The sequence below is a fragment of the Xiphophorus maculatus genome, chromosome 22, assembly GCF_002775205.1.
Source record: "Xiphophorus maculatus strain JP 163 A chromosome 22, X_maculatus-5.0-male, whole genome shotgun sequence".
Lineage (NCBI taxonomy): Eukaryota > Metazoa > Chordata > Actinopteri > Cyprinodontiformes > Poeciliidae > Xiphophorus > Xiphophorus maculatus.
Genome location: NC_036464.1, coordinates 19836815 through 20084376, shown reverse-complemented (window position 1 = coordinate 20084376; position 247562 = coordinate 19836815). Strand labels below are relative to the sequence as shown.

General features: G+C 40.7%; 7 protein-coding genes and 1 long non-coding RNA gene across 9 annotated transcripts; 4 read left to right on the top strand and 4 right to left on the bottom strand.

Annotated features, from left to right (window-relative positions):
- Nucleotides 1-6360: 6360 nt before the first annotated feature.
- LOC111606793 lies at nt 6361-32357 on the top strand. The gene is made up of 3 exons (XR_002752240.1): nt 6361-6899; nt 10522-10637; nt 31750-32357. It is a non-coding gene; the product is annotated as an uncharacterized LOC111606793 (long non-coding RNA).
- Nucleotides 32358-55291: 22934 nt separating this feature from the next.
- On the bottom strand, nt 55292-56980 carry olig3 (oligodendrocyte transcription factor 3). Its single transcript, XM_023327880.1, has one exon. The coding sequence runs from the start codon at nt 56677-56679 to the stop codon at nt 55771-55773; it is 909 nt and encodes a 302-aa protein (XP_023183648.1). The 5' UTR covers nt 56680-56980; the 3' UTR covers nt 55292-55770.
- A 19639-nt stretch (nt 56981-76619) lies between these two features.
- LOC111606503 lies at nt 76620-88071 on the bottom strand. The gene is made up of 2 exons (XM_023327099.1): nt 87970-88071; nt 76620-79313 (listed from the first exon to the last, which is right to left on the bottom strand). The coding sequence occupies exon 2, from the start codon at nt 79249-79251 to the stop codon at nt 78451-78453; it is 801 nt and encodes a 266-aa protein (XP_023182867.1). The 5' UTR covers nt 79252-79313; nt 87970-88071; the 3' UTR covers nt 76620-78450.
- Nucleotides 88072-89441: 1370 nt separating this feature from the next.
- On the top strand, nt 89442-109907 carry LOC102216665 (interferon gamma receptor 1-like). Its single transcript, XM_005804185.2, has 7 exons — nt 89442-89677; nt 102455-102581; nt 102941-103122; nt 103268-103449; nt 104438-104600; nt 105986-106101; nt 106185-109907. The coding sequence occupies exons 1-7, from the start codon at nt 89617-89619 to the stop codon at nt 106530-106532; spliced, it is 1179 nt and encodes a 392-aa protein (XP_005804242.1). The 5' UTR covers nt 89442-89616; the 3' UTR covers nt 106533-109907.
- A 3872-nt stretch (nt 109908-113779) lies between these two features.
- Nucleotides 113780-119799, top strand: LOC102216928 (interleukin-20 receptor subunit alpha-like). Its single transcript, XM_023327622.1, has 6 exons — nt 113780-114304; nt 115597-115711; nt 116717-116901; nt 117067-117209; nt 118430-118586; nt 118681-119799. The coding sequence occupies exons 1-5, from the start codon at nt 114238-114240 to the stop codon at nt 118574-118576; spliced, it is 657 nt and encodes a 218-aa protein (XP_023183390.1). The 5' UTR covers nt 113780-114237; the 3' UTR covers nt 118577-118586; nt 118681-119799.
- Nucleotides 119356-146583, bottom strand: LOC102217174 (mitogen-activated protein kinase kinase kinase 21-like). Its single transcript, XM_005804187.2, has 10 exons — nt 144643-146583; nt 130375-130555; nt 130128-130276; nt 129045-129220; nt 126899-127139; nt 126174-126290; nt 125048-125198; nt 124435-124529; nt 122534-123349; nt 119356-122239 (listed from the first exon to the last, which is right to left on the bottom strand). The coding sequence occupies exons 1-10, from the start codon at nt 145433-145435 to the stop codon at nt 121893-121895; spliced, it is 3066 nt and encodes a 1021-aa protein (XP_005804244.1). The 5' UTR covers nt 145436-146583; the 3' UTR covers nt 119356-121892.
- Nucleotides 146584-147929: 1346 nt separating this feature from the next.
- Nucleotides 147930-176653, top strand: pcnx2 (pecanex homolog 2). The gene is made up of 40 exons (XM_023327604.1): nt 147930-148493; nt 151148-151350; nt 151961-152078; nt 152175-152211; nt 154527-154984; nt 155092-155289; nt 155703-156173; nt 156248-156419; nt 156544-156694; nt 156768-156910; nt 157105-157183; nt 158166-158301; nt 158803-158945; nt 159106-159259; nt 159981-160013; nt 160380-160551; nt 160687-160797; nt 161582-161673; nt 162443-162552; nt 162773-162884; nt 163271-163363; nt 163470-163620; nt 164139-164280; nt 164360-164537; nt 165386-165494; nt 166542-166671; nt 167385-167443; nt 167539-167754; nt 168629-168882; nt 168970-169203; nt 169302-169405; nt 170321-170465; nt 170559-170789; nt 171541-171698; nt 172448-172564; nt 174191-174369; nt 174963-175129; nt 175212-175286; nt 175381-175557; nt 176282-176653. The coding sequence occupies exons 1-40, from the start codon at nt 148341-148343 to the stop codon at nt 176453-176455; spliced, it is 6339 nt and encodes a 2112-aa protein (XP_023183372.1). The 5' UTR covers nt 147930-148340; the 3' UTR covers nt 176456-176653.
- A 1490-nt stretch (nt 176654-178143) lies between these two features.
- Nucleotides 178144-203707, bottom strand: LOC102235187 (regulator of G-protein signaling 17-like). 2 transcript variants are annotated; one of them, XM_005815778.3, is made up of 6 exons: nt 203543-203707; nt 199931-200298; nt 196070-196200; nt 188648-188722; nt 188311-188542; nt 178144-188228 (listed from the first exon to the last, which is right to left on the bottom strand). In XM_005815778.3, the coding sequence occupies exons 2-6, from the start codon at nt 199931-199933 to the stop codon at nt 188040-188042; spliced, it is 630 nt and encodes a 209-aa protein (XP_005815835.1). In that variant the 5' UTR covers nt 199934-200298; nt 203543-203707; the 3' UTR covers nt 178144-188039. The 2 variants fall into 2 exon arrangements, with proteins under 2 accessions (XP_005815835.1, XP_023183373.1); XM_023327605.1 differs by lacking the exons at nt 199931-200298; nt 203543-203707 and having other exon boundaries at nt 196070-199915.
- Between the last annotated feature and the right edge of the window lie 43855 nt (nt 203708-247562).

Sequence of the window (247562 nt, the reverse complement as noted above, 5' to 3'; positions counted from 1 at the left end):
GAACATCCTGCCTATGCTGTGCCTTCTGCCACCATATTTACACATCAGGGCCTGTACGGAGCAGGATCTGGATCCTGTTGGTCTTATTGGTCATATTTTCTGATATTAAACAGAGAATTAATGATACTGGATTATGATGTTTGTTGAGCTTCTCGAGACGTTCTGGGCTTCCAGTAATACTTATCCTACTAGAATTAAATGTAGCTACATCATTTGCAAACACTATGCTTAAAACAATTAAAGTTGTATTTATATTTCACAAATTTGCTTCTAGTAAGTGGTCAAAATATTTAATTAAAGTGAATTTTTTCAATGGTTAGAAATATATATTACGAAAAGCGTAAATTGAATACACATATCCATATGTAAATGTCACTTAAAGTATACTTCTCATTGATATATTATAAATAAAAATGGGGGCAGCACTTGTTTCAAAGTATGCTGAAAATGTTATGGAAGTACACCACTAGACTATTGATTTTTATATGGTATGTATTTTTGCTAGTATATTTGAATGTATTATTGAAAATCTAAATATATAATATATACATAATTAAACAACAACCACAACTATAAAAAATAACTATCGAGGCTAAGGATCTAAGGAAACAATAAGAAGTGAAATGAGGAAATGCAGAAACATTTAAAAACAGAAAGAAAACTAGGTAAATTTCAAAACCACAAGATGTAGCCTTACAATGTGAATAATGTTCAAAACCATAACCAAACGTCTGTCTCTGCAATTTAACTCTAGCAGCATTATCAACGCAACAAAACATATTTTTTGTAACATTTTTATTGCGATTATTGAAAACTTAAATTTGAATCAGATGTGACATTACATTTCTAAGTTTATCTGACTGGTTCAGTTTTACAGCAAAATCTGCTCTCTGAAGGTTGGTGCCATCTACCAAGACAGCCTTCAGTTTTGTTCTGAATGAACTGTCGAATCTCTAATATTTAAAATATAATAAAAGTGTACCTCTGAAAACACATTCTCACCACTTCTTTAGAATCTCATGGCAATGTTTCCAACTAAACTTTGGTCTTGTTTGTGTTTTGTCTTGACAGGATTCCATTCAGGTTCATTTATCTCATTCCACTGAGACATCCGAGCTATTATCGCTGAGGAAATTAGCATCATTTCCTCAGAAGGTCTCGGCAGTCTGTTCAGTCTCAGTCCCACATTTTTTGCTTGAATACTTCAATTCTTGTCTGTCAACTTATTACATAACCAAAAGTAAGTCTTCAGTGAGGAAGTGTTGCATCAAACAGCAGAACTTTGGTATCTTTTCAAGACTGTGAACTAATTCAGATTAAATGGAGCTCCTCAACGTTTTGCCTCTCACACAGCAGATCACTTGTTTGACTGAATGATCTACTTATAGCACCCACCTTACTTTTTTGGCAACTTTGGTCAGGATGTGTCGTTTTAAGATAATTCAAATTTTACTGCAGTAGCATAGCCTCACAGCTATAGAGAAACCTTGTCTTTCGTTTGAGTACACTTAAACAGTGGCAAAAAGTTTCCTTTATTAAGAAATATATTTTATGATATCACATGTGCCACATTCATCTGCACCTAATAAAATCCTTATAATGTAATTTAAGCTTGTTCTTCAGATACACTTTGGTTTTAAGTCAACCCCCATTTCCAGGAACCTTGAAATAGTAATCCACAACTTCTGTTTCCCCAGAAAGAAAAACAGGCCATTCAAGAAAGGCAGATGTGTGTATGGGACGAAAAAAAACTACTTGCCCAAACCTGCCCATATTAATGGTGAGAGCAAAATGTAAAAAGATTTAAACAACTGGAAGTGTGAGAAACAAGTTTTGGCTAAGGACCTGTTTAGCTTGATTTCTATATAGTATATTTTTTCTCTGCTGGAGCATACTCACAGTGAGTTAGCAGGTAGGGTCGGGAACAAATTCAAACATCAGTCAGAGAACTGCAGTGAAGAATGGGAGATTGGGATCACCAAATCTCCATAATAATTGCCCATATCTACATGCCGACTGGTTGTTTTGGAGGCAAATAAGGAAGTATTTATATCTTTTCATTACAAGTATAGATATATAGACTTCTCCAAATGCTATAAATATTTTACTTGAGCTTTGGTGTGTTTTTTTTTTGGCAAAAACAATCCACTCCTGGTGGAAAAAGGAAAATATGCAGGGAAAAATACCTCACACCCACTTGTAGGTACGGTAGAGGACGATGATGACGTGTGCCTGTTTGTCTCCCAAAGATACTTGTTGTCATGATGTTAAAGCATCTGAGTTTAGTTTTGTCCGGTTTGTTCTTCTTCTTATGCTTCAGAGGGTTTCTGTATTTTGTTTTGTTTTTTAGTGAGGTATTATTTTCTTTTTTTTTTTTTTATGAAAGTCAGAAATTCACATACAATGTCGTGTCATCTAAATGACATTCATTGTCATTTACATGAGGATGCATACCTTTAGACGGGTTGGAAAGCCCAGACAATGATGTCATGACTTTGAAATCTTCTGATTGGGAAACTGCTCCCCCGTGGATGTGCCAAAAGAGTTTGTTGAAATATTTTTGAAGTTAGCTTTCGTGATGTTATTCTAAGGAACAGTTCCCTTCCCTGTTGAAGAAGACGTCATGCCACTTTGAGCTTGTTGGAATGTAAAACATTCCTCGGAGTGATGGAAGGCCAACAAGCTAGTCAGATGTAGGCCTTCTGTTTTCACTGACTTTAAATTTGAAACAACTCACTCTGAAACCGTTCATATCAGTGAAACAGAGTGGTATGTAAAGGAGTTGCAAAAGTCTGACAAAACGGCAACGTCACACGACACTTTGCTACAATTTGTGCTAACAGTTTTCATGCCCCCATGTGAAGCTAGCGCTAGTTTAGCCTTCTGGTCTTGTCACTCCACCAGATCAGCTGCGACTCCGTCCAATCTATCTCCATCAAGAATGGATAAAACTTTTAGCTATTGCGTCAGACTGTACATGTGCTTTCCTGCTCTCATAGGTTTTTTTTTGAAAAATTATCACTATCTTGGCCACTCAGCTGACTGATAGAAGTACATGTCAGCTTTCCACCATTCGGTAGGTGTATTTACCTTTCCAACGTGACATGACATCTTTCTACTCCTGCAGGTTAAGGAAATAGTTACCACTGACAACTTCCAAACAAACCCTTTAAGCAACACCTTAAACACTGCTTCCTTGTATGACACCATGAAAAAAAGTCTACAGAAACCAAACTTGACATGTAAGAGAGAATTGTGGAGCTGTGTAAGTCTGGTTCATCCTCGGAGACAGAGCAACACGTGAAGAGGACGCCTTCATCTGCAAAAACAATTACATGCAGGTATAAACAGCACAGGAATGTTCAGTCACCGGACTTTCCGGGAAGGAGACTTGTTCTAACTGCTTGGTGCAAAAATCAGTCCCATAGCAAAATCAAGAGCTTTTGTGAAGGTGATGGCTGAGAAGGGTTAAAGTGTCATTATCCACAGTGGAACATAAGTGTAAGTCACATGCACTGATAGATGAAGAAGCCATTAATCTGAAAGCAAGATAAAAACAAATTACAGCTTGAAAATGCTAATGCAATGCTGGGAAACGATACCAACTGAAAAACAGGGCTTTTAGCATTATGTTTTGCTGCAGAAGGGACTGGTGTCGAGAAGAGAACATTATTTGGAAAAGGAAGTTAAAGCTTGGCTAAAAATTAGGTGTTTCAATGCTTAGAAACTTCTCTCACTTACGCTGGTTCTGTCAGGAGGAGTGGATCAGAATTTCAGCAGTTTCATGGAAACAGAAGATTTGACTCAAGTCATACAGCTAAAAGGCAGTTCTACTGAAAACTAAGGAAATATATACTTTAAAATGATCTCACTCATTTTTATAATTGACCTAAAACAGACAGAGTTTCAGACTGAGTTTATATGACACGGTTAGAAATAAGGGTGTGTCTTTTTTGCGCAGTGTTTGTAAAGATCTGGGTTCAGCTGTGCACTTGCACAGTTTCCACGGTTTTGTCAGATCCCAACATGATCCGCTTCGTGCCTCGCCGTTCGGGTCCGTCTTGTGCAGAGGTCGCGCTAGACTGTTTTTTGTTCTCCGTCATCTTGACCGACAGTATTTTAAAAAAATAAAAAAAATCGGTCATGTGCTATTTTTACCCGTCAAATTATAATCATATTAGCATTAGGCTATTTAGCCGCATTTTATGCGGTTTAGTTAATATTCACCTAGTTTAACCGAAACCAGATCCATTCACCACATAAAGCAGATGAACGCATCTAACGTTTTCTCCGTAGTGACAAAAACCACTGACTGTGGACCAAATAACTTATAACAAATTAAATTAAACGACTCCACTTAAATTACAAGCGCTTCACCCGCTGGGGTCTGAACACGCAGTGCCTCGCAAATTCCTCCTGGTTCGCATCTGCAGAGAAATCTGCGCTGGTCCATCAGTCAGTTGGATCTGTCTGACCCAAACCGATCGATTGAACTCTGTGAGATTTTTACCCTGTACGCGGTCCGGACGTTGCGCTTTTACGACGGTCTTTTTGCGTGGTTTCGCTTCTCACGAAACAGACAAATGTCTGCCGTGCCGCTCCAGAACGCCGCTCTCCTGTGCGCGGGAGGTAACGTGAACAAAGAAGGCTCCTTTTATTGAAACCGCAGAGTGAGTTAACTTAAGTTTCATTCTTCGCAGCGGCGGAGCCGCGTCCGCGTTGGTTGTGCAGCCGCAGCGCACTGCGCATGTTACGTCCTAATTAACTTCTGCGTCTTTATTTATTTCCTCAAGATAAACTGCCGGCTCCTCTGTTTAGACTATAAATGGTTTAACACAACATTGCATTCTCTTTATTTTTTTAATGTTCTGTAGCCTATGTACTGGAGACTTGAATTAAACGCGCCATTTCAACCAAAGGTTAGGAATGCGCTTCTGAACCAGACGCTCCAAAGCGTCCGGTCCATAACCCTTCAACACGCTGTCAGCTCCCGGTCAGAAAGACGCATTTACTGTAGTTCAGTGTCCATAAGATGATATTCAGAAATTATTTTTTTTATTAATTGATTTTAGTTGCCTCTGCGATGAACTCTGCGCATGTGCACCAGTCAAGGGTGTTAATTATAACCTGTCGAAATGACCGACGGGCTTGAAATTTTCCCGTCGTTTAAAAAAGACAACCGGCCAAAACAACCGAAAAATATTCGGTCAACGCGACCTCTGGTCTTGTGCTCCTTCTCGGTATCGTTTGGTTTGCACATTAAGTTTGTTCCTCTCATTCTCCATTGCAATTCCCTTTCGGCATGACCCTGCCCGGCTCCTGTCTGCAGCGTGTTGTGCACTTGTTAGAGCGCACGCCATCTCGTGTTTCAAACAAGATGTCAACAAAAACGTGTCGGCCTCTGGCAGAAAACTGAAAAGGATTTGGAAGCATAAAATCAACCCTCTTTCCACTATAACCCAACTCTCTAAGAATCTCTGTAAATCTAAAAACAAAAAAAAAAATCAGGACATTTATTCCTTACTTCATGCTTTACTTATGATCTCATCTTCCAGCCAAATAGAAACAGCCTTCCTCTCACAAAGGTCACGTTTATTGTCATGGGCTGATTCTGCCCAGCCAGGTGAGATAAGCTGCTGAAAAGTTCTACGTCTGTTCTACAGCAGAGCGGGAAATGCTGCCACGTTTTATTGCAGTTTATAGTATTTTTCATTGCTCTCAGTTGTGATGACTCTCAAATAACTACCCATAAAGCCTCAGTGCTGACACAGATGCAGAAAAAGGAGGGCAGCTGTTCTTCGGGCTCTATAACGCTGAATTTCGTGCCACTGTTGGGCAGGCGGTTTAGTTTAATAGTGCCATTTGAAATCATTAATGACTTTAATTAATTCATCATCTTTTATATTGGCAACACGTACAACTGCATTTTCATTTGTACTAATACAATCAAAATATTTGATTTGGACTCTTTTTGTGTGTTTGTTTGTTTGTTTGTTTGTTTGACTCATTTCTGGAGTCAAACAAATCCTTCATAACGGCGACTGAACTGGAAGTGGCAGCAGAATAAAGTTTGCTTTCTGCAGCTATTTGTTTTCAGCTGGTTCTGGGTAGCCTTGGTCCAGGCTGTTTGTATTAGCAGAAAGTGCCAGGTGTGTTTACATTGGCCTTTCTGCATGTGTGCTTAGGTTACTTTTTGTGAAAAAGTGCACTTTCAGCTAAGCTTGATGTCATCTGAGCTCGTAAGAGTTTCACAACCCTTAAAAAACAGCGGGACAGTGGAGCCCAATGTGAGGGACCCTGTGTGGTACAATAGGTTGTGTTTTAGTTTCTTTACTAACACGGGGTACATATAACAGATGCTGAATGAGCCCACCAGGAGATCCGTCTAAATCCCCGGATTAGATGTGACATTTAGGAGTCCCTCTCTAGTCATTCCTGCAGGAAATTACGGGCAGGCGATGGTAAAACATATTTAGAGTTGTATACATTTTAGACAAGATGTACGCAATCGCGACCTTATCTGATTATCCGGTCTCTTCCAATCCCGTTCTCCCTCTGTAGCAGGAAGAGTCATTACATGAAGGTCAAAGTGGGTACGCAGAAGATGAAGGTTCAGCACTCCGAGAGCAACGCGTGGATCATAATTGGTTTTTGTTAAAGAGTAAGTAGGAGGGCAAACCTGTTGTGCTAAGCCGCGACTGAGCTAAATTTAGCTGCTCCCACCGGCCACGGAAACACGAGAAACACACGTGACAACCGGCCCAGATAAATTTAGATGGCGGTTCAGAGAAGCTATAGTGACGGAGCGTCACCAGATGTGTGAACAGCAGGCGTTTTACAGGAGACGTGTGTCCAGGAAGCTGTCCGAGGAGCCTGTCCACCTTGACATTGTTTGAAGGGTAAGTTTCCTTTTCTTTTCTTAAACGTATTCATGTCGTTGCCACTGATTAAAAACTGGAGTACAACTCACTCAGTCTCTAACACTGATGCTCTGTTTTCAATACCCGTCACATTTTCTGCGGACATTTTCCCCCTCCTATTAAATTAAGAAACCGATCAAAAGGCTCCCTCTAGTGTCCCCAGCCGGTACACTTTACTTCAGTCTTCAATCTGTTTCCACCGAGAGTTCAATCAGTGGTTTTTTTTTTTTTTTTTTACAAAAGGTGGACAGAGTCATGACAGAGTACCAAACTGAGTGACCAATCATGACATCTGATTCAATTTGCGATAACAACAACAACAAAAGAAAACACCAGAGTGAAAATATCCTAATTTCTGAGAGCCATTTCTGGGCTTCTATAGACTAAATAAAAAGTAAACATGTCTGAATCAGAGATTAAGCCTAAATATCCTAAATATTTTTTTTTTCCACAACAGAAAACTTTCTGAACCAATGCCTACCGTAGGTAACGTATATAAGTTAGAACAGTGCAAATATCTTCCAGGTCATTCTGTATGATACTATTTCTCCCATGCTCTTATTTTTAGGGTCCTTATATATAATCTTCCTTTACTTTACTCGCAGTGACCTTCCAGTACAAAATTAACAGTAATCTCCAGGAATGTCACCTCTTAAATTAAGTCAACGTTGCAGCAATTTTTAATCTCTTTTCACACTTTTTTTGGCATTGTATGTACTCTCTGTAGTCCCAGGAAAGAAGTGACATCTATGAAGCTGAGGATAATAATAGTTGTGATGAAAAACTTCAGATTGCTTCCACTAGGTGGCAATGTAGGCGTGTATATATTTGCGTAGCTTCGTCATTTGTCTGCTGTCGTCGTTTAAGGTTCGTGTTATTAAAGCTACTTTTCTTAAACGCAGCCTATCCACACGGACAAACTGGGAATTTTGGAACCAAATAATTGTTATATGCTGTTAAACTATTGCTTAGTTTCTCTCATAATTAAGCTATGGACAACCACTGCACTGCAGCCAGCAGATAGGCCCTCCAAAAAGTTCTCCTTTAATTACCTGCTGGCTAGATTTTATAGTTGGTTCATTGCAATCAAATGTAGCCTTGTTGGTTCACTAATGACACAAATCTGTTGGAGGAAGATAAAGAATAATAAATCTGCATTAATCTGTTTCAGGAAGCGTGTATGCCCTTAAACTGGTACTCTACTGAAGCACGTCTTGATGTCCAAAACTTTCAGGGTCGCGGGGTCCTTTTGTGCTCAACTAAATTTCTGGGATTTTCTTCTGACAGGTTAAATGTTGTTTCACACTGTGAGACATTTTCCATCCAGGTCTTCGAGTGTATAATGTGTCAGACCTGGAATTTTGACTTCTTTTTTTTTTTTTACAATTTTACTTGATTCTCCACATAGTCACATTCTTGAAACCACAGTCTTCTGCAGGAGCAGCAAAAAAATCAATTTGATCCAGCAAGCCGAGCAATATAATATTATCCTTAATCCCTTGTCATTCAATACATAATTTACTTCATTTTTGAAGGTGCATCATTGGGATTTTCTGGGTGTGCATCAATGTTTCTGTTTCTGGTAAACCAAAGAAACGTTTATTTAAATTAAATATCCAACTATAAAATAAATCAGTACTCTTCTGACACAGTTCTACATTAACTTTTCTAAACTCTAGTTATGTAAATGAGTAATTGGCAGTAAAGTGTTGCCAGCAAAGCTGATGTTTATTCCAGTTTAAGCAGACTGACTGTAACTAATGGCATTGACAAACGGTGCTTATTTCTGAATTTAAAGTCTCATCCTGTTTATTTGACCTTGTCTTAAGTTTATGTTTTTCAAACAAAACAAACTTTTTTTCAGGATAAAAAACTATTTTCTGGGAGGGTGAGGTTTTGGCTCAATTCAAGTCTTGAAATCTAAATCCGTTGCTTGCAGAGTCTTTAGTTTCTGGTCTGTATATTAGGAGGATTACACAGAGGGTTGTAGATGGATTAGCTTCAAAATAACTCCAGAGTCATTAAAAGATTTTAGTTTGATGTCATCTTGGAAGAATTAGAAACAAACCTAAATAAGCAAAGAAAAAAAAAAGAAGAATCAAGTCCACTAGGATTATGATTTTCACATGCTACGCTTATGTTAATCCTCTTCAACATAACTTTTTAATCGTCTGTAAAGTGACATAAGGAAGCCGACAGAAAGCAAGAGTTGGGAAAACGCTCGTATTTCAAACTTCTGCTAATCCTCTGCATAAATGAAAACATCCCGTGTCAGCCCTGCATCTGATTTATCGTCTCCCCTCTCGGGCTCTTTACACAGTCCGGCCAGTTTGCCGAAGCAGCAGCATTGCAGCCAGGTTGTCATGGTGTCCGATTGTCCCGTATCATGTCACACGCCCCGTCGCAGCCGGACGTCCCCCCAACTCCATCCCTGCAGCCAGCCGAGTGCTTGTTTTGACATTCGGCGCAGCAACAACAAGACGCAGGCAAAGGCGGTGGAAGCTGGTGTCGCCGTGGCTCCTCATATCGCTGCAGCTTAAACATATGCAGGGGTGAAAGCCAGGTCTCCAAGGTGATGAGATTATTCGGAAGCAGTGCGACCAAGTGGTTGATACGTTATTTTAAACACATTGAGATATCCCATGTGAGGGTTCCTAAAATAATTATTCTTCTACAAAAATAGCATCAGAAAAACCTTCATTTCCCGTTGCCAGGACCTTAGCAACGGTTTTGACACAGGAAAGGATGGATTAATTCAGAGTAAGAAGAAAACACTCATTAGCATCAACAGAAGGCAGTATTCATCAGGATGTGCCTCATTAAAACAACAACAGAAATAAAGTTGTTGCACATGATATGACTATGAGGCATATTAATATTTAAAAGATTAAGCATTTAGACATTGCGTCCTATATGATATTCATTACATAGGACACTCTCAAAGCCGTCTGTTAAACATACATCAAAAAGTACAATACTATCCTTTAAATTTGAAGTGCATTTGATTTTTTTCTTCGTGATAAATGAAGCAGGCTTTCTAAGATGTCTCAGATGTTGCATAGGCCATAGGAAGCTTGAGAGGGGACTGCTGTTAACCCGGGGAGCTCCTGCCTCCGTGGCGCGAAGCCCTCTGGGGCAGCGATGTGAAAGGGAAAGCCGGAGAGGAGGCTCAGAGGCCAGGCTCGCTCACTCACCAGCATGGGGTCTCATCACTCTCTCCACACTTCTGCTGTCAGAGCTTTTGTTTCAGCTGCATTGCTCGGCCACAAGGTCCCGCTTCCCAGGTAACTGTGAACTGCTGAGCTGGCTCCTCTGAGCAAAAACGCGGTCTGAACACGGACTGGAAAAAAAAATGTGGATTGCCTAGAAGAAAGCAGCTCTAGAAAAGAGCCAAACCGGGTCTTAGAGCTTTTCTCATGCTTTCACTGCTCCAATTAGCTACTATTCAGGAATTTTTTCTTAATACGATAGAAACAAGTATAATGAAAATTAGGTTATCTAATGCAAATCTAGATTTTACGCATCAGGAACACCTTCCTGTAATAATTTGTCAATTTTTGAATCATTTTTTTCACTTGCTTCTTTGGGGTTTTTTTTACAGGATCATAAAGCACACCCACTTCCAAATAACCTCTGATGAGACGGGAAAACAAGTCTGATACAGCGAAGAGGCGGCACAGCACGATACTGCTGGATCAAAGATCTGTGCTGACAGAGGTCGGTTTGGTACCTGCCACAGCCGTAAGAGATCATTAAAACGTAAATAGTATCATCTTCCCCTGAAAAATACTCAACATTTTAAGTGCATGTTTATGTTTTATATCAGATAAAATAAAAAAGAAAGTTCAGGGGTTTTTTTAGCGTGTATTTTAAATAATATGTGATAGGGCTACAGTAAGCAGCCATTTTTGTAAGTACATCTTGCTAGTGTTGGGTATGGACCCGTTTTGTTTTTCTATACCTTTGCTTATTTTGGTCCATATTGACATGATAGCGTCACACAGCAGCTGCAGCCGGTCGACAGCAGATGTAGTAAGCAAATCGCTCATGTAGGCCACATCCAAAAAAGGTGTTCAGGTAGATTTAGGTCTGTTGGAGTGCAGTTTAAGAAACCAGTTTGATCTAAACATTGCATGGTGCAGTATTAGTTTTACGACCGTCAGAAGACGGGTACCGTCTGCTCATAAAGAGACGGACCTGGTCAGTGGAAATAGCATGAATGCACAGAACTGCTGGATATTTCTGGATATTTACACTTTCTTTTAGACCAATATCTATAAACCTGAGAGGTGATCATGCATTAACATCCCAGCACCGGCAGCCATGTTAAGTTTAAAGTCACCTGCAGCCTCTTCCTTCAGCACGCTGATGCTCACTCTGAACTTTAGAAAACTGTCTTCACCACATTAAGATGCAGAAACACATGGAGCTGCATGAGCACAATGGATTTGCTGCCTGACAGACACACCTCATTACCTTACCTTAGTACCTTAGTGCTGCAGACTGCAAAAACCATCCAAACCGTTTAACACACAATTTAGGATCTGAATCACTTTGGTGGGAGTCATGTAGCAGACTAATTCATTTTTCATGATCAGCTGTATAGTAGAGTGGTTTCCTTCACAGCTGTAAGGGTCTCCATTTTGGATATTTGATGCTGTCTCCTCCGATTTGTGGCTTTTTCTTTGGTTACTCTGGCTTCCTTTGCCTCCCTCACGCGTGTTGGATTGATGACTCTAGCGTCCCTTAGGACTGACTGCTTGTTTGTCTGTGTTGGCCCTGACATGTACGGGCAGTTTGTCCGGGGTCCATCCAATCTCTCACACGGTCTGTCATTATCTCCCTGCTGCCCTAAGCAGACTTAAGTATGCATTGAAGATATATATCAAAAGAGTATTTTTCTTCTTGTGCCATACACGTAATTATGTTTCTATACAAGCTGTGACTTTTCTGCAGATTTCCTTTTATCTGTATGGTATAAGCAGCGATAGAATCCGTAGGAGTGAGTTAAATAAACTTTGTGTTTAAGTCATTCCTATCTGTTCCTGAATCGATTTGTGAAAGCGAAAGTGGAAAAGTTTGTGTTTACACCTCCTCCGATAATCTCTGCTGAAAAGATGCTGCATAATAACAGGTTGCGTTCCTGAATCCTCCACAGACCGAAGATGGATTTTAACAACGTTGTGTCTTCTGCTTTCCTTCACATGTTTCATTTTGCGTTCACTGACTAGTCACATTTTCAGCTTACCCCCTGCAGTCCTGGCATATAGGGGGGGGGGGGAAGCTCAATAAACAGAAAAATAGCACGTTGGACATTTCTGCAGGGACTCATGCTGTGTTTTTTAAATGTTTTTCTATCTTTTTTCGTTTGTTTTAAATGTTTTAGCGTTCGCTCAGTAATTATCTCTGCTTTAATTGTCATCACCAGAAATTGAAATGCTCTCTCTGCGAACACGATTGCCTGTTCTTTCAAGATTTTTCTTTCATTCTTAACTTTCAGGCCTCTGTAAGTAGAAAACCTTTTTTTTTTTTTTTTAAATTGCACTCAGCAATCAGGTGCAAACTTGAGATGTGTTTTCTTTTATTATTATTTTATACTTTCTGACAATTTAAAATTGGACTTCTGGTCTGTATTCACACATCCCATTTTTACTTGGTTGCTACATGTTGAAATGATGTGCTGGGAATAAAATCCAGGGAAAAAATGAACCAGCTCAGGATCCTGTGAAAGTCAAAAACGATGCTTTGATTAAAACACCATATGTTTCTGAGTCCACTATTGGCCATTCCAGATCTAACAACTGAAAAGCCCTTCAGTGCCTAATAGGACCAGTAATGTATGTTATGTAACCTCTTTTCTGCTGCAGGTCCAAACTGCATTCATTTTGGTTCTGGTTTAACTGATCTAAAATCTTACTACTGGTCAGATTAATGACTTTACAACTCCATTTCATTTAAGAATGTGCCCTAAAAAACATAATGTTTTTTTTTTTTTTTAAAAAAAATCTATTTAGACATTTAAGCCTTTTTATCTTTTATTACTAGAAAGGGGAAAAATAGCAGGTGGTTCACAAGGAATGGGCCAGACTTTAAAAAAGGTTTGGGCAGTAGCCCAGGGCTGTGAGTTTTGGGAGGATGGCCCCAGCAGAAAACTACTATTTTCTGTACACTGTTAATGTTTCGCAAACATTGGATCTCATAGTAAAGTCATGGGCTCATTTTGCATGTGATCTTTCATTAAAATATTGTTGGAGTTACAACACTAAAATATTTGAAAATTATAATCTTTTTGGGACCAACATGGAATCGACCGCCAGATGTTTTCCTCCAGCGTGTACCTGCAAATGTGCAGATCTACCTGCTAATGTTCTGTGATTTGCATAAAAGTTTTTTTTTTGGGGGGGGAGGTGGACAAAGCGGCCCTTGTTTGACTAAATTCTGCTTTGCACTGGTACCAAAAACAACATTTAATTTAATTTATTTGTGAAAAACTTGAATGCTTCATATCAAAAACCTTAAAATATAATTTAAGTTATGAATATGTAATGAGAGACTGCACAGTGGAGCAGTTGGTAGCAAGAAGGTCCTGGGTCCGATTCCCGGCCCGGGGTCTTTCTGCATGGAGTTTGCATGTTCTCCCTGTGCATGCGTGGATTCTCTCCGGGTACTCTGGCTTCCTCCCACAATCCAAAAACATGACTGTTAGGTTAATTGGTCTCTCTAAATTCTCCCTCGGTGTGAGTGTGCGTGTGCATGGTTGTTGGTCCTGTATGTCTCTGTATTGCCTTGCGACAGACTGGCGACCTGTCCAGGGTGACCCCGCCTCTCGCCCGGAACGTAGCTGGAGATAGACACCGGCAGCCGTCCCGACCCCATTAGGGACAAGGGTGAACAGAAAATGGATGGATGGATGGATATATAATGAGAAATTAAAAATACCCAAATGTACATTGCTTTTCTCTTTAGATCGGTCTTCTAAATAATGATTTTTACCTTTAAATGAGGGAAAAAAAACCACCCAAGCAAAGGTAAGATTCCAATTCAAAAGGTTAAAGTTCAAGTGAAGTAATGAGTTTGTCGTGAAGAGTTTCTCCGGCCTCAGCTTAATGCGATCAGATTTGTTTTTCATCTTCACGCCCGCGTTCCTCAGCTGGCAGAGAGATGTCTGCTAAATCACCTCTTCCTTTTTTCTTTCCCAGTGCAGCTTTGTGTTTCCTCAAAGGCCCTGAGCAAAGAGACATGAGCCTTAATTGTCGCGCTTTATCAGGGGAATAAAAGTGGGCCGGGCAGCAGTTTGGGCTGCCTTTATGACACTACAAAGTGTGACAGAGTTACAGAGAGATAATTGACAGAGTGGAAAGGCTGATGGAATGAAAGAAGCGAAAGAGACAGAGAGGGGGGGAAAGATGTCAGCCGAATCAGTAGAAGTAAAAACTCAAGCAGATGAAGTTGCTGCTTTGCCTCAAGCTGTCCAGATTGTTTGCCAAGAAAGAAGTTTAGTTCCTTCAATATGCACGAAATAGATATTTGGTTTTACATCCAAAAACAATTTATTATCCAGTTTTACCTAAAATGACAGCCATTTTCAATGGGTTTGCTTTTTTAAATTTAAACCAACTAAAAAGTTTGTTTCATGGTGTTCAAATTCCAAACAGAAGTGTATCCTGAAATTAAATGTTTGCAGCGTTAACTGTGTAATATTCATCAGATTCTTTTTTTTTTTTTGGTGCCATTTTAAGGCTTTTTAATATGGGGACTGCAGCGCACAGCTTGTTAATGACAAAAAATGAATGCTGGCCTCCTTCTCTTACATCTGGACTAATGTGTTTGTGTGATTACACTTTGGCGACATGCAGCAGTTGTAAACAACAAAAAAAAAAGCATCATTCCCAATCTGCTGTCTCCTTAGCACACTCATTACATTTCTCTTTAAGGGTTGGAAGGCTGTGAAAAAAAAAAACAACAAGAAAAAAAGAAAATGGCTGAGATTTTAAGCACGTTACAAATCCAGTCAGCATTCACGCAGATCACTTCAAAGTGGACTCTCTCGAAGAGCAAAGCCTCCGGTCCTAGTCCCCGTCCTGGTCTCTCCTCTCCACCCTTGACATGAATATATGAGTGTTTTTTTATGTGCATTCTGAAAAGGCGGCGCTGAGTTAAGTGGCCTCGTTGCGTCAGCCTAGCAGCGTCCAGCGGGGGAAGCCGTGGAGGAGAGGCGGGGGTGGATGAAGGAGCGGCCTGCGGCACCATGCCTAATCAGCCTTTCTCGCCAGGGTCAAGACTTTCTGTCTGGGTCCGTGGCGCTCCCTGCCACGGAGGACTCGCCCATTCAGGCGCACAATGTCCCTGTCAGTCCCGACAACACTTCCTGCCTCTGCTGGCTCCAGCCCTCGCAGGGATACACAATATTTCACAGCTCGCAACAATGGCCTGTCTGCCTGCACCCACCATATGGTTACTATGGGCCGCAATATTGACACACATCACTAATTATTCAAAGAGCCGAGGGAACCTGAAGGAGGGCTGGAGAAAGGAAGGAGAGAAGGCTCCCGGTCAGTTTTCCCACTGTTTAATGTGCATAGATCACACAGGGACGTTTTCAAAAGCTCAGGACGACCGAAAAGACCGACACTTCATTTAAAAGCCTTACATAACATCTAACATTTAGGTTGCTTAAAGTTTAATAAGCTGGTTACGCAATCACGTTTAAGTGGCTCTGACTGGGTCGAATGAAGGAGATGCTGCTTGGATGTTCCTCATCTTCGTTCACATCTGGTTTTCTCCACTTCTCTCTTCATCAGAAGCAAATGTTATCTAATTGCAAGTGAAACATGCTGCAAAGGGAGCCAGTCTCTGACTTCAATAGGCAAAATAAAGATAGATGTTTTGTGACTCAGCTGAAAAGCAGTGTAAAAGGACGCCATCGTTCCCCAGTTCCAGTAAACGGCAACCTTAAATGACTTTTTGACCTCCTTCCTTACTTCATTAAAATAAATAATTAACTTAGTTTTATTGCTGCATTTTCCAATTATTTGTATTTCAATGTTCAGTTTTCCCCTCTAACAAATCTAGCTTGCATGAAAACATGCAACGTGGCCCTCAAAAGTCACTACTTCCTTTGCCCTGGTTAATCTATTAGTTAAGAAGAATACTCAGCTTTGTTTGCCAGATGTTTGAAACGCAAATAAACGGAGACCTTTTCCATGTAAAATGCGAGATATAAGATGTTTCAGTGGAAAACAGTCATGTCAAAACCAGTTTGACTTGACGAACCCTCCTATTATGTTCGTCTCTGAGGTACAGCAATAATGTTCGTGGGTCAATTTGACCTGTGGAGTGTTTAATCATGCAATAGTGTCAGAAACCCAAACAATCCTCCAAAACATTTTTGTGTCTGATTATTAACTCTATTACTAATCATTTCAATCAATATTTGTGCAATGATGTTTTTTTATTTCTCACAAATAAAGGATCAGTGACGACAACTTACTCGTTTACTTATTTGGACATAAAAAATGGAATTTAATTTTTTTAGTCCACTGAAATAAACCTACAAACAAAGAAAACAAACAATAATTTCCTCGAAATTGATCTTTGGTCATTTTTTTTATGTTACACTTTTTTTTTTTTTTCAATGGGTGATCTTTATAACTGAACTTGAGACACACATACTGTTCAGGGTCAAATTGACCCACTGATTAAAATCAAGATAAATGAGTCATGCAGAGAATATTTATGTTTTCCCTCCACATCTGCTGAGTGTCACTCAGTGTGGGTGAAGTTTGTCCACGGGAAAAGAAAAGATTCCCTTCAAAAGTTGCATGAACACCTGCTTTCTCGCAGTTTCCTAGTGAAGTAAAGAGAGTAGTGAGAAAGTGGGCTTGTGTGTGTCTTGGTGTGTACGTATATGTATGTGGTGTGTTGTGTTTGTGTGTGTGTGTGGTGAAATTTGGTTCATAGCTGCAAGGAAACATGTAGAATTGGACATTTTTTAATCATTTTTTGTACTTCAACTTGACTCCTGGGTCAAATTGACCCGATCAGTATCTATGTAAAAAGTAGATGTAGGGGTGGGGGGAGGTTGCAAATGTGTAAAATGAATACATTTTTAATTTGTATGTAGAGTGCACCTATTAAGACAAATAGAAAAAGTTTCATGCAAAAAAAAATACTTCCAAATATTACATTTTTTTTTTTAAACTTTAAAACGGGTCAATTTAACCCGCAACATAACAGGAGGGCTATACAAGCGCCTCATATGGTGCGAGTATGTTCGTATTTGTTGATCGTATAAAATGTTTTTCAGGCTATTTAAAATCTCAGTGAAATCATGAATTTCTTAATGATTCATTACAGCGTCTGGATAAGATATTTGCAGCTCCTCTTATTACAAATCATTTTTTCATTGTTGTAGATCATTTTTTTTGCAAATGCATCAGACACTACCTTAGAGATTAATGTAAAACGTTTTTTCTGATGTATAAGTAAAAGAGTAATACGTGCGTTGTAATACTTTAATGAATAAAATATATAAATAATGTTGTGCTGGTTATTCGTATTTTGCAACACAGTTAATTTTTAAAAAGGTTTTTCATATGATCCATCATTAATATTGACTCCAGATCTTTTCAATGAATGTGCACATATCCCAAGGCAAGTGGTTCTGTGACGACCAGATCGGGCGTAGAAATCAGTTTTGTTTGCAGTCGCATCGTGTTTGGACCAAGACCGGAAACAAGGGCTTCATTCTTGACATTACACGGAGCTGAAATGATCTTCATTTCACAGAGAATGCTCTGAAAATGCAACGTCAACAAAGTCGCTATGAAACTGTTCGTTTATGACGCAGGTAAATACTACTTAAATAATTGTTTTCTAAGCTGGATCAGCTGTTTTCTTTTTCGGGGCTTTTAAACGAGGATGCCGCGTGTCAGAATCTGGCGTGGCTCAAAGTCTTTCCTCCCTTTGAATGACCTCTTTCCCCCCATTTTAAGCTTTCCCTCAAACTTCAATCAGATATTTAAAATCCAAATGAACCTTTCACATACGATAGTTACTCATTCCAATTTTCAATTGAAATGTCAATGCTGTGATTCTGAGAACAAATACATTTTATGATACATTCTTCTCTTACTTTTCTATTAAGTAGGCAGTCAAGGCTTCACCGTTTCTGACAGCTCTTTGATATATTTGACTCATAGTTAATGATCCACTCTGTATGGGAGTATTGAGCTACACCATTAATGTTCAAGTAACTTTATGTAAATAAAAGGCTGTTCTTGTTTCACGCCACCGTTTTTGCAAATCCTTTGAGAACAATAGAGACATTGGTGCCAATGGACGAGTCAGTGATCAAACAGTAATAGACAGATTTGAGTTTTCCAACGGATTTCCGCCACAGTCCTGTCTGTTTCCACGTAAACCAAATCACTGCTAATTTGCAGGCTTCATATTCACTGAAGAAAGTCAGCTAATTACCTGTTGACTGCTCTGCTGTGAAATTGTTCTGGGATTGTTTAATTGAGCTTCGCTGCCTGCTCCAACGTATTATTATTATCATTATTATTATTATTATTATTATGGTGCAGTTTGAACTGAACATCATCAGTTGAACAGCACCTCACAGGCTTGGCAGGAGGGGAAGTTTCTGACAAAAACAAACAACCAAACAAAGAAAACCTGCATGTTTTTACACTCTTCAAATTCAGATTCTGTAAATGTCGCAAAGGCTCAAATGTATTTGAAGTCACGTGAAAATTCAAATTGATCTGGCTTTTTAAGTCAACTGTGTGTTTATTTGGACTTTTCTGCGCCTAAGATCTGCTGAAAATACCTCGGCTGTGTATTGACTATTTGAAGGTGATAATTCCTCGTTGCTGATTGCGAGTGGTTGTGGTCCATAGCTCTACACATACTTGGGATTCACTGCAAGTCATTTGTTACTTCTGAATCCTAAAATCGTATCTGATCTGCTTTCATCAGCACTATTAATCCTTACCAGACTTAGCAGTTTTTGCATATTTGAGCCTAAAATCTATGGTGAATTTTCATTTGTTTCCAAAAAGTTTCTTTTTCCTTCTCTTTCTTTCCTTATTTTATTTTTACCTTGATTTAAATTTGCTTAAATATCTGCACCAAAGCCACATAGCCTGACTAGTGACTGTCATGGTTTGAGTTTTTCTGTGTATTAATTTTGAGTTTCCTCTGTTTCTGAGTCTCCGTGTTGTCCTGTCTCCCCTTGACTGGTTCCCAGGTGTGTCTCGTTCCCTGATTACCTCCTGTGTATTTAGTGTGTCTCTGTGTCTCTGTGTCTTTGTCGTGTGTCAAGCCAGTCGTCTCAGTTGGCGTCCTGTCTGCGTTACTCGTTGTCCATTCGTATGCCTTGTGCTACCTGTGATGAGCCCTGGATTCAGCTCAGCAGTGCTGCCTCGGTTTTTGGACTGTTCTATGTGAGTTTGATCATTAATTCATCACTTATCTTATTCACCTGGGCCTACAGCGTCTGCCTCACCACCTCTACATTGCACTTCATGACAGTGACCTTCACTCCAAATACCTTATTGTTAAGTCTGGTGCTAACTACGTTGCTATATCCTCATTTGTAAATGGACTCACGCAAAAGTATCTGCCAATTGCATAAATATGAAGTCAAACAAAATGAATGGAGGTCTTTTAATAAGTTTTCAAACCTCATCACTGTGGGATTGTTTAACTAGTTGGTTTAAATAACCAAAAAAAAAATTTTCTAGCATATTATATCCTAACTTTTCCAAGAATATTATGTAACCAGGTGAAAAATGGGTACCTGTAAATATATATTTTGTTGGAGCTATTTATTCTTTATCCATTTGAATTTTGTTAGTTTATTCTTAAATTTCTAGTTTTTGTATTATTTGCAGGTTAATAATTGTCGATTCTATTTGTCTTTTGTTTTATTATTTGTTCTTATTTGTTTTCTAAGACAGGAAGTAAGGTGGATCAATCCACTTTCTACAAGTGTAGGGGCCTGGTAAAGGACCAGTAGGCATTTGGGTTTGGGGCCTATGGTTTTTACCAGAGCGACAGAAATAGACAGGAGAACAAAGGAAAGTTTGAACGTTGTAATTTATTGCTGAAAAGGAAAATAAAAGCAACCAAGATAATCATCAAGTTTGGACAGTAAACTTCTTTTGCCTGCATGAAGAATCTTGACCCCAGTGCCTTATAGTGGCTGATGGAACTTTTATTGGATGTTTGGTTAGACAAACAATCGCCACTACATATTTTGTAAACCCTGTTTGCTTTTATTTCACGTACTGGTTGTAATTCTTGGTTAAAATCTCAGTGAAATCATAAATTCGCTGAGCAGCAGCTCAGCTTTCTGTGGTTACAGGAAGCTGAGCTGCTTTCTGTAAAGGTCTAAAAGTACCGGAAGTTGAAAAAACCCTCTTGTTTGCGTACTCTGGCATTTTGAGCCGAGACCTGTCGGAGAAGACGACTTTATGGAAAAATGGTTGAAGAATCCAGATGTTTGGTAATTAATGTCTGAACTGTGTTATTTTCCGTGTACGAAGCTGAAGTGATGTTGCTGACGTCATGTTTGTCCTCTTTCAGAGGTTTTCACTGCTAAATGCTAATAGTGCTGCTAACGCGCCATTTTGCTGAAGCCGATGCTAGTTAGTAGCTTTATAATAGTATTATGCAGACCATTCAAAGAACAAAATACTGTTTTTACTCAATGTCTTGAACATTATATTTTTCATTTTTGCAACTCAGAGAAAATTGTTCTTTTTGAGAAAAAGAGCCCATTTTATTTGAAATTCTGTGTGCTCAATTAATCCGGGCTTTAAAATGATATGCAATGACAGCAGTTTTTGAGAATTTATTTTCTGTACGAATAACGTTTCTAGAAAGTTTACAGTTTCTAAAGAACTTTTTTGGAAAGGGCAAACAGGGATTGTTTCTCATAACTCTTTTCATGTGAACAACAATTGTGTGAATCTGATTGTAAATCCACTATATGTCACAGGGCATTAAAACTGGCACACATGCTCCTGGTTCTGACCCTGAATATATTGGGTGTCAGAGCTGGAGAAGTAAACATAATATGTACATAAGAAGGCATTCTAATAATTTTGTGGACTTTATTCACGTTCGAAATGAGCAATCCCTCATTTGGGAACTTTTATGGATGGCAAACGAAAGGTGTGGGCAAAAACACAGATTACTTAACTAGATTTTAAATCATCTATAGTAAATAAGAAACGACAGCAGTTTCAAGAATCTCTCACTTTATTTTCACCCCAAATATAATCCGAGATCCTTCGGTCGCTCGTCTCGTCATTACACACTCCCCTGGTCGGCCCTTGCAGAATTCCCGGTTTTTCCTATCCCGGCTGCCCCCTGAGTGGTGGGAATGTTCTGCTGTGCAGCAGGCCATGACAGGCCCATGTAGGGACCGGCCTCAGCGAGGCGCTCCACGGAGCAGTGATTGACGGCACTCACTGAGGGAGGTGGGACACCTCGTCTGTCAGTCATGATGGCGCTGTACTTACTGATGTGGCATAGGAGCCATCTAACGAGCCCGTCCCCATGTTCCCTTCTCTCTGTTCTGGTTCTTGGCACCTCAGAAAAGCTTGCTTGTTCGTAGGGGAGTGAAGGCTGCCACCCAGGTCCAGATGTTCTTGAGCTTTTTCCATCTCTCTTCTGGCTCGCTGTGATGCGCCGTGACACATCTGTCCGGGCAGAGGTGTGCCATATTGCTTCCCATCTGCCACACGGCAGCCCCTCGTATCCGTGCAGAAATAGAGGCGCACATATGCACGGTGCCCAGAAAGTGCCCATTCCAGCCATTGCCATAAACAGTGTAATTCATGGGTGTGAAACAGCAGGTTTTTAAGGGCGCTCAGAGGAATGGAGCAGAGCTGGAACCTTTGGCAGCTGACGGACAGATTTTCTGCTCCTGGTAGCCACATGAAACTCAGTGAACAGAGTGGCAGTGAAGACCTGCTGTTGCAAAAAAAAAAAGAAGTACAGGCAAACCATGTCAGTCTCACTCCTTCTTTCCATCTGAGTTTCTCTGTCCTTGCACGGCTCACCATCTGTCTCCTCTCTGTCTCGGCCTCTCTTCCTGGCTGTCTTCTGTCCCCCTGCCTGAGCCAGGGGGGCAGTAGTGAAAGCGAATGTCACCGCTGTCCCAATGTTACGTAGGGGAAATTGACTCCTTAGCCTCGGTGCTGTCAGCAGCCATATGCTGATGTTTTCATATTCCAGAGAAACGAGGAGAGGGACTCGTAAAGACCTCAAAAAAGTCAGAATTACAACCCCGGCTACCGCTGCCGAGGAGAGGCCCCTTCTGTCACGCCGCGAGCGCCATTACCTCCCCAATCCCTCAGTCCCAGAAAGTGGCGCGGGCTTCTGGAGCGGCACATCAACGCCAGCTTTTCGCTCATAGCTGGACTTTTTTAAACACATTATTCCATAGGAGGGTGATTCAGCTTGCTTAGCGTCTCTTATTTATTAAAACATTCACAGCTGGGAGGAGGGTGACGCGCTGTTTAGTGGTTGTGCTGATTTTGGCTTCAGGAGACATCACAGTCTTTCCCTACAAGGACCACAAAGCCATAGGCAGCATTTCCAGCTTATCTATATTTCATGCTTTTATCTGCTCTCAGCATTTAATTAGGCAGTTAGCAGCTCATTAAATTCTACTGGGACCAAACTTTTAAAGCGTTGCAAAGTTGTGCTGATATTGAGCTTTTCCAGTTGAGGGAGGCTTTTAATTACCTTGCGTCCATAAGTTATTGTCGATTAATGGTGTCTTTGTGCTTTAGCACGACTGTTTTAATATTCTACTCTGATCTCTGTTTCTTCTTGCTGAGACAGACGGTCTAATGGAGAGTTCTTAAATGAAAAACTTCCACTAGCGGAACAGATACTTTTAAAAGCCTATTGTTGTTTGGATAATAAAACCAGAGAGAGAGGGAAAAAAGGGTAAACTAAGCACTTGGTGTCATGCCTGTGCCTTTCACAGGATTCATATTGTGACATTAAATTATGGACATCACTTGATAGATGAGTTTTGTCTGAAATCGAACGACTAAACTAAACAAAATGTTCACCAGGAAGTGTTGATATCTGCATGATGGGAAAAACAGTTAGTCACAAAACATATTGTTATTTAGCCAATATTGTCATGTTGCTGAGGATCCCTATTCTCTCCTCACCCAGCTCGTGAGTTTGCAGTTGTACCACACTCTTCGTTTCTGGATGACCGGATTAAACTGTGATCCTGGAGCTGCTCAAAGCTTGGGATATTGTTTTTATCACTGCGTGCGGCAGACAACTTCCTCCCTGACTCGTCTGCAGGGTTTCTTCGTCTTCATGATGCTGTTGAGGCTTTCATAGAGCAGCTGGATTTATAATGAGATTAAATCGCACGGCGGTCGATTCTGTTTGTTTACTAATTAGGTGGCTTCTGAAGGCAATTGGTCATACTGGACTTTACTTTAGTGTATTGACGTAAAAGATGGACTTTTCAGGATTTTTTTTTTATGTGAAAATATAAAACTATTCATCGTTTTGTTTTCACCCGACACTCATGCATTCGGTCTTGTTTTATCCGTCACATAAAATCCCAATAAAACACACGGAGGTTAGTGGTTTTAGAGTGAGAAAATGTGAAAATATTCAAGTGGGGTAAACATTTTTTTTTTTTTTTTTTTGCAAGTCACTGTCCCAGTTCTCCTCCTCAGCATGCTTGTTGGGGTTTCACATGGCTTTCACTTAATTGGTAATAACAGCTAATGAGTTGGGAAGACATTAAGAGTGTTTTCTGGACTTTACTTCGTAGCCTGAAAGAAAGTGAGACAGATGATAACGAGTGGCTATTTTGTGCACCACCTACACGGCAGAAAGGCATTCTCCCTCCTCCATCGTCAAAGGGATTGCTTCAACAATCCAGTCAGGTCGGTGGACCTGAAGGTCCCATGTGAGCCAATCAGGCGGGTTATGTAAGGGCTTTTGAAAATGGCGGCGGCCGGCCACAGGGATGTGGCTTGTTGCTGGTAATCGGCGGCAAGGCGTTGTGCGGCGTGCGGCAGACAGATGCTTGCTCCAGCTGGTGCTGGGGGGTGGGGTTTATCGCCTGGTTGGAACGTGGTCCTCACACCCCTACGCCGTGCTGGCCACAGTAGCAGTGTTTAATGAGTCACGAATTGCCTGTTTGTCTTCTGCTCCCTGCTGTTTCTGCTCTCCCCCTTCCAGAACAATCCCTGAAACACATGCTGCTGCGCTCCGCAGAGCAGCCAGACAGACAGCCTGAGCCAAACCGTTGTAAAGAACAAAGTTGTCTTTTTTTTTTTTTTTATTTATTCCTATTTTTTGTGTGTGTTTTTTTTTTCCCTTCTTCTTCTTGGGTGTTCATCTAAGAGAGGGACGGGTCGTGTTGTAATAAAGCTGCCTTTTTAGATGCTGCGCCTGACCTCGCCAATATGTCTACCCTGAGAAACCAGTGCCCATTTGAAGCCCCTGACAAACACATAAATGGCTCTATAATTGGGCCGCTTTGTTGTGCGAGGCGCGGGCTCGTCTGAAAGTGCTGTTCAACACTTTGTGGTAAATGGAGTTACATTACGACAACACATGGCCGTTACTAAAGGAGCCGAAACTGGCAAGCAGATAAGACAGGAACAGGTGGTGTTGACATGAAAATGATTTGTTTTAAGTCGACAGAAAGCTTCAATTTAAAGAAAGGAAAAGAAAAAGTCTTCCTGAGCAGAACGCGGTTTCATGTTCGAGCCAGCAACAGAGCCGAGTGACTTGAAGAGAGAAAAACGATCAGCCTCTAAGTCCAAGTCGACACACTGAGATGCTTGGATGACCATCAAATGGACTGGATTCTGCTCAAATACGCACATAAAACACACGCAGTCACAGAAGGAATGTGCATAACCCATGGATGTTCTGCAAGCTGCCCATGCAGAGCTTTGCCTTAGTCTCACCTGTTTAACCTGCTGGGGTGATCTGAGGCTTCTGTAACAAGACAGGTGGCTCAACACTTGCTGCAAAAGAGAAAACTATGTTGAAAGTCGACTTTTTAATCCCTTCTGGAAAGATATATTTTACTATTAATTTTTTCAGATTTGCTGGTTAGGGTTAGTATTTTAGGGTTGCTGGTCGGTATTTTCTAATTCATTTTGCGTTACCTTTAATAGCAGATCTTGTCCTAGATATACTGCTTTTGAGGTACAACTTGCAAATACACAGTTAGATATCCTTCGTTTTCAGACTTGCTCTAATTTTTCATGGCATAAATTCAAGAAGGTATCCAAAAGATTTCGCAGAGATTTTGGTCCACATTAACATTACTCCATCACACAGTTCCTTTGTGAAGTCAGAAATTGCAGTCAGTGTCTTCTTCTTAGGACTTTTTTGTCATTTCCTGTAGTGGTTCTGGGTGAGGTGCCACCAGAGGCGAGGGGGTAAGCAGGTTTTCCACAGGGTTTGGATTGTTTGACACAGTGTTGTGTTCATGTGAACTGCAATACCTGAAAATGTAACAAATGTTGCAATTTTGGTCCCAAATTGAACCAAGTCTACTGGACTTTCTGGTGTAAAAACACTTTCTCCCTCCTTCTGATTGAACTTTTGTAAGTCACCTTCACCATGTCTAGATGCCTAAATGCATTCAGTCATTGCCATGCGACTGACTGATTAGTGTCAACAAACAATTGTACTGGTGTGCGTACTAAAATGGCCAGTGAGTGCATAGCTGCATACATAATATTGTTCCGTCTTCATGTAGGGACACATATGCAGAGGGACGGAGTAGCCGAGAAAAAGTGATAACCATCCGTGGAATCTTGGCAGCGTCCGGATTCGTCTCAGTGCCGTGAAATCTTCGTTCGGCGGGACTGCTCTTTGTGGTCAACTCTGAGATCTCGGTGTGTCATTCTTCCCATTGTACAGGTCACCGAGACAGAGGCAGCCGGCCTGAAAAGATCCGTGGCGGTGGTGGTGGTGGTGGGGGGGAGACAAAGGCTCGAGGCAGCCCATAAATGTCTCCTGTTCAGCTCCGGACCATTGACTCTTTGCCTCCCTGCCAAGCAGGGCCCTGTCAGACCAGCCCCTCTCTCTAACATCTTAATTAGCAGAAAGAACAACATTGTTGGAGTTGGTTTTAGATGAGATAAAAACAAGAAAAGACCAAAACAGAAGAAAATCTGCTCTCTTCGACTCTCGTTGTCCCCATGTAGTCCAATGGTGTCTTATTCAGGTGAGAACAAATAAAACAACATTCCTACACAAGTCCATGAGGGGGAAAGACGAGCTGCAGCGAAAGCCATCGTGGGCGAGACGGATAGCGATTTAAACGGATGAGTCCTTTTTTGAAAGCTTTGCGGCAAGCTCAATCTGATTTTCATTTTTCATGATAATGGTGATGGTGATGATGATAAGCAGTTTGTATTGTGATGATAATTTGAGTTCCTGGCGTCACGGGGGACACTGTGTGAGGAGACGCTGCATAAGGGTCCACCACGCTGGCTTTGAACCTCTGATGTCTCTCTGACTGATGGGTTGTGTCAGACTGACACTTCATCAGTCTGCCTGCATGCTTCTGTCAATCAGCTGGTTTGATCATCCCTGTTTGGATTCTCACCAATATTATAACCTCAGTCTATTTTTTCTTTCGTAAACTCTAACCAAGTAGTAAAATTTGACCTCTGGCACTCCTCATAACCTTCCAAATTTTTATTTGCGTGTCCCATTAATCTTTCTGTCTGTTTGTTCCCCATCTTTCCAAATCTTCCCGCTGTCCCTCTTTGTTGCGTTTCTTTTATCTGCGGTTCACATCAAACACTGGGACCAGATTGATTCTCATGTGAACAAGGCTGCAGTAGGGGGCAAGAGACCCCTTCCCCAGACTTTGAAGCTCCTTCCCATCCTGTGAACCATTCTGCACAAACACACACACCTCTTCTCTACAAGTCCAACCTTTTAATTGCACCTTTATTTTCAGATTATTTTAACTTGTGTAGACTATAGTATTTAGAGAATGTATAATCCCTCCCGATTCATTAGTTATTTGTCAAAGCTGTTCAGATACAACAGATGTTAACAAATTCCACAGGGCTTGTAACAATCTGTGACATATTTAACATGGAGATGGGGCATTACTCACAGCAGAGTTTGGATGTCTGAGGTAAATTCAATGTTTCTTTTGGTAAGAATCCAGAGACCGAAGCCAACAGCTAGTCCAACAGGGGTCAAGATAAATGTCAGAATGGTTCAAAGGAACTGTGTTTTATGTCCTTTTTAATCATCGTGTTTGCATTGGGTGATTATTTACTCTGAAGCCAGTCATAATTTACATGGGAAGTACAACCGTTCAGCAATTCAACTTTATTTTAGTGATCATTACTTCTCTGTAAGGTAGTTTCTGTGGTGGTGCATGAGAGAGAGGGAAGACATCAGATTTAAAGGTCACCAGGCCGGGAATCGAACCTGCGACGTCGAGGACGAAGGCCTCCTTATGTGGGTTGTGTTTAACCCTTGTGCCATCACAGCACCCCAAGACTTGCACCATTTTAAGGTGGTTTGCGTTGGTTTTGGGCCCTCTTGCACAAGTCTCCTCGACTAAGTAATCTGGATTTTCACAGATTGAGGACACACTCCTGGTATATTATTAGTAGCTTATAACTCTTTGACAAAAACTCACTTCAGAAACACCAAACATTTCCACCATACCATGTTGGCAACACATGTTTACGCTGCAAACTTTGAGTTTTATCAGGTTTTTGTTTACTTAATCTATGAACATAATCCTGTCAAAGTCAAGATCATCATTGATTTAATTTTAATATGCAAATATCTTTGTGGACTATTCAGTTTAGTAACTACGGATTAAATTTAAACCAGGTGAACCATATCTGATCCTCAAGGTTTCCTTGCTTTAAAAACACCCAAATTAAATAATTGGGTCATTAACAAATCATTGTAGAACATAACATACTGAACAGGAATAGAAAAGCTGGGCGTTCCTCAGGGAGCGGCGCTAGGTACCACAGATTTTAAACTGTGGATTGGAAAAATGTAACTTTATCACAAGTGAGGAATTGACAAATTTATAATAATTGTTCAGATGAAGACTTTACATCCATCACAGGGGAAAAGATTAAAAAAAGAACTTATAAAGAAACAAATGCTGTTTCATGTTGGTGACATGTTAATGATGCTTTGATGATAAAATAATCACAACTATACAAGGAACGCAGTCACAATACATGTAAGTTGAGGCACCAAATGCTTGCACTTTGTTGGGATTTTAGCTATTCATTTTGTTTAATTGCATCATGTCACAGAGTTCAAATATGTTGTCATAGTTTCAGCTGCCAAGGAGTTCACTGAATATAACCATATAACAATTTTAGAGGCTTGGTCAATTGTGCCGATTTTACACCTCTTGCCTAGCCGGGGCTTTGAGCCTTCAATAAATCCAGCCCATGAAAGTGGTCTTGGGATTCTCTCTCTCTTTTTTTTTTTTTTTTTTTTTTTGTCCCAACTGGATGGTCAACTATGAAGTTCAGCTCCAGGACAGCCCTCTGCCTCGCTGCGGCAGTATTGTCAATTTCCTGACTGCGAGAAGACGTACAACCCACATAACTTATTTTCCAACAGCAACATCTTTTGAGAACGTCCACGGCTGAACCATATTTAACCTTTCGGTGTCAGACCACCCGCCAGCGACTGGGCCTCTGGCGTCCCATTCACTGTCGCAGAGGCACCAACAAGCTAGCCGAATATGATATAGAGCTGGACCGGAGGAACCGGGCGCTTTATTCTCCACGAAACACAAACATCTCTGGGAAGAGTTGTTGTTGGCCGCATCACAAAGACTCCGGGGGCAACAAATGCCGCCGCAGCAGCATAAATTACCTTCAGTTTGAGGTAGGGAGTTTTATGTAGAGAACATTCACAGTCTTCTCTTCCCATGATTAGAAATAAAAAAGATAAACCTTTCCCCAAGTTGTGTCACACTCAAGAGGCTGCGGGAACCACAGCAGGATATCTGTCATGTCTGACGTTCTTCCGTTTGAAAGCTGGAGCATCACAAAAATCTTTAATATTGCACCTGGACGAAAAGGAGATATGTGTTGCTTAGCAATGAATCTGTGAAATGTTTTCCCAACCAATAAATTTATTGCTATATTTATCAACACCTTAAATTAAGTAAAGAACAGTATTTTTCTGTTTCAGTAGTTCTGATTTAAATTACTTAAATTTGTTGGATGACAGCAACATGATCATGAATATTTTTCCTCAACATTTAATTTGTCAGATTATAATCACTTTTTTGCCTTATTATATTTCATTAAATCCACGTTTCTTTTTTCATTGCTCTGATGTAACATTCTAATATTGTCATTTTTATTAGCTGTCAGTAGGCTGCCTGTAAATAATTTATTGAATTATTGGACATAGTATTTTTATGCATTGGTTGTGCTGCTTATTCTGATAGTGTTTTAGGACAAAGCTTGATGGGTCAGGCTGCCAGTCCACCACAGAGACACAAATCACAAACAACCATCCGCACACACACACACACACACACACACACCCACACGCCCATGCAGAGAGACACACACAAACACCTGTAAACCAACTTAGGGAGACCAGAGAGGGATGGACGTGCTTGGAAACTCTATTGTATCTGCTAAACTTGTGCTTTTTTAAGTTTTTATTTTTCAAAGACTAACTTAACCTTTATTTGTAATACTGCATACATCAAAATGACATAAAATGACATGAAAATATTCCTCAGATGTCATTGTGAAGTCTGCTGAAAGTCTAACCTCTCTCCTCGCTGCTGCACTTCAAAATATCTTATTTTAAACTGTCATCAGTTAATATTTTCAACTGTTGCCATTCATCAGCTTGTGTAAGTTGTTGGTTTTACTTGGGTTTTTCAACCCGAGTCTTTTTCTCCACGACGGTGTTGCTATGTCATGACCTTTGATGATTGACTCTTGGCAGTGATTGACCTATGGGCTTTGGGACAATCCCATAAGGTTAATAATTACTTTGAGTCCTCAGTGAAGGACAATGTCCTGACCTGGAGCACAGCAAGGCACGGGCAGTCCATAGTAGCACTGATAAATGAACAGCAGCTCCTCCTGCTGTATTTCAAAAGGAATTCAGATGACATAAAATATCCCCCCATTAAAACTGTAAAAGAACAAAAAGTGGTTTTTCAGGATTGTTCTTTTAACTTAATATTACTTTCCCACAGTTATTAAGTTCATTAAAGACTCAACAGGTTCGCTTTTATCTCAATCACTTTGGTCTAAAAAGCCCAAACTTTTCAGGAAGATTTGCAAGATCGTCATGAGTTTCTGTTAGTGCTGTTTAATTCTTGGAAATGTATTTATTGCGCGATCCGACACAGAGGATGCAGAGCCGCATGTGGAGGAAGGACAACAGAGAGAAGATAGGAAGTCCAGCAGAGCGGAGATGACAGAGCGACGCAGGAGCTGCGAGGCAGAGGCCGTGACTTTTCTCAGAGACGAACATTAATAATATGATGAGCCACAATAGGAGCACTGAGATCAGAGAGCTCACCTCCATTGTTCTGCCGTCTCCTACTGACACCGGCCGCTCTGCTGAAGAAAGAATACGGAGAATAGAAGAGCATAACCTGGCTGCTCACCATGCCTCTCCTTTTAAAGTGCGTAATGGCCTGCCGTCCTTCTAAATGTGCGCGTTTCTGAGGAACGACGTGCAGAGATACTGCAGAGACTTGATCAAAGGTGGACTGTCTGCAGAGATTATTGTCAAACATTTAAAACCGTTCACCGAAGCAAACCCTCGTCTATGTCAATTTAAATATGGCTTGAATCCAACTGTGTACATAAATTTCTGTTTGTTTTATTGTTTTTCTCTGTTTTTTGTTGTAAATCATTTAAAAAATCTCAATTATCAAGTAGATATTTATTATTGACACAATGTCCAGTAATGCCGATTTGGGTTTTCACGGAAAACCAGTACTGACTATTTGCAAATTGCAATTTTATAGCACAATCTCATATTTGCTTATTTTATTTTCAGTTGTGGTCAGGTAGGGGGCTGGCTGACTGACTAAACAAATCATCTCAGTGTTTCTGCAATCTGGTGTTTCAAAAGTCAACTCCAAAGTCTTTATGCTTTTCAGTTGAGTATAAAGTCATTACGTTTGTGATTCACAAAGATCTCTGACTCCTACTGATCAGAATTTAAAGAAGCTCTGGTCAGAGTAATAATCAAACTTTCAGCTGCTTATTCAACAAAATAACACTTTACGGGCTAAGTAAAAGATGTAAAAGAATTCATCATTAAAGAAGAAAGTAAAATTCCTCTTTATTTTAAAGTGAAAGAGAAAGGAGCAGATCAAATACCAGCTTTATCTTCATTAGTAATCCTCAGTTTATGAACATAACACAGGATTTGCCAGTAATTAAGGAATCTGCTCTGGCAGTGACCCATATCGCCCACATCAAATATCCTCACCGTTAATAACCTGTTAGATACATTACTGTTTAAATACAGAGCATTTCTACAGACTTACCAAAGAATTTCAATCTTTCTTGTTCTACTGTACAACATTTTAAAGCACTGGGTGTAACACAAACACAAAAGCCCTTAAAGAAATTTTCTACAACGTAGGAACATTGCTCCCTGTTCCTATGAGCAAGCATTGAAAATTAGGTTCAGTATTGGAGATACACTACTGAGAAGCAATTTAAAACCGTCTTCTAGGTTTTGATTTGTGTCTGTTTAAGATGTCATCATCCTCATTATGTTTGATGGGTTGCAGCTGACACCTGAAGGCTCGGTGCCACCCGGAGGTGCTGGAGAACACGGCGCAAGATGGACCGGTGTCACTGGGGCAGAGGCTTGCGGTGGACCAGAGGATCCCTTCGGTCATTAATCATCGGACTGGACAGCCACAGACAAGCTTCTCTGGGCTGGACAGGTCTGTGCAACTGGATCGCAACCTGTCCTTGACCTTATCTGTGCTTCTTTCAGTTTCACTATAGAGACTTCTTTCTTATTTAAGATTACCAATTGTAATTTTTTAATATTCAACACGTCTTTGTAGATAAATTATATTTTGCTTCATTGATTAAATAACATGATCTCTGACCTAAGGCAGCCTTTCCATTTCTCCTTTCGGTTTATCATCTCCTCCCTGCTAGTGAGGGAGGATTGTTTCATACTGGGGTGATAACATTACATCACTAAAACGTACCACAGTGGTAAATTAAACTATTTAATTTAAGCAAAAGATGGCAAGCTTATCAGTTTAATTTGACTCTACTTTCAAACTTCTTGTGACTTTGTCTCATGTTGGTTTCCTGATGCTTTGGTTCAACGAAAGTCGGTAAGAAAAGATGTCAATTAAAATTCCTGGGAAAAAAAGTATATTAAGTTTTGTACCTTAATTTATTTTATTTTCCAAAGCAAACTACAAGTTTTCAGTGAGAACTCGACCTGTTTGCCTTCATTCTGAAACTGGTGTTTCTTCATGTCCTTCATATAGAATGAAGATTAAAGATTTCTATTCAGGTAGCTATGTAATTTTTGTATGTCATACGGTAGTTGACTTAATTCACAATAGGAAATTCCCATTTTGAACAGCAGCTAGAATAAATTTGTCATGAAGAGTAGTATGTAGATCGACCAAAATGCCAATTGACGGAGGCATTGAGTTGATGGTGAAGATTTAATGAAAATATAAGAACAAAAACCTAGAAAAATCCATGGGAGCACAGGAAGTCGGAACAAAAACCAAAATCTAAAGTAAGGAAACTAGCAAGGAGAACATGTGGAGAAATTAGTAACTAACAGGAGTACACAAGAGGAACCAGGAAGGAGTGACTGATGATAAGGTGCTTAAATACTGGAGAGGATAAATGCTGAACAAAACTTAGCTGATGAGCTAACTGATTGCAGGTGTGAGGAGAGGGAGAGTGGCACAGGGGTGAGGGGATGTACAAAGGGGAACAGTAAATAAATCTACCACTAAGAAATAGCTAGAGTAAAGACACATACTGAAACTAGAGACGCAAAGGATGGACTAGACATGAGAAGTAAACATAACTAGAATCACTAGGTAGCAACTGAACCAAAGCAAAACAGAAACACAGATGATCTAATGAAAGAAAAGGAACTACACTAAACTACCCTGGTGAAAAATTAATGTACTAAGTAACATACTTGAGCATACTTTAAGTCAGACTAATCATGAGTATACTTAGTTAATTTAAAGTGGGACATTTTGGAACAACTAATTTTGTGCTTAGTGTACTTTAATAATATTTAAATTGTATTAAAGTACAATTTAAAGTCTACTAAGTGTACTTCAATGTACTTTTTTTGGACAACTGAAGTTGAACTTGGTGTACTTTAAATATATTGCTTTTTATGTAATAAAAACGTGCTTGATTAGTATATTCTGAGTGTACTATTTTTGTGATTGAATTACATTTAAAATATACTTAAAATGTATTTTAAGTATATTGGCATTACATATTTTATATATTAGTAGTGTGGCCGCAGTATGCTACAATTACACTTTTAGTTTATTATAATTGCTAAGGAAGTTCACTTTTTAGTTACTTAATGTATTTTATTATTCTGCTTTGCCACTTTGTACATCACTTGCTTCATACACACTGCAGTACTGCAAACACATCAGGTTACATTTGGTTATATTTGGAGGCCTTAGACCCGCGGACGTCGCGGGTTCGACTCCCGGCCCCGACGACCTTTGCCGCATGTCCTCCTTCAAAAAGGGCGCCGGCTCAGCTGGCTGCCTGCAGACGCAGCTCCCGTCGTGTGTGTGTGTTAATCTGTGTATAAAAAAAATTCTTGCTTTAACTGCGAAATAATTTCCCTGCTGGGATGAATAAAGTAATTCTTCTTCTTCTTACCAGAACACAGAATGATCCATTACAACACACTTCCCAGGTGAAACTAATTACATTGTGCTTTCAATATATTACAATTTTGGTAACACTTTATTTGACGGGGTGTGCATAAGACTGACATGACACTGTCATAAACTTAACACCTGTCATCCAACTTTTAAAGCAACTTCTCATTAAAAGTGTCATTATTTACCGAATGACACTTTATGACACCTGTTGGTACCTAACAGGTGTTATGTCATGTTTATGACAGTGTCATGTCAGTCTTATGCACATGCCGTCAAATAAAGTCTTACCCACATTTTTTCAAGAGCCAATATACTGTCACAGATTTGTACAAATTGTCATTGCATTCAAAGTTTACAGACAACATGCTTATGAAAGTTAGCACAATAAAACAATAGGTACACTTCAGAGGAAATGCGAAAAATATTTCACCACGGACAGAGTACTGCTTTAATACAATGTCACAGTATTCCAGTATTACTCCAGACAAACGGACATTTCTCCTTCCTAAGAACAGTGAGGATCTACGACAGAACATTCCCACTCACTGCACTTTACAGAAACCTACAAAAAACAACAATAGAGCAATTAAACAGAGAAAGCACTTGCATTTTAAAGAGTACAGAAAAACAGCAAAGAAAAAATAAGACTTACAATTTTAAGACGTTGTGGACTCGCTATGTATGGGACATCATCAGAGCTGATGATGATTGGGACCAGATGCCTGGGGTGGAAAACCATTTCTGTGTGACTTCTTTTACTGTTTATGTTAGAAGTAGAAAAAAAATAGCCAGCAATATCATAAAACCAGTTGATGCTGGCATTAACTATGAAGTTGTTTTAAGTGTGGACTTAAGGGAGACAAACTACCTTAAAAGCTTTCCATCCATGATCTGAACACGCTGATCCTTGAAGTGGGGAGGGGGGACTGGTGGTGCCCGTCTCCAGCAGTCATCAGATGAGAGGCGGGGTTCACCCTGGACAGGTCACCAGTCCATCACAGGGCCCTGAAAGCCAACAACAAATAAAATGTATGAAAGAGAAATGGTAGATTACCAAGGGGAAAAAATTCGGTCCAGTTATTTTTAAATCAATCATGTTTATTAAGCAGTTGGTGTTGATAACACACCAGTTTTTGCTGTTGAAAATGTAGCCAGCTGCTCAGTGAAAACAGACTTACACCATGAAGACGATGTGGAGCTTCATCCTCTGAACTGGTTGGTGATCTGGTGGAGCCACAGCCTCTTCTGAGAAGGTTTTCTAATACCTGATTTCTGGCTTCCTCTTTCATCTTCGTTTGCTTAGACTGCAAAAATATGATAAAAACAATGATGGACGAGTTTTAACAACAGCCTCACAATATCAAAGTCTCTTTGTCATACGGAGCTTAATTAAAACCAGGTTAAGTTTATGAAGAAAACTATATTAAGTCGCAACAAACAGTTATAACATGAAGCCGAATGATTGTTATAGTAATAATCATAAAAGTCACAATAAAATTGCTAAAATAATTATTTCTGAAACCAACGTAAGTTTGTTTATATCTTTACTGCACTGTTTATAACTTACCACCAGCTAGCAACACGTTAGCAGCCTTCGTGACCCACATTTCATTTCCATCGGTTCTTGTCGTCTAACTCGGACTATGACGTCACCAGCTCGAATTTACCTAAATTACTAACTATTATCAAGGCCCTCTCTAGTTTTAAGGAAATATTATGCGAGTAAAAGTGACGAATTTGAACAGCGTCTGTTATCTTCTATGGCTACACGGCTTTCCTTCTTTTTATGGCGCGTTTCAAAACAACTGAAGGTGTGCAATACCGCCACCATCTGGTCTGGAGTGTGAACTGCAGATAATGCCGTTCAATAATAGATCTTATATCTATTACATCTGAAAATGGTTTGGGTGAACACAGCTTCCGTGTTTTAGTCCCAAAACTGAAAACAACAGATCATATTCGGAGCGATGTAAAACTGAAGATACCTGCTGCATTTATTGTTAAGGACAAGTATTGTATTTGTTGTAGCACCTCCGTCTGTAAAGTGTCAATGTTTGATATTTTGAGGCATTAGTTACTTTGTTAAACAACATTACATCAAGTCCCACTATAAGGATTATTATTTTTTTTATTCTTTGCCATTTTAACAAAAATAGTAAAAGATTATTAAGGCACCTTAAAAGGCATACTGTATTAGCCTAAAGTGTACACTGAGATGTAATTTAAAACATACTGAAATTAATAATTTAAAATAAGAGTCAAGTGATTTAAAAAAATTCTTTTTTGAGCATATATTTTGAAATGTACACAAATTATCTTTGACAGATATTTGGTGATCTATCTTTAAATATCTCTTACATATACACTTCAGCAAGTGTATATTTACACTTGGGCAAATACATATTTTGTTCACTTAAAGTATACTTTTCTTTAATATATTTCTTAAAAGTGTATTTTGGTACAATTATATTTAAGTGTGTTTAAGGTTATAATGTCGAAATTGGCTCAATTTAGTATGCTTCATATGTTTATAGGTAGTACACTTAATACTTAAAATGTACTTTCACAAATGTAAGTATGTTTGAAATATACTAAAGTATACTTTTTTTTTAAACAACCCGAGATCCTAACAAAATTAGCCTCGGCATGAAAATTTGCTCCGGTGAGATTGATTTTAAAAGGGATAATGTCCGAAAGCCTCCGAGACAACAACAAACTGGAAAACAATCAAGAATCTGTCAGCAACGACTTTTCCGCCTGCTTTGCGGTACCTGCGTGTGGGTCCGCCCGCGCGTCGGGCTCTGGGGTCCTTCTGATGTGTCTATCACTGACAGAACGAGACTATGGATTACCTCGCTCATTAATCACCATCAACATGGCAGCAGAGTCGCACCAGACACGCTTGCACCGAGAGAGCGCGCAAAAGCATGCCTCCGCGCAAACGCGCACGCTCATAAATCTCTCCACGCGCAGACAGAGCGGTTGTGACAGGTAACTGGCCACCAACCTGTCCGCGGCCTAATCTCATTAGGGTCCCGGCATCTGGGTCTGCCCTGCTGAGGGATGCTCCGTGATGGAGCGAAGAAGACAAGCCGTTCAAGCGTATAATGGATGTCTAAATCGCGCGGCTTCCGTCGCTTTAATGGTTTGGGCGAGAAATGTGGAAGCCGTAAAAACAAAGAGGAGAAGAAAAAAGTCCAAAGGAGACGTGGCGCGGTTGGTCGTGTCACGGTGACACTCGGCACACACCCATCTGCCACTCTCCAGTCGGCCGCAGTCCTGCCCCATCCTGGAGCGCAGCGTTGTACCTGTCAGTGTGTGTGCAGATGGGCTCCGGTTTTCCCCCAGGTACCTGAGCTAAATGCCCGTCATTAATCACCACATAAAGCCCTCCCAGCGGGAGATGCCCCAGGTTAGGCCACATCAAGAAATAAATTGGCTGAAAAATGGCTCCGGACGAAGGCTCCGTCCCTGGAGAGGAAGGGAGAGCGAGGCGAGGAGAAGACGAGTATCTGAAAGAAGCCTCGTCGATCCCACTAAGTCATCTGTCAGCGAGCTTTACGCGACATCATCATTCACTTGGCCCCGATCGCGCACCGGCGGTGCTGACAATCTCGGCTGTTTGCCTTCAGATTTGTACACATTCATCTTCTTTATTTGCCAAAGTGTCTTTATGTTTGTACAGAAGGACGAGCTTCAGCAGCACTCCGAGTGTGCGGGGCCGTCAGGGCGGATCTGGCTTTAAATAAACATGTTGGAAATGTTCAAGTCAGCTTTCCAAGAACTGCAAAAAAAAAAAAAAAGCAAAAAAAAAAATAGAGTAGAGTAGCCTAAGTGCAGGAGTGTCAATCTCATCAGTCGCATTTTTAAAGATCATGAATGTCTTTGAAGGGCCGGCTGTGGCAAAATACAAAGGTAAAACCACCTATTAACAAACTGTTGAAACATTTGGCCCTGTGCAGATGAAAAACCATTTGATGTTCACGTATGTCTGCAAACGTCAATATTCAAATCTTTCCACTGATTCTCAACAGATTCTTTGGAAATGTTAACTGTATGATTTATTGCCAAGCATGGAAGAAAGCCTGCTGAAATGAAAGCTTCCCCACAGCATGATGGTGCCACCACCCTGTGGCACAACACTACATTCACAACACTTGATTCACTGTGGTGTTTTCACCGTGTTTTCCACCATTAATGGCATTTTGGCACGAGGGTCAAAAGATCCAATAGGGCCTCAGTCAGAGCCCATCCCTCCGCTTGTTTTCTGTGCCACCTACATGGGTTGCGTTGCATCATACGGCTTGCAACATTCGCTTTTCCGCTCTTCTATGAAGATCAGATTTGTGGTGTGCATAGCTAACAGTTGCCATGGTGACGGGTTTTTCCCTCCAGAGCTGTGGATCTCTGCAGCTCTTCCAAAGTCAACATGGGCCTCCTGGCTGCTTCTCTGAGTAATACTCTCCTTCCTTGGCCTGTCTGATGCGTTTCTTGGCATCCATGGTTTTGTTCGATTGTGTCTCTAATAACATCTCAGGGCAATTGGTTTGGAAATCAGTTTTAGTTAGAGATGAGAGGAAAGGGATACTTTTCATATTGGTTTTGCTTTCAAGATGTACGATTTTCTTACAAATTTGTAATTATGCAACACTTTCTGCTTGTGCAAGTTTCAGGATCACTGCAAAAATGCAAAATCGTGCCAAGTATCTTTGGTCTACTTTCTATTGCAAATAGCACACTTTAAATAAGACAGGTGTAACTTACAAGTAGATTTTTAGCAAGATATAGCAGCTGGTTTTAGGTCAATAATCCCTTAAGATTGATGAAAAGGCATCAGATCCACTGGGAGATTATTTCACTTACAGCATAGGAATAATGTCTGGTTATAAGTGAAATTATCTGCCAGTGGAGCAAGTGCTTTTCAGTCAATATTGATCAATTATTAACTCAAAAACAAGCTCCTATGTTGTAACTCTTACTAAAAAGTTACATGTAAGGTATGTTTTTTCTTATTTCAAGCGTACTAAGATATTTGCACAAGAAACTAACCCAAAATACTTGGTGAGATTTTGTGTTGTTTGCAGCGTGAGCAGACTGGACACCTCAGCACTGACGCTGCTATCGCTACCAGGCTCTACATAAAGTGGCAGCCTGCAGGCACAATGCTGGAAACCCCGAGGCCCCGGGCCCCTTTGAAGCCCACTGAGATCAAAAAGCGACGCTCAATGAATCCCAGACTAGGTGAGGAGTTTGAGCAGAATAAGAGACGGATGGTTGGGAAGCGAGGAGGGCGGGACACGGGGACAAAGACCGCAGGACAGGGCTGCTGACTTCCGAAAATAACACCATATTCTGAGGGCGGGCGTCCAAAACTCCCAGTCTGCCTCGGTCTCCCCTCCCGCCTTTCTCTGCCTGAATGTGGACAATGACTGTTTGCGTTTACAGAACCATAAATCAGAGGTGCCCATCGCCACAGAGCAGCTGGCACGTTTGCCAATAATTATAATTATTAATCATGCCGATTTCACGGTCTTCAGTGGGCCGGCGGGAGGCTGCACGGGACAGGGTGCGGCTGGCGCCTCCGGGACCGCAAGGCAGGCTGGGTAAGGAGAGGAGGACAGGCGGGGAGGTCACAAAGAGCTTCAAAATGTTAAAACTTTGCTTTTCATAAAACGTTTATTTTATTTTTTTTTCTTTTTCAGAAATATCTGCCATTTCTGATTTCGTGTTGAGGTGACTTAAATTCCAACCATCCATCTTTTTTTACCTTTTGTTTTTGTCCTTTTTTAGGTTGTATCTCCAACAATTTGCTAATTTTGACACCCAACAGTCCAGCCTCCCTCCGTCCCTCCCCGCCCGCCCACAACATGAGTTTTCATCTTCCATCCTCCGTCGATGGTGGGGATATAAAAAGCTTCAGGTGATCCTTCCAAGCTCGGAGCCTCTGGAGAACTTGTGTTTAACTGCTCGCATTCGTTCCAGCAGCTGTTGCCAGCTCCCCTCCTCCTACTCAGACCCTCTGCTAACCAGCTGCCTTGCAGAGCCCAGTAAAGCACAGCGAGGAACTGCCAGCTTGTGTCATCTGCTTTTGCCTCCTACAGTACTGTAAATACGAGGATAACTGTATAATTAGACGGTTAACTAGTGGAATATGGTGTTTTCCTTGTTAAAACGTGTGTGCTTTGGGACGACGCCCATGTCTGTTGCTAAACTTGAATGTGCTGTAGTGTGTGTGTGTGTGTGTGTGTGTGTCTGCAATCACACCGATTGCATCCATTGGTCCTCTTACATGTAGAGTATACATATCAGCGGCTGGACAGATGGTCACTGATCAGCAGAGACCTGAACTCGGCGGCCCTGATTGGCGGCACAAACCTGGCGGATATCTCCAGGGCTGCGCGGTCCAGCTCTGGTCGGGGGTCAACACATGTCTGTGCTGGCACAAACGCCCAGTGAGCAGATGTGTTTTTCAAATCGGGAGACAGATAGCAGCTCCGATATGTCCTTCGCGTTCTTGTTAAGACGGTAAAGCTGCATTCAACAAGTAAAACCAAAATTAACATTCCCAATTTTCTGTAGGAGAACACACAAGCTGAAAGCAAACAGATTTAAATATGAACTGTTAGACGCGGGAAAAGGTACAAGAAACGACAACTTTTGCAAGCTTAATTGTGTTAATTGCTCGTCTTATTTGATGTAATTAGGAATAAATATGTTATTTGTAAAAGTGCTGTAGGGTCAAAGCCCAGGGCAAGTTTAAACATCTGTCCAGTATGAATATTTGTTTTTGTTTGTTTGAAATCTAAATCTGTTTTATTTGTTTTTGAATGAGTATAGAGCTTCTTGCAAACTGAATGTTTTGGGGGTTTTTTGGTATTTTTTTTTTTACACCTGCACAGACCTATCGGCAGTAAAACATGCAGAACAGAATCGGGGATTTACATATTCTAATGGCCCCATTATGGCCCACTGGGAGCGCTGGGGTGGCAGGTTAATAAGGGGGGACAGCATCACCCCCATAAATAGCAACCAGGACAGTTTCACAACCTACCATATCTGCAAATTATATTACCACAATATCTCTCATAAACAGTACATCTGCCACCCTTTTCTGATGATCAAGGCAGCCCCAAGCAGAAAGTTTGACATAAACACACAATAAACATGATTACCACATGATTAAAGGTGACCCAGTGCTTACTTATAAATAATAAATCCCTCAAAAACAATTAAATAAAAATCACTCTGATTAATACCAATACATCGGTATTGTAACCCAAGCATCAGACATTTCTTCCTCACCAGTTTTATTGTGGCGGTGCAAAAACAGAACGGCCTTCCCTCCCTTACCTTGCTCTCCCATTCTCAGCACAAACTTGCTAAATGTAGGGAAAGTATGCTAAATATCAAAAAGCTGTCTGCTAAATCTATTGCATTCACATTTTACGCACGGCATCACGTTATTCTCCACTCTTTTAGCACTATCACTCAGTTCCTAACCCTCCTTGAAGCCCTCATGCTTCTTCATAGAGACTACAGCACTCATTCAAAGTAAAACATGACGGCGTGCTAAGCTAACGTCAAATATGAGAATTTTGATGTCCTGCTTTGAATACAGAGACATCGCAGTGCGAGTTCTTGCCTCGGTGAAATCTCTGACGTTTTGTGATTCATCAGTTTGCTTTGAAGGCGCCAAGATTTAAACTCTCCCTTTCTGCGACTCGACAGGAGGCGGGAAAATTGACAGCAAGTGTGACGGATGACCTCGGGTCAACTATCTCTCCGTCATCTCCGTCCTTCCTTCTCCTCCTCTGTCCGTCCCTCTCCTCTGGCTCCCCTTAGTCTCTTACATGCATAACACAGTGTCCCCTGGGCTGGTCCGGACAGGGGGCTGGCCCGGACGGGGGGCTGGTCCAGGAACAAAGCACCACTCTCTCTCTCTGCCGTTCGGATGCCCACCCATCTTCCTGGGGCTCCAGCCCTCCAGGGAGAGTGCTCTCTGCTGAGCCGGAGCTGTTAATAGGCTGCTAATGAGGAAACAGACCTCTGTGCTCTGCTAACATCAAGACAGATGGATGCTCAAGGCGTGTTTGTTTTAAACTCCTTACTGCTGTGATGGATGAGAAGGAGAAAGTATGTGGTTGGTGCTGGTCGGTCCTTTAAAAGGCATGCGATTGGTGATCAGAAATCAAAGATAGAAAGTTGAGTTTTATTTAAATGTACTCATGGAAGCTTATTATAGCAGCTGTAACGTAACTCTAACCCAAGTCACTGCACGGTTCTAGAATAAAAAGAGATTGATAAACATTATGATTACATAGACAGCGCTAGACTAAAATCTGGTTAAAAAAAAAAACAAGAAAACTGATGACTTTTCTTTGAAATGCCATCCAGTCATTACCATTACGCAGTCCTTACGAAAGAAACAGAAATTAATTTCATTGTCAAAATGGAGGAGGTTTACTGGGACAGCATGCAACCAGAATGTGTCCAGTTGAAACCAGACATTTATAACAAATAAACAGACACATACCTTTTATTTCCCCACTCTCTGGAATCAAATCGGACCAAGCTTCTGTCGCGTTAGGTCAGCTTGGATCGGCCGTACTGACCACTGTTACGTTTGGAGAAATACCAGGAATGCTTGTACCATCCCAACTGTGAAGTGTGGCGGCGGCAGCATCATGGTGTGGGGCTGTATTGTTGTAGGAGAAAGTGGCGTACACCACCTAATAGATGGCATCTTAAATAAAGAACGTTATTTAGAAAAGCTGGAGGAACAACTAAAAACATCCGACAGACAGATAGGTGCAGGTTGGTCTTCCAATGACCCAGAGCAAAGCAGTTACTTCAGGACAATAAAGTTCATCTTATAGCATGGTCATCATAAAACCCTGATCTCAGACCTCTGGGCAAGTTTAGGGTAAATCAAAAAAGCCATGTGCAAGTGAGTTCTGTTAGGGAGAACAGGTCGAACCTTCAGCAAACTATTGGGGGAAGAAGAAAACCCTTTACTTGTTGTATGTAAACTTCTAGTTTCACCTGTTATGTGTACAGCAGAAAATAGAACAAACCCAAAGAATTGAGGATGATTACGCCACTTACTGTTGACAGATGTCTTTCCTGCCCATTCTTCTCGCCTTCACTGTCCTGTCTGTTGCCTCGTTAGAGGAAGTGGCGCGCTTTAAGCTCTGCTGGCCAGATGTGATTGAAAGACACAACCGCCACTATTAAAGGAACCAACAGGACTAGGAAGTGTGCCTTTTCAAACTCCGCATTGTCCGTCGGTGCAACAGGAGGACCAACAGGAGGTTCCCGCTGAAACCCCTTTCCCTGTGTGTTTCCACAGGAGCCCCATGTAGTGCTGCCTCTGCCAGGCTGGCGGCTCGGCTGTGTCTAGCAGTTGGAGGCAAAATAGGCAGGTATTGATATGGATTTCTCTCTGGTCGGCCCCAGCAGAGAGCAGGGAGCCGTTAATAGGCCTCTAACGGGATGACCGGCCTGCGCTCGGCCCCTGCCGGCCCCCAGGATTCATTGAGAAAGGGAGATGATAACAGATGGAGGGACTGAGGAAGGAGGGCGCTCTTCCTGTTTGACAGACAACGGGGATGAGTGACAGCTCTGGTGAGGTGTCAGAAAGTGACTGTGCTCTGAGAACGGTGTGTTTATGAACTGTGACTTTGTGTCTCAGCTGGGTTTTCCATTTGTTCCTGATGCAACCAAAGACTTCAGTAAGTTTTACTGGCATTTTGCACGACAGACCAGCACAAGGACCGCATGATTGTGAAGAACACATATATTTCAAACTGTTTTTTCAAAAATAAAAGATCCGCTGTAGATCCATGTTAAATGATGGATTCTGGGATGAACAGAAGTCAGTGGTCCTTTTTTGTACATTTTTGTTCCCAAGATAAAATGTTTTTTATGGTCAAACAAACTGCATTTGGTGGAACTTCTCGGGAAGGGAACTGGATATTGTTTGTAATAATGTATTTGAAAAAAAAAATGGTGGGAAAATACTCAAGGAGCAACTTGGTAATTGTTTCCAACTTGGTAATTTTTTGTACAATTAACCAAATCTTCTCGGGATGTCTTTACCTGGTTTGGACATTAGACAGAGATTTTTGCTCGTTCCTCTTAGTAGTCCAGTGTTAGTTTTCTACCAAGTCCTACATGGACCTAGTTTTCCATGTAGGTCCAAAAGTTTCATTCTGTCCTCATCTGAGTGGAGCACTTTCTTCCACATGCATGATGTGTCTCCAATATGGCCGATGGTAAACTGAGGAAGAGATTTAACAGTTTATTTACCTTGCTTGACTTACAGATGTCTGATTTGTATTTTCTCCAACCAGAGCTGTGGATCCTCCAGAGTTACCAAGGCCGTCTTGGCTGCTTCTCTGGTTAACGTTCGTCACCAGGTCAATCAGTTTAGACTTACAATCGAGTCACACTCTTCTCATTTTTAGATTTAGGAAGAAGTTAAATCTGAGAATGATGTCACATCCCGGTTGGGTGCTTTCAAGAAACTATTTGTGTGTTGCGGTCAGTGATCAAGCTAACAACCATCAGCAAAAATAAACCAAAAACAACGACAACAATTTCATGATAATGAATTAGAGGTTGTACTTTAATGTACCTGCCTCCAGCTTAATGCAGTACAAACCCTCCGAAGTAAATATAAACTCTTTCTGCAGTTTTGACAATATTGTGACAATTTCTTAATGTATGTGGGAGCCATAGTGAATGACAAACACAAGGGAGGCTCTTGCACCTCTAACTTTCGGACCTTTTATTTAATTTTCAAATTTAGATTTTAGAAATTTCAGCTTTCTAGTTTAGGCTGAATGCTGAAACAAGGACTTTGCTCTCTCAAATTTTTGCTCTTTGCATTTGGACTCCACAGGCACAGAGAGCTTCTGTTTACATGTCATATTTAGCAGGTGAGACATTATTAAGGAAGATTGCTGCAGTCTGAAAAATTACTTAATCTTTTCAAAGATTCGAACGATATCTTTATGCAATTTGGTTTGTAAATGTCTGATATGACTAAATTGAAACCTGTTTTCACCTGTAGTATATTCTGGCTCTGCGTTGCTTACCGCTTACATTTGTAAATGTTGTTTACGGTAAACTTCACTTTTACGTGTCTGCTGTGAGTTCCTACTTCATCTGGACACACGACAGAGCTAAAATAAGGAATTAAGAAAAACTTGTTTGATCAAATGGATGAACAACTCTTCAAACTTTTTATTGCATGCATCCAACCTAATTATTATCAGGTACAAAAAATAATACCACATTACAAAGTGCTACAGCATTTTACCCTGTTGTAAAACATATAAAATAAATAATTTTAGAAAAATATGAAGGGCAAATTTTGTAAACATAACTCCACTGTTATCACTATACAGTAGATCATTATCACACACTGTGATAAAATGTGTTGGCATATATTAACTCGAGGAGCAGAACCGTGTGACACAAAAATAATTTAAACTACTTACTTGAACTTGATTAAGTCGAGAAATATTACAGATGAACAGCATGTAATGATGTGTGTCAATTTTCAGATCCTTATTTTTACTACAAACACACTCTCTCTGCTGCACATGCATATGCATGCCTACACACGCACACACACACACACACACACAAGTGTGTCCACAGACATAGTGGACACACTTCCCCTGGCGTATGACTGTGTCCTGTCTGATTGGGTGAGCTCTCAGGGGAGTCATTAAGTCCAAAGCGTTAACATCTGCCAGACATTACTGAGCCAGAACAGTTGTGATTTGTCCATATGATGACTCTGGCCCATACATCCACTGAGAGTGTGTGTGTGTGTGTGTGTGTCTGTGTGTGTGTTTTAAAGGCTGCCCAACGGTGCTGTCACTTATGGTTTCACGCCACGATAATGCGTGTCTGTTATTAGAGCTGTTCCTTCCTTGTACGTTTTCACGTTTCCCAACCCGCCAATGCATCCATACCTCAGGGCTTCCGAGTGAAGAAAAAAAATAGTATAGTGATATGAGGGCAAAAATGCAGGTTTTGTATTGTCCAGTATGACAATACAAATCTTTTTAGCAATAACGTTAAAGGTTTCAAATCTAATGGCACGGTCCCGGTAGTCAAGCATGGTAGTAGTAGCATTAGGGTTGGGGTTTTACTCTTAGTGACAGTCCTGCAGTAAAGAAGCTGTTTAATGTACTTTTGAGGCAACGTTGTATAATTTTATAGCCCAATCAAATATTTATGTTACCTTCAATTGTTGTAATAACAACATGTATATCAAACATTACCTAAAAGAAATTTGACTTTGTAATGTGACACCTTGAAATTGGCTGCTGGCTCTTTAAGAAGCTCCTGCTTTTTTCGGCACTCCGCCTTCAGCGGGTCATCGCAACAAAGTCTCTCGATTAAGAGAGACTTTGCATTTCACTTTGTATAATCAGCTCAGTTCCAGCGGGTGTTTGCTAATTGCTGCCACTAGTCTGAAGGAGCGCAGAGGAGTAGCTGCAGGGGAGGGTTGCTCTGTGTGGCTGGAGACTCCAGCTCCACGGAGGAGCCTTGTGGAAAAGACGCCCCAGGATGGTTGCCATGGGCAATTAAAGGATTTCTCAAACATGCATGAAAGAATCAGCTATGTTTTTGATGAGAGAATAACATTGTGACAGGATGTAACGCGCAGAAAAGGTCAACTTTACACAATAAAAGTGTCTAAAACTAGAACACGGTTATACTATGTCATCCTTCCACTGTGACAAAGGAGCAATAGAAATAAACCAAAAATGTTTATTCATGCTGATGACAAACATCTGTAAAGTTCTCCCCAGCCGTCTTTGTGTCTGTCTTTGCGTTCCTGACCGATACCTTCCTGATCCAGATCATCATGAGGTGCTGATGCATCATTTGCTTGTTTGTTTGTTCTCCAACAAGCTGTCTGGGTGTTGATAATGTTGATATTGATCAAAACCACCAACTGTGACGGGAGTCGGCCTGGCAGCGCCGACACTGAGGTCCGACTGCGCCAGCTGAATCCAGGCCAAAGGCAGGAGAACAACGTCTGCCTTTGCCTTGGGCCTATTAACATCAGCCCCAGTTAATAGGGAGGGCTAGGTAGCAGGCTAGCGGCTGGAGTAGCAGAGCCTTCGGATCACATGAAAAGCTTTAACAACCTCAGCGGTAGAGCCCTCTTCTTTAAATGTTCACAACACCTGGTCTCAGAGAGAGAGAGAGAGAGAGAGAGAAAGGAGAGGTGTAAAGTGTGTTTCTTCTTCTGCCAGCTGACGGATGGTTAGACGGAGCGTGGGGGAAGGAGGAGACAAACGTGGGCCGATGCCAAGCCACGTACCTCCGGTTGGAGGTTGTTATGTCTGTCTTCATGAAGCTGCCAACAGAGATGTTAGATCAATTCCCTCAGGGATGTTGGAGCTTGTCTTCTTTGAGTTCAGTTGAAAGATAAACGCAAAGCTGAAACAAAGGTCTCTTCCTGCCCAGCCTCACTTCAGAGTACATAACAACTGTTCACATCCTAATGAAGGATCATAAGCCGTGAGATGGCAACAAAGTGTTGCTTTTTACTTTGTACTGTAACGTTTTCCTGCAGTTATTTCTAACTAGAACCACCTTGAAAAAGAGACTTATGTTTTGGGTTTTTTTTCACATTTTGTTGCATCACAACTACAAATGCTGATGCAGTTAGGGTGTGCGGGACGGTTAGAAGAAAGAATATCCATGTTTTTAACGATTTTCTTACGCACACAAGTGGGAGAAGATGCTTTCAGTTCAGACCAGATCGAAACTTAATGATCTACATGCAACATGTGGATGTGTGACAGACCCTTCCCCAAAGTCGGCCTTCTATCACCTGAAGAACATTTCCAGGATTAAAGGACTAATGTCTCAGCCAGATCTAGAGAAACTCATCCATGCGTTCATCTTCAGTCGTATTGATTATTGTAACAGCGTCTTCACAGGTCTGTCCAATAAATCAATCAAACAGCTGCAGCTGATCCAGAATGCTGCTGCTCGCGTTCTCACTAAAACCAGGAAGATAGAGCACATAACACCAGTTTTAAAGTCCCTCCACTGGCTCCCTGTAGCTCAAAGAATAGACTTTAAAATACTGTTGTTGGTTTATAAATCACTGAACGGCTTCGCACCACAATACATTGAAGATCTGCTGTTATTGTATCAACCTTCCAGACCTCTCAGGTCTTCCGGTTCTGGTCTGCTCTGCATCCCCAGAACCAGAACCAAACGAGGAGAAGCAGCTTTCAGCATCTATGCACCACAAATTTGGAACAAACTTCCAGAAAACTGTAAAACAGCTGAAACACTGACTTCCTTTAAATCTCAACTGAAAACCCACCTGTTTAGAATTGTATTTGAAATGTAATCAATTACAAATTTATGGATGTAACTTGACTTAATGATTGATTCTATATTGCATTGTGTTTCTGTGTTTGTAGTGATGTAAAGCACTTTGAAATGTCTTGCTGCTGAAATGTGCTATACAAATAAAATTTGATTGATTGATTGATTAAAACTGTGAATGGCTGTGAAAGAACTCTATGATTTTAGTTTTGATTTGACATTTTCTCCTTCAATAAACATCTCTGTATAATAACAATCCATTTTAGCTATGGTATTTGTTTTCTGTTGTGCATTTAGGGGTCTTTTTTTTGTGTGAAACGTAACACTGGTCAAAGTGTCCGTATTGGGTCCTGTTCAATGGACCCAACTCATTACATTTTTTTCAAAGTTGAGATTTGACTGGTTTTGTATCCTAGAGGTAAAAATGATTCATATCGGGCTCAAGAACATTTGAACTCCCACACAGCCACTCCTGGAGTTGAGGGGGCAGCAGTGGTCATTCAAGATGGCAGAGAAAAGAGCAAATGATACTGAAAAGTTTATTGTCCATAGAAAACAGAAACTGAGCCCCCATGATGAAATGTGACATCTTTGCAAGTGGGCAAATCTGAACACAAACCGGATTAGTCATCTGTCGCATTTGTTGTCATTTCAGTGATCTGACCCCGGTGTCTTCAGTCACATAAAACCCAGCTGTGATCCACCTTTGGGATTTAAGGTATGACACAGAAGGAAAGTCAAACTGTGAGGAGAAACTATCATAAAAGGCTTCAACGGATTTGGGCTCCGTACTGATGCTGAATAATGCTTCATCTTGCTTCATTGGAAGGAGAAATGCTTTCTGAACACAGTTTCTGTTCAAAATAGTTTAAAGTTAAGAAGAAAAAAAGAAAAGTCAAACTTCTTCTCCCTCTTTACAGAAAGAAGTCGTGTTGGTTTCAAATCCTCAAAAAGAAAGAAGCAAACTTGGTCGATAATCCAAATTCTTTCATTTTAAAAGTTTTTGTCCCTTTCCTCCAATAAGAGAGACATTTTCAAACACATTTTTTAAAATTCCATTTCGGACCGGAGCCCACAAAGACGTGGTCTGATCTCTCTATCTGTGTTGTCTGTTCTTGGCTTCAGTCGTGGCTCGCTCTCCTCGCGATCATGTTTCACTTTGTCGCCCCGCTGCCCCCCCGCTGTGAGGGGACTGTCACCCAGCACTGTGCCAGGCCTGAAGCTGGCACACACTGACACGCGCGCGCACTCTCTCTCTCTCTCTCACACACACACACACACACGCCTGCACACGCACACACTCCTCGCTCCATCTTCAATATTACAGAAAAAAAAAGAAAAACTACTCCTTCTGCTCAGCTTTCCTCCTGTCATCATGCTGCAAGAGTCGTTCCTCTGGGCAGATTCAAAGCATGTGGCGGCCAGAGATTTAGATAGATATATCTCTCCCATTAACAGCTGCTCCCTCGGCCTGCTCTGCTCCTCTTTCCAGGAGGCTGCTGCTACACACCGCTTTATAAACACCATCGCGTTCGCGCACCCCCCCCCCCCACACCCACACACACACGCACACACACACACTCTTACGCTGCGGTCCGTACATTGTCGACAATCAAGGACAGTTGGTTTTGAGCAGTGTCAGGACAGTTAGACTCTCACAGGGAGTCTCCAAACTACAGGCGACTGGCACACAGACAAACACTCAGAGAGCACATTTACGGCCAAACACTGAACGCCATCTGTCAGTCACTGTAGGAGGATATTAATGCTAGCACACACACACACACACACACACACACACACACACACACACACACACACCCACACACCCTCACACGCCGCTGCACGCACACCGCCCCTCACACACACACACACACACACTGCACACGCGTACGCACACACGCAGGGGCTTTCTGTTTGACTGAATCTGCATTTAATACACAAAGCTGACTCTTTTACGCCTGTGTGCGAACAAGTGGAGGTGTGTGTATACAAAAGCGCAACATGTCACTGTCACTTATTTTATTTAAAAAGAAAAGTTGTTCACTAAACGTGATTAAAAATAAGACAGAGGAAAAAAACGAAAAGTGTTAAGACTGATCAATGCATTGATTTTAATACCAAGCATTATTTTTAATATCACGGGCTGAGTTTTTGGATTAGGGTTCATACGTCTAACTTTCAACATGTTTTTCTGAGTTTCGTAGAGAAACATTACAGGAGAATTTGAAGGAGTGGTACAAAATTTACAAAAATGAACTGAAAGCTCTTGTCATTCTTATTCTCAAGAGTTGGAATACTAACAACTAACGCGTAATTTATTGTTTTTTCACATAAACGGCGGTGTGGAAAAAAAAAAGTAATCTTCTGCTCACAGAATTGTTTTCCTTCTTTCCGCTTGTGCCTTTTGCTCACACTTAAATGCTTCAGATCATTTTGGTCTGAGCTGAATTTTTCCCAGGTCTATTGCTACTTAATGTGCAGCGTCACAAATTCACTTCGACAGAGCAGGAAGTTGACTAAAAGACCTCAGGAAGCTTTATGAGCTTGTCCCGTGCTCCGTGTTTCTCTGCTAGGAAATTTATCTGACTCCTTGCTCAGCAATGTCTACCCGCCAGCCTGCATTCAATCACCACGGCAACAAACTGCTGTGCCAGCGGGTGGGTGGTGGTAGCACACAGTGCGTCTTAACTGCGTTGGGTTTTTACTCGCACATTCGTCACAACCTCAGGATTCCGCTGTCAGCCGTCCTCCCTATAAAATTAGCATCAGACTTAATAGACTTAATAGTACTGAGTGACAGATTTGTATTCTGTAATGTTTTTTTTTCCAATATAAAAAAGGATTGAACCCAACATTGCACCCTGTGGAACACCTTTAGGTACTTCAGGGGTAGGTTCCCAATTTGAACCAGTTATGTAATTTCTACCAAATCCAGTATGTTGTAATCCAAAGAGCTGCAAAACCAAAGTTTCTATTTTCATCTGTAAGTTTTCCTACCCTTGAAGAAGTCATTTATTTACAACAATTAAGTTATTTTGTGTAATTTATTTGGTGTTTAAAACACTTGCATAGACTCTCTGAACTTTTGTCTTTACAACAGAGCTCCGTTTTATGTAGCTCAGTAATTATCTTGATTATAACCGTTTAAACCCATTACACACTGGGGAAATTTAGAAATATGAGTGAAATTATAAAAAAAAAAACACACACACACAATGTTGAAAAATACATTTGACTCGACTGATATTTTATCAACTATCGGAGATAAGTCTAACGAGTTCAACAAGACTCACTGCTTAGAGTTTAGATGTACACTTTGTGAAAACAAGAAATAAGAGACGTTTTAATTCAAATACAGCAACAACAACAACAAAAAAAGTAAGTGCCTTGAAAGTGCTTGAGCTGGAGTGAAGTGTGCAGTTTGTTCTTAATGATTTGTAAACACCCCAATAATAAATCAGCTTGAACAATTTTTTAAAATTATTTTTGTTTGAACGCCCCACGCTAACAGATGACACAGGCAGCCTGAAACAGCAACACACACGGACGTCCTCCTGCAGGCCCGTCCTCTCACTTCCCGCGACCCCGCGTGGACAAAAGAAGGTGTCAACACCCCTTCTCCATCCACGCAATTAACATGCAAATGAGTCCAGCCGCTGATGGCGACGGCAGAGCGCTTCTTATGATGGAAATATGCTTTCTGTTTTTGGCAGTATGGCTTAAACATTAGTCGATGGAATCAGCTGAGGACAGGGGGAAGGCCCCCAAGGCCCCCCCGGAGGGCAGGGTTTGAGAAGGGGGCGGACACACCGAGGTAGAATCACGGAGGGAATGGCCTTTGCACCTGCTTCACTTTAACACACACACACACACACACACACACACACACACACACACACACACACACACACACACACACACACACACACACACACACACACACACACACACACACACACACACAGAGAGAGAGAGAGAGAGAGAGCAGGACCAGGCGGTTATAATCAACCTCGTTCAGCCTGTCAGCCCCTCCAATAACTTATCCCCTCAACTGCTTTTGTTCTACAACCGCTCCACTGATCCGGCGGCTCGCCTCTTATTCAAGATGAAATTTATTTTCAATTGCTGCCCTCGGGCCCTGGCCCCGCTCCGGTTCGCCGCCCGAGTGAGCAAACAAACCAGCGGAAGAGAGCACTTCACACTGATACCGCGTCGACCCCGCAGCCATGAGCACAGCAGCGGGAAAAGATATGTCCGTCACACGACAGCTTTCCGTAGTAAAATAAAATAAAGTAAAATAAAATACGTCTCTGTAAAATGAGCTGGCAGTTCATTTACTTCATTAAAACAAACTTTTCAGAGTTTCAGTTTGGAGGTTTGCGTGCAGGGAAAGAGTCGGGCAGCATTTTGTCGCCTTGTTAGCGTCCTTGTCCAAATGTGCGCGCGCGCGCGTGTGTTTGCGTGTGCGCTCGAGGAGAGCGCGAACAAAGCAGCGTTGCTGTGAGTGATAAAGCTCGAGTAGCCCGCAGTAACAGGTGTGTGCGCTTTGGAGGACCAGTCGTTTGTCAGGCCTCGTGAAAAGAGGAGCTGATGCTCACAAGTCCCTGCAGTAATCAGCGACAAAAGACACTCGGCGGCCTCTCTGTCACTCAGCTTCACCCAGCCGCGTTACTTACACGTTTGTGGCTTCATATGTTCTTCTGTTTGCAGTCGTAAGAATTGAATCTTGATTTTTTTTTTTTATTTTATTCTAAACGCCTATTTCCTGCTTTTTCATTTGCTCATATTTCAGTATTTTTAACGTGATGGCCGGTTTTGTACGTTTTTATGCAACGTGTGTATTGTATTTACTTTTGAAGCAGGTGTGAAATAGACGGAGACGCATCAAAAGTCCCACCAAAGTTTAAAACAACAACAACAACAACAACAACAACTGGGAAATATTTAAACTCGCAAAAATAAGTTGGAATCTGACTCCTTTTTTTTTTGCCACATTTATTTAATTTGTCCTAATATTCCATGTTCCATAATATCTGATTTGTCCGTCTGCTTCAGTAGAGGTGGATCCAAACACCAGTAAGATTTTAAAAACAAAAGTTTAATGAGAATGCTTGTTGCAAACTCTTAAGGAGAAGGGGGGGAAAAAACAGGATAATCTGTAATCTGGCATTTGCTCCTTTTCCTTTTTAATACCTGATTTGCATGTGTATTTTGCCTGCAATTTACACGCGCATGATTGCGTTATTTCTGTTTACTCACAAAGGGCCGCTGATCGCCGCGGCAGCAGCAGTTGCGTCCGCTTTACTCAGGCCCCTAATTAGCCAGAATTAAGAAGTATTTCTCGGCCCATTGACGAGTCCATTTCCTTTGAAACCCCGAGCATAATAAACCTTAAGTAATTACCCCAACTCATGACTATTAACTCGCAAACCGCCAGCTTCCCTTGACAACATCCTCCTCAGTGTTGCGCGGTTAAAAGGCCATTGCGGCTTCCCAGCTATTTACATCCCATCTGGCGGCCCGCGGACGGGACGGCCAGGCTGCGCTCATTCCTAAAGACAAAACAAGGCGCGGAAAACCAACTCTTTCACTCTTTCTCAACTTGTGTTTTCTCCCGGCCGAATAAATTACAAAAGGCCTTCTCAACTCACTTTTATTCAGTCTTTCTTTATTATTTTTCGCCCCCCGCCCCCCTCCCTCCCTAACTTAATCCACACACGCATTTGCATGCGGCGAGGCAGAGGAGGGGGAGCAGAGGGGAGGTGGTGGTGTGAATGTATAATCTTCTACATTTAACAGCCTGTAATCCCGACGCCTTTCTCTGATGTGATTTTGCTCCACTCGGTCCCCCATGAACAATTAACTTGTAATCTGCACAAACACACATTCTGTCGGCTGCGGAGATGAGACGGGAGGGAACACCCAGGGGAGCCGGCGGACAAACCGCTCTGCGCGTCCCCAGGCGCGGCGCGTCCCGTCTGATGGAGCTGCTGCTGCTGGTGCTGCTGCTGCTGCGTCATTTCATGTCCGTCTCTCCTTTCTGAGCGCATTGAAATGAGCGCTGTTCATTCAAGATTATTGTGCGACGTGAGGCCTCCAAGAAAAAAGAAAGTTTTAAAAATGAGGAAAAAGAAAGAACGAATTGTTCCCAGAACAAAGTGGTTTTTATAGAGAATGTTGAAAAGTAAGATGTTGAAAAAAAAGTTTGTACTTTGGGCAAATTATTATTATTATTATTATTATTATTATTATTATTATTATTATTATTATTATTATTATTATTATTATTAAAGTTTAGAAGGAAAGGCTAGTAGAAGTAAACTCACTTAATTCCTCTTTAAAACTAAGGAGTTTATATATATATATTTTTTATTTTTATTAGGATTTGCATAACGTTTGACTAGCACTTTGCTGGGCTATCCTTGAATATTTTTTTAAATAGTTCTGGAAAAGTTAGTGTGTAACACAGAAATGACTGAGAAAAGAATCTGGTGGAAAATATCTTCATAAACATATTTGAAATGCGTTTTTTTGTGTGGCTAAATCCCTTCTTCTGTATTTCTTAGAGTAAAACTTTAATTGTACAATATGATGGAAACACGTAAACGAATTCGTAGCACATTCGACAACAACAACAGTAGTAATAATAATAATAATAATGTTTAAACTATGAAAGAAAAAAAGACAGCGTTTATGATCCATAATTTCAGTTTTATTGAAACCTCAGGAACGCCGGTGATAATAAATATTTGTTTGAATTAATCATCAACAATGTACAAAAATAAACACACAGGGTCTCTGGGCAAAGTCTTTTCTGCAAAAACAGTAATGATGCCGAGATCATTACACAAACATGCAAGAAAAAGAAACAACAACCTTTATATATATATATATATATACATATATATATATATATATATATATATATATATATATATATATATATATATATATATATATATATATATATATATATATATATATATATATAGAGAGAGAGAGAGAGAGAGAGAGAGAGAGAGAGAGAGAGAGAGAGAAAGGGAAGGAAAAAACAGAAATGTTGCACAACCAGACAAGAAATATGCCACACTGCTGAAATGGATCTTTCACTCCAACTCGTTTCAGCCAAACCCCATGAATCTCTTAACTCTCGTGTAAGTGTATAAACTCCTTGGTACAAGGCACGGGAAGCTTTCTTCGTTTTTCACAAAATGACGCCTGATGCGAAACCAAAAACAAGACGTTCAAGCAGCCTCCGCCACTTGTCACAATGTGCCGTAAAACTAAGTTCAGCCAAACACAGGAGGAACATGGCGTCCTGTTGCGCTTTTTCACCTGCGAGGGGTGAAAAACCAAGAGTCAGTCTTTATATGTCCTTGTTACAAGGAGGTTAAATTTATTTTTCTCTTATATACGTTTATCAAGAAAACAAACTAAACGACAACATGCATCCCATGCCCTGATTTCTTTATGTACAAGACGTCAGATCATCTTTCAGTCTCTGCTGGGTGTCGGACATCATTTCAGGCCGTCCTTCCCCTCCCCCGTGAGTCTCGTCAAGCCCGTGGAGGTGATGGGGATGTGCGGAGGAGGAGGCACCTGGCAGATGGTGCAGGGGCAGGGCAGGCCGGCCCAGTGCTGGAAGCCGGAGCCCAGCTGCAGCGCCGGGGGCGCCGCCGGGGAGCCCTTCATCAGCGCGTGGGGCGCCCTGATGGACGTGAGTCCGGGCAGCGCGCTGGACAGCGTGGAGGACGGGGAGGAGGTCAGCGCGCCGCCGAGGAGAGGGTGCACCTGGTGAGCGGCGGCTGCGGCGGCGGCGGCTGCAGCGGCGGCCGCGGCCGGGACCGCCGAGTGTCCGCTCGCGCCGGCCCCGTGCGCCACGGTCCCGCAGTGGAAGGCCGAGTGCTGCCCGCCGTAAATCTCTCCCACCAGCCGCTTCATCTCGTCCAGGGAGCTGGTGAGCATCAGGATGTAGTTCCTGGCCAGCAGCAGCGTGGCGATCTTGGAGAGCTTCCGCACCGACGGCCCGTGCGCGTACGGCATCACCTCGCGCAGCCCGTCCATGGCCAGGTTGAGGTCGTGCATGCGCTTCCGCTCCCGGCCGTTGATCTTGAGTCTCAGTTGGTACATTTCCTCCTCGGTGACCTGCTTCTTCAGTTTGTACTTGTTGCTGCTGCTGCTGCTGCTGCTGCTGCTGCTACTGCTGCTGCTTCCCACCAACGCGGACTTTGCGTCCACTGCGCGCAGGTGCTCGGTTATCTTTTGGCTCTGCTGCTCGCCGCTCTGCGTGGAGGAGGTGACGGACGAGCCGACGTGCTGGTGGAGGTGGTGGTGGTGGTGATGGTGGTGCGGAAGGTGGTCTCGAAGAAACATGCCGTCCATGTCCGGGGAAGAAGCTCTGCTGCTCGGGCTGGAGTCTGAATTCATTTTATGGGTTTGCTTCCGAGGTTGTCGGGTAGGAGGTCGCTGCCGGCTTCCTCCCTCTCTCCTCTCCTCTCCCTCCCCTCTCTCGTGTCACTCCGCCAGTCGGTCTCTTCCTCTGTTTTCCTGAGCCTTTCTACTCGCTCTGATCGCCTGATGTCGCCTGCGTGCGTCCCGTCCCGCTCTGCAGTAGCCGCTTTGCTTATGTGGCTGCCGACTTTCTCTCTCTCCGTGTGCGCACGAAGAGGACACTCATGGCGCGTATTTATACGCGGGGACAGACAAAAGCGGCTTTCCCATTCATAACGCCTGGTTAAGAGAGTGACGTGCCGGCGCGAAAGGGGCGGCGTGCTTTGACTGTCCCACTGACCGCGCTGCGCGGCGACCCACTGGCATTGTTAGGACGCAGTCAGGGGCCCAAAGCGCTCCGCTGCTGTAGCCAGCACGGGAACAAGCCGGTCGGTTTTAAAGCAGTGCATTTAGTGACCTCACAGCTATACTAACATCAACGCACAAAGTTGAGCAGTTTCATTTGTAATGTTTTGCCGCAACTACAACAAACGCTTTACGCACAGCCGAGTTGCGCGTAAAACCTGAAGTGGCCCATCATTTTTCAAATTAAGTTCGCCTAGAAAACAATAAACATTAAACTCACTTGAAAAAAACAAACAAACTTTATGAAGCCTATATAACAGAAAATGTTGAGTTCTATGAAGTTACACGCCTTGGACTGCGACTGACCGGAAAATGCGCAGGACTGGGAAGGGAAGTTGTTCCATTCATCGGTTCCTGCTGCCTCAATCTGGAGACAGTCCGGCTGATCGTAAGTGTAGTGAACACAGATCACTACAGACTCTGGAAAGTTCTTCGCAGTTCCTATAATAATAATAATAATAATAATAATAATAATAATAATAATAATAATAATAATAATAATATCATTTAAATAGATTTGCAGGACTAGAGGGAAACAGTTTCAAGATGAAAATACATGTAAAATGGGTTATACAATTAGGAGAAAGTAAGTAAATTAAAATACAATTTCAATCTGGAGAGACTCAGACGGAGATGAGAAGACAATTAGCAGAGTTTATTGACAAACAGAATTTAAAGTCTTTGGCGCTCGGGCCCCGGCTGGGGATAACAGTTATCGCAGCGTTAGCGATAGGCTTCAGATGAGCATCCCCGATGCTGTTAGGAACGTCATCCCCCGGGGCCCGGCACTGGTGGTGGAGGTTGAAGAAGGGTGCGGGCCTCAGGACCGGGCGAATGGAGGAGAAGGGGTGGTGGTGGGTTGAGCTCGGCTGGAGAGCGAAGGACGCCATGAATGAAGGTCCTTATCAGCTGGGACTTGGTCGGTGATTGGACGTGACGTGGCTTGGTCCGGCGTTGATAGGTCGACGATTGTGGGCAGGTCGCTTCAATTAACGGGTCCCGGTGGGGATAAAAGAGTCTTCCAGTTTGAATTTGCGCCTAGGCTTCATTTTAACTGCACATAGCTTAAATCTGTATTTTTGCCCCTCACTACAAACCTGTTCTAAATTATAGACTTTATCGACCTGATATGTGGAACAATAGCTCAGGTTTTCAGTGAGTTGGTTTCAGAGCTGAGAACATAAAACGTTGTTTCGTTCTGATCGCTCTGTGAAAACATCTGAGATGACCTGAAGGATCTACTTGTTTCAAACCAAAGACGCCTGTTTGTATGTCCAACACTAATTCTAGTTTTAAAAACAAACAAACAAACAAACAACATAGACAAGATTTTAAAACATGCTGTTCTGTTACAAACATGGAGCCGGTGCAGGAATATGAACTAAGATGATTCATTTTCCCGGTTTTGGTCAGGTCTCTTTGGATGAGCTCCAGCTGCCTGATAGGATAAAGACACAATTACAATAATCTAATTTAGAGGAGGGGAAAAAAAAATAAATCATGCTCCATCTTTGTCTGTGCCCTGCTTTGAAAATTAAAACAATGCTTCATTAGGAAACTGATCTGCACCTTAAATGTATCCAAACTTTGTGAGTCCTTCTGAAACTTAAAGAAGAAGACTTCATTGTCTCGTCCTAAGTTCTTATAATTATCTTTAGCCTAAAAGGAGAGTGGAAGAACCAATGTTTCTGAACCAGACTGGATTCATTAGCTGTGTTTCACCAGAACTGACCACAACAGAGCTGAAAAGTTTCTTAATGGATTCTGGGTTCTGTCTGAAGCTCCAAATTCATCTGCGAAGGCTGAGCAGTTTTCTGGAGGTACAGAGCAACCAATCAGACGTTGGCTTCAGTTTTTTCCATGTCAAACAGTCAATAATAAATAGATTATATTATGATTCCTAAAGAATTTTCTTTAGAAGTAAATAATGTGTCTCTTTAAACCATGATAACTGAACATTTCCACATTTCAAACAGGTAAGCTCTCCCTCAAATGAAAACCGGATTCAAATTAAAAGTTTGGCACAAAAATAATTTGCACTAAACCATCCTCTTTAGAAGTAAATAAAGTATTTTGTTATTCCTGTGCTGTGCAAACAGTCACAGGCTGTAACAAAGATTAAAGCTTCTTCTTAGTTTACTCTTTTTAACGGCACTGAAAATGTGTTTCTTTGAGCCAACTTTGAAAAATTACTCCAACCTGTGACCGCAATTTTTATTGGTCTTGCTCAAGCCAAAATTCTGATCTGAATAATTCTGAAATCGTTACTATGAGCAAAGCTAATAAAATTAACTGTTACAAATTAGATTCAGTTTTTAAACTTGGTTCAAATAAACATTTTTATTTTCAGCCTAATCCAGGTGAAGTAGGTGCAACAAAATGTACACAAAATCGTTCCATTCATGGGGAAGCTGTTGTAATTTTGATGAGAAAGTTTCATCTCAACACACTTAGACGAATTGAAACACAGCTCATAGTTACAGCAACTAATAGTCACGTAAATATAGTCTTCTGAAATCAGCAAATAGCCAAGACAAAACATAACCTGGATCAAACCCAGGACCTTCTGCAGCACAGCCTTATGATACTTTGTATGGCTGGACTGTGTTGACCTTCCATCCCATCAGCTCTGTAATCATATGGCAGGTTTTCTGTTGACCTTTCTATCAGTCAAAAACACAGAGTGACTCAAATTGTTGGAAAGTAAAAGCAGAATTTCTGGTTGCAAAAGACAAACAAACAAACAAACAAAAAAAAACAAATCCACAAATATAAAACACCAACAGATTGAGTGAGAGTATGAAAAAAAAAAAAAAAACAGTCACCCGTCTAAAATGCTACAGCTCCCTGGTCGGAGCTGGGCATGCTCAGTTGAGGCACTGAGAGCCTCTGTCTGCTCTGAAGGGTCCACTCCAGACCTGTTTTGTGGCGTTGGAGTGGAGAAACGGGCCACCAACAATAACGCATGGAAGTAGCTGGAGTACCCTTCCTCTGATCGCCACGTCAACATCCCTCCGTCTGTCATCTGTCCACCCTGTCCGTCTGCGCCCTCCCACCCAAACTGCCCTCCAGAACTGGATAATAAGGTCTGCCTCTGCCCTTCCCCGACCGGATCCCCCTGGTAGAACAGTAAAAATGTGTATTCACGGCCTCATTGTGGGCCCGGCTGAGGAGCGCCTCCTCATAAAGGTGCTGCCAATGCAAAGAAAAGTGCTGGTCGGCTTTGCTCTCTCCTGGTGGCATTTGAAAGTGTAAAGCTTTGAATACCAATTGCTTGAACTGGACATATGTGAATCCGCTCTAAGCCTACTAATCCTGTCCCCAAGTGTTCCTTTGTGCGTGGAGCAGCCTCACATCCAAGAGAAAGTGTTCCTAATCCGGCCAATGTGGAGAAATGTTTGGGTGAGCTGTGTGTGTGTGTGTGTGTGTGTGTGTGTGTTTGTGTGAGGTATTAGCTTGTGCAGGAACACAGTGATTTTTAAAGTGCTGTTTTTCCGTGTGTGTGTGTGTGTGTGTGTGTGTGTGTGTGTGTGTGTGTGTGTGTGTGTGTGTGAGGCCTTTAGCTGCACACCACCAGGACGCTGGCCTAAATGAAGGCAGTTATTCAGCGTTCTTCCAGCCTGCCATCGCAGCAGGTTGCCCATGATGTGCTCTTTTCACTGCATAAGCTCCTCACTTTCCTTTTATTCCTCTGTTTGTACGTCTTCGTCGCTCCACCCCTCTTACTGGTTCCCTTCTGGTTCTGCCTGTTTTCTTCCTTCTTAAAGACAAAAAGAACAAAAAACATTCTCTGAGAAATAGCTCCGCCACTTTATCAGACAAAAGTTGTTGTTTATTTTTTTTTCCTGCTAATGCTGTTAATATTATAGGCCTGTATTGGAAGCAATAAACATAAAGAATGGAATAAAGTACCTGGCTTTTACAAGTTCATAGGAATTACTGAATTGTCATGAACGTTCCTCAACAGCGAGTTGTTTGCATTTCCACAGACGATCCGTTTCTTTACATTTAATGAGAAGGCCGCTCCTCCTCAGAAACCTGTGGTCTGCTAAAGTGTTGCTGAGGGAAAAGGAAATAAGGACACCGTTGATGAAAAAGTACTAGCATTTCACTTGTAACATGGGGAAAAAATATTATTCCTATTAATGAATTTATCTGCCAATGTTTATTTTTTACGGGGTTTTTCTTTCAACTATCAATTTATAAAATGACTTTACTCCAGAATTATATTTTAGTACGCATTTCTTCTTTGCCACTCATCTGACATCTGTCATTATTTTTATTTCATGTTCTTTCAATAAAGAATAACTTGTAAACTAAGACACCGGAAAAAAGAAGGTGGAAGGGTCACGTAAGTTTATGCCTCTGCCTTTTCAAACCAGCGGTTATCCGAATATGTATCGTGGTATTTGAATGTGAATATGTTTGAAATAGAAAAGAAAACTAAACTAAGCTAAACTACACATTACACCTGGTTTAGTTGTGATGGATAATTCAGACTACGCTTAAGATACAAACTCAATCAAACATTGAAATCTGTGATCATGTGTGGCATAAGCGCAACTCTCAGAGGAATATTTACAGCAAGAGTGTTTGTCTATTTATTTCATCCTGAGTGTTTATTAAAAAAAATGGGCATCATGTATTTTAAATGCACCCTAAAATAAAATGACATTCATGCCCTGTTCAAAACTGTACTTCTAAAATTTTACATTTTAGTTATTTTTGTTCAGTTGCTCAACATCTGTCGCTGAGGTTAAACAGGTAAATTACACCAACACATCTGTTGATTCAGTCGCACCAGAGTGTGACTGTGATTATTCTAATTATCTGATCCGTCGTTTTCACAAAATAATGAAGTTGCAAAAAAAAATTAATTAATTTTAAAAAATCATCATGTCAATAAGAAAACTGAAAATGACATTTTTGAAAATCTGTGGAAAACATTTACATGTTAAAGAGTAATAATCCTGTTGCTACATTGCACAGGCCAGGAGATAATTCCTGGCCTATTTTTGTTTTTATTGTTTAAAAAAAACAAACAAAAAAAAAACACAGTATGGTTGTTTCAAACTGCAGAAAAGAAAAATCTTTGTTTATATGTGCATCTTTGTGATAAAGCAACAAAACAGCTTAAAAGTGTATTTAAAGTACATGAACTACTTTTACTTTGCAGCTGAAAGACCAGAAAGCTGTAATACTTCATCTGGATCTGAATGGTAGTAGTTTTTTCCTCCGAATCTCATCCAAATGATCGAAGGGAAGCTGGGTCGCTGCTCAGCTAAGTGCACGCCGATGTGCAGTTTTTCATGTTCCTCATCAAAGGTAACATCAATCCGCAGTTTGAAGCTTTGCAAAGGAGTCTTTACAAAGCCCGCAGTGTTGGAGCGCCAGATGGAAGACAGCAACACGACTCGTCGCCAAAGCCGGCTCAGAGGTTTGTTTCATTCAGACGACAACTTGGCGTTTTTTTAAAAAAAAAAAGCACAAACAAATAAATGCCGGGGCAACTTTTAAAAGTATTTGTTTGGTTCGAATTCTGTGTGAAAGCGAATGTCAGTAAGACTTCTCGTTTTGCGAGACGTAAACAAACCTCGGAAATTACAGCAAGTCTTTAATTAAAGAGACGATCAAATGATGAGAATCTCGGTAATTACAGACCTCACAACCGTCTCTGCCAACATGAATATTGACGTCCTAATTAATATCGGTGGGGCTGTTTTGTTCTTGGGAGACACTGCCGTTAATTAGGCAAAAACAAGTTAAATTAACATTTCAGTGATGAAGAAGCATACCTTCATGTTCTTTTATTTGTTTCCGTTTGAGCAAACGGAGGCAGAATTTAGCATCTCAGATTGCATTTCTCCTCGCAGAGGTGTGTGCTTCGATCTCTGGGAAGCCACAGCTGCACTTTGATTCTGTGCTTTACTTCCAAACTCTGACAAAGTTTGGCCAGAATCAGGATGCAGCAGCCAGACCCTCCCTGACGTGGAGCCAATGCAAAACCCTGCAATGATCTTCTTTATGTATTTCTCAATGTTTCATACTCTTTTTACTCTTTCCCTGTTTTCCATCTGATCCTCTCTTTGGTCAGCAGTCCTTCTCCTCCTGGTCATTAGACCTACAGAAAAATATACATAGCAACTCATAACCAGCTTCTAGCTCACCCCCACCTCAAGTTTCAGCAACAAGTTTCTTCCTTTAACTGTCCCTTTCAGCGTAGGACAATCAGACGCCTCCCATCGCCTCCTTTCAGGCCGCAGCCTCGCCTCCTCCTCTTCTCCCCCCCATTCTGCTTCTGCTATGTCACTTTGTGTCCGCTTCGCCCCCTCTGCAATAGGTGCACATGACCAGAAAATCAGGCGAAGGTCTCTGCAAGCGGGGGGGGATGAAAGCCAGCTTGTCTGAGGCGACGACGAGAGGAGGGGAGAGATTAATATGTCGGATTTAAGCCGGTGTGTCGGGGTGAAGTTTGGGGGGCGGTGGGGTTACCTGTAGCGCTCTGTCCCAGGATCGGTTGTGTTGCTGCATATCAACAAGCACGGTGTTCTCTGAGGAGCCGTCAGTTCACCACGAGCAACGAAACGCACTCACCTTAACTCGTTTGACTGTCTTTTTGCAGTTTGCTTTTAGATTTAGTCTAAGCAAGCTTTTCTAATCACAGGTCAGTCAGGATTTCAAGAGAATCCAAAAGAAGTCAACCATCCGGACAGGTTGTTTATCCAATTATCTCAGTTGCATTATCTGATTATTGATATTTGGAAATTTCTCTTCTCTTGTTTCGGTTTCCTTATAGGAACCAGAAAACGCTAAATTCAGCTGTTTGTGTTTTGCATCAAACTGTGAAGGTGAATGCTGCGTTTTACCCAATCAAGCGTTCACATTCTTGAGATGACAGGATGGTGGATGAATTTTGCATTAAAGTCAATCATGAGACGATTGTCTGTCTGTCTAAAAGGTCAGATTGTTGTTATCTTGGAGCTTAAAAGGTTATCTCTAACGACCAAAAAAACACAGTTACTGATCGAAGGTGAAAGCTGCAACCCTCGCAGATTTGTAAAGTAAACGGCTAAAGCGTCACAGATCCTCCGCTGTACCTAAAGTGGTGGATCTACAATCCCTTACAGTTTATAGAGGTTCATGACTTCCCTCTGAGGTGGCTCAGGATTGGCCGACTTCAATGCCCCGTTCTGACTGTGTGGAGCAATAAACACATTTAGGGCACAAAGTCAAAGGATGATCTGATAGGGGTTTTGTTTACTGTGATTAGCAAGATTTATTTCTCAAATCTTGCACGGTGTGTGTGTGCGTTGGTACGTGTGTGTGTGTGTGTGTGTGTGTGTGTGTGTGTGTGTGTGTGTGTGCGTGTGTGTGTGTGTGTGAGGGCGTGGGTGTGTGTATGGGTGTGTAATCCATCCTTCTGGCCAAAGGTCAAAAGAAATTAGCAACTGTGTCACGTGAAATTTACAGATAAACAAAAGGTCATGGGTTACCTTTTAGAAGTTCATAGATGCTTTAATTAACTGAGGCAAAAATTAAAAGCACCAGCGCCAAAATCTATTATTTCTTAACATGATATTTAACCACTCAAAGGTTAGACTGAAAGAAATTCAGCATGAGATCATGCAGCTTTAAAAAAAAAACCCAGAATAATTAATTATAAGGATTTTTACATGACCTGGCCTTTTGACCTTCCGTGACCCTTCAAGGGTAATCAGGTATTGACAATAGAGGCGTAAAGACCGGAACCTCTTCACTGCAGCTGCAAATGATGAAATATCCCTCCGCTTTGAAGCCCCGGCAGTCAAAAACTATCTCGATCTATCTCGTGTGCATCTACCTGTCTTTATATTTAGGCTCCGAGTCACACACGGACGGGTTTCATGGCACATGTGGCCCCTGCGTTGGGCTTTGATTGTGCGAAGCAATAACAAAAACTGCACCAGCGCAGGCTGCATTTTTTCAATGCTGTTCCGCGCGTTTAAAATGCTAATAACCAGTTTATTATATACTACATCAAATGCAAATGTTCTGTTTTACTGCCGCGAAGTTTGGTCGACGTTAGCATTTGCATATCTTATGTCTGTCTCCTTAGCATGCGTGGAGGAGCTGGGTGGTGGGCAGACTCCCAATAAATAACGTTTACAAGCACATTAGACAAACAAGCTCCAATGATGCAGCTATTAGGGAATGCAGAAACCTAGGCCGCCTAAACGTCGCTGTTCGACACAGCAGCATATGGTGCGCAAATTCCCCCCAAATCAACCCAACGCCAACTTTATCTGGGAGTGTCAGGGAGAGCAGACGGATCGGAAACGCATCGCTTTTAACGGCAGGCGCTTTACGACGTTGAGGAAATGCTGCAGAGGAATTTGCCTCTTTAAGACCAACTGGCAGCAGGTTCTCAGTGTGTGTGTGTGTGTGTGTGTGTGCGAGAGGAGAGGAGGCGGCCATTAAGGCCATCAGTCAAACTCTTAATTGTAAACGAGGAACTTTGTCTGGTTTAATGTTGGGCTCACTTTAGGTTTTAATCACCTTCAGGCTTTTACTTTGACGCTCACCGAGACGGGAAGTGAGCGGTCCATAAAAACGCTCGTCTATTCCCGTTAAGCGTCTCCGACTGCCGGTGCTGTAAATCAGCGGGAATGTACGGCGGGACACGAGGATGCTTTAAAGCGGTGGGCCTTCAAACTTTCTTTCGACGGCTGCGCTGTCAGGCGGAATGTTTTTTATGTTCCCATCACTGAGGAAGAGATTTACTGGAATATACTGTAGAAGTTTGAAATCAATATCATAAACTGTTTGCTGTAATAAAGTGTCTCTAGACTGCTTATATTAACTAGCATTCATGTGATCTGAAGCACAATGAGTAGCACTATTGGTAGCACTGTTGCCTTAAAGCAAGAAGGTCCTGGGTTTGAATCCCAGTCTGCCTTTTCTCTCCGTGTACTCCAGCGTCCTATCACAGTCCAAACACATGACTGGTTGGTTAATTCAACACTCTAAAGAGCTCTTATGTATGTGTGTGTGGGTGTGTGTACGGTTGTTTCTATGCTGCCCTGTTACAGACTGGCAACCTGTCCATGGTGTGTGTGTGTGTGTGTGTGTACAGCAACTTGTAAATCCTAGCCAGGTTGGCTACCGTGGGGCTTTGCAAAGACACATGGGTATATGGTGGGTAAATACTAATAAGTCCATTAGTATTTAAAACAAAAGCTACATTTTACGCCAGCGGTGTAAAATTCAGTCACATTTCTTACATCAAACTTTTATTTTGGTACATTTTTGGCTTTGATCAGGGTGGAAATTGTTTTTTAAACCTTTAAATCTTTACAGGTATGATGTAAATGTGACTTTTTTTTTTAGCTTTACATCTTGCTCTTATGTTATTCCCTCATCAAAAAAGTGTTGCTTTGATTCTTTCATGCATGTTTGAGAAATCCCGTGGGAACCATTCAGCTGTGCAAAACGTCTGGGCGCCTTCGAGGCTCAGCTCCTCAGAGCTGCGGTTCCCCAGCGACGTCCTCATTCAGCTCCTCCAGACTAGCTGACAGCAATTAGCCGATATCTAGTAGCGATACACACCTGCTGAGCTCATTATATGAGCTACTAATCAATGAATCACTGGTAAAACCATTGTTAAAGGGTTAATAGAGGAGCTGCGTTGTGAGGACTTCCTGAAGGTGGAGTGTTGGAAATAGCAAGACTTTCTTAAAAAGACAGAGGCCCAATTTCAAGGGTTAAATTACAAAGTCAAATTTCTTTTAGGTCATATTGTCATGTTCCGTGTTTTTCTGTGTGTTTATTTTGAGTTTCCTGTGTCTCTGAGTCTCCGTGTTGTCCTGTCTTCCCCTTGATTGCTCCCAGGTGTTTCTCGTTCCCTGATTGCCTCCTGTGTATTTAGTCTCACCTGTGTGTCTGTTCTTTGTCGGGTCCTCGTCTAATGTGCGTGCTGCCTGTTGTTTGGACTGTGTTTTCTTCATTAAATTCAACTATTCATCCTACCTGGGTCTACAGCCTCACCACCCCTCACCGCACCGTTCATGACACATATTTGATATATACAGAATTTGTATAGCAACTGAAGGGGTCATAGCTGATTATGCTAAAAAAAAAAGATAATATGTGTGTGGAAAACGCATAAAACTGCTCCTTTAATTGGAATAAAGAGGATTTCTCAAACTCTCAGTCTGGTAGTCCAGAATCCTGGATTCTCTCTTATGGTCTCTTCTTATTAGATCAACAAACAGATTTTCAACAGCATGCGAGTCTTGGCGCGGCCATAGAAAAAGGTTATTTTGTATGTAGTGAAGCTTCTGTTTTGATTTGGTCATATGTTTTAGATATTCATCGGAGAAAATTCTCCTTCTTCTGCTATGCTCTCTCAAAAGTTCCCAGCGAAGTTGGGAAAGAATGGCGTGACACACCAGTCCCCAAGGGTGATCTAAAACTTGGCATGATGTGCTTTTTCTTATATTTCCACCAGTTAACTCCCAGTAGGGTTTATTAAACTCCGCAAGTTTACACTTGTGTCTGTAGGGAATTTTATTGAGAGCATTTGATACGGCAATGAAATCAGAGAAATATTGCAGCTGCGCCAATGGCAGAGAAACAACTTACTGTTACAGGAAAGCTGTTTATTTGCTGTCGTTGGTGGTCACGGTAACGAGCCTGACCAATCGTGGCAGGCTCCATTGTGGGAAACTAGCTGTAGCCTACATACACATGGGTGACTGACAGCGCTAAGACCCTCCTCCTATCTCTGATTGGTTGCTTCTGATCGAGCCAGGTATGTCTGCAGATAGCAATAGAAGCACAGGGTGAAGGAGCTTGAAACCATTTAAAGAGCATGAGTCGGTTTAAGACGTGGTGACAGGTTGCAGATGCAATTGAAACTTTGTTAGTACAGATTCTTCTTGACCCAACCTACTTTTCCGTCCTCTCTCCAGCCCTCCTCTCCCGTGAAGGCCACTCATGCTTCTGCATCAGCATTCGTTTGTTCCTCTATTTATCCTCCCCTCTGCTTCGTGCTCCTCGGATGAGAGTGAGCTCCAGCTCAAACAAAAAAAACGCTGGAGTGATGCTAATGCTCTCTCTTTGTGCCTCCCTTCCAGACGGCCCAATAATCTCTCCTCCTCCTCCCCCTCCATCCTTGTCCCTGCTCCTAATCCGCTCCACAGCCGTGAAAACTCTCCATGAGCGAGAGGTGACCCGTTCTAATGGGTGGAGGCAGCCACCCACACACACGGCCGTGGAGGGTCCACAACAGAAAACACACGCACATCCACTCGGATCAACTAAATGAAACGACCGAGAGCATGCTTGCTTACCGAAATGCTTTTATATGTAACATTTTTTTTAGAAGGATTAGAAGCCAAAATGCCTCAAAGAGGAGAAATGTTCAGCTTATCAAGGCCATCTTCCTTTTTCTCAAAGCCACATGTAAGACTCAAGTCTTGTTTTCAGTGAGAAAATGAGCATCATTAGTTTGGGTGACATCTTGTATATTTGTACAGCTTTTTTACTCATTGAATACAGTGGACTATCAGTGAAGGAAACCAGTGTCACTCACATTTAGTCAACTGACAATGAGTGAAACATTGAGCCGAAACTTCACTCACAAGTCTGTGAGTTTGAGTCGAGCTGTTCATGAAGGAAAAATATTCAGATAAGTGACAGAATTGTTTAAATTCTGCCACACTGGAGAGTTTTCCAAGCTTGAACAACTGGAATTGTTGTTCAACAACAATTGGATTTTGATCCAGACCTTCTCCCTGTTTAACCATGAGGCTTTGGACTCTAGTCCTGCTTTATAACCCATCGTTCATGAGCTTTAAGTAATGAAATGATGGACAGACGTTTCCTGAAAGCAGAAGTCATCTTTTCGCGTCACTCAGGTCTTGAAGCAGCGAAGCAGCGGACCTGCTCAGTGATGCCTCCTTCGTTTGGATTGTTTCCTGGGCAGATCCTGTAGGGAGCAGATCATTGGCCAGATCCCCTCGATGTTGACCTGTGGCCTCATGATGAGCTGCACTGACCGACATGTTTGACTGTCATTATGATGTTCTTTTTTTAAAACCTTGTGTTGGTTTTATATGAGATTCAACAATAAGCAAAACGTCCCAAAATTCAGTCCACACAATCCTTTACAAAAGTCTTCAGGATCGTCATTTTTGTCTAACGTAAGACGGGTTGTTGAATCATATTTGGTCAGCAGTGATTTTCACCTTGACACTCTCCCGGTGCCCGGTCCCTTTTCATTGTTATGTCTTGAACACTGACTAACTAAACTGAAGCAAGTGAGGCCTGCGGTGCTTTAGGTGTTTCTTTTTCCAATATGCTTCTCTTGAGTCCCAAAGTCCTAGAAATAATTTCGTGAACATTCCCAGGCTAGTAGGTGTAAGTGACTTTGTCATCTTGTTATTTCTCCAGATTGTTTCTGAAATCTCTTCAGCTACTTCTTGTTGTCTCTTTCATTGAGCAGGATTGGATGTTTCTGAAGATACAGAAGATATTAAATTTGGTAAATCATAATTAATTTATGACTCAACATGAATTAACTTTTCACATTTTGTTTTTATTCATCTCATCTTTGTTTGATGTTACAGTTGGTTTAATGATCTGAAATGTTAATAACACGAGCAACAACAAAGAAATATGTAAAAGGAAGAATTTTTCAAAGTACCGCATACCGTGAAGATTTGGACATCTCTCGTTTTTAAGGACTTTTATCTCTTTCCACACCGAGAGTTTAGGTGTTGTGTGTTTTGCACTCCAAAACAAGCAATGTGTTGCTTTGCTTTGAACATCAAAGACAGATTACTAAAGCTTGGAGGGTAAAAGTCCCTGATAAAGACACTATAAGTCACCTTAACGCATGCTCTGGACCATCCATCCAGAGACACTCCGGCACACACGCTGAACCGCAGCCCTGTTGGTAAGCGGCAGCAGCTTTAGCCACACACTCATTTCCTCCGCCGGTCCTCTGTCAGCAGATGGCCTGACGCGTCCCTGGACGAGCCTCTACGATAGTGTTAGGGTAGAGCAGCAGAGGGGAGGATGGAGAAAAGCTGCGAGGGGCATCCTCATGGGAGGGATGGAGCGGGTGAGGGGGTGTAGGGTTGCTGAGTGAGGAAGGAGACATATGTCCACAGTCCTGGCCTCTGCTGTTGGGCGTTCTCTACTGGCGGCTTGGTTGCTTGGCTCACTGTCTTTTTCTCACACACATACGGTCAGTTTAACCCGTTTTTGTCACTTAGAGGGGCATCCGTGGCTGATGGCCGCATGTCAATCATGGAGCCAAAATACAAATCTCAGTCTTATGAAGAGCTGGGACCCAGCATCTCGGACACACACTGGGAACTCGGTGCTCATTATGGGGACTGTGGCCGCAAACTGTTGTCAGCCCTCGCTTGAGGAAAGTAACACACACAGAAACACACTACAATGAGCCTGGCAGAGAGTTCGCCTCTCCATCTGCACCTAAAAGACCAGAGCGCCCCAACAATGAGGTGACCATGTCACTGCCTGAGCCGAAACAGAGGGATGAAGAAGGAAACAGAGGGAGGGAGGAGAGGCGGGGGAGGCGATGGGGGAGGAGGGACACATTAACAAGCTATAATCTCAACTGCCTTATCCATAATGCATTGTGTGGGCCAATTTACATGGTGCTAGTCCCTCTGGGAGAAAGGACATCATCCATCACCTTACTTTATTAGCTCCCTCACACTCTCTCACAGATGCACACACACACACTTTGTTATCTGTCTCTGCCTCTCCCTCTGTTCGGTGGGCCTGTTTTGTCCTGGTAGTTGTTCCAAACTGCTGCTGCCTCTATAAAACAACTCCAGCCCGAGTCGTATTGTGGAGCCGGTGACGGGCCCCTTTCAGCTTATACAGCGACAGTTTATTTAAACACCGTAGCAGGAGCTGATCTCAGCATCAGTCACCCAACCTGATATATGTCCAGAGCTGCACCGAGTTTGCGGTTTTAATAGTCACACGAAACGTCCTAAGCTGGGCCACACCATTGATCGGTTTTCTTATGTTGTTTCTTTCAGATTCTCACGATATTTTTGTGGTTGTAAATAGTGTTTCTTTACGGATTTTTACACTTTATGTTCCCTTTTAGCTCAGTTCTGCACATTGTTTGGTTTGAACATTTAAAATAGCAGTTTTGGTTTTTTGCTTGGCTTCAAGCATGAAAAATTGTGTCTTAAGAAAAGGCTGCTTTTCGAAAAGTGCACAGAAGCAAACTAGCTTATTATTCTATCTTTCTGCCTGTTAATCCCATGTGTTTGCTGCCTTTTTCAATACCTTTTTTTAGATATAAGAATTATACTAATGCTTGAAGATTGATTCACATAGGAAAAGAAAAATGTATATGACCTCCAGAAAAGCAGGAGAAACAATGGCCATCAGGGCTATCCTACATTAAAAACCAGTGTTTTAACTTAAAAATGCCAACAAGTTGATCAGAAGTTATGGGTGAACTCAGGACTCACCTAAAATATTTTGTCAAGCTTATCTAGGATACATTAAATGTGACGTCTCAGTTTGTGGATAATCTACAAAAATGACTGAAGCTGAAAAAAAAAAAAAGGTATGATAAACTTTCATTGTTTTTTGTAATCACAAATTATGTTTTATGTTTATCTACACAACCAGAAGGACTTTGGCAATCTAATGTATACTGATGGTTTAATTCTGGCTACATAAGATATTTTATTTTGGTTTTAAAAAATATCCTACCTAAGCATTCTGATGAGAATTTAATCGATAGTTCAATCAGTCATTATACTCATTTATTAAATGTTACATACAGAGGTGGGTATATATTGAAGTAGCACTAGCTCAATTTTTTTTTTCAAGTAAAAGTAAAAAGTTGACAGTCAAGAAATTAGTCAAAAAGAGTAAAAACATATTTTGGTAAAAAGGCTCAGTAGCCGATCTTAACATCTGAATTGATATTTAAAAGAGATGCTATTAAACAAACAGAACTATAAAGCTGTGTGAAAATTATGGTATTTTAAAAATTAAAATTAAAAAAAATAATAATACAAATAAATAACATATTTACAAAATAACGCATTCAGGAAGAAGAAACACTTTTCCATACCACTTATAAAACTAATACTTACAGTAGGTGATGTACATAAATATGTTACAAAGGGAAAAATACTTTTGTAAAGACATTTGTGCTGTTATTGTATCTTTACTTGACCTCCAAAATGGCACATCAGGCTCAGCAGATAGAAAATAACATTAGAACAATAAGCTTTTGCACAAACAAAAGGCCACACTTCAAAATAAACCGAGTGTCATTTGTTCATGCAGTTTTTGTCAAAACATGGTTGTTCCTTTCCCTGGTGGAGTATACAGTAGTTTTGCTCAAATAAAAGTAAAACGTATGGTGTTGTAAAACTACCTCTAAATTTTTTTGTTGTTGTTTTTGGAAAAACTAGTAACTGCTCACCTCTGTGGTATTATGAATATTTTTCTTCTACTTTGTAATAGTTAAGATAGCTCTTAACATGCTCTATGTTGGCGTATGTTATGTTTTCACTAAACTCCCTAAAACATCAGAGGTTGTGTTACATAGTTTAACAAAAAGAGAGCCTCCAAAATAAGGATTTTATTACCCACACTTTTAGATTCCCTACAAAATCATGAGATTGCATATAGCCCCGTCCTTTTTTTATTTACAAAATCTACTGGAAATATTTGAGTTTATGTCGATAAATGAATCTGAATTGGACCTCTTGTTCTCAAAGAGTGATATGTGTACCATCGACGGTTCTCAGACTCCCTTTGTTGTTACTCAGAAGCAACACCAGGCTAATTAGCCAAGCTAAACTGCAAATTAGCCTACAGAAAGCTGCTGCCAATAAACAAATGACACATCTTATATAAGAAGCTTACAAGTCAGTATTAGTAGATATTTTAAAATATATATCCTCAGTTCAGTTACATTTTATGCTTTAACTAGTTTAGCCGTTCCGCTAACAATAATTTCAAACAAGCTAGCAAGTGGAAACCGGTAACTTCCAGTCAGCCCAGTGGTTCCCAAAGGTTTTCTTCTGGGCCCCTCTATGGATCACAACAAAATCCCCCCCAAAAAAGAAAAAAAAAAACATCAACTGGGCAAACATATCGTTCAACCAGACATAAACTTATAAACATATTTTGTTTTCAAACTCCACTGAAGTTTATGTCACACTTCGGGTTGCAACAAAACAAACTACTAACCATCTTTACAGTGAAACACTTTTGAGTAACTGTTTTTATTTTATTTTTTCATTCATCCATACCTCTTCCCGCGCCCCCTCTGCAATGGCATTGCGCCCCTTCTAGGGGGCGCGCCCCACACTTTGGGAACTACTGAGTTAGCCTGATGGTTAGCAATTTATGGCACATTTTATCCACCTATTTCATCGGACAAAAAATTTTGGACCTTGTTAGAATGTGCTGCTATTTTTTTAAAATCAGCATTTCAATAAGATTTTATGTCTCTACCGCAAATCTATTCTTTTACTTTCTTTTTGAGTAGAATCACTTTAACCATTTAAATGTACATTTTAAAATGGTTGGAAATTAAAACGTTTATTCAAGTGTCTTTTAGCTGTTAACGATATAAGCTCAGAAATGCCAAACGAAATCTGCTGAAAGAGTGAATATATAAAATTCCAGATGTTTATGTTGTGTCGGGATAATGTAGTTTCCACGGTTTCTATCCATGGCGATAGTTTCACATTTCCTCCGCATCATGCTTTACATCTAAATCAATACAAACGTATAGGAAATTGTGAACTTTGTTTGGTTTTAGTCGGTTTTATTCAAACAGCAATTAAAATCAATGCCACATGAAAATGAGGGCGAGCGCCTTTTTGGAATCATATGATGGGCTATGCTGTAAATATTGAAATAAACCAAATTTATGACGTAGAGGTGCGTGTGTGTGTGTGTGTGCGTGTGTGCGTGTGTGTGTGTGTGTGTGTGTGCGTGTGCGTGTGTGCGTGTGGGTGTGTGTGTGTGTGTGTGTGTGTGTGTGTGTGTGTGTGTGTGTGTGTGTGTGTGTGTGTGTGTGTGTGTGTGTGTGGGTGTGTGTGCGTGTGTGTGTGTGTGTGTAATGCTGCAGATCCATCAGATCCCGCAGTCGCCCTGTGAATAAAAAGAGTCCTATAATTACAATCACATAGTATGTGGATCTCCGGGCTCTGGGCGCCATACCGCACCATTAGTATCACAAATAAGTAATAATTTGCTAATGACAACATTATGTTGAGTCAGTTTAGGGCCAATTAAAGTGAGTGATATTTACATATGCCTAATGAATCACGGAACGTGGCAGTTCGGGCGGCCTCTAATGAATATTCATCCAGGCATTTCTCCCCTGCGCGCAGCAGTTTATAAACTGAATTATGGCTGATTTGCCCTTTTAAAAAATGAACATGGGCGCATCTCCCACAAGGAGGCGGCGAACAATAACGTCTGATTGTAAAAATGTTTTACTGCGAAAGCGCCGGTGAGGAGAAGACGGCGGCGGCGGCGGCGGCGGCGGCTGAAGAGGAGAGCAGCTCAGTCTGGGCCTGGTCCACCTTTAGGGGACCAACAAGAATATTTACAGTGGGCATCCAGGGTGGTCCCTCACGAGAGAGAGCCGCTCTGGATGTGTAATTGATTTGCTTTGACTGGTTTGTTAGAGCAGCCTTTTCAACGCAGCAGCAGTTGGGGGTTTCCGCCGGTGATTTCTCCGGTAATTGCCCCCGCTGCGTGTCGGGGAGCGGGGCTGTTGACCTCTCAGGTGCGGGATCAACAGGCGGCATCAGTTTGCATTCACAAGACGGGCTGCGCGTTTATCATGCAAATAAGCAGCTCTCTTCCTATAGCAGGTGTCAGCAGAGCACTCATTCACTCACACACTCGCACTGCGTCTGTGGCGTCTTTAAACTGGACCGGTCATTATCAAATCACAAATAGATAGCTGAGGGCCTGCAGATTAATGCAGCTGCAAAAACACAAACATCCTCTCAAGAAAACACGCCGGAGGCATCGCAATGACTTGGCATATGATCGGAAAGTTTCTTTATGTCAATAATCTAATACAAAAATAATCATTCCTCTTTCTGTGGATTTAATCCTCATCAAGCGGTCATATTTTTGAACACTGTGCCTTATATTTTATGAAAACCTGAAGTACAGTTTTACCGAAAATTAAGAAAACAATAACAAATAAAAAAATATATACATAAAAATGTTATTTTGTGGCCTACACCACGATGGGGTGGCTGAAAGTAAACCAGAAAAGGTTGCTGCTGAACCTGATGGCCATTTAGTCCTTTATCTAAGCAAATTGGCGAAAAGTTAGGTGGAAGGAAAAAGTGCGGTTGAGTATCATAATTTGTTATATCAAATTGAAACTTTCTGAGGCACTATGCTTCTAGTTTTTATTAACTGCAAATCATTAATCATTATGACTAATGATTGAATTAGTGAACACAATTACTAGCGATATTTTAGCTGAATTAGATGCTTCTATAAAATTGCATCTTGTAATGTGAGCACTACACAATTTCATCAGCTCAATTAAGACAGGATTTTTTAAAATGCACACAGTGTCATACTATAAATATGAGCATCTAAAGACTGCTCATTTTATAATTGCAGAGCAGTTCTAGTCACTTCTTACCATCTCCAATTTCCTTTGTGGATGAGTCGATGTGGTGGGAGATTTTGAAGCCAACCCACCTCCGCTACTCCTTTGACTCAGAAAGTGAGGTGTAGTCACAGCATCACATCAGCTGGCTTGTGTAGAGACTTATGTACAGCGATGTTGTTTGGTTTGTGTGACCGTCCAGCAGCAAGATTTAAAAACATGAAGAGGAAGTAAGGCGTGATCATTTTAATTCAAAGCATCCTTAGCTACCAACAGGATCTAAGATTCTCTACCATTAATGTTTTGAAAAGAACAGAAAAAAAGTAGGTTTTAGACTTCCAACAGATTTTTACATCAGCACTGTCCAACACCTCCTGTCATCCTGCCAGCTTTATTTTTTGAACATTTACAGCTAGAGGGGAAATCTCACATGTTTCACTTGTGATCAGTAAAATTGTGAAGTCAGAAGTGGCTTAAATAATATTCTAACTTATACTGTTATATCAACGGTGTGTAAATTAGTTGGAAATTAGAATACATTTTGAAAGAAGAAAACTATTAGAAAAATATCATTTGAATTTAACTGAATTATTGAAATTAATATCCTTTTTTTGACTATATTCTAATATTTGGACATGCAGCTATATATAAATTACACAGATGTTTCTGAATGGAGACGCATATAAATTTGACATTCCCATACCGGTGATGCAAAGCAATTATTTCAGACATCCCAGAAATTACATAACTTGCATAACTGTCCACGATATTGCATTGAAATTTATCTATTTTAAAATCTATAAAGCCACATTGGTGTCTGAAGTTGGAAACAAATGTAATTTGGACATCAAATTAATAATGTTACACAGATCATTTATTTTTTGCTTATGAAATTAAATAAACTCTGATGACGGACTGTTAATACGTTTCCATAGCAACACAACAAATAAATATACAGGACCCTTTATCATCGATAGCAACTCGAGTTAAATTTCAGATTTATATCAACTGTAAACAAGAAAAGAAAAACATTTTCTCTCTGTCCTCTGTTCTTCATCGTCGCTGTAATTTACTCAAACATATCTGCTGCCACCTTGTGGCTCAGACTCTGAAGTACATTTTGACTCACTTCGCTGTAAACAAACCTCGAACCTCTGACGAGAAAGAAGGAAGCAGACATAAAAGATGAACTGGGAAATGTTTATGTTGCAACAAAATCTCCTGACTGCCCTCTTTGGTTTGGACTTCTCCATTTGTTTCTCTGCAAAGGGTGCTAAACCTGGACACTGATCAAGTGCAGGACCATGACGCTGCCAGCTATTGTCAAGGGGCCCAAATAAACAGGAAGCTGCATCTGTGCAGCACTTTACACTGAAACCTCACAAACACAAACGTTGAAAGATCAGATCAGCATAAACAGCAGCTGGAAACAAAGGACACATGGTGTGCTGGTGTGCTGAGCTCTGCGTGCTCTTCATTGTTTGCATTGTGAGCATGCTTTGGTGGTCTGTGAAAAGTTTTAAGGCTTTGATAGCAAAGCGAGAAGAAATCACACAACCATTGTCACAATGTGACCCAATTGTTGGCACCCTTGTGCAAATGTGTAGCAACCTTTAAGACGTGTTTATCTTTGGCTACAGTTGAAGAATCTCACTCAAGAAAAAGTAGTTTCTGTCAGGTTGTTATCTCTGAGTTTGATGTAATTTTTACCCAAGTCTGAGTTCATCCTGTGCCAATTCTCTTCAGCTCATCCAGCCTGTTTTCTTTGGGTAGTCAGGTGGCCATAAAAGAAACTTGATCTGGTTTGTAATTCACAATTAAGCGGGGATTTTTTATTTTTCTTTACATGTCCTGGTATTTGTAAGAGTTTGCGATATCATGTTCTCTAAAATGTTTTTCATGTCCTTTGGAAGAAACCATGACTATAGCATTACACATCCTCCACCGTACTCAACAATGAGCATCAGGTGCCTTTCCACATCTTAATGCTTGATTTCCCACAAAAAGCATGCGGGTTGTTTGTCACTGAAATGCCTCACACACAGATCAAGTCCTGTAGCTTTTAGCTGTCTTCAAACTTCAATTGTGGTAAGGAGACAGAACAAGAATCCTGATGGGTTTTTTTCTTAATAAACTGCAAATAAATATTATTTGTTGGTCAATATGGAGACTTGGTGTCCCGAAGACGCCTCTCTGTGATGGAGTACTCTTATCATAAGATTTACAAAACAAAAGTTATAGCTCCTTTTCCAGAGAAACAGAAAGGGTTGGACTGTCAATTAAGACAATCTAATCAACTTTAAAAACAACAAGAAGAACAATGTTTTGGAAAAGGGGAATTTTTCTCTCACACTTGATAAATTGACCTAAATTTAAGACAGTCGTTTTCAAAATTTCTTGGTGTGGAAAAGGTTTGTGTCTACCAAACCAGGTAACTTTTTTTTTATAACAAACTAGGATCTAGAAGGTTTGTTGTTGAACTTGTTAGAATGGAAACTTTAAGAATGGTGATGTATTGAATTATCTTATGCCAGACACCTGTGAATTAGAGAGCCTAAAAACACAGAGCAATATGTAAACCAACAACCGTTTTATATCAAATTTTATTGACCCACAGACAATATTCAAGGTGTAGGTCCAAATAGAGGCCTGTGTTGTGTTATCGGTGGTTCATAGTAAGTCTTTTGTCAGTACACAAAGCTGACATAGATGACCGACGCCTCTGGTAATTTTGCCAGGTGAAGGTCAGGGAAAGGCAGCGTCCCGTCACTGTCTATGTGTGTTAGCACTGTGTATGTTTTGATCTCTGCTCCCCAGTCCAGCACAGAGCTGTGGATGATTCCCAGTCGGGCCTGTTCGTGATGCGCCGCTCCACGCTCCCGGCCCAGGAAGATGTCCTGGATCTGAGGCGAGGACTGTCTCAAAGAGCTTTTCATCGCCTCAGCAACGAGGTCCATGTTGGTGTTTCTGTCCTTGTTGGACTTGTTTGAGTCAAATGCAAAGGTGTTGTCTCTGTCTTGGTTAGCGTTTGTTCTCTTGGCGCAGTTGGCGTCGGTGCAGGGGTGAAATGGCCTCTCGGGCACGTTCACCACCGTCAGCCTCTCCAAGCGCTGCACCGCAAAGTAACCCTCCTGAGAGAACGAGGCCGCCCCCCGGGGCTCCCCGGGAGGTCCGCAGTGGATGAGCGTGAGGTGCCTCACCTCCGAGTTGTTCAGCAGACGCATCACGGTGGCGGGAGACGAGAACCACACAGTCAAGTGTTTCCCCTGGAAAGCGGGAGTGGAGTGAGAGAGGGGCCTGTGGGCGCTGGACAGCTGGAAGTTCTTGCATCTGCAGTCGGAAATTGAAGACGTGCTGCACGGCTGAGAGTCCTGGCTCCTGGAGAAGTAGATGAAGTTGCCGTGCGTGATGTAAGCCAAACGCAGGTCGGCCATCAGCGCACAGAGCAGCAGGTGGAGGAGAGGAGCAGTAGGCCTGGAGGGAGACATCACGGCAGGAGGTGAGTCTCAGGGAGAGGGCTGACCCATGGGCCGCGACGGCCGGTCTGTACCTGAGCCAGCAGAGAAGAGAAATGGAACAAAACTTCTAGCTTTAGTTGCTTTTTTAAATAATCTTGTACAATTTCACAGATAAGCAGCTGGAGTTCCCACAGTGATGCATTCAGATCATTTCTTTTGTCCATCGAACTAACCATAAAAACATTTGTTACTCAAAAGTCCTGCTGTTTGACATTTGAATGCCGTTCAGCAGGTATCTGAGGCTGTTTAACTGTGTTCTTTGGTTTCAGGTTTAGTGAGAATTAATTATTCATTGATGTTGTTTGTCTCCATCTCTGTTGCTATAGAAATTCCTCCCTGTCCTTTGACCCCCCCGTTGCACCAAACAGATGGTGGTCCTCCACCTCAATCAAGCTTGGCTGTTTTTAATAACCATTGGTCATTTCTAAACAACCTCAAGGTGACGTCTCAGATACAGTTGTTTAGGTTTACTTCTGTGCAAAGTGACTTAAATTTGCATTTTCACGATTTTTGAATATATCTCTCTAGGCTTTCTGGAGGTTTTTCAAAGTGTTTTTTTGGAGGTTTATACTGCTGCTTTGTTCAGTCTTTGTTTTTCTGAAGACCTAAAAACAACCTACAGCAGGCGAACAGAATCCTAAAGGCACGCTTTAAAAAATGTAAGTAAAAAAAAAAAATTATGTTGTGGTGCAGACTGACTTCAGCAATACGTGTCAAACTGGTGTCTGAAGTTTCCCCATACCTGCTGCTTTTCAAAACAGCAGCAGCGAACAAATTCTGTGTAGTCACCCTGTTGTTGGGAAAGTAAATATGCCTCTGTACAAATCAGCTGTGGCTACTTCCTTGGCCAGGATTTCAAGACTTTAATCCCGCATTGAAATGTTTTATGAAAAAAGCTTCCATCTACTTCAAGGTGGAACAAAAAACCTGCTTCGGTCTCAAAATAATTCCTGCAAATTCAGGTGTTAGCGTTACACCCAATGTTGAACTTAGTGCAGTATTTAGCTACTGATTGGTAGCCAGATGAAAACTCGGGTTTGTAAACTTTAATGCTTTTGAATTACACATTTTTTCATATTTTGTATTTTAATTGTACAGTGTTTCCATTACAAGTGTGCACAAAGCTTTGCCAATATTCCACTTATGTTGGAAAAACACAATTTTGCATTGTGTTTCCACCAAATAAGAAACGCAATTAAAATCACGTGAATAGGTTTGTTCTCACAATAAATTATTGAAAAACATTCTGCACCATCATCCTGAAACTTGCTCCTGTTGCTTTCTTCTTCTTTGTGGTTTGCGCCAGTGGCAACATCAGGTTTTTGATCATGTTACTCTTATGATGCAAAAAAAAAAAAAAAAAGTTTCCATTACAGTTTTGCAAAACAAACGAGTTCTGATAAGGCCCAAAATCACCTCATCCTGGCACCAAAACATTTTATTGAAAAACTTGAGTTTCTTTTTCAAAATTGCCGCATTTCCATTAAGCTAATTTACTTTCGAAATGTCAAATTGCACAATTGTGCAGACAATGGAACCACGGTTACTGAGAAGATTCTCAGCTTATGCTGCATATTCTGAGTTTTTAAAAGAAAAAATTCTCAGTAGTTGAACTTTATTTCATGTATTTTGCAGGAGCAGTCTGTGAAAAGTGGCCATACTGATCGCTCTGATATTTAGGCCAGCAGATTAAAGTGTGAAAAAGTGACTGAATTAAATATGTTGAATGAAAAGGTTGCGGCTTGTCTGAAAGGTGTGATGCTGCACTATGATCCCTGACCAACAGTTCATGAACGGGGGGAGAACGCTAAGCCCCTCACTGAAGTACTAACGAGGGTAAATTAGCCTAAGTCATCTATTAACATTAGAGTGATGAACCTAAAGAGGAATATACCAAAACATAGAACAGAAAACCACTGAAAGAATTTAAAGTACGCACATTTTTCTCGAGCCACCCACAGATATAAATACAAAGGATCACTTAGTGTCAGGCTGTATTCTGTAAAAATGAGAGCTTGTGTGACTGGACATGATTTAGACAGGAATTATGGTTGTCAGCCTGGTTGGTTTGAGGATAAGATTGTTTTTTGCTCTCTGCAGTGGCCTTCTCTTGGCAAAGCGTCCCAAACACATTTATTCACATTTATTCTGGATTTATGGTGCTGTTTTACAGCCGAAACCTTCAGCTCCCCTGGAGACGCTGACCCAAAGTCCTGCTGTGGCGCCGACAGGATAATTATGTCACCATTAGTCTGGGCAGCCGGAGCTCTCCGGTGGACGTGTGGTTTCGTCAGAGATTTTTATAAATTCTTTCTTCATTATTAATTTCTCCACTTCCAAGTGGTTTTTACCAAACCTAGATCAGACCTATTCTAGGTTTTCTATCTACGATGGCTTGATCTACCCATTCTTAAACAAAGCCTGGATTTGAGCAACTATTCCACGTTGCTCTGTCTGTTAGAGGTGCTAATTCCATTAGCGCTATTAAGCCTTCGGATCATTCTGCTTTCAGTAGATTGTTTCACATTACGGTGAAAAATTCAGAATAGGATTTTTATTTGTGCCCTAATTTACTATGTGATGCTAAATTAAAACATGTGGCAGTTAATTAATTATGAATATCTGAGTCGCTGAGGGCAGAAACGTCTCTCTGAATTGGCAGTCCCATATTTCTCTGGTTCCTGAATTATTCCTGACATCTCTTGGTTTGGGTCTCCCTTCACAGTTAGGTTTTTATTTAAAATAACCATCCGGTGGCTGCAAAAAAAACAAAACAAAGAAAAGGCATTGAACTTATATTCGTTCCTGTATAGATGTACAGCAGCAATGTAGTTTCTCCTGCAAACACTCAAACATTTTAGTTTTAGAGATTTGGTTGTTTTATCTGATGATCATTTAACTAAATGCATCTGGTCAGCCACTTAGATACATTTCTTTTTATATAGCCAAAGAGTATTTGTTTCAGGTTGCTTCTTTTTATGCATTACAGATGATTTAAGCACAGAAATCTGCATTTCACTTCAGTTCTTTTTCACAAAAACTGATTTTAGCGTTTTTAGAGAGATTTTTCCTCCTATAAATCTGATCAATTTGTTGCAGAATCGGTTGTTTCTCCAATCAGGTCGTTTTAATCACTATTAAACATCAGAAATATTTGTCCCTGAGTAGAGACATCATTGAGCGAACTTGATTTTTAGTTAACATCCATCAAACCGTTTGACTGAAATGAAAATGGCCTTACATAAAATAACAACAAAAAACCCCTAACTTTCTGTCTGTCCTGCTGTCTTGAAAGTACCTGAGGTTAAACAATCTTTGCAGAGAAATGCAAAGTATCTTAGCACTCTCACCACAATCTGCCGCATTCCAGGAGTAACTTGATGTAATTTTATCTTTTGGCTCCGCAGCTTTAATTTAAAACAACTTTTCTCGAAACCCAACACGGAAACCATGTGACCTCCACTCGTTCCTTCACTCAGACACACCTTTAATTCACTTCACCTTCGCTTAGACTTGCAGTCTTGACCTTTCTGAGGGAGGAAACCATGGGTGTGTGTGTGTGTGTGACTGAACTTATTTATATCTAAACAAAGAGGTCAGCGTACTTTCGTAACCCTGTTCAGGGTATTTATCACAGGTAGACGTTTTACTCCTTGACATCGGAGTTCAACACTCGGAGGTCGTTCTCACGAGTTTTCTACATCCATCGAGTGTTTTTATGCCGCAGAACGAAGGAAGAGGATGTTGTTGCATGGACAGCTGGTTTGGATCAGGATTTGTTTCAATTAGAAACACACAAAAGGTCTGCGACGGGTGTGTGTTCCTCCCGGACTGCAGCAACATGGGATATATTGTTTGGCCTGGCGAGCCCTCATTGAATTTCACATACAAAAACACGCGCAGTCGGAAAATTATATGTGTGTGTGGATTGCTCTGAGATTCCAGGGAAAACACTGTCTTGAAATCTTGGCAGTTTTAAAGGTCTCGTCTGGTTTGGCAGTGATATCAGAGCAGGAACATGACTCTGGGTCTTATTTTGAACACCGGACAGAGCTGACCGCTGCATTCCTCCTCTGTCCCGGGGTTAGAATAAGAAAAGGAGGAGAATTAGCATTTATGGCATTTTCTGCACTTAATACTGGCACACAATTAACATTTCCTAGAGTTAGTTACTGCACGCATTGGCTAAAGAAGAGCGAAATATCCTGAAAGGAAAGACCTGATTCCTGAGGCCGGGTCAGGCGATTAGTGAATTTAACAGCAGAGAAAATGTTTTTACCACAGAATGATTAAAGAATAAAATCAGGTTCCAGAACATTTTTAGCATGAATTTCCCAAGACTCAATGGAAGTAAATTAAAAAATAAAAAACAATAAGTTTACTATGAATTTTTGGCTTGTAAGTTTAAATAAGAAGCCTAAGGAGGAAGAAATGGAGGCAGATGAGTTTAGTAATTTCATCATTTTGAGTTTCACAATTAAACACCACATTACTTTCTAAGTATAGATTTTAATTTTAAAAAAGTGCACAGTTAGTGAAAACTTTCTCAGGTGAAATGCTTCACCAGCTGACGTGAAAAAACCCAAATTCAAAGGTTTCTGTGGTTCAAAAGTTATTCAAGTTTAACCTCAATCGTGATTACACCATGTCATTATTTGTTAACCAAGGATAACACCGACAGTGTCAACAGTTCCTAAAACCAATAACCCCAATAAACTCCCAACTATGTACAAAATATCTAAACCCACTCAGTTTAACGGTTAACAAACTTGTTCATTTTTTTATCCAATATTTAGATATAATATTTAAAGTCAGAGCCGTACCTCTGACTTTACGACTCAAATAAAAAGCCTTGTGTAAATTGTACGAAAAATGTGTAAAGAAATAAGCTTTTGTAATTTCAATGGTTTCTGTTTGAAGACTCTCAATTTTAGATCATGTCATTTTTCAAAATGAATACGTCAGATCTTTTCTTCTTTCTAAACTGTGAAATGAAACCAAACATTATGAACCTGAGCTGACAAATTTTTATGACGAAGTGGCTTCGCTGGCTGATTTATTTCCCCTCAAGTATTTAGCAATTACTCATCATGTCTGGAAAAGACACTGAAATGCAAATCTGAGTATTGACCATTGTTGAATTCTACAAATCTGGTGTTCAGGCGATAAGTATTGGAAAAATAAAATCTATATGTTTATTTTTTAGAATCAGAAAACGGTTTCATTGGCTCTTAAACGTGAACACGGCTCTCTCACACTGGCACCTGGCACCAAAAATCGAATGAGCTGAGACGCTTGTAAACTATCCTCTGGTTTGAAAGTTCTCTTACACATAACAATATTTATATTGATTTTCATTCAGATGAAATAAACTTTATCTTTCATTGTAAGACTTTCCTGGCATTTGCTGATGTTCATAGTTGAGTTAAAACCATTGTTGGTGGAGAGGCTATCACTGTGCAAAGGTATCAGTCAGGAGAAGGGTACAGAAAAGTCTTTCTCGTAAAACTAAATAAAGTAAAGCTGGGGGAAAAAAAGGTGGCTCAAACCAACCGAAACGTTTCGGCAGTGTTTTCCAATAGCGATACATTAAGCTTTTACTTTACAGGTGAAGCTTTTCAGCTTCACCTGAAACAGCGTCAAGCTAAATGTAAGCAACGCTTCGTAAAGAGAATCGTGTGAGTCTCTTGGTTTAGTGTGACCCTTTTTGTCCTGTTTTGTTCTCTCTGTTTTCCTTTCTGTGTTTTTTGTAGCCTTCCATCAGCTTCCCTGTTCTGCCCTTCTTAAACCTGGTTGCGTTATCCTCCTTCCCAATAGTTCGGAAGCCGGTCAGCTTCATCAGATCGCTGGCCAGGTTTTTATCGCTGGCACAGAGGATCGACTACAATCCTCATGCCGAGTGCTGGGGTATTTCCAGTTTGTTTGCATTTCCGTTTCTCTCCAATCTGTTCCTCAATTTTTGTAAATCTTTTCTTTAAAAAAACCCCACACAAACGTGATCACTTGCGATTCTCATCTCTGCGCTTGTGTCCATCTCAACCACAGGATTTTATAACAAAAGAGGGATGTGGAGAAGAGATTTCCTAACATGTCTGATAGATTTGGAGAAGTTTTGCAAGGGAGATTGGGCAAATATGATCAAATGTAGACGTGGGATGCTGACAGACTCCTAAGCAGTCTGGATGCTGTGTGTTAGTTCATGGCGGTAAAATGAGGTTATTGATCATTTTATCCCACCTCACCTAATAGCTTATTTACAAGTATACTTAAACAGAATATATGTCACTTTAAAGGCTTATGTACACTTTGAAGAACCCGTATAGTTAAGGTAAGAAAACCATTGTGCAACATCAACCTAAAAACAATCCTTTCCTAGAAATCCTGGCGAGATCTGCGCTCACTGCTGAACACACTAATTGTAGTGGTGGGTTGAAGGCCATGAGAGTCTGTCAGAAAAGTTGCTTTCTGAGAAACCTCTTAAGTTTCGCTCAGAATGAATCTTTTATCAGACGTGTCATCAGATGAAGCGGACAGACTTGCAAACATGAGCCATCAACGCGTTATCCACTGGAGCTTAGTAAGTAGCACAAAGCTCGGGGTAACGCAGCACGGTTTCACACGTGACACGTCAAAGTCGTGGGAACAGAACAAGAGACAGATGTGTGTAACACTCAAGTCACAACAGGAACCAAACAAAACCAAGAAAGGTGCTGATCCGTCCTAAAAGCAGAACCACCTCAGGTCAGGCCAAATGGAAACATGTAATGTTTTTTTTGTTTTATCTTCATCAACCAGTTTAGTTGTGGTTAAGTAATGTGCTGGTTTCACAATCCTGAAAGTTTTACATTAAGCTTTTCAAAGTGTAAAGTCGCACTTTAGACTTTATGTTGTAAACATTTGAAGTTTAAAGGCAAGCTATTTTTTTCCCCATATGTAAGTCTACTATTTTTTTACTACTGTTTTTCCTCAAAACCAGCAGGTCTTAGTATAAAAGTCTTGCAATTTCTTCTTCGTTTTTCTAATAAAAATTCCAAGGTTTCCCCAAGAAAATTTGCAAAGCCCGGTGGTCGGGCGCCACGGCGGTCATTCATCCAGCGGCACGTTGTGTTTTAGAGTTAAAAAATGTTTAAAGTTGACAGGAAATTTGAAAATATCATTTGATAATTACGTGTTATTGAATGATTGGAAGATTAATGCCTTAATACCAATTATAAAGCCTTAAAAAATGCAAACATTTTAAAAAGACTTTAAAAAATAAGCAATGGTTAGCCTGGTGGGGGCACAAGTAAAGCCTGGTTGCCCACCAGGCTTATAATACACTGAGGCAAACCCTGAATTATCTTGTTTTCTTGAAGAACATTGATATTCTTATCTTATCTTTAACTTTTATCCGCTTAATCCTGGTCTTGCTATCTTAATCTGTGCCTCAATAGAAGCAACATTGTTTTATTTTTTATCACTGTCTTGCTGAATGACAAAAAGGATACTTTTGAGCACCTTCCATTCAATAAAAAGACAAATGAAAATGAACTTTTACATAAATGTCGCTCATTGGAAGTAAAATACAAAGAAATGACAGAAGAGTTGAGAGTTTTAACAAGAAATGCCCCCATCAGAGAGCTTGGGAAATTTTTCCAGTGATTTTGTTAATCTCAAACCTGAACAGTCAAGATAGTTCTGTGGAAAATTGACCTTTTACCTTTCATTCAATAAGTCTCTGTTTGAGTCCTCTTCCAGCAGTAACAAATTCCACACTTAAGAGTGTTGCTCTCAGAGCTCCCTGCTAGCTAGAACATATGCTGCATTCACTGACCAGAATTTTAAAAAATTCAGATTTTTTTCGTTTCTGATTGACTGATCAACAACTGGGACCGGTGAAGGCTCGCAGAGATTTTTACCTTCCATTTTGAAACAAACAATAATAATCTAGAAAGACTGAATTTCACTGTTGCAAAAATCAAACGCACTTAAGAGCAGGAAACTCTGGATGACCATGGAACAAAAAAGTAAAGAAAACTTTCATCTAGGAAGCGTTATAGTTAAACCACTTTACACTTTTCTTTAAAACTCCTCAATTTTTCACATTTTTATTAGGAAAGATCTTGACATTTTAGTCCACAGATAGCGCTTGATAATGTTGAGGAACTTTATCACACCAGGTGATGTTCGAGAAGAAGGTTAGCTAGAAAAAGAAGATGTTTCAACATTGTTCTCCTCCCACTTGATAGAAATATGGATTTCTCCCGACTGACTGCTGCTTTCTACGAGCTTCCCGATGACATAGAAGTGAATGAATACCGTTTAAAATATCTGGTATTGCAATTATCTCTGGGGGATGTTAGGACATAGTTGCTGTGTTAGTCCGGGAAACATCTGTGCTGTCCTAACACTCCCAATGTAACCTTCAGCCGAATTTACATGCAACCAGGGAGTGAGAAATCCTCTGTGAGTCCAGCATTTTAGCTGTTTTCTTTGTGAACATACAGTCTGCATTGCATAACACAACAAGAGGAATGCCGAGTGCTGTAACATGAGAGTACACAGCAGGCTGGGCTTTAAATCTTCTCACAAAGTTTCAGCTTGACATAAATACACCTTTACGTCAAAACAACAGCGACAGCATGGACGTAAGTTCAAGATTATCCAGACAACAAAGTTTCCCCCCCAAATCCAGGGTTTCCTGCTTACCTCAAATTCCTGGTGTGGAGCAGATAAGTGAATGCGTCAGCTGGACGCTGGAGTGGGGAGAAAAGCTTTCACATCCAGCTGACGTCAGGATGTGGGATGTATCCCTCAGAGGAAGTGGGAATCAGCTCATGAAGTTCAGGTTCTTCATAGCAGAATGCAAACATATCCCACATTCATTTAATATTTAGTATAAAACTACAACTGGGAGGTTATTGGATGAATCAGGCACATTTTTGCCAGGCTTACGAGGAAAAAAAAAAAACGTATTTTTTATTAATGTTATTTATTTATTTATTTATTTATTTATTACATATATTCTGACGCTTTCAGTGTCAAATGTGGGCTTTCCCTGTTGTATTAAAGATAAACAGGTTTTCTGAAACCGTTCTGTTTACAGAAATTTACATAAGAATGGTTCCTGGTAGTTTGGGGAATTGCTGCTTGGTCCATTATCTCCTGGAAGAACGGGTGATTTCCAGTAAAACTGAATGAACTGTCGGTGCGTTCAAGTGCTTTCGGATTCGTCAGTATTCAAATTAAACCGTTAAAAAAAAGAATCCACGGGATGCCACGCAGAGTGAAGTGGGTCACGCTCAGGTGAAACTAGTCATTCTGCCACCTCATTATTACATTGTACTGTCTTACAGTCATTTCTGTCTTTGTCGACTGTATTTTTAATTAAACTTTTCTTTAGCATCTCATATTGTTTTAAATTTTCCCCCTCAAACCTATGAAATAAATACTTTTAAATTTTGGTTACTGGCCGTTAGCAAGTGATACAAAAACAACCTTTGACTTTACATTTGTTTAAATTTGACTTTTTGTTTAGTTTTAAAGAATACCATTGATATAATGAATGTAGAAATAAAATATGTCAGTGAAAATCAAACCTGATCTTTTCTTGTTAAAGCTCAGCTAAGCATGCAGTTTTATAATATACTTTCTTCACACAGTACTTGAAGGAGGCGCGTTAGCATTTATTAAGAATATTCTAATAGGGGCTAAAAGACTGAATTAAAAAGTGTTTTTATAATGACATTTTGGAAAAGTTATAAAGGTGTTAATAAAAGGAAAGCTTAAAGAAGTGCTACAGAAGCTCATTAAAGTCTTATGGGCTATGTCTTTAAAACTAGAGCCGCAGAAAAGCAAACATTGCTTGAAACATCATGACATGCAGGACATTATCATATAACTAATTCAGATAATAACTGTAATTAATAATATTCTGAAATGTAAATAACCAATAATAATAATAAGAAGAAGAAGAAGAAAAATAACTTATGAATTATATTTTATATTTGTACGCTATGAACCTAAAAAATTTCAACATTTATTTTTTATTTTCCTTGTTTAATGACAAACTCTTGCCCAATTAAGCCAAACTTTCGCCTTTGCCCCCTCCCTCCCAGAACACGTTTTCGACATTTCCAAGCTTTCCTAAACGCAACATGTGGTCATCGCTCATTAGCTCCACGGCTAGCTCCTCCCAAAGTGGAACAGAGTAAAACTGTAATCATTGTTGGTGGGTTCAGTCCAGTGAGACCAGACTGGTTGTGTCTTTCCTGTAATTCTCAGATGTCCGGGGCTACGTCTCCTTCTGGCGTGTGGTGAAAGGCTGAGGACCAGCCGGGCTCGGGCAGAAACAGGATGGCTTCCACCAAATCCCTGCGGCTTTTGTTCATTTTCCCCTTTGTCTCGGCAGCGCTGGGTGAGTAACCCCGTGTTTATATCTGCATTTAGCAGCAACTTTAACAGCAGTGTAACATTAAACGGGAACGTGGAGTTATAAATAAACGTGGAAGTGTCGCTGTGAACCGGTCGTAAGGAGGTTGAGTCCCATCAAAGCCCTTGAATCCCGGATTAGCGGACAGCTAGCATGCGCCACGACGAGGAGCTGGAATTTCCTGGGATTTTTGAAGTGAACTGGTCGCGTCATTACGACAGTCCGCTCTGATCGATGCGGTTTTATTTTGAAGCCGACATCTCCCCAGGATTTAATTTGCGATTTCGCCCACCAGTTGGAAACGTGAAAGAAGATGATAACAACGGGAATTGATTTGTTAATGATTTGATCAATTCAAGTGAATATTTTTGCTATCAATAATACACCAACTTCGTAAATGAGCTTTTGGGGGGGGGAAATTGTCATGTTTTTCTTCATTTCCTCTTTCTAGTTTTCGGTATTACCCAACATTTTACTGTTCATTCCGGTATTATCTTACTGTTTCTACAGAATGTGATGCAACAAAGCCAAAATATGTATTAAATTAAACGAAGCTCTGCAGCATGCATTTATGTAAGCACACACGGACTTTTTCCTCCTGGATGTTTTGGAGTGAGCGTCTCGTTTAAGGACTGCAGTAAATAATTTTCCTGACCGGCATTTTAAACGCTCTGGCCTTCCTGCAGCAATGCGGCCCTACAACTTGCATAACTAAGTACATAAGCTTTGTTTTTTTTGTTTGTTTGTTTTACTCATGTGGTTGTGACACTTATGCCAACACAGCAGGATGAACACTTTTTAGAGCCTCAAAGCCTGGTGCATTCATTTCAGCTTTTATTGTCTGTACCTTTTATTCGGTCAATTCATCAACCTATCAGTTGTTCAGCCCATTTCTGTTGCCAATTTGTTTGACCATCAATTATTTGTCTATCCTTCAGTTTTACCACTTTATATTAACCCATCTGTTTGTCATCCATAATTCATTCACCTCTTCTGTCGTTCTTCTCCATTTTTTTTTGCAGGTTTAATATCTTCCAGAACTGTCCGTCTTTATTATTTATCCTTTTAAATTAAGATAGATTGAGAAACAGAGGACACAGAAACCTTGTTTCACGCACGCATCACGCCAAACCATTTACATGTAATTCCTACCAGAATTTAAATAAACACTTCATCCGACCGGGTAAAATCCACGTCAGTGGAACGTGTAGCAAAAATAATTCCCAAAACATAAAGACTGATTTTTACAGTGAAGCTGTACAACAAAAGAAAGTACACCCTTTTTTTAAAATCTAATTCGGTCTACGATGTCATGGTAGAATCGGTGGTTTATGGTTTTGTACTTTATATCGCCTGTAAACAAATAAACTAGGCCATTTGGAGGCTAAAGTCTCAGGTTTAAAATGTCTGAGATCATTCACAGAGAAAAGAACACTGCAGAGTTTAATACAGTAAAGACGCAATTATTTCATCAGAAAAACATAACATCGCTGTTGCATTAGTTACTAAAAGCAAATCAAGCTTTTAGTAACTACTTAAGATCCGCCGTATCTGGACTGTAAAGTATCATGCAGTTTATCATATTTGCTGCCAAGCTGTGGAATCAGTACTGATCTACTGTGACGTTGCAATAAACTTTCTAACGGGATCATAATTTTTTGTAGCCACCTGACCTTTACAGACGGTTTCAAATCAATAAGATTTGATCCAAAAAACTGATCAATCACTGATTTGTCAATGGGCAGCAATACAAACATATTACTGTTTGTAAAGGTTTGATGTCGATCAGTTCTGGGTAAACTGGAACCAGTACGGGTTCTAGATGTGTTCGACAACTCTACCTGGTTTTCTCAAAACCAAGACAGTTAAACTACAAATTATTCAACCAAGAGGTTTGTATCTGATGGGAAACGAGATGGGTATGTCTCAGAAGGTATAAACGACACAAGGGGCATTTTGAATGACATTCTCAATTTTTACTTTTATTGAAAATCTCTTGTCTGTTGGGGGGGAACAAAAGCAGCAAAACTATACAATAGTCAGTGGAGGGAGGAAAAAAAAACATTTCTGGTATTACAACAATCAGTTCCATCTTTTTTCAAGTTTCCCCCTGGTTATTTTGATGAGCTGGCTGCTCCACAACGGTAATATTGCATACAAGCAGAAGCACCATGTTGGTCAAATTATTAGATGACTTTAAATCTGTGGGGCGGGGTTCCTCTAAACAAGCGATTCAGCAACTTTTTAGACGCCGAATCACCTCTTTAGCATGCAGTCAAGTTCTCCAAGGGCCTCGTTATTTCACTTGGATGTATTGAAGCAGAGACGCATGTAAACGTTGCAGGACACCTGTATTTTTGATTGTGCTGTGTGTAGTTTGTAAAGCAGTATTATTGATCTTGAATAATAATAATAATAATAATAAAAAACACCTGAAGGACTCTCAGCTGGAGTACTTTATTTAACAGCAATAGAGTCGCGTTAGAGACGACGTAAAGATAATTGCCTGTAATTTTCTGACCGAGTTGACCCTCAGCTATGGTATTGTACGGTAGGTATTTCTGGTCGAACGTTCAAGTGGTCCTGCTCAAAGTAAGCGTAGCATCCTCCATCGTTTACCAGAATAATGATGACTCAATCAACGGTCTGCTGAACATCCTCACAAGGTCGGGGTCGGCAGTAAATCGCATTTCCTGCAGAATGATCACACTCTGCATGCAGTTGTTATAAATCTACCAATGTTTTTTTTTATATTTATATATATATATGTATATTATTATTTCTTTTTACTCATGAGTTTAATGTTAGCTTCAGCTTTTAGAAGATGGAGAAGTCTGAGCAGTTCCCGCGTTGTCAGAAGTTAAAACTTTAGTTTGAAGTTATTGAATACTTTGACGGCTTGACTCGTGGGAAAACTGGTGCTCCCACAAATAGTTTCCCCCCACGTGGTCAAATTTATGAGCGGTTGAAATTTCTTTTAAAAGTCACCACGTAAAGGAAAAAGCAGTTGTTGTTTTTTTTTTTTATTAATCTTTATCTTTCTCATCATAATGGTCTAAGCTGCAGAACAGGAGGGAGAGGAAATGAGACTCTGAATGGAGTGACTTGTTGGGCTGCTGTAGGTGGAAGGGATTCTTTTTCTGTAAATAAGCGGTCCAAGTCTTTCTCATGGAAAGACTTGGACCGCTCAGAGAACTGCCTTATTAGTCTGTGGTAAATAGCTAGAAGGACGATTTGATTTCCAACATCTGGCTCTTTGAACACATCACCTGAACAGACAGCTAAAGGTTTTATTTTTCTAATTAAGTTTAATTACTTATTTTAACCTCTTTTGCAAGAGCACCCTGGGAAATACAGGCGGGAACGCAAAACACAACAGATGTGAAACGCTGAACGTGCAACAATCAGATGAAACATGAAAGGTGATGCAATGACGGATTCTCCGCTTGTGTGGGAAAGCTGTTTTTTTGCTTTTTTGGTTTCTTAACAGAACATAAGCCAGGTCACCACTTAACCCGTTCTTTAAAGTGAAAATGCAGTTCAGTCGTCCTGCATCCAATTTCCTCTCTACTTGGATACACATTTTAATTGGCCCAAACAGAATGTCAACAAATTAGAGGAACATAGATGTAAACAATAATATTTTTGAGCACGTTATATTAGGAAAATGCCTCAAAAATGATAATCTAAAATGTGTTAACAACTTTTTAGCTTTACAGATCAGACGTTTTTCTTTGAGAGATTTTGTTTATGCTGCCTGCATTACTAACTGCACATTCCAAGGGTACACATGTACCAGCGATGTAAAGAAATGCTTTGGCAAGACTAGGCAGGACGGGAAACTCGATCTGATTTTTATATTTTTTATTTTTTTTCTCCACACACTACCTGCATTGTCTTTATACTTGGCACTTGATAATGTTTCAAGCGCCAAGTGCTGTTTTTTTTTATTAGGCATTTTAGGCTTCTCTTTGTTAAAATTATTCCACGGTTCACTCCTTTGCGGTGTCTGAACGCAGTTCTTCATTTGCCAGCTGTCAATATGACGATGGGTCAAACTTGGATAGGTTTCATGTACATGACGTTTACATTCATAGTGGTGACGACTGATGTGAAAACTTCCATCCATCCATCCATCTTCTTCCGCTTATTCGAGGTCGGGTCGCGGGGGTAGCAGCTTCAGAAGGGAGGCCCAGACTTCCCTCTCCCCGGCCACTTCTTCCAGCTCTTCCGGGGGAATCCCGAGGCGTTCCCAGGCCAGCCGAGAGACATAGTCCCTCCAGCGTGTCCTGGGTCTTCCCCGGGGCCTCCTCCCGGTGGGACGTGCCCGGAACACCTCACCAGGGAGGCGTCCAGGAGGCATCCTGACCAGATGCCCAAGCCACCTCAACTGGCTCCTCTCAATGTGAAGGAGCAGCGGCTCTACTCTGAGTCCCTCCCGGATGACTGAGCTTCTCACCCTATCTCTAAGGGAGAGCCCAGCCACCCTACGGAGAAAACCCATTTCGGCCGCTTGTATCCGCGATCTCGTTCTTTCGGTCATGACCCAAAGCTCATGACCATAGATGAGGGTGGGAACGTAGATGTGAAAACTTGTGAATTTCAAAATGGACTCAATTTAGAGATGACTATGTAGATCGTTTACATTTTTCCTGGACATAATTGGACCGTTAATCATTTAAATAATGCGTGTGTTGGATTGTGACAGGAGTGGTGGACTGGAGTCTCTTAATGCGACTTCAGTGAAGCCACAGAGAGATGTATAAATCGCACATCCGATGGGATATTGTATCTAAAAATAAGATTGTTGTGAAAACTTTGAACCTCCTTTTCAACTAATATTTTATGACACATCAGCGTTGTGTGGATTTGTCACTCTACTCTGTAGTGGGATTTTTGTTTTGACCTTTTTTTCTTTTTTTGGACTCGATTATGACGACCGTTATAAAAATGTCACATCAGTCTCAAAGAATATGACTTCCGGTTTTCTTTTTCGCCATCACTCAATTCTTAGACACCACACAGTTGCACCTGGTGGCTGGCTGCTGGTAGTTCAGCTTGCAGGTTAAAGTATTTAATGGCTTTGTCATTTTATCTTAAAGTAAATCTTGAGTTTTTGTAGTTTAATCTTCTCTCCCTTAAGACTCAACAAAGGTAAATACCTCAGTAATGATATAGTAGGTGCATTTTTAGTTTCGCATGGTTTATTTGCAGGTAAAGCAGCAAATTAAGATTATTTAGGATGGATTTGACTGGCAGTGTGAAGAGTCATGGTTGGTTGAATGTGAGTCAGACAGGAATCGTGTCGGTATCAGGCGTAAACTTGGTCTTTGTTTCTGAATTTGAAGTTTAGACATAACCACCTGCGGGTGTTTCTGTGAACCCGGGCTCTGTGGTGAAAGGCTTTGGGTTTGAGTCTGTGGCTTTGGTGATCCTTCTGTGTCTATTACACGATTAAATGGGGTGGATGCTATTCGTCTTGAACAGCATGAGATGTTTGAACCTGTTGAAAAAGTGAGTCATGCGCTAATCTGCTAATACCACGCCTGAAAATAAATGAGTCACTACGTAGAGATAAAACCTATGCTCCCGGTGAATGGGAAATTTCTTAAATTACCTGTCATTGATGGCCTGTGGCGGTTCCCCTCACGGTTTTGTCCTGTGGCCTGAATAATACCTCTGGGACGGTTTTGACGACGTCGGCAGAATCAAAACAAAAGCACCGAATGACAAACTGACCTGCTTGTGGTTTGACGGTTGGCAGGAAGTGAAATTCAGGTTTGAACGCTGCAAGTGATGTGAAGGAAGAAAGTAAAACTGAAAATGGAGCAACTGAAATAATAATTTGGTAATTAACATGTAAATCCTCATAATGCATAAGCCTTTCATGAGGACATTTCATCAGATGGTTGAAATGACAAAAGCTAATGAAGAAATCTAAGAATTTCTTACTCGGGCATAAAAGTTAAATTACAAGTCTTTCTGGTGTTTGTTTCCCCCCCCCCCAAGTTAATATGCTGCTTGTAGTGTTTCTTAAAGAAACTGTCTTTGTTCTTCAAAACGAAAAGCACCAATTAATCGGCCAAATGTTTGAATTATCCAGATATGGTTATAAAATGTCATGTTATAAAATATGCCACCTGGCTATACAATGCCCAAGTCTGTGCTAATTTATTAAAAAAAAAATTCTGCGTTCATTTATAGGTTATTTATTGGTTAATATATTGCATGTGATTGCTTGTTATTTGTTTATATCTAGTCATTTTTGAACTAACCACTTTTAGGTAGATGTAGCTTTTAACAAATAAGCAATTTCCCCTTGGGGATCAATAAAGTATATTCTGTTCTATTGCCCAAATTTAATTTATCCCTATTTATTAAATGTTTCAAAGATAAAGATTCCCATAAGTTGTGAGATATCCGATTATTTTTATTTAAATAAACACATAATCGGCCAAAGGTTTTGATGTGTGCTTGGATGCATGAACGGGGATAATTTAATGATTCCTACAGCCATCAAGAGCTTTTTTTTTTTTTTCTCCCGTATTCTTATCAGGCTTGGCAAAAAAAAAGGTGAATTGTAAAGTAAGATGCCAGAAAATTAGAAATCTGTAAGTTCAAGTGCTACCAGTTGTCTTTTGGGGACGGTTTGCATTTCAGCTCGTCATATTTGTCGTGTACTGTACATGCATAAAAGGATGAGAACCAAAGAAAAAGTTCAAAGCGTTACAGTTTTGTGTTGCAATCACGTTGACCTTATCAGATCTTAACGGGATGCAGCAGGTTTGCAGGCTTCCTGGTTGAACAAAGGCCCGGCTTTAAGGGTGTGACGGCATCGCGCTCAGAAGAAACCCAAAGGTTCTGACAAAGTCACAACAGTTGGTATGAAGATGCATTCAGGCAGAGATCCAGGTGTGTTCTGCATGTCTGTGTTAAAGTGAAGGGTGACGTGGAATATTCTGGTGAAGCTGACCCATTACTAATTACCCTGTTTTCTCCCAAGTAGGGTGATGATTAAAGGACAAAATGATTATTATGTGCGAATTTAAATCTGTCCAACTGGAAAATAAATGTATTCAATTCCTAAAACAGTCAGGCTGTTTGGTTTGAAGTGAATTGTTCTGAGTTTCTGACAGGCGTTTTATCGTTCATGTTCGTCAATGTTTGTCGTTTGTAGGTTCATTGCAGAGCTGCCGTCTGAAAGCGGACTCATATTTGTTCTTCCACACAGATCCAACCTCTTTCTTTTAAAAGCCTCATTTCATCACCATGATGAACCTGAACCACATAAAAAAAATCCAACTTTTTGTTTTGTTTGTGGCGCGTTATCAGAAGGCATTCCCCCGCCGAGTTCTTGGAGGCTTTCTTTCCTCATTTCGGATGTTTGTTCACAGTGATGTGGTCAAATTTTCTTCTAATATTTGGGTCGCAACTGGTACAGAAATTCTGGAGGAAATCTTATGTGATCTAGTATCAAGCAAAGGAAGGAAGGAAGGAAGTTGGGGAGCTCTGCTTCGATCTGCATGCGTTTTCAATCGCCCCAAGTGTCTGCTGGGTAACGGCTCAGTGAACCTGAGTTTATGTTTCAAATGCTTGTTTTATGTGACTTTTTTTAATATTGCACCATTGATTGTGCGTGTCAAGATGCTGTGCAGGACAATCAGGCAGCTTACAAACTTCCCTGATGACGGTGAAGGACATTTTTCTTGTCATTATTTTTTGCAAAGCATTGCTGAGAACGCTGGTCAGGACACCTCACTTTTTTTAGGAACTGATGCCATCTGCTTTCTCTTCCTGCTTCTGTTAGACTTTTTTTTTTTTTGGGTTGAAGCAGTGGTTCTCCACTGGTGTAGATCGAGTCCTGCCTCAGAGGAGAATACAAGATACAGTCAAATAAGAAAAAATAGATTTGGTCAGTAGTGTTCCTTTGAATTTCATGTACTTCCATTATTTTCTCAGGATGAATGAAGAAGTAAATGAACTATTTACATAAACATGAGGTTTATGTTCGAGCCAGATGGATGTTTTTAGTCCAAATAAACTGCTTCACTAGCCTATTTAAAAAAAACAAAAACAGAAAACGTTTAGAGAACCAAACAGTAAATTGGTTCAAAAATTGAAGTTAATTTATAAAACTCTGCACTTTCTAGTGAATTCTTGGCCTCCAAATTTTATTGCAATCAGCATTTATGACATTACAGTAGTATAATATCATACTGTGTGTTTCACCGTATGCCTGGTCACAGTTCAGACATAACGTACGTTCAGTTTTTAACCTGTTGAAATGAGGCTTTGGCGTCACATTTAGAAAAGCTTAAATCCCAAAAATCTAAATTAGAGAAATTAAATTACAAGACTAACAAAATCGGCATGTGATCCAGGTAACAATGTAATGGTGTAAAAAAGTTTGCCTTGTTTCATTTTGTCTAAGCAAAAAGATTTTCATTTCCTTTTTAAATTAAATTGTCAGGATTTTTTCCCCCCGCCTGAATAAGGAAGGGAACATCAACCGTATTTAACAGTATACTATGCCGACTGCAAGGAAACAAAAGCCGTGTGTGCTGCTGAAACCTCTCGTTTAAGCTCATCAGCGTTCTGTGGTAGAAATATTAGGTGTTTTTGAACGATGTTGCCAGTTTTTTTTCCAGTACCAGTACTTTAGTTTAGCTACTCGCCGATACCAAAGAGATGACAAGTTTTTACTTCACACAATACTTTAGAAAACAAAATGCATTTAATTTAGAACAAGATGGCTCTTCTTTTTAAGACTACAGTCCCTCTTACTGTTTGCACATATCATGAATAGTGCATGACATACAGATTTAGTTTTCAAAAGTTTTATCAAATTAATTGTTAAAAGAAGCATTTTTTGCTAAAGCTTATCTATATACAACCCGACCTCAAACTCTGGCCAAAATTATTTGCTTGATGGTTGGACAGCCTACGAAACACACAAGCGAAAACCAAAAGATAAAGTTGATGTACTTATGATTTCTTTCTATTCATTGTATGTACAACTTTAGCCTCAGATGTCCATTTTCATGTCTTTGTCTCTGTGGGTTTACAACATTTAGCACAGCGTCAAACGATGCCTCATCACTACACTTAGAAAAGTGGCAGCAGCACAACAACGTTCTTTAGCAAAGGAATTTCTTGGCTAACAAAGCAATTAAGGTGAACGTCATACACTTTAAATTGATGTTTAACTATTAGGTACTAGTTGAGTAAATGCTGCTTTTGGTTTTCTCTCTGGTGGCAAATAAAGAAATAATGTTTCTTTATTTGAGTTTATTTGATGGGGACAGACACACATTGACATAGACGAACTGAACAAAACAGCAGTCCCATGTTTGCGTCATAGTGCAATAGCAACAGCTAGTTAGCAGTGCTTGTCCCTAGATGGGCCTTTTAAAAAGTACGTCTAAAAGTTAAAATGATAATCATTTAAAATAGTACAACATAATGTTGGCGACATCAACAAACAAACAGTGAAACATGAAACATTAAAAATGGGTACAGTTCTGTTTCTGACATAACCAGTTTAGTTTGTTTCTTGAACGTACTAAAACTGGATACAGACTTTATTTTTCTAATATTAAACATCCAAAGTGTTAACTAACTCTGAGCACTTTCCTCCAGATTTCAAGGAGCATAAATTCAGATTGACAGTCGTATATTACGAATGTGTGTGGGTGAATCTTGTGGTTGACGGCTTCAGCTGCTAACTTTAGTGCTGTGGTTATCACCTTTTTTTTTTCTACAGTGTGTGACTGAGTTCCCACTCAACCCCACTAACGTCTGTACTGAACATGCTCTTTTTTTTGTTTTGATTTTTTTTTTTTTTTTACCCCTGTGGTGGATCTTATTTGTCTCGTGTTTAAGATCACAAGAGGAAACGAAACTGAAGGTGTTTTTTTTTTTTTTTTGTTTTGTTTTTTGTCTTCAGATGTTTAAGTGACTCATAAAAGCGTGGGTGGGAAATCTGTAGCTCATGTGACAGAAATGACAGAAAATGGCCAAAGTCCAGCTGAATGATGAATACACGGCTACGTATCGCTTTCCCTTCCTTATTAATTTTACAGATCTTGTCTCTTAAAATAGTTAAACACGGTTTCCCTCTTCATAAATCACAGAAAATATGAAGTGAAGGCAAATAGAGGGGAGTCTGTCAGTTTACTGAAGCGTGGTTGCCGTTTTGAATGGATGCAAGTCTTAAAGGACTTTGTCAGCCTGATTATAAAGTATTGACTCTAAGTTTAATAATGATGGTGCAAATTAAAATGCAAACCTCAGCAAGGGAGTTGCCACCAGCTGCCTGGCTGGAGGGAAGGCAGCGGTCTGCTTCTGCTGCTTTTGTTTTAGAGGAAGTTTGTTTCCAGTGTTGTATAAAGTACTGAAATCTCAGAGTCAAGTAAAAGTACAAGTACCTCTCCAAAATATGACTTTGGTAAAAGTCGAAGTCACTGACTGAAATGTTACTTGAGTTAAAGTCTTAAAGTATCTGAAACTTCTTGTACTTAAGTATGGAAATTACTGTAAAAATGGATGTACTCAAGTAATGTAATGAAAAGTACAAGTAAAAAGTAAAACAAAGCAAATGCAGTTTGAATGACATTTTTTATATTTTGGTAAACTTGTCAAATACACTTAAAATAATGTACACAACCAAGTGCAGGCAAAATTAAACCTGCTAATAGATATACCTGCAGGCATCATTTAGTTAAGAAAATTAGGTGCTTTACCTATAGCACAAGGTTAACTTAACCTGCTTTACAACTGAACCAGCTTCTTAGTAAACCCTCCAGGACAGAAAATACAAAGTTTTTGTAAGCCTTAAGTTTTCCCTTCAAGTAAGGTCAGTGCTGAAAATGAGAAAAATAAATAGTACAGAAAATGTGGCCAACATGAAGAAAAAGAGCTGTTACGATTACTCTACTTCACAAATCAGTGAATCAGTCAATGCTACAGTCAGTAGGTGGTGCACACAACTGGTCATTATGCAAAACAAAAGAAGAATTGGGAGGGAAATGCAGCTTATTGGCATCTGTAAACCTGATTTTGAACTTGCATGCCTTTCCTATATTCGTTAAATTTAGTCTAAATTGCTATCGCTATGGCTTCTGTCCCCCTTGAACAGAGGAGTCTAGGTAGCCTGCTACAGTCAACATTAGGCCTAAGCTAAATACACCACGTGTGGAACTGAAACAATGCCAAACAAAGTTCATTTATGGTCAAGATTTCACAATACAGTAGTGCCTAGTGACCAAGCTATAGTTACTGAAACAGGAGGATTATAACCATTTCATAAGAAGTTACCTCGATATGTTTCTTCAAGTTGGACGGGGAGTTTTTGTAAGATAGAATTTCCACATCTTCGGGCAGGAATAACATAAACTGCATGCGGTACGACGAATCTTTAACACCCACGAAAGAGTGTATTGTGTTTAAATAAGGCCATGGGCTCTCATCACCAGCTGGTGGTTCCCCTGGAGCCGTGTCCGACGTAGTTGCAGTCGTTGTGGTCTCCGTCTCCTCCTCCTCCATGTGGCTGCTGCTGATTGCGAGACTTGCTTTGTGTTTAATGGGAGAAGCGAAACAGGTGTATCCTATTGGAGGTGATGAACAAGCCCAGGCAAGTAGGCTACTGACTTTGTTCGGTAGCCTACTTGCTACTTGCTAATCAGTAGGTGGGGTCAAAACACTTGCGTTTCTCTCTCTCGCTTTTTTGTAACGAGTAACTAAACCACACATTGAAAATGTATCGGAGTAAAAGTACGCAATTAAGTTCGGAAATGTAGTGAAGTAAAAGTGAAAGACATCAAAAATGTTCATACTCCAGGAAAGTATGAAGTACTCCAAAATATACTTAAGTAAAGTAGTGAAGTATTTTTACTTCGTTACTATACAACACTGTTTGTTTCCTCTGACGATGTTGGGACGTTGCATGAAGGCTGTGGCTCTTCTTATGGGTCACAACGTCTTAAGATATTATATTTATGTTCTAACAAAGTGCAGTAAATCAAGAGCTCATGTTGGACATCTGTGGTGTGGGAGAAAACTACAGATGCCTCTAAAACTTTAGAACATCATAAAAAATTCAACATTTTTAGCCTACGAGAGTGAAACTGATACGAATTCATGTGTGTAAAATATTTCAAGTCTTTATCACTCTGTTGACGATTATTTATTATAGACGATAATGAATCAATAATAGTTTTACTTTCTGGAACTTGATTTAAAAAATACAATATTTATATTAACACTTTTGAATCTGTACACTTGATGTCTTGAAAATCTGTGCATCGGTTTGCCAACACTGCCCTCTAGTGGTGAACTTATCAAACATGTCAAAGTCTATATATATAATGGAGCTTAATGCATTAGTCCATCATCAAAACGTTTAGATTTCAGCAATTCAATCCAAAAGTTGAAGCTTTGCCTAATTTAATTGATGTTTTTATTTCAGTTAATTTCGATGGTTGTGGCTTTCAGCTCAAGGAAAACCTTGAAAATACTTCAATCTTACTTTGGGGAAAAGTGTCCGAACACTCGTATTATATTTCATTTTATTCTGAGGAAGTGTTTTATGTTCTTATGTGCTGTAATGAATCTGCTACATACATTCATCATAAAAAGTTTAGCGACGGTCTGTAAGCTCTGACTCTTTGATATTAAACGTTATGACTTTATCATTTTAAATGTGTTTGATCATCCAGCTCCTCATCATGTCTCAGGTCTGATCTGTGTTCTGTGTTTCCACAGTGGCACCTCCGACCAACGTAACCCTAACCTGCCGAAACCTGCGGAACATTTTGCACTGGGATTATGAGAACGATGTTCCTGGGCTTAGATTCCACGTTTTGATCAGCTCTGATTCAGAAATGCCAGGGTATATTTTATTTTTCTATTTTTGTTCCGCTTTATCACAGTATATTTGCATGGTATTTTTCCCCACAATCTAATCGGTGCAAAAATTACACTTGAAGCATATTTGTTCTTTTCAACTGAATACCCGTAGTTGTCGCCCTGTCATGCATTTTATTTAACTCGTTAACTTGCAAATTAGTGCGCCTGTATATAAGAGGGTGGAGAATGTGAGTAAATGGTTTTGGGTTAGAAACTGTATTTAAATACAGAACAAAATATATTTTTCTTTCTAAAACACCCATTTCCCCTTTAACTGTTCAGTTGTCTCTTCCACCCAAAGCTTCAAGTAATTTTCTGATTTCTTTTTTTTTATCTCACCAGTTGTCCTCCAGAAATGGAGCTTAACGAATCTTCTCGACAAGCGGATCTTTCTTTTCTGTCGAATGAGGACAACGTATACTTTATCAGGCTAAAGGCCGTGCTGGGGGAAGATGAGTCCACATTCGCTCCAAAGAATGGAATCGAATTCACTTATTTCTCCAGTGCTCTGGACGGTGAGAAATGTAAGTATGTTCAGGAAGTAACAAAAACGTCAGAGCAGCTCAGAGACTTTGTACTGAAAGGTCCAGGCTGTTGGGGTCTTTTTTTTTTTTTTTTTTCCCCCAGTGTGATTAAAGTGGGTGTGTAATGATCCTTGCCGTTTCTCAGGTCTTTTGGATATCCCGCCCGTTGGCATCACTACCCTGCAACATCACCACATGCAGGTACATTTCAAGCATCCCTGGTTGGTGTACAAGGACGGGCTGTCTGGATGTAAGAAACGGAAGAAAAGTCACCAGGAGAACAACAAACTACCAAACTTTAAGTACACCGTCAAGGTGGTTGGCCAGGTGAGACTACTCCCTACCAGTTTGGTCTTTTGCCTCTAGCTTTCATCTCTCTAATTATAATAAGTTTATGAACGATTCCCATCTGGTTTTAGACCTCTGCACAGTAAACGGCTCTAATAAAAATCACAGTCTCCTACTTTCATCTAACTACTGTCATTGTACTGGACTTGAATTCCTCCTTTTATGTCAAAGGATGAATTCAGCCTTTATGTCAAAGGATGTGGTATCCTTGACAGAGGACACCACATCCTCTGTCAATGAGGATGTGATGTCCACATCTTCATTGACATTGACGCATTGACAGATGTCCTCTGTCAATGAGAATGACACGCCGTCATTGGGAGAAACACAATGACTGCGTGTGGGAGAAATGCACCCCGTCATTGGGAGGGGTGTGTTTCTCCCACATGCCCCTTCACTGGTTCCTCTCCTACTGTCCAACCATTCCCAGTATATCTTAACATTGGGAAACAAACTATTCCCAACATTCTTCTATTTTCTCTGGTGTACCACTAGGCTCAGTACTTGGCCGCCTTCTATTTATCATTTTCCTCCTTCCTCTTGGTCATGAAAAAACACAAAATAGACTTCCATTGTTATCCCGACAACACCCAACTCTATATCTCATCTAACCATCCAGGATTCTACCACTCTCTTCCCTTTCTGATTGTCTTTAGGAAATCAAATCTTGGTTTTCCTCCAACTTGTTGAAACTTAGTAGCAATAAAACTGACTAATTGGTACCAAATCTACACTAGGTAAAATACACAGGTTTCCCATTAACATTGATATCTGCTTCATTTTTCCATTCCCTATGGTGAGGTGTTAGGGTGCTACTGCTTACACAAGCAGAGATTGATGTTTGAATCTGCTTTTGCAGGAGCAACTGTGCAGAACTGCTTAGAAACTATTTGCTTTAGTGTTCTGTTTTACCCACAGTATCACTCCGTCAGTCATATTAAATCGATCCTGCTGTCTGTTCTTGAAGGATAAGTCCCACACCATTGACTGTGAGGAAGCTGTGTGTGAGACCAGACTGCAAGTGGACATGAAGCAGGACAAACACTGTCTGAAAATCAATGGAGAGCTCAAGATGATGACTGTGGTGTCCACAAAGGAATTCTGCACCCAGAAAGCCCCACCGCCTCTCAGTTGAGTAACGTTTCATTGATATAAGTTGTGATAGTCGAGGCTTTTTTGTTAATATCAAGCAATGAATGATTTAAATAGCTCAGCACAACTAACATTAAACTCAAAGGGACACTTTTAAAGCCTACCTCCTTCTCAAAAAAGCATATTCCACCCTGATCAGGTTACTTATGATGTTATGATCTGCTGCGAATGCGTTTCATAGTCAGACATCAGCATTTTACTCCTCACAGGTTAAAGCCTCCAGTTCATTTATATTCTAGGGGCTTTTTTGTGCTGCAGCCCTTTTTTTAAAAAAACATCTTTGCCAAGATTTTAAGTCAGGCAGGAAAGAATGGCACTTCCAGGACTTGTTCTGAAACTGAGCCAAGCAATTCCAAGCACAATTTCCTGTCTCGTCATCACGATTTCTCTCAGGATTTCCCAATACATGAGTGAATCCATCTTTTCCTCCCCATCTTGCTGGTTTCCTGTGACACCAGTGAGCATCTGCCAATACTTCACTGCTGGCCTGGTGTTTTCACCTCTATATCCATTCTTCTCTGGGGAGACGTACAGTATCTACTGATAATAAACTTTATTTAAAAAGGGACAATGCACAACTCAAACATAAATGTCACCATTTGATGCGCTGTACCAGACTGCAGCAAAAACTAATTTGTATCTGTAGACCCCTATTGGACCAGAAAGCTCCAGTTTTGGTTCATCGTGTTAAGATTCTCAGAGCGGCCTTCGACAGCCTCCTCTTTCCGCCACCAGATGGCGTAGTTCCTGTTTCTAAAACTTGCTAACTTGTATTTTGTAACTGAACGCTCCTTTTGTCTCTGTATCCTCTCCTGTTTGTGTTTGGTGGTACTGGAGATGTTCTACCTCAAACACATCAGATGGACAAACCTTTTATCAAATGTTTTATTTAAGGGGTGAATAATTTTGAGCCAACGGGATTCATTGTAAGCAGTATTTGGTGTTTTAATATGGATAACATTGTGATGATCAGTTTTGCTGTTCCTTTCTGAGCAACTTTGACTGAAAGCAAGTTGTAGTTGATTCTGTAAGGAAAAACCTAAGTATCAAAAATGAGAACGAAAGAATCGGAAAGTCACTCGAAATGAATTTCAATTTTAACAATTTAAAAGATCTTTGAATGGATAAAGGCTGACGCTGAAAGAAAAACTTCCTCTTCACCAATTATATTTTGCTCAGTGTAAGTTGGTCACACAAAATCCCCCCAAAAAATATGCTGATGTGGCGACATGAAAAAAGGTTAAAGTGGTCCAAATATTTTTTAATCTTTCTTGTCCAAGTCATCAAGGAACTCTTACAATGGTAACCAGACTTCCAGCTGCTGCTGGCTGTAACTTTGTGTTTGTTCTTCTGCTTTGTTTAGATCACACCGGCCTCATTGTTGGCATCACCATCGCCGTCATAGCAACAGTGGCTTTTGTTGCCACCATGGTTTTCTGGAAAAAGACGAGACCCACCCCGCATAAATTCAAACCTTTTGTACGTTCAGACGGACAAAGCTCATCTGAATGGATGATTTTGTGTTTCAGCACTAACCTTGTTTTTTTTCTCATTTGTTTTAGATAATCCCTAAACCAAAGACGCTAGCGTTTAAACCCTTATCTGATGAAACCAGTCCTGTGAGAGTGGACCCTTCGCCGAAAAGTCCAGAAGAGCCGCCTGGGGAAACCATCAGTCGAAAGAGTGAAGAGGACTATGACCTACGCATCAAGTTGTCACCCAACAACCAGGCTCTTTCTGAAGAGCCGGAGGAAGAGAGCACGTCTGAAGACCCGTACATGAGCGGGCAAAAACTGGATAGTGACCCTGAAGAGCCAAACCTCGAAGAGACGACCTGCTCTCCTTATGAGCCCCACGCGGTGGTGCTGACGTTGGCTCCCGAGGACCACGCTGAGGGATACCGTGCCTGATTAATTGGTTTGATCTAGAAAAGATTAACGATACAATTGGGGGGGGGGGGGGGGACTGTTACATTGAGCCCTTTTCCTTCTCTTCACTGACTTAGCTGAGAATCATTGTCACACAGTGACACCTGCTGGCTGGACACTAGCATTACCACATTTAATGAGCTACTGAGCGCAGCAGAAAAAATATTCCTTTTAATTGCACTTTTTGTATATATATATTTTTTTTTTACCGCTAGTATTAGAGTAGCAAGTTAGATTTCAAATCACCTTTTAGCTTTAATTTTAGTGACTTTCGTTGTGCCGACTGCAGGGTTAGTTTTTCAGCACTTGCCATCACCAGAAACCTGTGAGCTGAGATGTAGATTTTTTTTTTTAAGAGGTGCAGTTTGTTTCTTATATGTATAATAATTAGCTAAGTGGGAGTGTTTTTTGTGCCTTTATAATCAATGTTTTACTGAGGTGAAAGTAAAGATGAATTAAATTTTGGAGAATCGTGAAAGTTGACGTCATTAAGGTGCGAATTAGTCCATCTTTGTCGAAGTGGAAAGTTTAAATCTTTGAGTGCCTCTTCTCTACGTTATCCAACTGACTCGGCACTTTATTCCCTCATTAGCTCCTAATCTGAGGTTATTTCTAGCGGTGATGTTTTTACCAACCTATCAGCAATCTCTCTTGCTTGCGGAGGTAGAGGAAGGAGAGGCAATAATAGCAATCTGAAAATACTGGTATAAAAACAAACTGGGAGATCATCTTTAGGTAAAAATGATACGCAGGAAATGCTGGAGTCCAGATCAGACTCTGGGATTGGGAATGTTCGTCGTCTATAAGACCAATCAGTATTAGTCAGGTCGTTCGAACTAAGGCTGCGTGATGTCGGTGAGATGCTCGATTGTGACGTCGTTGCTGAAAATTCGCCCATTTTCATTTTCCCCTTTTTGGTTTCCAAGTTTGCCCACTTCTGCCAGTGAGCTGCAGCGCCTCAAGACACTAAAGATATGCATCAGCTGTGAGCTTCAGGGACCGGAAATGGATTAAATCAGAGATATTACTTCCAGCCAGTCCTTATATTATTCAGCTCCACTGTAAACTGATTTGTCAGCAGACAAATATGGTTGTGCCAATGTTGGTTTTAATCTCCCAGCAGGCAGCTGAACAGGTATGCAGTGTAGTTATTAAAGATGCATTTGGCTCGCAGGATTTTAGTAGTAAGTTAGCTCAGTTGTTTGTTTTTTTCCGTCAACATTTTTATAAATGTCAAGAATTTCTAACTCTTAATTTTCCACTCTTAAAAAAAACAACTGTGGAATAGTCCTTTATTTTTGTGATACTAAGTACCAAAGTTGGAGCACCTCGTTCTTTCATATTTTAAATTTAAACGACCTTCATTCTTCTGTGTGGAAGGGTGAACGTCAAAAACATCTGACCCAGCTGCATGCGGTGCCTTGTGATAAACCCGCTCCGACTGTTTAATCTCATCCTGATTTAAACATTTAATGATGCGTTGGATCTGCCTTTTCACATACCTCGTTTTTATTTTCACTCCATTAATGTTCCAGCTTCAGCGCTCTTAACGATAGCCGGGTTTTGCTTTTGGTTCAAACTCCAGGCTCGTTCATTTTCATGCTGCTGAACAGCTGCGTTATGATTCCTTAAGATTATATCTTGCCATAATTTTTATTTTTGATTCCCTCACTTAAACAGAATGAGCTACTTTTAAAAAAAAATATTTGTCAACCTCTGACTCAATAAAAGTGTACCTGCTTGATAATTTCCGCCAGGAGAAAGAAAACCCATCGTGAATATAAAGTCATGTCAGTCGTTTTCATTTCAAAAGATTTCCACTTTTCTTCACCTTCCCAAGTGGCTGGATTTGGTGTGCGTCTCATTGAGCTCAGCTGTTAGCTAGCTGTTAGCTAACTATTAGCTAACTATTAGCTAGCTGTTAGCTAACTATTAGCTAGCTGTTAGCTAGCAGAGCCCAAAGGCTGCCGTAAAGCAGACAGGCAGAGCTGCCAACTTGACATAAAGTACCGTAAATACTTTAAACGTGAGCAGGTAGAAACAGAATCCATTAATATTCAGCAGTCAGTTGATGACGTCTGGGATAAAGAAGAGACATTGTGTGACTTTAATGTTTGCGAGACGTCGCTGCTCGCCTTGTTGTTGCAGTTGAGGCGATCTGTATCAGGTTTCTATGCCTTCTGGAAATGACCGTGATAAAACTGTTTGAAATGAGCACTTTGTTGGTCTTATTAGTTTTATTGTTTTGGGAGCGGCATGCATTTTGTTGTCTTATTTAACAGAGTCTGACATATAGTCTGGAAGTTTCTACTGGGGGATACATGTGAGATAAGAGACTGAAACATTTACTTAGCTAAGTAGTGATTTAGAGCAGTGGTCCCCAGCCACTGGGCCGCAGCAAAATTGCCCAATCTTGACTGGTCTGTGGTAATAAAAAGGTTGGGGATCACTGATTTACAGCATAGAGATGTTTTGTTGTTGGTTTTTAATGGCAGCTTTTGTGTTTTAAGCAATAACAGGATTTGAGATAAGTTGAGGTTACACATAAAGGTTCCTTTGTGTCTTCTGAAGCCCAAATAAGAAACCTTTATTGCAGAGTCACAGAAAGCTTCCTCTAAACGTTGACTGTTAAACCAACCAGTGTGCTGCTCCGGAGTTGCGTGCTAGCGGAGCGGCCGGGCCTTTGACTGCTCCCCTCTATGTTGTGGTTGCATGAAAAATTTCACTACTCAGAAATATGTCTGTACTTCTAAGTGTTGCTCGCAGCTGCCCGCCTGCTGTTTGTTAATCACCGTCTCTGTGGTTTCACTCGCATGTCAATGTTTCACGTATACAAAAATACATGCTTGTGTTTTTTTGTTTGTTTTTTTTTCCATAAACGTTGATTAAGTTTTGCAGAATCTCATGGATGTAATTCTCATTTCTCTCATGTCCTGGGTCTTTTCGCGTTTATGAAGGGAAGTTGGCATTTCGGTAAAGTGAGCCTCCAGATTACGGCTCTGGGACGGGCGGTGCTGCTCGACTCACGCGTCAGGCCCTGTGTTAAGGGAAGAACCGCGGCTCCCATTACGGGTCGTGACATTTGAATGCTCCGTGCGGTTTGTTCCTCTTGCGCCGCGTGACGGGGAAGACGTTTTGTCTGCTTTTGGATTTGTTTCCTTCCTTCCTTCTTTTTTTTTTTTTTCATTGTCTGACTGTTGAAGTGACCATATTAGTGCTTCCTGTGCCAGAACTCATTAAGTGTATTATCTTTATAATTGGCATGCATCTGGTGAGTTTCTTGTAATCTGCAGTAATTATTGGCCGGCTTTGTCATTGAACCACAGATTATTACAAATAAACTGTGTTCAAATCGTTTTATGTCCAGAACTGGTTATTTAACTTTTTTCTCTTTCGTTTCTCCTGAAATGAGCACTTTGACAAACCATAATAAAGTAGCGTATAGTTCCGAAGTTGGCAACACAATTTTACAAAGACTGTATAAAGTTTAAAGTGCATTTATGTTTACTGTTGCCGTGGTTGCAAGTGGTTGCTTTGCACATCTAGACATTAAACGTTTGTTTTCTCAATCATCAATTTGAATGGAGCTCATCTGTGAACAAACGGGTTTCCTCAGATTCTTGAATTGTATTCAAGTCTCTACTTTGACTAGGACATTCTTGTAAGTAAATAGGTTTTGATCTAAACCAGGTGTCTGCAACCTTTAAAATTCAAAAAGCCTTTTTTTCTTTTTTTTTTTTTTACCTCAGTAAAGTTAAATAGAAATTTAGAGCTGCAAATGTTGCATAACTCTTCAAAAAAGGAAAATTTCTGATCTGAAGAAGCATCATTTTATGGATACATTTTCTGTGTTTTGATTTTTTGTTGTTGTTGTTTGGGTGAATGTTTCAAAAAAAAAAAAAAAAAAGTGCAGCCTAATCAGAAAAATTAGATTAAAGGAATGTAAGACTAACTAACACTTTAGGTGTGAATCAGAAATTCAATTACTGTATTTCATGAAAAGACTGAATCTGCATTTAAATATCCATATTTAAAAAAAAAAAAATAGTTTGTTCTCTGTCACTTGTAGCATTGAGGGAAGGTCCAAACGGACTTCTGATCTGAACCAGTCCGTTTTCCTTCCTGTCGTAGAACAACGCTCTGGTTTTTACCGGGCCAGCAGTTCTCTAACGGCGCCCTTTACAGCTTTATCATCCTGCTTACTAGGAATGAGGTAATACAGATGTAACCTTTTTATTAATTTGTGGTCAAATCCTTTATAATCCCTCAATAAACAGTGAAGTAACATTTTGTCAGGGCATCAGTTACTATAGAGTCAGAGCAAACACTCTTACTGCTCTAAAAATAAAACCAACCCACACTACTTCAGTGCAGCCGCGACTTTAGTACCACTGTGCTGCTAAATACACTTTGTCAATCATCTTTTCAAATGGATTTATTGGATGCTCTCACAGAACCAACTGTGGGGGAGTCGATGCTGTTCACACAGCTCCAGCCTGTGTAACCTTGACTGAATACGGGGGAAAATTTTCTTCCCCTATGAAGATCAGCTAACGTCTGTAAACAATTACCTTACCTTAACTCAGTGCTTCTCAATTCCAGTCCTCAGGCCCCCCTGCTCTGCATGTTTTAGATGTGCCTCTATTCCAGAACAGCTGATTCAAATGATTGCATGACCATGAAGTGCTGCAGAAACCTGTGGATCACCCATAGATTCAATCCAGGTGTGTAGCAGAAGGGAAACACCTAAAACATGCCCTCAGGGGGGCCTGAGGACCGGAATTGAGAAACGCTGCCTTAACTAGATGACATGTTTTCTTCTTCTTCTCATATTTGACATTACAGGTTTCTAGACTCTGATCCATTAATGAGCTCTGGTGTGATCAGGGTTCTGCTGCCGGATGGATCTACTGTGACTTTGTTTAAACGGTTGTTTTTATCTGTGACTGCGGCTAATCAAGAGTAGTCATCATGGGCCCGTTGACTGCTGCTCTAAATAAAGTTCTCCTGGATCAGCCTGTGAGTTGAGGTCCACACCCATGTCTTGGTAGGTTTACAGTTCAGATATATATATATATATATATATATATATATATATATATATATATATATATATATATATATATATTTTCCTCCCATGAGTTTCAGATTAGTTCAAATTTACCCCATGACATGCTTAAAACCTTTCTCTCCTTCTTCACAACGTTCTCCCTGATCTGTTCGTGTTCTTCTCTCTTCATGATGCTGTTAGATCAAATTCGCAGAACAACTGAGTTTTTTCCGCTTTGGGTTTTATTTGGCCTCAAAAGGAGTTGCCTTATTTTAAAGATTTGTATTTGGGGATAAAAAAAAAAGCTTAACTACTTTGATTACACATTAGTACATTAAAATGCACTGAGATTTGTGTGAATTCTTAAGCTGCAGTATATACATTTGTTTTTAGTTTTTTTACATACTTGTTAAAACTGTCATGATGATGTGACAGTATAAGACAGATAATCTGACGAAAGATCGATTTCTTCCTCCACCTCCTTCCTGAGCTGCTATTACTGTCTGAAGAAACGCACCGCTCCCGACCAAAAGCAACCAATCAGAGCCAGGAAGAGGGTCTGCTGCTAAACGTGCTAAAGGCTGAGAAACGACTTAATGTTACAGAAAAAACTGTTTATCTGTCCTCATTGTTGGCAATGCTAACTAGCATAGCATTCATAAAAGGCTATGCTAGCTGCAGCTACAAGGCAGGTGGAGGCTTGGGGAGGATGAGCAGCACCACGTGTAGCTGTTGTCAAGACAACTGCATCTGGTTTATTGTTTTTTTGATGTTTGGTTTAAGGTGGCAGTAGTTAAAGTTGATTTAATATTAAACATTAAGTTGAATATGTGTGGTAGTTTTAGTAAATTTGTGTTGATGCTCATTAAGTTCGGTTAAGTGTACATTCAAATGTGGGGGGAACATTTATTTTGTTCCACGGACCAAGTGTTGCCTGGGGAAGAGCCACATGGGGCATTCAAGCTCAAGAAGCTGATCGCTAGAAATGAAACTTTATTCCTCTGGAGTCAATGCGGGTAATGAGGTACGGTTTTGTTTATTTGTATCTTTTATTTATGTAAATACTCCATTTATTGTGAACTGATTTGGGTTTGTGTTACCTTTTGTTTTTAGTTCTGACGGCATTTTTGGCGACTTTGTAAGACGTGACCACAATAAATGGCTGTAGAAACCAAGAACTGCATTAAGCCTCCAGAGGAGTAACACCACACAAGATAGTGATTGACAGCGCTAAGACCCGCCTCCTGGCTCTGATTGGTTGTTTCTAGTTAGCTGGACGAAGGAAAGGAGCTACTTTTTCCCACAATTGTTTCATACAGTCACAAGTTCAACAAATGAGTAAAAAAAAAAATTGTTTTTTATAGTTGTGTACTGACATGAGTGTCCTAATAAGGCCTAGTACAACCAAAACCATAAATAGGATATAATATTCCTCAGAACAGTTCAACCTCCTTATAATTTTACAAGCCGCTATTAATAGTTTACTAGCGTAAAATACTCAAATAGGACCGAAACAAAGAGGAAACAGGAAGTTCAAGACGGGACGCCACTCTTCTCCGTTTTGTTTCAGCTGCTAAGAGCAAACATTGACTATGCAATTCGTTTCTCGTAAGCAGAGTGGGTTTCCTAATAAACTGACTGAACCGCAGGCACCTTTAATACAATACCTGTAACAGATCGAGTCAGAGATCAGGTGGTTACTTCTTCAAAACCGAACAGGACAAACTGGAGTCTGGTTCCAGATGTACAGACTTCAAAACTCGTATTTCACCAAAAACCAGCTCGTATTTACACGTGAAGGGGGGGAAAAAGATGGGTTATATTGCTCCTCTATGAGGGCTTAATATGAACAATATCAACACCTTTGTTGTTTATTTGAGTAGCGGCAATAAAATCGAGCACTAGCATTTATAGCCTTAGCTAACCGTTGCATGTTAGCTAGCCACGTCCATATATGAACACAAACACTTTAGTGCCTGTTTGCTGAAAAATTGCTGCGTATGAAATCAAAGTAAATTGTTTTTAAACAAGTTCTGAATTATTTCTGTTTTGTTTTTGTTTTTTTTACTTTTTAATTTTAGCCACATATTTTCGCCCCCCCCCCCCCCCCCCCCCCCCCCGGCCATGCAGAGTATCAGAAAGAGCAGGAGCTTCTTAAAGAGACAGAGGCCCAATTTCAATGTACAAAGTCAAATTTCATTTAAGCCACGTTTGAAAAGTACAGCATCTTATCTTGACTGAGATAAAATGGCACTATGTGCCTGGAAAATACATAAAACAGATTTACAGATAAACTAACAATGAAATGAATTCAGTCAGGCTTGGCTAAGAGTGATTCTAATGGATTCCATAATCTGAATTACTCATTGTTTATGGTATTAAAATCTGATATTTGAACTTCTGAAAACGGAAACAGGAAAAAAAAAAAAAAAAACCACGACAGGTGATCCATGACTATTATTTTTCTGATGAGGAATTACACATCAAACAATTTTTTTAAAAAAAGAGAAAGAGAGAGAGGGGAATAAGTGCAAAGGCGCAATAAAGGGGGCAGGGCAGCGTGGCATTTAGAAGGGGGAAGTGGAGCGGCGTTAAAGGGGACGGGGGCAGCGTCTACGTCGTGAGTGTTTGGCTTTCATGGAGCGCGTCGGCAACATGAACCGCCTGCTGCTGGGAGCCCTGCTGCTGCGTGTCACAGCTCAAGGTAACCTCCGCTCTCATCCTCCTCATCATCATCATTTTCTTTTTAATCTCATTTCATCACAGAGCTTCAGCCTCTTTGGGGAAAACACCAAAGTTGAATCTGAGACATCCTGGCTGAGATTGATGGCTGCGATGTCAATATTTTCCTTCAAATCTAGTTTTGTTACACAGATGTGGAAAACGTTATAGTACATTTCTTTTACAGCATTTACTGTGTTTTTTTTTTTTTTTTTTTGCTAGATCCTGAGAGACAGAGAAGGTCAGTGATGGTCAATAGGCAGTCAAACCTGTCGGCTGTCGGCTGTGTTTGTCATAAACGTTCACTTTGTTTTTGAAAGGGGCCACATGGCATTCACTGCAAACAAGAAGCGGCAAATAAAACCGAATTTGTTCTGTTTTTCTCTTTTGCTTTTCTGCTGCAGTGCCTTTGCAGCAGTCACGCCTTTCAATTTACCGATTTGTCACTGATGCAATCCGAGGTTTTCCTACAAAATATAAATTCTGGCTTTGTAATTTGAGTAAAAAATATGAGTTGATAGCTTTTTTTAAAAAAATTTTTATTGCCCATTACCAGTCGTCAAAAATCATCCTAAGGAGGAAAAAAAAAAAAAGTTAAAAGACTTTTAGAAACTTGAGATTCTTCTTCTCCAGTGAAGCCTGATGACAGAAATGTGATTTGCGTTACCCAGCAGTGTTTGTTTTGGGTGATTTCCTCCTGACCTTTTCCTCTCAGGAAGCCTCTTTCCCTCTAAACAAGTCCAGCAGGTTTTTGTTTTTCCCACTTAAAACCCAAAGACATCACTTTGAGCCAGTCAAGAAAACTGCACAACTCTGTAAACTTTCCCTCCAGTTTTGTCTCACTTCAAATTGAGTTACTCTGTTAAACAAACACAAAAATCTGTGTTGAATTAAGTACGAAAAAAAAGTGTTCAATTCAACAATAGTGTCCCAGGAGATAATAAAAGGTTCCGTTAAAGAGAAGTTTAGAAATTAGCTGGTAAATAAAACTAAAACTTGAGTTAGTTTTTTAAGAAGAGGCTTCGATTTCAGTTGCATGTTTTCCTTTATCCTCCTCTTTGTCTGCCATCATTACTCCATCATGCTGGCTGCCAAATTTAGCGATTGTGCGGCACTTACAATGAGAAATCAAACCAATCAAACACTGACATTGCGATGCGTCTGCAGGTCGACATGCTGCTCAGTTCTACGTCTTGGCGATAAACTCCTCCGAACGTCATTTATTAACTCGTCTCTCTCATCTGAGCCGCTAAAATGTGACTTCCTGTGTTGCAGAGATGCTGGCTCCACCTGGACAGGCGAGGTTCGAGTCCACAGACTTCAAGAACATCCTGCAGTGGGCCGCGCCCACAAACAGCTCCTGCCTGCAGTACCACGTCCAGTATAAGATGTAAGAGCTCACACACACATACATGCCCACACACACACACACACAGTCAGATGGATTTCTTCTGCTGTTTCAGCCTTTTGATCTGCTCAACTAGGGGAAAAAAAGGAAGATTTTTTTTATGGGATTTTTCTCTTGTTTTATTTCTTTAAAATGATTTTTTTGTTTTAAGTCTAAAGTTTTCTCACCAAGAGTAAAATATGAAAAAGGACTTCTTCTCTCCATGAACACGCATGTGTTTTTGGACCAGTATGAAAATGTACATTTTAGAAACAAAGCTGCATTAAAAACCCACCAGCAGAGGGAGCTCCTCCTCCAACACCTTAACTGACCTATAACCTTTAACTGTGCGTGTTGTTGGCCTAATCTCTTCCAGATCAGGATTAGAAGAGCACTTAAAAGTTGCTAAAAGTGAATATAAGATGAGGAAGCTAGTGTGCTAGAATATGTTTCCTCTTATTTTATTAGTTTTAACTATCAGGCTGGCAAATCAAAATTCAATTATATGGTATAACTAAATGCACCCTGACCTTCAATGTTTTTTGCACAAATACATACACAAATCTTTTTTTGTTCTTCTTGCATCAACAGATTTACTCTGTAAAATGTCAAAAAATCGGTTATTGATCTGCTACAAGTTAAATGAATAGTTCTAGTTTGGTGGGATTTTGTGGAATAGTTATTTGTAGTCAACATCCTACCTGTGCTAGGCATTTGTTCAGAATGACCCCAGTTTGAAGAACTCAAGCAGACTGGAACCAGTTAAAGCCCAGACTGTATCTGAAACAACTCAAACTTCAGAAAGGCTGCTGCAGCTAAGCGTTTTAGGTTTCTATGCCGACTTGAGTCGGATCATCAGGTCCATTCGACTTAAAGTGTAAACATCCATTCACCTGTTTTCTGTTTTTACAACCCGTTTAAACCAACGAGTCTTCAGCGGCCAAACCAACTCCGACTTTGGAGATTTTTCCAAGCTGTCTGACGGAAATCTCCGCTGACCTCTCACAGATACGGCGAGCTGGACTGGCTGAACGTCAGCAACTGTCAGGGCATCCAGAGGCACCACTGTGACCTCAGCGCCGCCACCTCCGACGTCAGAGAGTGGTACTACGCCCGGGTGCGAGTGTCGTGTGCGGCCACCGGCAGCAAATCGGCCTGGGCCATGTCCCGCAGATTCAGCCCCCGCTGGGACAGTAAGCGCCGACCCTCCTCTTTAACGTCATCTCCTTTATTCTATTTTGTTTGTCTAATTATTTCGGGAAAAGATGAAAAATGTAGGGTTTTTTTTGTTGCTTTCTCTTACGTTTTTGAAGTTAAAAACCAAGTAATTGTAATGACCACTGACTGTGTCTCTGCAGCCAAAGTCAGCCCCCCCTCAGTGAGGCTGAACTCGTCCAAACAGGGCCTTGTGGTCCAAGTGAAAGCCTCCAGAGTGTTGATGCGCAAGGTGCACAACGGCGTGGACAACAACATCTACGTCGTCCACCCCGGCGGAAAGGAGGTAAGGGAACCCACACCGATTATTACCCATAATCTCTGGGCCTCTTCAGTTTTACCCCAAATCTGCCAGATTGTTATTAAAACATTTTTTGTACACTGAGCCCTGAGAAATGACTAACGTCGCTTCATTAATTGAGATGATTCTACAAAATTCTGACTCGTGGGTTGCGCCACGCTTTTCCGATTTGCATTTGCTAAAAGAAACCTGAAAATGTAGTCATGGATTTAATAGAAAAGTCCAAAAGTGAATATTTGACCCAAATTGATAAAAAAAAAAAAAAAAAGAATAAAGCCTCCAAATGAAGATAAAAGAGATACATTTAATTATGGTTGAATTCTAACGACTCATTGCAAAAACACAAAATCTTAGCAAGTGTGATTTTGTCTAGTTTCTAGTGCAAATATCTTAGCACACTTGAAATATGACAAAACTAACTTACAAGTTACTTTCCAGCAAGTTATCGGAGCTTCCTTTAAAAGTCAATAATTTCTTCATATTGATAAAAAAAAGTACTTGTTCCATTCCTGGATTATTTCATTTATGAAATAGAATTTTTTTTTTTACTATAAATGTAATAATCTGCCGATGGAACACGACAGTTTTCCCCATATTCTTACTTATAATCAAGACATTTTTCCCATATTGGAAAGGGAGAAAATGTCTTGTTCCACTTGCAGACATGCTTATAGTGCTTATAGTTAGCACTTTTTCACCAATACTAATGAATTACAGACTTAAAACAAGCTCAACAAGCTCTTGCTGGAAAGTCACTTGTAAGTTAGTTTTGTCTTTTTCCAAGCGTAATAAGATATTTGCATTAGAAACTAGACCAAAAATACTTGGTAAGATTTAGTGTTTCTGCAGTGTATCGTCTATGTTGCAGCTTTGCTTGCTAAGTGACTTTTATCATATGAAGCCATTAAAATCTGTTACGTGACAAAACAGTCGCTGTCACAGATTCTGGGGGCAAAAACACAGATCGGATTCAAATAATGGACAAATCTAGGGCGACGTTCGTCCAGTTGTGAAGGCAAAGAGGAAATAGAAAAGGCTGAGGCAGAAGAGGAAGAGTAGAGGTGTAAAAAGAACAACAATAACACAGAAAAAAAAAGAAGAACCACCTGACCCGCTGCCCCAGTTTTCTCCCGCCGTCGCTTTGTGCTGTGCGCAGCGAGCGTGATGGCTGACGTGCGGCGCCTCTCTTTCCTCTCCTCCTCCAGGAGGTTTACGAGGTGGCGAGCGGCTCCAAGCTGACTCTGACCGAACTGAAGCCCAGGACACACTACTGCGTCCAAGCACAGACCGTCATCCCCCGGCACATGAGGAGCAGCGATCGCAGCACCGCCAAGTGCATCACCACAGACTGATCACGCGCAGGTCCGCTTCCGCACCAGAGAGATGTTGCGTCCGTGAGAACGCGCCTGCAGAGTCTGACGGGTTTCCTTCTCTTTTTCTTTTTCTTCTTCTGCAGACGCCGGTTGACTCGAGTCGTCTCGTCATTTCAGTCCTCACCCCTACCTCCACGGCGGCAGTCACAGGTGTCTGAACTCGGAAAACTGGTGCGATTAATCGAATCTCTCGAGGAGCGTATTTTATTTAAAGTCTGTTGCTAAACTTGAAACTTTCTAAATTGACATTTTGGAGCATTTTCTGCTGAGGATCACTGTGAAATTCATTTCTTCGTGACATTGTTTTTGTGACTAAGTTTATATATTTTTTGGAAGCTGAAGCAAAACATGAAGTTTATTTTATCTACTGAAATATTTATGCACAAGTTGAACATATTTTGAGGAAGCAACCTTTAACATTTTGTTTTTGTCTCAAACAAATGAACGTTCCTGGATGTTTTGGACACATTTAAAAAAAAAAAAAAAAAAAGACTACCAGAGCTTCTGTTTGAGATTAAAAACTGGTGATGTTTTATACCTCATGTTTGTCCTGCATGCATCAACTCTAATAAAAGGATTCATTTCCTCTTTTAAAAGTCCATTTGTTTGTGTGTTCAGTTGTTGTGCTGCTGAAAGGTCAAAATCGTCTTGCAGAAGAGTTTTTTTATTATGGAACGCTCTCGTGTTTTGTCAAATTTAAAACCACAAACTTGGTTGTATTTTAATACGACAAATAAAATAAAGAGGGTGACAATAGGCTTGATGTAGACTTTATTTAAAACGTTGACAAACATGATAACTCTTGATCGATCCGGCATGACATAACCAATACTGTCAGGATAAACACACACCGGAACAGATCTGAACCCAGTCAGTGTGATCGGTTGTCTTTAAAAAGAAAGAAAGAAGTTCTACGCGGTTTGATCTCTTCACAGGCCTCTACGCTTCAGCTCCTTCGTATAGCAGCAGGTTGAATTAGTGGTTTTTGGGTCTGAACGCAGAAAAATATCATTTCAAATCTGGTCCCCATCGCTGCCGTGGAAAAAGCGCCTCAGGAATGTAGGAGAAAACATTCGCGACTTAGCGGCGCGTTATTTACAGACGGTTCTGAAAACCTGAAGAAAACCGGCTTGTGGACAGCACCTTTAACAGTTTAAGAGTCGGATACTTCACGTTCTACAAAAAAAAAAAAAAAAAAAAAATCAATACGCACGAACACATCAGGAAGACATTTACACCGTCTGGCAATTCAGACGCTTCTCTAAGTTCATCCTTTAGCCCTTCTCTAGGAAACTCAGCAAGACAACGAGTGAAACAAGTGAAGAGGGGCGTACGCACTTTTCAGTTACAGTTAAAAACTGATTCCGAGCTCTGGAGCATGTGCTGCGTAGGAAAGGCCTGGGGAGCAAAGCCTGCTGGGAAAGAGAGAGCCCTTCACAAGTCCCAAAATAAAACTGAATCTAAACGTCTCCAGACGTCTCTGAGCACGATGGGACGAGTTTGTTCAGATGAAGAGAAATATTTTTACGTTTAAATAGACTTCACGATGCGAAACGGATACAACTGAATGTGGAAGTTGTTCAATGTAACAGTTCAACAGGTTTATTCAGGTAAAATACACGATGCTTTAGTATTAAAAGGCACAGGCTTTACTGAGCACACTTTAAAAAACAGCTGCATTTAGGAATGTGTAGAAATAACACGAGTCCCTCAATAAAACAGAGTCTGACTTAAAACTGTGATTTGTTTCAGTAACTCAATTCAAAAGGTAGAATTCATGTGAGAGAGATTGCTTGTTTTGATGACTACGGCTTAAAGCTAATGGAACTGAGTATAAAGTTTCTTGGGATTTTAAAATATTGCATAAGACCAATAATTAAATAAAAGGACTGATGTGTTACTTTTATGAACACACACCATTGGATATGCCTCAATAGGTCACCGCTAACAAAGCTGCCTGTTCAATGGGTATTAATGGAAAGTTGAGTGGAGGGAAAAGTGCGGCAGTGTGAAAAAAGGTGAAAAAGTAACAGGTTAGAAAAGGTTGTGAAGCCATGTGGATACAAGTGTCATCTTCCAGCAGAACTTGACTTCTGCTAAAAACCACCAGTAACCACGGCAACACTGTGATTGACGCCCCTGCGAACTGGTCTGACCTGAACCCCACAGAGAAGGAGTGTTGTCAAGATGAAGATGAATTAAGTGTATAAATAAACCGTACCGCACACAGACTAATAGTTAGACTGATATTTCTGCTTTCCAAATCCTTATGGAATATTTTTGAGACGTTTCATGAGCTCCAGGCCACAATCATCAAAATTTTAAATAAAAGCTTGAGTGTGTGTGTGTGTGTGTGTGAGATGACTCTGTAAGAGTTGAACGTTTTGAATTCCCCATTACAGACGCAGCTAATGCGTTCATGTTTCAACCAATCAGCTCTCGTTGGGTTACTGCTTTAATTAAACTTAGTTTATCCGATGTGAAAAATCTGCTTTAGTGTGCAGAGAACCAGAAAAAAAACCCCATCTATAAATACATAAGCAGCAACATTTTTCTTTTTTTTTTTTTTTACAAGAATAGAGTCAATGTCTGCTTTGTAAAACTTCCAGTGATTTTCTACCTGCATCTCTATAATCTTTAGGCCGTTCTGGGTGGAGCAACAGATGCTTCAGCTCTAGTACTGATAATGTAACCTGCCCTTAGTGCGCAGACTGAGCTGACAGTCGTAAAACATGTTTGCAATAGAAAACAACAGCAGCATTAGGCTGACAGTGGGTAAAAAGTTATATTTACAAACATTGCCTTTTTTTTTTCTTCCTTTTTTTGTGAACATTTTAAGTTTACATGCACGATTCTTAAGTGAGAAAATAAATCTACGAGCCTGATGACGCAGATGTGAAACGGAGGTGGAATGTATGTCCTGCTGCCCGCTATAACTCAGTTCATATTAAATTACCGATAAAAATAAATAAAAAGGTGATTTGAGTTGGGAGAGATACAGCGGCGGTCAACGTTGAGCTGCAATGACGTACGGAGGGGAGGGCGGGGTAACGACGAGGGGCGAGGTTAGAGGTCAGAGTCTGTTCTGGAAACATGGCCGTGTTTAAGGCGGTTCTTTTAGAGCACTGTGACACCCCAACGTCACTTTGCTCAGGCACTAAGAAAAAAACCCCAACCTTTTTTCTATGGTGCTTTTAGAGACAAAAAGGAACAAAGGCAGCGTACGTCTAAAACCCCCCAGCTACTCTCTACAGCCTGCCTCGCTCAGCTCAGAGCAGGTCAAAGCTCCAGGCTCCTAGGAGAAAAACTCTTTCTCCAACTCAAACATGGAGGGCCGTGCTGGGGAGCTCTGGATGCGGCAGAGCGGCACGGTGCAGTCCCGCTTCTGCCCCTCTGTGTCCATGTCGAGCAGCGAGCAGCCCACCTCCGAGGACAGCACCACGTTCAGGTCCTGGGCCGTTTTCTCCCCGGAATAGTGGCCCAGGGAGTAGCTCTTGTTGCGGCCCCGCAGCAGGGCCCAGGCATGGGGCTTGGCCCGGAACGACACGGGCCTCTGCCGCGGGACGGCGTCTCCGTTGGCCGGCTTTTCCTCCTTTTCCTGCTTCCTCTGAGCAGCAGGTGGCGCCGGAGGGCCGTTGTGGGCTGTGAACAGAGAGAACAGTCAGATAAACCTGAGCATGCTAACTTGCCCCAGCTTTGCACTGCAAAAAAACACAACATGTTGTCAAGTGCAAATGTCTTAGTACACTGGAAACGAGACAAAATTAATATCTAATAACTAATATCCATAATATGAAAAAGTACTAGTTTTAAGTACTTTCCCTATTAATCAAACAAAACTTTTTAATGTCTTCATCCACTGGCAGATTTGCTCTAGAAACTACACCAAAACTACTCTAAGATTAGTGTTTTTGTCATGCAGTGTGTGCTCCTCACTGTTGTGGTTGGTGGTGAACTTCTTCCTGCGCAGTCGTGTTCCTGTGTTGTGGTTGCTCTGCTCTGGGGGCCGACTCCGACTTTGCTCTGCCTTCTGGGTTTCAGCTGCAGGCTTGTTGCTCTGGCTTTTTACAGTTGCTGCTCTGACGGATCGGGACGTTTCTGAGTTGTGATCGCTCACCGCAGGCTCGGCCTTCCCAGGACTCGGTTCCGACACCTCAGCCTCCGGCTGTAAGAGGCACTTGGTGGAGTTGCACTCCATGATGGCCAACATTGAGACGAGGTTCACCGGCGGGGCGCCGGCGCTGTTTGAAGACGTGTCTTCTTTACGGGAGCGGCCGCCCGGCGGGGAGGTGCTGCGGCGGAACCGGGTTGCACGCTGAAACAGGCCCTCCTTCTTCTTCTTCTCCTCTTTTGGGGTCTCGCACTCCTCAGGAGGAGCTGAGGTCCTGATGGCCTCTCTAAGGTCGTAACCCAGGACCACGGAGGCCAGCAGCGAGCCGCAGCCATACAGCGCAAAGTCGGTCTTCCGTCGCGCCGACGCCCTCTTCAGGCTGTTGGTGGGGGTCAGCTGAGGGGTTGTGGAGGTGGAAGAGGTGGACGTGGTGGTGCAGGGGTCTTCCGGAGTCTCTGGGGGACTTCCTGCACCGACCCCAGCATCGCCCGGTCCGCGGTTCCCTCCGGGGCTCTGAGGCTGCGTCTCGTCCCTCCACAGAGGAAGGTCGATGTAAACCTGGTTGGGGAACTTGAGCTGCTTTGGTTTGGAGCTGCTGTCAGGACATTCCTGGGGAAACGCTTCCTCCCTGCCTGCTCCCGCTGAAAACAAACACACGACTGGTCAAATGTAATCAAAACAAGGAAAAAGTTTGTTTCTTTTTCTTTTTGCAAATAAAGTCTTAATGGTTTGTTGTACAATTGCTCTCCTCATTGGCGTTCCAGACACCATTTTGTTGGGGTGTGTTTCTACGAGCCCATTTAGAAACTCATGTTGTGCCGAAACAACTCCACTAATTAGTCCAAACTCAAAGTCTATGGACATTAACTTTCGATTTACGCCACAAATTTTCTATTGGATTCAGGTCTGGACTTTAACTGGGCCACATGAGGAGGCTTCTAACAGGTTTTCTTCAGCCTTGTGAAGAAAAGTACCACAACAAGACACTGCTGCCACTGGCCCCAGGTAACAATGGGGTTTGGGAACCACAACTGCTTTAACTTGAGTTCAAACACCAAATATACCTTAATCATCATTAATAAACAGTGGACACCATCTTGGCATTACCACAGCAGCCAACATCTACGGGCTTTCTCATCTCCACTTGGCCAATCAGCACCAAAGAGAATGAATGGCCTTCCTGGATTGGCTGCTTTTCCAACGCCAGCTAACGGCAGGTCTAGTAGCATTGGTGCTACAGCTTCCCATGCTGCATTTTCTTTAGAATATTTCAGATATTCTCCTGAGAAAAATCCGCAAATAGGCAAATTTTCCACAAATAACACGGCATACCACAGAAAAGTCTGCAAATACTGAACCACAAATAGGTGGGGGTCCACTGTGCGTTTCACCACGGGTGAAAGGCGATGAGATGCAGTGTTATTTACCAAACCAATAATTTTACATGCAAGACAAAATGTCTCGTTTTCATTTCATCTTCTGTGCGCTTGCTGTGTTGCTTGCATGGTTTATAACAAAATGCAAACGGACCCAAAGAAATAAACACTATGAGGTTCAAAAACTATTTCAAAAAGTATAAACAAAGTACACCCCAAAACCCACATAAATGTAAAAAAAATAAAATAAATAAATAAAGATTATACCAATAAAGCTTTGCGTACCTTCTCTTTATCGTATGCTTTGAACACAAGTCCTGATAGTTTGTGGCTAACTGTCATCAGCTCACCTTGTTCGCCGAACAGAGCGGCGAGGGGAACAGACTTCTGGGACTTCAGCAGGCTGGTGGACCAGGGGTTACTGCCGTCTGACAGAGGACGCACCCTGAACCCAAAACACAGGAGACGGTGAAGACGAGTACCAGACGGACTGCAACACTGCAGGATCACTGAACAAGCTAAATGAGGCACATCTTGGGTATTTATTACTTTGAAAATATTAATATTCCCACTTTATGTTTGAGTGAAATAAATAAGTAGAGAGAAAATAGTTGAAAAATGAGAGTTGTTTTTGGAGCCAGCTGCCCAGTGGAGAAAGGTCGTGGGTTCGAATCCCAGCTTGGAGTCTTTCTAGTTTGCATGTTGTTGCCTGGGCATGATTGGTTCCTCTCTGGGTCCAAACACGTGACTGCAGTCGGCTTAATCGCTCTTGGATACGAAAGGTTTAAGTGATTAAATGAAATAAGTTCCTAGTCGTGTCAACAACAGTTCAAAGGGAAAAGCTTTATCATCTGATTAGTTATTACTAGGATCAACCTAAAGGTTGATGCAAAGTACAGAAAATGTTTGGGAACAACAACCAAATGTTCCCGTCACTGGGAGCTGGTTGTGTGTCAGTCTTACCTCTCAGCAGCAGCAGGTCTTTCTTTGCTCTGAACTGAACTGGGGCCCCAGGTTCTTCCTTTCTTCTTGATTCCTTTCTTCACATCGTCGAACTCCTCCGGCCTGAAGAGGGTGCTGCGGCCCCACGTACGGTTGCTCTCGTCTTGTGTGACTGACAACGGGGAATTTCTACTTATTACAGACTCATAATATTATTGTTGCAGAAACTGCACAAGAAACTACGAGGACATGTTAGGTTTTATTCTGTTAAACCAACAGAAATCTTTTAATAAAATCTCTAATGTCTATGTTGTCTTTAACTCTTGTCCTTACAAAAGGCCTGATTCAGTTTTTAAGAGCTAATTTGATTAATTTAAAGTACTTTTGTCATGTTCTTTTTAGTTATCTGAGAAGATACACATTGGTACCTTTTTTAAAACATTTTATTTAGTTTGAATAGAAAAGGTGTTTCAGTCTCGTTAAGACTAGATAAATATAAGTCTAATAACTATAAACTTTGTATAAAATGATTAAAATTGACTTTACAAAACAGATTTTTTTTAAACAAAAATAGAACACTTGTAATAAAACCTTTTAATTTGTTTGTTTGTGGCTGGACACAAAATTTATCCAACTTTCCAGCCTAAAAAAAAATAAAAACAGAATTTAATTGAATAATTAAAGAGAATATGGAAGAGATGAAACCTCATTATTCAATAAGCTTGTGTCCAGAAGAGAAAAAAACTGTTGGTTGTGAAGTTTTAGGCCAATTTCTGGTTTCATACTGAATCATCTCGGTCAGAGCTGATCCAGTGGATCTGCTCAACAATCTTCCTGCTCGCTCTGAATGTCTCCACCTCGCTGAAATGCACAAGAGGAATTTGCTCCTGTTATCACAAGGGCATTGCAGCGTGCCTAAAAGTCTTTATCAAACTGTTTAAACAACTGACTGCCTGCCTTTTGTCCCTCTCGGTTAAAAACAGCATCCGTGTGCTCGGCTCGCATAAACCTCTCGGAGAGCTGATGTGATTTTCTTTTTTCGTGATTTAATTTTTGAAAAAGAAGATCCGATTTAATCCAGGGAGCAACAGTTGGTCCTTAAACTTTCGGAGTTTGTATGGCCTGAGGAAGACGAAAGTGGACTCACGCTGAATGGCTCGCAGTCGGGGGATGAGCGTGGGGCTGCTGGGGGGAGAGGAGCTGTGAAGGCTGCGCCGCTTGTCCATGGAGGGCGACGCCTGCACTGTTATCTTGTGCTGGAAGTCTGCAGGATGCAACATGGACATGCAGGCGGGTGTAATTCACCAGGATCGACTCAGGGATTACACAAGAAGCATTCTTTGTACAGGCAAATATTGTACAAGCTTGAGCAAAACTCTCAATTATAGAAAACCTCACAATGTTATAGTAAATAAACACAAGATGTCAGTAGCTGCATGTCCAGAGACAATATTGTTGCGCAAATTGGAATTGCAGCTTGATTGAAACAAGACAATTTTGGAAAAAAACCATTAAAAAACACAACAAAACGTTTGTGCTCTAGGATGAGGTGGATTTTCGGCTGTATTTAGCAAAACTGCAATTTAAACACTTGTTTCGCATCACAAGAGTCACATGATCAACAACTGGATGTCACTGCTAGCAGAAAAGACAAAAAAGACAGCAGGAAGTGGTAGGAGGATGATGGTGTGGCATGTTTTTTAATGACTTACTCTTGTGTGATCTTAATTACCTTTTTTATTTATACACCACAATTGCAAAATTGTGTTTTTTTGAGATTAGTTTTGAACACATTTGTAATGGAAATGCACCTAATAAAATAGATTTTTTTTTCTTTTCAAATAGATAAAAAAAAAAGACATTTACTCTCACCTGAGGGCAGACTGATGCGGTTTCCATCCTTCAGTTTGAGCCGGGAGCGTTTGAATTTGCCTTTCCTCTTCTTGACGTTGGGCTTGTCCTTGTTGAGCTGGAAGATGAGGATGTTGAGCTCTCTCTCCAACACGTTGATCTCCCGCTCCGCCAGCTGCTGCTCGCGGCGCTTCAGCAGCTCCTCCTGAGACTTCTGCTGCAGGGCGGCCCGCGTCAGCTCCTCTTCCCTGGAGCGCAGCTCCTGCACACAACCAGGCTTGAAGTGAAGGCGAGGCTGCCTGCTGCACTGCTAAAGAGCTATTTTATGAAACCAAGAAGATACAGTTCAACAGAAGCGTCTTTAGACTGACAGACTGCACTGGTGCATGCTTAAAATAGATAAAATTTGTTCATTTGAACAGGAAAAAAGGTTATTCTAAATATAAAAGCTGATATAAAATGCTAAAGGAAGTTTTTGTTTTAAAATATTAAGACCCTGACTTACAGCATCTAGTTTTGATATAAATACATGATCGTCCATGGTGGGAAGGCAAGAAAAATATTTTAAATGCTGCTCCGATATCTTCTTGTTTAGTTCTTGAACATGAATCGTAATTGTCTACAATCAGAATCAGCAGGTCAAAAGCTAAAAAACCCCCAAAACTTAGTAGGTCCATTTCTGAAATATATGGTTGCGTTAAAAATATCTTGACCCAACGTAATTAAATGTTTAAATTTAATCACTTTAAACCACAAACACCTGTTCTGTTCAAACTATTGAACTTTCGGGGTGTGAAGTGAGTAAAGCAGTTATTGGAAACCACACTTTACCCTGTGCATAGGTCGATTTGTGGTTTGAATAATGTCATGATGTTCCACCTGATTATCTGTTTGTTTCTTTTAAGAGGTGTTGCTTATTTAGCTTCCAGGAATTGTTTTGTGCCACCTAGGCGTCTAAAGATGTGTATAAAAACCGACATTCTGTGTAATGTATTCAGAGTCTGTCTGATAGCGTCTGCTGCACATTCTCTCCCCTGCGCAGGTGTTCTTAATAAAGCTGTGTTTTTTGTTCTGCCTTTGAATCCTGGTCCTAGATCATTTTTCGGGGTTAACACAATTTAAATGATTTAAAATTAAATCGCTAACCAAACTTACAATGCAGGTGATATGAATAATTTGTCAGATCCTGACAGGATTACACAGTGAAATCAGCAGAGTTAGGGTTCAAAATACTGACTTCTTAAATAATACTATTCAATGGATTACGTTCTGGTACTTGTGTTTGAGGATTTAGTCACATTCTAAACCAGAAACACATTAAAAATACGACGCAGTCCTTGAAGACAGATTTCTGTAGGATGAGCGGTGGATGACTCTGTCAATAAGAAGTTAGCTGTAGGATTAATTTTTATGTAGCTGCAAACTTCTGTTTCCTCCCAGGGTTTTTCCTCTTTTCCTCCAACTTTCCCTCAATTCCTTTCTGCTGAGTAATGATAATCTGTACTAGATGACTTCAGTAAAGCAGCTTTACAGTCAAAACCCACCAGCCTCCTATATGCAGATTACTGTGGGATATTGGCAGAAAATCTACTAACATAGTTAACAATACTGCCATTAATTATGTGAAATTTGTATCAGGAAAACGGTTGCCAATCCTCTGAGATAACGTTTCTGTTAAGTATGATAAAAAAAACAAACAAAAAAAAACAACTACCGAGAGTTTAAATCAATAATATATCTGACTAAGTTACCAATATTCACAATAAGGAGTGGAACAAATATAGAACATATTCACCTAGATTAGGAGAAAGAAATAGAATTTAAAAGTCTTAGAAACCTGTGTGGTTCAGTTCACTATTTTCTCACCAAGTTTGTGCTGATCCTGTTTTTTCACTAAACACTAATTAACCCTCGCTTTAAGCATGCACTTACACAGAAAGAAGATTAAGCTCTTAACCAGGGGGAGGTACCCTCAAGCACCACAGCAGTAATGCCTCAGTCAGATAAAAACCCAACAAGCTTATTAAATGAAGGTAACCTGTCAGGGCTTTTAGGAGTTCAAATCGGCCAAGAGTGGTTACAGTTGGATTGTTTCATCTCTCAGCATCTGCAGATATCAGGCACAGAGCGAGGCAGAGATAGTTGATGCCTTCCGGTCAGCAAGTACCTTCTCTTTGGTCCTGAGTTCATCGAACATCTCCTGGATCTCCACCCGCCAGTCGTCCTGCATGCTGTGGAAGGAGTCCTGAGGCATGGTGGCCATCACTGCCTCCTCGATGGCCGACAGCTGCTCCAGGATACAGGAGAAGGAGGGGCGGACGTGAGGGTCCTGGTCCCAGCACTCTGGGGGACAAAGCACAGATTGACCCGGGTCAAAACATCTCCATCTCTGACTGTGTTCATGTTGCAAAATCCTTTCCACCTCTCTAAATGAGCTATCAACATATCCAGGTAACTGGCTTTATAGCGGGTAGCTGGTATTTGTAGGATACAAGTAAACACACAGTTGGCTTCACTAAACCCGTTGGTATACAGAAACTTGACAGATTCCAACTTGGATTCTGAAGTCTTTTCCTCCACCATGTCTTACTGGTTTCCTAATGCGTGAAGATCATCAGACAGAGAAAAGGTTCTGGTTGTCGTCGGCTCAGCAGAACTTTGTTTTAGTTAGAATGTGAAAAATTACAGTGCCAAAAAGAGGCTATGCTCTAACTGAATTGCCGTGTGAATTTTGAGTGAACTCTTAAAACAAAAGCAGAACAGGAAAATAAAGCGGGTTTCCATTTACTGGTTTGGAGCGAATCAACCAGGTTACACAAAGTGCCATGTTACACGTGGATGTAATGAAGAAGATGTAGAGCGTGAAAGCTAGCATGGACCACACATCTCAGAAAAATGGAGAGTCTTCCCCTCCCACTGAGAGGTCTGGACTTTTTCACATTTTTCAGAGTCAAACCCACCAGTGGAGAAGAACGTTGGCTACATCAAAAGAGATAAACACCCATAAAATCTCACACTATTCAGGTGTAATGAGGAAACTGAATAGTTTCCTATTCAGTTTCCCCCCTTAAGAATGCAAACAATAGTATTTTGACCAGTTTAGTAATACCTCCTGCGATATCACTAAGCGGTACACACAAAATGCTAAAGGCTGATTTTTGCCAGATTAAACAGCAAAGTAAACTGGACTAAAAATGACAGAAGGATTGGTTTATTTGATTTTCAAACAAATTGATTTGGCTGTAATTACCTTCCATAAGCTTGGCGAAGGGCTCGGGGCAGGTGGAGGGGATTGGAAGAGTTAACTTGTTGACAGCAACACCGTAAGCAACAGCCAGACCATCGATCCCTCGGTACGGGACTTCCCCCGTTAACAGTTCCCACAGCAGGACACCGTAACTGACAGATGACACACACACACACACAAAGATAAAGTTACCTTCACCGCATGAAGGATAAGATACTTTAATCAGAGTCGTAGTCTGTCGTTACCGCACCTCCACACATCGCTGCCTTTGGAGAAGAGCGAGGACTTGATGACCTCTGGGGCCATCCAGGAATAGGTGCCAGCGGCTGACATTTTTGTAGTTTTGTGCCACTCCCTTGCGAGGCCGAAGTCCGTGATCTTCAAGGTCTTCCTCCCGATGTCATCGTTCTCTATTTTTTCAAGTAATAAAACTAAAACAGGGGAGAGAGGTAAAGCTGAAATAAGGCATTTCAAGTGTGATGTAGTTCAATTTTCAAGATTTTCACTGAGCTTACAGTGGCGCTAAATAACCTCTGACAGTGCTGTAAACACAAAATATTACACAACTTTACTTCCAAATTGCATTAAGTTAGATTTTTCTTAAGATTCTGCTAAATATTACAAACATAATTACCTTCTAAGAAAAACAACATCAAAGAAAAGCAAAGCAGAGTTGCAAAATAAGCATCTGAAAGTAAACTGGATGGAAATGGATTCAGACTCCAATGTTCCTACACGACTTTTAAAAACACAAATTCAATTTTTTTGGATCATAAATGTAAAACTGCTGATAACCTTACAACGGATGAATGAATAATCAACAAAACAATGTATGGATAAGACCAAAAAAAAAAAATCAAACAAAAATACTTAAACTCAAAATGTTTCTCGTCACCTGAGCTTCAGAGACGCAGCTCCAGTCAGATAGATTTTTTTTAACAAGCATTTTCAGCAAGTTTTTTTTAAATAGATAACTATGATAAACGAGAAAAGTGGGAGACAGTGTTGGAATGAAGCAAAGAAAAGTGCATGTGAGGAGCGACAGGTGATATTCATGAGGGCCAGCAGTACGCGGCGCCACTTGTTACTGTGGTAACAGGAGGCTGACAGCGCCACAAAGCGCCTGTCCTCAGGTCCTAAAACTGCTTAACACATTAAAGACTGACGCCTGCTGGCATCCCAACGCCTGAAGTGAAAGCGCGGCCGCGGAGAAGCCGAGTCCAACTGACACGCTGTATGAAGTCCAGACAATCTGTGACAATCAGGTGTGAAAAATCCATGACTCGCACACCTGCAGCTGTCCAACACTCTGCTCTTTTCTTCACATTTTCCTGGAGCGCAGTGAACAAAAACTGCCAGGGCATGACGGTCTGAGTCCTAGACTGAACCCGCACAAGATGAATACTTCTTCCCCTGCTCACATTTAACTGAGAATACTTCTAGTTGCACACAGAACAGATAGTAACTGTGTTGAACTAAAGCGGCACCACCCATCGTTGTTATGAAGCCAATAATTGTTTTGAAATTGCAGCTGTAAAGCCACAAGCAGCAAGTCTGTGAAAGCACCAGAGCAGCCTGACTGACTGACCAGCTAAAGCCAGGTGCTTGTACACAAGATGGTTCATGAAAAATAATCTCACACTGGCCACACATCAGTTTTAAGGTCTGTTGTCAGCTTTTCTTTCTTGTTTCACATATTTTATCATAAAAAAATTGAATATTAACAGCAAAAAGTGGCTCTTTGATGTCTTGATACTCTTGATTTCGATTCACACCTGTTTTTACTTCTGCCAAAAAAGTCTCTCATTACAAACTGCCCCACTTCACGACTTTATGCGCAGACCTATCACTTACAGCAGAGCTGCGGTGATTCTACGAAGAAAAACAACGGAGGAGCTGAAATGTACTGCCTCAAGTTACTTCTGGGTTATTTTTAAAGCCAATGTGAAAAACATTGTGCTTTAAATAGTTCCTCAAAGTTGTGTTTGTTTTTTTCTCCAAGCGTGCAAAGAGTGGATGGACTTTCCTATGCGTGTCTTGGGCTGTTGTGTCACAAGGAGTGAATTGTTGGAATTTTTAATAGTTAAAATGTGACATCGTAGCAATTTCCAAACAGAAATATTTGTGATGCTTGTAGCTTGTAACAAGGTAGCTGCATCATGAGTTTTTTTTCTCTCTAACCTTGAACTTGCTGCTCTCGATCACTGCACGACACACACAGAAAAAAAATATTCACCAATAGTAAATTTACCTCCCTGATTTTGTGCACTTCTTAAAAGCTTATTGTTCTGCTGATTACAAGTCCTGCTTCTTAATTGAAGAGTAAGCAGATCTGTTGACAGATGTCAATGGGCAGCACGAGAGGGCAGCCGCTGCCCCGAAGAATCGATGGTGAGCTCAGAAACACACCTCGTGACTGCTGGATAAATACAAACAAAAAACAAAAAACTCAAACAAGCAAGCAGAATGGCCTCCGTTAAAAAATATCCACGATATCGGGGGCGCTGGGTGGCTCGGTTGGCACAGCAGGTCAACGTCCTTGACGTGTTCGTCCTTGGATAGTTGGATTCCTGGTCTTAGGTCATCTACCTTGTCCTCCTGTTCTCTCTCAACCCTCCTTCCTGTGATATTAGTGTTAAAAAAAAAAAAGCTGGGGCATGGTGTGGTGGCGCAGGGGGTTAGCATGCCCCATGTTTGGAGGCCTTAGTCGCGAATTCGACTCCTGGTCTCAGCGACCTTTGCCGCATGTCCTCCCCCCTCTCCTCGCCCTCTTTCCTGTCTGCCTACTGTCGCAAAAAACATGAGCCACTAGCGTCGCAAATGTTCGATACTAGTATCAAACTTGCCTCTTGTCTTTGTTTAATAGACCCGGAAAACAATAGAAACTGCATCACCTGTAAACACTTCAAGAAGATGTACAAAAAAACCCTTTCACTCTAATAAATCAATCAAGCACCGCCTGACTACTCTGAATGAACTGCAAACATTAGAATGGCAGCATTGTTTTGATTTTTTAAGAGCAGTATTTATATTTGCGTGGATTTGACTATAGTTTAAATCAGCCTGCAAATCAGTACCTTTAATTCCCCAGATAGGAAAAATGAGGAATTTCAGTCTTATTTTGGCATCAAAACCAAACCTGGTTTGAAAACCTTAGCAGTTTCTAGCCCTGAAAGGATCTAAAGACAAAAAAGTAGCAAATCTTTTTTTTATTAATGTACTACAATAGTGTTTGATTGGTTTATTAAGTCAAAAACAAAAATGGTAAGAGAGTTGTACTAAATCTCAACTTGTGATAGGTCAAAAAATAACAGCAAAAAACCCAACTTGATTTGATCTCCATTTAAACATAAATTCTTCTATTTTTTCAGAAATGTACATTTTTCTTTTAGCTATTCCGAGTAAATCTGAGAACACAAACTTATTTTCATTCTTATCCAAACTTAGAAAACAATTAAATAAAATGATATACTTTTCAAAACTGGGCAGGAACCTTGAACAGTGAAGCAAGCCCAGATGAACTACAAACTGTCTGATTGGGTAATTCTGTGCTACCAAAACAGTTTCATATCCCCCCAAATTTTTTACTTGACATGAATGAATGTGAAGCAGTATGTCAAGCTTACAGAGTGGTTTGTTTCTGAAAGTAGCTCTACTTTGTTGTCTACAGCACAGGTAAGCTGTCTAACGTGAGCAGTGATGGTTAAGATTTCTGTTGCCATCATCAAGTAATAGTTTAATAACTGCGAAACAACCGCTAGCATCATTTCGGGACGTGCCAGGCTCGGTAAAGAACAGGGCCATCGGTGCCATTACTCTCCTGGGGCAAAGAGGGGATCCTCTACCCCGGCTCCAACAATGGGAATTCCATTGTGAAACAAACAGGTTTCACTCCACCAGTGATACACTTCAACTTCCTGTTGTCAAGTCGTCTCCCAGTGAGGCCAAAGATTTCTCCCAGCGGCCTTCGTGGGACAATAATAATGACTTAAGACGGGTTGGTTACACGACCTTGAGGAAAAGTAGTCTCAGAATAAACCTGTCTGTGCTGACTGACGTATAAAATGTCACGCTGAATATTTTCTTTGGAGCTCCCTGGTACTTTGGTGTCAGCCCTCTAGAAAAGTTGGATAAAAGAACAAGCTTCTGTCACATGACTCCCTGCTGACGTCACGCTACAAATAGCAACCTGTCACACTTGCAATCCATTTTATTTGACATGTCAACTCTGACAAAAGTTGAGCTTCTGGTAAACGGGAGAGTCGCTATCAAACAGTTTACTAGTTTGGTTGTGTTTCAAATTATTAAACCAAACTAAGAAACTCCTGGTGAATTTATTTATTTATTTATTTATTTGCTCTCTACTTAAAACGTGTCTTGAAAAATATTCAGTAAGTGAAGAGAAAGGGGAGGGTTTACTTTGTTTTCAAAGTTTTATTGGCCAAAGTGAATCTGAAATGCGAAGAATGCATTTGTATTCAGGCATGTAGGGTGGAGACAGGAGGTGAGCAGGTCATATGAGACCAAAATTTAACTTTAGGTCCTGCATGCAACAGGTTGTGTGTGCTGGAACATGAACGCATATCAACCTGATTTTCCTTTCCTCATTGTGAGGCAGGGTGGTAGCTGCATCATGCTGTGGGAATGCTAAGGGAAGGTGTTCTACGATGGAGCTAAATATAGCACAATCCTAAAAGAACAGAGATTGCAAACGATTTTGTGGGTTCATCTTTCATTAAGACAGTAAATATTCAGTGTCAGCAGTAATAAAAGACTTTAGATCACAGATTTCCATGAGTTAAAATGCCCAAAGTTCAGATCTAAATCCATTTCAGAAGAAAAGATAGGAAATTGCTATTCACTCCACCCACTCTGACTGAACTCCAGCTATTTTGAATTGAAAAATGGGCACAAATTGACGGTGTCTAGATGTGCAGAGCTGGTAGAGACTCACACTTGCAGCTATAGATTCAGTGAAAGGCGATTATGACTGTGATTACAAATGGATGCCACACTTTTCAAATGTTTATTTGTAAAAACCATCTGCTTGTGAATATATTTATCACTTAAAATCTTCCAAAAACAAATTGGTTGCTTTAAATACCAGCAGCAGTGGAAAAAAAAAACAGATCAACAACAATCAATGAAAACTGGTCAGTTTATTTACAAGTCAAAGTCTCTACTCGGTGTTTACAAGCTCGAAGTTTCACTTGCAACTAACAGCTGAGTCAATCTTTTGGTCCTTCAGATCCACATTATGTAAGACTCTGTTGATCATTCCCTAAGAATTTGTCAGACTTGAACACCGTCATGTACAAGCTTTGTGGTTTTGGTAGTCATGGTAACAGAGTTGCTCCGGTGACTGCTTTCGTTTTATCTGAGTCTCAACTAAAAAGATCTGGTGGGTCGATTTTCAAAACTACGCACCAACACACACAGAGGTCACATATTAGAAAAGACGTCAAAGGTGACTAGTGACCACTAGCAAACTCCATTACCCACATACAAAGTTAATTAGCCACAAACTTATTACCAAAGAAACTTACATGTTACAAGCTAAGACAAAGAACGTTGCTTTTCAAACAAACTTGTAACTAGGGCTATAAGTTCATGCTTAATCTGTCTACCTTTTCTTACTCTGCTGACAAGAAAAAGAGTGGTGAAGGGCATCAGCTCATGCAAATGAAGACGCACATCCCTTCAAGGCAGACCGCGTCCTGAGCCAACACCCATTTATTACTCCTTTTCCATCTCATGGAGGAACAGAGAGAAGATCAGAGACAAAAGGTGCTGGGAGCAAATCAGGTCTTATGCTTTCTTGATGGAGTTAGGTTAGGTCTGTGGGAACTTACAAAACATGTTCATTACATTTTTTTGGAAAAAAAACCCCATTTTCAAATATTGAGATTTCACCTGGTCAGTTTCGAGCTCCTTTCAGAAAACAAATCAGCTGCTGCTGGTCACGGCCGTCAACTCAGTGTTTACACTTGATACATGTGGAAATGGCTCCAAACAGAATTTTAAAAAATACACTTTTCTATCCTCACTTTAAAGCAACTTTACAGGCTAATCAAATATCTACGTGCAACCTGGGGATGCATGATGCTGCAGCTGTTACTATTGTTACCAACCAACACGATTGCTCTGGGATTGAATCCCAACATGGAGTCTTTCTGCATGGAGTTTGCTTGTTCTCCCCAAACATGCGTGGGTTCTTTCCAGGTACTCCACCTTTAGTCTACAATCCAAAAATGTAGGTTAACTGGTCTTTCTAATTAAAAGTGTGTGTGTGTGTGTGTGTGTGTGTGTGTGTGTGTGTGTGTGTGTGTGTGTGTGTGTGTGTGTGTGTGTGTGTGTGTGTGTGTGCGTGCGCGTGTGTCTGTGATAGACTGCCAAATCTTATCTTGACTTAAAGCTTAAAAATAAAAACCAATGGTAAGAGGCACTGTTGTGGTCAACCACTTCAGTGCTGTTTCAATGTCATTACAATTTCTCATTGTTTACCTTTAAGCCAATGAAAAATGAAAAACAAAACAAAAAAATATTTAACCCAGAGTCAAAACAATTTTGCTTAAGCAGAGACACTGGGAAATATATTTGATATTTTCTGATATCCTACATATTTCTGGACTTCTGGAACATTCAAACAATTTTTAAAGATGATTCAAAGCAGCTCCCCTCCTTCAGAGCGGGTAGATCTTTTCTGCTTTTGAGCAACATTGCATAAGGAAACAAGTGATCCAGATCCAAACGTGAAACTTCTTTGTTTACCAATGCCTTCTCTATGAAATTCCTATTTAAAGATAGATGAGATTTTCCTCAACAGTGCATAAAAAGTAACTCTGTCACTGCTCGGCCGGCTTGAAATGAGAAAGCCCCCAGGCAATCCGGCTGATGGGAACAGGATCAGCACTAACAGTCGGCTAAATCCATCTATCGTGGTCGCATCTCTCTCTGGGCCACTTTTTCTTTGTGTGCCCTCTTCCTCTCTGGGTCATGCCTATAAAAACTGGCGTTCCCCTACAGCTTGGCTTATTTACACCCATCAAATGTTTAAGGTGTGCAAGCCGGTGCCTTTTGCTACATAAAGCATCCGTCATTGTGCTCATAAGCCACAGACGGGAATGTGGAGGACTGGTTGATGTGGAAGGCAGCTCTTCTCAGCAGTGGGCCCTTTTCCTTTTCACCCAGCCCGGCAACAATAGGTGCAGTCAGGGAGAGGTCATAAAAACACACGGTGAAAGCATCTCAACTCCTCCTCTCTCCCCTCTGCCCTTTCTCCCACCGGAGAAAGGACAGGCAGTAACTGTCTGTGTGTCACCAGAGGTAATTGTGGGAAGCCAGAGAAAGTAGCCTTGCACTACCTATTGGGGCTCTAATGTTTTCTTTGGCCCGAGTCACCGAAAATTTAAGTAAATAGAAATGTGTATGTTGTTTAGGGAAATGTTTTAGTGGCCTCTCTGTCCTGATGAAAGATTTCTGTAGGTAAAAAAACAGAAACACAGAGTTTGAGAGAAGTTACTTTGCTTGATAGTTCCGACAGAAGCAGATACAACGCTGAGCATTTATAGTTTTTACTGGAACTCTACAGTAAATACTTCTGTTATTTTCAGAGACATGTAAGATCTGACATTTATGAATCCTGTATTTGAGCTTAATATTACCAAATCGGATGCTTTTACAGACAAAAAGAAAGATTTTGGAATTTACAAAAACACTTTGGTTATTTTAACTTTTAAGGCCAAAATGGGCTCCATCAGTGTTCTGAATCAGACCTCCTCTTCACTCATGTCTTTTTTTTGTTTTGTTTACCAGGCACATCAACAAAAGGATGGAAATTATTCCCAAGCTCTGGTGTTTATGGTGCGTTCACTGTGCTAAAGGAAAGGTCGGTGCGTTCAGTGAGAAACTGGGAGAGGAAGAGCGGTACCGGGACAACACGATAAAGCCCCAACAATAGCTTCCGACTGATGGGTGTATGCAGCTGTACGCGCTCCAAGCGGAACTCCCGTCAGTTTCAGTGGCATTCAACCGCGCATTCCTGGCATACTGTCATTCAAACCAAGATGCAAGACTACAAAGTTAATATGGACTGTGTGTGCTGGTTCTGGGCCAAGTTTCAGTGTGCTGTTTGGCCCACATGCTGCTTTGTTGAGTCTGCACACCCTAAATCAAAGAAAGAAAAAAAAAACTCAAAAAAACTAAAAAGCACAACTCGAAGTAGAATGAGCTTTGCTTTAAAGCATACTTTCACATGTACAACTGGCAATTCTACAAATTATGTGGATGCAGTCAAGATATTTGAAAATGTGTGTAATTGTCTTGGGTCTTACCCAGTAGGATCAAATTAAGTGCTAATCTCCATCAACTTTTTAAAATTTGTTCAGATGAATGACGTCCAAAGATTTCCAGAAACATCAGCACAATATGTTTAGTTTTAGTAGTGCTGAACCGCAACGCTCAGAGTACATGTAGCTAAACATAACATGCATCATAAGCACTTTGCTGGGTTGATATTTTTAAGTTGCTATTAATAATATTCCAAGTAAAACAAACAACAACAACAAAAACCCCCTTTGCCCTAACTAGACATAAAAAATATGAAGCAGCAAGTTGGGGCCGAACAAAACGAGCAGGGATAAAGTAAGACGGGAAACCCCCTCAGTTTGGGGCAATAAAAGAGTAGCGCTCCTCTCTGGGAGATTAAATATGAACAGAACAAAACAAAACGAGGGCTTTGAGACCCTCCGAGTCCTAGCCATTCTTTTGGCCACAGTAGCCTAGCAACCGCTGCTTGACCAGTCCATTGTGTAAACGTATGTTAAGCTTTTATCCCTCATTAGCAACATTCCTCCCTGCAGGCTGGGATTTTACAGATTAGGTTGAAAAACACAATGGAGATTGGACAAATCTTGCTGACTTCCAACATATTACTTTACAGGCTAATCATTGATCAAACAGCTGCGTGTTTGTCTGCGTGGAGCGTGCGTGCATCCAGAGTTGATAAATGATGGGCAAAGTGAGTCGAAGCAAAGTTTTTCAAGCTTTGTTCTTCTACATCTGTATGTGTACACACCAGGCCATATCAATGTTTATAGTGCAAGCAAAACATAAATAATGCAATGTGATTTGAGCAGAAGTTGAACTCTTATTGTAGTAACCCTAACCCTGCACAGAGATTAATCTCTTTTCTATTATCTTTTTAGTTACTTAAAGCCAAAACAAACAGACAAGCCTGTAGCAGCAGATGCAACATCTCTTCTGAGCTTCATTATTATAGATTTTGTTGTTGTTGCTTTACTGGGAAAACAACTCAACACACTGCAGGGTGCCACTGGAGTGCTTGTGTGTCATAAAGAGGCTTTTGTGAACCAACTGTCCTGCTTCTGACCAAACACACACACAGCTTCGTTCACCGACTCTAGATAGCACTCAGTATTGGCTACACTATCTCCAGACTTCTGACCCTGAAACAATCTTCTGTGTGAAGGTCTCCACTCTGCTGTGGGACAGGATTCAGGCTCCATCGTTCTCTAAACTGTGTGGGAAAAACTGTTTCAAACGGACATGTTATAAATTCTATGGACACATCAGGTTTTTTTTACTTGTGAAGTTTGAGAATAAAGAAGATTGTGAAGGATCTTCCATGATTTCTATATTAAGTGCTCCCTTTTGGAGCTTAGGTTTCCACCGTTTCACAGAGAGGTGACATGGCAAACATAGTGATTTGTGTTTGCCGCACTCCGCCTGTTTGGGGGAAGTTTGTTTGCGTATGTCAACCAAACATCCGATTAGCAGCAACAGTCTACACAACCTCAACCGTTAAATCCTTCTGCTCCATCTGGTTTATATTTAAACCAGAAATCTTTATCTAAACTAATACAACATCTGGACTTGGCCTCTTTGACATCGAGATGACCAAAGGTAAAAATATTCCGAGGCAATTCTACAAACTACCGATCCTGCTAAAAATTAGCCAATTGGTTGCACAGCAACTAAATATTTGTTATAAAAAAAGGCAAGCTGTAAGTAAATACGCCATACTGCCACGAGGTAGCCATAGCAACACCACTCATTGGTGTGGAAGTTAATAAGTGAAGACCACTTTACTTTCAGCGTCATCAAGGTTTTTGACACAGGAAAATAAGAGAGTGCTACAGTAGTCATCGGATAACAGGAAGTTAATTTGTTTTAATCCCTTGATGATACCAGATCCATCTTCTCAATCCTTTGGAACTCTCACCGGTAGGGTTTGGATCCACCAACCAAGTAATCCTAGCTGCAATAATCCCGCTAATCAGTAAATAAGATGCTAAAGTTAATTTTTACCGCAAGGCGTAATTTTGTCAGATGTATGGCTGTAATAAACAGGAAGTAGAGGTTGCACACTAACACGGACCCCACATCTTAGCAAAATGGAGAGAAGTTTCTAGGAACGCACTGCTATCAGGAGAGTTGAAATTGTGCTGTCAACTGCTATTGGCGACATTACATGCTGTCCAGAGAAAAAAAATAAAAACACAGACAGAGGAGACAGCTGATCAGTCACGTGAGGTAAATATTACGACCATCAAAACTTATTCCTCAAATGTGTTTCCAGATCCCATTTAGCTCATTGACTTTCACCAGGAAAAGCACCTCAAATGAATGAGAAAAAAATTGAGAAAGTATTTCCAATTTAGCCATTTTCATAAACTTTTTCTGATGCAATACTACAAAATGTGCATTAAAAAAAAAAAACCATGGATGGAAACACGGTTATGGACTCATCTGTCTCTGGTGTTTTATTCCCTATTCATAAACAATTAAAGGAAGATAATGCCAGAAATTATTCTTGAGGCTTTTTGCTCCCTACTATTAAACTGTAAACAGCTGTTTATTTCTTCTTGAAACATAGTTCAGTAAAGCTGGGTTTAATTTTTAGAAACTTATGTCCCATAACTTGGAAATTTTTAAATGCATCTATACATTTTCAGTAATGAAAAGAGAGCATTCTGTAACCCTGGTGTGTGTATTTTTTTTAATTCACTCAACACAATGTATGAACAAACAAATACTTTTATAGTTTTCTATGAGGAATCAGAAAGTCAGAGCTCAAATTGGTTGGGAATTGGCCCCAATATATCTGATCGGTGCATCGATAAACCCTTGCTATGTACATAATCAGTTTTATTCCTACTTGTGAGGCTTATTTTTCTTATCATAGTGGGTAACACGCACTTCTAATAAATCTAACATTGTTTAGTTGAGTGAAATATTTGTGGAAAGACTTTTTTTGTCATGGTTTAACTATAAAGGAGTGCACCAAAAATCTCGTTAGTCATAGGATCCTCCGCATTAGTGCAACCCGATCCCTTTCAAATCCAGCAAAAAAGTCTTAACCTAGAGCGCTCGGACAGTCTGGTATGTGTACATTTCACAGGTTTTGTTCCGACATTCACACGTCGACTCCCACAGCTGGAGATAAACAGGGATCGCTACGCCACAGCTGCTCCCCACATGGCCCCGGGCTGATGGGAGCCTCCGATCACAAAAGGGAGAGAAATGGTGTTTAGGGTCACATTACACACATAAACACACCTGAGCTGAAGCGAGTGGCCTGTGTCTCTGGCTATGTGACTCAAACCCTTTTTTTTCCCCACTTCCAGTCCCTTTCCATTCATTATTCAGTCCTGGGAAACAAAAGTTTGCTGGCCTCTTATCAATTACCAGAACTGGAACAGTAGGCCTGCTACTCTGTGAACCAAAAGCAAGCGACATGAGCCTGTCATGGAAGGGAAAGTCTCACAGTATCGAGCCTGTTCCTACTTACTAAATCACCGGCTTTGTTCCCTTAAACCAGTACTTCTCAAATAGTGGGGCGAAGTGTCAAGGGGGGGCGCGAGAAGCCGAACTTTATAATTGTCCTTATTCATGCTTGACTGATAAACAAGCCTCCAGTCACTAGGTGGCAGCAGTGTTCAAACTAATCAACAGGCTGCCTGTTTTAGCCAGTAGAAGAAGCTACACAGCCCTGTGAGCAGAGGACAAAAAAGCGGAGTGAAGGGTACAAGCACAGGTGTTTTGAAATATATCTACCGTCATAGAGGAGAGATGGAGAAGTTTGATAGTTTAAAGAAAAGGTCAGTAAAGCAAGTATGATGGAGTTTTATGGCCAAGCTAAGAGATTTTTATTTTCAAATACAAGAATACAGCCATAATACTACGAGAACCCAGTCGTATTAGCAGAATAATTTAAATATTGGCAGAGTAAAGACGCAATATTGCCGGAAGTAAGTCGTCATATTAAAAAGCTTCATATAGTGATATGTAACCTGACCCAGCAAGTCTGGTTCTTTCTATTAGATAAAAAGTTGTTTAAACAATCGTTTCAAAGTCCTGGGGCTGAAAATTTGCTTCTGATGTGTTAAAACATTTAGTATTTACTTATTTGTTAAAGCAGGGCAAACTATAACCTTATAAGACCACCAGTATCCCGCAATGTAGCATAGTATGATGAAAAGTTATAAAATGACGACTTTATTCTCGTGCAACTTTACTCGTAATTAAAACCCAAATCAAAAACTCAGAGCCTGGCCCTTATACTCCATCATAAGCAAGTAGAAGAAAAGTCGCAGAAAAAGGCCAGGAAATAGACAAAACCTATCTTTTTATTGTTAATGCATAATGTTGTACACTTTTCATCTCTTCTCATCTGACAAGCTGAAATATTAGCAATATTGCTGCAAATTTTTCCACAATAACTGTTAAGAACTATGCACTTTGTGGAAAACTAAACTGAGGAAGCTGATAAGTAACCAATGCTTACAGTTGTAAAAAGTTTTACTGTATTAAGTCTAAAAATGCACATCCCAGTGAATCATTTGCACTTTTTCTCTTTCAAACTGAGTCTTGATTAAATGTTACTGATTCACTTAAATAACCTGATTTTGGAAATTATTTTCAGAAAACAATAAAACAGCGGTTTTGATAATGTCATACAATGCCGGAGCCAATGGTTTGTACAGATAAATTATTAAATATGAACAGACACCTTTTTCCTCCCTGTGGCTGTTAAGCACACGTGTCTGATAAATCACAGACTTTATTTGAACAACATTTCAGCTTTAGGTGGAGAGGGGGCTGGGAAAGTGAATCTGTGTGTTTTGAAGCATAAGGGGGACTCGGAGCAGGCAAAGTGGCCCAGCTGGGCAAACTCTTCACCTTAGTTCACATCCTCTCGATGGCTTCATCCCCCCTCCTCTACACTTTGTTGCATTTTCAGCCTATGCAAAGTAAAAGGCCTGGACTGGTCAAGTACTGCGGTGAAACATGTGGATTACGGGGTTGCAGTAGCTTCATTTGACACTGGTGTAAGCGCTAGGTGAGTTGAGATGTTTTAAAGCTAAACATTTCCAAATGTCCAATTTAATCAATTATGACGCCTTGCTAAGGTGCCTTTAGCCTTGAAGTCTTTATTTGTATTGTGAAAAGTTACAAGGTGAATGCATTCTAGGCATTTTAATAGAGTTCTACATTACAGATCAACAATGTATGTCTCATAGTCATGTGGAAAGTGCATGGTAATATTTTCTCTGTTGTTTTTAACAAATAAAAATAAAGAGTGTGTTGTGCATATCTATTCAAAGCCCTGGGTCAGCACTTTGTGGAACCACTGTTCTCTACAACTACATCTGCAAGTCTTTTATGAAATGCCTCAAAACGTTTTAGATATTTTTGAACAGTTCCCTCTGAACAAAAACATCACCACAGCATGATGCTGCCACCACCACGTTTCATACCGATAAAATTCTCCCACCTGAGCTGTGCATCATTGGAGCTCCTCTGAACTGAACTATACTGTTCAGTGATGTAAAAGCCTAAACAGAGCAGCTTTGTTTACACTGATGTGAAGTTACCCAAAGGTCAGTGGCATTTTGCCCATGTGACATTCACTATCTTTACAGTTTTATTAAAATCTCACTCAACTTTTTCCAAGTATGAAGTGATGCCATGAACCGCAGGAGGTCTTATACCCACCATGCTTTAAGTTACACCCACCAGAGAAATGCTTCAGAGTGATCAACTCACCCAAACAGGGATCAGATCAGAAAATGACAATAAATTAAAACATATGTTAGATTTCTGCATTCTATGATTGTTATGGGATATATTTATGATGAAAAAGACATGGATGGACCATTTACTTAAAGTACATAGGCACAAAATAAGAGCAAAAAAAACAAAAAAAAAACACAAGGACATGCAATTTATTGATTATGAGTGGGTTGAGTACATGGGTGTGAATAGAAATGCTGCTAAATAATAAATTAGATTTTGACTGATTTGTATATTCATTTGAAAACCATACTCCCTTTTCCCTTTACTTCACAGTAAAGCTACTTGTTTTGGTCCCCTAAATAAAATCCTAATCTGCAAGGCCTTTGCTGAAACTTGACAAAAGCATATTAAAAAAAATCAAAATGGTAGGAATACTTTTATTGCTCACTCTCACACACAAACTCCAATCTTTGCTTACTGTTACTGGACTTCAGGTCCCGATGGATGATGCGTACCACGGCGTCCTCGTGCAGATAGAGCATCCCGCGTGCGATCTGCACGGCCCAGTTGACCAGGATGTGTGGTGGGATGCGCCTTCCAGTCAGCGCCCGGTTCAGCGTCCCGCCTCGGGCATACTCCATCACCAGGCACAGGTTGGGCTCCTCCATGCACACCCCCTCCAGTTTGATGATGTTGGGATGCTGCAGCATGGAAAACAGCTTGGCCTCCTGCTTGACGCTGGCGGCGGTGGCATTGATGTCCTCATCCGGGTCTTGCCGAGCCGCTTTCACCGCGACCTCCTGGTCTTTCCATGTTCCCCGGTAGACTTTGCCAAACCCACCCACGCCAATGATTTCCTCCAGCACCAGTTCACTGAAGGGAATCTGAGTGGGCGAGCTGGGCACTTGCTCCGACACCCCCGCCGACCCACTGGTTGCGGGAAGACGGTAAATAGCGGGCTGGTAAGTGACGTAATTAGAAGGGAAAATCCCGACCCGGTGGTTCAGCTTGCCCGTCCACCATCCTTCGTCCCCGGAGATCGCAGCGTCCTTGGACAGGACCTCGACCACGTCCCCTCTCCTGAGGCTGAGCTCGTCCTCGCCGCTTGCCTCGTAGTCGTACGCGGCGGTCCACAGGGACCGAGTGGGACACAGCGGGGCAGAGTGAGCCCACGACCGGACAGTCGGGCACTCTGTCCAGGCATGTTCCCCGGCCCCACCGCCGCCCGGCCGCCCTTCACCGTTTGGGGAAGCGGCCTGCGAGACATCCATTTCTCGGTGGCCCTAGCGGCACCATAGGGTGCAGAGCTTATAGAACCAAAAAAAAAAAAAAAAAAACCTTAAAACTTTAAAATATAACTTTTAAATATACTCATTATGTCACTTTAGCGTGGTGAATCCCCCTCCGCAGCACCCAGGAAACTCAAACCGTGCCCAAAGTCCTGTGAGAGAAGAAGCCTACAAGCGTGTATCCACGTCGCCACTGCGGTAGAAGTATGATGGTCAATGAGCAACCCAGCGAAGCTGCTCGCTAAGATTAGCCGAAATACGGCTTAGCAAACACCACCGCTTCACGGGCTGACGCCTGAGACTTATTAAAAGCGACCAATACGCCATGAATTGCCTATATAATATTTGTAAGCAAACTAAGTAACGACGTGATACTAAAATGCCCTGTGAGAAAACTAAACCGATGGACCAAAGTTACCAAGTTTCCGCAGGTGCCGCAAGAGGTGCACCTGCACCGTCCGACCCGAGGAGAAACACAGAGCCTCCCCGGGGCTGGTGTCCCGTCCAAACCCGCAGGTAAATAGCTCGTAGCAGTCGAGTTGCGGAATGTAAAGTTTGCCCGCTGCTTTGTGAACTTTAAGCACAAACTCCGGCTGCATTCCAGACTCCTGGCTAGCGGGTTAGCTTAGCATAGGTCAGCCCGTTGGTTGGTTTGGGAAAAGTTGCTCCTCTTTTAAAACCGCTTCATCCACAGTCTCTCCTCCGAGTGGGGGGAGAAAACCGGTGAGCAAACGAAAAGCGCACAAAACATCTTAAAAGTTAAACTTCTTATCAAGACGCGGACAGAAAGATAAAACAACAATCCCAAAAAAAACTTTAACCAAAACAAATCCCTCCCCCGGCCACCGCCGCCGATGGTGTCGCTTAGCTGAGTGGGTCGCAGCAGCGGCTGGCTGGATCTAAGGACTGCTGCTCTCCGGTTTGGCTCTGCTGGTCACTGATTGGTGGACGCGGTGACACGTGACGAGCGCAGCAGTTGGCGTGGAGGAAGGAGGAGCCACTGTAGGAATGTCTGTGGAGAGCGCGCTTTCATGGAAATTATTGGAATAGTCAACCATAAAAACCCCCATCCACTCCGACACACATGCCCATTGACAATGTTGACATTCAAGCACAACTTTAAACTGCTGCACATACATTTGAATGCATATTTAATGTATTAATATATATTAAATTTCAACACTTTATGCTTAACTATTGCATCCACATCTATACATATCAAAGCATGCTTGCTTGGTATGGTATGGTATGCATTATGTGATTTAACTGAAGGTATGATTTCTCCATTAAAACCGCTTGTGGGGTGAGATTATGGCAGGCTCTTTTTGCATATTGTCACCGTCTTAAAACAATAAAAGTCCTAAATTGCCATTCCTTTCTTGCCAAGAGATGTTTTAAGCAAGGAAGAAAAGGAAGGGGGGGAACCCTTTTGGCAAAAAAGTATTCTGGCCATTATTTTGGGAAGTTGACAATTGCAAGGCTATTAAAAAAATCTATGTTTTTAAATATAAGTTTAGCTAATTCCATGAAAATCACCTAAATTAAAATACACAAAGTATATCTCCTTAATTATATATCACTGCCAAAAAAAAGGTCACACTTTAATATTTCGTTGGCACACATTAAATTTCGATTGTTCTCGTTGCTTACAGAAAACTGAATTCTCTTATGAAATGAAAAATATCCAAAGCTACTTTGATTTGTATTTATTTTTATATTTATATTTCAGTTGTCAGAATAGCAACAGTAGTGTTACTGCAAATTTTCCCCTCAAGGCTGTATTTTTTTATTTTACTTAGAAAGCAAATTCCAAGTCTTCCCATTTAGTAATCATTCTCAGTGTAAGGCACTTGTCTTATGTTTCTACGGCCTCCGAATTTAATGTGTTATCAGGCACTACAACGCCAACTTATTTGGTATAAATCCAGATTAATTGCGGCAGAGGCAGAAACTAATTGACATAGTCCCCCAAAATATACATTTCTTTGGTCTGTGTAAAAAAAATGCCATAATATTTTATGCAAAATCTATTTAATAAACATCCAAACCATTGCTACCTTTGCCTTTAGCAATTGTTAACACTATAGCTAATGATCATTAGCTGGAGGCGGTGCACCACCGATGATACTCCTGTACAATGGAAATGTTTATGTTCCTACTTCTGTTTCACACCGGAAACCCATTAGTGGTTCGCCACTTCCAACCTCCATTTACTATGTAAACAGTCATTGGCTTCAGTGTAAAAGCCCATCAAATTAATTTTAAAGTTTATTAAAATTGTGCTTTTTAGTGAAACGGCATGGCGTTTTAAACACCGAGGATTTAATTAAGCACTCACACAAGAAGAAAAGGTTTGTTATCACAAAATAATAAGATAAATATTGTTATCTCATATTTTTATGCATGGTATGCGCTTGAGCTTCTGACTGATAAGAACGCCATTTTGGCAAGAAAGGAATGCGAACAGTTGCCTTGTAAAATGTAGATAGGAATGCTGTTTGATTATGTGACGCGACGTCCTGCCATACCGCCTCGCATCCCGAGCAACGGAGGTGGGAATCATAATAGAAACGACGGAGAGGGGAGGAGAAAGAGAAGAAGGGAAGGGGCTGTCAGCGCTACGCATCTGTAGGAGCGGAGGAGAGGGAGGAAGGGGACAGCCGAGCGGGTCAAGATGAGATCCGCGGAAGCAGCGGCGGACAAACGAGAGGACCCCGTCGAGAGAGACCGAGGATGAGAGAGAGGGCTCCGGGAGGACTGCTGCATCGCTCCAACATGGAGGCGCAGTGACAGCAGCTCACGTTAGAGGAGATCATCTCGTCGTAGCCTTGCAGCATCGTCGTCCCCATCGCCGTCCGTCCAGAAAGCCGAGCGGAGAGGAGGAGACATGGGCTCTCACGTTGTGCAGACGCTGCGCCAGGGAGTGTGGGCATCTCTGACCGGCGGCTGGTACCACGACCCGGACCAGAACAAATTCAACAACTCCTGCCACCTCTATCTGTGGATATTCCTGCTGATGCTCCCCCTGTCTCTGCATCTGGTGAGCTTTTCGTGAGCGGATCGTGATGTTCAAGGCCGCGAAGGTTGCTGCGAGGTGTGTGTGTGTGTAGCGGTGTGTGTGTGTGTAGCAGTGTGTTCATGCGCCCGTTTACTCCGCGTTGGATAAACAACCGACAGATCTGCAGGTACGTGATGTCGCTCGCTGCAGCGCCCAGAGATTGCGAGCATCGCGGGTGGAGGGGAAAAAAAAAAACAAAAAAAAAACGGGCAATGTCGCACTGTTTTTCCCTGCATGCAACGCATGGCTGCTCCAGGATCTGACAGCAATGAAAAAACAGTGTTCATGATGATGATGATGATGATGAGTGCTACACAGGCTCCATCAGTTAGGATTCTTTTGTAAAAAAAAAAAAAAAAAAGCATTTGTCTGTTATTTGCCTTTGTTTTCTGATTTCAAACAAATGGAACTGGTTTCATAACAAATATGTACAGCACCATCCAAGAGTGCTGCCACCCCATTAATTGCAGATTGACGACATTATATTACTAAACGATTCTACAGTGTATCATTTGGCTCTGCGCAGTCAATATCATGTAAGATCCAAGCTGCTCTAATATTAGCTGCCTGTCTCTGCACATCCACAGGCTGCTTTAAATAGCTTAAACTCACTCAGATTGAACGGAGAGCATTTGTCAACTTTAACTGTGAAGTCCTGCCACAGAGGATGTGTTTGATGACGGCCAGGACTTTGACAGAGCCATTCTTACACAAAAATATGCTTCGATGCAACATAGCGCTGGTTTGTCCTTTCCCTGTTTATGAAATTTACATCCAGTTGCACTAAACATGCCACCATCATGTTTTACAGTGCAGATGCTAAATAGTTTGGTCTAATCTGCTGGAGCAGCTTTTTGTGACCAAAAATAAAAATTACTTCTGTCAACTTTCTTTTTTTTTTCTGTTTTTTTTTTTTTTTTAGAGTTTTAGTATCTTGGTCACTTGGTCATGCAGGCTCAAAAATTTGGATATTGTGAAAACGTTCAATATGTTTTTGTCACTAATTTCTGAAAGTGAAAGTTGTGATTATGGCTTACAGATAGCAAAAACCCAAAGTCCACTGTCTCAGAATATTTGAATATTACATAATATCCCTTTTGGAGTAGCGGTTTTAATGTACAAATGTTTTGTTTTGAACATGTGACCATCTACACCACCATGGGGAAGTCTGCTGACCTGACAAATGTCCAGCAGACACTTATCGACACCCTCCACAAGTAGGGTGAGCATGGTTGCTCGCAGAGTGCCCCATCCAAGCATTTTTATGGAAAGTTCAGTGGAAGGAAAACGTACAGTAGGAAAAGGTGCACTACAAACAGGGGGGATTGTTGAGCAAAATCTATTCGAGACCTTGAAGAAGCTTCACAAGGAGCCGGCCGAGACAAATCCTGCTTATGATGTACAAATTTTGCATTTCTAATGGCAAGCCAGTCCTGAACCAGAGATGTCAGAAGAGTCTTACATGGGACAAGGAGAAAAAAGGAGCACATTTTTTTCCTGAATCCTGACATTCCTGTTTACAATATCCTTTTTAATGGGCCACATGAAATAATGAGCCATAACAATCAAAACTGGAGAAATAAAAGCTTGACATATTTCAGTTCATGTGTAATAATATGATATATAAGTTTCACTTTCTGAAGTGAGAAAAAAAATGTCAACAAAATATGATGCTGTATGTTAGGTGTGCACATAGTGCAAAATGCAAGTCTGCCTAAAATTAGCTAAATTTGTTATTAGCAAACATAATTTGAACACATGGCGCCTGAAATATCAGACCCTACGATGAAGAAATGTTTCTTTGAACCATCTTAAAAAATACTCTTCGTTTGTTGCAGTTAATTTTACTAGTTTTGCTTGAGCAAAACTAACAAAATCAGTCATTTAAAAAAATATTTGCTTCAGAGTGGCGCATCCAGTGAAGCCTTTGCTTTTAGAGTATTGCACATACTCAACCTGTGATAGTGATTGCAATTTGATCAATTGTGCAGCTCTTCACCAACTGCTTACTTCTTCTTCCTCTCCCGTATTTATTGAGTGTACGGCTAAAAGTTGCCCCGTCAGCAGATTCGATCATCTGAACCGTGAATCTGTGCAGATGATCAAAGCCTGCGGGTTGTTATTTTAAAACCTATCTTTGATTTAAACTTCACTTCAACAGTGTATCCCTGATCTTTCTGTGACCCTTGGGCTTTGTGAGGCTGTTTGTTCAAGAATACTCTCCAACAAAGCTGGCAGGCATTCGCAGAGAAGTTGGATTTAGACTGAGATAAAATCACACAGAATTGGTTAGATTTTCTTGGTCAGGGTAAAAGGTTTCTGAATCCCAATGCACAGCACAGGCACTGTTTTCTGGTCTATTGCATGAAATGCCAATCAAATACACTGATGTTCATGGTTAGAAAATACATGATACATATTTTTTGCAAGGCACTGTACTGACATCCATTGTGTGCCTGCCAGAAGTCTTTTAAGTAAAGCGTGACTCATCTATTCACGCTTTTTTTTTGCCCTCAGCTTTCAACCTCCGTGAGAGAAATATACTGCAATAATTCCCTCATGCCCATATTTTATCACATCCTGATCTTCACAGCATAAACTTCAAGTCTTAAAAATCTCCTTGCGTTCTCTTGCAGGCCCTGCCTCCTACCACCATGGCCCTGAGCATCTACTGCACCTCCATCACCGTCTTCTTCGTCCTCATCAAGCTGGCCAACCACCGGCTGCACCTGATGTTCGACGAGGGCGAGGCGGTGGTCCGCAGCAGCCTCTCGGACCTCAGCAAGGCCCAGGAGAAGAAGAGCAACGCCTCGGACTCCTGCCAGCCGGCGAGCATCAGGTATGGATGGGGAGGTCAGTCGGAAGTCGTAGAAAAACACAAGATTCCTGTTCAGCAATCCAGCCTTTCTATCGCCTCTGTGGCTGAAGCTGCAGGTCTGTCCGGATGATGAATGTAGAACCTACACCAGGAGGTTCAACCTCAGATGATGCGCAAAAATATACATTTAGCCTTTAATTCTCAGTTTGCATTTATTTATTTATTTTTCCTCAGTACTATCTGTCTTTCAAATCAAATTGTCTTCATGATCGAGTGTTTAAGACTGGAATACACACTCCCTCACTTTGTCTCAAGAGCCTCAGCGTAGCTTTGGAGAATGTGTGAACTAATTTCAGTGATTTTCGGTCAGCCTGTCTTGCTGAGACGTGCGTTCTCTGAGCAGAGCCTTATAAAAGGAAATCCATCACTTCTTCCACTCCTTCTTCTTCTTCTCCTTCTCTGTGTGATGCATTGAGATGAGATGAAACAAGCCAAGACGCAAATAGCTTCAGCCTCAGCATTGATTTGTCCGTTTTAGCATTCGCATGATTTTCTCTAAAAGTGAAGCAGTGATTTATGAACTTCCACCCGAGTCCTCACTGTCTCACGTCTTCCCGATTTCCCCGAGCAGAAAGAGCAGCACGCTTCCCGACAGCGTCGCTATGACAACTCTGGCCCGCAAACGTCCCAGCCCGGTGATCCAGGTGACGCTGAAGCAGACGGAGACCGACCCGGGACTAATCGGGGTGGTAAGATGGACTGCACATGGATGAAGTCACCGGCGTGTTGACCTTTTTTTTTTTTTACAACCTTGTCTTGTTGTTTGTGAACTGTTCTCCGTACAGGACTGCTCAAAGTCAGACGAGAGGAAATCTGCAGAAGGTAGCGGCCATCTTTCTTTAGGGTTTGAACACACAGATCTGCAACACTTACAGGAATTAAAGTCAAACATAAAATATACTGTGGTGAATTTTTTGGAGCCCCCGGTGTGGAAAATGATGTGGAAAAATCTTAAATTAAAGTAATATTTGACTGAATTAGCATGATCTTGCAATAAAAATGAACAAAAAAGCACTTAGTTTTGACCGAGGGATGATCTTTAACTATTGAAATCCATAAAAAGTATTAACCTCCTCCCTCCCACATCATCACAAAGGTCCCCAACTTTGCTTCAAAGTGTGCATGGCATACTATCCAGCCTTTCTCCCTCTTGCCTAATGCGCTGGGTGGCTCCACAGACGATGCGGCTTCACAACTTCCTTTTCTGCAAAACGCATCACAGTCGTAAATTATCCTCAGACAAACACAGAAAAGCTGTCCAGTTATCCTGCCAGCAGGCCCAGCTGCTTTTAAATTTCCAGTAAATTTATGACCTAATGCACCGGCAAATAGACAGAGCCCAGTCAGCTGGTTGGCTGGTTGAGAAAAAAAAAAAGGAAATTAAAAACAACTCTGGCGCATTGTAACAGATGGCCACGTGTTTGAAGAAAATGTTTTGTTTCTGCTAACAATATCAGTCATCATACCTTCAAATCTGTGTTTCATGGAAGATTTATGTGTCTGGGAAGTATTGCTTTACCCGAGGATGGGTTTATAAACGCCAGAATAAAAAAGAAAAAGTCAGTGCATGGAAGAGAGAAGAGGGAAAAACCCATTTGACGAAGTCTTTTGGTGCACAAACACTGATTTAGGTGTTCATTGATTTTATCCCAGGATAATTTATTGTGGCTTTGGAACCGAACGACATCCGGTGGGTTGTGTGTGCAAACTAAATCTACACCAAGTTTTCAGCTTAATAATAGCAAGCAGGCCTGACAATTTAAAGGAGCCTGTGAGGATGAACTGATTGTAGCTTTTCTGAAATCAAATTTAAAAGAAAATGTTTGAGCTGGGGCTGCACAGTGGCGCAGTTGGTAGCACTCTTGCAGCAAGAAGGTCCTGGGTTCAATTCCCGGCCCGGGATCTTTCTGCATGGAGTTTGCATGTTCTCCCTGTGCATGCGTGGGTTCTCTCCGGGTTCTCCGGCTTCCTCCCACAGTCCAAAAACATGACTGTTAGGTTAATTGGTCTCTCTAAATTCTCCCTAGGGGTGAGTGTGTGTGTGCATGGTTGTTTGTCCTGTATGTCTTTGTGTTGCCCTGCGACAGACTGGCGACCTGTCCAGGGTGTGCCCCGCCTCTCGCCCGGAACGTAGCTGGAGATAGACACCAGCAACCCTCCCGACCCCATTAGGGATAAAGGGTGAACAGAAAATGGATGGAAGGATGGATGTTTGAGCTGCACCAAAACATCAGCTGTGGATCGGAGTCACAGCTGGTGATCAAAAACGGAAAAATCTGATCGTTTTGTTTGTTCATTGAACACACCGTGTGCCGGGCTACTAGGTCTTACTGACAGCAATAGTCTTTAAAGTAGAAGTTGGCTTGGAGGGAAGACAAGCATTATTTTCAGTATCATTGAGGTATATAAATAATTATTTACATGCCTTGAAGATATGACATAGCTTAAATGTGTTTGGTTGTCTTTCATTGAAGTTACTTGAGGTGGCTAGTCAGAAACTGTGCTCAGGTAAGAGTGGTGTTACTTCAAGATAATATTAATAAAGTGGAACTAAAACAATTCTGAGGAAATACACATTTTTACTCAAGTAAATGTTAGGAAACTCCTGAAGTGCAGAGCTGTGTAACGCAGGCTGCTCTTCCTCACACATTGCTGCTGCTTCTGGAGCAAATATCAATAATTACTGATTGATCAAGCCAGAAAGGCTTTCTACGGCTACTTTCTGTTTATTATAAATGAATAAATATGAGAGAATAAATGAACAAATGACGGTAAGTTTTATTTTGTCCCTTAAAATGTCAAGTTGAACTCAACAAATTTTTTATTTAAGAATAATCTTATAGGAGAAAATGAATATGGTCCAAAATAACTGTGAAAAAGAATGGAAAAAAGTAGAGTTATGATTTCTCTCTTAAAAAGGACAGATGCTTTTGTATGCTCTGTTATTTTTGGGAAGTTTTTGACAAATTCCTGTCTTATCTTGGCAGTTTAATCTTCAATCCATCTTGAAAGTTAAAAAAAAGCTTTTGTTGTCTTTTTATAGGTCTTAAAGATAAATCAGAGCCTCTCAATTATGTGAATAATTGTAGGATTACAGAGTGCTGCTCAAGTTTAAGTAGGGTGTGTTTTCTGTTCAGGCCGTGGCGAAGCCGCTGCGGCAGACCAAGCCGTGGGGGAAGACCCTCGGTTGGATGCTGAATTGTCCCCCGACGATTTCTCCAGCCCCAATCCGGATCAGGACGCCCCGCTGCTGCAGGCCCAGCAGAGGTCCCCGTCACGATCCGCAAGGGAGGAAGCAGAGGTGACTGAAAATAGAGCTGCTGCGGAAGAAGGAGGGGACGTTCAGAAATCTTCGACAGGAAGTCGGTCAGGAGAGGAAACGACTCCAGAGAGAAACTTAAAGCAGGACAGAAGGGAACAAAGGGAGGATGACGAGGCTGCAGATGAAGGTTTGCCGCCTTCAAAGGGAAGTGAAGATGAGAGCGAGGAAGGCAGCGAGGACCTAAAAGAGAACTCGGATGCCAACAACAACTCACTGGGGACTCCAAAGGATGACCAGGGCGAGTCCATAGACATCGCAGAGTCTCCTCCACAGGTGAGCTCTGCATGTTGTCATATTAAGGATTTTTGATGTGGGGCGGAAAGAAAAAAAACTCATTATTCACTCAGACGTTCACTCTGCTTTCCTGTTCTGCTCTCTAGGCTGAGCTAGAAGAGGAGGAGGCGTACTGTTCCGATGAGATCGAGGTGGTTCTGGTTGATAACTCCAGCCCCGGACCGGAGTCGGCCCATCTGGACGACAGCGACACGGTGAAGATCATCATCACCATGAGCTGTGACCCCCAGACGGCAGCTCAGCTGGAGGAGAGCGTCAAGCAGAGCCTGCTGGAGAACGCTCAGGTACGACGCAGGCGGAACCGTCTCCTAGCAACAAGAAGACCCCGGACTTCGAATCCTGGCATGTCCGTCCCGCTCATGCATCAGTTCTCTCTATAAGGCCATGGATGTTGCAGACTGTAAATGTTGGCGTTTTACCATTTTTTACCATAAATTTTATGGATTATTTTTTCTCTTTTTACGGTGTGGCTATTCCACCTTCCTGTTAGTTTCACTGTTTTTTTTTTATAGTTAGTGCACCAGGCACCAGTCATAGATTTAATAATGTTAGTAAACTTATCTCTTTGATGCTGAATTGATCATTGCATCCTTTTAATAGTGAGCCATGAGATGATATTTGAAAGCATTTGAATATGACTCAAAGTAAATAATATGGTACACCTGACCTAGATGTGTCCCTGTTTGTGCCCTGCAAGGCTCAGAAGGATGCGGGAGAATGTCACATCAAGATCCCTGTCATCACCTTCGACTCCCCCGAGGAGGAGAAGAAGGGAGAGGAGGCGACGGGCTCGGAGGACGAGCCCACACCCAGACAGCCGCAGCAGATCACGAGCCAAAGCGAAGAGTTTCACCTATGCAGAGAGACAATGAGTTCGGAGTCCAACACGCTGGAGTGCCCGGACCTGGAGCAGGAGCAGGGCGGGCTGATGAACGAAGACGGCACGCCCAGCCCGCAGCTGACCAATGACAACAGCTCGTCTGGCGTCGACGTCCGCTCTCACCCAGACGACACGGACCCTCTGGAGCCGATCGCGGACTCACAGGGGTTCCTGCGTCTGCCTGCGATGGTGGGCCGCTATGGGCCGGGAGGAAGGACCCACATCCGAGGCCTGAGCATGGACAGCGGGAAAGACGCCGTCCTCCTTTCGGACCGCTCACAAAATACAGTACGTTAAATGGACTCTTCTGTCTACGCCATCCATCTGTGAAATACACTCAAACCTGCTTTGCCTTTCACCAGACCACGATGACCAGCTCCAAATCCGACCTGGAGGCAAAGGAAGGCCAGATTCCCAATGAGTCCAACTTCTTGGAGTTTGTTTCCTTGCTAGGTTCCCTCAGTATGAGAGGAGGGAGCGCACAGGAAGAGGAGGAGAAGAAGAGCAAACAGAAAGTGGACCGTGAAGAAGAAGGTTAAACCATCAAACCAAAGATAGAGCTTGCATGCTATACTGTCAGCTATAACCCATTAGTGCTTGCAGTGGAAAAGAAAAGCAAAATAACAAAAGCAGGTATCTCTGTCTCTCCTGTATTCAGATAATCGGAGTGCAGCTCTAGGGCCGGATCCAGCAGCAACAGACACCAGCGCTGACAACACATCAGAGCGACCCAAACCACCCACCAGTCTCCCAACGAACCCACCGCAAGCTATAAAACCCACACCCATCCCTATCGTCTCTCCTGACAGGTAGGCGTGCTCGTGAAGTTAGCAAAAAATACCAGTCGGATTCACACAAAGAGCTTTGTTTTTCCTCTCGTAGTCCGCAGACGGACAGAGAGAAGGATCCGGACTACGACTCCCTCCCATCTCAAACCTCCCAGTCCGAGAGCTCCATGCTGCAGGTCATCTGCAGACCTGAAGCCACCAGTAAAGAAGAGGCCTACACCTTCCACACTGTGCACAGTAAGAACCGGACAGTGTTTTTGTCTGTAAAACTGACATCCGTGCATTCAGTGTATTTTACATCTAATTGCCGGCTTCAGAAACGGATTAAATAGCATTTTCCAACGTGTTCAGCCAAATGACTCACCAGTGACCTCATATCTGGACAGGAAGACGTCTGGACGATCTGAACGTGTCTGTGTTTGTGTGATCAGGAGACAGACCTCGGAAGCTGTATGCAGAGAGAGCCCTCAACCTGCCGCTGGGAGCAGAGCTCATTACAGGCAACATGTGGTACGCAGGCCGCCGATTCCCCTCCATGCACCAAGCTCTCCTCACCGTTTTCTCCTTTGCTGACACAAGCTTCCCTCGTTGTTGTGACGCATTTCCACCTGCATGTTCTCGAACGCTTCCACCTGGTTTTCCTGAAGTCGTCTTGAGATGTTTAGCTTTTCATTTTTTCCAACCTTCTACACCGCGCCGTATTCGTACCATTAAAATTTTGTTGTGCCACAGCCACAAAATTCAATGTATTCAATTGGGATTTCATGTGATGGACCAACATTGTGCATTTATTGAGTCCGATATTGTTGCCTGTTGTTCTGTTCAAAATGGCTGAGGCTTAGGTGTCATTTTTAAAGTCTCGCTAATGGATAAATAATCTACTTCAGGTCTGGACTTAATTCTCAGCCATTGGGATTCAACCTTTTTGCCACCCGTGCCAAAATTGTCAAATTCAGAGAACTCGTTGCCCACAGAACCATATCTTTTTTCTTTAAGAAAAAAAAAATCTAATAAAGGCAAAAAAATTATGTATTTTTTAATCTGCTCAATAATAAACGAAACAGAATATTTCACTGAAATGAAAAATGATATATTTAAAAGTGAAAAAAACCAAAACTGAAAAGAGATTTGAATCACACCCACAGACCACACAAAATCATTACGAGGGCTCCAGATGGCCCAGGCGCCACATTTGGGACACATTGTAGATCTGAATGTATGGAGCTTTTTTTAACCTGTTGGAAAGTGAGCCTCAGTTTCACATCTTTTGCACTCTACAACATCCCTGTCCTGCCATTAACAGTAGGGATGGTGTGTTCAAGGTGATATCCAGTGTGGACTTTTCTCCACTCGTAGTGTTTGGCTTGTGGCCCAAACGTTCTGTTCTGGTCTCCTGTGATCTGAGCGCTTTCCTCCACGTGTCCGCTGCATGGCTCTCTGTAACAGTCTTTACATGTTACCACGGTTACAATGTGATCTGTTTGTTCTTCAGCGACCTGCTGTCGACTTCGTCCAACTCGGAGTGTCAGGACGGCGCAGCGGGCGCTCACACCGACTGCCCCTTCCAGCGACGCATCATTCCCGCTCACAGGCTGCGGCCACGGAGGACGCACCCGGAGATCTTTCCGGTCTTCATCTTCTTCTTCAATTACTAACTAAAACTATAGGAAAATAAAAAGTAACAGTATCTATTGCTGTTATTTTATCTACTCACTTTTCTCCTTTTACAAAGTGATTAACTGATGTATCATTTTTCTTTGCTCCTTCCTTCCTTCCTTCCTTCCTTCCTTCCTTCCTTCCTTCCTTCCTTCCTTCCTTCCTTCCTTCCTTCCTTCCTTCCTTCCTTCCTTCCTTCCTTCCTTCCTTCCTTCCTTCCTTCCTTCCTTCCTTCCATCCTTCCTTCCTTCCTTCCTCCCTCCCTCCCTTCCTTCCTTCCAGTTGAGTCTAGAATTGTCCAGAATGCTTGTAAACATTGTCCGGCTGCTCTGCCAATCCTAAGTATTTTCACTAAATGAAAAACAAACATGTTGTATCCACAATCTAGAACATTCTGACACTTCCTGTTGTTCCTCATTAAAAGATAAGCAGGATCTAAATATGTCCATGCTTATGATTTTTTTGTGTGGCAGGAGGAAGACTCCTTGGATGAATCTTCGGAGACGTCCACGCAGGAGAAGCCGACTAGAAAGGTTTATTACAAACTCCAGCTGTTTCCCGGGAAATGGGTCAGTGTTTTGTACGATCGTCTGACCCTGCTCGCGCTTTTGGACAGGTAACTCCCAAAACATGACACACGCTTTAAACATAACACACTCCTATTTCGACTCTACAGGCGACAGTGTTTGTGCTTTAACCTGTTTTGGTCAGTTGTGACAATCGGCGCCACTGCTGTGACCCGTCCCTCTTCCTTTCCATGTGCTGTTTTCCGAAAGAAACCAGGATTTTCTGGAGAACGTCGCAGCGGTTTTCATGGCCTTCCTGGTTTCCTTTTTGGGTTTTGTGCTTCTCAACCACGGATGTTTCAAGGACTTCTGGGTCTTCCAGTTCTGCCTGGTCATCGCTAGCTGCCAGTACTCCTTGCTGAAGGTAAACAGGGCTATATGGTGGAGGTGTGTCAGCCTACAGAGCAGGTTTGTGATTGTACATTGGAGTTTTAATAAAGCATTTTAACTATACTTTATTCCGGATCGAATGATTGTACCATAAGCAAACTGAGGGATTTTTAAAAGCAAAAACTGTCTGAATTCTTGGTAGATTCTTTTTCATTGAAATTAATTCAATCAGACCTGGAAATATTATTCATCAAACCTCAAATACATGGTGTCAAGGTTTATTTTTTGTTGTTGTTGTTTGTTTTTGGGTCAACATTTTGTGCAGATAGACATCTACCCTTTAGCATGTCTTGATATCACTTGTAGGGTACCACAGGAGTCAGCTTTGGGACCTGATCTATTTGTTGTGTAATTTTTCTTTTGCTTCCTTGAAGAATTTCTTTAATTTTTTTCTATAGTTTGGACAAAATTGATAAATTTACATTATTTTTTGACATGAATAAATCTTATTAAAATTATACGGTGTGTGGTGTTTGAAAACTTACCCAGAGGCTTAATTTGAACCTCTTGTGCAGACAAGAGGAAGGAAATGAGCTAGCTGCTTTGCTCTGATGTTACTATTACAGCCATTGTATTTGTATGCTTTTCATTAGCTGCTGTTTATAATCAGTAAGCTCTAACTCTTAGACCTGACCTTTGCTTGACCCTGCGAGGCGTTCTGTCTGAGCTGAAGTCCAGTTTGTTTGTTCTTCCAGAGCGTCCAGCCAGATGCTGCGTCACCAACACATGTGAGTCTGTTGTTCCTTTCTGAAATATTACAAAACAAAAAAAGAGAGAAGAGGATAAAACCCTAGAAACAAGTGAACACCCGGCATGTCGCTCTCTCTGTTTACTTTTTCTGTCTTAGATATTTGACACCACAATAAAAAATAAATCTATTTCAAGGTACTGAATTTATATTTACTGAAGACGACCTCCTTCTGGCTTCAGGTCCTGTTTCTGTTGAAGCAAATGTAAAAAAACAAAAAACAAGGCCTTAACAACGAGTAAACATCCTTCCTGTTTGATATGTGTTACTGTGTGTGTGTGTGTGTGTGTGTGTGTGTGTGTGTGTGTGTGTGTGTGTGTGCGTGTGTGTGTGTGTGTGTGTTCAGGGTCACAACCAGCTGGTGGCCTACAGTCGAGCAGCCTACTTCTGTATTTTCTGCGCTCTGATTTGGCTGCTGGAGCAGCTGCTGAGGAGGAAGGACCTGCCAGTCTCCACTCTGTACGGAGTCACCATCATCTGCTACGATGTGCTGAGCTTCGTTCGGAACGTTCTAGTTGGTAAAAGGCAGAACATAAGCGTACTGTAGTTTTATTTGCTTCTCCGTGTTTTCAAACTCATTTCCTGTTTTTAAAAAAAGAAAGGTTTTTATTTATGGGAATTACTGAGAAATGTTTGATTTGTGCGTGAACCAGGTTTTACCTACTGCTTCCCGTTCGCCTTCCTGCTGGGCCTTTTCCCTCAGATCAACACCTTTAGCATTTACCTGCTGGAGCAGATCGACATGCACTTCTTTGGAGGAACGGGTCAGTAATGGCGATGAATGGACATCTCAGAGTTGACCTTTAAAGCATTTCTCTCATCGTGTTTTGCCACATTCTGTTGCATGTTGAAAATATTACGCCACAAATCCCAGCTGCATCAAATTAATCAAACCTATCAGTGTGGGTTGATCAGATTTATCCCGACAGTGACCTCGTATCATCGTCAGATTATAATTCTCGTGTCAATAATCCCAGATTCATGCAGAAAAACCCCTTTACGTAATAATAGATGGAGCTTGAGTAACTACTACTGAAACTTTGATGATTCCTGCTCCCCGCCCAGCATGTTTTCTTTACACATTGCTAATATTTAAGGAGGGTGATGAATAATAACGTTGTTTATAGAGCACAGGTGAATACAATACTCTCTGCTCAAAGTACAAAAATATTTTTAAAAGCATCAAGAAGAAAAAGAAGCCATAAACGCGCATGCTTTGACAAGTCTTAAGTCCACATTGTTTATGTGTTAGCATGGAGACTAGCCTCAAATCCGGGTTTAATATGGGTCATCACCAAGTGTGCATGTGGGTTTGAAGTAGGTCAAAGGCTTTGTGGGTCAAACAAGTAAATATGTTGCTCTCTGGTCCCTGTAACCTATTGCTCATCTTTGTATAAGGAACGATTGCATCATATTTGAAAATTTCAAAGAAAGAATTAAGATGAAATATTACCTGACAGGTGTCGACCTGCTTGTTTCCTTGGCTGTTGCTTCTAGCGGCTGCTGCGTGTTTTTCACCACATTCTCCATGTCGTTTGTGTGCCTCAGCCGCCACGAGTCTCATCTCTGCGATCTACAGCATCCTCCGCAGTCTGGTCGCTCTGTCTCTGCTGTACGGTTTCTGCTTCGGAGCGCTCAAGGTAAGTCATTTAAAGTGGCGGTATTACGTAATCAACCTTTTTTTTTGGAGATTTACGTCACGTTACAATTTTATTCCCTCATCAAAAACATACATGGAGAGTTGCTTGATTCTTTCATGCATGTTTAAGAAATCCTTTATTCTCCCGTGGCAACAAGTCAGCTGTGCAAGACGCCTGGTTGGACCTAGAACCGCCTTCTCGGAGATGCTGTTTCCAAGCTTCCGAGCGTTCTGTTCAACTCCTTCAGACTAGCCGTCAGCAATTAGCAAACACTTAGTGGAACTGAGCTCATTGCAGGAGCTACTTCTCAAAGAAACACTGGTAAAAACTTTAAAGTTTTAATACAGGAGTGACGTTCTGATGACTTCCTGAAGGCAGAGCTTCAGAAAGAGCAGGAGTATTTAAAGAAATAGAGCCCCAATTTCAAGGCGTTAAATTACAAAGTCATAAAATTGTTTTAAGTCATGTAAGATATAGCATTTTTATAACAACTGAAGGTAACATAATCACTTGATTGAGCTGTAAGATGACATCACATAGCTGGAAAAACGCATAATACGGACCCTTTAAATAGAAAGCGAGCTCAGACTTGATTTAGTTTGCATGTTTTCCTTAAATATAACATTTTAATTGAGTTAGACGTGGTTAAGTAAATAGATGGGCGACATGTAGTCCAAACCAGATTGCAACCAGAGGGCAAAAAATCTTAGTTGTTGAAAAGAATATGGAATAAAGACAGGTGTGAGTGTGTATTTGTGTGTGTCCATAGGAGCCATGGGACGAACAACACACCCCGGCCCTGTTCTCTGGTTTCTGTGGCCTTTTGGTTGTGTTTTCCTATCACCTCAGCCGGCAGAGCAGCGATCCCTCTGTGCTGCTGTGAGTATCTGTGTGTGTGTGAGTGTGTTTAGCTGGTTTTAACTAGAAGCGTCAGAATAAAGTAGGATGAATACATGTGCATTTTATTCCTACATCACTTATACGATCATATTATTTTCCTATTTTGCGCTACTTTGCAAATACGCCAACGTCTTTGGTTGTAATGTGACTGAACGGGATCGAGTTGTACGGGAGTGAGCGCTCTTGTTTTTGTTTTTAGATCGCTCATCAAGTCCAAATTAATGCCCGCACTTGTGGAGAGTGAAGAAGAAGAGGAGGAGGAAGATGCAGACATCAAAGACCCGCTGCCCGAGAAGCTGCAGAGCTCCATGGTAACCACGGAGCGACATGCGCGCTGGTTTGGGTGTTTGGGTTTATCGCCCGGCCGCTGGACCCACTGACACACTAATCCAACGGTACCGGCTCGCAGTAGCTACAATCAGACAACCGGTGCACATAATCCCAGAGCGTAAAGCAGCGTATGCAGTTGATTAGCGCAGGTGATTACCGGGTAATCTGCGACACAAACCTGTCCTATCAACAATTACAGCGTTAGCAGGGATTGGGAAGCACTTCACTTTCCTCCGTCTGATCGCCGAGAAATGGGAAGCTAATCACAAACAGACAGAAATAACCCCACTGTATGAGCGTGAAATATTCTAGAGGATTATGGGTAATTGGAGCCTCCTTTTTTTTTTGTAATCTTTTAAATCCGCAGAAGGAGATTTTGTTATCGGATTTGGTGGTTTGCGCCGTCGCCTACATCCTAACCTTCGCCATTACGGCGAGCACTGTGTTCCTCTCTCTGAAGGTCAGCTTCGCACTTGTTTTGTGCTTTAATATTTTATTATTCTGCATTGTTTTTGTTTTTTTTTACCCTTCCTGACGAGGTCTCCTCTCCTCCAACTGACTCGTAGCCCTTCGTGACCATCGTGCTGTACGCTCTGGCGGGGACGGTGGGGTTCGTGACCCACTACCTGATTCCTCAGCTGCGGAAGCACCACCCCTGGTTGTGGATCTCTCATCCGGTTCTGAAGACCAAAGAGTACTACCAGTTTGAGCCCAGAGGTTTGCGTCGTTTCGGGCTTTGAATTAACTTGAACTGTTTTAATTTTCAGTGTGGAATGATAATTCACTTTTTTTTTGAAGCACAATTTAGATGTCGATGTGGATCTTCTGTTCACACAGGGTGAAAATCACTCAGAGAGGTTGAAGTTTTTTTTTTTTTTAAACTTTTACAACCAGTAATTTCACTGTATTTGGTTAAAAGTCTCTTAGGAAATTGGAGAATGACCTTTTTCTGATGAAAAACAAAAAACAATCCAAAGTCCAGCTCTTTAAAAAAATTTCACCCAATTTGAATTTTTTAAAAATGTATCAAGTTGTTTGTTGTGTCATCATTACACAGTGAAAAAAAAGAACACTTCAAATCAAAAATAGCATTTACAACATCTGATTGTAAGTGAGCCGTATAAACACGACCGCAAAACATTTAGCATACGAGACGTCCCGGGTTTTTGCATATTTTTGCTAATATTTCTCATCCTCAGAGGCTCTGAGAAACTGTCTCCCTGCTCCTGTTTCAGAGGACGCCGTGCTCATGTGGTTCGAGCGTCTGTACGTGGGGCTGCTGTGCTTCGAGAAGTACCTGGTCTACCCCGCTATCGTGCTGAGCGCCCTCACCAACGACGGCTTCGCCCTCAGCCACAGCAAGAAGCTGGGAATCCAGTGAGCGGACGAAAACAAACTCGCTCGACCCTCGTCGGCCTGCTTGCCTGACTTCTCTCGTCTGTCGCTGCTTTTGCAGCTGCGACGTCCTCCTGACGACGGTCGCCGGGCTGAAACTCCTGCGCTCCTCCTTCTGCGACCCCAGCTTCCAGTTCCTCACGCTTCTCTTCACGCTCGTTTTTTTCCACTTCGACTGTCCGCACGCCTCCGAGAGTTTCCTGCTGGACTTCTTCGTCATGTCGATTGTCTTCCACAAGGTAACGCCTGGAACCTTGTTTAAAAAGTTCACAAACAGAAACATTTGGCTTGTGCAAAGCCTTTTATAACAGCAGGTGTCAAACTCAAGGCCCAGGGGCCGAATCTGGCCCGCCACAGCTTTTTGTGTGGCTCTCTAGACTCCAAACTACATCAAAAAGTCCTGCCAGTTTTTCCACAAATCTGCAAAATTCACACAAGACCAACAAATCTCCTCATTTTTTCTGACTTAATGCAAATTTTCTCAGAATTGGTCAAGTGACTCACTTGGTGTCAAGTTATAGTCCGTAACTGATAAGGCGAGTAATAAAAAGTCACATTTAACCTCTTACATTAGTGTAAAAGTTCCTTGCAAACAAGTTGGCACCACAAAATTTGTAATTTTTGTGGTGATATTTTAGCAGTTTAACTGGTTTTGTCAGTATATTCTGGCACAATTGAACCTTTGAGAACATTCAGATTTTTGACATGACCCAAAATGAAAAGGACTTTGACAGCCCTGCTTCGTAACGTCCCGTCGCAGGGTGCAACTCTCCTCCTGACGCGAGGATTTACTGTCGACCTTTTAAAAAAAAACAAACCCCGTCTCTGGTGAGTTTACACTGGAGGTCAGACTGCTCATCGCGCTCTAAATCCAGTTTGCTGATATCCCTGTAGCTCAGGAGAAGCTTATCCAACATCACCGCAGAGGATCATCCCCGCCGATACAGCCTTGCTAGTAGAAAACCCTGCTAGAAAACGTGGCAGAAACTTACTATGTAGCTTAAGATATATTTTAGGTTTTGTATAAGGAGTGAAATTTTACTTAACATCAAACTGACTGTGTTTCTGTTTTTTTTTTCCTGTCCAGATGCGTGAGCTGCTGCTAAAGCTCCACTTCATCCTGGTTTACATCGCTCCCTGGCAGATCGCCTGGGGCAGCGCCTTCCATGCCTTCGCTCAGCCTTTCGCCGTGCCTCGTATCCTTCCCTAAACACTGCGCCGCATTAAAGTTAAAACAGTTTTGTTTCTGTTTTAACTTTTGTTTAGTCACATTCAAATGTTCCAGTCAGATCGTCAAATAAATTGTGACAAGAAACTGAGGTGGTCCAAGCTGTGATTGTCACCTCTTGTTTTTTATCTCTAGATTCTTGTGTGACCTCCTGAAAGAGTCACTGATGGACTCCTGGAGTATTTTAGTGAACCTGCCCACTTTTAGGAAAGCTCTCCACTGTTTTCTGTTGTTGTGGATATCGCCTCTCACTATGGTTCAAAAAACTCCAAAAAACTCTTTCCAGGTTAATCATCTGGTTTGAGTTTCTTTAGGTCGTGTTGCTTTTTGAGCTCAGTTGGCCTACTTCATGTTGTCAGACAGGTTTTCATTTAACGATTTTCTGATTTTACTATAGAAGAAACAGAATGGATATATCCTTCATCATCCCACAATGGGGGAATTTCAGTGCAACAGCAGCAAAGTGGCACTTAAAGCAAGTACATTCACACAAACATAGATATACTTGCAGTAAATCCAACTTTACCATAAATACTCTGTAGTTATAAAAACAGCGTACTCTAGTCCAAAGGAACTGAGTTGGTTAATTACAAAACGTTCAAAATGTGTGTATTTGAGCATTACAAATATACACTAGTCACAATGTGTGAGAATAAAAAGTGTGCAACAACGGACATCTGCAGATTAAAGCATAAATGTTATTCGGAATGAGTAAATAAAGCTGAACAATCAGGCCTGGGAGTGGGTTATGAAATTACAACCAAAAATTTGCTTTATTGCAATTAATTCATGCCTTAACTAACGGGGGAGTCTTGTATCTGAAAACTGTATTCACTTTATATAGAAATTTATTTGCCGATCTGAAACATTTCCATTTGACAAACCAACAAAAACAAAACAAGTCTTTAAGGAAGCAAATACTTTTCTTTTTGTTTTACATCACAGTTCCCACACGTTGCTCTGAGTGTTTGGTGTCGCTTCCGCCTTTTACTTCCCTTCACTTGCTTCCGTCCAGACTCAGCCATGTTGCTGCTGCAGACTCTGCTCACCACCATCTTCTACACGCCGCTGGCGCCCTTCCTCGGCAGCGCCGTCTTCATCACGTCTTACCCGCGGCCCGTCAAGTTCTGGGAGCGAAACTACAAGTGAGGCCTTTGCCGCCTGCCGCACGGCCAAGCCGGAAAAACAAGCGAGAGGCGTTTTGTCGGCACAACATGAAGATTTCAGAATAAAGCCTGTCGGCTTATTTATTTATACGCCTTTCTTGATTTATTCATGTAATGTTTACGCATTCATGAGCAGAGCCAGTTTATCTAATAGGAAAGTTGATAGCAGGAAACATAAAAAAACACCTTTTGCCTCCTCCTAAAGCTGAGCAAACCACCGATACGCAGCAAATCTTCCCACTCTGTCTCCTCTCACTTATTCGTGAGCATTTCCACGAGAGACATCTAAAAATACTCTGACGGCTTTGTTGTGCAGTCTCTCTCAGAGGCTATGTTTAGAGCCAGAATGAAATCCTGGACGCTGCCAATCGCTGGCAGCCTCAGCTCAGCAGGGGTCTGATGAGAAAGTCGTCAGTTTGAGTCCTGATACGCGGCTCTGGGGAAGGATGAAGACTGTTCAGTTCGAGCCGCTCGAAAATCCGACTTTCACGAAGCAAACGTTTAGGTTTTCACGTGAAATCATTGCATGATTGTAAAGGGGAAGGAAACAGATCTTTGAGGTTTTTGTAAATAGAAATTTGGAAAAGTCCGTAGAGCCATCTTGAACAGATTCTTGTTGCACAATATCTTTGTGGCGAGGTCCGAGTGACGAAAATGGCTAACGATCCTGTTTCATTTCCTGTTCCTGTCAGCACAAAGCGCATCGACAACTCCAACAGCAGGCTGGTGTCCCAGGTGGACAAGGAGACAGGTTAGGTCGCCGTAGTTCTTCACTTCTCTGTCTCCCCCCCCCGGTTAAATCCTGTCATGTGTCATGTCGCGTTTTCTCTCCGTTGCCCCCTGCAGGTTGCGACGACAACAACCTGAACTCGATTTTTTACGAGTACCTGACTCGCTCGCTGCAGCACTCGCTGTGCGGGGACCTCATGCTGGGCCGGTGGGGCAACTACAGCGCCGGAGACTGCTTCATCCTGGCCTCTGACTACCTCAACGCCCTCGTCCACCTCATCGAGATCGGCAACGGCCTCGTCACCTTCCAGCTCAGGGGCCTGGAGTTCAGAGGTACAGCTGGACCATCCGCTCCTCACTCAGCTCCTCCAGAAATTAGCAAACAATCTGCTGGAGCTGCCCGTCTCCACCAGTGGACTGTTAAGTCCATTCGTCTTTGCGAAACAATGTTGTGCTGTTTTATTTAAGAATATCAGAGTATTTTTGAAGCACCTGGATATCATTTTCCTTTTTTACACCTTACAATCATGCACTATTTAGTGCAGGTCTGTCAAAGAAATTCCACATAAAATACTCTTAAAGGGGCGGTGTTATGTATTTTTCAGGCACATAGTCCCATATCACAGCACAATAAAGTAACTATGTTGCCTCCATTTGCTGTAAAAATGCTTTGTCTATAGTCACACATAATGGAAAACAAATTGGACTTTGTAATTTGGCGCCTTGAAATTGGGCCTCTGTCTCTTTAAGAAGCTCCTGTTCTTTAAAACACTCCCCATTCATCATCACAACAATGCTTCTCTGTTACATTTACAGAGGAGTTGGACTGAAAAAGTGCTAGTTATAAAGAAAATAATCTGCCAGTGGAACAAGACAGTTTCAAATTTCTTGTTCCACTGGCAGATTGAGTACTTTTTTAAATCAAAATTAAGGTATTATTAACTTAAAACAAGCTCCTATATTGTGTTGTAAAGTTGCTTGTAAATTAGTTTAGTCTTTTTTTAAGTGCACTAAGGTTTTGTGCATAAGAAACTAGACCAAACATACTTAGTGAGATTTAGTGTTTCTGCAGGGAAGACACAGCCAGTCAGAACTTCTAGTTGAATTGGACTTCAATGAATTTGAAAGGGTTAATAATCAACCCGTGTGTGTGTGTGTGTGTGCGTGTGTGTGTGGGTGTGTGTGTGTGTGTGTGTGGTCGTCTCAGGCACCTACTGTCAACAGAGGGAGGTGGAGGCCATCACCGAAGGCGTGGAGGAGGACGACGGGTGCTGCTGCTGCGAGCCGGGCCACCTGCCTCACACGTTGTCGTGCAACGCCGCCTTCAACCTGCGCTGGCTGGCCTGGGAGGTGACGGCCACCAAGTACCTGCTGGAGGGATACAGCATCAGCGAGAACAACGCCGCCACCATGCTGCAGGTGTACGACCTCCGAAAGCTGCTCATCACCTACTACCTGAAAGTACGTTTGCTCTCCAGCCCGAAAGCCCCGGATGAGGGCCGCGTTCAGTGGTTCGACTGCTCCATCTCCCTCCGTCTCCACCCGCAGAGCATCATCTACTACCTGGTCCACTCGCCCAAACTGGGCGCTTGGCTGAAGGACGCCAGCATCCAGGAGGCGCTGCAGTCCTACACCAAGTGGCACCACATCGAGCGGGACCCGCAGGTGTTCAGCGTGAAGATCGACGAGGACTACGTCCACTGCCTGCAGGGGGTGACGCGCGCCAGTTTCTGCAACGTCTACCTGGAGTGGATCCAGCACTGTGCTGGCAAGATGGAGACGGTACAGACCGACTTACGGGCCAAGCAGCGCACGCTGCGACGTGACGTCGTTCTCATGAAGATTCGTTGTTTTGTTTATGTTCATAATTGATGTTTCAGCCTGTGGACAGCGACGAAGACTCCCCTCTGGTGACGCTGTGCTACGCCCTGTCCGTCTTGGGAAGGAGGTCACTTGGCACGGCGTCGCACAACATGTCCAACAGGTAAAAGATGATAACGCACATGTATGGAAAAATTACTACTTTTCATCGTTGTGCTGGTGAAAATTCGCAGGATTCTGTGTGGCAAAATGAAAAAGGAGGTAGCTTTAAAGAACAACAGAAACTTTCCTAAAACTTCTTTGTTTTGAAACAAAAGGACTAGAAAGCATATGTTTAACCTACTGGAACAAGAGTGACTTTAAAAAGACATTTTACAGTGAGGTCAGTTGAACCGTAGTGTCTTCTGGTTAAATATAAAAGTGTTCACAGTAAATATTTCTCAGCCTCTGGAACAAAAGTGATTTGACAGAAATGACCTTTGCTGTGAATTAATAAAATAGAGAAACTAAACTGATCAGACAGAGTTTTCACAACTTAAATTTTTAACAAACAGAATAAATGTATCCAGAGCTGTAGCAAATGTTGGATCAGCCAGTTTTGGCATCTGGATCAGACTATATCCAGATGAAATAAAAAAAATTAAAAAAAAACTCTGGCCACCAGGGTGTATTTCACAAAAACTTGGTGGTTTTCGCAAAACATACCCAAAACCTAATTTGGTAATTTTCTTTTCACTCGTCAAAAGTTGATGCAAATATTTCGAAATTTAAGTCTGTAGTCCTGGTCTGAAAAATGTTTAGGAAGCCTCATATGATTTATCATGAATTCCTCTAGTTCAACCTTAAACAATTGGAGCTTTGTACTGAGTCCTTTCCTGCTGCTGCAATGAAAGACCAGAAGAGGGCGCCAACGGCTAAATCCTAAAAAACAACTGAAACAGATTTTTGTTGTCAAGGAGCTTTTTTCTTCATCTAGTTTATTATGAAAGGCTGCCTCCCATTTTATTGCCTCATTTCAAGCTCTAATGTGCTGCTTCAATTATTTGGGCAACAACAATTCTTCTCTTCCTCCATAAAGCCTGGAGTCCTTTCTGTACGGTTTCAACACCCTCTTTAAAGGCGACTTCCGCATTGCCACCAAAGACGAGTGGGTTTTCACCGACCTGGACCTGCTGCAGAAGGTGGTGGCACCTGCCGTCAGAATGAGCCTCAAGTTGCATCAGGTAAAGCCGACTCCAGCAGACGAATATACAGTACTGGGATTCAGTGGCCGATTTCCCACGAGTGGTTCACCGTTCACTGTGACTGTCCTGCAGGACCACTTCACGTGCCTGGAGGAGACGGAGGAGGTGTCCATCCTGTACGAAGCCATCACGAACTACCGCAGCGGCCTGGTGATCTGCCACGAGAGCGACCCCGCCTGGCGCAAGGCGGTGCTGTCTAGCCGCGACACGCTGCTCACCCTGAGGCACATGATCGACGACGGCACCGACGAGTACAAGATCATCATGCTGTACAAGCGCCACCTCAGCTTCAAGGTCATCAAGGTAGCGGAGACGAGTGCCAGCCCGCAGGCTGCCCCCTCGAACGCACCGTCGCCACTATGAGACACGGTGGTGGCAGGTTTATGCTGTGATGGAAGCCGTTTCATGGAGCCAAACAGGGAAATAAACCCGACTAGAGGCTGTGAAGGACTTTATGCTGGAGTGGAGATTCGCCTAACATCAAAATGGCCTAGTCAAAGTTCAGATCTAAATTTGCTCGAGAGAATGTTGCAAGACTCGCACATTGATTTTCACAAATCTTGTGTATTAGATCTGCCAAGCTTTGAGCTATGATGTAAAACAAGACTAGAATAATATTGTTAGCCATAATATTATGACTTATTAATTATATCTACAAAATATATATTTTTCAACCATTTAAATTTTAAAAATAAACTTAAGATGATATCTAAAAAAATAATTACATTTATATAAGGTTGTTGATATGTTTTTCACCATCAGAGCTCACTCTATCTATTTGTACCACTTGTGTCTCATAAAAATCCATTCAAATACATGGAAATTCGTGGCTAGCATAACAAAAAGTGAAAAATGATAGCAGCATACTATATTTACAAACTTGACCAAAATGAAAGATTTTTTAAACTCTATTACTTCTGTTAGTTTATTGTAATAATTCACCAAAATGACTTAATAATAGAAATTCTGCTCGACTGTCAGGCCAGCATCACATTTTGGCTAAGCTTGTCGTAACGAACAAGATGCTAAACATCCATCGGATCTCTTCCTGCAGATCAATAAGGAGTGTGTGCGCGGTTTATGGGCGGGCCAGCAGCAGGAGCTGGTGTTTCTGCGGAACCGCAACCCGGAGCGCGGCAGCATCCAGAACTCAAAACAAGCGCTGAGGAACATGGTCAACTCGTCCTGCGACCAGCCGCTGGGATACCCCATGTAGGCGTGATCCACCTACATGCAAAGAAATAGTACCAAATATTTTTAGTCTAGTTTCTAGTGCAAATTCTTGGCACTTTGAAATAAGTCCAAACTGATTTAAAAGTAACTTTTCAGCAACATGTAGGAACTTGTTTCAAATGAATAATTGCTTTAATGTCAGTAAGAAAGTTCCACTAGCAGATATTTTCACTTATAACAAGCCATTTGTAATTCGATAGATAATGACACTTTTAGTGCAAAGTTGCATTAAAAGTGCATTAAAATTGTCAACGTTGCATTACTTGGTGAATAATGACACATCAAGTGCAAAGTTGCATTAAAACCTGCATTAAAAGTCCACAAAAAATATCAGCTTTGCATTAAAAGTGTAATTATTTACCAAGTGACACTTCATGATAGCAAACATTCATGAAGACTCCTTCATGTTATACAGTCAGTCTTATGAACAGGCCTTCAAATAAAGTGTTACGTTTTTCCTTTGTTAAAAATGAAATAATCTGCCAGTGGAACTCATACTTTTTCATTAATATTAAGGAATTAAGCTTTTGTCTCCTGTTAAAAAGTTGTTTGTATGCTAGTTTGGTCTTATTTCATGTGTACTAAAACATTTGCAGCAGAAATATTTTAAATATACTTGGTAAGATTGTGTGCTACCAAGTACAGAAGCTGGCTTGTTGTTAAATTCAGATTTTGTCCCCTCAAGACGTAGTATAAAAGAAAGACACTTTTCTTTATTTTTTTTTCAGGTACGTGTCACCGCTGACGACATCGTTTGCAGGAACACACCACACACTCCGCAGCATCGGAGGAGGGGCTCTCAGCTTGGACGCCATTCGTTCCTGGCTCTGTTCTAAATGGTTGCGGTCAGTTTCCATTCCTCACTCCACCAGCCGGCTTTAAGATCTCGGTCAAATTTACTCCTTTTCTGTCCTCAGTTTAGCACCCTTAGTGTAAGCATAGATCAGACTTTATGTAGTTTGGTCACGAGTTCATGTCCTGAGGTTCCCCAAGTCAAGGTCCTTCCAGAGACCACATGACTTCCATGTGGACTTGAACTCAGCTAGATGATCACTTCAGAGACACAGCTCCAGTTCTGCGAACGCTCCACAAAACTGAAACAAACCGTTTGAGATAATGCAATGCATTCATTTAATTTTGTTGTAGTAACGATTAGTTTTTAGGTGTGGTTTCTTGTTGTAAGTGTTGTAGTCTCTAAGCCCAGCAGCTGTTGACATTTTCATTTTTTGGTGGATGCCAAAAAGAATTTTCAAAATACCTGAGAAATATTGGAGCTACTGCAGAAATCGATGGTGGAGAAGCAGAAATCGATGGTGGTGAAGCAGAAACCGATGGTGGTGAAGCAGAAACCGATGGTGGTGAAGCAGAAATCGATCGTGGAGAAGCAGAAACCGATAGTGGAGAAGCACAATCCGATGGTGGAGAAGCACAAACCGATGGTGGTGAAGCACAAACCGATGGTGGAAAAGCACAAACCGATCGTGGTGAAGCACAAACTGATGGTGGTGAAGCAGAAACCGTCAATATTTATTGAAATTTTGGCTAATTGCTCCAATTATTTGTAACAAAAAATTTATATTCATTCATGACAGGATAGTATCATTGTGATAGGAAAACTGGGAAAGCAGCGGTGGAAAAAAAAATCTAGTTTCTCAGTACTACATTCGTCAAACCCATAATTTATAGAAGTTCTCTGGAAATCTTCAAAAGTCACTTGAGCCATTTCCGAAGGCTTGGCTCTTTTAGAACTGGAGGCGAGGTATAACGCGCATTATGCTAACCTCATAAAGTGCTCGTTCAGCTGGTTGTGTTATAGGATGAATTTCTCTGGAAAGGACTGCGCTGTAATTGTTGTGCTCTGGCTCCCTCCAGGCTGACTGAGTGCTTCACTGAGGATTTACAGATATTGACTCCCAGTGCCGGAGAGGGACTCTGCCAAGCTAATGTAGTTTTAAATGCACATGCAGGGACACTGAGGGTGTGCGTCTGGGAGACGGAGATTACAGAGAAGATGGAGAGGCAAATAGACTTTCTGCTCTTGCAGCTGCGTTTATTTCTCTCTCTATTTTTTTTAGCTGCAACAAATCACATAGTCTCAGTTTTGCTGCTGATCGCTGTGAGATATCAGTCTTTGCGGCTGCACCGTTCTCTTTTGGGTCCCAAGAAATGTCTTTCTGAACAGGACCAAAGTGTCTCTGAGATCACGTCTTCATTTGAAGGTTTTGCTTTATTTTTACCGAGCGTTAAAATAGACTTTTGTCTCATCATTCAGAATGTATTTTCACACACGTGCGCACAGTTACGCAACATTCAGCCACCTGGGATTGTCGAAGTTTGCAGATGGATTTTGATGGGTCGTCACCATCTTGCTTCTGCAGCACTCACATAAATAAATAAATAAATAAATAAATAAATAAATAAATAAATAAATAAATAAGAGGTCTGTGTGTGTGTGTGTGTTTGTCCTGCAGAGTGCGTAAGGACAACCTGACCAGCTGCAACAGCGGCATGAACATGGAGGATGTGGACTGCGGCGCCGGCGGTTCGTCTTCGCTGAGCCACAACCGGCCGTCCTCTGTCACGTCCAACAGCCTGAGCCTCTACCAGCACAGAGCGCGGACGACGCACAGCCACAGGCATCACAACACCGGTACGTGACCAACACACACGCACACACCCCTCACTGCACCACAAGCCATAGAACGTTTCTGTGGTGCCTTTGAAAAAAGACTTCATTTGTGTTTTCGGTTTTACAGAAATGTGACAAAAAGTATCCGTCCCTGATTGATTTCCTCTGGTTAGATGTTTCATATTAAACACATTTTTAATATCAGACTAAGATTAGCTGAGTAAACACCATAAAGGTCTTTCTAAATGATGCTTTCGTTTGTTAAAAGTCAACAGCGACTTAAACCAACCAGGCCCATTTCTTTATTAAGATCTAAAATCTTTAAAAACGGCTCTAAAAAAAGCATTACACGTAAAATTTTACACATTATGAAACATTTACTAAATTTAACTAACTTAGTAAAATGCTTAACCAGCTGGTGTCCTGGTATGAATTTGTTCTCTGAGAGTGATTGGGGTTAGGTTTAATTTTTACAAATTTTCATTTTGTAAAAAGAAAACATTTTCTTGAATAGAAATTATCTAAGGGATTAAAAAAAAAAGCTCCATATGTATGAACACGTCTCTGCGTCCTTTAAAGACTTCATTTATGTCTCTGCGCTTCTGTTCCCTCAGGAAGGAGAGAATACCGCAGTCGGTCTGTGCAACCTCAGAGTCAACGCCCTCCCGTAAGCAGCCAATCAGGTCCCATCCTGGACTCTGGCTCCGCCCACGGGCTGGTCCAGCGTCTGTCCAACAGTCAGCTATCCTTTAACACTTCTATCGCCTCCATTTTCTCTCAGGTAAACACGTTTGTTCCTAGCGACCAGCAGATGTTTCGGTGAAGTCTCTCTAGAGGAGTAACTAGGTGTTTGTTTTCTTCAGGTCCCTCGTCTGTCCGGAGCAGGAGGGATCAGCTCTCAGCTGCAGGCAGCGCAGCATCAACAGCGCTCCAGTCAGGTGTCACCTTCATCTACCCGTCATTCACCCTCTCCACATAAAAAAACCACCATCTCACAGTTTCTTTGGATTTTTTTCCCACGTCTCGTCCCAGGTCTCTTCATCTTCGTCCACACTCAGCCTTCTGTTTGGGAAACGCAGCTTCTCCAGCGGCCTGGTCATCTCCGGGCTGTCCGCTGCCGAAGGCGGCAACACCACCGACACGCAGTCCTCGTCCAGCGTCAACATCGCCGCCGGGCCTTCGCACAGGTCCAGCAGCAGAGCCACGCAGGTTAGGACGACATCACGGAAGCTTTTCGCAAACTTTGACTGCAAACGTGAATGCGTTTTATTGGGAATTTATCTCACAGACCTACATAAATCTGAAAATTGTTGCATGCTGTTTCAGCCCTCTATTACGCTGATACCCCTAAATCAGGCGTGTGCAAACTGCAGCTCTGGAGCTGCAAGTGAGACTTTGGACGTTCCACGATGGTTTCTTAATAATTTGACTAAAACCACCACATTTTTTTAAAGTCATTGATTCTGACACTATCCTAAAATAATGACCCAAATCATTTTTTGCCAAACGTTTTTGTTTTTTTTATGCCTAAAATATCATTTGGAAAGAAATCAGCAGTTATTTTTAAAATTAATTTATTTTTTCCCCAAAATCATTTTTGGCAAAAAATGACTTTAGGGCGCCAGTCACATAGTGTGATTTCTATCACTAAACTGCTCACAGTAACTGCATTTAATCATATTTTAAAATTTATTGATGCTCTCACTGAACAATCAGTGGGAAGTATAGGAAAGCTAACAATCACGAGAATACGTGGGGTTTTAAACATCATTAATTAGAATTTATCATGACAGCAACAAATCAACAATCTTATCACAATAAGAAATTTATCTCAATAAATGATAAACAGTGCGATAAATGCCCACTCCTGTCTGCAGGCGCTCTGAATCTGACAGGTAGCCTTAAATGTCCAACGTCTCCGTTTCTCCTGCAGTGGACCTCGGAGCCATACGAGAGCATAGACGCATCCAACTCTAACGCCGCCGTGACGGTGAGGGAGGGCGGCCAGTCGAGCGATCAAGGCTTCAGCCAGGGACTGGACAAGACCCAGGAGGAATCTGCATCTGCCTCAACAGCTCCGGAGCCAGCTGATCAAAAGACTGTCTGAGAAGAGAGAGGACTGTGTGGGAAGGAACACATGCATACAGAATACAGAGAGAGAGAGAAAGAGAGCGAGCACCCATGCACACAAACCTGCCTTCTCCCTTTATCCTCAGCATGTGGTCTCACCTTGTTGTTTGAATGTAAAGTCTGAAAAAACAGATCTCTGATCTGGTTGATGAAATAAATACATTTTTGAATGAAACTGCCTCCTCCTATGATGATTAGTGCATCTTATATCATTACAATTATATATATATATATTTTTTTTTTCATAATTATCATTAATGGACTAAAAATAAAGCTTCGCATTGCCTAATGTTGTATTTAAGGCTTAAACAGTTCATTTTATGCAACTCTGTTGTTTCTCAAAGGATAGTGGATTGTGAGTTGTCTTCTAGAATAATTCCTGTGGGCTTATTTTTATTTTTTAAGCCTGTCAGATAATAGCCCGCCGTGTAGCAGCATGCCATGTTCCTGCATCCATTATCACTTCTAATCCCCTGGGAGTTGTTGATGGACTGCAGTATATCCAATACAGCCTGATGGGAGGGAGGTCTGGAATGAAAAGCTTTCAAATGACTGAGGATTACACTTGACATTTGTTCGCATATATCAATATTAATATGAAAAAGTTCACATAACAATAACGTTGAGGAAAACTGCACCATAGATGAGGTGCAATGTTTGTTTTCAGGGTCCCGTACTTACAATTTTCTAAGATGGAAGAGTTCCCTCTTCTGTATTGCTCCTTGGTTGCTAGTAGAAATATATACAGTGCTGGGGATATTTCTTGACAATCCCTGAAAATATGTGCAAAGAGCCTTAAAATCAATTCATGTTTAATTGCAGCTACATAGAACATTTCACAAGGTCGCTAATGCTAGTTCCTCTTTGCCACTGCAAAGGTTTTAGGGTCTGGAGACTGAGACGGCCATGGAAGAAGGGGGTTTTGCATGAAACGAACAATTTCTATTTTGATTTTAATGTGAGTTTTGGATCATTATCCTGCCAAATTATCCAATAGCATTAATACTTTTTTTTCTTTTATAGAATGCAGCAGATTTTTTATTTTCCTCTCATATTTCAAGCAGTTCAGAAGTCATGCAATCTAACTAAATTCCCCGGGTCTTTCGATATGGAACTGAACAAACCATGGATCTTGGTTCGTTCATCAGAAAATCCCCAAGGAGAATGTCTGGCCATCAGTTCCAGACTTTGACCTCAGATAAGCTGAGGTCATGATCTGAAACGTGATCTGGAGTGGCCTAGTCAATAAATGGACTTGAATCTAATTGGGAATGCTGATCTTAAAAAGGTCGTTCACATCACACACGAAAACCCTCCAATGAGGCCGAGCTAAAACAACTCTGCAAAGATGAGAGGGGAAAAAAAATTCCTTCACAACGATGTTTGCTGTCAACACGACCAGGTCGGTTTGAATAGCTTTCATACTTACAAAATAAAATAAATTGTATTTACTCAGGTTGTCTTTGTCTCCTGTTCTAATTTGGATGACAGCCTAAAAACATTTAAATGCAGCAAAAGTAAAACGTCTTCAGGGGACAAATCATGTTTTTCAAAACATTGCAGGGTTACACACAAAAGTAAAAAGAATAAATAAAATGAGCTAAATATATGACATACATTTCCAGTATCTACCATAAAAAACAACCCAATCACATTTGGCAAAAATCTATTAATAAACTCTTTATTGTAAGTTGTTACATTTAGATTTCTCTCTCTAGCAGCACTATTCAAATTACAGATATTCAAGGGCAGTAACCATAGACTGTAGTTCTCTCTTAATGCAAAATGTCATCATGTAAACAAAGACAGACATAGAAGATAAGTAGAGTAAAATGTACCACAACAGGGCAGGATGCTAATGTGACAATAACTCATGTAAGGTTCAAAGGACGAGTTTTGTATCTTTTGAGATAAAATGTGACTGGTCCAGCACACGAAGAAATCAGAAATGGTGTACAGCATCTTCTTACAATTTTTTTGTTTGTTTGTTTTGTTGGAAACGGTGTGATCACTTGCCACCTGTATGAGGCGTGTTGGAAAATGTCCATCACCGGTTTACAGAGGTTGGTGGAGGGACGGTTCCGAGAAACCAAACAAATCAGTGACAGCCAACGTAAGTAGGACGTGTAACAGGATTATTTTAGTGCAACAGAACCTGCGATTAAACATTCCAACAATTTCTTTTGACCTCTTTACACTATATCCAAAGACACGTTATAAATATGGCACATTATATCCACCGAGAAGCGCTGATTCTGTACTTTGCTGGACAGTTATAGTGCCCACAAAAAAAAACCCAACTTTGATTTTCCAACCCGTTCTCTTTTGCAACTTTTACATTACTCAACGACTTTTTCTATATCTTTTGAATAACATTTTTGCAAAAGTGCTCATTTAAGCTCCAAGTCAAACGAAGGCCAAGCTAGCAGCTAGTTAGCTCAGCTCACCTTGATCTGTCATGGGACAAAATTGGAATAATTTTCCAGCCACAAATCATAAAATTATTTTTGGATAGCCAATTCTTGTCCAAACAAAACAGAACAAATAAAAATTGGCTTACAAGGTGAGTACAGACGTTTAAGGTGACTAGCTTTAGCTTGCTAGTTTTGAGCCTAGCAGCCTGCTGCTAGCTTCACGTTATATGTGGAAATCTGATTTAATTTGCTTCTCTAACTCCACTCTGTTACATTTCCACACCAGTCTGACAATTGTTTCTTTTACAACAACTTTAACAGTAAATGTTTTATTTTATTTCATATCTAGATGTCTAACAAACACTGGAGTGCAAATAACATCCAAACTGCACTATCATGCATGGGTTTTCCAATACCAACCTAATTTAGAAGAATGTAAGTCATGTAAAGCTAAGTGTTTTGAACTGTGTTCACACTTAGCTTTTGTAGCACAGCGTTATGTTGCTGCACGATGAGGGTAAACGAGTCTGTTCCATGCTACAGTTCCAAGTAGATGTTCAGTTTTGCCCCAGTGTACTGTACATCTCAAGGTCATGATGAACAGCAATCAAATTCTGGAGCAACACAAACCCTGAATAGTCGGAGCACAGTGCTTTGAGATGTTATCAGCATGACTCAAATATGTGTGTCTATAGAGACTGTCTTTTTTTTTTTTAATCTATAAATTTTACTTCTGAAAATGTCAGTGAGTCCACCAACTCCGCTTTTATATATTTAAAACATACAGCTGTGTTCAAAACAATAGCTAGCTCAATCCCTTAACACGCCTGCTGCTAGCTATGTAATTGAACCTCTATTTCAAAGGGTGTGATCAAATTAATGTCAGTGTGGAGTTCAATCGATGAGGACATTCATTGAATTCGTTAAATGGGTTGTTCCTGAAGTGGATAAAGTAAACTGGGGAGGTACAAAAATGGATAAAGTACAGCAGAAAACGATGGCCTCTCCAGCTAAAATGATTTCAAACGCTTTAAAATGAAAACCTAACCCCAAAGGAGTTACCTCTGAGTGCTGTAGCAGTTGGAAGAAGCCTAGAAGAAGCCAGAAAGTCTGAAGCGAACAGGTGACGAGGTTACATTTTGACCGAGAGCACATTGACTGGTCTGGACCGATGGAAGTAAGATTGGGGGCTCATTATGTGATGTTTGTCGCTCTGTAATGCTGGGCCTATTTATGTAACACAAGGGATAATGGAGCAGTTAAACGACAACTAAACTGACGTTGTGTTGTAGGGAACGCCCTTAAAACTGTTGTTTCAGAAGGACAATGACCACAAATACACCAGCAAGCAGACTGTATCTTAGTTCCAGACCAGAAAGATTAACTTTATGGTGTGTTCATCCCAATCTACAGACTCAAAGTAATCTATCAGTAAGCTAACATGATGTTTGTAAGGCAAAACCTAAAAAAAAAGACAAAGGCCTTGGAGTAGTGGAATGTAGTCCAATCATCTGAAGTTGGTCAACTTCATTCAACACAGATCTGGAGCCATTCCAGAAATAGTTGTTCCAGAACTTCACATTAGTTCAGTTAGTCAAAGGAAAGTTAAATCCTCAAAAGGTCTATCTATATGATTCCCCCGCTTCCTGTAGAGTAGAGTAATAACAAATGTGTTTTGTTCTGATTTGAAATCACAGGTGCAGTGCATGTCATTGTACGAAAATAAAAATGTATTACAAATATTTTGAGATCTACTCATTTTTCGTCAACAAACTATTATTTTGAACACAACTGTAAACGACCACAAAGATCCAAAATGTCTTCATTTGCATAAACAAAACAATCAGTCTTTTTTTCATTTTTCCCAAGTGTTGTAAAGTAGCCAGGGAATTCTTGTGAGACAGAAATCTTGATCAAACGTTCCTGTCTCGGAAAAGCTCTTTGAATCATGCGTGTGACAACAGCCGAAGACTGTAGATCGTTTAAAAAAAAAAACCAGAGAGGGTCATTACGTCATTCTGGCAATTCATGAAACACTCGAAACTATAATTAAGTACCCATAGCTGTCTCTATTAGTCAAACATACTAGAAAAAAAATATGAACCTCTTAAAAGAGTTTCTCATATTTTGAAATGTCTGCATACTGCAGTACTGGAATACATACTCATACAGTATCGTTTATAGCAAATAACTGAATTATTTCATTTATTTAGCACAAAGCATGCTGAATAGAAAAAAGTGTCACTTTTAAAATAGTCTAAAGTGACTCGTCTTTTCAATGTTCTCGTTCGCAGCTTGTTCCTCGACAGCTGCGGTCTATCTACAAAGGCATGACAAAAACCAAGAAGTTTAGGCATCTAAATCAATAAAGAGAAAAGTGATTGCCTTAAACTGTTCCTAGCCAACTTCAAGGAGCACCTACACAGACGTGATCTCTTCCCTAAAGAAGCACAAACGCCTCAGGAAGAGGCACGAAAAAGACCGGATGAGGGAGCGGGTACTCGTGTACGAGGAACGCAGCATTAGCGTCGTCGTTTTTGTTGGGGTTTTTTGCTGCTAAATGGGGCCGTTTCCGCCTCGACTGCCTTCAGTGATGTCATGTGTGACGCCATGCTTTCAAGACATGGCAAAAAAAAAAATAATGAAAGTGAGGACCCGACACACAGAAAGTGAGACAGACCCAGAAGTGAGACAGAACGAGGTCTTGAGGTCTGTTGTAAAGCATAAAGAGGCACCGTACCCAACTGAGGGAAAACCCGAACCGCCATCAGTCAACAAGCTTGTCCTTGTTAGCCACGGGTATGGACTGTTAGATAAAAAGAAATTAAGCTGTTTTTTTTGTTTTGGTTGGAGGTCAAGCAAAAACTCACCTCCCAACCTTCAAATTCAAATAAATAGTAAATAAATAAAAGCGACATTAGGTGCTAACTTGATACAAGGTGAATGAGGCTGGTTTAAAATGAAAAAAAACAAGTAAAAATAACCTGAATCCGCTCCATATAAATGCTACTGTATTAACACAGTGATAGTCTAAGTGGATGTGGCTACGAGAAGTAGAAGGAAGTTGGCACTGTTTGCTGATGACACTGTGCTGCTCTGGTTGGTTACAAAGTCGCAACAAATGTGCAGTGTGTGCTGGCAGACACCAAGAAGGTAAAAAAGAAAAAGATTATTTCAAAAAATTTAAATTAAATGGAAAGTGGAGATTTTTAAAATTATATTTATTTAGTTTACGTGGCTAATGGACAGTGCTCATATCCATTACTGCACCACTTGCTCATTTCCCAGATTTGTTTCAGGTCAGCCCTTCAAAGTGAGACTAGGTAACTTAAATAAACCTAGTTCCTAAAAATATTCGTAAATGTCCAATTAGAACCAATTCATTAATGTGCAGATAGGGTGACTTTAGTAAAGTGCTGCTTTTATAAAATGATTATTCCTAAATTATGCTTTAAAATGTCAATATTGACCATATAATTTTGGTGTTGGGGTCATTTTGTCCAGTTGGGTTGCTTTGGATATAAAACAAAGATGTCTCCCAATGAAAGTTCAGCACTGCAAATGTTTCAATTTGTTTTCGCAATGGAAACATTTTTGCACATGCAATCTCCCTTCATTTGCTTTGAAAGAATGGGTAAATGAAACTAGCTGCCAGCGCCACTCTGTGGCTAACTTAACGTAGACTTATGGAGACTACTGCAGCCATGGGCTCTTCAGACATGGCCTGGTTCAGGAAAATGTTATAATAACACGATAGGGCTAGAAATTGTATCGTTAGTGGAGGAAGTGAGGCACCACTGACTGTGTTGTTGAGGGTTGCTATAACCTTAAAAAGCGAAACTCCACAGAAGAATTTGGAATCCTAAACATTTTTAAGTCATTTTTCTACATTTTGAACCATTTTTCCTCACACAGCCAATTATGCAAATTAGGCATTAACAACATTTAGCAGCTTGTAGCAACTTTTAGGGCAGTCAGTAGCTACTTTCTGTATAAAGAACTTGGCAACAGGATAATTCAAATTCCAAAAATGCTTTATTGATTCCAAAGGGAAATTAAACGTTGTTGTAACTCATTAACTCAAATTCTTCAAAGTGATACGGTAGATAGTGATGACTGTTGGCAGGAAAGATCTCCTGTAGCGGTCTGTTATTATTATATTGTATTATTATCTGTTATTATCTTATATTGTCCTGTTATTTTGGTTTGATTAAGAGTCACATTTCATGAGGGGGAACTGCAGTATCAGAACCACAATCACTGAAAATAGGGTGTAATATAAAATATAAAATCTAAAGAACCTAATATGCAATTCAGTTATTGAGTATTTTTATGATTATTGTCATATTAAAATAATTACTATAAAAATATATACCAGTTTAAGTATGTGGGATACAAAATGGAAGTAAACAGGGGCAGAATGGTAACGCGAGTACACAAAATGGAGGAGGGAGAGATTGGCCACAAAAAGTCACATGGTCTTGTTTTAAAAGAAATGACAAAATGTTACACTGAACGTGACAATAATAAGACCTAGACGGCCCAAATACACGTATGACCTCCCAGACTGGGTGTCGGTGTGTTGGTGAAGGTGATAGTGTGGTTGCTCCTCACATAAATACGTTTTCAGTCAGGCAATCCTGCACAGTTCAGCTACTAAAGTCGTAGCCTGAAAGTCGACTACCAACTGCTGCGTCGCACCAAAAACCTTAGCGCTCGGCCGCTCGACGTCAAGACAACAAGTTAAAAGTTCTTCTAAATAAGGTTTCTTGTTTTTTTTAATCATCATAAAGGCATATACTCTCTTCTGTCTATATTACTTGTTTATAAGAGTACATTTTTGCTGAACAGGATTGAAGAAAACCAGCAAAGGGCAATGTAAACCATGGTCCGTCTAACAGCTGAGAGGAGCGCCGGCGCGCCCTCTCTGAACTCACCCACAGTAACAGATTTGCATAGGCAAAAATGGGATTAGCCCTTAAACAGTGGATTCCTGAATTCTTTACAGAGATGCAAAATCTAGTTCAGCTCAACACAATTCAAAGCAAACATACACATAAACAAAAATAATATTCAGAATTATCATGTCGACTAGGCCCAGGCTTCTCTTCTACCTCTCTGGTCATTTACACAGAGTTGTTTACAGTGTTAGGCTTCAAGTAGATCTAAAAAAACAATAAAAACAACTTGTACATTGACAACTAGATGTGAAATAAATTAACCAACATGAGAGGTAGTGAAACACCTATATAAATGTTTGTCTTTTCTTAAATATAAAAGAAAAAAAAATAAACTGTCAGTAAGGCCAAAGCTTTGCAGACCTCCAATCCCCGTCAGGACACTTCAGCTTTCAACCTTTTTGTTTTTTTAATGTATTTATTTTTTATTATCATTATTATTATTATTATTATTATTATCATTTCTCATCTATAAAACCAAAGCCATGTCTCAAACGCTATCTCACATGGAATCCATTGGGAATTTAAAGACAAAATCAAAAAATCGGAACTCACTTCACATCATGATCATTGCTCGTAAAAATCCACCATCGCAATGCAGGTATTAAAAATAAAATTCAAACAACCACGTGCACTTCTCCCGCTGCGGAAAAGTTGGAATAAATTAGAGGACGACAGCAGCAGAAGCTAAGGTTTCTGCTTTCTTGTGTCCTTGTTGTGAAACACCATCAAGTTTCAAACCGGCTGGCTATTAAACTCCCCCCGCCGCGCCGCACGTTTTAAACAGGTTACACGCATCTCATTGTTTATGAATGTAAACTCGGTTTGATTGCACCATAATTTCGTTATCTGGTTCCTGGTGAGACATTCTTGTGTTAGTTAATATATAGAAAACATACAAGCGTATTTGCGCAGAGGAGGGATTTGCCAGCAGGAGTCCATTTTTAAAAAATGGCCGAAACGAAAAGCTACCGCAAGTTTTGACATTTTTCTACAGAAACGAGTTTCGTACGTGAAACTTGACCTTCACCGTCAGATTTTTTTTAATTAATTAATTTTTTTTTTTTTTTTACAAATTCTTCGATTCATTTGCCTTTGATGATCAACGGGGCGCATGCATGTGCACAGCTCATCACTCGCGCAATCAAGCAACATCAGTCACAATCTGGTGGAAATGAGTTTCATCTGGATCGACGACAGTCTAGAAAGTGTTCTGTGTAATTTATGTGGACTAGAAAAGCAACGAGGTTCAGATTCTTCCCTCGCGAGGCATGGGCCGGTCTTTGAGGTTTAAGGTAACCCAAAGAGGTCAACAACGCTGACCTGGGCCAGAAGAAATGTTGGCTTTGCTGGAGCTCTCTCTGGTTATACAACAGAGCACTGTCCCTCGCCCACCTGTTGCTGAGCACAGAAAGTTAGACGTCTTATGTTTTTCCCTTGCCACACAAATTTGGATGTTAGGAGACAAATTGTTATTACACAGGCCGATAGCCTCATTAATAAACAAACTGTCCCATATTCTGTTACAATAAGCAGTTGAAAAATGCTACTAAATTTAGCAGGCCTTTTTTTTTCTAAAAAAAAAACAAAACTGCTCGATGTATCAAAATAAATAAATGTTGGGACATTTTTATAATTGCAGCAATCAAAAGTTTACTGCATACCTCAAGCTGCACGACATATTCAATCACAATCATGCTCACAAGGTCAGAGAGTGATTGGATCAGACTAAGTATTTCACTCTTCATGCACTGAATTGCTCCTTTCTAGTGATGTTTTTGTCCATTCAGATTGACTTTCACAGACTTCTTTTGTCCACGACTGATGAAGACCTTACAGCATCAAGTTCAGGAAGAGCGTTGGCGTCTTTGTGGTGACGGAAAAGAAATTATGACGTATAACGTTCAACGATAAAACTGCAACGTCAGCTGTCCCTAAAAACCACCCAGCCGTGTTTTTTTCACGGCAGCGGAAATAAACTTAAGCAATCGGTTGCCGTTGGACGTACTTGCGTTAAATTTTTTGTGTTAATACCGTCAAAGCGCGGTTATTGTACCGGCCCATGCCTAACCCTCACTAATCGGAACCAAATGTCTCTTTACTGCAGATCCAGATTGGCACAAGAACATCAGGTAGTTAGAGAAGGCGTCAACATGGACGCCTCTGTGTGAGAGCAGCGTCACCGATACATTTAGCACTCTCCCGACCGGACTATCTGGTTCCGCATATCCATCAAATCAATGAACACAGAGGCTCGTTGTGATAAAACTGCATCTTATACGCTGCACCCATGCACTTTCTACTGAAGATCCACAGGTAACAACAAAGTTTCTGTTTAAATGTTCATATCATTTCAAAGAAGAAAAAAAAACAGTGTCCATTGTATGTTAAACATGTTAACAGGACATTTGGCAACTTAACTTTTCTATTCCTGTTCGGTGTTTTATTGTGTCTCATCCACGCACGCGCACACGCACACACACATTTATAAGTGCATGCTGTTCAAGTCAGGTTAGAAAAACAGACCAGAGTGTGTGAGGGCTGGCAGTGGGAGGGAAGATTAGCACAAGCATCCTATCATCCTGCTCGTCTACAGCATGCTTAAACCGTTTTGGTTTAAGGTGAAAAAGGCTTGTGTGGAGCAGATTTCTTTGCTAACCTGGGATTGTAGCCTTTCAGCATTATTGAACCAGCCCTCTGAAAAAAGCAGACCCATTAAAAAAATAATAATAAATCAAAAACCTCTTCCCAGGACCTTTGAAGTCCCATTTGGCACCCAGTTAAGCAATCCTCTGAAAATCCAACACCTCGAGGTCTAAAGCTGAAGCCTTTCAAAGGCCGGGGTTAAAAAAAGCTCACATGTTTACGCCTGCACCAAAGGAAATTGCTACCGTTTTCCTTCCCATAATTCTCTGCTCATCTAGACAATGTAAGGTTTATTTTTGTTTTCGCCATTTGCAGTTTTGGCCCAAACTTGGCACCTGTGCTTCTCAAGCTGTAGGGGGTTCTTTGAGCAGGTGAGAGAAAGAGGGAGGGATTAAAAATAAATAAAAACATTTTTTAAAGTATGGGAGGTAGGGATTGTTGGACAAACTGTGGTTGCTTCACAGCAAATCTGCGCTTCTGCCGCCTTCCTTTACGCGTAAAGGCATTGTGATTTTTTCTTCTCAGCGGAGAGAAGTTCGTGAGTTATATAATGTTAGAAGTAGCTGCCCAACCACAATTCTAGCCCTTACTTCTCCCGGTTACATGAAGGAAAACGCTCGGACAAACGGATGGACGGACAAGAAGAAGGGCTGGAGAAAACCTCTCCATAAAAACTGCAGTATTGGTAAAACTGACGTACCTTTTCTTCCCCCCTTCGCTGAGCGTATACAACCAGTAAGAGCCAGCCTTAGTACCTCTCGGAAAAGGTTGCAGTCCGCGGCTTATATTGTCAAGCTACAATAAAGACAGGGAGAGAGTGATAGAAAAAGAGAGAGCTGCATGCACAGAGAGCCGATGCTTCAACTGGTTAAAAAGGCAAAGATTCTCCCACTCCAACCAGCCACTGGGTGTCATGTTTGGACAGTGAGGAGGTATAAAACAGAAAAAAACAACAACAAAAAAACAACGGGGAGATGGGACAACAACCGACAAGTAAGGACAAAGCAGTAAAGTGAAGGTAAAGAAAGAATGAGGTTCGATTATTACAGTACGGGAACAGTGGGTTTGTCCTTTACGTCTCTTTCCTTCTCTGCGTCCTCACCACCTGAGGAGTCCTTGTCCACGCTCAACCTGCGCATCGGGTCGGCCGTTCAAACCGACCGCTGACGAGGACGGAGTCGGCCGCTCGAATCAAACGAAACAGCACAAATTGCTAGCAAAACAATCACTGGCCAGCAATAATGGTCTCAAAGCGACCAATTAACCAGCCAGCAAAGGCCGACCTAGCTCCAGTGAACAACTGGATAGAAACTGCTTAAAAAATATAAATTAAAAAAACACAAACAAACAAAAAATAACTCAACCAGCTGTCTTGGATGTTATTTAAGATTGTTTTTGCTTTTTTTTGTCCCCCCTGTCAGAACAGAGAGAGAGACTTTGCTTATTTTCTTCCAAACCTGACTTCTGGCACCGTAGTAGCATTTGAAGTTTTTAAGTAGTAGTCTCGTTGGCGTACATTGGCAATGACGAACGGTGGCGAGGTTTAGGTGTCGAGGCAGGTGCGCCTCCTGCTGTCCAGGAGGTCTCTGTAAACGGAGGAGTTGAGGAAACGGGGGAAGGAGTCCCGGTGCATCAGGGTGTAGATCTGGAGCTGGGCCTCCTCGTACATCATGTTGCTAGGCTCCGTCAAGCTCTGGTTTATTCCTTCTCTGACCCGAGAGTCCAGACTCACCTGCAGTAAGGAGACGACATGGGTTATTCATCTGCACCGGCCATCTCCAGTGCTCCTCACTGAGACACACGTAGCGGCCCACCTCTTTGGGCGACAATATAGAGACGTAATCTTCATATATAATCCTGGCCTTCTCATCCACCACCGAGGGGTTGGTCTCCTTTTTCAACTCTTCGCAGGCCAACCAGAAAAGCAGGTTGTCCTCGCTGTACTCAGAGCGCAGGAAGTCTCGGAAGACCTCTCGGCCCTCCAGCGAGCGCAGCATCATCTCGAAGCTCCGTGACCACGACAGCAACTCTTCTAAACTGGGACGTCTGTGGTGGGAGGGACAAGCGGCCGCAGGTTAGGGAAAAAAAACAAAAAAACGAAACAGAGGCGCAAATAAAAACGTACGACAAACGGAGCCGGACTGCACTCACTGTTCTCCAGCAGCTTCAATACTGTCCATCTTGGTGCAGGTCTGCCGTTCGCTCCTCTCAATTCTGTCTTCATTCCTGTTGAGTACACAAAGCAGAAATTATCGCACGCAGCTAAATAATTGAATTGTCCATTTTTGGGGTGAATAAAGTTGTTTTGACTTGATTTAAACAAGCACCAAAACTTATTTCCAGCAGGTCAAATATAAACAGCTCAGTTAAAATTCACTTAACTTGTCAGGGGAAGGCAGTTTTCTGTGTTTCAATAACATCATAAAGTCACACCACAGTGAGAGAAATAACCTTTAGATTCATGTTTGCCCTCATAAAGAAATGAAAAGTCTCTATTTAGTAGTTTTATTTTAATGTGTAGAAACAAAATCTAAACCAAAAGTCCAGAAAAATCACACTGCATTAAATTATTTTTATTGTTAGTGACTTAAAATTATTCCATCCCTAGAATGGATTCTAACGTCCAAATACTGGCTATGTGATCACACTGAATAAATCCACTACAGGACACTGATAATATGCATTAAGTGCACGTCCACAGATTCATTTTCTCCCTTTCCGAAAGAAATGGCAAAGGACGTCAGGGAGAAGATACTGTTCAGCTGTTCACAAAACAAAAATAAGTAAAAAAGAAAAGGCCTTCCTTTAGGGCCAGGCAATAAAATAATAATAATAGCAATCATGATTAGCCACGTGGTCATGTTCAATAGAAAACACATTTGATCAATCAGGTTGAAAAGCATCATCAATCGTTTGCCTGCCAATGCAACAGAAAACAAACAGTGAAGAAACCTGTTAAAGTTTCTATAATGAGAAGTCAACCAAAATCCCTCCTGGGAAGTTTTTTCCCCCCCAACGTATAATGCTCGATCCACGTTATGACAAGCCAGTCAATTTGCAACTTTCAGGTGTTTTTCTGGAGTTTGTTTTATATTTTGGTCTGTTGAATTAGACATCGGAGTCTCTTTATTGTTTTGAAAAAGGGGAAACGTACAAATTCAGCCGGGCATCAAATAATTGTTTCTCCAAAATCTTTTTCTTTTTTAAACCATATAGTCTTATGACTATATGGTTTAAAGCTTTTCAGGACAAGATGTTACGGAGGCAAAATATGCCATATTTTGACTGCTACGTCACTCTGCCCAATAGTCTATGGCCTCAACCTATCACAACACTTGTTACGGTCCAAAATTCATCATTTTTTCCCATATTTTACTAATGCTTTTTCTTGTTTTCTGAAAATATGACTTGGGCAATTATGCTATACGACTAACAAAACATAACAACGTTCTTTCATTGATTGAAAATGTAAATGAACACCCAAGTGCAGTAAAAGTATTAAACATCGGTTAGCGATGGGGTGAAACAAACTATAAGCACCCATTCGAAGAATCTCAAAGATTTATCAGAATGGATTTGCTGATCAGAAATTTACTGTCAGATTGAATTGCAGACATTTTCTGCATTTATTGGAGGAAACGTGCGGTCAGAAAAGGCAACTGCGCTCCATCAGCCTTATTCAAATCGACAAGTTAGACGGACGGACGGAAAGCACGGTCTCTTTGGGTAGCTAATCACTTTGAGGTGTTGCAACATTTTACAGTGTCTCTCCTTCCAGAACAGGTCCAAACTTTAGTCTGTGCAGGAAACACAGAAAATACATTTTGATAGCATCTAAAGAAGACTTCAGTGCAAGACATAGTTTCCTTCACGCATTGCTGCTCAGCTGGAGATTATTTTCGTCATGCAGGCTTACATTTAAGCACATTTGCACCGTGCGACCGTGCAGTGTAGATGAAAGAGACAACAGTTTTAAACACACAACCGGCAATCAATATGGGCAGATTAAAGAGACGGCTCAACAATCCTGACACTGAGACAAAAGTGCAGCAGCAAACATTGATTATTCACCTATCAACAGATCGTAATCCTTAATTATTATGATGTCGGGCTTTTTAAATGATCTTTTTCTGGCGCCCACTAGATAACATTAACTAAAATGTTGAAAATGTGTCATTTATCATTTGAAACCTGCAGTGAAGATGACTGCAGGAGCCAGTATTACAGGATCTCCAACCACTAAAACTTACTGCTCTTACATTTAGTCAAGATCTTGTTCAACTCTCAATAAATGTAACTCAAGTCAAGCAGAGTGTCTCAGTTCTAGCACGGTGTGACGTCTTCTTTCACCGGCAAGAACCGAGGTAAAGGATGGAGCGGTAAGTCTACATATCGGACGCCTAACGAATTAAGCTAATATTTTTATTTTTTTTACATGTCTGAGAGCAGTACCACATCGCTCAGGTTGTCTGGACATTAAAACGCTGCAGCCTTGTGGTGACCAAATGGCAACAGTCAGTTCTCGAAGAGATGGTCAGCAGTGCACCAAACTCTGCGGTCACCGGATGAAAGGCAGGAAGAACTGTTTTAATTGGACGTCATATAGTAATCTTGGAGAAGATCTGGCTTGAAACTGAAAGGGAATCTGTGGAGATTAGGGTGATGGAAGGGAGGCCTTCCAACCTCAAAACAGTTGGCCAAGGAAAAGTCATGAGTATGCCAGTTGGTCAGTAATTATAAGAAGGATACAAATACTTTCAATATGGAATTTTCTTTAAAGAAAATGTAAATAATAAATAAAAACCTAGTGAGTCTTTGATTTGCATATCTTGGCAGGTTAAGGTAGCCATATAAGGAATATCTTTATTTTACTGTGGCACATGATTAAGGTATAATTATACCTTAATTATATGAATTAAGGTAAAAATTTTCTGTTTTCTGTGTGAGCACCTACTGTGTGTGGGGTGTGTGTGTGTGTGTGAACAATATGTTATTTTAAAAAACTACTATTCATTTCAATCCGTTTTTGAAATTATTTTTATGCATATAGTTTGTATTAATTTCTACACTGTACTTGTATCTTTAAATAGGTATACGTTTATTTTGAACATTTTGAATTTAATCAATTGGTTGTATGACAACTTAATTATTACTATCATCATGGCCTTCTAAGCTTCCAAAACAACATTATTCCCAGAAGAGGTCATGGGTGGCAACAGGAAGAACTCACTTCCAAGTTGATAGACTGAAAAATTTGTTATTTTAAGCAAACAAATAATAAGTGTATAACTTGGATGTCAACTAAAGTTAGCTTAATCTGACCTTACAAGTTCAAAACGTGATCAAAAGCTTATTTTAAAAAACTTTCCGTCATCACAACGGACCTTTGGCAAACAAAAAACAAACATGTCGGTGTGTTCTTAATCTCTTAAATTAACGGGAGGTTGTAAAAATTACCAAAGAAATCACAACAATTCCAAATACAAAAATGTATTACAGATTTTGGTCCGAACTAACGTCAGTATATTCTAACTAACTGCCTAAGGATAAAAACTAAATTGATAGTTATGATTTACAAATGGCCACTGCATTTCTTTTTGATTTGTCCTCATTTATTTCAGCTTTACTCTTATAATCAACTCCATGACCTTCATATTTGCCCCAAGAAGACTGACTTTATTCTCAAAGTCTAAAAAATAAAGAGTTAAATGCGTAATTCTGAATGATTTCTCTCTTTAAATGACCTTAACAGTCTACAGTACAGTGGAGTCCGGCTGCTAGCTTCTTTCTCCTGTTCTGGCTGCAGTTAATTACCAGTGGACACAAACAATCAAGTTTCAGTGTCCGTCTTTATGTAAATACTGCAAACAACGCGGCAGCCTCTCAGTCTATCGTAGCTCAGTCACACTTGAGAAACCACAGTGTAACACACTGAGAAGTCTATTTTTGGTCCCTCCATGGAGGATCTTTCCGTCCTCTTGCTGTCTCTTGTCAAAGTCCCCATTGTGCAGCAGCAATGGGCTAAGCCAGCCGCAGCCCCCCGGCGCCCTCACAATACGGCTAAATACACAGGCTGTTCTTCACAGCTGTTTTGCATGTGATTGGGGATGGAAATAGAAGACACCCTGACCACATAAGGCCCTTGTGCAAGACTGTGTGAGGATGCTCTCTCTGTGTGACCCTTTAAAATCCTCCTTAGCATTTAGCCTCCAAAGCTCAGCTGTGAAGCTCCTCTGACTCAACAACTCGCCTGAGCAAAAAGCGCCGGCACCCAGCACGTTCGGCGACATACATGCAGGCCTTGCTAAACTAAGCAAATTAGCCCTGCCGGGCTGCCGGCCGAAGCAGCAAATAAAACATATGTGTTGCTGTGGAATTTGTTTTTCTAGGCTGAGATTTGGGAGACCCGACACCGGCGCTCGGCTGGGAAACGCACAGCGGACTCACAGTCCGCAAGCTGCGACCACTTCAGATGAAGTGGCGTGAAAGAAGCAGAGCATTCACCATTCACTGCCTGAAAACAATGTTTCATTCACTCCGCTCTCCTGGCAGGAGCCGAGCCACAGTCAGGCAGCTGGAGGAGCTTCGGATCAGCTCAAGAGTTTCTGGTGCCTTGCTCAGAGGCAGCGCGCTGCCGTCGAGGTTGTGCAACTTTATGGCCTGTGGTCAAGTTTGTTCCGATTTGGATTTTTAAAACGGCACAGAAAATTAGGGTTTCATTGTAAATGAATCTTTCTGTAAACGTAAGACGAGCAGCTGAACAAACACTCATAAATCATTTCACCAAAAAAAAAGTAACCAAAATACCCAGGGTGTGTACAGTGTTCATAGACCGTTTAGGAAATGCTGGTTTGTAAGATTTTCAAAATAAGATTTTTACTTCACAAGAATATAAACAGAATAGCCAATATTTGGTCCTAAAACAACAATTTACCCATGCATTTTATTTTTGTTCATCTACAGAATAACTACGGTAGGGCCTTTATGCATTCATTTCAATTAATTGACTACACAGATTTGAATGCGATTTTAAAACGTTTTTAACTCAATTAACGGGTTGATTGTTCCGGCTGGAACTGTTGTAATTGCTCGTTTCTGGTAAGCCCGTGAATCTGACGCACAGGCGACATCTGCAAACGACGATGGACGACAAAGTCCCTCCTCTTGGCCCACTGTGGGCTCATTTTAACTTCAAAACACAATCTGATGAGATGCTGGAAAAGACTATTATGTGTACGTTGGATATAACAGCACTTTACACCAATATGATAGTTGAATGACAAGATTAAAAACAATTATCTCTGTTGTTGAGCTCTTTTGTCCATTTATTCAACAATTTAGCAGCAAAAAGGGTTTTTGAACTGAAAATGTTGCTTATTTTGTTAAAATATGGTTCTCACAGTCAGGAATCACAGTTCCAACACAGGAACATACTTTGATCTAAACCATTATACTGTAGCTCTTGAACAGGTCTTCTGCCCTGCATTTAGCTCCATTTATCTTCTTATCAACCTCTGTGGTGTCCCCCACAACATAATACTACCACCACCATGTGCTACCATGGGGCTGGTGATCAGAGTGATGTGCAGGGTGTTTTTTTTAATTATTTTTTTAAATGAAATGTTCGACAGTGCAGAAATTCAGCCAGGGGTGGTGGTGTTGTTGTGACTTCCTGGAAATGTTGCAAACTTGCCTACATAGCAAGCTCATTTTTACATGTTCCACTTGAATGCAAAGTGCACAGATAAAAACATGCAGTGCACTCTAAAAATAAAAAAGGTTAAGTCATGACAGGCAGCCTCAAACTGTATCCAACTGTTCACTGAAGTTCACTTCTGCGATTCACTGGCATCATGTAGAAATGCAGTTGAAAACTGTGCACAATTTGCTGCGGTAAAGAACTGTCAAAGTGTACTGCAAATTATAATTTAATATTTAAACAGTTGACATGTAGCACTTATAACAATTACAGAGACAATAGTTTGTATATCCAGATAATTCCTGGCATGCAGCTACATATTTTCCTGGGTAATTTAAAACTTTTTAAATCTAATTTAATTTAACTCTCTATTAAGCTTATTTATCATACGTAATATCTGGATTTTATATATACATTTGTTTGTAGGATGTAGATATGACTGCTGGCACAGAGATAAGGCGTAACATTCCCATGCTAGCATGCAACGGACATCAGAAACAGCTTCGTAACAACAGCAACAGAAAACTTATCAACCAGAACTACGAATCATAAACATCACAGTTTTGGCATGTTACTGGTCTTAAAATATATCACAGTTTTGAAAGCAACCGCTTAAAAACCCTTACTTTTTTTCTGTCTCTTACCCAGGAAGTCATTTCAGATAAAATCTTTTTGGGGGAGACCTGAAGAAATCTCCCTCGGTTGAATGTCCACTTAATAAAATGTAAGAGAAGACGAGCCGAGTTTCCTGTGTGGGTTGTTCTCTTATTGTGGACCACCATGTCTTTGGTAAGTCTGGTCTTACCCATTAGTGTTGCCATGGTAATCGTTTTTGAACGTACAGTTGCCTTCTTGAGCAGCATATCAGACTGCAGGCTAGCTAGTGAGCCCATAGCTCGGCTGGTTAACCTGCTAATGTCAGCTGTGTTACTGTAAGAGGAGCATAAAAAAGGGTTTAACATTCTCCACAAAAAGCAGGCTTACATAAAAAAACTAAATTCAGAGTGTGTTTTATTTTCATATTTTGCTTTTGACTGTGTACATTTGCTAAACGAATCTTTTAAAGCCGCCTATTGTTTTAAGCTGGCAGTCTCATCACAGCTATTTTACTACATGTGACATGAGTAGAATCTCAAATTTGTGAGCTGAAAAAAAAGTCTTAAAGTAATGTGAAACTTTGTTCCAAAGGTTTGGGCATATTTCACAACTTTTCATTTAAAGATGCTTTTAGACCTTGCAGAACATCCTGCTCAAACCTGCTTTAAACCCATCGCTGCCACACTTTTCACTATTTAGAAAATCCCTATAAAATACAGGCATTTTATGGGGAAATGTGGTGGAATGTGGACAAGCTTTGCAAGGCTTTGTAGATTTAAATTGAAACTCCTACCATTTCTAAAACAGCCTTGTACTGCTTCCTTCCTTGAAGTTACAGTATATAACCTTTGTAAAAAAAAACCAAACAAAAACAACCAATTGGATTTAGGAGGAAGGCCTTAGTGCTGTCAATTAGCTAGTGTATGTGCCAATCAGAACCTCTCCCTTTCTCTCTGCATAACTACAGTTTTTCCCTGTCAGTAGAGCTGGCCATGAGTGATCAAGCTAGTAAGCACGGCCACCAATGAAAGAGGATAAACAGCTTTAAGTTGTTTCTTTGCTGATCGCATATTTTGCAGCCCATACCCAAGGGTGATGGACAGCGGTAAGGCCCTCCTCCTGGCTCCGATTTTTTTTGTTTTTGACCAGGAGCAGTGGAGAAGCTTGATTGTTGTTGGTTTTTTTCGCAGATTATCTGCCTCATTTTCACGGAGGTACGAATACACTCCCCAGATGTAAATAATGAGCGGTAGCGGTCAAACGTATGGCTTGCTTACCACAAACACTTGCAGCAGCCGCACCAGCAGAGGCAGCAGGTATTCGGTCGAGGCTGTCCAGGGGCCTGGGGCGGGGCCTCGATGTGAGCCGCCTGCCTTTTTCTCATCTCCACTCCACTCCCGCTGTGGGGCTTCATGCGTGCATGGAACAAACACAGTTGAAACACAACTCAAGAGAGCAGGAACAAATCAACAATCATGCTCCGCTTTCTCCTCGCCGGACAAAATCATCTGGGGAGGAAAAACAAAAAAAAAAAACTGGAGTGTGTGGATGCACATTGAGGAGAAAGACGACGCGCCGAGGAAGGAGGAGGAGGACTGAGAGGATTCCCTTCCTTGTTTGGTACGAGGGCTTTCTGGCATCAGCCCAAGTGTTTCACTCAGCTCTGACACACACTAAATGTGCATTTTAATGGGCGCAGACAGAGACAGAGGAACAGGATCTGCATATCACACACATGGACAGGCACGTGCGTGCAACAAACACACAAGTCGGCGCACATTCGCATTAACCCGTTCAGCGTCCGTCAGAAGATGCAACATCCATCACCGACTGTCTGGAGATAAAGATGCATGTAAAAGTGCTTTTACAGCGTTGCACACTCGTTTTTACTGCAGTTGCCTAACTGATTGTTTTAACCGACACTATCTTTGGGCCACTTCCCATATTCCCCGCTAATGCTTTTTGCTTCCTATAGTATGAGCTCTTCTTCCCAGTCCAAACACACAAGAACAGCATGTAAAGCAAGCACCGGGCTTTGTGGTTCAATATCACAGAAAAACTGACAAACTCTTTTTAAATTCTGACTTTATTGCTGTTAATATGCGACACTCCCACTGCATGACCAATGTTCTAGTCCAACTCATGCCCTTGAACTAAAAATAACATTGTACTTCTGTCAATTTGCCTTGTTAGACCTACTAATACCCAACCTTCTCCTCCCTATCATCATGTTAACGCTCACACAGGTCACAGCACACTCCACACTTATCGGCACCCATGGTAAAGCTATTAAAATGCCTTGAATTTACTTTTTTTTCCTCTGCTCTCACAAGCGCATTGTTTCCCACAGGAAAGTTTTTCAAAATCCACCACTTAATTTAAGCACATGCTTTTTTTTTTTTTGGCCCACATCAAGAGATGTTCAGAAAACCGCTGCTCCAACACTTACTGCAACTTTTCTAGAACTTTGTTGGGATAATTAGGCTGTGGTTGGCTGATGCTAGGTGAGGTAATTCTAATTGACTGATTTGATTTGCCTGTTTAACTTGTTTCAGCGTTTTCAGCTTTTTTTTTTTTTTTGGACCACCGCCATTGTACCGGAGTGTTTTGCTTGTAATCGACAGCACGCTAAAGTAAAGCGTGGCGCTTCGCTAGACGCAGTTCGACAACTTTCCATTGTCTTAAAGGCATCAGTGCAACAGCCGAACAGAGACAGAACTTCCTGAATACCTTCAGAGTAAGAGTTTGATACATTGGTAACACTTTTTTTCATTTTCTACGCTCAGGTAGAAAATGAAAGGAATTTATAAAAGCGATTTGAAAAACTCAAACACTTTTTGAACTTTACAGAAAATCTAATGTAATTTTTAACACTTTAAAAAAAAAAACTACTTTAGCATACATTTTTAACCAAGACTTTTCTTGACAGAGGACCAACACTGCGGCAGGAGGATTTTTACACTCGACACAACAAACCTTGGGCCTTTGTTTTTTTTAAAAGCATCTGCTCTGTGCTGATCACTAAATGAGGAGCTGAATTTTACGTTTTGGTGATGCTGCCCTTGAACTTTAAAAATATAATTGTGTCAAACTGACAATTAACCTGCTTCCACCCTTTTGGCATCTCTGGATAGAAATACAGCACAGAGATTTTTGAAAGCTACTGAAAATCCAATATAGATACTTCTCAAACTAGGATTATCTCTAAACACATACAAAAAAATAAAGCAACTATGGAACAGATTTTTTTTTAAAAACCCTCTTACCTGCAAAGTCATATTTCCCCTATAGTCCTTAAAAATCCAAATTGCAATAATGGTGTGTATCCATACAAAAGGCTTCTCCTCTTGTTATCATTCCCTCTACTGAGCATAAACACATGTGATTTCCCACAATGATCCTACAACGGGAGGTAAGCCTGGCACAGCCTGCCTGATATGCAAAAGCACTCGTCAGACCAGCGGAGCGACCATCAGTTATTCAGCAACCAGGCAGCACAGTGGAAAACAGGCGACTGGATGCAAATGACCGCGAGGGTTCGGCTTTGTTGCAAACCTGGAGCAGAGGCCACATTGACAGGATATGCAAATATTGGTTGGAAAATACAAACATGCTAAGATGAATGACCAAAAAGGGAGCCACCAAGGCTGCAGCATGGGTATTTTGGTTTGGTTTTCTGCAGAATTCAGATCTATCCCAAAACAAGTTTTTAGATTAGCTTAAAATGTAATGGAAATGTTTATTTCCCTACCAGCTTTTTGTTTTTTTAGCAATAAATGTGTATGCTGGTTTTATCCTCGTTTGGTAAAATCAGCTGACTTTGAGTTAAATGTTTGCTGCTTTAGAACTTGTTAATGTTTTTTTTTATTTAGTCTGACTTACCACATTAACTACTTTTAGTACAAATCAAAAGACTTTTAACATTTTCTAATGCATGGCAATAAAAACACCTATTAGGAAATATTGGTGGCAACACATCTGAAGTGACCAACGAAAGTATGCACACAACCTGAACTTTTCTCAATAGCTTACAACTATTAACTCCAACGTAAGCATCGTTTATCATTTATTGTGCTACATTTTTTAGCATGATAAGATTTCGATTTTATTGTTGTCACGATAAATTACAATTAATGATGTTTAAAAAAACCCTAAAATTGTCAGGATTGCTACTTTTACCATTTTTATCCACTGTTTGTTAAATAGAGGTGCATCAATAAATGTGGGGGAATTATGTCTCTACTAGCTTTTGCCCATTACATCTTTTCTTTATTTCTTGGCCATGCAAACTATTCCTAGCTGAAAGTGTTGAAAATTAAATTTGTAAACATAAATTTACTCGCAGCAAAGAAATCTATAAAAAAAATGCGGAGGAAGTTTATTCTTCACTTGATGGTACTAACTTTGAGACTCAGCCTGATGTTAGAAACGTAAATGTGAAACAAATAATTCATCACATTTAATATTAAGTTCTTTAAAAAGATTTGTTAACATCACTATGTCTACTGTTTTTTAACTCCGGAAAACAAAATCTTTTAATTACCGGTTATCACAAAAAATACAGTTTAGTTCATTATCAAAAGTTATAAACAGAAATATCTGTTACAACTGAGGAAAACGTTAGGACATTCCACCTGCTAATAGCTAATTTTACCACTTCTAAATGAAATAGCTACAGTAAGACTTTTCTTGGAGCCTCTTACCAGTCTCTAAGGTTGGTCTGAGGAAAGTTTGTCACCCTATAGCATCTCTATAAGCTCTAGGTCTGGGGTTGGACTAGGCCGAACACGTTCCACTTTCAGTTCTGATCTTTTTCTACGTTCTCTCTGGCCATCATGTCTTTTTACCAGAACAAACGTTTCCACCTTAAACACCAGAAAATGCCTGAGTGTGTTTGTTTTTTTTTTTAAACACTTGGGTTGTTTTTAGAATAAGTAAAAACCCAAACGGAAGTACAAAAACATGCAAAGCATGACATTTGCATAACAGGTCTCCTTTAATGTGAACATAAAAACAGGGAAGTTCAAAGGAAACATGCAAAAGAGTTACCGAAGTATAATTATTCTGATCTGAAACAAAAGCACAATACCGAAGTTTGCCTGCGCGGAGTGGCAGTCGTGACAAAAAGAAACACTTACCATGAATTAATGAGTTCCTAAACACAGGTCAGACAAAGCAGTCATGGCGTGAGGTAATAGGTTGCTGGGTGATAGCAAGCTGGTTGACAAAGTGACTGACTGGTGGAGTGTCTCAGTGTCCGCTCGGCAAGCGTGCTGGCTGTTGGGCTCGCGGGAGCGGTGGGACGAGGCGCGGAGGTACTTGTCACCACGGAGAGGAGGAGAGGTTACTGGTGTCACCATCCCTGACCGACGGGCACAGGAGGGGAACGCGAGAGACGAAGTGAGGTGTGACGACCCTTCTCGCTTACTTCCCACCGCGTCGGTCTCCTCGGACCTCAACAAAACGGATCCTTCCTCGACTTGAGAGAGCAGCGAATGTGCGGCATCTGAAAAACAGCGGGTGGAGGAGGGTCAATTCGACTTGTTTTACACTAATAAGATGCAGGATCCAGATTTAGTGGAGCTGAGACTATTTTTCTAAAATGAATTTGAGGAACAAAGAAATCTAAATCCATCTTGTTTTTTTACACGCTTAATAAACTTCGTTTTTATATACATGTATTTATGATCTGTTATGTTATGCAGTTGCAATCTTGTTGGTTTAGGTGCTGAAATGATTTACAGACCAATGTGTCAATTTACAAAGAGAAAACAAGATGAGCCTCTGGTCAGATTGCAAAAAGCTAAATACTTCATGGTCACAAGTTATTAGCATGTGGGGAAACAATTATCTTGTGGCCATGCCTTAATACTGTGTGTTCACAAGATACAAATACTCAAGTCTTGAGCGATCAGGAGAAGGAAATAAAGTTCCACATTTAGCATTTCGCAGCAGAAAGCCACAAGAAGTGCGCTTGCGCTATTATTTAGATGCAAGCGGGGTGGTGCTGAGGGCAGAGAAGCAGAGAGTGTTTTACCGATGAAGGCTGTTAGCTGCAGTCTGTCCTCTGCAACACCTCCGATCTTTAACCATCATCCTAAAAGTGAGGATCCCATCCTTTTTTGCCATCATGGGCTTCCGTACTCGTGATTACGTAATTTCATCCCGTCTTCACTGAAAGTGGGTGTCTGAACGACAATTAAAATCAAAGGGCTCTTGTGAACCAGGTTAAAAGTTGGGGAGAGGAAATAAAAGTTTTAAAGCGACTAACTACGACTCCTGGTGTTTGACTCTTTTTAAAAAAAATCAGGAATAGGCAGCGATCGTTTGGAGGATTTCCCCGGTTTCTCTCTGGGTGAAGGTGCCAGCTGAAATAAGTCAAATACGACAACATTTTTGTCTTCTACGTGAGTGAAAACAGCAGGAGCCTTATTTCAGCCAGCTGACCAGCCGTGGATCCGATCCAATTTGAAACAGTAACTATTTAAAACGCTGCTGCACATAATGCTGGTAATCAATCAAAAGCACTGCGACCCTCCACAAAAATCAAACTTTTACTGGATGAGAGAAATATATAGCAATGACGTGGCACCGTACTCGCTTTCTGATTGCGGAAAAAGCAAATCAGTTGTTTTACAAAACCGTGTACAGACTTTTTTTATTCAACGTGAGAGAGACCAGGTCACTGTCGACTGTGAGTAAGACGGCAACTGCTCCTAACCTCACCACAGTCCCCCACTTAGAGAACGACGAACTGTCCCTTTAAGAAAGGTTTTCCAAAACTGAATCAGCCAACACCAGCAACTTTAAAGAGTTCATGTACTGATCCAACACCAGAGGCTTGTTCAGAACTACTAATGCTCTGTTAGGACTAAAAAAACGGACGTAAAACACAAGAAGGAATAGTACACATATCCTCTTAATAACCTATCAAACACTATCTGCATCTTTATTTGTGTGACGCATGGAAACCAACCTTACATGCATCTTTCCTCATCTCCTCTGTTCTACAAAAACACAACATGCTGGGTCAGTGCTGTTCCACAGAGAAAACCAAGCCCTGCAAAGACAGAAGCTTTCATATCTGCTGGTGGCAGTTAAAAAAAAAAAGAAACTGGGTTGAAAACAAAGGGTTCTCCTGTATTTTGAGGGCTTTTTGAAAAGGGATTTTGTATAGCCGTGTGCAAAGATAGGTTTTTCTCTTTGCATCGCACTTGAGAGATTTTCCACAGCCAATTTCCAGGAATTAGTCATCCCCAGAGTGACTTCCTCAAACATGCATCTGCAAAAAAGAATGGGGAAAAGTTAAAGCAGTGTCGCTAGGAGACTAATGCTGATTGGTTGAGCCGCCCGAGTCGGTGTATATGCAGAGGTTTTAAATTCAAGTTAAAATTTGAATGTCAAATTATTCCCAATTTCAAGACTTTCTAATCATATGCCAGAAAAAGTGCTACAGCGACCCATGTTTTTCCGGTTGCACGGGGAATAAAACTCAGCTCTGCCCCTCCCCCACCTGATGCTGTACACCTCCAGGTCACTGGCTAATTCTGTTAGTCTCAGACATGCCGCCCATCATTCTTAGTAAGGAAAGTGTATTTAAGACACAAGTGGCAAGCTACGAGCAACATGTGTGTAAAACAGCCAATTGCAGGAACTTCTTGAGCAGATAGCTTGACTAATTATCCAGGTAATCTACAATTAATATGCACTTGTTACACCATAAAGCAAAGCATAGCAAAAAGGGATCCTATTCTGCAGAAGCAGCATTTGAAAACTGTAATGATCAATATTTTATACAAGTTTATCACACCAGATTAATATGCCTAAATTGGGTTTTTAAGTCATTGGTCACCTGGACAAAGTACAGCAGCAACAATCCTCACTAAACTGAAAAATATGCTAGAAGGACACATCAGGCTTTTAGCAATGCCAAGCATAATTGTTGCTATGAGACCAAACACCACCTGGCATCCTGGGTGATCGCAGGTTCTGTACTGTTTTACTGCTACATGTAAACATCCTCAAGTTAAATATCTGCCCCTAACAGTCTGAAACGCGATGATAAGAGAAGCTCGCAGTGTTTGCCGTGTTTCAGTGACGGGTACAAGTTAATGGGATTTATAAGGAAGTGTCCCAGGATGCAGTTGCAACATAACCTGTGTTGCTCTGACTCAACACACCCATGGGAAACTGCAGTGTGGGTGTTCCTGCAGCTGTGCACCGCAGGATCTCTCTGTTCCAGTAGATATAAAGAGGGGAGGGGGGGAATAATGTCAGACAGCGGCTAAAATCCTCTTCCAACACAGAAACGTGTCAGGATGGTTTATTTCTGACACCCTCGGTGAACTGTCACAGCCGGGAAAAAGCCTTTTAAAATAAAAAAAGGCCCGTGCATATCTTCAGAAATGAAGTCGACACGCGCATCGGACCCAGCTTCTGCATGCACTAGCTGCGCTGGCTAGCCTGCTGGTCTGGGTCGCCTGCAGCTGCTCGAACCATCGCTGCGCGTCGGACCCAACAACCGAGAGACTGGGAGTCTTCCCAGCCGACACTGTCGAGTCACAAAGCGGCCGAAGAGAGAGCTGTTCGGTGCCGACTGTCGCACGGAGGCTCTCCAGAAATCAAACGCCACCCACTTTCTCGCTGGCTAGCTTTAGCCCGAGAGCCGCTATCTGTGACAGCGAAAGGAGGTGGAGGCAGCAGCGGCGGCGGCGGCTAACTCTAGTTAGCCCGAACAAGCGGAATCTTACCCCTTTACGCTGGGATGTCACTGTCCTACAGTGATGGGCGTGAAAACGCGGCGTCGCGACGCCTATTTAAAGACATGGCGAACGGGAATCCCGCGGTGTAATCGTGTCCATCGCCGCTGTTTTTCCAGCCATCCGCCCCGCTTCAGCACCGATCTCAGCCGAGCTTCCCTGGATGCACTGCGCAGGCGCGCTGCTGCTGCCGCCGCCGCCGCTGCTCTGTGGCTGCAGTCGGTCAGAGGATGCACCGCTGGGGCTCCACACACACACACACACACACACACACACACACACACACACACACACACACACACACACACACACACTGGGTCATTACATCTGCGAGCTCCACGACATCCTCTCTACTACCACCGCCCCCCGAAACACACAACATGGTTTGAAAACAATGCTGCGTTTATTTCCGTCCACCCGACTGCAGGGACAGTCCAAGACACTTTACTAAATTTAGAAGGCAAGTTTATTCTGGAGGAAACGCATCCTCAGGTTATGAACATTTTTATGTAATAAAACAAGCTTTAAAAATAGCCTCACATACAAATAACTCTTGTTTAAAGACTATGAAAGCCACTTATAAATAAAAAATAGTTGAAAATTGTTTCATTCTTTAAATAATAATAACACTAAAGAACCTTGAGAAAGCAGAAGGAATGAAGTACAATTATGATTATAATTACGAATAAAATAAGAAAACAAATCTTAGAGAATTACTCATGATGATAGTTGGGCAAAAAAATTCAAAACAAATTATTTTTCTCTTTTTATAGCAGCTTTTAACAACAGTAGATGCATTTAATCTTACTCAAAATTAGCAACTTCAAGATAAATAACAAAATATATTTGCCTCTTATAGTAAGACCATGAATTCCAGATATTTTGTACATTTAAAATAAATATATCCTACCCTATAATGGATGCATGTTAAGTACTTCATATTTTCTGTGTAATATTAACAAAGTGCACAAAAATCACAATCAAATAATAATCAATCCTTTGTCCATATGAATTAGCAATTTTACTTACATAAAAAAAAAACAAGATTTGGAGCTGATATCTAATCAGCTCCAAATGTTTAGATATGAGGTATCGCATATCTAATCTGATGTGAGATATCTAATATCTAATCTAAATGATTAGATATCAGGTAGAAACTAATCAGTTTCTACACAGGTCTGGGGAAAACTCTGCTAATCAAAACTGTCATAATATATTTAATATTGGTCAATTGTACTGGTTTGTAATGGTTTTGAATTAGAAATCTTTATGTTAGTAGCCACAGTAAGGCCTGGTGATGATGTCTGATTGTGGGAACATGCTGTACAATTCAATAAAAAACTGTCACAAATGACAGACAGTTTTTAATGCACATTTCAGACGTCACTCAAAAACATCAGAGGCTTTTTTTTGTGTCGATTTAATCACTTAATCATTAATTAAGTGACTACTATTTTATTCTTTGTTGTTTTTTGCTTTAACAAATAGATTGTTGCTCATAATACGTCGGTGGGTATACCTGTTTAATGGTGTTTATTTTGCTTGTCTTTGTTTTGTGGCTAAATGCCTCATGCATTTCAAGTGAATCTGCTTTGAAAAGCATGAAAATATGTGACAGTGTAAAAGAGAAAGAGAGAGAGAAAGAGAAAATGAAAAAAAAAGGAAAAAAAAAACTCAGTTCATTATGTTTACACAAGGGGGCACCAACACTCTGTCCTCTCTCTTTCTCTTAAAGCTGCACATACGTTCACCTGCTCTGTTGCAGCAATGGGCCCACTTATGAACTCTGTTTGGTATAAAAAATACAAAATAATTAGTGCTGCTACTAAGACGGTTAAAGGCAGATCACCAGCTTATTTGAAACCTGCATGTACTTTTAAATTGATTTATTGATTTCATATTTGTCTGGGTTATTTAGATATAAGTGAGTCTCTATAGGAGCCTTTAACAGAAAAGCTTAATGGCTCCCATTCTTAATTTTATAAGTGCAGGACACCGGTGGATCATGAAGAGGATCATTTTCTTTCTTCCTCTCCTACTTGAAGAGTTTCACTGGCTTGGAGATGATGAGGTCAAAAGCTGTAGACTCTGACTTCAAACACAAGGCTGTGAATTGAGAGCAGACGTTTTACAAGATGAAGACATTAGCACAAACATGACCCTGCACTTTCTCTCATGTCAGTTTTTTATGTTTGCAACCAACAGGGACTGGGCAAAATGTTCATATTCATTCACCTGCTGTGGGTTTGTGAGAAAGTTATTTTATGTAAACAGCAGCAGCAGCAGCAGCTCATGTTTGCACTGAACCACTTTTGTCAGCAAATAGGGACAACTCCGACCGCCATTATGTTTTTAGCTCGCAGTAAAAATGCCTTGAAAAAACGCTTTCGATTTCTTTTTTCACCTTTTGTCAAGCATGAAGGTGAAAACACTTACTGAAGCCAGTAAGTGTTGCTTGCATTTCTATTTGACCCCCTTTACACTGATACCCATTAACAAAATCCAGAGCAACTTTTAGCAAATTACAGAAGTAGATTCAAGAAGCTTAATTTGTAAGTTATTGAAACTATCTGACATGTTATCAAGACAGTTGGACGGCCCCCGCGATTTGGTGAAAACATCAATATTTGGGCTAAGCGTCTGTTCTACAGACTGCATGCATAAATGCAGTGAATTTAACAGGATGCCACTAATCATCTCTTTTCAGTGCAGTGTTTTGGTAAAAACCATTCGGTCAGGGATCATTTGGATGTTATTTTGCACCACCCACATATTTATCACTATACGCCAAGCTCAGCCTTGATGAAAAACCTCATCCATAACAATGCTTCTCGCGCAAAAAAATTGAACTAAACATATAATAAATGGAATGACCCTGGCTCTAACTCCACAGCAGTCTGATAGGACATTTGCAGGATCCTTGAAAAGTAACTTGGCAAGTCCAAACACTGCTACTGCGAACATCCTTTCACCAGACACTGCGCAGCATCCCGGAGGTATCGGGATCAAGGTCTGGTGGTTTGAAACATGTTGTTTCAGCACAGAGAGATCTGGGCTGTATTTATGGTCTACTTGGTGCCCAAACCCTGTAGATAAGAGGCAGTTTGAATCCTGCTACAGTCAGACTCCTGAACAATGGCTCTTAAATAAACGCACACAGAATTTCTGAGTTATTTGGCTGAATATTTAAATCACCATTTTTAGAACATATTTTCCTTTTGTTCTGCGGTTAATAAGCACAGAAAACCATAATGAATTTATTCTTTATCATTTCGAACAGCTAATGCGAAAGTTGTTAAAAAAGAAATTGAGAAAGATAGATACAATTTACATTCTGACCATCATCATCTTGTTTTGTTTGATGTGACATTAGAAGTAGATCTGCTGGCAGGCTGGATTTTCCTGCCATGGCATGAGTTTTGCCCCCTGCTGGTCATTACATTACGGGTTTCTTTTTTTGGAACCAAAGGTTGTTTCTTACCATTTTTCACTCTGTTAAAAGCGTCTTCAAACATATTTTAAGTAAAAAAAAACATGTAAACATGTATTTATATTTGTTTACCTCTACATTATTTAACACATTCCCAGAATTATAACTGATTAACTTCTTTGGCTCTAATGCCAAGCAAGTTGGTTCATGTTAACATCCATGGTGTTAACATGGACCTGTCTTTCTCCATTTTGCCTCTGTTGACTCTGTTGGCGTCTCACTAGACACGACGAAATAAATAAGTGGCACATAATGCAATTTAAGCTCAGTCTAAAAGGTAGATTGACTGATAGAAAACCCGTTTATCCTTGGATTTGAGCAGCCGGCATGGATTTAAGGATAACAAAATAAAACATCCCTCAGACCTCATGCCAGTCCAGCTCTAAATCATCTCTGTTGTTATCTCCCCCCCCCCCCCCGTGGTCATTGTGTTCGATTTATCAGTTTGAGCCCAGACAGCCTCCCGAGGGTTTTTCTTTGGTTAATTTGTCTCACTGCTCCTCAAGTAATATATAGATGCGTGTCTGTGCCGGCGAGATAAAGCAAAGAAGAGTGAGAAGAAGGTGCGACGCGGACTGAGTTTAGCAGGAGGCTGCAGTGATACACATGGAGCCTATCAGGCAGACCAAAAGTCTCACTGTGTGAAGGGACGAAGGCTGAATGCAGATTCAAGAAGAGCAGCCACACAGAATAGCAGTGACATTTTCTTATTTGTGTTTCTAAGAAAATCCCAGAGCATATATATATATATATATATACATATATATATATATATACATATAGAGAGAGAGAATAAGAGTCTGATTCTTTTTATACAACTTTTTTCAACAGGGATCTGTCCGTTTTTGTGTTTCAAAACCCATTTACAGGCATCTGTTACTCCCACCACTTTCTGTCGCGCGTGCGTGAGTGTGTATGTGTGTGTGTTTTAGCACAAAGCACACAGAAATAAAAAAAGAGGTGGACTTAGATGTCTATCATGGATGTGATAATGCTCTCACCAAATCTATCACATTGCAAGGCTCCTCTTCAGTGCAGCTCTCGCCACAGCTCTTTTCTCCCAGTAATTGACTGGCAGCCTGCCAAGGGAAGTGAGAAGAGTTTATTATGATATCATAAAAAAAGACACTGATGATATAAGGCTTAATAACCACAGCCTAGAACCTAGTTGTATTTTTTTTATACGTTTCTCAGCAATAGAGACAATTAACTACTTAATGTTACCTCTTAAATTACTCATCTGCACACTTCTTTTTCTGTTTTATGAATGTTATATGAATGTGAAATGTGGGGGAATTGGTCTGATTCCCCCACACCAACACACAGATCATATTTTTAAACGTTTTCTAATATCTTGAGTACAGAAGAGGATTAGTGCCACTGAAAAAACAAAAAGAATTCTGACTGTAATCTCAGAATTTGGAGGGAAAAAAGTGATTAAAGTCAGAATTTTTTTTTTCAGTGGCCCTTATCCAGTTCCGTACTTGGGACCTTCCAGGATTATTATTTTTTTTTATCCCTAGTGAATTTTGACATGTTCCAAATGTTTTATTAATAATTTTTCTTCCTTTAGCTAAACCAATGGTGCGGCCCTTTGATTCACAATGCTTTGGGTCTCGCTGTCTCTTGCATTGCTTCTGTAGTGTTGCTTCCATATCTTGTCTCATCATCAGGATAACTCAGGAGTATCTCAATCTAGTGGAGGTTAAGCTAGAACTCTGTGAACCCGGGCTTGTTATCTGCTGATTTCCAAGTATGAAATCCAGAGAGAAAGGCAGGGAAAACAGACACTCTGGCAAATGAGATGTCAGCTATGGCTACAGCTTAATCAGCGGGTTTGAAAAACATGGATTCGGTCACAGAAAGCATATCCATATGTCGGGGAAATTGGATTTAAGTCAATTTGCAGTGTTCGGCTGGCACCCGTTACGCTCCCTTCCTAACTGTCTATAAATTTAATGAGTTTCCGTGAGACGAAATAGAAAAGTAACTTTAAGTCCCTTCTAGAACGGTTTCCATGGCATTTCCAACTTACTCTCTGTGCAGGTAGGCCAATTTAGAGCTGCACTTGGCTCCAGGCTGGATTCTCAACTCCGAGCTGCTGTGATAAAAGATCCAGACACATGGGCAGATTTGAAATTGTGCTTTCTCGTGATTTCACCAGCAGCTCACACAGAGCTGCTGTCTGGAAACCCAGCCGTCAACGTTTATTTGTCCAAGCGCGACAGGCTTCAGATGCAACATCACTGCCGTCTCATAGATTGTTTAGCACACGGCACGTCAGCTTTTGCTTTCTACCGCTGCAGGAATACAGGCTGTCTTTGTGACAGATAAACACAGACAGTCTATCTTCTGCTAAGCCTCGGCAGGCTGGGTTTAGTTTCACACAAAAAGGCATAAAAATGTAGCATGCTCAAAGGTAAGTAACATTTACTCTCAAAATGATTATAAATGACGGTCAGTTCAGTTATAACTAACAACAGAAAGCTTTTCAGAAAAGCATTTCTGTTGCAAAACACAGACATGGTAATGGTTAAAATTATATTTAAAAGCTTTTCAGGAGACACGTAAAAAAAGAAAATATATATATATATTTTCCACAAACTATTTGATGCTTTTCTTGTAGTGAATTAAAACACTTGTTCTTTTAGTTGTTCAAAATGTGCACCCATGATTTTATTTGTGGACCAATTTGCTTTGGTTTCTTAGTTTAAGTGAATCACTTGGCTTGTTGCCAACATCATGTCAAAAGAAATATCAGAAATGCTTTCTCTGAGAAAAACGTTGATGTGTTTTATGCTTGTTTTTCCCCCCCACATGTCGTTTTGATCGTCTGACACCAAAACTGATTTGTGTGAAACCCTCGGCGGTCTGATGCTGTTTGCTCACCGAAGACCAAAGAAAATACCAGACAGGTTGGGCGTAAAGTTGTGCTGGAGCTTAAACCTGCTTTATAACCTGAAGGTGTTGCTTTCAGGTTATATAGCAACACATCAAACTCTGAGCGGAGCACCGCTGAGTCTGTCACAGAGCACGGCATAACTGCATCAAGACATTAATAAACTATTATCAGCTATGCACCTTTACACAGATACATCTAAAAAATTAGAACATTGTGAAAAGGCTCATTTCTTCCCACTAATTTCAGAATGTAGAACTCATATACTTAATAGAATTACATGGTGTGAAATATTTAAAACTTTTATTTATTAATTTTTTTTTGATGATCATCGCTTACAGATTGAAGGAAAAAGAAGACTCAGTGTCTGTGCGCAACGGCTCTCGACTCCAGGCAACGACAGCTCTATGAAGGCTGTTGTTATCCTTGTTGCTGGTGAACCAGTTTATTGTTGCTTTCTGTTTTTCTTTCTTATTTTTTGTGAAAATGCTTGCACTCTGTGAGCAAACAGCCTCTCTAAAAATGACCTTTTGTGACTTGCTCTCCTTGTGAAGAGTGTCTTCTGGACATCTGTCCACCCAGCGGTCATCCACATGATTGTGCCGCCTGCTGATCCTGACTCAGAGAGCTTTTAGAGGCTCAGGAAACCTCTGTGGGTGTTTGGAGATAATTAGCTGATTATCTTACAACCTTCCAAAAAATTTTACTTTACCACAATATTCTAATAATGTGAAACCCTGAGTTGTATTTTTTTTCATGATCTGTAAGCCATAGTAATTTTTTTTCACATCCACCTGCAGAAGAGTGGCAAAAAGAAAGCTGTGACAAGTCCCCTGCTTTGTCCACAATGGAAAGCTCTCCAGAAAAGTATTTCTGTTGCAAAACATAGACATAGTAATGGTTAAAATTATATTTAAAAACTTCTCAAACACAATTTTCTCCACACAGCAGACGCATCAAAATAAAGCTTTTCCACACACAAGCAGAAGAAAGCGATTTCTGGTGAGACCAAAACTGAACCTTTGTTACTCTGTATTACTCTGTAAAACCCATAAAAGAAATCTATTGTGGATTTTGGTATTATTAAAAGAAAATGTACCTAAAAAATTTAAGTAGTACTGTGGAGAACAAGAAAGAAAAGACACACTGCAAAAACACAAAATCCTACCAAATATTTTTGGCCTAGTTTCTAGTGACAATATCTTTGAATAGCTGTTTTTGGATCAAGATTCAGGCTCGCAATGCAGAAAGAGTTGTTGGTTTCAGACTCAGCCAACACATTTTTTTCATCACACAGGGTTGGGATCGCTAGAGACCCATGTGCTCCTGCAGCCAATAAGATAAGCTTAGAAAAAAAAAAAGACCAGACAAACTGAAAAGCAATCAGTTTGTCCAGAACTACCATGAATCTCTCTCTGCAGCACATCATCATTTTCTCATGATAGACAAAAAACAAACAAACAAAAAAATTATCCTTATTTTTGGGGAGGATTTAGTTTGTGCTCGACAAGGAAACAAAATATCCTCTACAGTGGAAAAACAGCAGCCGGTTTAGAAATACATCCACATCAGTTTTTATTTTTTTCGTAGAGGCTCAGATGTTTTTTATGTGCCTTTCATCTAAGATATAAAATCTTAAATAATAAACAAAATTCCAAACCATTTTTTCTGACCTCACTCTTTTTAGCTGGACTGAGTCATGACTTGACAGAGCGCCATAAAAGCTGTGGCTTCACAATCCTGAGGTAGTTGGAGGTTATTTTTTGTATAAATATAAAACTTAACTAAAGAGGTAAACTTAAATGTAATTTATTATGGGGTTTAACGTATTGTTCAGTATTCAGTGTCTGACATCGCTGCATGTTTTCCTCCAGCCTGTTTAAAACTAAAATCCTGCAAAAATAACCAAAACTTGAATCCTTGTTTCTTGAATCTTGTGTTGTGGATAATGTGGAATACTCAGGTGATTTTATATTTCTTGTTTTCCTTCTTAACTATCCCAGCTAGTGGAGAAGTTTGTTACTCTCTGGTCTTTCAGTCCAGATTAAGAAGTAAACATGAATGTGTTGTGCAATGTTGCAGAATTTAATGCTTTGTGTTTATTTATTTATCTTTTTTTCCCCAAAACTCTAAAACATTTTCCCACCTTCCCAAAGGCTTGTCACATCCTAATGTAATAGTTGAGCTGGAAACACTTGTTTACTCCTTTTATTTTTCAATTACCATCTACTGCAATAATTTCTTTTGCAAAGGACGGGGGTTATGATGCATGTGTTTTCCTCCCATATGATGAATTAAGAGGACCCTGGTGTTTAAAAAGCAATGAGAATCAAAGTGTGCTCTGTCATGTATGCTGCTGCCTCAGCGATTAGTGAATCCTCATAAAATGAGAGTTGGACTGCAGAAAATATCGACAGCTCCGGAGTCCATGGGAGAGAAAGGAAGACATCTAGATAGTAAACGTGAAATAAACATCATTTGCATGCACACAAGAGATACCTGGACATATTAATCTGAATAATAATATGCAATTAAAGCAATGTTTGTAACAGTGATAAGGCAAAAAACATTAAGAAATGGATTTATGTAATGAATGCAATTTTGTTTTTTCTCCAACTCATCTAAAAATCTCTAAAGGTTTCTGCATTTGTACAACACTATATTTTCCCAATAACATTTTCATGGTGTTGGTGTATTGTCTGCTTTGAGAGTAATGTACAAACAGCAGATTTATTAATTATTACTACGTATAATTCAGAAACCTGAGTTGCAAGCGGTAAAAATATACTTTTGTTTCACCTGCTCCTCCCGTTGTGGGTTCTAAATACTATTATTGTCGCTCTCATTCTTGAGTTTTAAAAACTCACCTTGGTGAAAACCCTCTAGTTTCTTCTTTGTCAGCAGTCTGCTCACCTCACATTTTGGCCCAGCTCAGCTCCAACGGGAACAAAAAACTAAATCAATAAAGAAAGCAGCTAAACCCGTAATGGAAGCCCTTATAAAGCCAGCTGAGTAGAGCAGAGCCCAGATAAGTAGAGTCAGTGGGGAAGGAGGATTATATAGTTCAATCTGACCAAAACATATCGTTCAAATTAAAATCCCCTTTGTAGTTTATCAAACTCGGTGGGACTTACAAGCAAAACAAACTAACAAAAAGATCCGGTCCGTCAATTTAAATTGCATGGAGAAAGGTTCATATGGAGTCTTGGTAATCTTTTGAGATCTTTTTATTATTATTATTATTTTTTATTTTTTTTACTCCATTACCGTCCTGCTAATGGAGTGTGTGTTAGTAAAACTGACCTTGGTCTTCCTCTAGCCTCGTCAGTCACACTTCCAGTTTTCAAACATTTTAGCCAAAGCAATTTAGTGTGAGCATGAGATTTCCTCCCCACACCCCACAACTAAACAAACGATTACAATTAAATGGCGTTTTTACAGTGTATGATTAATGTCGCTGGAATAAATGAGAAATCTGTTTAGAGGCTTTTCGCACGTTTTTAAAAAAAAGTAGTTTCACTAATCGTGGATGGTGCCGTAAACCTTCCCATCTGTCAGAACAACAAAGTTAAGCATCGCTCGGCTTCATCGTCTCATGCGGTGGCGTTTCTGCTCATTAAAGGCACCAGGGCTGAAAATTCATTAGCTTTATATTTGTCTTAATTAAACCCATGTTTGTGCTTTCTGATAAAAAACAAAAAACAAAGAAGTTTACTTGGAGCTCATAAAACTCCACAGACTCAGGATTGATGCCTTAATCAAACTCTGGCGCTTACAGCAGCACTTCTGCGCTGATCAAGCAAACAAAACAAGCGCGCTAACCAATAAAGTGTCAAAATCCTGATGATTGTAAGTAGCTCTCTGCCCTCGGCATTCTCTGTAGGCTTTTCAACTCACTAAAGCAGACGAGAGTTGTGACAAAGAGCAACCGAGATTTCCATCGAGTCAGCTATAACTTGCTTTTCCTTCAATTATTTGCTGCAGATGGCAATTTAGATTCTCTGCAGGCTTTTCCGTGCAACTGAGTGCTGCCCATTGGGAAGCTCGCCTCGACGAAACACAGAACAAGATAAATAAATAAATAAAAACAATGTCAGATGCAGCAAGTGGAGCCAAAGGAAAGCATTGAAGTACAGAACAAGATGTTCTGTAGAGTATTGATCTAAACCTCATCTTGAATTATGTTTTTTTTTTTTTTTTGATTCAACAGAATAGATAAGAATGAACTAAGATGTCAAGTACAGTTGGAAATCGGCAACAGAAAGCTTGAAAATAAAATAATTTCAGTGTTGGAATGGCTCATTGAAACCTGCAACCTGACAGAAAAGCTGAAACATTTCATATGGAACTGCAACAAATGACACTTAGCCTAAAGGGAACAAAAATCTAAAAATTCTTCTCAGTTTATTTTTAGTGGGCTAATTCACACCTTATGTCATCTCAAGACACTTTTTTAAAATTCTAATTAGAACATGCAGGGTCCAAGCTATATTCAGAAACACCTAATCAGCTCAAACCAGTGCAACACCATCATACAGGGAGACTCAAACCCAGTTATTATACAAATCAGTCAAATGAAGCTTATGCTAAAACCGTGATGTCGAAGGAAACTCAGATGACTGCAGTGTTTCTTTCACACGGACTCAGCAATCAAAGCATGTGGCAATGGTGGAGAGAAACCACATTCTACGAACAGCAAAAATAAAAAAATAGAAAACCTCAGTGAGAACCAAAATCTACAGAGCCCCATAAGGGACGTGGAGGATTTGTTTTGTTTTCTTTTGCGGTTCCTTCGCAATAAGCAAATACACCCTGGTCTGTTTTGTAAACAGTCACATATGTCTAATTTATACACATGTAAAGAGCCTCGGTGTTTATTATTAACTCTTTGGTGCAAAAAAGCTGATTGAAAATCGATTTGTGTAAGGTTGAGATGGAACTGCACACAAAAACGGCCTTTTAAGCCATTCAGACCACCAGCACAAGAAAGACACAATCAAAACTGTCAGATTACTTTATAACCCCATGAAAATAACTCAGAAATAGTCCAAATAGTTTGGATGTATTTTTTCCTTTCTTTCCTTACAGAGAGTTTCCATTTATATCTTGGAAGGGATGGAAAGCCAATGTTTGACCTGTTTTGCTTTTGCACGTAGGTTTATGGTGAATTTCTATCAGGAAAAAAAAGGCATTCAAATTCAAATATCTCACAAACTAGATATTAATATACATGGAAAAACCTCATGGAAACCTTATATTATAGCAGAAAGTACAACGGCCACCATAAGAAAGGCTTACAGTATTCAGTTTTGATGCATGAACTGATTGCGAGGGAACGCAAAAGAAAAAAAAATCCTTTATGTCCCCAAGGGGGCTCCGTAAAAATCAGAAAGAGTCCATAAGTAATTTTCCTTTTCTTAGTCAATTGAAATTGTTTAGATTTCAGGCTGAATATGTCTGCAGGAACAATATGCCGCCGTACAGCCGTATTTATTTACCCACCTTTTGGAGCTTAGTGTGGGTGGATGCACCCAAATCTCTGAATGCCCCTTTATTTAATTCTACATCTTTGGAACATAAAACCTTTTAGATTAAACAGTCTTTCTTTTTACAGTCCAATGAAGATGAGGCTCTGTTTTCGTTTCTTTTTTTTTTTTCCAATACTAGCAGCGCAGAGAGGACTGGAGCCGCTGAGTGTTGAGGTGAGAAATCACATCAGTTCTGTTTAAAAGGGTGAGAAAAGCTTAACGTGGTTCTGACTGAACGAACCCGTTGAAGTTGCTCTGACAACGGACTAAATCTGGTTACTGGCCATTATCTTTTTAAAAGGCATTTACCGCAGATTACTTTGTTGGAGATCGAATCGCATTAACCTGTTGACGGCCTCACCAGGCAAGACTCCTCAGGGCTGCTGCCCATGAGTGGGCGCCCGGTGATGGGGACTAAGACCGGCCTCATTCCTCTGCTTTAAATTAAGCTTTTTAATTACAGAGCAGTAAAGGTTCGCACAGGGACCAACTCTGTTACATTCGAGAGGAGAGGACGGTAAACATGTAAACACCGACTGAAACTCCACTAAACAGCAAAAGACTTTCAGAAAATAAGCCCTCATAAAGTACCGAAACCAGCATTTAAAAAATCTTAACTGAATATTTGTCACTTTAAAACATATTTTTTAAATATGTATATATATATTTGAATGACTTGGGTTGATTCTGACATTCATGAATTTGTGAATTTCATGTCAATAGAAGTGAAACTATTTAGCAGGATCGGTGGAGGTTTGACAAAAATAATCAACTTCTCATATCTGACGCTAATAATACATTTTCATTTCATTTCCCAATGTTCTGAGTCACGTGATTTTGTGACCATCTTTGTGGACACAGACGTTCAGCGCCTCCCCCTGCACTGCAGCAGCTTAGCAGAGCGATCATGGCGGACAGAGTAAACAGTGAGCTTCTACTGCAAGTGTGAAAACTCTTAAAATCATCGAGTGAGAGACGAAAAGCAGAGAAGGAGAGGAGCCTTTGTGACCGTGTCAAGTTGAGAAGGTGAAAGCTAAAGTGCTAGTTGGAGGTATTTTGTTCACAAAGGAGAAAAAGGATGAAAGATCAAAGGATTTTGATAAGCCATCGTGTAGTTCATTTGAAGTTTGCTCCAAAAGTTTATGAGGAATTCAAACAAACTTCAATAAAGTTCTCATATTTCCTTTGCTGCTCTGTCTGTTACCAAATGATGGGCACATAACTCAAATGACTCATATGACAACGAGTGACATTTAAAAATCAAAACAAAACCAAAAAATCACCATGAGCAAACGACACATTTCGACATAAACAAAGGTTACTTCAGGCAATGTCAACAACTCCAACAAAAGCCAAGATGTGACGTGGTTACATCTTTTTCTGATTTACTTCAAGACACAAAAATGATTTTCAGTCAAAGCTTATTTACATAGTACATTTACAACAACCTCAGCTGACTAAAGTGCGTCACTGCAATCACAACTTCACAGGTAGATAAATGATCAAACGAAAACATAAAATTAAGTTAGGTAAAAATAATAATACTATACTAATAAGAAGACTCCATCATTTCAACTTTAGCGATTTCCAAAAACTTGATTTCTCCCCATTTTTAATGTTTTTTTAACTGATGGTTTAGCTGACTGGCTGGGGTTGAAGGCCAGATAAAATAGATATATGATTATAGAACATCATCAATTCACGTACTATGTTAGGTGCTCAGTTGGTGAGACGTTCAGTTGCAAGTGGCGTCATTAATTGTTATCTTTTACCTTTGTGTGAACATCAGTGGGAATAAAACCTGTTTTGCTCTTTCAGCCCAGGTTTCCTCGCTCTCCCTGTAAACCTCTTGGTTTTCAGCGTGTCATGCCGTCAGCCTTCAGTGACCTTTGAAAGTGTCTGACTCAGTTTTATCTGGTAATCTATTTTATTAAACTAGTCCACTAAATGCTCAACAAGTGTTAGAATCATACTTTATTGCAAAACAAACATACAAAAACCATATTGATCAGGGATGCATACGGGAAAATCTGGGCTATAAAGATGTTAAAAAAGTGTCAAAAAACCCCCCAACATATCGAGTACTGAGATAAACCCACAGAGGTTGAATAAAAGACTCTAAATCAGCAATAAAATAAAATAAAAACTAATATTTCCTCAGCTTTCTTTTCACACCAGGCTCCACAGAGCTCGGCTGAGGCAGCCTCCTGGATTAAACCCTGCTGTGAAGCATACCTTGAACTGAGACGCTCACCCTGGGCGGTTCATGTGTGAACAGCAGGACACCTGGAAAAAACGTAAACCTAATTTTCTGCACACTCTGAAATTTCTCCACGATTCAGGTGTGAAAAAATATGCAGGAATAAAAAGAAAATGAGCGTTTTGTTTGACAGCTAGAAGAAGAAAAAAAAAAGACGTCATCTTTGGATATTTCATGCCATTATGCCTTTAAAGATAAATAAAGACAAAAATGATCAAAGAAAACAAGGTTTGGACTTGTTACTTTTGCTACAAAAGGAGCTGCAGCTGAGCCTGACGATGTGGGTGAAATAAGGCTGTAAAATCTACTTTAACTGATACGCAATGTTATTATTAGAGCAGATTTAAGAATAATAAAGACGTTAATAACGGTCCAGGCGAGATAAAAGATGAAGAAATCAACGAATGGAGCAGATAAACAAATAGATGCAAGAAGGTGAAGGTGTTTGAAGGTTAGAGCAAAATGAAATGCATTTACTGCAACAGAAACTAAGACTCTGTGCTACATGCATGGCATTAAGGGTTTTCTAAATGAACATTTTTCGACAAAAGAGAGGTGAGGGAGGTATTTGAAATTTTGAACATGCAACAAGCGGCGTACCAAAGTACAAAATCCTTCCAGACCTCACAGACAGCTTAAGTCTAACGGGCACAAAAATCAGCCTGTCGGCTGCGGTCACCTCAGTCCTCAAAACCTAAACAATGTAGGCGATCTGGAAGGAAAAAGCGAATAAACAATAATAACAAAAGGAAAGGTTTGTGGAGAAAGTCTTAAAGATTTTTTAATTAGCTGTCACTATAGCCGAGTGTCTACTAACAAAAGAGTCTTTAAGACTTTATCACATTATTTTTGTCGTCTTTTGGTTGTTTTTCTCTGTTTTTTTGCTTGTTGTGGACCATATTTGTGCCTGATTAAAAAGTTTTGATCTATTGTTGGGCACAATGAGTTTCAGCGATATGTTACACGAAAGGTTTCTGGACAGCTCGGGGTGGGACGAATGGTCAAACTTCCTTCTGCGTTGTTGTCATAGGAGAGGCAACAAAGCCAAAAGCCTTTTAAAGAGTAGCCTGTGTCATCACAAGAGGTGCTGATGAACGCGGTCGGCAGTGCATGCAAACAATTACACCAGCACCAGAGCAGATGGAGCGTGTAGGACTGAGGTAGTGGATCTCTTCTGTCATTTTTCTTTCTCTTAGTTTACACACAGACAAGGCTGCACAGCGCAGTTCTCTGACAGGAAGTAATCAGCGTGAGGGGCAAGTGTCATGAGCGTGCAGGAAGCACCGTTGTTGTGATTAACCTCACACGGTGGGCGGGAAGAACAAAAGCCCAGCAATGTACAACCCAGGAACAATAAACAACAAAACGACGAAATGTCTGCTCTCCATTTGCGCTCGCGTAGCCGTTCTGTTGTTGTCGAGAAAGAAAATCTCATATGTGACACAAAAGCCGTTTGGTTAAATAGAGGAACGTTTGCATTGCAAAACAGTGCAAAGATAATAGAATCATTCATAATGTGCAGACAGAATTGGCTTTTTTTTTTTAAAAATATCATAAAAGATTATTACGTAGCTGCCACATAAAATCTTAAAGTCATCGAAGGCAGGAAAGCTTCACAGGAAAATTGACACCGTTCATCTCTCTACCTCTCAAACCGGCAGAGAGAGAGAGAGAGAGAGATCTGTCAGCTCTGCTGGAGTGAACCTCGACACAGCCTGCCTTTTATTCTCTCCATAAATTCTTAGTCAAATTCACATCTGGACTGTTTGATGGCAGAAGGACCGAGTCGATGCCTTTCCGAAAGAAAGGTTTTATTACATTCCGTTTCATGGCTGGATGAAATGACGCCCTGAAAATTAGGCCCTCATAGCCGTGCCTGTTTTTGATTGATGTGATGTGAGAGATGGCCAACGTTTTCAGGAGAAGGAGGATTTTATCTCTTCCCACTAATGCTTCCCATTAGTCCTGCTCTTTTATGTGATGTCTAATTCTGAGCGTTGAAATGTTCTCATTTTTCTCTCCAGGCTTGATTACAGCTGCGCCCAGCAAAAGTCCTGCATAAGATTCCTGATTTATTACTAAATATTCCTGTTTGTCAAGTCAGTCAGTCAGTGAATGCTTCTCTTTAGCTCAGTGCTTCTCTTCTGTTCATGTCTTATTGATGGTTTATTTCTTAATCTTCTGTGAGTGAATTAAATTTTCCTCATCCAGTTTTTTTTTTGAAACATCATTACCAATGTTCGCCTTCATTTCTGATTCCAGTTTTGTTGCTTTGACAATTTTCAAAGTGTACTAATAAGTTTCTCGGTTGTAATTTTCCAATCTCGTTCGCAGCAGAGAGCTTTTGAATTGCCCTTTTGAAAGTGGCACAAATTCAGTCATTCTGTTTATTTTCTCTTGTTGGGGCACAAATTCGCTTCAATCAGCCGCGTGCAACAATTAAAAACAAAAGTCTGCAAGCCTTCCCTTTTGACTGCTAGCACCTTTTATATATTTTTGTGAACATGTGCACATTTTTAGGAATATTTACGTTTCATTTTGTGTCCTGCTGACACTAATTAGGAAATATTGTTTTGCATTAAATGTTTTTCAGTGACAATACATCACCAAGTGAAGCCTGGTGACTCTAGTTTGGAATTTAAGATTTCTAATTATTAGAAAGTTCCACTAAGAAAACTCTGCAGATTTCAACAAACCACTACTTTGATGCTTTCTCCTCCTCTGCAAGCACAAGATCATTTGAATCTAAATGACAACAAACAACAAACAACTCTCAGAAGTCAAATTACCTTGGTGCAGTTTTGTATTCATATTTAAATTTTGGGACCTGCTACCTATCCAGGGTGCACCTCTGCCTTTCACCCAACGCCTGCTGGAGACAGACACCAGTCCAGCCTGAAACCCTGCAAGAGCAAGTCGATTTGGACAATAGATGGATTTAAAATTTGACACAAACCTGTAGACTTTAGGCGGTGTTGGAAAAGCAATCAAATGTATGTCTAGACATTGTCATGCATTCAGTATTTCAATTACAATGTGACCTCCTGGTCACAGGCAGCATGTGCATTAATAAAGCCACTATGTTCAGATCAAGCCAATGCCTTGTTAGTGGGCTGTGAACCATCTTTAGTATTATTCATTGTACATGTTCAGTAACTACACATGTTGGGTCTCTGCTGGCTGTATTGATTCCTCACATCGAAGTGACTCGAAAGGGAGAGATTACTTCTGCAAAAAGAGAAACAACTGCTTGAGTATAGAGAAGAATACAAAATCCAACTCGTGATACAGATCCGACACATGGGCACCATGTGTGAAACGTGATGAGGGCCCAACTTGGATGACCATGGAGTACAAGACAAGAGACAACATGCCTATACATAACCAAGAACATAATAATTATCATCACTTTTCTGTTTTAAAAGGAGTAGGAAGGGGATATGCTGTGGTGGTGCAGGGGTTAAGCACAACCCACATAAGGAGGCCTTAGTCCTCGACACGGCTGTCGCAGGTTCGATTCCCGGCCTGGCGACCTTTGCCACATGTCTTCCCCCTTCTCTCATTACCCACTTTCCTGTCAATTAACTATCAAATAAAGGCCACTAGAGCCAATAAAACCTTTAAAAAAAAAGGAGTAAAGACGTATTTAATCTTACCCCTAATCCATGTTTCTGTCATAGCAGCTTTGCAACATGGATTATGTTTCTCAGTGCAGTTATTGTGTTTGTCAGTTTTGGTCAAAGTTAGAACAAAAATTCTGTTGTTTAAGCTGGAAAAATTATACCATATTTCATAACCAGTACAACATTTGGTGAGCTAAATGAAGGACTCTGGAATTAATTTATTTCTCTCTAATTGACCTAACATTCAGAGACCGCCTCTGGGCTTCAGGTAATAATCTGCAAATCAAACTTAAATAAGAAAGGCCAGGTTCTGGGTGGGAAAAAGAAAAGAATTGAAATATTATATTACTCAAATTCTCTCAGGTTCTGCCTGAATCTCATGATTGTCTCTCAGCTTTGAAACAAAAACTGACAGCCTCATCTGTATTTCCCACGCAGAGATTTGCTGCAAGGAAATAAAACACTCTGCAGATTTAGGTTTCATGTTACATGACAAGCTAAATAATGTTTGCCAAGATAAATAATCTGGCAAACAGTTCCAATTAAAATTACTGTTTTTAATGAGCTGCAAGTTTTAGTCTCTGTTATGAACCAAGTTTTTTTTAAACCATTATAATGCCTAAAATGATTGACAACTTATTTTAGAGGGAACGCTTTGTCATTTATTTGATAAATCAATCACTCGAGTAATTTCCAATTACGCAAGTCTATAGCTAATAGTGTATGTGGTTACAGTCTTATGAAACATTTTACTCTCATATTATTGTTAGGAAGGATTTAAGGAGCTTTAAAGCTGCTAAACATGTCAAGCTGAGAGATAAACGAGGAGAAGCACACCAGCATTTAAAGGGAGGGATATATTTTGTTTGTTTCAGGATTTATTGCTGAAGCTTTTAAAAAAATGGCTCAGACTGAATCCCACAAAGACAAATAGGGCTGATTATCATCCAAACAATTCATTCATGAGATGAATGGGAAGCCTTATTTAATGAGAAAACGATTTCTGAAGTGTGTCTTGGTTGATTCAAAGCGTAATGAATTCCAGGCTCAGCTTGCTGGAGAGAAGATAAATTATTAAGTTACAAAAATGACAGAGGGCTTCGCAGAAAGAAAGCAGTGGCTAAACAGGCTGAAGGTAAATCTGTGAACATCAGAGCAAAATCCAAGTGGGATTTTAATAATTTAACAGCAGCTGACAAGACGGGAGGTGTGACAGATATTTAAGTTGTAAAAAGTTTGTGAAGGTGGTGTTAGATCTTTAAAATACTGATAATAGATTTAATAATATAGCATGTTATAAAATACAAAGAATGTGTACTTTAAAAAACTGTGAAATTAAAGAGAATTTATTCTCAGTAATCCAAAATGTCATGACATGAACCTCCACAAATAGTTTTAACCAAAGACTTAGCAAACTGGCACAAAACCAAGGGATGTAAAAGGATATGTGGCAACCCCAGTTGACTTGTAATTTGGGATAGTGGAGAATGACCAATTGGAACAAAACAATCAAAACAATCTAAAATTGTGGCAGTTTTCAGGTAGACAAAATTCCTGCTTCAGACCTGCAGAAGAACACCGGTGCTGTCATGATGTATTAGTGGGTTGATGAGGACCCAAATGCAGTGCGGCGGAGAAGTGAAGTAGTAAATGTTTAATGAAAATGACGAACAAAACTTACAAAATTCCACCAGGAGGCAAGGCAGAATGCAAACTATGAGCCAAGAAAACCACAACTGGATAACGTAAGGAGACACAAGGAGTATGGATAAGAATGAATAAGAAACATAGAACTGATGGGAGGAACCAGTGAGGAGCGACAGAGAGAGAGGTGCTTAAGTACTGGGAGGTTGAATGTGGGAACAATAGACCTGGGCTGATTAGCTGACTGAGTGCAGGTGTAAGATGAGAAAGCAGCAGGCAGAGTGAGGAGAGAGGAAGAGGAAGTGACATGGGGTGAGGGAGTTCGCACTGAGAAAGAATCTGACAAAATAACTAGACAGAGAAACACGACAAAACTAGAGTAACTAAGAAAGGACTGGACACAAGAAGTAAACATAACTAGAATCACTAACTAAAGTAAAAACAGAAACAAGACAAAGTGATTTAAGTAAGAAACACAAAATGATAATGAAACTAGAATAACTAATAAAGGACTGAAGTAAAGTAAAGCAGGAACAGGAACTGATCTGATAAAAGAAAAGGAAAACAGAAATAAATAAAACCCAAACTAAACAACCTGAGATCCTAACAAGTGCTACCTTTTCTCTTATCAGTTGTGTCATTAGTATCACAATTACTGAAATGTCCAAATCATTTCAGTGTCTAAGCTTACAAAGTGATTCACATTTTAAGCATAAACTGATGTTTTTAAGTCTTTATTTCTGTTCACTGTGATGATTTTCTGCTTACAGTAAATGAAAATGCAACATTGGGAGAATAGAATATTACATCAGATAAATGCTTATTTTTAAAGAACAGTATATTCAGTCTGTGCTTGAAGGTTATTTTCAAAAGGTAACTTTGATCTGACAATTATAAATCATATTGTCTAGATCTGTCTAATTTGTTTAATAAACAGTCACCTTACGCCAACGCTGGATGTGGTGGGTTGGAGTAAGTTCTTCCTTTCTTTTCTTATCTTTTGATTGCTTTTTGCTGTTTCTTTATACTGATTAAATTTTAATTAAAAGAGCTGTATGTTTTGTACAAAGGACATAAAAAGTAAAAACCCTAGCGGGTTTCTTCTTTTGTTTCTTGAAAACATTCTTGCTTTTCATGCAAGCTGATTGTTTGGAGTAACAGGCTTCTAAACAATCACACTAATATGGCTGTGAAGGTTACTAATGGGGCAATTAAGACCGTGGCTCTTTCCTCTATTCAGCTAAACATTGTGGTTGAATTTGCCCTTCTACCTTTGTGTAACTGTTGTTTAATGTCTTCAGTGGAGAGATCTGAGCATTCTTAGCTGCAATGGACTGAATATAACACACTGCTGAGCCTGGGCTGGGCTCTGTTGTCCTTGGGATGAACTAGTCTGTGTGTGAGACAGTTGATTGGTTTAAAAATGCACTGGAATGTCAGGCTTAGAAAATATCCTTCCCAGTTTCTTGGAAGCTGTAGCCACGTATGGAAGGACAATGTTCTTCTGCTTCAGTGGGCTGAGTTTAGTTTTCTTGAAATACTGGATGCCATTAGCATAATCCCAGTTAGTTTATCCACAGGTTCGAAGGGCCTTCTTGATGTTGCAGCTGCGATTGCTGGCCGTTTATTTTCTAGTGAGTGGTGAGATTCAAAAAGCAGGTAATGGTCCGTGTATGTACAGTATTTGTCTTTTGACTTCAGTGGTGAGGTTTCCAACTCTCTCAATGTGCAGTTCAAAAATGGCAGCTTGTTTTCTTTGGCGTTCTCCCCTTGTACACTTGATGACATTGTTCACTGAGTTGATGTGTTCAGTAAAGGTTTCCTCCTCTGTGGCTCAGACCGGAGTGTCTTCCACATATCTAAATCTAAGTTTGATAACTCTTACAAGCCACGAGTTAATACTGAAACGGATGACATTGATTTGAATGTGGCAGCGGGAATTATTTCTAAGTTGTGACAGATTCCAGCTGGTTTCTTGACCTTCTTTGACATTTTGCTCCTTTGATTCATGTGTTCAGTAATTATGTGTTCTTCCATTCCACTTTACAGCTAACAACTTTGTCAATGGATGAATTCCTTGAGATTTCTTTGTATTTGTGGGTTATTATTGCTGACATCTGGTGTGAGTTTTTTGTTTATTAAATATATTTTCTGAGAAAAAGATTAACGTGTTAAATACTTATTTAATCCGCTGCATATGAGTAATAGTACAGAGGATCCAGCTGCTTTTGACCTGAAACAACAAAAAATGCTACAAAGTCTTATGTAAAAGCTCTGATATACAATCTATCGTTCTGCTTAGATTTTATTTCAACATAAACAGTGTGGCATTATCAGGTGGAGCTGAGCAGTCTCTTCCTGTTAGGAGGCATCTGCTCTGGCTAGCCGGCAACAACCAATTATACTACTAGAAGTCATGTCAGTTCACACAAAGATGTAGCTCACAACACCAAGAAAGCAGCAATCCTGAAGCTCATTAAACGCCACGTGAAGGCAGCATGTTGAGCCTGACGTGAAGGAAAAGAGACTGCAGCATCGTCACTAGGGCTGGAGGCGAGCAGGGCAACTATCCTATGTTCGGACCCCCCAAAAATTGTAAAATAAAGGTTGTAAATTACAAATGTAAACACAAATGAAAAGGAGCTGATGCAAAAATGATGACATATGCCCTTATGTTGCACAATCACAGCACAGAGGAGGTTAGGGACCACAGCTGCCTGCAAATAGCTAAAATCCACAAATACTTGAGACTTTGTCTAAAAAATGCTTATAACTGACTATTTTTATAGATAACACACCAAATATACCCTAATATGCATGAATACACACAGCGGAAAAAAACTCCATATTACTGCAGAAGCTAATATCTACAGTCTTACTTATTTCATCCAATCAGCACCAAGTAAAACAATATGGAGGACCAAAACTGATTCGGCCAGCCGTTCTCAAGCTCCCTCCTCAAGCGCTCGGAGGTTCACTGAGGGACTGTCAACAAATTTCTGAACCAAACACTCCTGTCAAACAAATGTTAATAAATGCCTTGCCCTGTGACCAACTGATACAAAAAAGTGATAATTCATGCTTTTACACGTGACACACTATCCTCTATTAAAATTTTAAGTCATATTTAATAGTTTAAATAACTTTAATATTAAATAATATAATGTTTTCTTCAACAGCTTCCATACTGTGTGCCCCACTGACTAAAAACCAGTGTGAAATTGTTCTACTAAACTGTATATATGAGGCACACGCATTTTTTATTTTTATGAAAGAAAATTTCATCTTTTTCGTGGAAAATATCACAAGGTTGAAATCATTTGTCTTTTCTGCTTGTTAAGATCTCTTGTGTTTAGGGGGAAAAAAGTATTTAATAAAAACTGAAAGATTGCCTTCAACATGCAGTAATAAAATGAACTGAGTTTTCAAACTGTGGGTGGATGAATCAAAAGAGGTTATTATGGCTGCAAATCTTTTCAAGAGGAAAGGTTTAACCAAGGAGAAGAAAATGGGCATCCTAGCAAAACGTAGAACCTATTTTTCTATACAATTGCTTAAAATTACCTCTTTTTAAACAGACCAGTAGAGGAGTAGAGGACAGGGAGAGAAAAAGAAAAAACACTTGTAGAAGTTTAAATTAGCTTCCTAAGAGGCCAACTTTCTCCATTTAATGTTAGAGCTTAAACAGCTGATTCTTGATAATAAAAATGTCCTACTATCCTATGAGAATGAGCCTCATCAAACTTCTTATCTAAAAAATGTCATGGTCTCAGTCACAGCGAGAACTTAAACCAACTTCAGCCTGAAAGGAAACGTGGCTTTTTGTGTAGATGACTTCCATGCAGACCGGTGGATTACGTGAGCTGTACTGTAGACAAGACACTCTGAGAGAAACACACAAAAAAAATGTAGCTCAAAGCTTTCCATCAAAGTTTACTGCAGAAGATTTGTGAAATACTCCGAAAATACATCCTGGGTCGGATGAGGCCAAAGCTGAACGTCTTTGAACGTCATTGAACATATGATGCACACACCCAAACATACAGCCAATATCACTGTTGATGGATTTAAGATAAACAAAGTAAAACTGAGAGTTTGGCTCAGTCAATCAAGTGACTTGCATCCAATTGAAAATCTGAAATGAAAATGTAATGTTTACGTGAAACTTTGGGTCAAAAGACGTGCAAGTAATTCCCCATTCAGAAAAAAATGAGACAAAGGTGCATTTCTCTTAACCACTTCCCGAAAATGGCAAAAACAAAGAGAACATCCCATTTAAGTCGCAGGGTTATGTGCCAATCTGTTCATGTCCAGAAATAAGTACAAGAGAATAGCTATCCACCCAATCATGTTCACATCTATGGTAAAAATTACCAAAAAAACCCCCCCACTGACTCATAAAATAATCCACGGCAGTGAGCAATGAACTGTGTCCCGCTACGTAAAAGTGAAATTTAGTTAAACCTTTACTTCACCAAACAAAACTAAAACAATTTCTTACTTTCAAAGTTAACCCGAAAAAGCTGAAACACTGAAAGAGGAGAAAGGTCGACAACACTGACATGCACACAATGAGCTACGTGTTTGGTCTGCAAAGACAATTACATAAGTCGTTACAAATGTCCTCTGGAAGCAGGAAACGAAATCAAAGTGTCACGATGTAGGACATTTTGATGAGCGTTTATGAAAAATGAAAGGCAAAAAGACGACTTGGCTTCAGGGGATTTGTTATAATGACTGGTTTAAATCAGGAGGTGAAAGACCTGCTGGGGAAATAAAATTAGACTTGTTAAACAGCTATCAGATTGTCAGGAATCCTTCATGAAGATCTGAGAGTGTGAGGCAGAGCGGTTTTCAGAGGTGATGGTAATTCGGAGCCTGGCACCAGATGGTTGTGCCTCCTCTCAACGAGACAGTCAGGCTGAGAGCTTAAACACCGAGCTGAACAGAACCGAGGCGGCCCTGATCCACAGAGGAGCCGAGCACTCCTCTCTCCTCTGCCACTTCAACATTCTGCCCAGGGTTTTTGCAGTTTGAAAATAAATATTTAAGCAGTTTCTCTTTTTGTCATCCGTTTTAACATAAAGAGGTGTGTCCAGGTTATTTCTAGGATGTCACTGCTGCCAATTATTTAGAGAAAGGAGCTGCTTTATTGGTGGGAGTGTAAACGCGTATCAACAAAAGATTGTCCAGGGGCATTTTCCAGGGGCAAAATCCCTCGCACACCTTTGGCTGGACTGCTTCGGCAGAGAGAAAGAGTGAGAGAAAAAAAAAGATTTTCATTAAATCTCTGCAGCAGCGGCAGAGACTGATACTCGTTGTGTTTGTGAGCATCAATAAAATGAGTCAGCATCCTTTGGGGCTTCGCTTCCTTCCTCACTTAGCTCTGTAGGTTATTAGGAGAGACTCCTTCAAGCTATTTTCCTGGAACAGTAATTCAGCGTGTGTGTGTACGGCGGCGTGCGCGCGTCTGAGTCCGCTAATGGATGTATCCACTGTGAAGAGATCCTGTTTGTCTCAATAAATATAAGAAACATACTTCCTTAGGCCCCCGAAAAGGAGAATTGGATCTGACTGAAACGTCTCTGTTGCCTCTTGTCCATCATATTTTTCTGTATTTCCTTTCTTCTCTCTCTCTCCCCTCAGGGCCTTGACAAAAACAAAAAATAATGGTTGTTTTTCACTGAATACTTGTTGCTGATGGCTCTGGCTTGTAACCTGAGCTAAAGCAGGGAGAAACGCTCTCCCACACAGATCAGTGGATCAAATATACATGCAACAAGTTTTATTTAAATGTGTCTTTCTGCCTATGCAAACTAAGCTGACGTTGTTTTTGGTTCTACATGTTTACTAAATCCTTGAGATTTTGGCTCAAGATCTTTTTTTAATGTTCGTCTTGGACTTTTCCTTCACTCTGATTTTTACCTTCAGGGGAAAGATAAATAATGGCGGCCAAGTCAATGTTCTAGCATAATTTCAGCAGAGGGAAAAAAAATAACATTATGAGCTCCAAATAAATAAGTAATTAAGAAAAAAAAAAAACAGCTACACATTTCCACTGAGAAAAACTCCCCTCGATATCCAGGTATAACTCTCTTGCTATTATTACTGTGAAGAGCCGGAGCCAAATGCAGGAAGATGAAAACAGTTTCATTTACAGGAAGGAAATTCAACAATTTTTGAAAAATAAGGTCCAGGGGAGAACCAAGATAATATACAACATGAACACGAGGGAACAGGCCGGTGGCAATAATCTGACACAGAATGAGAAACTAAGTAGTGTTTATACTGGATATCTTCATTACAGGTGACGTAACGAGCAAAGGCATGTTTCTGGATCTACATCCCTCTGGGTTCTTTGTTCTTACTCATCAAGATCTTTTTTAATTTGGCAATGTACCCAGATTTGTTGTTGTAAGCAACTCAGGTTTAAAAAAAAAAAAAAACACTCCACAAACATTTATGTATTTTTTGGATTCTACATGATAGAAAAACACAAAGTAGTGCATAATTGTAAAGTGGAAGAAAATTAATTTGTTAATTAATTAAGTAATTGTCCAAATTTTAAAAAATACCACGTTTTATTTTGTCTTTTGGGTTCAGCAGTTTTTGTTGTCTGTGCTAAACCAATTCCCCACCACAGCATGATACTGTAACCACCATGTCCCGCAGTGGGAATGGTGTCTCCATGGCGATGAGCAGTGTTAGTTTTCCCCATAGAGTATTTTGCATGTTGAACACGTCTGACAAGCTAAAGTAAACCCACCTGGTACAGTAGGGTGTTGTGTAATTGGTGCCGTCACTGACCATCAGAGCTACTTTCTACTGAGACACTTTCTATTTACTGATTACAGCGCTAGTGCAAGAAAAAAATCATGAAGGTAAGTTGCAACATTTAGACAAAGTTCAGATCTGACATGATCCTTTACTAGAGTCATCTAATCATTTCAGCATAATTTGACATGATGTCTCTTTCTCTGATGAAGGACAAGGATAGATTCACGGATTCACACAGAAATAAAATAGCTACTTCATTTCAGTGAAAAAGGTCAAACTGACATTAGAGATGATGCATTTTCCAGCAAACGGCATTTAATATAATTATTACTTTGTCGAGCGAGCTCAGAAACAAATTTTAAAGAATCTAATGGATCCTTCGGGTCCAGCTGGTAGAGGACGGCATGTACAGAGCAAAGACAGGATGCTGTGAAAACGATAAAACCTCCTGCTTCATCCACAGCCACAGCAGTGGATGTCACAATCAAATCACCTTTGCACCAGTTCACCTGCTTGTTAACAACAATAAAAAAAAAAAAAACAGTGATCAATCACAAGGCGAATTTCTGTCATGGGATCATTGCAGTGATTCTCTGTGTTAAACCATTGAGCCGGTGTTCCTAAAAAAAAAAAAAGTGGCTTGTGAGCGTTTAGCGGTTTGATGAAAATAATCTCCTCCTTCGATCTGCACTCCACTTCATGGGAAGCATTTAATTTTTCGCTTCATACGCTCACCCTGACCTCTCCTGCAGTGACACCTGCGACCTTGTCAAATGTTGCGCCTCAGAATTCGAACGAATGGACAAAGTGACACGACCCACCAGAGTTGGAGCTGCTTTCCTACGTGTGAATAAAGACAGATCTTTTAGCTCATCCTGTGCGAAGCGAGCGTTACGGGAAAACAAAAATACAAAACTTTCCCGTCTTATCTTTGAGATTCTGTCTCCAACAGGGTGGGCCAAAACCCGAGTGACGAAATGAAACGGGCCTTGAAGAATGTGTGAGGTTTATTTCCGTGGATACACAATCATCAAGTTGAAGAGGAAGCTGTGGAAGCAATAGCCCATGTTATGTCTTATCACTGAAGGGCTTTCATTTCACAGAGCAGCGAGCGGTTTTATCAGCTGCCATTACAAAGTTATATTGGCAGCCATGAATTTCATAGAACTCGGGATTGCATCAAAATCTGCAGACAGAACTGTCCATGTCCATGTCTGCTTTATCACACGGAAGGTGAAAGGAGGCAAAGCAGATGATTAGATTTGCTCTACTTTGACGGACCTTCAAATCGATCGTAATCTGAGCAGGGGTAAATAACGACGCATGATTGTGTAGACACACAGTACGCAGTCTATTTGTTATTTGTAACTTTATTGTGTCTACGGCCAGATTTATATGTTTTTCACAACCGGAGGAAGACGTTTTAATTAAGCCGCACAGAATCTGTTCTGCATAAAACAGAGGCAGTTATATTTAGATGTGAAAGTAATGAAAGTAATTAATCGAACATATCCCTCCCGAGTCGCTGACCAAAGCGGACGCACAACAGACGCCTATACGAGACCTACTCCAGGGAAAAGGTAGAACTTCAAATGAAATTCTTTGATTCCTTGATTGATAACATGCAATTTATTTGCTTCATTGAGATTCAGGTGTACATAGGAGAACAAGTTGATGTTCCTGTCTGATCAGATTTTACATATACCAGCATATCTCTGAGCTTCATCCAACTGATGCAGACATTTTTACATCAGCAGCAAAGAAAATTCTGGCACCTTGTTCCTCAAAAGACTTTTCTTTTTTTCCCCCCATGAGCAAAGATGAATGGCGTGTTTGTCTTCAATGGAGAAAAGGACAACCTGTGATGTCGATGGAAACAGGTTGCAGGGAAGGTGTTGGGTTAACTGGACTCTGAATTGCCCTGAGGGACAAGCGTGTGTGTGGAAAGCTGTTCGTCTTTTGTCTCTGCATCCCTGTGATGGACTGGAAACCTGATCAGGGTGTCCATTTTCTTGCACCAACATACTGTCCCCACCAACAGCACCCCGAGAAAAGATAAGTTGGTACAGATAACAAATGAATGGATGGATGTTTGTGAGACAAAAGGTTATAGAGAAAGAGTCACATTGCCAAGTGCTGAGGAGGCAGCATGACTAACCGAGACCGAGGATGCAAGGGAAGGAGGTGTGTTTGGAGAACTGTTAGCCACGAAGGACTGAAACTGACTTAAAGCTGGTATAACTACTGATTCAAAAGTGCACAGACTGAACCCACTGGAAGCTTCAGAAAAGAAAGAGAATGAGTTTCAGGAAGAAAACTCTGTGTTGCCATGAGGACCTTATAACTTCACTTATGGCTAGCTCGCAGTCTCTTACTCTGCAGTTGTGGAGTTACAGTGTCTGGGATCCTGAGCGCCCCCTGCCACGAGGCAAGAGAACTGCCTGCCTCACCTCAAATCTGTTCTCTGCCGTTTATGATCGCTCCTCAGCACACGAAACACGTTACACACACAGTTGGTGACAACAAACACTGTACATTATAGAGATAAGCTAAATGATGGAAAATCAGTTATATATTAAAAGATTTAAAGCCATTTTATTGGCGACGTACAGACAGGAGGAACATGCTCCCATAGAAACAGCCAGTGCAGTTAGCGAGAGGTTGATCAATCCCAGGTGAGGCTCAACTCGCTGCTTCCTCACCAGCTTCGCGTCTGAGCATTGGAATGGGAAAATGCGAAATTCCAGCGATTTTGAAGAAAAAATAATCAAAATTGGTAAAGCTAAATGAAAAATAAATACTTTACAGTACAAAACATAGGATGAAAATAGCAGTATAAATTATCTTATTATATTATTCTTCCATGATGACAGGTGAGGCTCTGCCTCACCTGCCTTCCCTGACCGCACATCACTGATATATATATGTATATATATATATTTACATTATGAAATTGTGTTTGTAATACTTAGCAAATGTGATAATTTGTCTAAACTAACTCTTAAATTAATTTACCCCTAACTGGCAAAGTTTCAGCATTTTTTTTTATTTTACTGTACAATTTTTAGGGTATCTTATTTTATTGTAATGAATTCATTGAACCTTACCCGGGTCGTTGGTATTATGTGGTTGCAGTAACAGCCTTGATGTAGTTTCATTCCTGCTAACTCTCTTCAAACAATAGCAGCACTCAGCCACCACACTAAGAGCAAGAACAAAACGACACCACGTCTAACAGGATGGACAAATTACAGCTCCAAAGTACACACACTACACAGCAATGTCTCTAGACCCATATGGCTGGTGCTGCTGCTCTACTGATCTCAGAACATCTAAAGAAAGAAACTACTCCACTGATGACATTGCGGCAAGAGAAGTGCAATCTTTTTTTCAGTGTGTATATATTTTAATATGCAGGTGGGCGAGACAGTATTTGATCCCCACGGTGATTTCCGGTGTCCACCAACAAACAAAAGCCTTTCCTCTTTGATTTCCTTCAAAAGCAGCGAGGCAGAATAGCAACAGCAAGTCAGAAAAAGAGCAATAGATGAAAGTTATGAATTAATGCTCCATCAAAGCATGGAAACTTTTCAGACAAACCCAGCATTAGGGAGTCATTTTCTGAAGCTGGACAGACATGTTTACATGACAACAAACCCGGGTTATTTTGAAACAAATTCAGATAAAAATGTGCGGGAACGTCAACGTTTACATCTCAGAGAAGATGATATGGTCATCATACCAGCCGCTACTGGTACGATGAGGTATGCAAAAAATGGACTGATAATGCCTTGTCAATTGCTTTATTGCAGATGAAGAAACATTTTTTTTCTGATACTTTCTATTGCAAACCTACAGCAGCATCGCCAGGAAAAAGGTGGTTAATTTCACCGATAAGTGACTAATAGAGGTGGACGCATCGATCCAAAACATCAATACCAAGTCAGTAAAAGTGAAAATATGAGCTTTTATTGCATCAAACGCCCCACAAGATGCATTTACTAGCATTCAAACAATTACCCGCCCATTTGTGGATAAAGGACATGACTTTGGTTCTTTCTGTTATTTCTATCCATTTTTAAGTCTACTTTGAAGGAAAAAAAAAACGTATTCTGTGTGCATTAGTCGCTCAGTCTGAAGCCACTGAGGTTTCTTTGTGACTCCTGTGCCACTTTTATTGTCAATCTACTGTATAAACTGTTTTGCCTGACTGTCAGGAAAATGTACTAATGTACCTTTATCGTTGACTATAACTATAAAACTGTTTACCAATAATGAAAGGTTTTTAATTTACAACCACAATTTCTAAATGCATTGAAGAAATAATAATAATAAAATACATAAATGTGCTTCTCAGCACTGCGACACATTACATTGACTCTGCATACATTTGCTCAAGATAAACAGTTTTAATGTGCTTTGATGGCCTTTGGTTTGTGTTCCAGCAGATGTATTGATCAGTCTGGGCTGGCGGACGCTTATTATGCAGAGAGGTTTCTTACCGAATTACTAAAAGGAGCTCCATAAATTTTAATTTGTCAAACGAAGCAGTCACTTTGACTTCACTGTGTATTTCACCAGTAACATCCAGCTGTTGATGGCATGACTCATTTGAACATGTTTAATCCAAAGCTCTGCAAAATCACTGACTACAGTTTCTCCAATACGAAGTCACGACGCCAACGTTGGATGATAGATAACGAGAGCTACTGCCCTGGCTGAATTATGAATATATTATCTCGTGTAACTGTTGACATCAGTCGTTGCCATGATTTTGAATGACTTGTCTCGTGAACGAACTTATTCATGTGTGATTTTAATTCCATTTCGTATTTAATGGAAACACCACAATTGAGAAATTGTGGGGGTTTTTTTCCCGACTGGTACAATATAGAGAAAATGTATGTATATATGAAATGAAAGTGCAGCGACTGTAGGAAGAGGCATCCATTTATCAAGAAACATCTCTCCAATTTTGCTGTGCTTATAGTTTTTTTAAAGCGTAGCGTAAAGGACTCTGTGATCAATGCTTTGTTGACAAAGACAGTTCAGAGACTCACTTTGGGATTTGGCAACAACTGCCTGCAGGTGAGGCAGAAAGCTTTAAATGGAAAATGTCTTACAGTACTCTGCAAGCTTTCACTATACCATTGACTGGATAAACTGTTCCTGCTGAATATATATACTAGAACGCTGTTTATTGTGACATATGGCACGCAGAAGGAGAATAAAACATAAGTATCTGCAGAAGCATTTCATTTTTCTCTACTTTGAGATTTTTTATGTGAATTTGTTTAAGTCAAACAAAAATGGAGCAACCTAAAACCACAGAACCTTTTAAATTAGCTTCACAAAAAACATATTTTTTTAGTGAACAAGGTCAAAAACCTGAAACGCCGGCATGTAAACAAGACTTACAAATATAAACTGTGCAGAGAATAACATCTCTCTAAATCCTACATTTCTACTCTAAAGTGGAACTAACTAACAAATTAGAGCTAAATCAAGTAAAATAAAATTTTAGAATCCATTTCGATCTCACGTTGCTTCTGGACGACCTCTGATTGATTGATTAGGCCCTCCTGACGTCTCATATCTGAGCAACTACATCATCTGAGTCCTGCTACTCAGAGGGAATTACAGCCCATCAAGAAGCCTTGTCCACCTGGATCAGAGAGGCCTGACTCACTTGTCAGATTTGGTTGCAACAAGTGTCTTACCAGCAAGGACAACGTCGCAACAAATGGATTTTAGAGGCTTAATGAAGCAGGAGATTTGGAGATGAGTCACATAAGATGAAATGATGACTCACCTGGGGAGACTTATTGTTTGATGGTTGGGAGGAGGAGACTCAGCGTATGGGAAGTGACTTTTCCTGAGCGAACTTAGATTCTACAAAGAAGAGGAGGGGATGGAAGTGAATAATGAGGCCAGGAAATACAGAATGAGGCTGATGAGGAAGAGGTGAAGTGATGAAGTGATGTCCTGCAGGGGGAAAGTGAGGACGGGGAAGAAAGAAACAAACTGAGATTGAAGGGTGAGCTTGGTACAAGTAGAAGGCTGGGTTGGTTTCTTATTGCGCTATAGTAATTTTGCATACTTTTTCTAAAGCTGTTCAAGATTAAAACCTTTTTCCAGTCACCCAGGACATTTATTTATGTAATTTAGTAACTTTGTTTAACTTCCCTTCGTTTAGAGCCCAGTTTGTGAGCCCAAATGTTGAACAGTTGGACAAATAAACATCTGAACGGTCACAGTTTTTCTGAGCTACAATGAACACAACATCAAGCATATTAGTTTTAGCTCAGTTAAGCAACAGCAGCCCACCTAGGGAGACACAGTAAAGCCTCATTTGAGTCAAAGAGCAGAACCGGAAACAAAGAATAAGGAGATTTCTCACCAGGATGTCATTTCAGTGTTTGCATCCCTGTGATTCATGTAAAGTAACTTCTCCAAATGGGAAAACAGCAGATGTCACCACACCAGGGAAGCCAAATTTTGTAAATTAAAATACAGAACATCCGGCAGCGTTTTTTTTTTTTTTTGTTTCTGTCATTTGTTCCACAGACCTTGGGATTTTTATAGAAATTCATACTGTAAATCATAAAGGAAGATGTTAGAACCTTTGAAACTGCTAGGATGTGAGTTTACACAGGCCCACGCAAACACTTCAAGAAAATAAGCCATCATAGACGAGGTGAGAGGAATTTGAGAATAAACAAGACTTATTGTTCATTTGTTATCCAGTTTCATAATGGATCCAAAAGTAATTTATATTTCTCATTTTAGTCATTTAATCCTAAATATGTGACCTGATACCCATAAATAATGTTATACATGCCTTTAATTACACGTTTACACAATATGATGTAAAAAGAAGGTCAGAAACTTTCCTGCTCAGGAGAAGGCAGTACAAATATATCAGGGACTCAATGTGGCTAGCTAAGTCAATGAGCTGCCATTTTACAAAAATAACAATTGACCTTTGGACATTATCTGAAGTGGACTATCTCAAATTACATGTAGGATGAGACTAAACTATGTGACAGTCTATAAAAATGCTTTATGTTGATGGTTTTTCCTTTACTTTGTTGTTAATTGATTATATGTAAATAAGCTGAGCTGTTTTGTATGAAAATGTGCTTTTTTAAATAAAAAAAATCTCCTTAAATAAAGTCTTAAAATGGAAATTAAAGAGTTGTGTATTTTAGAAAGCAATCAGTTCTTTATATATATATATATTATGGATTCGGTTAAAAAATGCAAGAAGCATTTTACTGCAGAAAACTCACTTCCCTCTCTGACCTCTGCAGCAAATCAATAGCTGTCTTCACCAAGTCATTAATATTGTGTTGCAGCAAAGCTTATCTGTTAAAATCTGATTTTTATTTATTTTTTTTGTTTAAGTATATGAGTGAAAAAACAACATTGGTTTCTGAGTACAGATAAAAAAAATATTGCATCTCACTTTAAGGATTTTTCTCCTGCATATTGTTTTTCGTCACAAATTCTTGTCTGGTTGAAAATTCCTGTTGCCAAACTTCATCTTATGACTTTTACACAGTCCGTCTTGCACATCCTTCACATCATGGATAAAAGGATTCAATGCATCTGGCCAAAGGGGATAACAACTCAGGATTGAGTGATAGATTTGCTGTTTGGATTGATGAGAAACGTAATAGACAGCTGGAGGAAGAAAGGTTGCTTCCTTTGAGCTGTAACTATCATCTATCCACAGAGGCAAAAATGAAGTAAGAATAAAGCTGTTAAGGTAACTTACAAAAACACTTTCATGCTCCAAAACTCCATGAAGGCGTGAGCTGGAGATAGTTAAGCTAAATAAATCCAAAAGCAAACCAGGAGCAGCACAGAGGAGTGGCGGAGAACCGGTGAACCACCAATAAACAATGAAAACCACAGCTGAGAAAGAGAGCAAACAGGCAGACTGAGGAAGGAGAGAGAATAACAGAGGAAGAGCGAACCAGACACAAAGAAACTACAGACCCAGGGGGAAATGACCTGAAAATAATCTAAGAGAAATAAATCAAACTGTACAAACAACAGAATGCAAGAATAAGCCAAGACACCAAACAAAAAGGAATGGACCCATGTGCCAAAACTGAAGTGACAGCAGAATATTTTTCTAACAAGGCTTTTTCTAGCAACAATAAACCCAGAAGCAACACGGAAAACCAAAACACAAACACCTCTGGCTTGTGACAGTTGATTTAGATTGACCTAAAATTGTAGAATAAATCGCATTGCCTCACTTGGCTTTAAAATAAGGTGTGATTCTGTTTTTAAAGGGACGAGTGGCACCCCTAAAAAAATATTGTATAGAAACAATCATTGTTGTTGTCTTTCTTCTTCTGTTTGCGATGTTTGGTCTGTGTGTGCCAGCCTCCCTGATATTTTTGCTCCACACACTCACAGTGGCCACAAAAATCTGGTCTGCACCTGAGATTCATGAAGAGTTTTGCTAGACATCCGTGGGCTGATACAAGAAAGTGTGAGTTAGGCGTTAAAATAGATATTAGGTTATAAATTAGTATATAAAAGCCATTTCCTTGGATTCCTGAGAGACAGATGAACTATTTAAACATCTCCGATTGTTTATCAGACTTCACGCTGCCACATTCTGTCATTAATGCACATATTCACACACTGATGGTGGTGATAAGCAGCACTGTAGTCACAGCCACCCCTGGGGCAGATTGGCAGAACCAAGGCTGCCATCCAATCAGAGTCAGCGAACCCTTTGACCACCACCAGCAGGCGTCGGGGTGAAGTGCCAAGGACACAACGACCGAGACGGATGATGTGGGAGTTCAAACTGGCACCCCACCGGTTCTCCTCCTAACTCCTGACCCACCTTCACCCTCCCTAAAAAAACAAAAACGTATTATTATAATATCTGAAGTCAACAGGAAATCCATGCTCTTGGATTTGTCTAACAGAGAGAAACCGTTAGGAGACATCTAAAGGAGAGAAACCTGCTAGAGTGTTTTCTGATTGGAGTCACAGCTTTCAAATCAGGACATTGATGAAAATACGGCAGATTAGATAGGAGTTGGGCTAAAACTGGGTAATAAATCAATAACAATATATATTACGACTGATACATGATTGTTATCAATAAATAATACGTCTGACAGACTTGGACTAAAAAACCACTGACTGAGGCGAATGCTCAACATGGCTTCCATGTCCTTCATTATTGTGTTGTGTCTGTGTTCCGTCGCATTACTTTTGAAACTCTGTGGAGTCCTCCTGTGTATGACGACCTCACCCATTAAAGCTCTCACCCAGTTGTAATGGGAAACCACCCAGACTCTGTGGGGTAGAGCTGAGCCCAAACAACAGGGAGGCTGTCCGGGTTTTTTGTCTATTTCGTCTCTCCGGGATGTGAGACAGAAATCAGAACGTCACTGGATCTTCAATCTTTAAACACCTGCCAGTCTCACCTGCTTTAACTCCCACAGTTGCTGCACCACTAAGCCCCACTCATTATTATTCCACCGACGTGGAAACCTTTCACTAACCTTTGACCTTTCCTCCTCCTGGATCCTGAGTACCCTCCAAACTCTATCCTTTCCACACTCCTTGTAAAAATAAATTATTCTTTGCCTCTACTTCTGCTGTCGAGCCTAAAAATGTTGCCTGCGCTGGAGTGTGGCTCCAAAAAAAGAAGAAGAAAAAAAAGAAAGTACTTCTGGTGAGGAAATCTGCTACATTGGTGAAAAAAAGAAAGAAAAGGAAGCATAAGCCTGCATGCAGCAAAAGCTGAAGGATTAATTTGGATAACTGGATAGCAGAAAACGCAAATCCAGTTAAAATGAGTTTGACCACCACAGGAGAATAAACCTGAAAGTTGTATTTCCACCGATTTAAATTGGACGAGTCGATGTAAACACTAATACAGAAGTTAAAACTTCTACATCAAAAGATTTCAATTTACATTCAAAGCTTCGTGTCGCTCTGACTTCCCTTTTGTATCGAATGTGTTTTTTCTTTTATGAGAAAACGGAAGTGGGTGCAGAAAGTCAACACGTCCCGTGTCTTGAATAAATTTACTCCTTTGACTGATTTCTCGCCTCTTCTCCGTTCGCTCCAGAATTCAGCAGCCTGCTGGCTTGCACTGTAATTCCAATCACGGCGAGGAGACGTCTAACCGAGAGAAACCTGCTAAAGTGTTTTCTGATTGGAGTCACGGCTAATAGTTTAGTGAAGAACCGATTCTCATTTCCTCGGGGAAAATTGAAGAGGCTAAACAACTCCAGTCGAAACTTGGTGATGCGCCTCTATTTTTGTGCTGCAGTTAAACTTTCCTTCCAGCTACATATTCTCTAATGATAATTATACCTTCATTTTGTCTCTCAGGGATTCTGGACTTGAATATATGAATATATTGAGTTCCCGTTCTTTTTCATCGCATCCTGTCGGATTCATAGCCATTTCTGACTGCGACTCAAGAAATGTTACTTGAAAACCTTTAATCTGCATTCTGTTCTAACCTTTTTTGCAGCAGAAGGAGATACTGATGTAACTCAGAGGTAATATAAGTGCAGTAATATTAGATTTTATAAAAGGAAAAGAGTTTGTTTTGTTGTTTTCAAGGAATGGAAATAAGTAAAGCAATATCCTATCTGATCTGAGGTAGTTTATAAGGAAAGAAATTGGATTTTTATCTCAAGGCTTTCTAAACTGATTGTGGTGGAGATAAAGTGGCCGTTGTGCAGGACTGTATGAATTCACCCCTCGTACTATACCACAACTATATCTCTTTCTTTATTAAATTCCTCTCTTTGTCATTCTAAGGCTCCGTTCAACATCCAGCTTGTTGCCTTCATCATGGTCAGGCGCCTTAATGCAGCGAGTTTCTGCTCGTCCATGGGATTATTCAACACTTATGGTAATAAGGAACTGAACAGGTGTTACCAACAAAACAGACTGTGTGTTTAATTTGCGTATAATTTGGATGGCAACGTTTCCCGTTCACGCAGCAATGGCGTGACTGTGTTTTTACAAATTGTGCTTGAACATTTTCTCCTTCAAAGGCATCGTGTAAGAACTGGATGTACATAGTTTAACACCTGGGATGGTCCTGATCGGTCCGCCGCTTTCCTCCCTCAAATTGCTCCGTTGCTAGGAACCCCAGCGTGCTTAGCAACTCCTCGGGTCATTCCTGTGTTGTGATCCAAAGTCAAAAGCTGCGCAAAACACAAAATGACAAAGACTCTCTCACACTGAATTTTAGTATTTTGTTTTAACTGGGAAATTCTTTCAGTCTTTATAAACAGTCCTGTGACATTTTAAAATTTCTCTCAGAAAGACAAAGAGCCACTATTGTCACCATTTCTTTCAACATCCATTAAAGTATGTGAAACGTATTAATCTCCATGCATTAATCCATATGTATGCCTGTGAAGATGTATTATTTATTCATCATGTGTTTCTGAGTGAAATGGTTATTTGGATACCAGTTTCCCAGCATTCCCTGGAAGTGTCGACAAAAGGACGCTGACTGTGTGAGGAAGTGGATGTAGGGCTGCTCACATTTCTGCTGTCCATCTGATGTTTAGTGTGGAACAAATGCCTGGGTCACTTTTTCTGTAAGTTTGTACTTTTTCTTCTTTTATTTTTTTCTTTCCCCCTCAGACGTCTGCTTACACACACAATTCATTGAAGATGCTACACCGTTTAAAAGGTTGAAAACGTCATATCCAATTCCTGAGTTAATGTAAAAATGTGTGAACTCTTCATAAACTTTAAACTTACTTTTCTACATTCTAAAACTCTTCTCTGCAGGAAATCTAGGATTAAATAATGGAGGAATGGTTTTAGTTTTAGTTTTAGTCAAAACTCCCAGCATGCAATTGTTTGCAAAGTAAAAATTGTGCAGATAATTAGTGTGAAGATCCACATCTTTGTTCATAAAAGAAACCACTTAGCTTTCAGCAGGAGACATTTGCATTGAGAGTAAAAATCCAATCCTTTTGTGTTTTGTCACACAGATGCATTATTAATTGTGTAACGATCATAAAAATGCCACAATTGAGGCTCATCATCCTCTCATGTTTTCTTTCTCTGTTCACTGCAGGTTTTTTTTTTTTTAATCTTTTTATTTTCAACTCCATCATCTGGCTCCAATTGCTTCAAAAAGCAAAACCTGACGACCTTTGGAAAGCTTTTCTATCTCAAAATAGAAACAAACATGACAGCCAGATTATGGTTCAGAAGTCGAAATGTCCAAAGACAATAAGAAAAAACATTGCTCAGCTGTGAGCCTAAACATGTCCAAATCCCTGAAGGGTCTGCCGCTGCTTGATGACGAAGCTAAACTTAATTCATTAAGTGATGAACTCGCAATCAGATCAAAAATAATTAACAGGATCCTTCCTGCTCCACAGACAGATAGGAAGGCAAAAACTACGTCAAATGTTAATTAAAACTGATTCAACAGCAAGAAGTTACCTGACACATGGGAAAAGCTACATGAAATATTAAGATTGTACAAGAACGAGTATTTCCAGACAAAATGCTCTGTCCAAGCTAAAAAAGGATGTCAGATATGACAGATACTTACCAGAGACCCTCAAATGCCTGCTTGTCTTTAGCAGGAAACATGAAACATTAACTTTGGACAGAGGCCTGGATGTGTGTGGGTTTACGTGTGGATATCATTTTTTTGCTTAAAACATTTGTTTTTGATTGATCTAATGTGATATTCGAATTTCTTGAAATAATTTGCATGTGCAATGAATTTCTATAAAATGGCAATTTCTGGGATGACTGGCAAGAAACACTGCACACTGTGCAATATTCTAACTTTGTGGGATGTGCCATAAGCAACAGCTGATATTTTTAGACATTGAATTTTAGGATTTCTCTTTTCATAAGCCACAATCATCAGAACTACAAGAAACGAAGGCCTGAATAGACGACAAAGAAACAGAAGCTTCTCTCATTGGCAGGAAAATTCTGCAGATTGCTCAACGCAGATGAGAAGCCCGTGTCAGCCGGACGGGGCGGCCGGGGAAGCAGCAGCGAAAACCTTTTAGCGAGAGAACCAAGAAAACAGTAGGAGGCCGTCTTTCTCGCTGGTGCCATAACTTGCAGTTAAGCAACTTTCAATTCGGTTGAATGTAGTTGCTTTTTTAACACGTGAAAGCCTACATGTGTGCTTCAACGTGGGGTTTGGGAAACGCTTGCAAGTCAAAGCATTGCAGCGGTAACAGAGACGTATATGTATTTGGTGTTCTGAGTAGGAGAGCTTGTGTTTTCCTGTTGGAGTGCTGATTAAAAAGAAGAGCTGGGTTTAGGGCTGATAGCTGGGTTGTTCGCTCTTGTGCAGAGGAGGGCCGCTAATTGGACAGTCGGGGAGATGTGGGCTTTCAACCAACTGCTGGGCTCCTCATGCTCACAGAATACTTAAAACAAAGTCGCTGCGGCTTTGAAGATTGTGTTTATCGCTCGAATGTGGAGCGTATTAGCAAAAACTGACAATATTGGGCTGTAAAAGTGTGCGTGTGTTATTTTACTTTTCTGAAATCACAACTCCACTGGAGCTGGTGACGGTTTCGCAGATGCTCACACGCATGTCGTCGCTGAAGCATCTGCAACTGCACTTCCCTCGTGAAATCTCTCTGGTCACAGGCTCTGCTGCAAACCCAGGACCTTGATTTAAGTTGATTAAATTCTTTCTTGAGTTCACAAATGATGAGCCACCATTGTTAAATGCCAGTAATTTCAATTAAAAAAGCAAAGTTAATTAGCTGCAAACAGATTGGAAGAAAATGAATGTGATTTTGTATAAGGATTTATACGCTCGTCTGTTTCTTGGGGTAATTATTCTGCTAAATGTGAAGTGTTGCCTTCAGTGACTCTTTACGCCAACTCGTCCAAACAGGGTTCATGTTGTGAAACAACTCGGTGTTAAGACAGCTTGACATTGTAACTCTGGCTCCGACTGTGGTTCTCATTTCTGCAAACAAAGACTCTGACTGCTTTCTTTCTATGTTGTGTCAGCAGTGATATTTCTGGGTCTGTTTCCTCTGTGATTCTGTCTGTTTCTATTCTGGCTCTGTCCGCCGTCTTATTTCAAACACCAGCTGCGCCTATGCCGTGACTTACTGAGTTATTTCAATAAATAAGAGTTTTTTTTTCCTGTTGTTTGATCATTTAAAAATGTTTTTGTTTTTTTTAGTTCATTGGCTGAACAGGAGCAGGAACCAACCTGGCTAGCAGCCAATGAAAAAGAGAGGTTAGGATTCGACATATGTTGTGTTTTTTCTTGAAAACTGTTTTTAATAACCACTTTGCAATATCACAAACAAAATCAAAACACCAGTGGGCAAAACACACATCTTTAATGCCTACACACATTGATAAAGCCCACTACTCAAATAAACTAAAGAGCAGCAGAGCTAGCAGCTACCGTCGGCGGTGTCCTGCAGAGAGCATCCTCATTTGACATTTAGGAAGAAAGGAAAAAATATGAAAAGCTGAAACAGTTCACTGAACTTAATCCTATGCATGTCGTCAAGAAAAAAGAAAAAAAAAAAGTCTTACAAGTGAAGGTGCGGTACAGCAATTCTTAATAAGACAATGACAACATTTGAAAGGGCTCCAAGGTGAACATTTTTGTAAAGTAGAAAAGAGGTTGAAATGTTATTTGCAGCAGTGTTCTTGTGAGATTTCTAAGGTCACCATAAAAGATCCGAAGCAAGTGTAATATAGGAAAGTTTCTTTATCGACAGTAGAAAAAAAAACAACTTCATCTTATTAACTTTTTACCTCCTCATTTTGCCACCAGTCAAGCAATGTTTATCTCTCAGTAATATTTTTAAAGCTGAAGTCCACTGACTTTCTTTTGAACTCCAACTCTAAAGACAAAAGAATATTTATCTACAATTTTCAGAAGTTTAGATGTGGATTAGGTGGGAAGTTTTATTTTTTTGTTGTTTTTAAATCACCTTCTGATCAACTGGACTTTTGGACACACACACACTCTAGTCAAAACCAAAACCATAAATGCTGCTTCTTTACTCAGAGTCGTAAATAATCCACAATATTGGTCAAGATGGCACCAAATTATTAAGAGCTGTGTTTTGTGGTTGAACCAAAATACAGATAGGAACTGGAAATTGACGAAGAAAGAGCCAGGGGAGAACAATGAAGACAGAAAGAAAGACGTACTGAGACGTACTGGCTCTCTGCCATCCCATTGCTACCACCACAAGTATAACATGTGGAGGAGGATGTTTGCTCGAAATCTGGGTAATTGCTGTGTCGATATGACAGCTTTCTGTGCCTCTCCCACCAGTTTCAGGAGGAAATAACATTTGCGTTTGCAATTTAAGGGGTTCGTTTGGTCCCCGATATGAAATAGTGGAGTTAGTTTATGGGGTTCACTATAAGAATTAATGTAAAACTCCATACACTGATGCTTGTGCTTTTTTTTTTAACTCCTTCACTTCACCTCCCAAAAAAATGTATCAGGACTTTTTTTTGCATCCTGATGAATATATTACGCATTTGAACTGGAGTCTGATAAACTCCGATCATCCAGCCTCTTTGGAGGCATGCATGAGATCCTTTTTGTTGCAGCCGGAGCGGTGAGGATTTGCACAAAGCTGCTGCGGTGCCAAGAGCACCATCATAAAATAGCTTGGCGCTCTGGCAGCGTACTGTTTGCATAGTTAGGTTGTTATGAGGCCAGTATGGCTGGGCCCCAAAACATTATGGGATGGCAGAGCTGTGATGCTGTGCACAGGGCACACAGCAGTCAACCCCAGATATGCTGCATCCACAGCTAATTTCTCGCTAATTTTAAACAGCAAGTTGTGGTCTTAGACTGGTGTAATAATGGCTGACAACAGTATTTTGAGTATGTCCACTGTACTGTTTTCTTATATTTCATAGCTTTATTTAGAAGAGTGGATTTTAATAGGGTCTCTTTGCAGGCTGCTCAGACCAGAGAACCCTAATAAGAAATAAAGAAAATGTGCGTTTTCCAAGTTTCAACTATTTGCCCACACAACACTTTTTTATCCTTGAGTGCAGGAACAATTTTATGCTTAAATGATGTCTGGCTTAGTATTAAAAGTCATCTCAAACTGACCGGATGTTGGAGAGAAAGAGCAACAAAAGAACTGCTGAACGCTTGTAGAAATGTTGACGACTACAGCTTTAAAAGGTTACCAGAAAATCTGGCACCTGATGCAAAATACATTCATTTATTTGGTGTTAGTTGCACATTTTAATTTTGTGGAGTACTCATGTGACTGACTGCTGTGATCATTTCAATCTTCTCCAACCTATTGGTTTAATCATCATTTCTATCTAAATAATGAAAGCACAAACAATTTTGTTGTGCATCAGGTATTGCTACCTTGAAATGGTACAAATTTGCTGCAGTTTGAGTTATGCTGGAGCAAATCATCTTTTTGAAGATATGAAAATGTGTCTAGACAGAAAAATCATGGTATCCTAAAGCTATCAGGGTAATTTTAAAACATGAATGCTGAAATTTAAGGTGCTTTACTTTGAGTACATCCTTAGCCATGAAACCAAAGGCAGCAAAAACATTTTCATGAGGCTCATTGATGTGAGTCGTAGGATAAACAGCAGTGTGACTGAAAATACAGCATGAATAGGTAGTTTAAATACTGCAGTATCACAACTGATGGTCACCCTTTCGGACAAAAAAAATCCCCAGGAATTAACACAAACACACAGAATTACACACAAGGTAGCCAGCAAGGTCTGTGCCAGCATTTGTTTACATTCCTTCTTTTAGCAATCCCTGGCATTTCCTACAAAATGACATCATGCAGGTCGTGCACAGGCTGCAATTCTGCTGGTGCCAGATCTCACGTTGTTATCTGATGTGACACACCGGCCATTATCTCGGACACAAATATCCTGTTAGCTTCTCCGATGCAAGCTGATTTTTTAAAAAAAAGGCTCTGTAGATGTTCTCCGGTTGATTTCTTTCCTGCCGTGTTCCACTGCACAGACGAGATTAAACACGGGGAACTGTGTTAGCTCTTCTCCAGGCATCCCAGCTGAGACATTGTGGTTCAGCAGGCAAGCAGCAGGGAAATGACTCATCATCATTATTGTGGTCTATATACACCAAGTAAGCCAACCTGGTAGGAAGAAATCATCATTACCCTCTGGCTTTGAAAAATCACTAGATCAGGCTGTTGTGGGGATATACTGTATGGAAGTATTTAAAAACACAACTCAAGCTCATTACTTCCTTTTGAGACATCCTGGGAAAAAAAAGTTTGGCAAAGTAAAAGAAAGATAATTGTGGACCTGCGCAGTCTAGTTCAAGCTTGAGAAAAATCTCTAGATGCATGAAGGTGCTCTGTTCATATGTCTCGCTATCGTACCGCTCCGGAAGGAAATATGTTCTGCATCTCAGTGATGAATGCATTTTAATGAGAAATGTGAGTAATCAGCCTGTAAACAAAAGCAAAAGACCTTGAGTTAACGCAGGCAGCTGGTGAAAAAGTGTCATTTTCTACAATGAAATGAGTTGTTGACCGATATGGACTCAAAGGTCAGCCAGTGAGGAAAAAGCCAACATTCTAATAGAAATTTCTATAAATCAAATTACAGTTTGTAAATCATAATTTGGGATACAGTCTTCCTGTATTCAGGTTCATTCCTCTTTCGAAGGGGTTTTGTTATTCTGAGTTATATCTGTAGTTAGGCCACTTGAGGACAAACTATTTTTCCTCACTTTGCTACTTTCTTCTTCTACTAGTGCTCCAATTC

Bases quoted from the DNA above. Each gene is read 5' to 3' on its own strand.
- olig3 (XM_023327880.1), bottom strand. From the start codon at position 56,679: ATGAATTCAGACTCCAGCCCGAGCAGCAGAGCTTCTTCCCCGGACATG.
- LOC111606503 (XM_023327099.1), bottom strand. From the start codon at position 79,251: ATGTCTCCCTCCAGGCCTACTGCTCCTCTCCTCCACCTGCTGCTCTGT.
- LOC102216665 (XM_005804185.2), top strand. From the start codon at position 89,617: ATGGCTTCCACCAAATCCCTGCGGCTTTTGTTCATTTTCCCCTTTGTC. The intron at 103,123-103,267 runs GTAAGTATGTTC...GCCGTTTCTCAG, and splicing joins TGCTCTGGACGGTGAGAAAT to GTCTTTTGGATATCCCGCCC. The intron at 106,102-106,184 runs GTACGTTCAGAC...CATTTGTTTTAG, and splicing joins CGCATAAATTCAAACCTTTT to ATAATCCCTAAACCAAAGAC.
- LOC102216928 (XM_023327622.1), top strand. From the start codon at position 114,238: ATGGAGCGCGTCGGCAACATGAACCGCCTGCTGCTGGGAGCCCTGCTG. The intron at 115,712-116,716 runs GTAAGAGCTCAC...GACCTCTCACAG, and splicing joins TACCACGTCCAGTATAAGAT to ATACGGCGAGCTGGACTGGC. The intron at 117,210-118,429 runs GTAAGGGAACCC...CTCCTCCTCCAG, and splicing joins TCCACCCCGGCGGAAAGGAG to GAGGTTTACGAGGTGGCGAG.
- LOC102217174 (XM_005804187.2), bottom strand. From the start codon at position 145,435: ATGGATGTCTCGCAGGCCGCTTCCCCAAACGGTGAAGGGCGGCCGGGC. The intron at 130,556-144,642 runs GTAAGCAAAGAT...CCCCTGTTTTAG, and splicing joins GGACCTGAAGTCCAGTAACA to TTTTATTACTTGAAAAAATA. The intron at 129,221-130,127 runs GTAATTACAGCC...TTTGTCCCCCAG, and splicing joins CTTCGCCAAGCTTATGGAAG to AGTGCTGGGACCAGGACCCT.
- pcnx2 (XM_023327604.1), top strand. From the start codon at position 148,341: ATGGGCTCTCACGTTGTGCAGACGCTGCGCCAGGGAGTGTGGGCATCT. The intron at 156,911-157,104 runs GTAAGAACCGGA...TTGTGTGATCAG, and splicing joins CACCTTCCACACTGTGCACA to GAGACAGACCTCGGAAGCTG. The intron at 174,370-174,962 runs GTACGTGACCAA...CTGTTCCCTCAG, and splicing joins CCACAGGCATCACAACACCG to GAAGGAGAGAATACCGCAGT.
- LOC102235187 (XM_023327605.1), bottom strand. From the start codon at position 196,206: ATGAAGCCCCACAGCGGGAGTGGAGTGGAGATGAGAAAAAGGCAGGCG. The intron at 188,543-188,647 runs GTGAGTGCAGTC...CTCCCACCACAG, and splicing joins ATTGAAGCTGCTGGAGAACA to ACGTCCCAGTTTAGAAGAGT. The intron at 188,229-188,310 runs GTGGGCCGCTAC...TCCTTACTGCAG, and splicing joins CTATATTGTCGCCCAAAGAG to GTGAGTCTGGACTCTCGGGT.